Source organism: Bactrocera neohumeralis, chromosome 2 (genome assembly GCF_024586455.1).
Source record: "Bactrocera neohumeralis isolate Rockhampton chromosome 2, APGP_CSIRO_Bneo_wtdbg2-racon-allhic-juicebox.fasta_v2, whole genome shotgun sequence".
Classification (NCBI taxonomy): domain Eukaryota; kingdom Metazoa; phylum Arthropoda; class Insecta; order Diptera; family Tephritidae; genus Bactrocera; species Bactrocera neohumeralis.
The window spans coordinates 18,879,083-19,167,440 of record NC_065919.1 but is presented as its reverse complement, the minus strand read 5'-3'; the positions used below and the strand labels follow the sequence as shown (position 1 = coordinate 19,167,440).

General features: G+C 37.1%; 2 protein-coding genes across 3 annotated transcripts; one reads left to right on the top strand and one right to left on the bottom strand.

The window, feature by feature from the left end:
- Nucleotides 1-103,471: 103,471 nt before the first annotated feature.
- LOC126751526 (ABC transporter G family member 20) lies at nt 103,472-282,563 on the bottom strand. 2 transcript variants are annotated; one of them, XM_050461855.1, is made up of 11 exons: nt 281,993-282,563; nt 279,324-279,660; nt 261,480-261,525; nt 192,833-194,850; nt 127,550-127,709; nt 120,277-120,539; nt 120,090-120,183; nt 106,906-107,333; nt 105,322-105,541; nt 105,082-105,259; nt 103,472-105,009 (listed from the first exon to the last, which is right to left on the bottom strand). In XM_050461855.1, the coding sequence occupies exons 4-11, from the start codon at nt 193,060-193,062 to the stop codon at nt 104,255-104,257; spliced, it is 2,328 nt and encodes a 775-aa protein (XP_050317812.1). In that variant the 5' UTR covers nt 193,063-194,850; nt 261,480-261,525; nt 279,324-279,660; nt 281,993-282,563; the 3' UTR covers nt 103,472-104,254. The 2 variants fall into 2 exon arrangements, with proteins under 2 accessions (XP_050317812.1, XP_050317813.1); XM_050461856.1 differs by lacking the exon at nt 261,480-261,525.
- LOC126751135 (RNA polymerase II elongation factor Ell-like) lies at nt 229,612-233,598 on the top strand. The gene has a single exon (XM_050461138.1). The coding sequence runs from the start codon at nt 229,612-229,614 to the stop codon at nt 233,596-233,598; it is 3,987 nt and encodes a 1,328-aa protein (XP_050317095.1).
- Nucleotides 282,564-288,358: the final 5,795 nt, after the last annotated feature.

Below are 288,358 nucleotides of genomic sequence, written 5' to 3'. Positions count from 1 at the left end.
TCTAAAAGAAGGCCAAGGAAAGTTTTGCCATTCGCAATGCGTTCTGGAGCTTCTCGATCGTTACGTGGCTTTCTAAAATAAAAATATTTTACTTCAATGTTAAGTCCACACTTCTATATGGTTGTCAAACAATGAATGTAGTTGCCTCTGACATCCAAAAGCTTCAAGTTTTCACAAACCGATGCCTTCAAAATACTAGCCACTTTTTCTGTCTCAAAGTCTTTAACGCAGAGTTAGCAGCACGCACAAAACAAACATCCCTCTGTGGCAAAATTCTCAAAAGAAAGTGGCGCTGGCTCAGATATGTGCTCCAAACACATCCACCCGGAACGCTATTGACTAGAATCCACAAGACAGCCAGCGGAAAGGTCGTCTTGCTCTAAACTGAAGCAGGAATTCTGACATAAAAGTATCTAAGATCCAAAAAGGTGATAGTCAAGTCAAGATCCCAGCACAAGATAGAAAAATTTAAATGAAAAAATAGCATTGTGGCCCTCATGGGTGCGGCAACCAAGGGCAGGACTTTACTGCCGCTGTCATTGATGGAGAGCTGAATGAGTCTCCTAGTGGGCGAGAAGGGGTGCTACTATCCACACTGGAATTCCTGAGCGGGCTGAAAGGTCAGGATGGTGAGGACAGTGCGAGCGAAGACCTGTCGCTCTTAGAACTAGTCCTGTGACCTCCAGCGCCCGGATAGAAGCTGCCCAGGTGAACTTTCACCTCAAAATGTCAGCCTTGGCTTTCTCACCCTGGAAAAATTCCATCTCCTTCTCGCGCTCTATACAGGGTATGAGCATAGTTTCTACCACAAACTGCCGGTTTAGCGGCATGGAACAATAAACTCCAGTACACCTGATTATTTATTGTTCAGCAATTTGTAGAAGCAGGCTCAAGGCCCTAAGATCCATCTACGTGGACAGGAATCATATCACCTCAGTGGTGCCCAGCAATCTCCTGGAATTATTCACATTATAGAAGTGATCATATGTGATATAGAGGAGGGCACAATAGACCATAAATGGCAGTGCAAAACCTCAAGTATTTTTCTTTCTTCATACTCTCTGTCTTTTTCAAGTATCGGGTGATTTTTTTAAAGCTTGATAACTTTTTTAAAAAAAAAAACGCATAAAATTTGCAAAATCTCATCGGTTCTTTATTTGAAACGTTAGATTGGTTCATGACATTTACTTTTTGAAGATAATCTCATTTAAATGTTGACTCATGTAATTCACAAGATTATTTTTGCCACACAGCTCGATTCTATGGCCATTTTGAGGGAAGACTTCGGAGAACAATTCATCTCAAGAATTGGACCCGTAAGTTGGCCACCAAGATCATGCGATTTAACGCATTTTTTTTTGCAAATTTTATGCGTTTTTTTTTTTAAAAAAGTTATCAAGCTCTTAAAAAATCACCCGATATATAATTTTTTTAAGGAAGGTGATTTGTTTAAATGAACAATCTTACGATAAGCAGAGGCACGCCTAAATATCAAAGAGACTATCACTCTGATAAGAACGGTTGGATCTGATTTTTCTATTTGAGCTAGATTCATTTTCTTGAGTTGCTACACAACATCCGAATTATATCTTTAGCCATGTAATTATTTCAAATAATCTGCATATCGAGGCAACAGATGATGATCCGTTAGTACTACAGACAGTGCAAAGTTCCAAATATAAACAGATGTTTTTACGGTAGCGTTCGATTTCGTCTTTTGTTCTTGTTTTCGTTACCAACTCTACCCTTGCAAGCGATAAGATAAGAGGATGTTACATTTATGTTTGGATTTTTTTTTTTCGGTAAACAGAGGTCATGTAAGACGACAAGAAGAGCTGTAGTTTTCTAATTTTGGGATAATTTTTTCCTCAGTTATCGAACTCTAAGTTTACGGATGCCCGTTGCAAAAGCTAGATTTTTCGGGTTTCAGATCAAACTGGACTGTTATCTCCTGGAAATAATAAAGCATAATCCAGAATAGGCATTGTTGGTACAATCGCATGTTCTTTCTGTCCCAGAGTATATCGTAAGAGAACAAGTGAACTCTTCGCTCTCAGCAAATGAAAGTCCACCTTGCAATGGTTACAGGAGTTCTAAATGCCCAGGGTCCCATCGCAATTCATGCGGTAAGATTGAGTAGCTTACCAGATGCCAGCAGCAGAAGTTGTTTGGAGGAAGATGAGCTAGAATCAGAAAAACATTTCCTCTTCAATGTCCCGCCTTTGCCACAGTCAAGACTAAAACACGATCCGAAACTTTACTTTGTTATTCATCGAAGTGAAGTAGCGAAAATAATATAACGCATCTATATAGATATGTGTCAGGTTCAAGGCGACAGCTGATATTCAACTATAGGATCAATTACAGGACAGAACTGCATATGCCAGTTGACAGCATAGTGGTCTGCAGATGCAGAACGGGCATCTAAACTACTGGGGTCTTCAAACCAAAAGAAGCCGCTCTGCAAAGAAGAAGGAGTAGACAGAGAAGCTCGAAATTGCAACAACTCCAAGGCATAGACCTTGCGCGGTCAAGTTCCTAATATCTTTTTTATCAAACTCATCAGTCTACACTGCCATTGTAAACACAAGAAACACATATATAAAATGGCCATGGCTTTTTATTTAAAATGCCTGTTCTATAATAAGGGCCTGAAACTCCAGAGTCACTTGCTAATTAACTGCATAGTAGTCTGAAGACGCAGGATAAAGGCTCTTGGATCCTTGCTTCCAAATAGGGATTACGCCGGCACACTAGCACCATCAATATGCTGGGGTTAGGTGGGTGTGAGTGCAAATACTCATATAAGTTGTGCAATCATTTATCTTGAGCTATCATCTTATCTTATCTAAGTTAACCACTTTATCGATGTATTATCTCAGCTATAAAAAGTTTTTTTAAAATCCTAAACGCTTTCGAACCGTCCTCGTATATGTAAATGTAGCAGAGCTTGTGTATGTTTGCTAACTGCGCCGATTTGCCCGATTTACAAGATTCAAGCTCGTCTGGTGTTTTGCCTGCCGCACAGCGGGGGTCGCTTACAAATTGTGAGCCTTTATTTCGATTTGCCATTCATTTTATCATATACAAGTATACGCTTTGTTGGATGCCATTTTTTTCCAACGCGCACCAGCGGCGGTCCGCATTTCGGGTTAAATTGCTGTGATATGCTTTTATGGTTTCTAAGTGAAAAATTACGACATGGCGCAATAAATAGCAATAAATACCGAAAAAGCACCGTACAGCTCAACAATCAAACCAACCAACCGTCAACAGCAACCAACGGTGGCAACAGTAAGCCACATGAGCCGAAGTTCGGGTTGGTAAGCAACAACAATAGTAAGAGCCACAAGCCGAGTAATATCAATTCGCATGCAGCGCATTAGGAAAGGCAACGAATTGTCAAATCGCGTGCCGAAAGTATGGCAACCAATGCCAAACGCTACATGAATGCCCGTCTCCTACAGAATTGGGAGACAAGAAAGGGATCAACAACTTTGGGTTTGCAAAAGGAGTACAAAAAAAAGGAATGGGGAAATTTTGCACATCAGTTGGTCGGCCGCTTTAATGCGGGTGCACCACATCAAAGTGTAGGCGAAAGCAAAGTGCCAGCAACAACAAAAACTAATAATAATAAATAAAAAGGAGGAGCACTTGAAAAAGTTATGATAGTAAGGGCGACATGACAATGGCAGATAAGTGCTCAATACACAATGAGCAACACAGCCAAGCACAATGAATAAGCTTTTCAGCGCACAAATGTACACAGAAACAACAACACACGCATATAAATACAAATATATGAAAAAAGCATGAAAAAAGCGCATTGAATGCCAGAAAAAAGTGAAAGCGCTTGAATTCTATATGCGTTTGACGCAATGGAACAATAGAGCCGCCACAACGGGCGACGACAAATGTGCGTGTCCGTCTGCGTGTGTGTGGTGAGCAGCCGGGCAGCTGCAATGATGCGCCTAACGACAACTGCGACATATGAGCGCAAATACGAATGGCGCAAAGCGTAACGCACAATCCCAACTAAACACACACATAATCGCCTACGCTTAAACACACACATACACACATAATCGCCTACGCTTAAACACACACATACACACATAATCGCTTACGCTTAAATACGCACGCACACACACACTCAACCGAAAACGCATTGAGAAGTTCTCAGCCATAAAAGGAATTTGTTGGGGATAACACAAAAATGTGGCCACTCAAAAAGGCAGCACAATCGAACAGACGATCAAACAAGCAACACCAAGAGTGAGTGAACACGCACACATACACACACATTTATACGCACATAGCCATCAAATGTAGGGACAATCGAGTCAATGTACTGTACCAATACAGCGCGGCTCGGTGGGTGGTCGGCATCCGTTTGTTGGTCGTCAATTTTAGTAATGAATCGGCGCTCGTCGGTTATTTGTTGCAGAGGTTTTTGAGTTATTGGAGGTATTTTGTTGTTGTTGTTTTTGCCTGTAATGGCTGCGTACTACTTGGAAGGGTATTTGGGTAATATAATGTTGCTTGTATATATTTTATATAAGATGCTTATAAATCTCATAAATACACTATGAAGCTTCTCCAGCTCTTTGAAGTTTGCTTATCGATATTTTCCTAGATGTATAGAGCTCTGAAGGCCTTAATCTGGAATTGTGAGGGTACCGGATATAACAGATGTGTGGTGGAGAGTCGAAACATTTGGAAATTTATATTATTTCGATTAAACTTTCCGTTATAATATCACGTCATTGCGGAACACATACGAATAGTGATATCTAATATCAAGATAGGTATGGAATATCTTCTTCTTCTTTATTAGGGTAGACACCGAGAATCAGGTCCTTCTTCACCTGTTTTTTTCAACGGAGTGTTGTCCTCATCTTCCTCTGGTTTCATAGACGGGTACCGCGTCGAATACGCTCAGAGCTGGAGTGTTTTCATCCATTCGGATGACATGACCTCGTCAGCATAGCCGCTGTCTTTTAATTCGTTGAACTTTGTCGATGTCGTCGTATATCTCGTACAGCTCATCGCTCCATCGAATGCGGTATTCGCCGTGGCTAAAGCGCAAAGTACCATAAATCTTCCGCAGAACCTTTCTGTGGAAAACTCGTAACGCCGACTCATCTGAGGTTGTCATTGTCCATGTCTCTGCACCATATATCTATCATATATCACTTCCTTAAATAGTTTAGCAGTCTATCGTACTTGCAAAGCTGATACTAGTTGCGAACTTCAATAATATCTCACTTTCAACAATAATAGTGGGGCTGACATATCATGAAACCATTTTCTGAAAGAACAAATAATATTTGAGCGAAGGTTAGGTAGTAGAGCTGATCTTCGCATAAAAACTAACCTATGATTTCACTTGAACAGCTGTGAACCTTTGTGATTCCCTAAACTTCTAAATGTAGACCAAATTTGAATCCGAAAATCAAATCGCCTCAAGCCTACCACAATTTTGTTAATCTCAGTCACTTTGCCAGGTTCGCCGAATGTGTGTCTACCAACCTCAGTCTGTCAAAAGCTGGATGGCACGGAAGATCATTAAAGATGATTAAACTCGCACTCGTCCATACAGTATTGCAATTAACCACCGACGGAATATATAACCTCAGCACACGTAAGCCTAAGTATTCCATAGAGTACACTCTGATCACTTCCTAGACGGAAACACAGACATCGCTTGACTCACACGGCCTTAGCATAGGAGCAGAAAAAACCGAGCTGATCCTGCTTACTAGAAAACACATCCCTCTGCAGGTGATTATGCAAGTTTTTTCAAAATATACCTATGTATAAAGATGGACAACAAACTGAGGTATTGGGCTCAAGTTCAGCATGCTGCTAAAAGTCAGCCATTATAGCCATTTTGCTGTCACGCTTACAAATACCGGTGGTCTGCTTGCTAGCAGAAGGAAGCTGCTCCTAAATTCAACACAGTCAGTCCTATTATATGCTAGCGAAATATGCGCTGATGCATTAAACAGGAATGCTTCGGCGTACCGCGCCGTTTCCGAATCCGCAGTGCTAGTAATAAGCGGCCTCATCTCAATAGATCCAAGCGCAAGGAGAGAATAAAACTCTGGTTATGGAGGAGAATTGAATTACAAATATCCATAGGACAGGTGAGGAAGCAAATATTTGAACACTGGCAAGATCGGTGGACAAGCGCAATGGAAGATGATGAAAGATATAGACATGTGGTATAGTCGAAAATACGCCGAGGTTAGCGTAGCATTGATACGAGTATTTCCGAAATTACTTGTACAACATGAAAAAAATGTAAAGCCCTGCATTTATTTACAGAGACGAACAAGTAGGCGACCGAAATCATATCTTTTTTAAGTGGCATCAGTGGAAAGAAGCACGGAGAACATTGGAAAACAAGCTTGGACAACTAAATATGCAAAACCAAATAGAAAAAGTTATAGCTATCGGCAAAAACTTGCAGAAAATTGTCCCGAATGTGGAACATGTACTAAGAACAAAAAAGTGAGGTGGACGCAAACTCTCCGATCTCTGAAAATTCGAGCTAACACAAGAGAAGTATAGCCAAATAGCTTAATTCTGGCTACAAAATCGTAAACACCTCAGGATGCAGGGAGAGTAGGAACTGACGTCTCACTCTCGACTTGGCTCCCACGTCATTGTTGATAGTCATATATTCGAAGTCGTAGATAATTTCATCTATTTTGGAACGAGTATTAGCTTCAAAAACAATATCAGCCTCGAAATCCAACGCAGAATAACTCTTGCCAACAGGTGCTACTTCGGACTGAGTAGGCAATTGAGAAGTAAAGTCCTGTCTCGACGAACAAGAGCCAAACTCAACAAGTCACTCTTCATCCCCGTCCTGCTATATGATGCAGTGGCTTGGACGATGACCACATCTGATGAGTCGACGTTACGAGTTTTCGAGAGAAAGGTTCTGCGGAAGATTTATGGTCTTTTGCGCATTGGCAATGGCGAGTACCGCTTTCGATGGAACGATGAGCCGATGAGATTTATGACTACATTGACATAGTTCAGCGAGTTCAGAGACAGCGGCTACTCTAGCTCTGAAAGTATTCGACGCAGCACCTGCCTAGGGAAACAGAGTGAGACGAAAAGCTCCACTCCGCAGGAAAGTCTGGTGAGGAGGGACATGGCTACACTTGGTATCTCGAATTGGCGCCAACTTGCGAAAAGAAGAAACGACTGGCGCGCTGTTGTTAACACGGCTACAACCGCTTAAGCGGTGTCTACGCCAGTAAGGAAGAAGAAGGAATGGTTTAAAACATTTAGATTTAATTTTTTCAAAAATACTTCGCCATCAATAGCAAAGCTTAATGATTATGACATAGTTTGCTTATAAAACAAAGGAAAGAGAGAACAACATGATCACAAAGCGTAGCTTATCTCTTTTGCGATGTCATACGATACCAGTATAAGAGAAAATTAGCATTGTTATCACCTTCCTTAACATTTCCTTCTTTGTCTTATAAGTCTGTTAGCAGTTAGTAGCTTTAAGATGTTTTAGATTTCAGTAGGATTAATATATAAGTAGTACGGTCCTCGGAAAATGTTCCAGCCACCTAAGAAAGCGCAAGTCGGAAAAGGTTTCTTTTTTCCCCCCATCAAAAGGAAGCACAGCTGATATTTAAAACGAGATTACATTACTTTACCCTTTCCAAGCTCTGTATCCCCATTATTAAACAATACCACATAAAAGAAGCAAGCTGTGACTTGTCAAAACAACCATCGCGATGATAAAGCTCCGAGACATGTAAAAAAGTTCTCCCCAAAAAAATGCGATGGGGACTTTTTCCCACATCTTGTTTGTTTCAATTAAATGTCCATGTCCAAGCAGCCTTTGTGCATACGCATTTGATTTTATTTTGATTTTACTTTATGACTGCAACGGCCGCCACTCCGGAACGGAACAATAACAAAGCGCATTCCCCAAAAGTACATAAAAAACCAATCAGTTAGTCAACATTAGAAAGCTTTTTTTCTGGCTGGATTTCTGCCGAAACTGACAGTTGCGGGAACAACGGCTCACATAACTGTACACATGTATATTCGCTTGTCATTGGGTCACTCAGTCATCGAATGTTGGGTCGTCGTGTCCACCAATACGCTCACGGACAAACGCAGCCAACAATAACTCTGAAACTCAACTCTCTCTCAGCGTCGAAAAAAAAGAAGAAAAAGAAAAATGAGAGTAATACAAACGAACAATGACAATTGTCGAGTCACTTCCGTAATTTTTTTTTTTGGACACGGCTGCTGCCTTTCCGTTTTTTACGAGCACACTTTTACCTTAAACGTATGTGTGTAGATACCCATGCGTTTGCGGGCACAAAAACCAAAGTATAAACAACTCTACACGAAATAATAAAGTACTATTTTATGTAGAACAATTATTTTTGACGAGTGTGCATATTTGCTTTGATGGAGGGCAGGAAAAAAATGCCACTTAAAAGTTATAAGCTCGCTTCCGTCCTTCCGCACCGCAGTCAAAGAAGCTTATTTACTTTTGTGTGAAACAGAAAAAAGTGTGCGGTAAGATAGCTTTTAGAATGGCAGTAATCAAGTATCTTTGTACTGGAGTTCGTTTCTATTTGGAACTCCAAGCTAACTATCATCTCTTGTGGGTGAAAGCGTTCTCATTTGCAGATTTTTTTCAGTTAAGTTGTCAGCTTTTATCAATTAGGCCGGTGTCAGTTTCCGTGTAGCATAAAGTCACCATGGTCCCTCGGATGCCTCTGATCGTGTGTTAGTAGTACAGCAAAACAAATCTTACTCAGAGAATTAACAAACTTCCATCTTTCTATACTTTATGACTCCTCAAATACCTGTAAAAAAATTCGTACTTGCTCTACGAAATCGCAACCCGTAAGATATCGTGACAGTGGCGTATAAATAAAGAGATCTTGCTGGAAAAAGTACTAAGAATCCTTGAATCTGTCAGCACTTGAGAGCAATTTTCAACCGATGAGAACGAGCTCTTTCCCTCGATTGTTAGCCCAACTCTATTTAAAACCCGCACAATATCTTCACATACAGAATATTAATTACGAATACTTGGGTATGAGAAAGCTCGTTGAAAAGTGGGTGCTAGCGAGCGCTCTTTTGACCGAAAACAACGACGACTTGATGATTCGGAGCAGTGTTTGGAAATGTTCAAGGGTAATATTCCCAAGTTTTTGCATCGATGAGTGACCATGTGCGAAGCATGGCTCTAGCATTTCACTCCGTAGTCCAATCGACTGTGATGCGAGAGGACTGCACACGACGAACCCGCTCCAAAGTGGGTGGAAAAAATGCAATGGTCGGCTGGAAAGGTCATGGCTTCTGCATTTCGGGATGCGCATGAAATATTTTTTTTAACAACCTCGGAAAAGTAAGGACTATCAACAGCGACTGTTACTTAGAGTTATTGGATTTTTTGAAGAACGAAATCGCCGTAAGCTGGCCGCATGTGAAGAAAAAGAAAGTGCTGTTACAAAAAGACAGCGCACCGTGTCACAAAAACCACGTCGAAGTGCTTCCTCACCATTCAAGATCTGGCCCCAGTGACTCTTTTCTGTTTGCAGACCTCAAAAGAATGCCCGCTGGGAAGAAATTTTTACTACAAAAATGGCATCAAAAAGTTGGTGAGTCGCTATAATCAATGTATCACCCTTGAAGAAAACTAGGTTGAGTAACAAATCGAATTTTGCCAGAAAAAATTGTTTTCTTTGGTAGTCCGGGGACTTTGCGATTGAACTGTTGTATATTGTAAAATCTTTTGATGTTGAAATGCCGAAATACGTGAAACTGATCCCAATTTCCAGAGGATTGCATTCACGTTGGAATATGGTAAGAATGGTAAGAATAACATTAATCAAATTATATGGTCCGAACCTTTGGATATGACTACAGATGCATTAGAATGGAAATTCTACTAGACGCCTTGGCTATATCCTAATATTTCGGATCCCTATAACTGAAAGCTGAGTAAATTCGTAACAATAATTTATTAGTTCAGCAGCCGGACTATTATGACTTTATGAGTAGGGCTAGCTCTCTCAAACTATTTTATATATAATACTCAAATCAAGTTGAGGAAGATTATTCAGTCTGCTAGTCAAGGACGAAGAGGTTATCGCGTTGGAGGAAGCTATGTTTATATTTGTAAATTCCTCCGTTTCAGCTTCAATAAAATTCTTACAAAAACCAACCAATCAAAGTGTACTTTAGATCTGGGAAGATAGGTCGATGCTTGTGACACCACAAGGAGAAAAGATTGGTCAGATAACTAGTGAACCAACAAATGTCTGTTTTGTATCAAGTATATTTATTTTCTCCGATTTGCAGTTTTCAGACCAGCTATTCAGCCGTATCAATATCATATATGTAACTTGATTCTTACATTTGTTAAAATAGAAATAGAATAGCTAGAACTTGGTTCTGAAAAAGCAAGTTCCAAGTGCCTACGGCCCTTGAGAGTCAAATTACTGATACATACTTCCAGCTGTCATATTTTCTATCCTCGACTTGTCGCTGTATTCGTTAATACATACATATATCCTGTGGCAAGAAAGTCAGCCATTTGCACTTTTCTCGCAAACAAAAGCAGTTAGTCCCATCTTCCTTATAAATTTTTCCATTATCCTTGTTCGTTTTCACCATGCGGCATATAAATAATTGTATGTTTCTCGCCCTAATTATCAATATTCTTTTTATTTATTTGCCTTCTCATGCCGGCGACAATGTATCACTTTGTGTGTAAGCTTCAACTCTTTGGGTGTTCTGTGAATTTTCCGTTTTTTATTTCTTTTACCCTTTTTGCCATCTTTTGTGTTCGGAGCTGCCTTTGTGCCATAAAACAAAACCGAAAATCATTAAAGTAAAAATTAAATGTTTAACTCTGCACCATAGTCCACACTAGGAGAACGCGTGGTCATACACATACATACACATATATATTCATATATGTATATATACATATATGTGGATATACTTCAACAGGAGAATGTGCTGAGCACTCTCATATAATTTACTGCCTTCAACACCAAACAGCAGACGATGCCCCAAGAGAGTGAGAGTGTGAAAAGCTGTGAGAGTTTATAATGGGTTGAAGTGAGTGAAGGCAGGTAGTATTTGTTAGTGTTATGTATGTTATGAGCACCGTGAATAGTTGGTAACTTCTTTCTAAGACTGGCATTTGTTTGGATGTTACTTTAACTGAAAATTTTCAGGGAATAATCATAACATTTTGAGAACAAATCTGAATTTCTTATTACTAATTTATTTTTGCTTGTGTTTTTTGCATCAAAGCCAGGCCCTCCGAGAATACAGGTATGTTGTGTTAAGCTTAACACAACCATTAATGGACTATTTGTAGTCACTGGGCGGCTTATTCTTTTAATACACAATTTGATTGGTTCAAAGGCTGAGGAAGGCAGTATAAAAACTATTTATCGACTACCGTAACAATCATCGTTACTCTCCTTTGATCTTTCCGAACCCACTTGCGACTAAAAGGTAATCTTCAAGTATAGTATCTCTTGAGTCTTCTTTAAAAATTTCAAAAAACAGAAAAATAAGTAAGCTTAGCACGATAGCTAGTTAAGATCGAAAAACGATAGCCGCATAGAAAAATTATTTTATGTGATTTTAATGTGAAAACTTTCTAATGGCTCATTGAAAGTCACTTAAAAAACACCGAACCAAAGAACATAACTTTTACAGAGCGTTTTCGAACATCTTTTTTCGAAATTCGAGATATCACTTATCATTTTGCTTTATTTTTAAAGGCTTGAGGCGTCAGAAATATACAAATTAAGTTAATCGAAACGGGATGCCGAAACAATAATCCCGAAATTCGGGATAGCGAAGAGCATTATGAAAAGTGTTCAACAGTTTGAAATTTAAAATGCATTTCCATCATCTAATTTTCATGGTCCCTATGTCCTTGGTACTCTAAAATCGTTGTGTCTTTATTGCATATTTAAGAAAGAAAGAGGCTAGAGAAACACTAAGATTTGTAATAAAAATTTTTATAGTTACCAGTCATAATAACATGTATGTATGTACATATAGTATATTTTTAATAATATATAATATTTCTGCATTCCGAAATTAAAATCTCCGAATTCGGGATCCCGTAATGTATTAGTAGGCTAGAAAACACTAAATTTTTTAATAAAACTAATAAAAAGTTATTAGCTATCAGGCGTAATAATAAGTATATATAATTTATAAGTTATCGGGTTGCCGAAATTAAAATTTGGAAATCCGGGATCCCGAAATGTATTACTTATAATTTGTGTTCTGTAAATATTTTAATATTCTGAAATATTAAAAATAGAAAAATTTATTTAATAGTACCGAGATCCCGAACCAAAAATCCCGAAATTCGGGATGTCGATGCTAAAAACATACATATTTTTAAAGTGTTAAAGTTATAAAAATAAAAATAAAAATAATTTAATAGTACGGGGATCCCGAAACAAAAATCCCGAAATTCGGGATACCGAGTTTAAAAACATACAGAGGTTAAAAACATATAGACCAAGGTAATAAACATACCATTTGCACAGTACAGCATACTATATTCACTACTGTCAACAGCAACTGCCTTATGCCATAACAGCTCCTAAAGCCAATGCCTTACACACAAAACCTTAATTTTTGCGCCATTTTTGATTTTATTCTACCAATGCTTGTTCTTACCATTTTATTCTCTTTGCCCTTCTTTCGCCTATTATTCCACTTGCTTTTATTTTCTCTCTGTTCGCATTGTTATTGTTGCTCTATCATTTATGCTTACGCTGAGTAGACGCTTAATATACTGGGATATTTTAACTCAAGTGCTGAGACAAAAAGCTTCTTTACATTACTCAACAACACTAGAGGCCAAAGAAGCGTCGTTCGGCCGTCGCTGCTGCATATTACACAGTACAAAGCACTTTGCAGTATATCAGGCTTAACTTTTAATGTGTACAACGTTGCTTCATTACGCATTAGCCCATGGCGTGGCGAGCATTGTCGGCTGGCGATATGCTTTCGCACCATAACTTATTGTCCTACAGATTTTTTCGTACGATTTTCATAAGCACACATACCAATGTCGATGTTTGTATGTGTATATACATATAGAAAAAATACTTATGCGGAATGTTGCGTATACGCCGTGGTGTGCGTTATATGGCATGTGCGTGTGTTGCCAATACTCATATCTTGTCCCACTTATAAGCGAGTAAAGTGGGTAAATAGGCTGCTCTTTAGACACATTTTCGTGGATTTTTCTTTTTGCCTTTGTATTTGCTTTTTCGCTTTTTGATTTTTTTGCTTCTTAGACTGTGCAAATGCTTTTATGAATGCAGACACATATAAATTGTATTGGCACGGATTTAAGCAGAAGCTTGCGTAAGTAGGTGGTGGCATATTTACGCTACATGTAATACAGCAATATATTAGTGTATGCTATATAGAAAATACTATTATGTTATTTGCTACTTGTTATTTGCTGATGAACTGTTGGGCATGGGCGATAGGCAACACTGACCAGTCTGAGATACGAAATAAGTACATGTCGGGAGTGGGGAAAAATACACGAGCGAAGATAAATAAACATGCGTCTTAAGTAGAAAGCAAGAAAATTATAAAAAAGTAAGGAATATGAGAGTACGGCTGGCACCAAGTGGCGTTTTTTTATGAAATTAGTATATGTGACCGGGTCTACGAAAAGGGGGCTAACGTGCGAAAACTAGTTATCTGGGAAAAGCTGTTAAAAATAATCGTCAGTTTCTCGTTATCTCATTAATTGTTCTCCTTTTTTTTTACACCTAAGCCCCCTTTTCGTAGACCAGGTCACATATATTGGGTAGTCGAAGAAGTATTTTCGTATTTTGTCAATAGATGTTGTTGCAGTCGAATATCTCCAGTGCTGCCAAGCACATTGTGTCATACCATATAGTGTTGGAAAGGTGAGATATTAAGCTTAATTTAATCAAAAAAATTAAATTCGGTTGAAAAAAAGTTACAGCTGTTCATAACTGAGTGGAAATAATGAAGAAATTCACTATATTTTGAAATTTTTGTATAAAAAAGGAAGAATGCCACGCAAGCCATCAATGAAATTTGTGAAGTTTACAAAGACGATGCTGGCTTAGTTCGTGTGACACAACAATGGTGCGCTCGCACCTAGCTCTGGTCGACCTATCATTGAAAAAGTCGATGAAATAATGGAAAATATTGACCAGAACCGTCACACAAGCAGCTATGACATTGCTAAGGAACTTAACATAAATCATCAAACGGGTTTGAACCATTTAAAAAGGCTGGCTAAAAAAAGAAGGTCGATGTTTGGGCAACACATTAAATGTCTGTGAAAAATTTAATTGACACAATTAACAGTTGCGATTCTTTGCTGAAACGAAATAGAATCGAAACATTTATGAAGCGAAAGGTAACAAAAGACGAAATGTGGATCAAATGCGACAATAATGTGCGAAAAAGATCATGGTCCAAGCATGGTGGAGCTCAACAAATGGATGCAAAGCAAGGATTGACGCCTCGAAAGGTTATGCTGAGTGTTTGATGGGATTCGAAAAGAATCATCCACTATAAGCTGTTCCAGCCTGATCGAATGATTGATTCTACATTTTACTGTCAACAACTGATAAGATTGAAGCAAGCAATCGAAAAAAACTGCCAGAAATGATCAACAGAAAGGGGTTCGTCTTCCATCAGGACAACGCTAGAATACATGACTCGGCAAAAACTGTGAGAACTTGGCTGGGAAGTTTTAATGCATCCACCATATAGCCCTGACCTTGCACCATCGGACTACCATTTGTTCGGTCAATGCAGAACTACCTTAATGTGGTAAAGTTGGCTTCAAGAGAAGTCTGTGAAAATTACTTGTCGCAGTTTTTCGCCGAGAAAGCAGAAAATTTTTACACTGATGGAATTATGTCTCTAGTGGAAAAATGGCGAAAAGTAGTCGACCCAAATGGTACATATTAGGTTCCTTAAAGTTCATTATAAATATAAAAAAAATAATTATTTCATTATAAATACAAAAAGACTTTCTCGACTACCCAATATATGTACATATACTAAGACAAAAAAAAAAAAAAATTATCGATTTTTTGAAAATCCTAACTGTATATAACCCTTTAAGGGGTGTAGGGGTTTTCATTTTCGATTTTTTTTTTGTCTTATCTTATGGTTTAACATTTCAAGAATATGTCCTTAAAATTTTAAGTCGATAGAAGTAATATTTTTAGAGTTATCGTCTTATTAGTCTCGTGGTCTTTAACGCTCTAATTCTAACAGCTGAGGGCGGTCGGGATAGAAGTGCAGCTTTAGACGCGTTTTTCTCAAAACTACTTTTTTAAAGTCCGTGTTCACTGTCATTTCAAAACTACTTGATCGATTCATTTCAAACTTTGAACACATTTTTAACATATAAAATACTGCCCCCAACGTTTATTAAATAATTTTTTTTTTTCATTTCCACCCACAAAATGGCGAAATTTTTACTGGAAAATAACAGTTTACATTTTAGATGGCCGCTAAAAATTTTTGAATGCAAAAAAAAATTATCAGAGAATGTTGGAGGGAAGATTTGATTATAGTTTAACTAATTTTTCTTTATTTTTTATTTTCGGATAATTTTCAGCCGAGTTATGGTGAACACCGCAAAGTCTTTTTTTCTCAAGTCGTTATGGGAGAAGCTCTGTTACCAATTTATGCTTCAATATTTCTACATGAAAAAATTACCCTTGATTGTCAAAAGTGTGCTCTATAATGTACAAAAGGTCGGAATAGAATTACTCAATCCAGATTTGAGAAATAAATTCACAAAAAAAGTATTTTTTTTACCTTGAAAACTCTACCCACTGCCCTAAGGATGCAGTAGCGGTACGCATGCACCGCATTCAATAATTTTCGGAAGTTCTTTGGTACAAATAATAAGTAACTTATATCTAAAATTTTCTTTCGAAAGCTGTCTGAATATCACAGTTATTTATAGTTTATGTCAAAGTATCAATATAACTCAACACACCGTTAAATGGCAGGTAGGCGTGTTTGTGACGCGAAGCCATCTAATTTTTCGATATCGCAAGAAGACTTATATAAAAGCTAAGTGCGTAATTTGATTAAAATTGGTTGAACGGTTCAGAGTTAAAAATTCGGATAAAAAGTGGGCGTGGCTATGCCTACTTTTAAAAAGTTTTATTTTATTTATGATATTTTGGTGTCTGGGCTCCTACTAAAGGTTGGCTTTGTGGTCCTAATTTTTTATTTAATTGAAATTATGTAGTAAAATACCGTTATTTAAGCGGGTCAGCTGTTCGTTGACGCTTTTTTGCAGAAACAATCTCTCTTCCTTCGAATATTATATAAAATTTAAGCCAGATATTTCAAACTCTCTGCTCTAACCTGAAGTTCACCCGCCGTTGGGCATGTGGAGCGAGGAAAGCACCGTCATAATAAGCTTACAGGCACAACTAAAACAACTTCTTAACTCCACGTTTACGCTCATAAACAACCGTTAGTTGAACAAATCCTATATACTCCACCCAACTAGTGACCACAGCTTAAAACTAGAACCTTACGCACTAGAAGGCGAAAAGCTTCGCCGGACAATGCCTCCAGTCTAATGAGTTTCAATGTGGCTGGATAAAAGCGCGCTTCGCAAGCAAGCAAGCCAAAGAAATATCTGCTTGCACATGCTTCAAACTACTCCAAGTGCCACTCAGCGCCCTCTGTGTGTACAATGCACTGTGCTCTTGTGTAGCTTACATGTTTATTTGTATGCACATAAAACATATCTATGCAGTTGAGTATGTGAGCGGGTGTGGTGATTTTCCCGTTGATTGCGGTGATGCCAACATTAGCTGTTTAAGTGCCTTAACCGCAGCGTAAGTAGTTTTTATTTAATTTCTCGCGTCAGCTTTGTAAAATATATAGTACGCACAACAACAACAACAATTACAACAATAAGGCATTTGCTTGAGTCTCATTTGGTGGTGTGAATATTTTATTAAAGAAAAAGCAACTTAACGCGTACATGTTGCGTATACGCCACGGCGCACGGCCTTTGCTGTTTTCGTGCTACTTACGCGCATAGTAAACACTAGTCAAAGTACAAAGCTAAATATCTGTGAACGTAAATATGCTTTTTATTGCACATTTTGGCGATATTTTCATGGCAGAAAAGACAATGTGAAAATTAGTAAAATTTTTAATAATTTTATTAGAGAATATGGAAAAATATAGATATTATTTAAAGGCGATTGCTGTGGGTATTTCTTAAACAAATTTTCATTAAGTTTAACACTTTTTAACGTTGAAGGTCATCAGGATATAATCTTTGCATAACAGGAGTTTCTTCCGTTCTTCATTAGTGTTAAAATAGCTCAATTTTAATAAAATTGTCTTAAGTTCACTTTACAAAAAATCACATTTTATGTGAACAAGTTCTGACAGCAGACGCCTGCTTTGGGTTAGGTTAGTTTATGTTTTATCAGATGCCTACAAGGAAGTCTTCTTGCTTCATTTTTTCACTGGTTTCTGCCCCAGACATTTCCACAGTCTTCTCGCTCTGTCAGCCTCATTCTGCGGGCGTGCGCCGCCACCAGACAGTTACCAGTTAGTATTCCGATCTACGTTTTGCCCATGACTTTTGCAGTTTTGCAAGGATGTAGCTCATTCTATGGGCTTCCAAATCCTGATCACATTTTCGGTTGTTAAACCTACACCATTCTTGGCAATTATCTCATTACCCTCGATGCCTTTGTGGCCTAGCACCCTGTAGAAGTAAAGTTTCTCTCTTCTGGCAACACTTTCCACTGCGGGCCTGCTTCCCAAGGTACTACAGGTCGATATGCGATACGAGGTTACTGCCTTGATTGCTGCTTGGCTGTCTACGTCGATGTTGACTCTGGAACTGCCTGCAGGTATATTAGTGGCCAGCTCAGATGCTTTCGCAATAGCAAAGACCTCAGCTTGAAATATACAGCAGTGGTCAGATAACTTAAAATATTGCCATGGTCCATTTTCGAGCCATCCGTATAGCACTTCAGAGTGTTGCGCTCAGCTAACATACCTTTATGTCAGCCATATTTTTCTATGTTTACGTTGAAAAGTGGGCTCATGTAGTCGGTGTTTGCCCAACCGCCATTACCCACCGAGCTATAGCCGAAGGTTCTATGTGTAAATTCTAAAGCCACCAGTAGTCGTTCCGCAGATTTTGCTGCGCAGTTTTCAGCGAAGAGGTCTACAGGTGGCAGGTTTAGTGACGCTTGCTTTCAAGCAAGCAAGAAAAAAGTTAACCTCGCTTCTACCGAAGCTGTAATACCATTCGCACTTATAACATATGTTGATCGGACAGTTTGAATGGCAGCTCTATGCTATAGTGATCCGATAATGACACTTTCCTCTGAGATTTCATCACTGGCTTTGATAATAATTTAGGTAAAATTTCTGGAAGATATCCAAGCAAATGAGTGAGTTTTCCATACAAACACTTCAAATCAGGCAGATATTTTACAGAGCCTAGGACGTTTCCTTTTAAAAATCCTCGTGGCAAACTTTATATATCCTAATCAGTGTATAGGATACCCTCGAATAATAAGCTAAACTCGAAGTTCCTTTAATACACCTGAGAGAATGTCAATTAGATGGAGTTAAATGACATTCAAATGGAAATCAATGGAAATATGTTTTCCTTTATAGATCCTTTGCTGCAAACCTTTATCATCGTCCCTGTATTCTTGTGGAAATTTTTCAGGAAATTTCATCAGAAATTAGTTGGCGGCTTATGTTCCGCATCAGCACAAGTTATGTCCGATTTCTGTCATTAATGCACCTACCATTTCCGAAGCAGACGTCTTAAATCAGTTAAATATGTTAGAACAATCATACAATTACGGCCCAGATATGATTCCCTCATGCTTTCTTAAGAAATGTGCCAAATATATATACCAACCCCTAAAAAAAACTATTTAACTCATCTCTTAAGCAAGGCTTATTTCCATCCATATGGAAAAAGTCATTTATAATTCCTTTGCATAAGAGTGGATTTAGGTCATCTATTGAAAACTATAGGGGAATAGCAAAGTTGTCTGCAATACCTAAACTTTTTGAAGCAATTATAACAGACGACATAACCTTTCGGATCTCTCCACTAATTTCTTGTTCTCAGCATGGTTTTCGTAAAAGGAAATCTACCACAACTAATTTGCTTGAATTTGTATCACATGTATCAACGGGCTTTAGGGAGAATAAGAATACTGATGTTATATATACAGATTTTAGTAAAGCTTTTGATAAAGTAAACCATTCAATTCTTTTGAATAAACTTGATCTTCTTGGTTTTCAACCAATATTTCTAAAATGGGTTGCTTCTTATCTTAGTAATAGAATTCAACAAGTCATATTTAAAGATACTTTTTCTGACATAATCAATGTTCCTTCAGGCATTCCTCAAGGTAGCCATCTTGGTCCAATTCTGTTCTTGTTATTTATTAACGACATATCATCTGTTGTTAAGTTTTCAAAAGTTTTATTATATGCTGACGATGTAAAACTTTTTAAAACATATACTTCAAACAGTGAAAGATGTCAGTTGCAAACAGACTTAAACAACCTAGTTTCTTGGTGTGATAGAAATGACATGCCATTGAACCTTAAAAAATGTAAAACGATGTGCTTTTCACGTAGAGCTGTAGACCCTACCTCATACGCAATACAAAACTTTAGGTTGGAGCAAGTATGCAGTTTTGTTGATCTGGGAGTAACTATGGACCCCAAACTCAATTTTAATCTTCACGTATCTTCCACGGTTTTTAAAGCTAAAGGCGCTCTTAGTTTTGTTAAACGTTTGTCTAAAGAATTTAGAGATCCGCTTACCATAAAAATTCTTTTTACATCTCTTGTGAGGCCTATATTGGAGTATGCTTCTGTAGTTTGGAACCCTAGTTACCAAGTCCATTCGGATAAGCTAGAGTCCGTTCGAAAACAATTTTTACTTTTTGCATTAAATCATTTGCATTGGGATTCCAGTTTAAATCTTCCCCCTTACACTAACCGTTTAAAACTTATAAATCTCCCGACACTAGCTAGTCGTAGGGAGATGCTTGGTATAATATTTCTTGTAAAACTCATGAATGGGTCAGTCTGTAGCCCATCTCTCTTATCTGATATTAATTTTAACGTTCCCGCTCGCCCTACCAGGCAGTTTAGACCCTTACTTTTAAAATTTTCTAGAACAAATTTTGAGTCAAACGAATCATTCCGCCGTATATGTCATGATTTCAATTTTCATTCCAGCACATTTGATCTAACAGACTCACTCTTTACCATTAAAAAAATTATTTTATCTACTCTTAACAAGTAACATTTAATAATTATAAACTTTAATCTAATTCTTAATTTCGGCTGTTGTTGAACTCTCTTGCCTTTTATGACTCGGCTAATTCCGCTCGTTCGCGGATTGCGCCCCTCGCGTCGGTTGGGAGGGAGGAGGGTAATCGTTGGGATTATTATTATTATTATTATGCTTTGTAAGTCAGTTTATTTTGTCTTTATATAACCTTATTTGCATTATTTTTATTCGATCTGTTTATGGAACCCTTTGTAATCTTCTACGATAAAATAGCTGTTACAATAAGATATCTTGAATTTTTTTTACAAACATCGTCCATTTTGAGAAAATTAACACTTCAGAGTTGCCCAGAAAACGAAATTGTTTTCAAATTTTATTCACTCAATCGTTAACTGATAATTAACGGGTGATGCAAACAAGTACTTTTTTCAATAGTCTTTTTTCATGAATCGTGCGTGGGTCGTATCAAGCTGGCGCCACTTGCCATATATCGCATCAGTCAATGGATTAACTGAGAGAACACTTCGGTGAACAGAAAATTGCACATTTTGGGTCGGTCGATTAGCCGCTAAGATTGTGTGACATCACACCGTTAGACTTTTTCCTACAGGCCTTGGAGCAAAACATCACGCATGTCATTACGCTAGAGATATAATTTGTTTTTACATTCACAAGCGGATATAACCTTTTAAGATCTTCACATGTACGAAGCACCCATTATTTGCATTCCTCATCCTGACATTTATTTCCATTTAGCTCTCTTAATTATTTTATTTCATGCCATTTTGTTTGCAATTCCACTCACTCGTGTTGGGGTGTTGTCGCCGAGCTCACAAGTTTACTTAATTTTGACACTGGCACCTCGCAAGTGTCATTGGCTGGCGCTCTCCACACAGATTCTTGTGTAAATGACCAAGTATGTGGACGAGTAGTCGTTTCCAGTATCTAGTTGGTTAGTTGTTGCTACTGTTATTCTTGTTGTTGTTGTTGCTTTTGTTGCCAGTGTGACATGTAAGTGCACTCAGCATATAAATGCTACAAAATAATAAGGAGCTTAAAAGGCAAACAAAGCAAAAGCCAGCACAAATAAAATGCCGAGACCGAAAAGCAAGCAAACAGAGCCAGCAAACGCCTTTTGGCGCACCAAAAACAAACTGTCAACGTCCGTCCGTGCTCCTCTGCTTTTGAGTAAACACTAGCCCGGCAGCAACAAAAACAATCACGTCGCCTTAAAATAAGCATAGCCACAGCGGCAACTTCCAGCGCTGTAAAATGAGAGTTGAGAAACAATAAGCATTTGGCAACAGCATTTTGGTGTTGCCAGACTACCCCTCCAACCACCTACCCTGCTGTTCGGCAAACAACATGAAGCTAAGTCATTTCGTAGAAGAGTCACCGACCAAGTCAAACCAAAAACGTCCGATTATAGGCACCTTAATGAAGCCAAAACGCGTTTAACCAACCAACTGTGGGTGGGTGGTGGAGGAGACTGCGCGGCGGTGAACAGTTAAATTGGAAAGCCAACACTTCAGTTAGGTGGGCATGCAGGTCATGTGCCATGGACAGGTGCGATGCTGTGACTGTAGTAAAGAAGAAGCCACTCAAGCGACTTGCAAGCGCAGCTGAGCAATGGCAAGAGCACACAAACAACAAGAACAATAAAAACAAAATGACAATAGTAGCGCTAATGAAAGTGTAAATGAGAGCAACTACAGTGCAAATACAGATTACAAAAACAACAGGAATAACAACAACAATACGACAATGTACCAAAGTGGTTCTGGAGAGCACAACGCTTTCGGCTTAGCTTTTAGCTTAAACAGACACAATTTTACGGTATGTTTGAGTAAATGAGTTGGAAATCCGCAGTTTTCCAAAATTTTAATTTCTTTTGAATTTTGAGTGCAGCACCCAGCATTTACAAATAATCGCTCTCAGACCAAAGTTGTACTATAAACTGATTGCTTTTATAGCAAATTTTCTTCGTTATCTGTTTATGATCTGAGTCTAGGCTGAGATTGAATACTAAGGTGCTTCGCTTTGACGGTCAAAGGTCAAGTCGTTCAGAAGTGAGTAATCGTGCTGCATTGAGTCGGGGAAATTTTTGGTATCGAGGCAAATTTTACCACAAGAATATAGGCTGATAGATTATATACGAGTAAAATCACTTTGGATGGAGTCATGTGTAGAAGTTCACGCAAGTGAGGAAAGTTCTCTGATCGCCATTCACTTGGGAGTGGCCAGAAACGATTCTTTTACACATGGCTCAAGCAGCTCACTACTTCCGGTCTTTGACCAAGTATCCTCTGGGTAGCCTAAGAACATCCGTTCGAAGGTGAGCTAATGTGAGAAGGCGAAACATTCCCTACATAGGGTTGTGCGCTGGGCTTGGGACCCGCCACGTAAAAAAACAATACCAATGAAAAGGAAAACACAGCCTCGGATGAGAGACCCCCCTTTTGATGACGACCATGGCAAACGGAATAAGGACTACGATTTGAGGGCATGCACCTGGAATGTCCGGACCCTTAATTGGGAAGGTGCCGCTGCCCAGCTGGTTGATGTCCTCGCAAAAATAAAGGCTGACATCACCGCCGTTCAAGAAATGCGATGGACGGGACAAGGACAGAGACGAGTAGGTCCTTGTGACATTTACTACAGTGGCCATATAAAGGAGCGCAAGTTTGGTGTTGGATTCGTGGTGGGAGAGAGACTCCGTCGCCGAGTACTATCATTCACTCCGGTGAATGAACGTCTAGCCACAATCCGCATCAAAGCGAGGTTCTTCAACATATCGCTGATCTGCGCCCACGCTCCGACGGATGAGAAGGACGATGTGACCAAAGAGGCCTTTTATGAGTGCTTGGAGCGCACTTATGAGAGATGCCCCGCCACGATGTCAAAATCGTGCTTGGCGACTTTAACGCCAGGGTGGGCAAAGAAGGTATATTTGGCACTACGGTCGGTAAATTCAGCCTCCACGACGAAACATCCCCAAATGGGTTGAGGCTGATTGACTTCGCCGGGGCCCGAAATATGGTTATCTGTAGTACTAGATTCCAGCACAAAAAATTCATCAAGCTACCTGGCTGTCTCCGGATCGAAAAACTACCAACCAGATCGATCATGTTGTGATAGATGGAAGACACGTCTCCAGTGTTTTAGATGTGCGTGCGCTCCGAGGTCCTAACATCGACTCGGACCACTATCTTGTTGCAGCTAAGATTCGCACTCGCCTCTGTGCAGCAAAAAACGCACGCCAACAAACACAAGGAAGGTTCGACGTCGAGAAGCTGCAATCACAACAGACAGCCGAACGATTTTCTACTCGGCTTGCACTCCTGCTCTCTGAGAGCACTAGTCAACAACTCGGTATAAGGGAACTGTGGGACGGCATTTCAAATTCCTTACGTACAGCTGCAACCGAAACCATTGGTTTTCGGAAAGAGCAAAAGAACAGCTGGTACGACGAAGAAAGCCGTGTCGCAGCGGAGAGAAAACAGGCTGCCTACCTCGCAACGTTACGATCGACCACTACACGTGCGGGATGGGATAGATACCGAGAGTTGAAGAGGAAGCGAGACGCATTTGCAGACAGAAGAAGAAAGAGGCCGAAATGCGTGAGTACGAAGAGCTTGATAAGCTGGCCGACAGGGGTAATGCTCGAAAATTCTACGAAAAAATGCGGCGGCTTACAGAAGGTTTCAAGACCGGAGCATACTCTTGTAGAACCCCCAAAGGTGATCTAGTCACTGATGCCCAGAGCATACTTAAATTATGGAGGGAACACTTCTCCAGCCTGCTGAATGGCAGTGAACGCACAACACCAGGAGAAGGAGAACCCGATTCCCCAATCGATGACGATGGAGCAGACGTTCCATTACCCGACCATGAAGAAGTTCGAATAGCAATTGCCCGCCTCAAGAACAACAAAGCGGCAGGGTCCGACGGACTACCGGCCGAGCTATTCAAACACGGCGGCGAAGAACTAATAGGGAGCATGCATCAGCTTCTTTGTAAAATATGGTCGGACGAGAGCATGCCCAACGATTGGAATTTAAGTGTGCTATGCCCAATCCATAAAAAAGGAGACCCCACAATCTGCGCCAACTACCGTGGGATTAGCCTCCTCAACATCGCATATAAGGTTCTATCGAGCGTATTGTGTGAAAGATTAAAGCCCACCGTCAACAAACTGATTGGACCTTATCAGTGTGGCTTCAGACCTGGCAAATCAACAACCGACCAGATATTCACCATGCGCCAAATCTTGGAACAGACCCGTGAAAGGAGAATCGACACACACCACCTCTTCGTCGATTTCAAAGCTGCTTTCGACAGCACGAAAAGGAGCTGCCTTTATGCCGCGATGTCTGAATTTGGTATCCCCGCAAAACTAATACGGCTGTGTAAACTGACGTTGAACAACACGAAAAGCTCCGTCAGTATCGGGAAGGACCTCTCCGAGCCGTTCGATACCAAACGAGGTTTCAGACAAGGCGACTCCCTATCGTGTGACTTTTTCAACCTGCTTCTGGAGAAAATAGTTCGAGCTGCAGAACTTAGTAGAGAAGGTACCATCTTTTATAAGAGTGTACAGCTGCTGGCGTATGCTGATGATATTGATATCATCGGCCTCAACACCCGCGCCGTTAGTTCTGCTTTCTCTAGGCTGGACAAGGAAGCACAGAAAATGGGTCTGGTAGTGAACGAGGGCAAAACGAAATATCTCCTGTCATCAAACAAACAGTCGTCGCACTCGCGACTTGGCTCTCACGTCACTGTTGACAGTCATAACTTTGAAGTTGTAGATAATTTCGTCTATTTAGGAACCAGCATTAACACCACTAATAATGTCAGCCTGGAAATCCAACGCAGGATTGCTCTTGCCAACAGGTGCTACTTCGGACTGAGTAGGCAATTGAAAAGTAAAGTCCTCTCTCGACGAACAAAAGCTAAACTCTATAAGTCGCTCATAATTCCCGTCCTGCTATATGGTGCAGAGGCTTGGGCGATGACAGCAAACGATGAGTCGACGTTACGAGTTTTCGAGAGAAAAATTCTGCGAAAGATTTATGGTCCTTTGCGCATTGGCCACGGCGAATATCGCATCCGATGGAACGATGAGCTGTACGAGATATATGACGACCTTGACATAGTTCAGCGAATTAAAGCGGCTACGCTGGCTAGGTCATGTTGTCCGGATGGATGAAAACACTCCAGCTCAGAAAGTATTCGACGCAGTACCGCCGGGAAGCAGAGGAAGAGGAAGACCTCCACTCCGTTGGAAGGACCAAGTGGAGAAGGACCTGGCTTCGCTTGGAATATCCAATTGGCGCCACGTAGCGAAAAGAAGAAACGACTGGCGCGCTGTTGTTAACTCGGCTATAATCGCGTAAGCGGTGTCTACGCCAATTAAGAAGAAGAAGAAAAATCACTTTCTGGAAAATTCTAAGTGACAATTTGTGTTTATTTTTTTAACTAAATGTAGCAAAGTTAATAAGTTTTTAATGAAAAATGGTGTTTCTCTCATCAAGCACCCTGCGCATTTACCTAAGCTATCACCGTGTGACTATTTTTTGTTTCCAGAAGTAAAAACTGATATTAAAGAGTAATTTATGATGATGATATAACGTTCATTTTATTCCATATCTAAAAAAATTTTTTTAGAACATATTTGTAAATTGCGGTTGATTATTCGATAACGTATACTTTTTCCTAAAAGGTGTGGTTGATGTCTTAGCTAACGTTTATTTTTTTCTGAAAGTTACTAGAGTAGAGACCATACAAGATTAAGTTCTTCTTCCCTCTCCCTTTGCAGTTGGCAACTTAGACAACAATTAACTAAAGAGCCGGATATTTCACTCTTTAGAGAATATAGAGTAAAAGCCACCGATTAGTCATTTCATACACTTTCAAAATGCTTAGCTTTCCTAACGGTTGTTTGTAACACCTAAAAATAATCGAGTTAGATTAGAGTTATATTTATACAGGGTCCGGCACTCGAAGTATTGCCAATTAAAAAGTCATAAATTTGGCTTGAAAAATTATTTTTATTTATTTTAAAGTACGAAATGTTTGAAAATAATCATAAATTCAGGACCAATTCACTTTTGCTCGATATGACCACCTTTTGCCTTAACTATGGCCTTGAGACGGTCAAAAAACGAATCGCAAGCTGCCCGAATGTGACTTGCCGGTATTTTGGCCCACTCACGGACAATGGCTTTCTTCAGTATCTCGAGACTGGTGTATTTTTTATTTCGGACCTTGCTCTCCAAAATGGCCCAGAGAGAATAATCCATTGGATTCGCATCTGGTGAATTCGAGAGCCATTGTGTGGTCGTAATGGAGCTCGGAACGTTGTTTTTTAGCCATTCTTGGTTCACTCGCGCTTTGTGAGACGGTGCTGAGTCTTGTTGAAATGTCCATGGTTTGCGACCGAAATGTTTGTTTGCCCACGGCTTCAAAGCAGCCTCCAGAATACTTTCTCGGTAATATGTCGCATTTACGTTGACGCCAGGCTCGATGAAAACAATTGGAGAGCGCCCATCTGCGGTGACAGCGGCCTAAACCATTATTTGTGGCGGGTGCTAGATTCTCCTGAATGGTCGGTCCAAACCGATGTTTTAGAGTTTGCTCGAATTGAACGGTCGAACAATTTTTGAGAAAAACAATGTTTACGAATTTGTCCACTTTCGGCCTCAATTGGAAAAACTGTTTTCGTCAGAAAACACAACGTTCGGAATTCATGTGAGATTTGGAACTTTCGGCCACCTTGAGCTCATTTTCAATAGCATCGGATGCTGGTCGGATATTTTCAGTTCTTTAGCCATTTGAGTCGCTTCTTCACTTTCCGAACCATCTCACGTGACGTTGCAGTCTTTTGATGACCACCTCCATGGCGTTTTGCGATGCTACCAGTATCATTGTAACGAGTGATGGTGCGATAATCAAAAACTTTATTCACATTAAGGTGTTTGAGCTTACGAACAATTGCTGGCTGTGATTTTCCAGCTAAATATAAAGCAATCACAGCATTTCGTTTGAATTCCATTGCTGATCACTCCGAACTGTCATTCAGCAAATTTATAAACAGCTGGTGCAGGACCCTGTATAAACTATCAGCGGAAGAAAAAACAAGCTGAGATCCGAGTGAATATCTGTCTATATGTGAGTATGCTTGCCTCGTCCGTCTATAAAAATAAAGATTTCTTAATGAAACTCTAATAGGTTTAATATATATATATTTCCTAAATCATTCAAGCTATAATGAAGAAGTTCAGTCAGGCAAATATTTTTGGTTTCCCTACCAATCCTGTGAAATTGTGTGTATTAAGATAATAACACCGCTCACTTCTCGTAACCGGTTTTGTTAAAAACTACTAAAAGTGGTATAAATCAATAATCAGAGACATAAAGTTTTACGTCTGATATGATATGAAAGGGCTTTAGAGTAGCTGGTATCAAATTTGGGCGATGGGCGTGGCTCCGCCAACATTTTGGTGAAAACTCATATTTCGGGACCTCCACCAACGTTTTAAACCGAATTCGGTTGGTAATATTAGTTTGACATTCCCATATTAGACAAAAACCATGCCTATTTCCCATAAATATTGAAGTATAAAATCTCTAGATATTGTCCTAAATTTTCAATTTGATCCGAGTAATAGTTTCGGAGATACAGCTTTGAGAACTTGTGAGCTCGAGGCTAGCTAAGCTAAGTGCGCCGTCTTTAAACGCGAAACTATGTTTCAAGAACTACTCAATCGATCTTCATGAACTTGTACGCAGATCTTTGAGATACAACTCTTAAAGACTTGGACGAAGGATTTCTTTCTAATAAAATTAAATTTTTTAAATGCTCACTGAAATTTCCATTTTTTTGTAAAATTGTCTGCCAAAAACCAAATTTTCAGTTATTTCCTTCGTCCAAATTTTAAGTTAAGGATTTAACTAAAACAGGTATCTTTTGACTTTAGATGATCCTGTAAGGAATTATTCTGCCAACAGGTGCGCATCTTTTTTGCGAGAGTTCACCGTAAACTACGTCGCAATAGCCGAGTTTAAATAATATTTTTTCAAAAATTTCAGAATTTTTTTAAGAGTACGTTTGTAACAATAAAAAAATCTAAAAAAATATTCAATTTTTTATATGAGAAAAAAAATTTTGAAAAAAGGCTGTTTTTAACCAGGGGAAACCATGGAACTCCTTAAATTTCATATGATTCTTTCACTTTCTAGTATACAAAAAAAATACACGGATAAAGCTTTGGACGAATAGTGCCTTTGAGATGTGTCCCCTGGCGATCAGAAATTGCCTAAATCGTAACAAAACTATCCAAAACCCTAGACACTGAATATGTCACTTGTTTCTCATTGCGAACCTTTTATGGAAAATATTGCTAATCTGTCAGATTTTTAGTGAGCTTATAATAATTTGGAGATAATCCTTTTCTGATAATAGTATGTCTATATGTCAAAAAATAGTTTGATTCGGAACTCCAAACGAATGTTTTTTGCCTGCCCAGAGGATGCTTGGTCTGAGACCAGAAGTCGTGAGCTGCCTGAGCCATAAAAAATTCGTTACACATGGCTCTGAAGCCGCTTGACCACCAGAATCGTCGTATGTTCTTAAATTGGATTGAGCAACAACGTGCAAATGGTCCGGATTTTCAATGAAAAATCATCTTCGGCAATACGGCTCATTCCTGGCTAAATAGCTTGAATCAGCAATCCACGCCTACTCCATGAGTCACCATTACATCCCGAAAAAATTACTTAAATTACTTTTTGGTGTGGTCATGGGGCCGTACTTTTGCCGTGATGATCCAGATCACATATTTTTGGCTCGATTGATGAACTTCGTATGAATATCGAACGTGAAATTCCAGCAGTATCGGCCGATTTATGTTCGAAAACCGTCGAAAATTGGGTTCAGCGTCAGGACTTCTAGAAGCGTGCCCGGGGGCCCCATGCAAAAGAAGTCGAGTTCCTTACATAAAGGAATTGAATGTACTTTTACAGGAGTAAAAAATTCCATGCATATCCCAAACCTTTATTTTATTTAACTTTTAATTTAACTTTTGGCCACTCCCAAGTGAAAGGCCAATTGAGTGAACTTCTACACATGGCTCCATACTCCACGGGCTGTTTCTTGTTCTGGAGAAAGTTAGTACGCATGATGAATGAGCTCAATCAGATTTTCAGTTGTCTACATCCGTCATATAGGTATAAGTACATAATTAAATTTGCATCAAGATATACTATAGACAAATTCATTTATGGCACGATCTATCAGCGTTCTAACAGGTTTATTAACAAAAGTGGAGGTCAGGTCCATTCTGTAGTCGATTGAATTCAAGCTCTGCACCATAAGCTCAGAACGTGTTGCTGTTGAACTGTTTATTTCTAATCTTTATTTAGAAACCGCTTGACTCAAAATAAACACTTGTTCACAGCCATACTTCAGATTAATAAAAACCTGCAGTTTCTGGGCAAATTCCACAACAAATGGGTTAGTGTCTTCGGACTAAAAATTGGCTCGAACTTGACGATTTTATTTTTCTTTACATTTTTCGTTTACTTTAGACCCATATAGTATTGCTGTAGGCATGTGCTAATTATATAACATTCAGTGCCCCGCCAGGCGTATGAGTAACATTGAAAAGCCTTCTTGATTTTGAACATCCCCATAGTGATGTGTGAGAAAAGTGGACGAACTGAATATTTATATTCTATGTTTAATTGTGTTGTATTTGTTGTTGTTGTTGTTTTTTATGTTGGAAGTACAAGTTGCTAGATAATTTACTTGTTATAACTAACGGCATGAGCGGAGCTCAGCACACATTTTTATAACCATGAATGTATCGGGTGATTTTTTAGTAAAAAAACGCATAAAATTTGCTGTGTTCTTTATTTGAAACGTTAGATTGGTTCATGACATTTACTTTTTGAACATAATTTCATTTAAATGTTGACCGCGGCTGCGCTTAGGTGGTCCATTCGGAAAGTCCAATTTTGGGCAACTTTTTCGAGCATTTCGGCCGGAATAGCCCGAATTTCTTCGGAAATGTTGTCTTCCAAAGCTGGAATAGTTGCTGGCTTATTTCTGTAGACTTTAGACTTGACGTAGCCCCACAAAAAATAGTCTAAAGGCGTTAAATCGCATGATCTTGGTGGCCAACTGCCCATGCATCCCGAAAAATGCACTGTTTGGTGTGGTTTGTACGCTGGTGGAATCATTGGACCGTATTTTTTCAAAGATGCTGTTGGACGCAACGTTACGGTGAATGGCGATCGATATCGTTCGATGCTAACAAACTTTTTGTTGCCAAAAATGGAAGAACTGAACTTGGTTGACATGTGGTTTCAACAAGATGGCGCTACATGCCACACAGCTCGCGATTCTATGGCCATTTTGAGGGAAAACTTCGGAGAACAATTCATCTCAAGAAATGGACCCGTAAGTTGGCCACCAAGATCATGCGATTTAACGCCTTTAGACTATTTTTTGTGGGGCTACGTCAAGTCTAAAGTCTACAGAAATAAGCCAGCAACTATTCCAGCTTTGGAAGACAACATTTCCGAAGAAATTCGGGCTATTCCGGCCGAAATGCTCGAAAAAGTTGCCCAAAATTGGACTTTCCGAATGGACCACCTAAGACGCAGCCGCGGTCAACATTTAAATGAAATTATCTTCAAAAAGTAAATGTCATGAACCAATCTAACGTTTCAAATAAAGAACCGATGAGATTTTGCAAATTTTATGCGTTTTTTTTTTTAAAAAAGTTATCAAGCTCTTAAAAAATCACCCGATATATCCACCAGTTACTTGAAAAGCAGCCACACAACAACATGCAACAAAAGCAGCGAACAAGAGCACATTTTTAACTTTTGTTTACTGTTGTTTATTTTTATCTTTTGTTGGACTGAGCACCTTTTGCATTCTCATAGCGATACTTCATGGCTATTATGCTTTTAATTTTCAGGCCACTTTTTAGAATCATCCTTCGTTATTTGTGTTGTTTTCATATTTGTTTTTGTGATTTCTTTTTGCTTTCTCTTTTTTGTATTGTTGTTTTGTTTCGCATCATCTGTTCTGCCACTCACATCGTAGCCACATCGCTGTGCCACGGAAAAAATCTGAAACACCGATTCTTTGTCGTGTTCACGTGACAACAATAACAACAAGAGCCTGCCAGCTCTGAAGCAACTAAATCTCTGTGTTCTGAAAAAAAGCAGTGCAAATTTTCCACTTCCAGTGTTTATTCTTATAGTGGACAGAGTGTGGGCTATGTGCGCAGCCCAGCTATGCTTGCACTTCTAAGAAGAGCGTTTGAGCTTTCGCAAAGAGGTGGCAAACGCGTTGACGATTGCTTCAAGTGTGATAGGTAAGCGCGCACATGCCACTGCTGCTACTGCGCTTCTAACGTAGACTTTGTTGTTGTATTGCAGCTGTTGTCGCCTGGGTCGAGGTGAATGATGAGGGTCGCTCGCTGAGTGTCATAACGAGCGTCATATTAAGTGGAGAGTTGAGAAGTAAAAAAAAGTGTATAATAAATAAAAAAAATTAAAAACATAAATACCAAATAAGAAGGGGTTGTCTTTGGAGACATTTCCGATTTAGCTGCTTTTTTAAAATATTTCTCATTAATAGTATGATTACTCAATTTCAATAAAACATAATTTTTGTCATCAGAAATGCCTAGTTTTAAGTTAATCGATACTTCGGTAATCTGTGTATCTATTCATTACTTCAAAACTAGTATAAGAAATGAACCGTTTTCACGCACTTATGGTGCCAATTCATATTAAACTGAACTAATATTTTTGACCAATATCAACGACAGGGGCCGGTTGATTACCGGCCAAGCTATTCTAATCCGGCGGCGATGAACTGACAAGGTGCATGTGTGAAATACTTCTACTTTCGACCAGATTTTCTCGATGCGCCAAATCTTGGAAAAGACCAGTGAAAGAAACATCGACAAACACTACCTCCATGCAGGAAAAGGAACTGCCTTCATGCCACTATGTCTGAACTTGGTATCCCCGTAAAGCTTCTACGTAAGTAAGCTTTCGCAGAGCAATAGCAAAAACTTTGTTAGGATCGGCATGCACCTCTCCAAGGTGTTCTATATCAAGCGAGGTTTCAGACAAGGCGACTCCCTACCGTGCGACTTCTTCAACCCATTGTTGGAAAAAATATAACGACAAAGAAAAATAGAGAAGGTACAATATTCTATAACAATGTTCAGCTGCTGGCGTAAGCAGACTTTCTCCAGACGAACGTTGTGTTTCTTTAGTGTCGTTACCAATTCAAAGAGCAACACGCTCTCTTAAGTTTATTCAAAAGGCTCATTCATTGGCCAGTGCATAATGGATTTTGTTTTACTAGACCGTACATATAATTTAGCATTGACTTGATGATTTAATTTACCATAGAACGCTTTGATATAGGTGAAATATAGACCATTTAGTTCGATAACTAGTTGTCATTTTGAAAAAAATTTCATAATGTCACTCTCATAAGAACTTTATTCCTCATTTCCAGAAACTAGAGTAGCCGAGAGTAGCTTGTGAAAACAAGCTGCACTTGCGGTGAATGTTTAACCTACAAAATGATTCGCCATAGAAAAGGTAACAATCACTTGGAGACAAGTTCAGATTATAAGAATGTTGCCAAGAATTTGAATGTAATTTCACTTTCTTTTCTGAGACCTAAGGTATCAAACCCGCAGATCTCCGTGCGCAATACCAAGCTGATGTTGCCTATTTGCCAGCTTTGACGCTACAGATTAGTTATTCAAGTATTGCTTTGGCACACGCAGTATTGTCAATGGTTTCAATAATCTTTTGACTATTGCTGCTGCCACCGAAGTGGAGTTCAAGGAAGCTGCTACCATCAAGAAGTTTATTAAGGAACCCAACAAGTTTTTTGCTGCTGCTTCTGCCACTGTTCCAACTGCTAGTGTCGCTGCCGCTGCTGAAAAGAAGGCGAAAATCCAAAAAAGAAGGAGTTGCTGATATGTGTGTTTCGGTCTGAAACAGCCCGATATCAAAAGGCGAAAGAATCTTTTAATCAACCACACAGAACTCCACAAACCATATTATGAGAAAACACAACTCCTTTCTCATTGGGTAATGCTGACCGCTTTTGGACTTGGCGCTTACAATGACCAGCCGATGCAATTTGTGATAGTAGTACGAAGTGAGAATTTAGTAGCAGAAGAGCAGCGCATAGTAGATGATTCCCTAAAAATACCATCAAACACATAAGAAAACCCTCCTGACAATCAATGCTGGCTTAGCCACCGTTTATGCCGGCCGTTTTCACCGACCGTTTTTGCTTAACATTGTCGTTAGTGAACCACTTTTTAGCAGCAGTAAAAATTCGACCGAAGTCCAATCGACAGTCATCCGAATGGACCGCACACGATGAACCCGCTGCAAAGCGTAGAAAAAACGCAACAGTCGGCTGGTCAGGTTAAAGTTGAAAAAGAAAAGATCATCAGCATCAACTATTTCATAGCGTGATTGGACCGTTTGATGAACAAAATCGCCGAAAAACGGTCACATTTGAAGAAAAAGAAAGCTGGCTGTTTCACCAATACAATGCACCATGTCAAAAGTCAGTTTCGAATTGCTTCTGAATCACCCATATTCTCCAGATCTGGCTCTCAGCTATTATTTCCTGTTCTCAGATCTCAAAAAAATGCTCGCTGGGAAGAAATTTTCAACGAATGAAGAGGTGATCGCCGAAACTGAGGCCTATTTTGCAGCAGAGGAAAAATTCTACTACAAAAATGGTATCGAAAAGTTGGAGGGTCGTATCACCCTTGAAAGGAACTATGTTGAATAAAAAAAAGGAAATTTCGCGAAAACATGTGTTTCACAAGGGCTTTTCAACCGACAATTTCGTTGGTGTGACTTAAGACCACTGTCACTCTTTGTATGATAAACTTACCATTTCTTTTAATAACTTGACGCACAGATAGTTATCGTGAAATTTGTGCTCTATCTCCACTTTTTGGTGTCGCTGTGAACAACCGTCAAGCGAAATCGAATTATCATACCACTTAGGAAGTGTGGTGCGTATATAAATAACGGTACACACTTTTCCATAACTCCATAAGATCTCTAATTTTTTTTTTGTATTTTCTTCATATATTTATATATTTCCATCTCGCACATTCTTTGTTGCAGCATCTTCTACGCCTCCGCTTTAAGTCAGCGTTCGTTGCGGGCGATGTTTATCGAGATAACGGTGCGTGTGCGTTACGTTGCAGATTTCTGCGCTTACACAGTTGAATAAACAGCGGTGGCGCGGAAGAAAAAACGTTGAAGTCCACTTGCTGATTGCTGCTGCTCGTGGTCAGCGTACGCTTACCGCCTACCTGCTAGGCCGTGCTCGTGTTTGCCTTGTCATCGTCCGAGCGTGGGCAATACAAGTCTCTGATAAAACAACAAGGAATTGAAGTAAAAATATAAACGCAGAAATTTGAGCTTCCGAAGGGGGGGGAGGGTCAGGATCTATTTTACGCATCGAGGTCCGGCAATAAAATGGCTCGTGCTGTTAGTGGCGCATTTCGCCTTCTTTCCAGTTATGAGAGGCTTTTTACGCGTGTGTGTGTGGGTGCGTATACACGCTCGTTTGGCTAAGTGGCAAGCATTGATGCGGCAAAATTGCGGTGCTTCACATTTCCGATTTATTAATGTCTTTTTTCTTTCGCTTTTTCCGGTACGGTTCGCCGTATTTCTTTTTTTGTTTTTTGAACGGGTACGCGCTTTCTTCATATAATCCTTAGTTATTAAGGCGAAGTGGGAGGAAATTTTTTTAAATTGCGAATTGTGCGTAGTCAGCTGTTTCGCTGTTCATTTCGCGAGAATGCAATAAGTGCTGGGTAAATGAAATTAATTTGAAGAGAGCAAACACCAAAGAGAAAGAGAAATTCAGTTGAAGCCTTTTGGGCTGATAAAAATTTTAGCTATTTTTAATTACGGGTAGCGTGCTGAATATTATAAACAAAGTGAAATTAATTAAGGTAAAGATAGCAAACTAGACAATGGACGACTAAGACTAAACAACAACCTAACCACCAAGCACGCAAATAAGCTGAAACAGAAGGGAATATTTAGTTCCGTTCGCATGAGCCCAGTTACAGATCAGATACTGACCAGCAGACTTAGCAACAGTTAAAGAGAATCAGTGTATAGTGATGTTACCATGGATCATGTGGGCCGTATGTGGAGCTCTAAAACTACAACTTCTGCTTCTTTGACATAACAACCGTGGGTCGGTCTGGGCCGTAAACAGAAAACTTCGCCAGTTGAGTCTATCCTTTGCGAAGTCACGTCAGTTGTACATCCCAAGTGTGCACAGGTCGCTATGAACTTGGTCCTTGGGTCTTGAGTCGAAACATCATTCGTTCGATTTTTAGTACTTTATGTTACTATATCCATATCGCCGTTGAGCTCATACAGTCATGGTTCCATTTTTTTTTGCTCATGCAAACGGCTTCAAAGATCTTGCGAAGAACAATTCTTTCGAATGCTCCAAGTGATTTCATATCTCGGGTCGTCATCGTCTATGTTTTTATACCTCAACAATACGTCGAAAAATACTGGAGGAGTAAAAGCATGTTGACCAAATACAAACCTTGAACTTAAAGCCAATTGAGAACTGTAAAGAATTCAATACCGAATTTGAACTGTTTAAATAGTATTTCAAGGTTCGCTAATAATTATCTAGAAGCCGTTGATTTTATTCGTTCAACTGTAGAATATCTTCCACAAATATATAGTGAACGGCAAAACTGGCTAGGTCATGTCGTCCGAATGGATGAAACCACTCCATCTCTGAGAGTATTCGACGCAGTGCCCGCCAGGGTAAGCAGTGGAAGAGAAAGACCTCCAATCCGTTGGAAAGATGGAGAAGAATCTGTTTACACTTAGAATCTCCAATTGGCGTCAAACAGCGAAAGGGAACAAAAACTGGCGCGCTGTTGTACTCTCGGCTACGAGCGCGTAAGCGGTGTTTACGCCAATTTTCTTCTTGACTGACTTTAAGAAATCTTTAAGAAAGAAAATACCTCGATATCTAAAAAAAATTCACCTCGTATATTACTTGTCTCCATCGGCAAGTGGCCACAAAGTATTCGTTGCCTTATACTGTTGTAGACGAACTATGGGGAAGAGGTAATGCATTTGACCAAAGGTATAATTTTGGTCGTACTAAACCGTATTCAAGGCAGTAATTTTTAAGAGGGTTTTCATTTCGTGCAGTGCGTTCAAATCGGCATGTGCATTGCTGCGAGGGTCGCGCTAAGGACACACTTGTTCCGACTTCACCGGATCGTTGACGGGTTGAGTCTCCGTTGTCTTCTTGCCTTCTTGCGAACCAACTCTGGATCTCTGGTCGAATACAAGCTCCTGTCCCACTACGAGAATTTCCGTCCTCATGTAGAACGCAGGAGATCACTGAACTGCTTGCCCTCAGTAGGATTCATCTTGCCGCAGTCGAGATAGAAACATCTCGTCGGTCCGGCTCAAAGTGCTTTATACATTTTTGAAAGTTTTTTCGCTCAGTGCTTAGAAGTATTTAAGGATCACAATGAACCGGTTTTCTCGTCTTTCTAATTGGTATCCTTTTCCCCATCAAATTACGCGACAAGTTTAAAAGCTGTCGAAGTACTGAGCGCCATCTGTGCGACTCTGCCTTTTTTATGTTATCAAGAGCAACGTCCGCAAATATGCATCGAGGGGAGGCATCGTGTTAAAGCACAACGAGGTATTTGTCAAGTAAAAAATTGGTTCCCAAACTTTCATTGAAAATCAATCTAGTCCAATCACTTAATCTTTTTGTGAGTCTTCTCTATAAACTAACCAATAAATAACTCCCTATTTGAGGTTGAGTTTTACTAACCCCAGTTAGTTTGTTGGTTCGATTCCCACTTTAAAATGTTTGACAAATCAAAGACAGCAATTAAGTGTAGTAAACAATCTTAACCTAACTTCCATTTGAAATCTGTGATAACAGAAGGCGTATGCGAAGTTAATAACGCCGAGTTTTATTCTACATAAAATCAACTCTTCGACATTGTACAAGGTTTTTTTTGGGCTCACTGTCCACCGAATAAGTTTCAGTGAGTTGCAGTCCTGTAGAGGGGTGTTATGAATACTTCAAAGAGTTAATATGATCGGGATATTATGGATATTGGGAGCTTTGTTTGAATTTTGAAGCAAAACCCTTACAGCGTGTATCCTTCAACTAACTATGCATGTAATTATACTGTCGCAATAATGAGAATTTTAAACTAAAGCCGGAGTCTTCCGATATAGCATCACTGATAATGATACAGAAATGTTCAAGGTAGTCTAATTTATCACAAACACAAGAACTTAAGTTGCACAAAGCGTTCATAGTTAAAGAAACAGTGCTTGAACATCCTTGTGGTAGCAGCGGTTCTCAACATCGCTTATGAATCGACTCAAAATTTTGGTTAATGTCTTGGGTATCAAACGTATCACTGCTAGACTCATATCAAAAGACCTGAATGCGCCGTCACTTTCTTCTAAAATTGCGACTGAATTTTTGAACAAACACAAAACGTTATCACTCAGCCACCCTATGCGCTAGATATGGCTCTCGGTGATTTTTTCGAAATTAAAAGTCCGACTCGGGGAACAATTCAGGAGTGCATTGAAGCCATTAAAAGTTTTTTTCTGTAGCCACTGAAGGAAATCGCGAGGTTTTTAGAAACTGTTGAGAAAATTGAACTGAGCATTTAATGTTTGTGTTGGTTCAACAGATCCGCTTTTGAAGGCGACTACAAAGTTTTGTATTAAAATTCGTATTAATGTTGTTTTTTCGAATCTGGTTTCAAAACTTTATTATAATTTTGTCAGCTTTATGAAAACACTTGGAATTTCTTCCAACTTAGTTAACTTTTCATAAATGCTCTTTCAACGAAAACAGAAACAAATATCAATCGAAATGAAAATACCGAGCTTTTGTTATCTTTGCTCAATTATGCCACAATTATATTTCATTGGAAAATTTTTCTGTCCACTTTGCATTTATCTGTAACACAATAAAATGCTCCGCCACACATTGTCCCTTTCAATATTTCACCGCATTCATCTGTTCGTTATGAAATCATTTGGCTTTAACCATTATATTCTAAACAGACTGTTGCAATATCAGTCAATTAAAGTGGAATGTAACACAAAACGCGTGGCAATTATTTCGGTGTTTTACATTTTTGTTTGCATTTTTCCTTTGACAGGCGTAATCAATATGCTTGAAAACATTTATTGCTATAACTCGATGTAATACAGGGTGTTGCAGTTTAATCTAGAGGTGACGCATATTTTGTGCGCATTATTTCATTAGTTAGTTCGTACAACTTGGGAATTATTCTGTTAGGAAGTTCGGTCTGAGTAACTTTTTAGAGCTTAACTGGGCTTAGGTATAATGTAATGAAGAATGCAGAGGTCGCTTAATGTCCGATTTGCATCTTTAGTAGTTTGCGATATGACAATTATGGCATCTTTCGAATTTTCGGAAATGTCTCCACTATTAATAAGTTCCTCCGATTATTGAAATGGAGATGATTAATGGTTGGTGTAGTTTACTTGAGTGTTTCCATACACTAACGCCAGAAAAGAATCAACATGAAAACGTAAGCGCTGATTGAAAGCTTTTCCGAGATTCCCTGATTTTTTAAAGAAAAAACACAAAAACTTAAAATTTAATGGGGAATATTTATTATCATTCGAAAAAACATTTTTGTCATTTAGCGTTTCAAGTTTAACTCTTTCTTTTGCCCCCGGCTACGTCTCAGATGGTCCATCCGTTGAATTCAATTTTCGATGATCGTTCGAGCATTTCGACTGGTAACTGGCGAAAGACATGAGTGATGTTTTGCTCCAAGACCTAAATCGAAGCGTGATTGTCTATATAGACTCTAAATTTCCAAATCCCCACAGGAAAAACAGTCCAAAGGTGTAATATCAAACGATCTTGGTCACCAGCGACCTAAAACGTAAAATTATCTGCTCACCGAAGTGTTCTTTCAATAAATCCATTAACTGATGCGATGTGTGGGAAGTGGCGCTGTCTTGTTGAAACGAAATGTCGCCGAGATCACGAGCTTCAATTTCAGGCAAAAAATATTCGTTTACCATGGTGCAATGACGGTCGCCATTGACGGTTACGTTGTCACCAGCATCATTTTTGAACAAATATGAACCGATGATTCCACGGCCCACAAACCACACCAAACTGTTTTTTCTGCATGAAATCGAAGCTCTTGAAACCCTTCAGTTTGCTCTTTGTCCCAATTATGGCAATTTTGTTTATTTACATACCCATTGAGCCAAAAATGGGCCTCATCGCTTAATAAAATTTGGGCGAAAACGTGGGATCTTCTTGGAAATTTTCAAGAGCCCATAGAGCGAAGCAATGTCGCTTGGGAAGTTCGAGCGCCTTCACTTCTTACACAAGCTGTATTTTGTGCACTTTAAAGTTAAGATCTTGACGTAAAATGCGCCAAGTTGTTCCATTCGTCGGTCTGACTGTCTGCAAATGACTTCGAATCGACTCTCCACGGTCGCTCGGCTACGGCTGCTATATTTTCTTCACGGCGAGCTGGACGTTGTCTATACAGTTGAATATTATCTAATAATGAAAGCTGGGTCTCAAGAAGGCTATTGAAAAAAGTATCTCTACTTGGATCACACGTTATGACAATTTTTTTCGTCGAGTGGTTTGCCACTCCAGTCGAGGCCGAGCTACTGCCACGTGGTAGCCTTTTATATCTCAAGCTGTCAGTTTGCCAATTCCTCTCAGAAGTCGGCTGCTGTTGTACCGGCAGATTTTGTTCCTAAAGTAATTTCGAGGAGTGGTGCCAAGAACTACAGGCCGAATAAAAATACTAGTTACTTGTACCTGTCGTAGGAACGGTCGGCTGTTGGGGTATACCGATCTTATACGGTCATCCGAGCCGCTTTTGTTAACGACAAGATGTGCCATAGTGTAAGGGAGGTCGGCGGCAAAACTATCATTTCGGTTGAATGAGGTGGTCCAGGAACATTGGATATCTAACGTTGTTTGTTGTGCTTTGCAGAAAGTGCTTATATATTCTGCGAAAAGCCTCTCACCAAACAGACATTAACAACTCTGCAATACTTTTCCAAGCACGTAAATTCCGGCAATTAAACCTCTCCTGGCAAGTTCTGTTTCCTCAAGCTCAGCTGAAGATGCTAGAAATTTGACTCTATAGTGGTAAACCAGAGTGATACGGCATGCTGACACTTCAGTACTAAAAGTATGCAATATGATTATGGCTACTGGCAGTTGAGAGATCTTTTCTGCGTTGACAGAATTAAATAGTGGAAAATTGGTTTCACTTGAGCTTTCAATTTTGAAACAGTTTAGAGAACTAAGATAAGGCTGGGGTCATGTGGAGGTCTCACGTTTTCCTTAGATAATTTCGATTACTAAACCGAAACAGCCGACAAAATGATTGTTAATAAGCTTTGAGCAACTCTGAAGTCGTTTTCAGGAAAATATTTGTATTTTTCAAAATCTTTTTTGTGTGTTTCGAACAATTAATCGGCGAGTGCTAGTCACACAGCTTAAGGCTAGAAACATAAATTAATTTCTTTCATTCTTTTTTTTCTTATCCATATTAAACTTCTTCTCATAAATCACCCTTTATGTTTGCTTAGAGGAATTTTCTAATCAAGAAAAATGCATGCGTTTCCAAACATTTAATTGCTGAACAAAATTTAAAAACTATCAGAGCTATAGTGGGTAAATAAAATATGAGTAAACATATAAATACATTTGTATATTTTAATAAATGTACTCATAACAAAAATTTTCAATGCAAGTACAATGGCAATTTCCAACCTCTCGGCCAAAGCCCTACAAACGAAATTGAAATTCAAATTTATTTGCGGCACTAACCGACGGAAATTTTGAATGAAATGCCATCAGTTATTTATGTGCGTGCAAATATAATCGATATGCCGCATGCTCGAGCCAAATTGGGAATATAGGAAAAGCAAGCAAACAGTGAAAAAAAAATTAAACAGTGAGAAAATGGAAAAAATATTTAAATAAAAAAAATGCGAAAAATTAAAATAATAATAATCGAAAAAATGTAAAATAATAAAAGCTAAAAAAAATAAAATAATAAAAACCGGAAAAAAGAAAACAATAAAAACTGAAAAGCAATAAATGGAAAAAATAATTTGGAATTAAAAAAAATATAAAAATTAAAAATAGGAAAAAATTGAAAAAATTTAAATAAATTGATGAAATAATAAAAAAAAATGTGAAAAAATGGCCAGAGAATAGGATCATTGAACAAAGCATACATGTATGTATGTATATGTAACTGCACAGAGTCACACATGAACTTTCAGCAAGAGTAAAAAAGTCGCTCATACGCCGTGTTGAGCTGCGCCTTTTCCAGTAAATATTCTGACTGTATAGAGTTAAAGGCCATAAATAATAAATTTTAAAAAGTACTACATGCATATAAGTAACCACACATACACACTTACACATATGCAAACGTAAGCACATACATATACACACATGCGCAGCATAAACGCCTGACTGCAGCACACAGAAACAGGTGGTTTCAAATTGGTGGCATGACAAGTCATGCAAAAAGCTGTACACTTTTTTCGCTTTTCATAGCATAAAAGCCATCGTTAATAATAATTTATTGCGATAGATTATTTTTTAACAAATTTTTATCAGAAGTGCCAAACAATTTGTTGTTTAAAGAGCGATTGAGGCACTTGAGCCATAATGGAGTTGTTATATTATTTTTTTCTTGCATTTACTTTATTATTAATATATGTGTACATATACATATATATGATAATATATGTGTATTTTTTGCGTATAATGATTTATAATTTATTTGCATTTTAAAGGATATGCAATTTGAAGTATGCTAACTAGGTGTAAATTATTTGGCGTTCGCGCTTTTCAACAAAAAACAGGAAAAAGTAGAAATGCTTGAAAATAAATGTGGAGCTTCTGTGCGCATTTTCATTATAAATAATTGGTTAGGTAAATTATGCTTTTCCACTTCATGTAAGCGCAAATGAACTTTTAGTAAACGCTGTACTTTGCAAATGAAAGTGCTGGTGGTTGGAAAAAAATTTACTAATAATTTTAAAATGTCTTTCCAGGCAGAGTTCGTTCATTATAGGGGCCTCACTTGAACAGCTTACAACGCTGCTTTGTTGTGGTACCTAAATCTCTTAAATACTGAATCACAAGACTCTTACAAATCGACAAAGCGCTTTGAGCCTGTCACAAATTTGTTGAGACGACTTATAGCAGTTCCGGTTATGTCTTTTGGTTTACCGAAGGTGAGATTAAGATATGCAACATAAATGAGCGAAATTGACAAAATTTTCAATGCTTCGAAAACTATTAATTTAAACATCTATTGTAAGAGGGTTGCGCCGACCTTATAACAACTAACTTTTTAATATCCCACACCTTAAAAAATATTCACCACAAAATTTGAAGCACCTTTTAGTAAGAGTTATTCTGCGTTGGATTGCGAGGCTGAAGTTGCAGTTGCTGTTTATGCTGGTTCCCAGATAGACGAAATTAGCTACGGCTTCGAAGTTATGACTGTCAAACAGTGACATGGAAGCAAAGTCACTATTTCGACGACTGTTTGTTTGATGACAGAATATATTTCGTTTTGCCCTCGTTCACTACCAGGCAAATACGCTTCGCTCGATTCTTCAAATTTATGCTATGTACTAACTAATTGAAGGTTAGGTTAGGTTAGTCTTGTAGGTTAATGAGCAAATAGCCAGATGGAGTTCCGTTGCGAGATGCAATAAGAAAAGTGAACCTTAAAGATCCCCCAATTTAAATATTTGCGTATTATTGTACCGATTAATATTTTAGTTTTAATTTTTTTTAATTGTATAAAAAATTTTGTAATATTATATATTCTGCATTTTGTGTCATTACGTTTTGCCATCTTTCGGCTAAGAAATTGACTTCACTATCATAAAATGTTTGATCCTTGCAGTCTGAAAATTGCTGAAAGTGGTTCTTGACGTGCTGATTTGAAGTGAAGGTTCTCTGATCCAAAAAATTTTGGAGATACCGACACAAGTAATGCTACGAAGGTTCTAAGTCTCTATTTGAATTATTTCTCAATTCGTCCAAGTATCTCGAAGTTTGTTTTCCTTAAGAAAGTGTTTATTTATTCATGATTATCTATTTTGTTCCCTTCAAAGTCACCACCTCCAGATACCTACGCATATTGCACTTCTGCCAGCGTTTTTCCAATCTTTAAAACAATTAAAAACGATTTTTTTTTTGTTTTTCTTTGGCTCCTCTTTCAATGCAGTTTTTATCTTTTTCGGCGAAGCAAATTGTTCTTTAAGAACCTGAGCACTTTTAAGTTAAGTTGCACCAGAGGAATTAAAGCTTTCAGCAGTCTGTCGAGTTATATTTAGACGATTTTCATTAAGAAGCGACGCTATTTTATTAACATCGGCTTCATTTGTGCTTCCACAACGTGATGCATGCTCAAGATCGAAATTGTCGGATCGAGATTTTACAAACCATGTTTTTTTTTTTACTTTTTATAAATTCAAATGTGGAGCCTTCCTTAGCATCTTTTGAGCAGTAGTTAGACTCCCTTTAGTACTAGCATTTGCACGGATCTTGGCGGTCGATTCATGAGAGTTGAATGCTTTTTCCAAATCACTCTCTGGTTAACATCGGCAATCACTTTATTGTTATCATGATTAGTGACTATTCATACAAAGATATTAACGAGGGCATTGAAAAAATACGTGCTCAGAGTCTTTTATTCACTTTGTACACGTCGGAAAGTATAGACTAAGGTCGTGATGGAATCGGAACAGATAGCTTCTAAACCAACCATGTTCACGCAGTATTTGGGTTAGAGGAAGTTTAGATCCCCATGTTATCTATCTCTCCACGAATAAATGTCCGGGATTAGTCCATTGTCCTACCGTTGAGGTTTGCCATCGCTGCTGTCAGATTATGATGCTTTTGGTTCTCTCCTTTTTTTGAAGCCTACATGCGGCTCTGACATCTGGTCCAATCGCGCGAATTCATCTTCAAGGATTGCAATGGGCGGCTTTTATGCAGCGTTTATTTCTTTTGCTTATGGTTTTATATCTAATGCCTGTAACGATATTGGTGATATGGAACTCAGTGCATTTGCTATTAAAACTCGCCGGCTGAAGAGCACGAAGTCCCTATTGGTCATGATTCTTGATAGAGCATTATATATTTTGTTTGTAACCCGAAGTATAGGCCAGTTGTTCCTTAGATTTTAATTTGTATTTCAATATTACTCCCAGATACTTCAGCTGCGGCTGTGCAATAATTTCGTATTCCCCTAAGGTGAAGGTTCCCCTTTCTTCCACCTTCCTTGTATTTATGAGCAAGATTTCCGTTTTCTGTTCAGCCAACTCTTAACTCATGGTAGCAAGCAGACCATTTATGCTATCCTTGCATTTGAGCCGGAGATCACCCAGATGTTTAGCCGCTTTGAGGTCATCCGCATATGCGATTGTTTTCTCATTTTTTGTTGATGTATTCCTAACACCTGTTCTCTTGTCGAACCCACAAAAGTGATCGATGCCCAGAGCATACCAAAATTATGGAGGGAACACTTCTCCAGCCTGCTGAATGACAGTGAAAGTACAACGCCAGAAGAAGGCGAACCCGATTCCCCAATCGATGACGATGGAGCAGACGTTCCATTGCCCGACCATGAAAAAATTCGAATAGCAATTAACCGACTGAAGAACAACAAAGCAGCGGGGGCCGGTGGAAGCGACACGGCGGCGAAGAACGATAGGGAATTTAAGTGCGAGCTGCTAATTTGCGATGTCAACAAACTGATTGATCATTGTGGCCTTAGATGGCAAATCAACAACCGAGCAGATATTCACCATGCGCCAAATCTTGGAAAAGACCCGTGAAAGGAGAATCGACACACACGACCTCTTCGAGCAACAGCTACGTTTAAAGCTCCGTCAAAATCGGGAAAGACCTCTCCGAGCCGTTCGATACCAAACGAGGTTTTAGACAAGGCGACTCCCTATCGTGCGATTTCTTCAACCTGCTGCTGGAGAAAATAATTCGAGCTGCAGAGATAAATAGAGAAAGTACAATCCTTTACAAGAGTGCGTACGTAAAAGCAAAGCAAATGGGTCTGGTAGTAAACGAAGGCAAGACGAATTATCTCCTGTCATCAAACAAACAGTCGTCGCCCTCGCGACTTGGCTCTGACGTCACAGTTGACAGTCATAACTTCAAAGTCGTAGATAATTTCGTCTATCTTGGAACCAGCGTAAACACCACCAACAATGTCAGTCTAGAAATCCAACGCAGGATAACTTTTGCCAACAGGTGCTACTTCGGACTGAGTAGGCAATTGAGAAGCAAAGTCCTCTCTCGACGAACAAAACCAAACTCTATAAGTCACTCATTATTCCCGTCCTGCCATACGGTGCTTTTTTAGTTTTAGAAGTAGAACCAAACGCTGTGCCTTCCATGGATCGGGTAACACCTCTTCTGCTGTACACGCACTGTACATTGCTTCTCTCAGTGCTCTATTTGATATATCATCAATTGCAGGCGCCTTCGTGTTTTTGATTTTTTACACAATTGTCAATATTTCATCTTCCATGACTAATTGGGGTGACTCTGTAGTTCCGTGTCACTTACCAGAGGAAATGGGATCATGTGTCGGAAATAATGTTTCGACGACTTTCCTCATAAACGATGGGTTCTTTGGCTGCTGCGGCTTATTTTTGAACTTCGACATACATATTTTGTAAACAGTACCCCAGGGACAAAGTTTCATAAAGTTTTTCTAAGCTGACTCTTTTACCACGACCAATGGCTGTTTTCAGAAGCTGTCTTTGGCTTTCAAAGTTTCTCAGCGGCGATCTTCGCTCACCCCATCCTGGTTGCGTCTCCCATCCTATAGAATTGTCTTTTTTTAGGTGCTTCTTGCCACTTACTACTCTAGATGTCCTAAGATTGCACTTTAAGTAGAGGGTTATCCGCGTTTCTGTATTCAGCGCTTATTCAGCTAAAAACATCATAGCTTAATAAAAAGCTGAATACAGCATTATGTAATATCACTGAACTGAGTTGCGCTCTAAGCTTGTTGAAAATATGTGGGACGCAGCATTTTATTGCTATAGGATTCAGAGATGAAGAACCGAAGTGCTGGGACTTGAAATTAATATATTTTGTTTACAAAAATGTAGCCGCTGTGTAGATGGTTACTTTTTCTGTGCCAAATACTATATGGCTGGATTATTTTCATATATTTTACTCCAAGTAGCAATGCGAGTGTACAGATGGCACTCTAATACGAGTAGTCATCGTTAAAGCATGGCTGATCTATGTGGAAGAAGTCCATAAAAAAGTTTTCTTCCTCAATACAGCAGTGGTTAATTTATTGGCTATTTTTTTGTTCGCATTCAATAAATTTTGCTGATAAAACAACACCATTCAATGCTGTCATTTTAAATTAAATTCCTCAACCCGCAAATGGTTCAAGGTTTAAGCTTTTCCACTTACCTTTTGCTCCCAAGCTGAAGCCAATAAATGATGCAAAGCTTAACAATACCAAGAGTGAAGTGAGCATTTATAACGCAAGCTGGCGGCCCACGCACAACTCGCCGCTTATCCTAATTACTCACGTAACTTAAAATGTTTCTTAAACTCGAAATAAATTCCACAAATAACGAACACTCCGAAAATGTCGGCTAATAATAATAAATCACAATCACTTTCAGCTGGCCTAACTTTCCTTAATAGAAAGCTTTAAAATCGTCTTCAAATTGTCAGGTCGCGCGTAGTCAAAGGGCCGAAGGCGAAAGGCGAAACAAGCGGGGCGCCTAAAGGTAAGCGTAATTAAATACAAATTTTAAACCCATTTCAAAAGCAATACAAATTTTCCAATTTTCACCAGCCATGCCGTGGGCCAACCTATAATGGCGCCATCATCAACGCGACGCGTCGCCACAGGAAGAACCCTTTCAACTAAAATTGCTTTAATCAACATATCAAAATTTGTGGCAAGTTAGCAAACCGGGGGGACAAGCTGAAGGTGTTGGTCGCGGTGTAATCAGCTGTTCGCAATATGCCATTGAACCCTTTTCTCAACATCCGTCCACACACACACATATACACATAAATACACACAAATGTTTACTTACTTACTTACAGCTATAAATACCCTTCCACCGACTTAACTCAAACGTGGCATAGCCGAAGGCAAACCGGCCATTAGATGCCACAAATTTTATGTCGCCTTTTATGCCTGAACACCTTGCTGCCTCGTTGGCCGTTGTTGTTGTGTGCTTTACTAAAAAGTTGCTTTAATCACAAGCGCTGAAAAGTAGACTAACCACAGGATTACCCAAAAATGTGTGCTATTTTGACACAAACCTTTAGAAATACACCTACACAACACGAGCGGCTGTCTGTGTGTAGGTGCTCGTGTTTATATATGGCCGGTAGATAAACAGACATCAATAAGCTGCACGCTACGCGCCTAAAAGTAGACTAAGTAAAGCGCTGCCATTGTACTTGTATGGACAAATAGCTTTTAACTGGGCAAGGTGAGCTTGTGCGGGCTAATAGAGGGGATAGATGGTGTATATTAAGCTGTTCTACTAGTTGACTAAGGTGTTCTTGGGCTGTGGCGCGCATGAAAAGTGTGCGCTTCTGTAGGTTGTTACTTGCATAGCCTATAAGTAGGATACATGTTTGTGGTTTATGACAAGTTATTGAAATAAAAAAAAATACTTTAACCAAATAGGGTTGCCAATTAAAAGTTGTGATTATGAGAAAAATTACATAAAAATTAATATTCCACTTACTTTCTTTTAGTTTGCTTTGGTGTTTTTGAATCTAAACTCAAAATCGCTAAAAGTAAGCATGTACAAAAAAGTACCTTAAAGGTTGCCAAATAAGTTTACAATTAAAACTGTATTTTTGAAAAGCTGAAAGAAATTGAACTAATGGCTAGAAGTTGAACTAAAAAATATATAATTATAAACAAAACTTCTAACAAAGACCATTATTTTTGTCTATAGGGCTAACAATATGGAAATTGTATTTCAAATTCCCCAACTAAATGATATTTCAAAGAAATGTATTTGCTAAGTAGGTAGGACTGTCCTTAATAACTATGCCAAATATGAAAGCGATCGGTCAACTAGTTATGAGTAATACAAAGCCTTTAAAGACGGTCAAGAGATCACTGCAGCCACGCCTAGTTCTCGGCGAACTTCATTTTCTTCAGCTGATGAAAATATTAAAAGAATGAAGAATGTGGTGCTTGAAAATCGTCAGACAAATAATATAGTAAATAGATGGCAAGAGAGCTCAACATCTCTTGCGAGTTCGTTTAAATGATTTTGGTATATATTTTGGGTATGAAACGCGTTCTTGCTCAACTCGCCCCCTTTAAAGGTGGATTTTTTTTAAAGAGCACCGTATAAAAGTCTCTTCGGACGCGCTTAATCGTGCGTGTTCCGATCCCACATTCATGGAAAACATTATAACTGCCGAAGATATATGGGTTTATGGCCTTGACATGCAAAAAAGTCAACAGTCATCGGAATGGAGTGAACAAAACGAGCTAAAACCAAAAACAATACACAAAAACCGCACAAAAATCAAGGTGATGCTGATTGTTTTTTTCGATATTCGTAGTTTGGTGCATCATGAGCTTGTTCCAGAGAGACAAACGGTCAATAAGGAATTTTATTTGGCTGTATTGAGGCGTTTGCGTGAAAGCATGCGTCGAAAACGGTCGAAATTATGGAAGAACAATTCATGAATTTTACACGCTGATAATGCATCATCGCATCGAGCCACGATTGTGACCGAATTTAAAGCCAAAAACGCAATGAATACCAACGATCAACCACCGTATTCACCAGATTTGGCTCCGTATGATTTTTGCTTGTTCCCCAAACTGAATTTGGCGTTTCGTGGAACCCGCTTTCAGTCAAACGAAGAGATAAAAAAATTCAATGAAGGAGCTGAAGGCCAACCCAAAAGGTGCTTATGAAAAGTGTTTCGAAGACTGGAAAGATCCTTAACATAAGTGTATTACATTTGGTGGCGAATACTTTGAAGGCGACAAAATAAATATTGATGAATAATTAAATATTTTAGGGTTTTACATACAATTTCCGGGTACTTTTTTGTCACAGTGTATATTAAAATAACAATTGATTTGTGCTGGTTGTGAAAAACAATATTTCTATAAAAAAATACTTATAAAAAAAATTACGATGAGGCAAAATCGCAAAATGGTAGTTTAATAATGCAAAAGATAATTTAAAAAAAAATTTTGGAAATAAAAAATTTCATTCAAAAATAAATATCTTGTATGCGTAATGCTATCTTTTTACAATTTAATGATAATAAATATGAAAAACATGACACGAAAAGCTTTAAAACTAAAATTCACCACCAAAAAACTTGCCATTAAAATTTGTTTTTAAAACCATATCAAATAAGCAAAAGCATTATTTAAATATAGAACAATTTTTTTTAAATGCAAATATTTGTATATTTCTTTATATTTGTGAATGCTTGGGTTTGGCAGTAAATATTTTTAAGCTAATACGTAAAAATAAATTCTACATTTCTGCTTATTTTTGGCCTAAAAATATTTTCGTGGTATTTTTCTTTTCAATGGTTGCACAAAAATTTAAGTAGAGTTCTTTTTTCGGCAATTTGTAGGCCAAGCCGACTCGGATAAATATGAATCAAGCCAATTTTTGATTGCCTGTGCTGATGTGAACCATATTCCGCAGCGGTCGTGCTGCATTGACGGAATGGTAGTCAGATGTGCCAAGGGCTGTAAGGCGTATGAGGCAAGATTTTCCAGCCGCTGTGTTCCAAATAGTTTTTAACCGGTCATGCAATATGAGGTCAAGCGTAGACATGAGGGAAAATATGGTCCCGTGTATAGTCGCAAACTTCTTGATCATCAAATAATGCTTTCTGTTTCTTGTCTTCAAACTATTTTAGTCTTCATCTATCAAGCCAACATCACCACTTTTAAATTGTGCAAACCACTTTCGGCACGTTCGCTCAGCTAGAGCATGTTCAACATAAATTTCCACCAAAATATGAAGACTTACGGTTGAAGTTTTCTTCATGTTAAGTTAGCGGAGAAACTTTTCCAAACAGATTGAAATAACTAACTGTCTTGGCAAACCGCTTAAATTTACTGAGTTATAGCTCCACTAAGTTAAAATTTGCAAACAAATGGCAACTCTGTTCAGAAAATTTCAACTGAAAGATACTTTGTGTCTGCGCAAGCTATGCTTTATACTCGTATAATGTCCGGCAAATACATAACATATGCTGTAAAGGGTGTATTAGGTTAGGTTAGGCTGGATGGCTGATCGAAGATGTCACGCTTAGTAGCCAATACATATTTCCGTGCGCGTTTAATTTCAACTCACGTTAATTCGGTGGGATGTTTGCAGGTATGCGCTACTAAGTGTTTAAGGGGGTATTCTAGTCTAGAAATGCTATTTAACGGCATTTTTTAAAGTCCATTAAAAAAAAACACTAAGAACATTTTTATCATCCAATTTTTTATCAGATATTTATTAATATTTTAAGAATACAAAAAAAAATAAAAAAAAAATGTTTGTGATAATTTGATTAATTGCGGCGTGGTGGCGTGGCGGGGGTTGAAAATAAGGGTGCGCCCTTCCTGACACGATTCCAACACTTTGGGGATCTAAAAAAAAAAAAAATAAAAAAAAAATTTTTCAGTAAATGGCGACTGTTTGAATTTTTTGCCAGTTTTTTGGCAAAGATCAAAATTTTTTAAAAATAGTAAAAATCAAAATTTTGTAGTAATCCTAGTTCTAACCATAGAGAGATATATAAAGAAGGTTCACACCAAATTTCAAGTTAATCGGTTTATTAGAAATCATGTCAGAAGAGTTGAAAATAGTAATTTCGAGAAAAACGCGATTAAAGATTTGAGTCTAACTGCAGGCAGTCTATACTTACAGCAGAGCCGGTTTGCACGCTGCGTCACTAAACTAGCTATAATTCGGTAAATAATAGGAGTTATAAAAATTCCTGGGAGGAATATATTCTTAAAGGTCCAGTCTTTAAGAATATCCAAAAAAAAAATCGATTTTTTCAAAATTCTAGACTAGAATACCCCCTTAAGCTTTGAACTCCCAAACGAGGGAAAGTCAAGAAGGAAGTGTTGAGTTGTTTCCACCCAATCTTTTTCCATATAAATTCTGCTAACGGCGTCTGGTAAGACTACGGCAATGGCCTGTTTAAAGCCCCACAACTACGGATAGGCTAGCCGTACTGAGAACAAAGAGATCACCAGATCTCCTCTGATGAATCTTGGGCCAAAAGGCATTTGCGACAGCGCAAGTACCAAAGGGATATATTACATGGTATATTAAGTTTGCAACGAAATTTAAATTACCAAAAGGAAAACTTCGGGGAACATATAAAATATATCTACAAATAGCCAGCATGATAAACTGAGTCGATTTAGCCAAGTCCGTTTGTCTCTGAAATTTTCACACGTTCCTTCCTTCGCAAGGGCTGCTCATTTGCAGAAAACGTCAATTTTGTTATTAAACGAGATATTTTGACGAAATTTGGCTTAGGTCTACTAACTGTTCATATCGGATCACATAGCATAGAGCTGCCATACAAACTGAAAGATCAAACTCAAATCCTTGTATGGAAAAGTCTCTTGTTTGGCGTGGTACCTTGACGAAACTTGCCCTGAATCATTATCCGAGGCAGCTGTACAGTCGCTGAACAAATTGTTCAGATCGGAATAATAATGTTATTTTCCCTTTTTTATAAAAATTTTTCTTAGTTCTCTTAATTTGTTTTTTTTTTTTTACTTTTTAGTAAGTTTAACTAAGATTTTCTATGAACATTTTAAATATGTTTTTTAGTTTCGCTATAATCAAACCAAGTTTTCAAAAATGTTTGCCTATTCGCTGCCAACAAACACAGCCACCAATTTTAAGTCTTCTACGGATTGCAAATAACATACATTGGCATAAAACGTTGTAACTAGGGGGAGGGGAAGGGAAAATAAACTCGTAAGTGCTATGTAAACAGGCCACAGCTTTACTACCTGCCCGCGTGTTACTTATTGTGGCTGGATAAAGACGCTTTTAAGCGCCTAACAATAGACTACCGCAAAAAGGAACGAACGCAATGGCAAATGCAAACAAGAAATTCAGGCCACCATCCAGTCACCGTAGAACATGGTAAGGTTGTTGCCATGGATGGCGTAGTTGACGGGAATTTTGAACAGTTGCTAACAGATTTTGGTGTTTTGTCTACCGTTGGCGTGCGTTGTTGTTGCTATTGCTGTCTTGACTAATTCGCCATTTTTGTTGCTTACAGCCGACACTGGCGCTTTAATCTACGTGTTATTAGCAGAACTAACAGCACTTTGTTGTCGGTTTTTACTTTTTGCTGTTTTTAGCTTTTGTTGTTGTTTCTGTCGTTATGCTACAGCTTGACAAAGCAGTAGGACACGTGCAATAACAACAGCAGCAACAACACCTGCAATAAACTTTGCTTTTAAGCGAATGCCTTCGGCTTTGTTGTTGATTTTATTACCAAAATAGTTGCTGTAAAATGTATTGTTGTTACTGTTGTCGCCGCCACTGTCTCAGGCGACTACTACAGTTCTGCTTCTTCTTCTTCTTCACTTTTTTTATTGCTGCGCACAGCCCAGTCACGTTCGATAATGTCAACGTTCCAGTCATTGGCGCTGGCGGCGGATGTCCTAGTCTATTGCATTATTGTTATTGCTATTGTTGTTGTTGTTGCACGCTTGACTGCCTTTTGCGCTCGGCCATTAGTGTTTTGCCATTATAGTGCGTAGCCGGCGTGCCAGTTGAAAAATCGCTAACAACAATTTGTTGTTTGTTGTTGTTTTTATAATTGTTGTTGTTATCGCTTTTAGCTGCTCTACACTGCTCACAGTTCTCTTTGCTTTCCGAAACCCATACTTTGCACAGCCGAAAGCTCTCTAACTAACGCTGTCTTATGGCGCGTAGTCTACTTTTGAGCGCACACCAGCGCTAAACACTTCAATATTGCTATGAAAAACGCAAGCAATGAAGCTTGAAACATATTATTGCTTGCTGACTAGCTTACCGGCCAAAGGATATATATAGTACGCTGCTCAGCTACTGCGGCTTGTGTAGATTACCAAAAATTAGTGCTCAAAAATTTGCCCACAGCCGCAAGAGCAAACCAAGCGAAAGCGAAAATCAACAAAAAAAAAGAGGCAACAACAAGTCAAAACTCACAAAAATACGTGCGGCAGCCAACTTGCGGTGCTGCTAGCACGCCAGTGTGCCGGAGTAACGCGTGTTGGTGGTGACAGCCATGCTGCCGCGCGCAAAGTTAGAAAGCCGAGGCATTACAAAGTGAAGTGCAGGCACGTTGTTGTTGTCTTGTCGACGTGGAAACGCAAGTGGAAATAGCTAAACGGAGTGTTAATGGTTACAAATGGCAGCTGTCGGCATGCTCGGCCGCTCGCCTGTGCGCCAACAACACCGCGCAAAGTAGCAAAATATACCCACGCACACACACATAGCAACACTTACACATACATACACACTAAAGCAGGCGCACTTGCACTCTTCAAAACGCTATCTTATTATCTGCTGTCCGCGCGTTTGTCTACGCCAGCTTTCCACTTACCTACGGTCAGCCGGAGTTGGCCTGTCGTCCGGTCGGTGTCTGTGTCTGTTGCCGTTTGGCGGCTGCTTCCTTCCTGTACCTTTTTGGCTTTGACACACACAAGGCTTGGGAAATTGCCGTCGACAAACCTTTGGTCAGATATATTCAAGTTGCAAGCCCAACTTTCACTTTCAGCGCCACCGCTTGCTACTCGTGCGCGCCCCGCCAGCGCCCGCGCACAGTAAGAACGCTACTATGCGGTAGCTCCCCCGCGGCTTCACTTTGACTTTGACTTGGTTGTGACTCTGTCGAGCACTAAGCGCTTGTGCGGTTGTGTTGTTGTATATTAGTTTGTGTGTGCGCCTATCGCTTTAACGCTTGTCTTTGCCACTCGCCATTGCCGTGCGCTCTTGCCACACTCCCTTGCCGTTTTCGCCGCTATTTGCAGTCAGTCAGTGAGCTCGAGCGCTCAAGCCAACTCTGGCTTTCACTTTGCGCCATCATTGCCTCGGCAAATATTGTAAATGAAAGGCAATTTAACGTTGTTGACGATGGGTCAACCTTGTTTGCATAATTTCGTTATTATCTCTGGTCAGAGCGCGGCACGAAACAAATGGGGAAAAAGTGCAAAAAAAAGGACGTTGGCGAAATCAAAAGGGAAACGCAAGAAACACCGAAAAATGGCAGTTGGCAGCGCGCAACATGCAGACACACACGCACACAAATGCACACTCGCTAACGCACACATTTACAAACAAGTATGCCTTCGCTAAGCGCTAGGTTTGACTAGCTTTGCCTGATCAACAGCCGCTGCTAGTAGCGCCGACATTGAATAGCACTTATGTGGGCACTCAAGTAGTGTAATTGCCTGTTCTTTTGGTCATTTCTTTAAATATTTCACATTTTGGTCCGTGAAATTTCTCTTGGCGCGCCATCGTCGCATATTACGAGCGCCCAAATAATTGGCTACGCACCGGGAACTAAGTGGTAACGTAACGCTTGGCATGCGCCTGTTGGCAGTGCGAGCGCGTCGCCTCTTTTTAACGAATTCTAATTTTTAATGCATCATATCGTATTTTCTAATTTGAAATTATTTACATTTTTTCACATTTTCTTCGCTTCGCTTTAATTCGTTGCTTTAGGCAACGCGCTTATTGTTCGCCCGAGGGAGTGCAGCAAGCAGAAGAAAGTAATATGAAAATGAATTAATTTCTTTGTTTTTTTTTGTTGTGTGTGCGAGGAAAAAAGTCGTAATTAATTCTTTAAATTGGCGAAATGTCAGCCATATGAATAAATTAGTAGACAGATTATATGACGGGAGTTTTATGGATCTCTGCGCAAAGAAAAAGCAACAGTTTTACGGCTACTTGGATGTTTATGTCAGAGCTGCTGGCTTGGAATTGTGAATGTTGTTGGAAATTTAATCATTGTGTTATTTATAGACTTTTTGGAAGGTGTGACAGTAACTGATACTAGGATTATTGATAACTTAAGCTCTACTCATACCTTAACATTATCTCAACTCTGTCTTAACTTCTAACTTATCCTCAACTGTTTCTAATCTTCATTTTTAACTACCTTCATCTCATCAGATTTGACCCAGACTGACAACAAAAACTAAAAATTCACGTATTTCATACAAATATTTATTATCGGCTTCAATGTAGACTTCTTTTGAGTCATTAGAAGCTGACCACGGCTGTTATGGGCTTCAGTGCCGTTAGCGTATGGCTTTTAAGGCATTCATAGCACTTTTCCCGAAGCGGATTTTTCAGTTTCGTACACAGAAAAAAATCACATAGCACCAAATCTGCCGAATCATTGACTAAGGGATGACTTTTCGTTTCGTGTTTGGCCAAAAGTTGCGGGAGTCCATGGTGAAACGCACTACGGCAATCAAAGAAACGTGCTGTTTTCGGTTTCGGCTCATTTTTGAAGCGATTTAGTTCCAATTTTTGGATCGAGATGAATATTTTAAGTTATTGTAAATAGCGCTCGTATCAGTTTTGATCACATGGTATATCTTTATCTTTAATTTTTTCTCTATCTTTATCCTTATGTTTATCTCTAACAAATCGTTGGCTTTTGTTTTAGCATTAGCTTTGACTTCGGTTCATAGTTCGTTCAACGTTGACCTCGTAAAATCATAATAACACACCTACATAGATCAAGACATGTCTATATAAAATCGTTTACAGACGTTATTCATTAATTTATCTAGTTCGATCATTCGGCTTTTACCTTTTTTACCAAGTTTCGGTGTATACCAAATGTTAAGCCGTTATTACTGATAAATTCGATGGAGCAAGGGAATGGTAAAGATTTCGTAAGTTCTTTTCAGACTTGACATGAAAAATTGAAAGTTAAAGTTGTTTGTACTTAAAACGTCTGAATGTTTTTTCTGAAAGTAATAGGATTTGGTGGACAGCTCGATCGGTGAAAAGTCCATAATCCTTCCAAGTCGACAGGCAAGCTACAAATATAGCTTTGCAGGGACGCAATAACTGGACTCTCAAGGAGAAACTCCGTACAAATATATCGGGATACTCAGACATATAGGAATAGAAGGAAATAATTGGGATAGCTTTGGGTAGCTGAAAACACCATTCTCTAAGCTACTCTGGACACTAAATTGTCACTTCAAAACAATGAACCCTCTAGGAAAACCTCAGGTCTTGGAGCACTAGCAACATAACGCAAACCTCGAAAGTGTTTTGTGGTAGGTTGATGGTGGTCATACCAAAAATCATCTACTTTTAGGCTCGACTAAGCTTAATAATATTATAGGGGTCATCTTAGGCACCTAGCCCAAAGGTCACACCTATAGAAAATTGTTAAACTGAATTTGGTGGAATGGAGAGCAAGTCCAGAGCATGACAAAACGCTAGAATAGTAGCCCTACTCATGCCAAGTATTCAGCCGTTTATGCGGAATATCTTCCACATCTACCAATACTCCAATATAGCTTTAGGGTAGCTGTTGTGGAATTTTTTTTTACCAAAGCCACTGAGTTCTTGAATAAGGCGCAATTAGTCACCGGTCGGGCGCACAGTGGACATAATGATGGCCTAAGTGCTGCCGCCTGGGTTCTGCATTGTACGGAATTAAAAAGTCACGAAGTTTCGTCTACAAGTACTTGTTTCTACTCTGTCCATTTGAGGATTGACTGAACATAGAGAAGTACGCCCATATCAACTACACAAGTATGGTTGCATATAGATTAAGATGGCAGCAGTTTACTTAAACGGAGAGACGCTGGTATAGTAAGGAGAATACTACAATCATTTTTGAAGACTCAGTTTTTTGAGAAAAAATTTCTGAAGTCTGACGGAAAGACTGATACTGTGAACTAGTTAGAATGTCGTAAAAAAGCTAAGCAAATAACGGCTGATTCGACGTATGTCAGATAAGTCTTAATAAAGCATGAGTTGGATTGTACAGGTTTAGCTGTAGACCGATTGTATACATAAATTGAATGTCTATCAGATTTTTTTGACACTTGCAATGAGTTTCCTCATCCATTTTTAACGACCTGATGAAGAAGAAGGAAGATACTGCTTTTAAGAGGTACTTCAGGTATGAAAAAACGCTTAATGTTTAGGTGGTTAAGTGGAGAGAAGCGTAGGACTTATGGTTCGCCAACTGTCGGAGGAATGTACTAATTAGCGGAATTGGAAGTATACACTGGCGGAAGCAATGGTCCAGCCAATAGTGTCTTGTTAAACAGGTAGAAGTGAAGGAGGTAGACAATTGGCAGCAACTCCAAAGGAGAGCCTAGATTTTGACTGCTTGATATGGATGATAGCAATAAAGAGATAAACTATGTGAAACAATATGGAATGATGGAAGATGTAAGGACACGTCGTCAAATCCAGTCTGTTGATACAGTTGTTCCAAAGAGTTGATCCGAAGTCGTAGAATCTCACTTGGACAGAGATTCATCCCTTGTGTTAGATCTACAAATCGCTTTGTGCTTTACAAAACTATCTTGTTAAGGCAGTTAGTATCGATCCCAGCAACTTCGCTGTGTTTGCCAAAGGTGTGTCTCCTGAGATATTCCAATCTGAGTCTAGAAAAGACCGAGGAGAAAGTGACAGTGATTTCACCTCGTCTTCCTCCATCCAATAAGAACTTTTATAGTTTTTGACGAGATTGGTTTTGCCAAGAGCCAATAGTGTGGATCACCTCTCGTTTGGCAGCTGCGTAAGTTCTGGCTATTGACCAGAGCTTGCTGGGCTCACGGAGTTCCAATGGTCCAACGCCAGAACACAAACAGACCGACTCGATTCCAATCTCATGAAATTAAGGATTGTTCAGTCCAAGTAGTTCATAAACAAAATTTTAAAACCTCATATTTCAATAAATAAAAAAACAATAAATAGAAACCATTTCTCTAAAATTTCCCAAAAATAATTATACTTGCACGCCACCACAAGCCATCTGAGTTAATTGTATTTCAGAAATGGGGTGGCCGCTAATGCGACTCTGTCAATATTAGCCTTTGTTAATTTCATTTACTGTAAAATTGCGAGCCGAACTCAGTCGCTAATCTCTGCGCCATGGCACAGAGTATCACCGCACAGTTGTTGTTGGGCTGAAGCTAATACCGTGAAATATCATTTTACCCCTAATTACTCGTAGGTATATATTTACACTGTCACTACACTTAAATAAATACGAACTGCGTTAAATTGGGGTTCAAAAAACGGAAAGTACTTAGGCCAATTTCCAAGCTCACTTTGACACAGACGACCCTTAAAAGTGAAATTGGAAAGCAACAGCCACCGTTAGGGGGCCGAGTTGAAGTTCGTGCACACACAAGAAACTCGGTCAAAGCACCCTGTTTTGCTGTCACGACTGCGAGTGCGATTATTCGTGGGCATGTTTTTGTAGCTTTTATTTATTCTGGCAAATCACTTTGATATGATAGCGATGGTTTCGCCGTTTAGCGGTAGTTATTGTAATGGTTTTGGCTGATTTTCGTCGCTTTATGGCTGGAAAGTTTTTCTCTTAACCAATTTATACCCCACATGAGTTGAATCTCGTATTATGACTGTGATAAAGTTTTGTGTGTGAAGATGAAAGTACTTATAACAGTATTTTTTGTATGAGCAGTAGATTCATATCATAACATATATTATAGACTAAGCAGAAAAAGTCTGCGTACAATTGGTAAAAGGGGAATCACCCGCTTAATAACTAAGTATAAAAATATTGGGAGTTTTGGCAGGAAGCTTGATGCCTACTGTGAAGAATAGTAGTGGTGGAGCAATGCTATGGAGGTGTGTGGCTAGTAATGGAGTGGGCCGAATATAATTTATAGAGTCCAATGCGGACAAATAGGTTTAACCTAATATTTTAAAAAGAAATTTGAGCCAAAGCACGAAAGAATTGGGTCTAGGAAACGACTAATAATTCCAACAAGATAACGACCCGAAGCATACCACAACATACTGATTACTCTACAACGTGCCCAAACAGCTTCGAACAATGCTTCAATGCCAAAACGCCAAGCAGAAGTTTTAAAATAGAGGGGATATCCAACCTCCTATTAAATTTTAAGAGCAACTCCGAAGAAGGATATCTTTAATCGACTTTTGTGCCTTGTACGCAGACTTTTACTGCCTAGTGTACATTTATTGGAATTATTTGTACGGTTTCAAAGAAATTTTAGTGGAAGTATTCCATCGTTAAGATTATAATCAAACGAACTATATCTGAATGTCTAATACTCGAATAAACAAAACCTGATTGAACTAGACTAAAACGGACCAGACAGTAACCGATCAGATTTGGTACTGTAAGGTTTTGTAGGTTTTGCGCTATGCCTTTTTGAATTCTGGCACTAATAATATAAGTTATCATAGTATATTTCTTCTTCATTCTCTAGAAATATGTATATTATGAAGTTTATTGAAATCGAACAGTAATGATATATCGATATACGATAACAATAGACTATGGCTCGTTTACGATCAAACGATCGGTCGGTTTAGATTTTACATCACAATCTCCTAGATTAAACTGCTATGTATACCAAATTTTATAAAATATTAACGTCATAACCAGAAACTGTAGGGTGGAAATAATCAATATCGGCTGATTATAACGTACGGTTCCCAAACAACCGATAAGTTGGAAGTGAGACTATTTGCGCTGTAACTCTCAAAGTTAATTGGCTAAAAGTACAAAATTTCTAAATTTTATTTATTATGTAGAGGAAAGATACAGCAAAAATCAATGTAATATGGATTAATATAAATAATAGTCACCATATAACCGACCGATCGTTCAGATATCGGTTTTTGCTTAGAAGCTTAGCTAAAAAATTTGTTTCTCCTATTATTTTCTTATCATTAATGGAAAATGGATACTGTAAATCAGTAAGATCGTAATATACATGGTCTGCCGCAAAAGAAACAGGACTGTTAAAATAGATAACAAAAAATTAATATTTTTAAAAAGTTATATTTTTTTATTCAAAGTAGTTTCCTTGTGCTTCGATACAGCGTTTAGCCCGGTCAATTAGCATTTCAAGTGAGTGTTTAAGGTCATTTTTCGGAATGCTCTTGAGAATATCGGTCGTCGCCTTTTGGATCGCTGAAATGTCCTGAAACCAGTGGCTTTTCATGGGCAAATGAAGTTTTCCAAATAGATAAAAATCACAGGGTGCCAGATCAGGTGAGTAGGGTGAGTGATTAATGGTTAATATGGAGTTTTTTGTCAAAAAATCAGTGACAAGCGTCGATCGATGACACGGCGCATTATCGTGCAACAGGCGCCAGCACCCTGCCTCACTGTATTGTGGTCGAGCACGACGAATGCGTGTCAAAAGACGCTTCATAATATCAAGGTAAAACACAGCATTAATCGTTTGGCCAGGTGGGTCGAACTCTCGGTGTACAATACCCTCGGAATCGTAAAAACAAATCAGCATTGTCTTTATTTTTGACTTCTGAAGACGACCGACTTCTGATCGTCACAGAGGTCCTCACGACCTTCTTGGAATCGCTTAAACCACTCACTCACATTACTACGGGATAGGCACTGATCACCATAAACTCTTTTCATCATTTGAAATGTTTCAGCAAACATTTTCCCAAGTTTAAAACAAAATTTAATATTTGCTCTTTGCATTTTACGACCGATGACCAAAAGCTGCTGTCACTTTTTGATCGATAACATCGATTGTAGTTATCCAATTGTCTTAAAATTTTTACGAACTGTCAACAAGAGATCAAACTTTTTATTTCATACACCCACCAATAGGTGGCGCCACCAGAAACAGTTATATTTAAAAAGTTCTGTTTCTTTTGCGACAGACCTTGTAGATAACTATAACACGGATGTAATATCTAATACTACCGATTGTTCAGTTATTAGACTTTACCATATATCCTCGCCAATTTAGTTGTTAGAAACTAGAAGTTTATGTCAGATATTTATCTGTTATAAGTAGACATAATTTTTCTTGATGGAAACTGAAACTAATTAGGTGTTTATACCTTTTAGTTGTCATATAACGGATCGTTCAGATAACCGATTTCGCACTATAACTTCTCTATTTAAGTGACTAGAAGCATAAAAATTGATTAGATTTAAGGTAATATTAAATAAAGAAAAGATTAGTAAAAATCATTAAGATCGGAGTAGTACAACATACTCGTATAACGCCTATATAACCGATCGATCAGATTTGAGATTAAGCACTACAACTCTCACACTTTTGTAGCTGCGAACGCAATATCTCGCGGTATTTTTACGAACAATGATATCAACATCTGGTGTAAAAATCTTTGGGATCGGAAGTTTATAAGATATAGCTGTCATACAACCGACGGTTCAGTTATGAAGTTTCCTTACCCAAAACATAATATCTGTTTACATTAAAAAAAGAACCTTTCAGCCCATGAAAGGTATAAAGCCTGCAGCGCAGTCGAAGACAGCGCTCTCTTGTTGTTCTTGTTGTTGTTTTCCATTTTTTTGTTGATACTGCTGGGCACGCGCTGATTTCAATCGGGTATGTAAGCGCTGGGCGTTGAAATTTGCACCAGCTTATCTGCTAATTAGCGAATTTATGCCATGCAACGCGCACAGCTGCAACACAAGCACATAAATTTGTATAAATGCGTATGTATTGTGCTTAGACACACACATATATACGAGTGTGTTTGCATGCGTTTGCATGAACTTGATTTGAATTAATGCGCTGGCGCAAGGTTAATAAAGCCGCTACAAGGGGCGTGAGCGTGTATGTATGAACCGCTTCAGCTAACGGTAAACACATACGTGTAAATATTTTTCTAAAAGCAACGCGCACATACCCAAGCACATTGACCGTTATTGGCCGCTAGGCATACTCTTTTAGCGCGTTGTAAATTTTCTAATTATCACACGCATTTTTATGCATTCATACATGCATGTCTGAGTGTGTGTGTATATAATTATTTATGTATGCTGGTATGGGTGTTTGCAAGCGCGATAAACCACGCGCCTATATTTCACGAAAAAAAATTACGCACATAATAAATATTAATTTAGGCGCGCGCTTTATTGCCAGGCGGTGGCGGGGTGTGGCAGTGAAATTACCGCACACGCATACAGGCAGAGAAATACAGAAACACCAGCAAACAATAGTTAAGGTGTAGTTGCGGTGACTATGCAAAGTATGTACAGCGCTGTGATTGCATGCACATTGATTGCGATTGTGATTGTGAAGTCATTAGCATACGCAAACAAGGCTGACAACCACAACAACAACAAATACACACCCACCCGCCCAGAATGTGGAGACTAATGAGCGAACGCACAAACGCTGCTGTGGGCGTACGAGCAAACTAACTAATATAAACAAGCGCATAAAGGCTCATGTATATACACACATACATATATATAAATATATGTATACATACACATACATACATATGTATATACATGCATATATACAACTACACTGATACACATATGATATTTGCATGCAGGTGCGCCTACTTGGCCTTAGAGTAGGTCATAAAGGTGCTAGTTGCACAATGCACACACACATAATCATGGTTACATTAGGGTGTGCGATAATTCTACAGTTGTTTTTATGGCCAACGCCAGCTGAAGTTTCAATTTTTGAGCCAAAAAAGTATAACAGAAAATAATTTTTTAATTTCAATTTAAACCGTGACTAACTCAAATTTCTTTTACTATGTATGTTATATAAAATCGCATCTTTAAATATTTTGCCATAAAAAAGGTAACCTACAACTGTCCCTGTCCGAAATTAAATCAAAATGAAGGCGAAAATATAATTTTTTTTCCTTTATTTAATTTATTTTATTTTAATTCAATTTAATTTAATTTAATTTACTTTTAATTAATTTAATTCATTTTAATTTTAATTTAATTTATTTTTTTATATTTTTTTATTTCATTTTATTTTATTTTAATTTAATTTAATTTACTTTAATTTTAATTTAATTTATTTTAATTTAATTTAATTTATTTTAATTTAATTTAATTTAATTTAATTTTATTTTTTTATTTATTTTGATTTACTTTAATTTAATTTATTTTAATTTATTTTATTTTATTTTAGTGTTATTTAATTTAATTTGATTTAATTTATTTTAATTTTTTTATTTATTTTATTTTATTTTTATTTTATTTTATTTTATATATTTTTATTTTCTTTAATTTAGTTTTATTTATTTTGATTTAATTTAATTTAAGTTAATTTATATTTTAATTTTATTTTAGTGTTTTTTCCAATAAGTTTCAACCGACTATGATTTTTTTTTCACTTTTTCTCATTTTTAAAGGCACCTGGCTTGGACTACATGACGTATGAGCAACACATAATTTACATAAAGGCTCCTGTAGGACAGCTCAGTACATTTGATGCATGACTTTAACTGCGTATAACATAAAATACAGTAATTTAAAAAAAAAATATTCAGACATATTTGTAGAGCACTAAATTTTGTACGCGAATACTCTACTTCCAAAGTTTTAGATTTGTTTCCTTTGGCGCTACAAAAGTGATTACAAAAGATCAAAAAATCGCATGTTAAATATATGGGAAAGGTTACGACAGGCAAATTGATCATAAAGAGCTACTTTATTTGGATAATTTTTTTTATTGCAAATCTTGAAACTTCAGTGCGATTTTACAAAAACAAAAAAATTACGAAATAACGCACACCCTAATACACATTTACATGCGCAGCAATGTCGGCAAATGAGTGCATCACCGGTAGATAAGCGACGAATGACAAATGGCAGCACAGATAAATAGTGTTTAATAAACTTTCAGACAGACATGCATATTGATACACACAACAAAGCCAAGATAAGAACAGTAATTGGCTTGTACTTACATATGTACATAGATATTTTAAATGAAGTGCACAAATCGCGACCGCAATTTCGGTTTGAAATTGAGGTCGATCGTAGAGGGCGTTATCAGCAGAATGATAAGGGATTGCAAAGCGAGGACCATCTACCGACTTTGAAGGTAACAATTTAATAGCAATATGGAGCGTAGAAGTCTCTAATTAAACGAAAAGTAGAGGATCGGGGATGATGGGGTTATATCAATTACCAAGTCAGAAAAACCATGATTTTCTTTCTCGTGATTGTTTTTTGTGTATACAAGTAAGAGTAATGTTCAAGTACAGAACAGAAAGATTTCGCAGAAAGATTTCTGGCAGTGTGAAAGGATTTTTGCTTGGAATTCCGAACAAATTCCAAAACAAACATAAAAACAAGTAAAGAAGCGCTAAGTTCGGATCCAACCGAATATTTTATACTCTTTCAACGTGCAAGAACCAAACCCCAGGAAACTATATTGGGTGCGAGCAAAGTTTTGTATTAAAAAATATTGTGAGATAGTTGATCATTAATTTTTCGACGAAATTGTGAATAAATTACAATCGACTTTCGTATCTTCTTGATTTTGTTTGATGACAGCAGATATTTCGTCTTGCCAGAGCCTTTTGCTTCACTTCTTTGTCCAACCTGGAGAAAGCAGAACGAACGGCGCGGTTATTGAGGCGAATGATATCAATAGCATCAGCCTACGCCAGCAGCTGTACACTCTTGAAGAAGATTGTTCCTGCTCGATTAAGCTCTGCAGCTCGGAGCTGCTGATGCATGCTCCTTATCAGTTCTATGCCGCCGTGTTTGAATAGCTTGGCCGGCAATCCATCTGCCCGCGGCGCTTTGTTGTTCTTCAGACGGGTAATTGCTATTCGAACTTCTTCATGGTCGGGCAATGGAACGTCTGCTCCATCGTCATCGATTGGGGAATCGGTTCACAATTTCCAAGTATTATATTTTCACTGCCATCAAGCAAGCTATAGAAGTGTCCCCTCTATTATTTCACTATGCTTCGCGCATCAGTCACTAAATCAACTCTGGAGTTTTTATAAGCGCAGACTAAGGGCAATGGGGTGCACATCTTGAGATCAAATTTTAGTAAATTTTTCAAAGACACTATTCGCCTTATTGTAATCATATTCCCACCGGTTTCGGGAGGTGGAAGCAAGAAATATACATAAACGAGAAGAAATGAAAGTTTCCCTTTGACAGATTGGGTTAGTTTGGGCTAAAAAGTTCGATGCTTAAAAGAAAATCTCGCTTGGTAAATAATAAAAAATAGAGAATCGGATAAATCGACAAGTCGCTTTGAGCCGCTCGCAAAGTTGTTGAGGTGGTCAATGTTAATTTCGGCTACGTCTGCTGTTTCGCCGAAGGTATGATCGCCAAGATGTTTCAGTCTCTGCTTTGTAAAGGCTGAACAATGGAGGAGGCAGTGCCTAAATGTTATAGAATTTCTGTGGCACGTGGAGTATATATTATTTTAGAGGGAAGGGAAAGTATATTTTCTTGATTGAAGAAACTTTCTGCTCGATGTAGCTGGAGGTACGTAGACATCGGTACATTCAAAAAAATGTTGTCAAAGGTTTTGTTAGGCTCTCGGTTAATAAACGAGAAATGCACTGCGACTTTTGGTCTATTTTGCCCATCTATCGGTATTAAAAGGGTGTAATAGTATACAACTGACTTATAAAAGTAACAGTTCAAAGCACATATAATTTGAAGTAAGTTTGTTTTTGGCCTTTCCTTAAAAGCGAGGGAAGAGAAAGGAAACCACTATAGTTCTGGCCATATAAAGTCTGTTCAGTTTAAGTTTTTACTATCGGCGGAAAACTCACGTTCTTAGCAGCAGTAGTTCGAACTTTTAATTTCTCAGTTGCATTCGTACAACACACGAAGAGAAAGCTTATTCGGGTGCACTGGAAGAATATCATTTTCTCATGCCTACTATACGTTTGATAATATCTAAATGGCTCTTCTTTGTATATTTAAAAAAAAATTTCTCCTATTCTCATATAGAAATGTTGACAGATTTCTTCCAATAGCATTGAGCAGTAATATGCATCTTAGTTCTTCATAAAATACAACATCTATCGGTAATTCTTAAACTCAAGCTCTTTCGTAGTTTTAAGGTTGAAAGCTCATTCTCTTAAAAAACCTTAAGCTTTATTTGTGAGCCTAGATAGATGATGACCTCACATACTACCTACGTTAGCCACAATACCTTTGAAGCATATCTCGCGACTCTGTAAAGTAGTACGATAAAATGATGCGAATTTCATTACTGCATCATAATATAATTAAAGCTGCCACAAGAGGTCGCGGTTTTGATTTGCTTCGTTTTTTATGTATATTATTTTCGAAATTTGAGTTTATTTATGTAGGAGTCTTCCAAAACTGATATATAAATTCTCCCAGCATTGAATACACCTGTTTGTTTTATTTTACCTTGCCCTAAAAGCTTTCTCTGTTCATTATTGCAGTAAGTATGTAGTATAGTAGCAGTTCATACCAAGAGGTCCAGAATTAATTTTGTCCCAAATTCTATGTATCAAGCACGCGAGTGTATTTGGTGGGTGCAAAGCTATATTGGTTACATTCAACAGCTGCTAACAGTGGTGCCATATGCATTATTGCTTATTAGGGTGGTACTTAATTTAATTTTTTTCAATTATCGATCCGGATATTCTTGTTACTAGGCGAACTAGCCTCTTAGTTGCAGAGATACCGCTCGGAAAGTATTCTTTTCTCCCAACGAAGCTGCCCATTTGTCGGAACTGCCGGTTTCGGATCACTATAGTGTATGGCTGCCATATAAACTGAACGAAAGTAACATATTTTTTGTATAGAATCTTTTTTATTTCACAAGACAACCCAAAAATTTGCATGAATGATTGTCCGAGGCACCGAAAGCTTTCAATCTTTGGAATCTTTAGCTTTATGGATCGATCTATGACTTTCTGGCTGTATTTCTGCGCCTCCCTAATGTATAACTGCACATTTGTGTAGTTGGTGGCATAAATTTAGGCGCAACAGCAGCCTACAACTGGCAAACAACCAACAGCTAACAGGAATTAACAACACCAGCAGCAATACCACAACAGTAACAAAAGCAGCAATGCAGAAAACAATTTCACAACAACAACAAGAACAAAAATCAATTTCACAACAACAACAACAACAATAAGAGCAAATACTTTAGCAGCAGCAACAACTTTCACAAACACAGTGACAACAGTATCAATGACAACAAAAATAACAACAACAATAGAATATTCTCAACGACAACGACGCACCAATCGACAAACAACCAAAGCAGCCCAATAAGCTGCCGCCGCCGCCATCGTCACCGCCATCGTCAATGCCTTCATGCAAGCCGGCCATGCTGCCATCGTTACCTCATGCTGTTTAGTCCTAATTTCGTTGCTTGGAGACGACAAAGGTCGAGCAGCGGCGGCGGTAGTAGAAGAGCAACACGACCTAGCGCCATAACGCCTTCATCGCATATACATACATATATATTTACTTGTAATATTGTGTGTACTTAAACTTCGGAGAACGCTTCATACAGCCCAAACGTGCGCGCATATGTAAACAGTTAGCTTGGTTACATGCTTGTTTGCACCAAGTTTAATATCAACACGCACACACTCACACACACGCATGGGCGTTTATCTAGGCGTTCGATAGGAAACGGCGGCTGCACCAGCAGCGGTGGTGGGGTAGTGTGGCAGTGTCTGCTTTGGCGCTGATAAATTTTAAATTATGTCGCCACTGTCGTTGTTGGCCCATATTTGTAGCGCACACTGTTGTCTAAATTGCAGCGCTGTGTGCCCTTTGCGCGGGCTGTTGTTGTTGTTGTGCCGGTGTTGATGGTATTTTTGCTGTTATTGTTGCGACTCTGCGTTTTTGTTAGCCGTGTTGTTGTTTTGTGTTTGGTTTTTATGTTATTCTTGTTGTTGCGGTGTTGTTGTTGTTTTTGTATTTACTGTTTTGCTTGTTGTTACTGTTGTTGGAATTATTGTTGAATTTGCTTTTGTTTTTGTTGTTGGTTTAGTTGTTGTTATTGTTGTTGGTTTTGTTGTTGTTATTGGTTTTTTTATTGTTGGTGTTTCTATTGTTGTTATCGTTAGTGGACTTATTGTTGTTAACGTTAGTTGGATTTGTTGTTATTACGGTAGTTGTTATTGTTGTTGTTCACGGTGTGATGTTATCAATTTTTTAAGTTGTTTTTGTTGTAATTATATGCAGTGTTGTTGTTGTTGTTGTTGTTGTTGTTGTTGGTGTTGTTGCTGTTATTATTATTGTTTTTGTTGTTATTATTAATATTGTTGTTGTTGTTGTTATTGTTCATATCTAGGCTTAGGCAGTTCTCATAAAATTTGTGACTACAAGCAAACACGCCCCAATACTCACACACACACACACACTCGCTAGCAAACCACAAACAAACAGTGCCAGCAGCAACAGTGACAAACCATTGCCCCCTCCATAGTTATGCACAAGCAGGCACGCAAAAGCAATGGACTCGATTTTGGCCAAAAACAGGCAGGCGGACAAGCAAATATATGAGCTGAAGTTCATTATTTATTATATATGTATGTATGTGTGTGTAGTTATATCTGTTGGTATAACTGTACATATTTTATGCATCTACAAGGTTAACTGAATTTAATATACAGCTTCGGTTATATATCTATATATATGTACGCATATGCAGATATGTATATGCATAAGTGAAAATATATAAGTATTCTCATTCTTGATTACTTTTGTATGTAGCTGTTTGTGTATATGTGTGTGCGTGTAATTGAATTACGAGCAGTCTCAATGAATGCGTGTTTTCCGGTGTGCAAAAATCTCAGACGGCGCACTTTTCTCGTTTTCTCTTCGTGCGGCATACATAATTTTCTTGGGCGTAATGAAATATTGCGAGGAATGAAGCATGTACGCGTAACTGATTGTAGATATACATATATAGCATATATGGGATGCTCGATATCTGTATGTATACATGCCAACATATCTGCTATTTCCTCAAATTTAGTGCGACTTCCGCTTTCCTCCTTGAGAAGTATGCAGTTAGGTCCTCAAATTTAATACCCATGTTGATTATCTCCTTTAATAACATAATTATGAAATAATGTTTGTTATAATTATAATATATAACGGAACAGTTATGGGCAATTATGTGTTAAATTTCTTGTTAATTTTCGCTTCAAATTCGTAAATGCAACTCTGGTTCTGTCAGCGGCGTTTATTTGGGTTGAAAGGCGCTCTAATCAACTGTTAACGGGCCAAGAATATAGTTATGAGATATACAGAGTTATAGGACAATTCAATATAGTACAGTCTAATTATCTCTTTTTGTTTAGTAGGAGAACTCATCGAAACGGAGTGTGGAACTTTAATCCGCAAAACCTAACCTACTACCTTCCATATCTCTCCCACGGAACCACCGGATTAAGTATTACGTTATGGGAGAGAGAAAGACTTTAAGTCTCATCTATCATACGCACCGACTGAGGCCTAATAAACTGTGTATGTGCCTTAGTTTTGTCATATTTTCAGATGGCGATTCGCTGACAGCTTGCAATTTATCAGGGGACTGACACATGAGTGCTGTCAAATTTTCCACCGAAGTGAAGTCTTTAACTTTTCCCTTACATTTGAAAAACGAAGCCATTTAAAAAGTACATGCACAGAACCTTCTATGCACTCTGTATACGTCGGACGTAATAGACTAAAGTCGTGATCGAGTCAAAGAGTTAGCTTCTATAGTATCCATGGCCACTCAGTATTTGGGTTAGGTAGAAGTCTAGGTCACCATGTTGTCTACCTATCCACGAATATTTGTCCGTGATTAGTCTGTGGATTCATCGTCTTTTGGTTGAGGTTTGCCACAGTTGCTACCACAATTTGAATCTTTTGGTTCGCTTCGCTTTGTTTTACGCCTACAGACGGCTCTAATAGCTGATCAAATCGCCCGAATTCGTCTCCTTGGATGTCAAAGGATAGCGTACTAACTAGAACTTTAGCAGCGTCACTTGATATCGTACAGAAGGCACTTGTTACTCCGATAGCAGTGAGCCTATACACAGCGTTTATTTGTTTTGCATATGCTTCTATATCTAGTGCCTGTTTCCATATCTGTGCTGAATACAATATTACTGAACTCATTGCTTTTGCTATTAAAGCTCGCCGGCTGGAGCATCATATATTTTGTTGCCTTTCCCGAAGTATACGCCAGCTGTTCCTTAAATTTTAATTTGGAGTTCAATATCATTCCCAGATACTTCAGCTGCGGCTGTCAAATAATGCCGCTTTCCCCTATGGTGAGCGGTAACCTTTCTTCCATCTTCCTTGTGCGAACTCTAGACTCATGGTAGCAAACCATTGACGTAGACCATTTATGCTATCTTTGCATTTGAGCCGGAGGATCTAGTGTTCATGCAATATTGAATGTATACTGATACAAATAATATCTATAGTTGTCTCAATCTCATGATAAGTCGCTTGACGATTTTGCAATATTAGTTTGCGCTCAGAGGGCATTAGTTTCCGGAACAACAATCGATTTTGAACGACCGTATTGGAGTGATCTCGACCTCGATTGAATTCATTATACCATAGGTAAACACCAGTGCTTCGCGGAGCCTAATCGTCAAAAATTCAATTCATTTCAGCGATGGACTTTTGGTGAGATAATCCAACTCGAAAGTTGTAAAACTGATTGCGTAAAAAAGTTCGCCGTTTTTTGGCTAAGATGAATATTTTAAGTTACTGTAAACAACACAAACATGCTGAGTATTTTTAACATCAAAAATGTCAAACTTTATGATAAGTTAGTGAGTTACCAGATTGTAACAATAGGGCTACCAAATACCAAAATACAAAAGGCAACCTTGTAGTGAAATCAAACCTTGCGTCATTTAATTTATGAAATTCGGGGAAGGTATGAATAATTTTTTGTCTACTTAACTTCCTTCACTAAGTACAAAACTGCATATTTTCTCAAACTTAACGAGCTTTTGTCCTTCATCTATGAATGTTGTTATATGAAGAAGGCGAATTAGACAAAGTTGTATTTGATATTTTTAAAGGCTTTTGATAAAAAGAAAGAAATATTTACAGCTTGGGCGTTATACGTAGTGGTAACGTTTGATCTTGAAACTAGAGTCAGTAAAAATGTCATTCATCTAGTCATCCCCACTCAAGAACACCTTTGACATGATGGTGATCGTTCCAAAGGATCGTTCCAATCGAGAAATATTTATACTGTTCCTAAACTAGCACGATTGGACGCGCGTCTTTATAATTTTGAAACAGTTGAGTCTGTTTATATCTCTTTTAAATGTCAAGGTACATACAGCCTTAAGAGAATCTCTCTGTAACACCTTCAAGAGCCTCCTTATTGGATATTATTGAATATTATTGGACAATCTTAGTGTCTCGTTAGGACTTCTATATTGAGCTGAGCATGTATAATAACCCATATGTACATGATGTCTGGATCCGCCTGCTCTTTCATACAATCAAGCCCATTTGGTTCATATTCGAATTATGATATTCATTCTTGATCAAATATTCGTTTAGTGGATATATTACAATCTTTCTTGTTATACTGAGTAAAAATTGCAGAAATCGATTCACTGATACTCACATGGTGTTTTCGAAAAGCGTGTTCTACTCGTTTATTGAAATTAAAAGCTATCTGGACCATGGTGTAGTTATCGGTGAGGATTCCAATATGATTATTAACAGAGAATGGATTAACATGAAAAAGTTTCAGATAAAGCCTTCGTTATTTTGATCGAGTTAAAGAATAACAAACCCAGCAATATGCCGGTCGACTCCACTTTCCAAACATAAAGAAATTTGAGGCACGTTTTTGTATAGTAATGATAATCTGAATGTCCTAATTTTTTTGCCTTCATTTACTAAGCTTTACAAATTGTTGAAAATGTTTAGCTCTACTTTTTTATGAATATTTGATAGAACTATGAGTCTCATCTTTCGACTGCTCCATTTGGTTGCGTCGAGCTCAATATTTTCTGGGCTGAAATCTATTACAAAAATATGCGAGTTTGGTTCTGGTGGTCAAGTTCGACCTAAAGAAGTTGTCAAAACTGGTTGTTTTTTTATAGTGAGGGCAAGCTTCGAAAGCCGGAGTACAGAGCTTTAATCCGCTAAACCTAACCTATACCCAAATCAAGTCTCTTCCACGAAATCATCAGGCTTTCCGATGGAACCACCAAACACTCTCCGGAACCTGGCAGATTTAACTCTTTAATCACGTATGTTTTATCAAGTTTACCAATAACAGAAATTTGTTAAATTTCATGCAATTCAAATGAAAATTTAATTGCTTACGTTTCGGCGCCTAAAACTATGCTTATATTTAAATTGTTTTACCAAAAGAAATTTTAATAATTTCATCGTGGTACAGATAATAGAAATGTGAAGCCTAAATAAAGCAAAGTTTGTTCGCTATAAAAAATATAAATTTTTTACATTACTGCGCCTAAAGGTATGCTTTCAACAAAGTTTTCCTGTTGTACTGAAACGGAAATTTAAACAAAAATAATTCGTGCCACAAACGCACTAGAAAAATATTAAAAAAACATTTACCACGTTTAAACAAATTTTTAATTCACTGCATTTCGGCGCCTAAAATTATGTTTAAATTTAAGGTATTTTACTGAAAAGTAAGTTTGAGAAATAGTTTTCATGTCAGTAATAGCAATGTTGCTTGAAATTTCATTATATTATAAAGTGAATTGCTTAAGTCACTGCGCCTAAAATTATGCTTATAGTTAATCTTTTTTATTGAGTGATATTATAAGTGGTACATATTGCTTGCAAGTTTTATAAATTGCAAACCGTTTAAAGACAAAATTTATATCTTAAGTCACTGCGCCTAAAATTATGCCTATTTTATTGAATGGTATTATGAGTGGTATATATTTGTTGTGTCATTGACACCAGTATTAGTTACAAAATCAATCAAGTTCACGCAGTTTAAACACAAAAGGAGTTGCTAACATTGCTGCGCCTAAAATTATGCTTATGAGCAATGCATATATGCCGCCTGCTGCTACTAATATACTAAATATGCAAATTTTTTCTAAATTGAGATGATTTAACAAGCAACAGAAATTAATTGATAACGGTGAATAGATATATAAGCAGTTACTTATTTGCCTAGCGCTTGTGAAGTGCATTTCCAGCTCGCTCTCGCTGCTATATTGACCAGACACATATTTGTGGTTCATTTCTTAACTAAATATTTGCTAATCAAATATGACTCACATTCAATACGGCAAGGAAATTTGTAGAAAGCATACATGAACACACCAATATGCATAAAGTATTACTACAAAGTATGTACTATATATTGTTTATGTGTGTGTGTTTTCCTGTATGTGTGTGTAGTTGCGTGTTGCCAGTGAAAATTAAACTACAAAATGTCTGAAATTGTTAACGAACTTTACTACTGTAGTTATATACCGTTACAGTAGTCGCTTTGGGCGCTCTTTTATGCTCCGCTCACCGCTTTGCGTATCCGGCTTAATTAATTTATGCAATTCTTGCCTGTTTCACTCGCCAGTTTAATAGTTTATATTCAAGTATGTGCTCATTAAATGTAGCAAAAGTTTTTCGTTGGCAACGCTTGGAGGACGAATGCGGCTGACATTGCGTGAAATGAAAACAAACAATAGCAGCACACGCGCACAAACACACTCATAGACTCATATATGTACATATATAGGTGACGGCAGCGCGAGCGCAGGTTATTTAAAATTCCAATCTAGTCACCGACGATTGAACTTCATGTGCCACTGCACCGCACACATACCACGAATTACACCCGGCGCGTTATTCACACGCACATTCACACACATATATACACACACATGTACCCATGTGCGTCACATTTTCATTTCCGGCACGCGTTATAATCTCCTGTGCCCCTGTGTTATGGCGTTATGCCACATTGCCACACACACTTGCCGCGTTTTACTCACTGCGCTCATATATACATACTTGTATATATATTTAGTATCTGCCGACACATAGTTATTGACACACACAGCCAGCGCTTCTATGTATGTATGTAAGAGCAGTGGCATAGACGCTCGTGTGTGATAATTTAAACGAACTGTGCTCGCAGTTTTAAAATGGAATTTTAAATTTAACTAAGTAAGCGGCACACAGTCGGTTAACAAAGCGAAGCCGCAGACAAACAGGCACGCATACGTGAGACGCTATCATTGCAACTGCTCGGTATAAGCTTTTATGCTAGTAGATATTTGTGTCTATAGACTAGTAGTGCTCACGAAGTTGAACTCAATAAAAATGCTCTCTTATTTGAAAGTTGTGAGAATATCTTCTTCGCAGCTGACTTCTACTACTTCTTCGTTTTATTCCGCTTGCTTGTTTTTTTTAAGCCTGCGCTTATCATAACGCGCTGTTTAATCGAAAGAGTTTCACTTGTTAATAGGTTAGTCTAGTTAATTCCTAAGCTTTGGGTCAGCAAACGCTTCACCAACCTTCGAAAATATCTCTAAATCGCAATAAAATAGATTTAACGACTCATAAATTCGATCCAAATGTCATCAAAGCACAAGATTTACTATTGTTAAGTTAAGTTCTGGAGAAGAGTATCGACAGAGCACGAAAAGATCAGTACGCATCACCTTTATGTCGATTTCAAAGCCGCTTTCGACAGCACTGAAAAGAGCTACTTATTTAACGCCATATCTAAATTTCGTGCCCCTGCGAAACACATACAGTTATGTAGAATGACGTTGAGTGTAATCATTAGCTCCGTCCGTCCAAGAAGAACTACTCCGAACCGTTCGATACCAAACGATGTTTTATACAGAGAGTTTAAATGATTTTTCAATATAATGCTGGAAAAAGGTGAGACATGCCGCTCATCAGAACCGCAGCGGCAATGTCTACTCTAAAAGTACAAATCTACTGGGGCACGCAGATGACATTAATCGCATTAGTTCTTACAGCAGCCTAGAAAAAGAAACGAAAGAAGTTTTGAACGAGGCAATACAAAATCCCTAGAAGCCACACACAAAGATTCCATATGTCTTGGGAACTATACCGCTGTTGGCAACTTGTTTAACTTGAAAAAAATGAAGAACTTTATCTCTCTCGGCTCCAGCATTAATACAAACAACAATCTGAGCCCGATAATCAAGCGCAGAATATATCTTGCAAAAAGATGCTGCTGTCGGAACGGGTGGCAATTCAGAAGTAGATCTCTGTATGTATTGACAAACAATGATTGATGATCAATGAGCTGAGAAAGCACTTCAAACTGTTCTCCGAAAAGTCTTCAGACCCATACGCGTGAGCGATGAGTAGCAAAAGTTTAGATCATAGGCATGAGAGACGATGTTTCAGCGGAAAACTCTTTCGATTCGACAACTGAAACAAGGCCATGAACGCATCCAATGAAAGGACTTGCTGAAGAACCTCTCTCGGATGTATAACTAGCGTGGCTTTGCAAAGGATAGAAACAACTGGCGAAGTTTTCTGTTTTCGACCCATAACATCCACACCGTTTTAGAGCCAGCGATGAAGAACAAGAAGTTAGCATTAGCTTTTTGGTTCAATCCATTTAGCAGTGCTCAAATCTAAAGCTATTATCGATACTACCTCCAGTGTAGCATACCGTGGGGACCCCAGATGCTTGCAGCGTGGTATTGCCAACTGTTGCCCTGTTTCGTAAAACACTTCTGGCCGATATGCGTTACGAGGTTACTGCGTATATGTGGACTTCAATCGCCTGAAGATGCAAAGACTTCAGCTTAAAATAAATTGCAATGGTTCGGCAACTTAGGGTTCGGGTCGAACTTTGGTTTAGTTTTACTTGTGACCTCTCTGAACTTCAAAAACATACAATTCTAGGAATTAGAATAGTTACTCAACAAAAGGAATTTTTGACATATTTTTCATCAATTCTATCCCTGCGGAGGAATTACTCTTTCAATATTGTGAAAGTTCTACGCGAGGTTTGTTTCGCGTTTGATTGCCATATTGTACATTAATCTGAAATATTATAAGAAAGTTAGCGATATTCTCGTATCTTTCTAAACATTGGTCTTGCAACACCACTCACTTGAAAAATAGCATGTTTAGGAACTCTTGAAAAACAAGCTCTGAAACAATTTCTAGTGGAGTTTTTGATTCACATATAAGGTGATTGTCTTTTTCAGACATTTTTTCGATTAAAGTTTTAATACTATGAGTGATATTACTGACTAGCGGCGACTATATTTGTCCTGGCGGTATATAAGTAAAGTGATTAATCATTTATTTTTGATACATAAATTGGTTCAGCATAAATACCTGGTCAAGTGCTTCTCCATACAGTTCCTCCAGTACAGGGATGACAGCGAAGTTACGTTGATAGGGACAATTGTATTAAGTTGTATGGAAGTTTTCCATTAAGTTTGCTCAAAAATCGACAAAATGTTTATGGGTTTTCGAACAGTCCATTGTCGCTTATAAACTCGGTAATTTTTTCATGTTCTCTTTTAAGTATCCGAGTTGTTTTTTTTCCGTGGACTTTATTTCAACCATTCTTCCATTGGGATTATATAATATATATAATTATACCCTGAGCTGGATGTATTAATTTTGCCATTACAATACCCAGAAATAAGTATCGGTGACCTTATAATGTGTATTTAGTAAATATATCAATGACAGCGTGATGAACAGAATCGATTACACCGTAGCCATCTGTCCGCCTGTCTCTCTGCATATACGAGAACCAGTTCAGTTTTTGGGGTATCGATATAAAATTGTTCGCATATTCTTTCCTACCCTCCCAAGAAGCTGGTCATTAGTCGGAACCGACAATATCGGACAACTATAGCACATAGCTGTTAAATAAGCTTAACCGTCGGAATCAAGTACTTGTGAGGAAATGTATTACATTTGACGAGATATCTTTACGAACAATGGCATAGGTTATTGTCTAAGGACCATTATATGCTATAGGTAACATACAGAAAGAACAAACTGCTTAAAGTGATTTTTTTTCTTTCTTTTTAGTAGGAGGAAGCATTGAAAGCCGTGGTGCGAAACTTTAGTCCGCTAAACCTAACCTACTCCCAACTCATATCTCTCCTACGGAACTACCGGATTAAGTATTACTTCATGGGAGAGCGAAAGATTTTAATTCTCATCAATCATACGGAACGACTGACGCCTAATACACTGTATATGTCTCAGTTTTGTCATAACTAGAACTGACAGCTTTCTATTTACGAGAAGACACAAGAGTGCTGTTAAATTTTCCACCGAAAAGCTACCGCCAAGTGAAGTCTTTAACTCTTCCCTTACATTTGAAAAACGAAGGCTTTGAAAAAATATATCTATATATGTCGGACAGTACAGACGAAGGTCGTGATGGAATCGTTACGGGTAGCTGCTAAAGCTTCCATGTCCAGTATTTGGATTAGGTGGAAGTCTAGGCCCCTATGTTGTCTATCTTTCCATATTGGTGCCGCATACAATATTACTGACCTCATTGCTTTTACTATTAAAGCTCGCGAGCTTAAACGCACGCAGCCCCTATTAGCCATCATTCTTGATAGAGCATTTTATTTTTTGGTCAGAAGTATAAGCCAGGTGTTCCTTAAATTTTAGTTTCGAATCCAATATTACTAACAGATATTTCAGTTGTGAAATAATACCCTTTCTTCTACCTTCCTTGTGCTAATGTGCAAGACTTCCGTTTTCTGCTCAGCCAATTCCAAACTCATGGTGGCAAGCAGACCATATATCCTATCCTTGCATTTGAGCGCAAAGTCAACCAGAAGCTTAGCCACCGCTGTCACTATGACGTCATCCTCATATACTATTGCTTTCACGATTTTTGGTTCATGTATTCTTAACACCTCGTCGTATTAGCTCGTATTTGGAAATAATACATCTTTGAAAAGTCTTGACATACCCGTTCCTTCGAACTGCGGAGTAATGGTTTCGTCGACTTAGAGTGGGTGAAATCGACACCATGGATAAGACAGCCGGCGGAAGACCTGTGACGACGAATACCGATCAAATCATGGAAAACATCGAGTTAGACCGGCATGTGGCTTCTCTTGACATCGCCCAGAACCATTTTAAACCACCTGCAGAAGGCTGGATACACAAAAAAGCTTGATGTTTGGGTACCGCATGATTTGACGCAAAAAACCCTTCTGGACCGCATCAACGCCTGCGATATGCTGCTGAAACGGAACGAACTCGACCCATTTTTGAAGCGGATGGTGACTGGCGACGAAAAATTTATCACATACGACAATATCTAGTAAAAACGGTCGTGGTCGAAGGCCGGTCAATTGTCCCAAACAGTGGCCAAGCGGGGATTGACGGCCAGGATGGTTTTGCTGTGTGTTTGGTGGGATTGGATTCCACTCTGAGCTGCTCCTATATGGCCAGACGCTTCATTCTACCGTCTACTGTGAACCACTGGACCGCTTGAAGCAGGCGATCGACCATAAGCGTCCATAATTGGCCAACAGGAAGGGTGTAGTGTTCCACCAGGACAACGCCAGACCACACAATTCGTTGATGACTCGTCAAAAGCTACAGGAGCTCGAATGGGGGCTTTTATCGCATCCACCATATAGCCCGGACATAGCGCCAAGTGATTACGACCTGTTCCTCTTCATGGCGAACGCACTTGTTGGCGTAAAGTTGAACTCAAAAGAGGCTTGTGAAAAGTGACTGTCCGAGTTCTTCGCAAATAAGGAGAGGGCTTCTATGATGGTGGTATTATGAAGTTGCCGTCTAGATGGACACAGATTATCGAACAAAACGGCGCATATTTGAACTAAAGCCGATCACTGCAACACTTTTTATAAAGAGAAAAAAAAGCGGAAGGGAGATATTTGACAACCTTAGTATATATCAACTTCCATAATAAAGAACCTACGATCGATATTTGTGGTACTCCATTCGAGATAGTGTAGCTTTGAGTGCCTACGTACGTGTCGAATAACAATCTCCTATTTTCGAATTAGCACATTATAGTATTTACGAGATGCTTGGGGCGTATGTATATAGAGACATGATGTTTTAAAGATTTGTTACGATTGGTGCACCGAAATAAAATGTTATTTTTTTAAAAATCGACTCACTTCTATTACTTTCCGGACAAGCAGTAGTTGGACGGTCTCAATTCGAATCAATTTCAAAGCAGATTTGCTTATTTGAGACTCACTAGCATGCATCTAAAATTTGAGAAGTTCAGTTAGAATGTCAATAGAAGAATATTCGCAGTTTTTCTGACCGAGTTTTGTTGTTTCTGCCAAAAAGCATATTATTTATACTCAAGTCTTTTATATGAACCTTGGTACATCGTGACGCATTTAGCGCTCTCCAACAGGAATTCGATTGACTTCGTTCCTATAATTCAATTTCGGATAATTTTTTATCATTTTGCAGACAAGTGGCATGCATCAATGACATGGTAGCCCAAAGCAAATGCTGTGTGTTAAGCGCGTTCCAACTAATGGTAATTTTTCGAAATCCAATGAACCACTTTATAGCGTTAAGGCATATACATTTGTTTACTTGCCACATATATGCATATACATACATATATGAATAACATACACATACATACATTTGTGTATGTGTATACGAGTATTTAATAAGCAGTCTTCGCTTGCCTCCTTTCGGCTCGTAAACTCAGCTTATTATGCGTGGCTGCTTAACACACTGCTCCCTAATGGTAGGCACTTGCATAGCAGCAACATGCGCATCATTTACATGCCGCACGCATACTCTCACACAACACACACACACACAAACTTGCAGTGCAGCAATCTAATTCATTGCAAGCACAAACATACCACAAGGATACGTGCTCCCCAGCAATGGTGCTCATATATGCATGTATATATGTATGTATAATTGTATGAATATATATGTATGTGTGTGTGTGTGTGTCTAGAGCGCCACTGCATGCCATTGTGTCGACTGTAGAAACTTCGCCGAGCACACTTGTACAAGTAGATTGCGTGCCACTTATGAAAGTTACGCATATAAACTTTTCGAAGACAATGTAAGAATTTTTATTAACAATATCATGAATACTTGCACTCACACCAACACCAACACGCACACACGCACATGCAAGCAACCACTTAGCTATGCTGCCTTCATTGCCCGGTTTAAATGTATGAGTGTGTGTTCACATTAGATTGCTCCGACGCAATTGCTTCACACTCGAGCAGCAAATCTCAATTGGGACGCGCCGCCGCACATAACGGTTGTCGCTGATTTGCATATCCTTAATGTTGCTGCGGCTGTCTTTGGTTGCTACTTGTACCGTTATAGCTGCCACTGCGGCTGTGGTTGCGATAGTGACTCGCACTGCTTACTTACAATTGCATAGACTTATAGTATATACTCATGCTAGCGAAGACAGACAGCACTACTCATGCCAGCAACAACAACCACACTACTACTACTACAACTATTGCTATTTAGCGTCAAGTCAATGTAAAGTGAGTCCATCGAAAGTCGGTCATCAGTTGGTCTAAATTAGTTCAGCGTCGTCAGTGGCAACGTCAGCCACCTCAGCTTTGTGCCGACGAGTGCTGATTGATAAAGCTGCGGATTGCCGGGTAGCCATTCAGCTGTCTTTTAGCTCAACGTATTCAGTTCAAGTAGCCGTGTTAGTCTTACCTAAGCTTTTTGGTTTAATGATATGGATTGAATTTTATAAAAAAGCACGTAGTAACTGCTGAACTGCTAATATTGACTTAACTAAAGGTTTCTTGATTTGTCGCTGTCAAATTTACTCATAATTATAGTGGACGATGAGTAAAATAACAATAATTAGCCTATAAATACCAGGCCCTTCTCTCCCCTGATAGTTCATAATCGTACACAGTATAGATCCAAGAAAAAACACCGAAGCCTGGATGCAGTGGCACTATAATATGATGATTGTGGACTAGTGAGACGCAGATTGAGAAGAATTACTTCCATCAAGACACGCTGCAGCAATAAGTTGCGAGCTACCTCCTCTGGATTATGTTCTCTTCAGCATCATTACTAAACCCTTTCAATTTTGATTAACGTCCGATTTCGGTAAATTTGTACGTGCAGCACGAGTTTAAAGAATTATCTTCACCCATCAGCAAATAGAGTTTTTGGCATAGCCCTGAATTTCCCATCCACACTTTCTTAAAGCTCAAAGAATATCTCATTGAATATCTGACGGAATTATAATTGAGCTTACTCGGGAAAACCTACTTTTTTTCCACTGACTTAAGCCCGAGGTCTGATGAATCATTATCAAACTATCTCAGAAGAAGTGACTTTTTTTACACTGCCTCAAACCCGAAATTTGAGAAATCACTATCGAACTAACTCGAAAAAACCGACTTTTTTTACACTGGCTCAAACTCGAGATCAGAAGAATCACTATCGAACAACTCAGAAGAACCGACTTTTTTTACACTGGCTCTAACCCGAGATCTGAGGAATCACTATCGAACAACTCAGAAGAACCGACTGCCCTCTACCCTGACTCAAACCTGAAGAATCACTATCGAATTAACTCAGAAGAACCGACTTCTTTTTACACCAACATAAACCCGAGATCTGAAGAATGTCTATTAAATAACTCAGAAGAACCTACTTCTTTTTACGCTTACTCAAACTAGACATCTGACGAATCACTATCGAACTAACTCAAAAGAACCGACATTTTCTGGACTGACGCAAACCCGAAATTTGAGAAATCACTATTGAACTAACTCAGAAGAACCGACTTGTTTTTCACTGACTCAAACTTCAGCTCTGTTGAACAGAACATGTCACGAACTCTGTGAAAATCCAGCCCATTTCAAATGAATTAGTCGAAACGTCAATCCTCTTTGAGATTAATAAAATAATGTGTGTTTAGGTCACTTCCACTATCACTTTATTCGACAACTTTGATTAAATTCTCTGTTCTAAAATGTTCTTGTAAACGATATTCAGTTGAAAATTTTGTCGTCTCAGTTGTGTTTCTGATGTTTAAGCTCTGCTCGTCCATTCTAATAGTATAGATCTTTAGCTGATATGATAATTTAGGCTCCATTTCTGCCAATTAACACCTTAAAATTACAGATCACTCAAATCAAAACTCACCGATCTATCCATCCATCATCGTTTTAATCCGCCTGTAAGCGTATCGACAGTAAGTGCGCTGCGATTTCCTTCTGCGATTGCCTACTTACATAGTAAGCCATCTGTGAACGTAAGAGAAATTTGCTACTAATTTTGTTGGTGTTAATCAAAAGCACCGAAATACAATCACTCCACGGACATATGTATGTATCATCAGCTGGATTTCATTGAAGCGAAACGGTGCATAGTTTGAGAAAATGACAGCGACAGACAGGGGGTATAGCAGCGGAGGCTAACTGCTGCGGTGTTCTCCATTGTGTTTACTTACTTCGCACAAAGTGCAGATGGGTTGCTCAGAGACGGTGCTCTGTTAGGCTGTGAACATAGCACAGCAATGCGCCGAATTACTGGTGATAACAGGGTACCAACGAAGCGAAATACGGGTGTTTAAAATCGAGCTTTCTAGGCAGCTTCAGCAGAGTGACTTATTTGTAGACGAATGGAACTTCAAGTCTTTTGTCAGATTGAACTTACAAAGATCCACATTTTGATACTTTGGATACAAAATCAAACTCATTTCGGTAGAAGATAAGTGTTAATCAAATGAGCCAACAGCTGACGGAATTGAGGCATGAAGTTAGGCAAAAGTTCTCATTAGAAATGTTATGTCTAAGGATTAGGCTATTGGGCTATATTGAGGAGACGAACTCAGTTCAATTTGCTGAGTTTCTGTGCAGTGGTAATCATTTTAAGGTCACATTCTGATGTAATCTTTCACCTAATGGTCAGACATTCACAGTAGAATTATAGGAAAATACAAAAGTGAGTAAGTATAAAACTAATGATATTCTCTTATGTAAGTTCTGTTAAGGACGATTAACTACTAGTACTTCCACAGTAGTCGCGGAATCTATCGGTCTTCATACCTGACCATATTCGAGTCAATTTAATAAAAAAAAATTTTGCTCCTTATACAATTCACTCAGTATTTATTACTAGAGAAATCCTCTTCCGATATCACTGCTTAGTCCAGAGCACATATGGAAACCCACAGTCAGTCTCATAGATAACGTCTTGAATTCATATGCTATTCTTAAAACACTCTAAACATCTATGCGGATGGCTCGAAAATGGACGATGAAGTTGGTGCGGGTATATACTGTCCAGAGTTAGGCATAAGGCAACCTCTTAAGTTGCCGGACCACTGCAGTATATTTCAAGCTGACGTCTTTGCCATTGCGAAAGCCGCGGAGTTGATCTCTAATGCACCTGCTGACTATTCCAGAGTCAGCACCTACATACGTAGACAGCCAAGCAGCAATCAAGGCAGTAACCTCGTATCGTATGTATATCGACCAGAAGTGTCTTGGGAAGCAGGGCAGCAGGGTGCCAGGCCACAGAGACATCGACGGAAATGAGATAGTGGAAGAATGGTGTAGGGCTAACATCCGAAAACATGATCAGTATTGGGTAACCCATGCATTGTCTATACAACGATCTCAACAGAAGCACGGAAAAGAAAATCAAAACCCGCGGAAAGAACTATCTGAGTGCAAAATTTCATAAGTGGCGTGCAAAAATCTAGAACAGAAGTACGCAAAATTCCTATTACCACTCGATAGAAGAGACTGTGGGAACATGACGGGAATACTAACTAGTCACTGTCTTGTGGGGAAATACGCACGCGGGATGGGACTGACAGAACGAGAAAACTGAAATAAATTACTAGAGCTGGGCACCAGAGGGACAATGGCGCATCTCTTGTGCAATTGTCCCACATTGCCAAGACTACGCTGTAAGCATCTGGGGACCCCAGGGTAGGATACACTGCAAGAGATATCGATACTGAAGCCGCAAAGTCTGCTAAAACTCGCAGGCAACCTAAAGGATGACTACTCTACTTGGACCTAGAAACTGAACTAGATCTGGTACCATAAAAGACCAACACTGGTCTATGCGTAGCTTATTGGCCTACCAGATTAACCTAACCTAAGCTATATAGCCATGGTCATCTATTCCTTGCACGAGTATATAGACAAAATTGTATGTGATGAAAGAAACCGTTTTCTCTAAGTGCGATAAAGTTAACAAAAAAGCAAATTATGATTTTAAAATTTGACTCGCTGGTGTCAAATTTATATGCGCTTACTTGTTGATGTTTATAAATTCCACTCTCAGCTTTCTAATCATCACTCTACTCAATGCTTTCAACTCTTTTCTTTCTCTACTCTCTTCCTTCTTGTCGCTGCCTTAGTCTGTACTTCAATATGTGCGCATCCTTAGCGATTGGCCCCGCCGCCATGTCCATTACGTCTGCTATGAATTATGCTTGAGGCCGTGCCATGAAATCGTTTGCGGGATTAGGGTCAATCATTTTAATTATGAATTGACACAACAGTTGTGGCTACAAAACAAAAAGGAAAAACTCGCTCTGCGATTGCTTTGCGGTTAATAGTTTCTTTTTCTCATTTTGTTTTATCGGTCTGATGGCTCACTACTTTGATTCTAATCTAATGGGAATGTACATTTGTTTCTGTATTTGCATTTGGTCATTTGCTGGCATATCTGATAGTTGTGTGGTTGTTGTTGTTGCAATTGCAAAGTGCGCCATGACAAGACGTGATTATTAACAAATGGAAAACTTTCAAATTGAGTTCGGCGGATGGAGGGGTTTGTCCACTCCAACTTATTCGGTTCTCTGCTTAACCGCAAGCTCAGTACTCGTTATTTTCTGTGTTTTTGTGTGTGTGTGGGGGGGAGTGTGTACAGTGAAAAATGGCTTAGACAATTAATTCTCGTAATTAATGATTTATCACGTTTGCTTTGAATGCAAGTAAAAGTGGGAATTTCTATGATTAATGGAGTAGTTTGTAAATTTCATTGCCTCTGTAGCGTTCTGTCAAAGAGTGAAATGTACAAATGTAGTTAATGACACTTTTCAAGGAAAATAACGGTGTTATTAGCCATTTTATTTAATGCACAATACAAAGGAGGGGAGTCGGCGAAATTTGTGCTGTCCGGAAGGCAGTTCGTTGGCTTTGGCCCTGGACAACAACGACGAGATGCTAATTTACCTGTGACATTTCAATAAATTCGCTGCGTCACGATGTGGCCTCAATAGAATTGTACTTGAATTCCTTCAGTATACCACGTTGTTATTGAAAGAGTGATGGGTCTTATAAGATTTGAGCATAACTTAATGGGTTTTAGGGCGATTTCTCTTAGAAAAAATATCCTAAATGCCACTAATAAAATTTTAAGCAGAAATTGTAAGCAGAATCAATCCACTCAAATAAGGCTTCTAAATACAGCCTTCATGACCAAAGTTCTCCAAATGGCTTAGGCTGAGCGACTTCTTCGAGACCTGCAATATCTACAAGTATAATACAAGACTTCAGGATAAGAAAATTCATCAACCTATTTGGTTGTCTCCGGATCGCTCAAAGCTCAAAACCAGATTAATAAAGTTGTGATAGATAAGCGACATGTTTGGGTGTTCTTAACATACGTACGTTCCGAGTACCTAACATCAGACGAATATCTTGTTGTACCAAAAGTACACATTCGCCTCTGTGCAACAAACTTCGAGTACGCTCGTCTACAAACTCAAGCAATGTTTGACGTTTTCCACTCGACTTGCATTTTTGCTCTCTGAGAGCACTTATTAACAATTTGATATAGTGTAAGTTTGTGATGGCATTTCAAGCTCCTTACATACAACTGCAAGCGAAACTATTATTTTTTCTGAAGGGTGAAACTGTCGTGTCAAGTGGTACGATGCGGACTGTCGTATCGCACTCGCCAGAGAAAGCTGAGGAAGTGAAAGATCTCCACTCAATTGAAAAGGTCAGGCAGAAAAGAGCCTGGCTGAGCTTGGTATCTCCAATTTCGTCATGGAAAAGGTTGATCATATTCTTCTAACTTGCTAGGTGCCGGCATGAGTAGGTGCCTCATCCACCAGCATATTGTCTTCTGACGTGTCCTTCACCGCCGTGGCTTAGGTCTTCTGGGCTTCATTATCACAGCGCTGAACCTAAAGTTCAACGTGAACACCTCGTTTTGAATGAATTTGTATGACTCATCATTTATGGTGGTATTGAGCCTCCAACCGGCATCCTCGATGCTTCTGTCAAGTACCCTGAAGTCCGAGATATTGATGCCCTCGTTTTGGTTCCTAATGAGAATCTTCTGTGTGCCACTGCATGAGGACACGTCTTCATCGTCGCGCGCGTACTCCTCAAACAATGCAAGTTCCTCTGGCCACTTTTTTCTGCGGGAACAAGTACAAACTCGTAGGGTTTACCTACGCTCCTGAAATGAAATAAACACTGGCACGAATCCCGTTGTTCGTAAGCAGCCGTCTGTCTGATGATTTGATGAAGCTCACTTACTACGCGGCTCCATAAAAGGGGAATAGTTCTCCGCCCTGCCGGCACCATCTCGTAGTACTTAGAGGCAACTTGCTTTCATCGAATCATCGGTCTCATTGACTAATTGACTGAAAATGCGAACTTTAAAACAAAAATACTTAACTGTACAGCCATGGTCGTCTGTCTATCTGTATATACGTGAACTAATGCCTCAGTAGTTGAGTTATCGATGTGAAATTTTGTACATTTTCTTTTCTCGGCAGGGAACTGCTCATTTCTTGGAACCGCCGACATAGTCTTCCAAAAAGAATCTCAAATCGAAGCACTTTGTGGCAGTCGTACAAACTAAATTTTATTTTTTATACCCTGAACAGGGTATATTAAGTTTGTCACGAAGTTTGTAACACCCAGAAGGAAGCGTCGGAGACCCTATAAAGTATGAGGGTAACTACACCATCAGTTTTTAAGATATCATTTTGAAATTTTGCAAACGTCATTTTCTCTTCAAGAAGCTGCTCATTTATCGGAACTGCTGATATTGGACCACTATAACATATAGCTGCCATACAAACTGAACGATCGGTATCAAGTTCTTGTATGGAAAACTTTCACATTTGACGTGGTATCTTCATGAAATTTGACATGGATTACTGCTTAATATTTATATTAGCTTCGGTGCAACCAAAGTTAGCGTATTTTTCTGTTTTTCCAATCGTTATTATCGAACCTTCACTACAAATACCAATAAAAATATTTTATAGTTTTATCATAGTTAAAAATCAAATGCCTCCATGCACAGCCGCCGAAAAATAAAAGCAATAATAGATAGAATAGTTTTTACAATTGTTGTTGTGAAAGTTTCGAAAATTCCACATTAAGCGAATGCGCTGGGGACCTCATTAGCGTCAAATGCATAACGGAAAACGCTGCAGCCGAAATTTCATCGTTAAACTGTCGAGGCAATGCAGAAAGAAATGCATTTGCAACATGCCACACGACCACATACAGGCTTGCGCATGTGTATGTGTGTGTGTAACGACTTTTTACATGCCGAGAAGCATTTCGCATTTAATGCGCTGGGCTGCCATACGGCGACAGCAAAGCTGCATACTTCACAGCCTAAGTGGGCTGACGGAAGATGATAAAAAGAATATACAAAAAAAAGAATATAGTAAAAAATATATGAAATAAAAAAAGACAAACAAGTGCAAGTGAAATGAATAAAATATTTACGTGAAATAAATTTACGTGCAGGCAATTTGTGCGCATAATGCAGCTATAATTCTTTCGCTTTTCGCAAACGAAAACGCAACGCTCCCATTGAAGGGCCAATTTTCCACGTTTCACCTTTTAAATTGTTACGACGTGAACACCGAATGCCGCTGCCGCAACGCTCTTGACGCTCCTACAACTGCAGTTGGTCGACGCCTCACTTGCTAGAGCGTGGAACGGGGTGTGGTTGTCGGGTGGTTGTTGCATGGCTCGCTGTTTGCCACTGTGGCAACGGCAAACCACTTCTTTGACATTCCATGCACTCAACGACCATTTATGTTGCCTTTCACCTGCATACACAAACACACAGACGCACACACATACCAACAAATTACAAAAATATATATACACACTATTCTTTTAGCTGCAACAGCAATGTCTCACATCTGTCTCCGCCGCCGCCACCGCCGCTACTGCTGGGCGTTCAATTCAGTTCCTGCAGCAATGACAGCCTCAACTACGACGGCCACGGCGTCGACGACTGATAGCAAATTGCATCCATCCACTTGGGAGTTGGAGGTACAAGAACCGTAACCAAATAGACGTACATACATACATACGTACGTACACATACCCGAACTGGCAAGCTTGATGAGCGCGAGTAAGCAAAATCAGTGTAATTCGTTGAAGACCGAGACTTCGCAGCGGCAGTGGCTGTGACTCTGTTGGGGGTTGGTGGTAGTGGTGGGTGGAAGTGGAAGTAAGATAATGGCGTCGGTAGGGCGCCGTATGCCAGGGGTTAACTGCGAGTACATGACACATTTCGTTTCATTTGGAATTTCCTCCATTTTCTCTCACTCACTTGGCACGCGGCGCTGCCCCACCCTCCGCTTGTCGCACCGAAATTCATGCACCTGAAACGACTTGTGTACTCTTTTATTGCAGTTTGCCATTACGAAAAGGTACAAAACATCTACACGCACGCACACACACACACAGTCAGGCGTACACATATACCTTTAGTCCCGTAAATGAACTGCCTGGAAGTTGTGTAGTTTATAGACAGCGCCGCATGTACTCCTATACCCGATAGTCGCCGTTGAGTGGCCGAGTGGCGCAGGCTAAAATGAACTAAATAGTTGGCAATTTAGCTAATGACTTGCTTTTCATTTTGGATTTGTGCATCTTCAAGGTGTTGCAAATTAGTGTAATTTGATTTTTATAAATTTTAAATAAGACCTTCCGGTGATTTTGGCTATTCGAAAGTGTTTATTAGTGTCTTAAGGTTAAAATAAGGCATTGAAGTGAAACTTTAAGACATGACATACGACATGCCTTCCTTCGTGTGAGCTGTTACTTCTTAATATTTTCTTCGAAGAAAAAATCGTCAAAAATCCAAAATCGTCTAAAGAAGAAATATTGAGAGCTTCTCGTTCCATCCTTTACGAGAGCTGCTGCCTTTTAATTTTTTCTTTGAACAATTTCGTACTTTTGAGCGAGTTCTCTTAAGCTCAGTTGGCTTTTCCTCTTCTCTCCGTGCATTACCGCAAATCTAAAATCGTCAAAGAACGTAATACTGAGCACTTCAACTTTCTTCCTTTAGGAGAGCTGCTACGTTTTCATTTTGTTTTAAGAATTACGTACCTTTGAACGAGTCTCTAGCCCTACTTCGGACTGAGTAGGCAATTGAAAAGTAAAGTCCTCTCTCGACGAACAAAAGCTAAACTATAAGTCGCTCATAATTCCCGTCCTGCTATAGGCTTGGGCGATGACAGCAACCGATGAGTCGACGTTACGAGTTTTCGAGAGAAAAATTCTGCGAAAGATTTATGGTCCTTTGCGCATTGGCCACGGCGAATATCGCATCCGATGGAACGATGAGCTGTACGAGATATATGACGACATTGACATAGTTCAGCGAATTAAAAGACAGCGGCTACGCTGGCTAGGTCATGTTGTCCGGATGGATGAAAACACTCCAGCTCTGAAAGTATTCGACGCAGTACCGCCGGGGGAAGCAGAGGAAGAGGAAGACCTCCACTCCGTTGGAAGGACCAAGTGGAGAAGGACCTGGCTTCGCTTGGAATATCCAATTGGCGCCACGCAGCGAAAAGAAGAAACGACTGTCGCGCTGTTGTTAACTTGGCTATAATCGCGTAAGCGGTGTCTACGCCAATTAAGAAGAAGAAGAAGAACGAGTCTCCTCATTTTTTATCTTTCCTTGAAATACTGAAAGCTTCTATTACTTTTTTCAGATAGATGATACTTCTTATTTTTTTCTTTAAACATTTACGTTTTTTTGAAAGATGCCTCTCAAGTCCAGCCAAATGAGATCAAAGGAAAGGAATATCGCAAATACCATCTTAACTGACGGGTTAACTAGAGCTCAACTAGAAGTAATATTTTGCCGAGAGCACATAATTTAGGCTTGGGTAGATGGTATTCTGCTGACGGATTTCGGCAGGCGTTGCTTGTGCTGGAACAATATAACAATTTATAAGATGGCGGAAGCTCTCTGAGGTAGACTGAAATAAATGCAGTCATCTCAGCTTTGTTTCATCCGACTTTTCTCTAAACTAGACTCTATAGTTATAGAATTTCATATTAGGGCACGATGTTGCTGCCTGAATTTCTTCCCTTGGAGCATTTCCCGTCTAATTTCGGCCAAATTATGCCTTTCACTGGATGTTAGACTCCAGCTTGATTCAGCAAGTTACGGAATCCTGTGCCTGGATAGCGCATATTATTATTCCTACGATCTTCAAAGGGTAATGCTTTGAGAAATTTATTGGATAAGACTCCTTCAGTTAAAATTGAGTTCCGTCGATTGGCTTAACTGGTCATAGCAAAGATTCTAAGGTGGTCCTTATAGATAGCCCAGCATAACTGCTCACATTGGCAGCTTCAATCACGGGTTCCTTCAATCACGAGTTCCAAAGCCTTACACAGTGATTGTAATACACCTGAACCAGCCTAAACTCAGACCTAACCAACTTAGATTTAAATTTGTTTACAGAATTCGACCATTAATTTGGAAAACCTAGGTCTAAGACAAATCCGAAGTGCTTCTAGTCGCAAAAATAAGATATATAATTTTACGCTTGGGCCCAACTTGCTTTTATTAAGATTGGTGTCGACGTAGGATTATGACACAAACATTCAATGATCTTTAATGCATTCAAAACGTTCGAATCTATTTGTGCTACGTAACAACTTACTCTCGAGGTATTGATCCTGAAGCGCTTCATACTTTTCATACATTCATCAGGTTATATTAAGTTTGCCCTGGGGTTTTTAACACCCAAAAGGAAACGTCAAAGGCCCTATAAAGTATATTATATACTTGTATATAAATGATCAGAGTAACGAGTGGGTCGATTTAGCCATCTGTTTGTACGTCCATTCCTGCGATAGTCAAGTCTAGGTAACCGGAACGGCCGTTCCTATGACAGTCGGATCTACGTGACCGGAACGGATTTGTATTTTTTATGGGGTGAGGAGCCTCTTATGAAAAAATTAGAACCTTCTTAGAAGAGATGAAAAGTCTAGCAGATACTAGACTACATATTAAATTTACAATAATAATAAATCCACGAAATCGCTCAGAAGACTAGTCATCTTACTTGATTTAACGAACCCAAGCTCCTACGGGTTATATTAAATAAGACAATATATTTGCTAGCTTGTCACTTGCTACAATTGAACATGGATTTTGCTACGTTCTGGGCTTTTGTCTGCGTTGCATACACATATGTACACATGTATTGGTGTCAATTCACCAGCTCACCTACTTTATGCGACTGTAGGTGTGTGCTTGTACCTGTGTTGTTTATGGCACAACGTGTAGGTAGGTCGAACAATGAAGTGACGTTAATAGTGGATGAGCGTAGTAGGAGTCGCCGGCTGAGCAGATAGTCGTGCAAATACAGACTCAAATAAATAAGAAACAAAGCAGCAAATTAAGTTCGATCAAACCCCAGGCGTTATTGCATGCTTGTACTACTGATGACTTTGGGTTGGCTTGTTTGGATAAATGTGTAAAGATACCGTTATGATACCTGGATATGAACAAGCAGACAATCGCATATATTATACATACATATATACGTGCATAAATATGTATATAAAGGTGGTTCGTCCATTTGAGAAAGAATTCAAAGTCGTTTGCTTACGCAAAACTTTTATAGAACACCAATATTTTGTTAAAAATTTATTTTTACAATTTATTAATTAAGTACTTCCAAACAGTTGGCAACCCTTTTCAAAAATATTTAAGTGAAAATATCTCTAAGTCCTTCCTAGAACAATATTTTTATTGTAATAGTTTATATATTTAATTTGATTAAGGAAAAAATTTTTAACAGCTGGCAACACCCAGTAAAATTTTTTTAATGGTTAGTGATTATATGTATGTGTATATGATAGGACACCAATGTTGTGTTAAAAATATATCTTTACAATTTGTTAAAATTAAGAACTTTCAAACAGTTGGCAACCCTTTCAAAAAATATTTTTGTGAAATATATCTAAGTCCTTTACAGAACAAAATTATTGTAATGTTTATAGGCTTTATTTGATTAAACAAAATGCAGGTGGCAACACCTGATAAAAATTGTTTAATATTTAGTTACTTTTCTGACATAAATTTCTTATTAAGCTCTTGGCTTAACACTACTAAATTAGTATTTTGTCTATCTTGTCAATATACAAGTGTAAAAGGGCTACAAAAAATTTTAAAAATATTAGAGTGGCAACCCTTACCAATAAATGTTCGAAATTGTGCGCTTCCTTATACTTCTATAAATTGATATCCGCTTTTTATATTGAATAAATTTTATTAATAAAATTAAATATTTTAAGTAGGTGGCAACTCTGCCTTCAAACAAATATTTTGCTTTGTAAAAATCCCTAATTAGTCATTGAGTGGTTACCCGTTTTATAAATATTCATACAATGGTCTTAAAAAATTTTAATTTAATTATTTCAAACAGGTGGCAACGATTGTAAAAAATATTTTTGACTCTATAATTGAAAGAGAAAATCTTGAATCCTCATTGAGTTGATACCCGCTTTATAGTTATTCATATGTACAATGATCTTAAAAATTTTTAATTTAATTATTTTAAACAGGTGGCAACGACTGTAAGAAGAATTTTTTCCTCATTGAGTTGCTTTTTGTTTTATAATAATTCTTACATAGGTCTTAAAATTTTAGTAAATTAATTATCTCAAACAGGTGGCAACAACTGTAAAGATAATTTTTGATTGTAAGATTTGTGCAACCTCTTCAGTTGAATAGTCATGTACCCAAGTTTCAATAGTAATTTAGTTTCATTAAATATTTTTAGAAAGGTGGCAGCTCTTCAGAACAATAATTTATTAACTATAGGCATTTCGAAAACTCAACAACTTAGTACCTATATTGAGTTCCTTCACATTTTAAGTTTTAGTTAAAAAACATATTTTAAACAGGAATATTGTAATTTTTATAAATGCAACTTTTTTTCGAGGGTGGCAACTTTCTCAACAATTATATAGTATATCTCTGACAGAAATATTTTTTATCCAGATTTTATACTTTGTATATTTTACAATAGTACATATAGCTTATTAATTGTTTTAAAATAAAACTGTGTGTACAGCGGTGGCAACTCTCCAAAAGAATATTTTCAATTATAGGAATTTCGAAATCTCAATACCGTAGTATGCATTTTGTAGTATTATTTCATTTTTTATTTCATATGTTTTTTTAGAAAGGTGGCAACTCTTCACAAAAAAATAAATGTAAAAATTTCTTAACCATTATAGATTTAATACATTTTTTGCATTAGTTAGTTTAATTTAATAAATATAATAAAATTGCTACAGGTGGCAACACTTACAAAAAATGTATTTAAAATATAAGCAGCCTGAAACCCCTTGTGTTCGGTGCACACATTGTTTTCTCCCTTTATTTTATATATTGGTTAACTAAAATATTTTAAACAGGTGGCAACATTATAAGCTGTTTGTTTTCAAAGCGGAGTAGTAATAAAAAATATGCGAATATTCCTTAGAGATTTATTAAGACGAAATTATGTACATATTCACATTACTGGAATTGAGCTTGAAAATACCAAATCACAACTTTGGACCTGATTGATGACAGTTAGGTTAATCCGTACGTTAAGCTCTTTGTGACCAAACATAATCCTATTTCATGAGACTTTTAGGTGGAATTGTGAGACGTTTGATTGTAGTATTACCGATTCGGGTGAAGAGACTGAACAAACTCCTCACACACAGTTTTAAGGACCACCTTAATATGCACTACATATTGGTCGCATTGCGCACTCCTCCTAGACAAAGCGACATCGAGTGACTTACTTGGCACATAAATACGTACAAATCAATGCTCGATTCTCCGCAGACACTCACCTACTCCAATAAATACATACACATATACATACATATATGTATATTAAGTAGAACATGACATTAAATTGGTTGCAACATTGCTGTCATCGAGTAGATGACAATTTGTACGAAATTTGCATATTGACGTTGACAGTCGCCTGTGGTTGTGAACATGCCAAAAATTTATTCACACATTCATTCTTCTTCTCATGCATGCTTGCATGTGTTGTAGCATGTGAGTATGCGTTGAGTAATTTCCAAATGTCCACTTTGCATCACACTTCACCCTCTGCTAGTATAAACACAAGTCTTTGTATGTATTTGTGCATACATATAGACAAATTGCACCCGATTGGAAGTTCTTAATAATAAATAATTAAGGAAACAATAATAATTTGATAGTGAGGACACATTTTCCAATAATCTTCCATACAATAGCCACTTTATGTTGCATTGTTGAAGGGGGGAGCGTGGCAGGTGGGTCTCAAAATTGGGGATACATGTTGATTTACAGAGAAATGTGTGTCAAAATGATCAAACAACGAAGTGGCAAATTGAATGAGGGTTAAGCTGCAGGCAATTGCCTCTCAATGCATGTGTCGGTTCGTCGCACTTTCCAGCTCAAGGTTTCTACATTGCAGCGCATAATTTGAGTAAATATGTGATGTATCAAATACTGAAAATTGTAGCTATAAAATGGTGCTTTAGTATTTTTCTGTTCTCTTTAAATGGCTTACCTTAGCGAAGTTTCAGGACGTCTTCTACAAATAATGCACTTGGTTCCAGTGATCGTTTGGCATATACGGATTATACCGATTCCGGTCGTTTTGCTTACCTTCAATCTTCGCTGGTTTGAAAATTCTTACAGAGAGGAATCGTCGAAGTTCACATCTTCCGAACCAGTCAACCAACTACAGTTCGAGCCTACAGCTTCAAAACATTAATAAAGAAAAGCTTCCGATAAGTTTATTGTATGAGATTTATCCCAGAGCCCAGCAATGCAACAAAATGTGGGCACTTTAATAACCAGTAAGGTAAGGAACAGCCATCCTGATGGGAGAGAAATAACTAATGATGAATTCTATCCAAAATATCATATCATATTTTGGTCTAAATTAGATATAGAGATATCGAAAAAAATACCTAAAAATAAATTTGGCTTCACGTAATACTCCAAACATTTATACGGATGGCTCAAAAATGGAGGAAGGAGCAGGTGCGAGAATATACTGTCCCGAGTTAGACATAAGGCAACCTTTAAAGTTGCCAGACCACTGCAGTATATTTCTAGCTGAGGTCTTTTCTATTGCGAAAGCCACAGAACTGGCCTCTTATGCATCTATAGGCAATACCAGAGTCAACATCTACATATCTCGTATCGCATATCGGCCAGAAGTATCTTGGCAAGCCCGCACGATCGAGAAGACTGCAGAAAATGTCTAGAGCAAGGCACCAGGAAAACAATGGAGCATCTCTTATGCACTTGTTCCGCATAAGCAAGAATGAGGCACAGAGTTTGTTGATATTCGTGTCAAGCGCAGGAATCCTAAAGGACCTAGTAACTAATTTCCAACTATCGCAAGGACCAAAACTGGTCAATGTTTAACTCATTGGCCTACCAGACTAACCTAAACTAACCTAATATTGATAACATTGACAAGGCCTTAATAAAGAATCATGTTCATGATAAAATAAGAGCAATTTGTATCTTCAAATAGGGCTTAGTATTGGAACAAGCAGACCGGATGAATGTGGGCGGAAGGTATTTTTGTATAGGTTATTAGAAACACCAGTAAATCTTTAATACACCGGTTGGCTTTGTACTCATCTGGGCTGATTACGATTTACCATACGTTTGGCAAAGCATTGCCACTCCAGCAGGGTTGCTGCAAGAGGCTGGTTTGTTATAGGTACGCAAGATCTAAGGATTCACTTCTATGGACCTCGTTGGAGTTCAGTAGACGTTGGTCAGCGACCAGCACTTCTGGGGTTACGAAAACCTTCTGATCCAGAGTAAAACGTAATACCATATGTCTATTAAACTGCTGGCGCTAGATACTGTACCATTAGTACTCTCGCGGTGAGGCTAAAGAATTTGCAAGACGCAAATTGTCCAAAAAATATGAGGTGGAAAGATCTAAGCATAGGTTTTCGCCGGTTCAAGATTGAAGCCTCTTGATGGCCATACTTTTGATGAACCAAGCGAATTCGCTGAAATTGTATTAGCCGTCTCAATAACTTAGTGACACGTTCTAGGTGTTTGGTCTATATGCGACGGTCTTTCTGATCCATACCTAGAATTCTGGACATCACAACGATCAGGCGTCTCTAGCTATCCAAGTTCGATTATTCGTGACCTCTGGGGAAATTAGCCCATTTACTTAAACTAACCTACTGTAAGCTGTACGTACTCACTTCAAAAATCTTTGAGATTTGATAAACTATTTTTAGCATAGTTTTTTGGATGCACAAGTCTAGGGTCGCTCGTAAGCGCAAAAGAACTGACGACTTAAAATGTATTGAGTTATCTTCTTTTATCATATTCGAGTTCAACATGGTGAAAATGAAAATGACGGGGGATATGACAGCTAATGTCTCTCTCTTTATTCTCTCCCACGTCGTTTAATGAAATCTCATTGATTCTGCGAAGGCGACGCTGTGAGTGCGAAAACTGCGATCCACAATCAACGCCTCAATTTCGTTAGAACATTATCAGAGTACCCTCTCCACTTGGTTCCAGACACATCCAAATAAAAAAAAAGATGATCTTTTTGCCTACAATGCCGCAGCTTTCCTACTGGGCAGCTAAGTATTTTCCACATATTCATTGGTTCCGATTTGCACATAACGAATTTTAACAGCATTTTTGTTACTTTCCCCACAATGAGTTGGATGCAAGTGAACTGGACTAAGTGGCTTTGGGCTGTCAACTTTTCAGCATTTTTTTTTGTTTTTTTTTTTGTTGGTGCAAATCGGAAATGCAGCATTTGGCTGTAATAAACTTATTTTCAACTTTTTGAATTTCTTACATTGCCACAGCAGCTAACTTTGTTAACCAATATTGGTTAAAGTCAAAAGGTGGTACAACTTCAATTGGAAATTTGTCTGAGAATTTTCAAATCTGACAAATCCGGCAAATCAGTTGGAGCCACACTGACGGCTTAACTGCTGTGTTGCTTGCTTTTAACCGATGTTTGTAGCAGACACGTTCACTTCTAAATACACACATTTTCGCACACACACATACATATGTATATACACTTAATTATTGTTCATGGGACTCTAGTGTGAGTAGTTAAGTCCTCACTCGTTGATCACGAGTGTGCCGAAATCACAATTATTTTATGCAAATAGGAAACCGCATTTCAGAAAGTTGATACCCAGACTAACTACTTGGTCAGTTTTGAAAAGATTTTGATTTATTTGTGGTTAAAAGCGCTCAGGGCTGCAGATTCTAGAACAGCTTCATGTCAATGATGACAAACGACGGTTCGATGTGCTGTTGAGCGTTTGACATATGTTTTTCGGTTTAAATATTTTGATTTTTGAAATATTTTTGTAAATTGGCACAGGAATGTGCAGTCGTAGTGATATGCGCCGACTTATGGGTTCACGCTCGCTTTTACTGATTACAATGACAAGAGGAACTCCTCGTCGAACAATAGTGAGTAAAAAGATAATTAAAATTTAACTAACATAAATCAGTTCAGAGTATTCTATCATAAGATGTGCGAGTTAGTGCGAGGAGTTAACAGCAGTTTTTATGTATGATTTGAGTTCTTCAAGAAATTATTATGAGAAACATATATTGAAGATACTGAAGCCAATTTTTCATTGAAGATAAGATTGCTTTGACTAGCAAAATGCCGGAATTTCGAAAGTTGAACATATAAGTCTTTATGTGGAGAATATCAAATAGAAAGGGCTTGATGCTCTGAAATGTCGTTAAGTTTGGGAGACGAACTCTTTTTGGGCTCTTGATAAAATCTTAGACCGTATTCTGTTTGACATGGGACTTTTCATAATCATATCATTCTTTGTATGTGCTGTTCACCTTTATCCCATAAGAAATATTCCTTTTTCATTGCGCCCAAAGATTGAGATATCAAAGAAATACAAACTTGTAAATTGTGAGTTCAATGTCATTAATAGTAAAATGTATCCTTTGAGAACAAAGCCTTTTCAACTCCCCAATTACTCTGCGAAAACTAACTCGAATATTTTCGTGATCTTTAGGTATAGAAACTAAGTACTCTGCTCTCGCTGAATAGGAGTATATTCACACTTTGCCACTCTCTAACTCATGAGTTCAATTCTGAATTTAATTTTTAAAGGTCGGTAATCGCTTGTTGGATTCTTATACCATGTTCAGACCGAAAATTTAAAAGATTAGATTACATTTAAGCATTTCATAACCCAACAGTGTTTTTACTGCCGTTGAAAACATTAAAAACAGCTATTTTTGCCATTCAAGAACTTACATCGCTCAATATTTATCAAAAGAAAACATTGTCATATAGTATTTTGTAATAAAAGCCGTATTCTTTTAAATATTTTCCATATAATGGAAATAATGGACGCATTTTTTCATTTGGGAAGTCGATTTTCAGCAGAAATTAGATTCATTGCTCTTATAAAAATTTGTTTGTTTGCATTTTTTCCCCATTGTAGTGTCTAAATCAGCTGTGATAATGTAATAGATTTTCAATGCTGACAAGTAGTTGGCGCAAAAGCAGAGTCGCACAGAGAGATTTAGCGTGGATTAGTTTCAAATCACTCCGATGATGTGATTTTGAACTGTCATTTTTGTATGGCAAAATCTTGATAAATTTATAAGATTAGTGGGATAAACCACTCAACAGCTGAAATCGTGTGATTAAGTGTCGGTCTGAACATGGTATTGGTGCGTTTTCTGGCAGCAGTCAGTCATAATAAAATTAAGTTTACTTGAAACAATATTTTCGCCATGCTGACTTATTCACTTTATTGCATTGGCTACTTTTGGTGATGATAATTTCGATCTTAGATCTTCTGTTAATGTAAATCACGTGTCTACTTCATTTCGCAGCCTGATGATATGCTGAAATCTTAAATTTCAATACTTTAGGATCAATAGCTATTTGGTTACTTTGTTTACCTCAGCTGTCTGTGTTGACAGAGAAGACACCAAACAATTTCGAATTTCGTTAAAATGTTATAGCATTAGATAAGTAATATCTTGAGTAATACTATTGGACATGTTTTCTTAAATAAAGGAGAAATTATTATGATGAATCGTAGCTTCCTTCATCGGTATTAAAACCTTCAGCCATTTGCTTTGAATGAAGATAGGTCTTCCTCCACTGAAAAGAAAATTTTGTGTACTTGACTTTGCATGAGCGGGGAATATAAGGCAAGACTGTGTCAATTTTTTTTGACTCCGACGTACCACCACATTTTTTTATGGAATTCATAAAACTAACTGCTGTGGAAATTTTTGAAAGCCCAATTTAAAGAGGCGAGGTGGACAGAGGCGCTGGGATAAGCATCTGTACGGATGGGTTAAAACCACATAATCGCGTGGGAGGAGATGTCTTTTCAGTAAAAGTGGATATCAAAATGGGCTTCTAACCATCTTTCAAGCTGAAATCATAGCAATTATAGAAAGCCTTCTTGTCAAGACAGAGAGTATGTTCACAACAAGGAATATATTTATATATGTAGATAGCTAAGTCACTAAAATCTCTTTTCAATATAAATCTTTAATGGTTTCCAGGACATACTGATATTCCTGGTAACCGTAAAGACTCCACCCTATAATTAGACTCCAGAAAAGAAGGAATTTATGTGCATCTGTCTACTTGTAGATTTTTAATCGACGAACATCTTATAAATATAGCTGAGTCTAGGTGGCGTCAATGGAATGAATGGAGTATGAGCTGCTCATGCCGACTATTAAAATTCACAAGGAATGACATAAAAACTTTACTAGGAGTGCAAAAAGAGCACTGTCTAATTGGCAGATATGCCAGAAGACTAGGAACGCTACATAAAAACTATTGGAGAAGTTGTCAGGAGATAGGAAAAGAGAAGGCAATTAAACTCTTCTAAGCGAATGCAAAGCTTTGTAGACGTAATTAATGGCAGCTCTCGAAGGTTTGTTGACGATATTTCGGAGGTTAAGTTAAGTTACATAGCTGATCTAGAGAGATCGCACATGAACTGCTATATGTAATCCTTTGTGAAGCCATAGAAAAGAAAAACTCTTGTGTTCGAACTTATAAACTAGTAAAACGCTTAGTGGCCAATACAAATTTGGTTGGGCGTTTAATTTTCACTCCAGCCATTTCGGTGGGATGTCTGAAGGTACGCGCTGTGGTCTAGGACTCATACCAGTCTTATCACAAACACACTCGATGTCGATGCTATAGATAGTGAGGTTAACCAACCCCGAATGACCTCCACCAACCTTCCTCTAAGCTTTGACCCATCCGTAAAGAAGCTCACTGCTCCTTTCCTTCAAAGGGTTCTTCCCATCCGCAACTGCCTCACCGGTATATGGGCAGAGAAGGAGCCACCAAAGTTCGGTTTGGCGACTCCATGATCCAAGTCATCCGGTATGAATTCAAAGTGTGTGAGGATTTCTGAGTGTTCACAACCCGTCTCCCTGCGGGGAGGGAGATAAGAATATTCCCGCGGTAAGGCATGCCTGTCGTATGAGGCGACTAAAATCCAAATGCACTATGTCCGACATTCGCATGTCTGGTTTATTGAATGTCGGCATGGTGAGAGATGTCAGAAAAGTGCTATATTGAAATACTATCAATTCATTGAATGGGTTTGCGATTATATAACAAACACAAAAATTGAAGGGATAACAAAAAGATCATACAGTCGGGTTCTTAAGAATTCCTCGGAATTTTTGGGGGCTCGACTGGCAGTAGCTTAAGCGCAAGCTTGGGCTACAGGTCACACCAAAGACTAAAACATGGTACCACGGGGAGCAGCCGCCCCTGAAGTTCGCTTCAGTCTGCTCATTGGGTCTTGGCCCTTTAGGGAGATTCGTGGTGGCTGTGGTTTAAACCTAAATGCAGGAAGGGCAATTGTCCAATGTGGAGTCGCACTGCGGCCGGGTGCCGGACCCAGAGTACGGCAGAGGTTTTAGATGGGCCTCGAACCCGACCAAGGTGGCTAGGGAGTTTCGTTTGGTTTTCACCCGAACCGATTGGAACCAAAGTGTATGTGTGTGGGGCGGCACTCATACCTTGGTTTCTTCCAGAGTGTAGTGTTGTGCATGCACTTACACTTTGGGGCGCTGATCAACGCATTAATTTGATCTATGTGCTACTAGCAATAGATAGCACCGTGGATTTGAGCCTTCGTAGGCAGATACCCACGTAAAACACATTGACAGTTGTTCACAACCCGTGTTATTTTAGAAACCCAGACTCTCTGAGTCTGATAACAACTTTTGCAGCCATGCAGCTTCCGACTTTTGCACCATGTGCAAGATAGTGTTAAGTGCCACAGTTGGAGTGTGCCTGAGTGCACAACACATGTTGTTTAGCGATGTCAGTTAAACGCTCTTCAATTTCTTTGCAAGTGTGATATTTTCTAGAGCCCTGCACTACATAAAGACAACATAAAACATAATGGGCTTGACTATGGTGTCGTAGAGCCAGAGCGCTATTTTCGGTGAGAGGTCCCACCTTTCGCCAACGGCTTCTTTACGGAAGTATAAAGCAATATATGTCTTTTTTCTCTCTCTCTTCGTTATTTGGCTTTCATGAAAGCTTTCTATATTTTACTGTATACGCCAGTTTCAGTCGGATGTCTCCAATTTGCGACAGCGGTGCCAGCGAAATCTTGTATCTTTAAGTATATAAAACTATCTCAGTTTTATTTGGGTTGATGGCGAGACCACTTTCGATCGCCCAATATGTTGCGACGCTGAGATACCCTTTCGACAACTCGTACACGGAACTCAGTAACTTTCCTTTGACCGTAAGTGCTACATCTTCAGCATAGGCAATCACCCGGCAGCCATGATCCTCAAGTTTTGTAAGTAGGTCGTTAACGATCAGGATCCAAAAAGGTGGAGAGTGAACTCCACCTTGTGTTTCGGAGGTTGCACAGACGAAACTTTTTTTTACAGATGAATTTCATGAAAAGCAATGAGTGGTTCGGAGTGGAGACAATATTGTGTAGAGATTTTAGTCACGTTGCTTATAAAATGGGTCTCTTGTAGGCCTATGTGCCTTTTCATACAGCCACTCTACTTACCAAAAATCGAGTTTTCGGTTTATTTCATAAATATTACTTTTTTTTGTAGTACTGACATCACTACAGCAGCAGCAGCAAGCACAGTGTTGCCTTTTGTCTTTCCTAAAAGCCAAATTATCCATAAAATATCTTCTTTAAATATTAAATTGAACAATAAAAAAGCAATTAAATGTCAATAATTTATCTCAGCAATTAGCCTGACATTATGAGCAAATAATCGTAAATTGTCCGGCATAAACGTTTCCTTTCCGACCAACAAAAAAAAAAAAATCAATTAAATCATATGAAAAATTTTATACAAATAAACAAAAAAAAAATTGTGTATAGAAATTGATGTATACAGAGATTTTATTATTTTTATAGATCAGCTTACAATAAACAAACATGTTGTCGTCCATTAAATCAGCATAATTTGTATAATTAAAGGCAACTTGCCGCTGCCACGCCCTTGCATTGTGACCGGCGTTGTGACAGCAATGTCGCGCACAATAAATAAACCGTTATCAGTGTTGTGTGTATAATTTTTATTGCATAAATTACGGCTACAAAACAGATGCCGACATACATACAGACAGACAAATACAAATACAAATATTGCCGCTTGTATACAAGTGAAGTACAAGCAAATCGACATACAAATAATTAGTTTCGTATTTTTTGTTGTTGTTGTTTTTTGCAGTTTTCCTATTATCATACTTAACCCAAATGAAAATAATTATAATTTTTTTTTATATATTTAGTATAATAAAATCCTTTAGCCTTGCAACTACAAACAAAACGAGCTAACATTGGAGGAAATTAAATTAAAAATTTCAACGAAATTGGAGAAAATAATAATAAAGCATTTAAATTTTAAAGAAAAAAAAATAGGAAAAAGATTTTTACATAAAAACGCTCATTACCGCCGCAACACAGCCAACATTGAGCGCCAGCGGTAAGCAATTATGTCACGGAAAACAAAATCCAAATAAAACTGTTATAAAACTGCTAACTGTACCTACATACATATATAAAAGTACATAAAATTATATTATACGAGAAGAAAAAAGTTAACACAAGACATGAAAAACTATTCTAGTTCGCTAACTTAAATAATTTGATTAACACTTTACCACCCTGTAACCGAAAAATACCGCAATACGCGACCACGTGCGCTAAGACACGCTCTTACAACACATTCACACGCCACAAACACACGTAGAATACCACGCGCTCTTCCTTGCTCCCACTCTCTACCGCTCTCACTTGCACGCTCTCCACACATATACCCTGCTAAGGTCGCTCGCTTATTTAGCCCTTCTTAAATTTGAGGAATAATATGCTCAATACCAAAAAGACCAACACCCAGAGGGATATCGAGATGAAACCGTTATGTACGGATGGTTCAGAGAAACCCCAACCACGTTGCAATATCGAACGTAGACACTCTGTGGGTTTGGTTAACGGCAAGAATACGGTGATGAACTGCAATGCTGGATACATGCCCTCAATGGGCCAAATGATGCCGCACAACATAACGATTGGCAAGAAGGAGCCCATTGCCACGTAAGTAGCCGTGCGCTCCGTGTCCACGGCACAGGCAATGACGAAACCGAAACACATGCCGCATAAACCGTTGAGCAGGCAGAGCGCAATCACCAGCCACATGCTGCCCTCGTTGGTGAGATCGAAGAAACCGAAGCCGACAATTAGTACGAAGGTCATTTGTAATATGACGACGGTGAATTGTGAGAGCACTTGTGAGAAGAGTATTTCGGGTCCTGTGATGCCAGCCACCAAGCAACGTTCCAACATGCCCTCGTTACGTTCGATCAGCATGGCACCCGATGTGATCGCTACCGAGAGGAAGAATATGATGGTCAAAATGACGCCGGGTGCAGCGAAATCGGTGAAATTCGGATTGCGTGTGCCATAGATCGGTTTCTCCCAGTCGACGGGTATGCGGCCAATTTTCGGATTAAGTTCGCAATCGTGCAGTATTTCCTCGACGAAATCGAAGAAGGTGTATTGTAGATCGCGATAGAGCAGCGTGGAGATTTGTTGATCTATAAGAAGAATGAAGAGCGTACGAAAAGTTAGTCATGCCCGATTATTAAGAAAATAGATGTATCACTTACTTGACATATCTAAGCGCACATTAACATCCGAAGAGTCGATGGTAGCATTATCGGCATAACGTCCGCTTTCAACACGTTCATTCAATGAGTCCGTATAGTTCTTATCGAAAACCAATGAGCCCCATGCATCGCCACGTCGTACCTCAGCATTGGCTGCTTCCTCGGTTTGGAAAAATTTCTGCAGAAAAGCAAAACGTCTCAGTTTATCAAATGGAATGTAATATGTTCTCAAAAACTCACCACTTCCATACTCTTATTCTTCTTCAGCAAATCCAGATAGCGGCAACTTAAATACGTTTGATTGCAACCGGGAAAAACTGGACAAAATTGATCGATTACCATTTGTTCGGAGAGCTCACCATTAGCCACTGCCAACTTGAGACCGGTGGGATCGTGACCAATCGCATAACAGAAGAGTATAATTTGCACAACCGGCAAGGCCACTATGAACATCATTATGCTATGGGTATAAAGAAAATCAAATTTAATAATGTTATGACTTACATGGCTTGCTAGTTTCTCAATCTTTTGTTTCTATCTTAAGGTAAATATAAGGTAAGTATTGCTGAAATCGTCGCGAACGAACTGACCCTTTTTTCGTCAGCTGCAGCGGTGGTGTTTCAAGAATACTTTCGCACTTTAGCGAGCGTAGAAAATTAAATATTTATCTGAGAAAGAACTGGAGATCGTCGGATTTCTCACTCAGTCTACTTGCACCAAACGGACCTTACTAAATTCTCCATAGTGCCTTCTATTCTTCTACTAACCAGACCACTTGTCCAAAAGTTAACTCAATATCAATGATCTACTGTGCTCATAACGCCTTAACCTGCAAGACTTTCAGTAGATCTTAGCTGTTCTAAATTCCTACCAGCATATACACTCTCAAGTAATCAAAACGTATTTAAACAGTTTCTGTACTGGAATCTCTAAATTTACGAAAAAGTCCACTGCGCCCACTTTTTCGAACGCAGATGCTTGCCTTAGAGTCTAAACTATATTCCATTTGATCTGTTTTATCTCACGTGAAACCATAAGCTTCTGAACTGAATCTGCAGCAGACTTCCGACTCGCATAACTGATGCAAAAATATCGAGGTTAATTCTAATTTCGAAGAACTACAGAAACACATGACGCATTTGTAATTATTTCCAGTCAATCGTTGAACGTCAAAAGCTCCACCACCTATATATTACTTTATTGTCCCTTCCACTTGGAGCTAATACTGCATCTTCCTTGAAATCAGCCCCGCTATCGGTGTTCATTAAATATAACATATTTGAAGCTTCCGAAAGATCTTACGGGAGTTACAGAAAGTACTTATGCCTAAGTATATTGCGCATAAGTTTTGAAGGAGGATGGAAATATGAGGAACTGTGAAGTTCACGCAAGTGAGGAAAGTTCTTTCAGCTTCATTCACTTGGTAGTGGCCAGAAACGATTTTTTTACGTATGGTTCATGCAGCTCACAACTTCCGGTCGTAGACCAAGTATCCCTTAGGTAGCCAAAGAACATCCGTGTGAAGGCGAGCTAAAGTGAGAATGCGAACTATTCCTCCCCAGAGTTGTGTGGTGGGATTGAAACCCAGAAAAAGAAGAACGACTGGCACGCTGTTGTAAACTCGGCTATAACTGCATAAGTGGTATCTACCCCAATGAAACTTAGACATTATTCGCTCACCTATGCCTCCCGAGATATTAAATTGTTTTCACAAATTTTCGGAAGGATTCAAAGAGAAGCTTAACCGGCAATGCCTTGCTTACACTAGTATTCCCTAACACTTAGTATTCAATAAAAAGTTTAAAAGTTTGTTCTTCAACTCACCCCACATTACGCAACATCCACAAATAGTTTTTCCACACCAAGGCGCGCATGTGATGCGAACTTATCACATCCAAATGTTGCATTAGCGTTGCTGGCGGCTCCTTATCGCTTGGCAGCGGTGAAGCGGGCATCTCAGCTGCCGTAATCGGATCACGTATTGCTGAATTCATCGAGATATTATCACCGAATTCGCCCGATATATCGGCAGTATTATGCTCATCAGACATATCTAAAGCCGGATTCGAAATGGCTGGCACTTGCACTTGTTCGACGATTTCCTGTGCAATCGACGAACGGCGCCGACGTCCCATATTCTGCAAGACAGACAACTTCAGAAACACTTCCTCCAATGAGCTGGCATTGTATTGTTGGCGCAAAAAGGTGGGCGCCTCCTCGGCAAGCATGCGACCACCACGCAAAAGGCCGATCTAGTAATGACAAAAAAAAACAACAATAGGAAGTGAAAAAATTATCGAGAAGTTGGAGATAAAAAGTTTTGTTGGCCAGTTTTGTGGCTATTTAGTTGCCGCTTGTGTAAATATGAATATACTAACATGCATACTTTGGGTTAGTATAACGTGTGTACTATAGGTTAGTATAACATATATACTATAGGTTAGTATAACTTGTTTGTTAATAATAAACTAAATTAGTATGTGAGATTAAATTTGTAGGCAGACACAAGTTCGTGTCTGAATAGCTGTGTGCTTCGTCGAAGTTTTTGTTTGCAACTTTATGTGTGCTTTGACCAGTTAGCCACTTGCGGCCGAGTAAACTTTGTGATAAACCGCATTGTGCAGTTCGGTTTGACCTCTGCCGCAGTCAATTATTGTACACAACTTCAACTCGACTATCAATTTTGGTCAGTCAGTTAAACATGAACTGGTAGCGTGGAGTTAAATGCGGGGAGGAGTACGTTTTTAAATATGTACAGCCAGTCTGTCCTTCCGTTTCTCTTTTAAACCAAATAGAAATGAAAGAGGAAAGTTAACTCGTCAGTTAGCGTAACTCGACGCCTAGCAAACTCGCAAGCACTGCACTCGAACTCACTTAACTTTTAGCTAAAGCGAACAGATGCAGACTAATTCTTTGACGATGCTGTGGTACAATGCAGATCTTTGATGGTTTGGAGGAGTGACGAAAGAGTTATATGACATTAGATCATAGTTGTGATCGAACTAAAGTACTAACATATCGGCTCTTCGCTAAAATTTAACCTTTACATATGAAGAGAAATCGGTGTTAACCAACCTATATCACTTCAAAAGTGTTCGGCAGCAGGAAAGAGACTTGCTTATAATGCATATCCATTAAGCTGTTACAAAGATCGGACCTAAGGAACTAACAGAAAATAAGCTACGACCAGCTGTTCATAGACTAATGGGAAATACTCGTAAGTGGCCAGTTATGAAAGCAAACATCAACAAAGGATCGATTAAGGTGGAAAAAAACTATATTAGAGCTTTTAGTCAAGATTTAGGAGCATTATCCCATTCCCAGTGTGGTCGAATCTACGTAACAGGAACGTATTCAGATTTCTATTCAGTCATTTGATATGTATTCTGCCGCATTTCTCAAAATTAGTTATTTTCTGTCGTTATAACAAAAACAACATCTCTCTCTTTGGTCACTTCTCCGCCTGCTTCTACTTTCAAACCGCTTTTAAGTGGTTTTGCAAAGATCATCAGAGTCTAAGCACGCTAACTTGATACATCAAGGCAGCCTAACCTCAACTGACGCTAACTTATATTGCCTCATTGGAGCTAAAGATCATTGAAACCGCAAGCTTTACTGTCTGAAATTTAACCACTGTGTCTTCTATTTCGTTTACGAGCGCTTTTCAATCGCTCTTCAGTTCCGTTATTTTGCTATATTTACTTCGCTCTCTGCCTTTCTTATTAGAAAATATTGAGCTAGAAATGGGTAAGTTTTGTACGTGCGTACGGACGTTTAAATAAATTTTCACTATAAATATACTCTTGAATGTCCACAGCTTCAACTCATGCATAATACCGTTACATATTCTTAGATAACAGTTAAGCGGGTGTTTGTATGTGAGATACGATGAATGCGACGTGCGGAAATTAACTACAATAATTGATTACCATTTGAACATGAGCGGACACTCCCCGGAATAAATTAAATGAAAAGAGTAAAGCGCAGAGCAAAATGAGTAAATAAAGCAAAAGTGGAAATGCAAAGGAAAGAAGTCTTTAACTCTATAGATGTAATAAAAAAAAACGCGTGGAAGTGAGATTGTACGAATGATTGAGCAAGTTATAACGGAACTTTGCTTTCAGTTACAGGAAAAATAGTTCTATTTAACCCTGCTTAAGCGAATTTCTGTGGTTTTGTGGTGAAGAAAAATAATAAAAATCAAAGAAGTGGTGGTAAAACTTGGACTAAGCTACTAACTGGTTTGCTTGTAGCCGTTGGTGGCTATCTGAATTGTTGGTTTTGACTGTGATTTCATAACAAGCATTAGCGGTGTTCTCACAGCCATTAAGGGGTTCCGGTGGTCTAGAATTTTCAAAAAATCGATTTTTTTGTTTGTTTGATAGTTCGAAAGTATAGTCCTTTAAGAATATACTGTAAAATTTTTGGAAGGATATTCACATTATTTTAGCTTCTACAGCCGTTTTAGCAGGTAGCGCGCGGTCGAGGGGCTCAATGAATGGATGCTTTGTACGTCATTTATCTCAAAACTACCTTTTTCGGCGGGCCGTTGACGAAAAAAAAAACTATCCATCCGAATCACTTGAAATTTTAATATGGTGTTTATAAGATCAATATCTATCGCCGGAACTACGACCAAATTTTAATTTTAAGAACTTCGATTTTTTTTTTATTTAAAACTGGTCCAAAAATGGCTGTTTTGAGAATCTGAACTTCAAAAGCGCGAAATTTTTTTAATTTTCAATTTTTTTTTGGTTGTAGTTCCAGCGATAGCTGCACTCCTAGTGATTAATAATTTTATTTGGTTTTTATGTTTCAGATGTTCTGAAAAGTCAAAATCAACAACGGCACCGGGAGTCATTTTTTAAGATAGCTTTTTTTGGACGCCATTTTTAATATTGTTAAAAATCTTTTTTATTTAAAAAAAAAAATTTTGTACTTTTCATAAGTGTATAAATAAACTGTAAAAATTTTAAAACGATTGCTCTTTTTTTAAACCCTAAAAAAAATTCAGAAAACACCCTTAATTTGAGGGTCCTATACCAGCGGGACCCCTTAAAACCCATTTCAGCTATATAGTACGATCTTCGTCTAATGGGCTCTAATAAATTGCTCATGAAAGCAGCTTCAGAAAAACTTAATGTATATACTATACCCATAAGGTATGATATAACCGATATATAACTGATCTGTAACCGCTGTATAACCAATTTTTAATTTTTCTATAATTTTATACTATATACCGATAAGCTATGATATAACTGATATATAACCAATGTATAACCGATTTTTACCGACTTTTATATAATTTTTTCTTTATATAACTGGATAAGAGAGATGCATATGCTGACCAAATAAGTGAGCCTTACCATATAATCCACAAAAATAGTTAACAGCTAAATTAAGTCAATATACTTTAATCTTGAGGAACCATCCAAACTTTATTAGATTTAAATTTTTGATTCACTTGCCTCTACATATTTCTGTTTTTTAGTACTAGGTTCAACTAATTTTTCACATCTTTGCAATCATTTCGATTCTGGTGATATCATGTCTTATTTTGGGCAATAACTTATGTATTGTAATATAGTTAAGAGAAACATTTTCCTTATCTCCCTTTACTGAGTTATAAAGCCTCAAAATATCTTTGTCTTATATATTGTAATAACCATTATATTCATGAAATATACGTTTTGACTTCCGGAATTTTAAATAATATCTGCCAATTTTTGCGTTTCATTGCAGTTCGCTTAATCGCCAAGTAATGTAGTGCATTCATTGGAAGAGATTACGTACCTAGATTCATTATATTTTTTACACGGTACTTGAGCTGACACTCGATGGAGATGTACAACTCATAAGAGGTTGGAAAGCGGTAAGTTGGGTTTACTTTTACATTTGAATAAATAATGATTTTAGTGAATATCTGGACATATAACTGAACCAATCGTATATATGGTAGTAATGTCGATCATAACTCAGTAAAACTACTAATCTAAAGAAAATATGCCACATAATTGCAACTAATGGATTCTGATGTAGCCAAGTAGCCAGTTTTGGCACGTTCACCTATAAGGTTACAACTTTTAAAGCTGCTTCCAAAAATTGCAAAGATATTTTCTTGAAATGGAAAGTGAATTTTACCCTTACGTAAACCTAAACTTTAGAAAAGATCGTATCAAACCTTCGAGCCTCCTTTCAAAGCTATTGCTTTACTTTTCTTCGGTACAGTTGACTAGATAGTGTATATATTGACCATTGTTCGAGAATTTTGAAGAACAAAACAAATATTTAAGCTTGTTTTAAGGCAGTTAGTTATCAAAAATTATTGAAAACTGTGTGTAGTACTTCCATACGTAGACTTGCTAAATGATTTCCCTTTGAAAAAATTTACAACAAGTTTCTATAGATTTAAAACCTTTTGAATAAGAAATTTTAGTGAATGATTTCGTGTGAATTATGAACGTTTTGACTTTTGCTTTTATTATTATTTAAATATTTCATTATATTCATTATTTATTATATTTTTATACCCTGAACAGGATATATTAAGTTTGTCACGAAGTTTGTAACACCCAGAAGGAATCGTCGGGGACCCTATAAAGTATATATATAAATGATTAGTATGTCGAGCTGAGTCTATTTAGCGATCTTTTCGTCTGTCTGTCTATCCGTCCGTCTGTCCGTCTGTCTTTATATATACGAACTAGTCCCTCAGTTTTAAAGATATCGTTTTGAAATTTTGCAAACATCATTTTCTCTTCAAGAAGCTGCTCATTTGTCGGAACTGCCGATATCGGACTACTATAACATATAGCTGCCATACAAACTGAACGATCGGAATCAAGTTCTTGTATGCATAACTTTCACATTTGACAAGATATATTAACGAAATTTTGTATATGTTATTTTCTAAAGCAACAATGTAATCTCCGAAGAAATTGATCAGATCGGTTAACTTTAGCATATAGCTTCCATACAAACTGAACACATAGTTACTAACAGAAATGCACCTGTGAAGGGTATTTAGCTTCGGTGCAACCGAAGTTAACGTTTTTTCTTGTTCCAGTTTAAATTTGCGCCCAAGTAATTAAATTCTATGTTCCGTTTTCTCCATAGCTGATAGCAGCCATTCGTCGTTTAAGTACTTTTTAACTTAATCAATACTCTTTCTTTCGGTAAAGAACCTTTTTTCTAACTAAAAATTAACTGACAGATGGCTGTTAACCATAGCCATTGAGAAAAGGGCCCTTAGACTTTAGACAAATATTTTACGCATACGCCATGTCGGCTGATTTTTTTTTTTTTTTTGATAATTTTGGTAGCTATAGTAGCTCTGTTAGTTAATTTACAATAGAGGACGCGGATAGTAATGAATTCAATTGATTGATATATGTTAATTAACCATTAACTTGAATATAATGATTTTATTATTTTGCTGCATTCAAGTATAATACTTTATCGTTGAATCAATAATTTCTTTCGATAACCGCCGAACTCTTTGATTTTTTCGCAGCCAACTTCTCACCTAACCGCTCAAACGTTACATACTTGATTAGCTGATATAGTACATATTTCTGTTTATAAATTTTTCTTAAATTTTTTGGAATGGTTTTTGTTTGGTGCTCTATCGAAGTGGAATATTTTATTATAGTAATATCAAAGTTTAATTAAAATGCAGTAGAAGCCAGGTGAAAGTTATATTATCTTAATGGAGTTTTGTTGGCAAAATTGCTTTGCAACATTTCATTCCTGCACTTTCGACATTGAGAGCTCACCACACCTGGGAATGGCTCTTGGACCCGTTGTGTACAAAATAAAGTCGTTGGTCGATGCAAATCGTCAAATAACATCTAGATAGATTGCTGAACGCTTTGTCTTCTTCTAATGCGACTTTTCATAAGCACGTGAAACGTTCACGATCAATTTTAATGCTTAACTTATGGGCTCCTCATGTTCTTACAGAACAAAATTTGCTTTGTCGCATTAATGACAGTGATTTACTTAATAAGATCAAGGAGTGCTCCCTTTTTGAAGCGAATTTTTACTAGCAACTAAAGCTAGGTTGCTTACACGAATTTAATTAAAGCGCAAGAGATCATGATCTAAAGAGGAACAACTAGCGCAAACCCAGTTGAAGGCCGATAGTCACCAACGAATGAATATATTATATTATTGATGAGATTTCAAAGGGATCGTTTATTTTGGGATTTTGCCCAACAACACTACGTTTAATTTTGAAGTATTTTGTGATCAGCTGGACATATTGAGTGATGCGCTCAAAAAGCAGTGGCCGGAGTTGAACAATAGAAAAGATGTGGTGTTCCTTCAGAATAATGCGAGACTTCATACAAGTTTGTTGACTCGCCACAACTTTGTGCAGCATTTCACAATGGTGGTGCTACCACACCTACCATATTCTTCAGACTTCGCAGGTTCGGACTATTTCTTGTTGCGGGCGCTGCAAATTTTTTGGATGGGAAAATCTTCATCTTAAATCAGGACGTCAAAAACCACTGATATCAGCTTTTTTCACAACAATTGTGTGAACGTGAAATCAGTTTTTTGTCCGAAAGATGGCACAAGGTATTGAATCAAAATAAGGAATAAATAGTTTAATAAAATCTTTTTAAGTTTCTATGCAAAACCAGTCAAGCAAAAAAATCAAATTGAAAAAGATTGAATCAAAGTGGTTCACTCAATTGATTTTTTCTTGTAGTAAACACAGAAACAGAAGTTAAAGATCGTGTTTGAAAACCATTTAATCCACATGTAAACTGTGAATATTTTTATGATATTATTTATGTTTGACTTTCAATATGGTTCAAGCAGTCGTTTTCTTGAATTAAAATTTGAAAAGCAAATGAAAAAGAAGACCTACTTTTTGGAATAACATTTAAAAATATTCCAAATATAATAGTATATCATAAAATAATTTTTTAAAGAAAATTATTGAAAAGAAACCAAGGAAGCACGCCAATTTCTCCAAAACTATAGAAGCTCACTCAGATGGGTTACGCTCTAATCGTTAATATGATTTAAGATAAAGAATTTCATCCAATTGATCACTATTATAGAGCTGATTTCACTTTCACGGACTTTTATTTCATTCTTCAAATTAACCGTTAGTTAACCGGTCAACAATCTTGATGGCTTAAGAGGCAATTGAAGCATTCGAAATGCTATTTCTTCTTTAATTGCACTTTTCAAAGCGCTTTCAAAATTGGTTTAAAAAAGTTCATAAAGAAAATATTTATGACTTTAAACAGTTTGTTATTATTAAAATTATAGCTGGTCCTTTATAAGGTCACAAATATAAACGCAATTACTGTTATTTTGGTTGTTTTTTTTTATCTTTAACTTTTTGATGAATATCTTTCGTACAAAATTTTCAAATTATAGCGAATTTCGTCATTATTTTCACTAATTTCTGAACAGCTGTACCTTATTTTTCAATTTCTCCGTATTTATTTTTATTTTTGGTTAAATTAAGCTTAAAATTTCACCTCTCTAACACTATATGGTGTAATAAAATATGAAAGGACTTTTTCAACTATCAATTATGCCTTACCGTTACTAAAAAAGTGAGCTTTTTATCGGCTACTTTCATCTTAATTTTTTCACTACTGAAGGAATATATATGATATGAGATAAGAAATATTTATGATGATTAGATATGCGAAATAATGGAAAATGTTAACCCCCTTAATATAAATTTAATAAGTCTGATGAAAATACTATCATGAAAATACTATTTGTAAGACTGATATAGGAAGGCATTTTTAAAGTGAAATCACGCCCAACTGCTCCACATAAATTTCCGACTTATACCCAGATAATTGCATATATTTCACAAAATGCTGAGTTATTTTATCTTAACTTTTCGTTTTTGCTGCATTACTTTTTTTTCCAATTTTTGTTGTCCGACAAACATTTCCCACTAGTCATAGCAGGGTTAAACTAAAGTATGTAGCTCACCACCACATAACAAGAGCGCCAACCGCCTTTTTATATAACGTGTACTCACTACATCGATACAAACAAAACTTAACGCAACGCTTGCAAAAACCAAAGAAACACTTAATTAAGGACGCATCTGCAACGGCGAGCAATTTTCGCCGGCTGACTGGTCGTTGTGATGCGCAACATAAGTGCCGAACAGCAATGTAAACATATAGGCAGGGTAAAACCTTGAATGGCATGCATGTGTATGTGTGTATGTGCGAAAGTTCGTGTGTATATGAGAAAGAGTACAAATGTGTTTGTTGATGTATTACTCGCCAATAATCGCTTTACATTTGTCGGTATTGACTTTTGGGCAGACAAAATGAGTGCATATATGTAAGTATATATGTATATGTTAGCTATATGTGTGTTTGTATATGGACATGTGTATACATTTGTCAGCGTTGCCACCTTAAGGTGAAGCTAACACAGCAGGCGGCGAGTCGAACAAAGGCAAGTCGTTACTCACTGCGGCCTGCGCGTAAATCTGTTAATAAATAAAAGTTAATCCTCGAGTTTGTACTGGATTAAATAGCATAGAAATTGACATTATTTACAATTTCCGGCTTCCGTGCAACTTAATTTAATATCAATACGAAGTTTTCGGCACACATTGTAAGCGCCAAAAGCTAAAAGCCAGGAAAAGTACTATCCTGCCATGAGGAGTTTCAGCACACGCGTAAATACTAGCGCACACACGCACATCTACATACACATTCATGCATATATACAACTACAAATATACATACATACATACAAACACAGCAGCACATCAGCGGCAGCGAGATGCCGCTTACAGTTGGCATAAGCAGCATTAATGCCGCTGGGCATACACGGCGTATACGCAATGTATCATGCGCTAGTAGTGCGATAGATACGTTTGCCACGAACGGGGATTAGGCGATGCGTGCGCCAGAGAGTTGTAACAACAACGGCAACATGCCTGTATTTGTGCAGGAGTAGTGTCTCACTCGTGTCACACACACACACACACACATATGCAGGCAAACAAACAAAGATAGTGGGAATATGCTTATGTCTGGCAGCGTACAAGTAACGATAAAACAAACAATCTCATACGCGACACGCACACTTAGCGTTGTCAGCCGTTTTCCTACTTATGTGCACACAGCAGCACACACATACAAACATCAGCACACACATACAAGCATATCTAAACCTTCGCAGTTGTCTTCGTGCATGTAATTTTTGGTGAACTTGCCGAAAGTGATGACTGCGCGCAAATTGCCACTGACTATTTGTGTACCGAAGGTGGGCTTCGCTACCAAGGTATGTAACTACGCACACATACATAGTATATGGTAAGAAAGTAGTAGGAAAGCTGTGTCTTCCACACGAAATTTCGTTTTTTTTTCCTAATAAAGTTGCGTAGCCTGCTTTTGGGCGCTTGTCGGTAAAAATGGTAAAGAAAATGTTGTTGTGGCAAATCTATTCAACTATCAATTTCGGTATTAAGCGTTTAGTTTCGTATTTACCATCAAAACTGCTGTGAAACTGGGAAAACATTTCAGTTTTTATGGCGTGTATTTATTTGAGTCTAATTTGATATGTCACCGCGTTGAAGGCAAGCCATGTGTTTATAGATAAGAGTTTTAATTTATCTCTGCTGCTGTTGGCGCTGTATTTTAATTTGGTATATTGAAGTCGCACGCAATAATCGGTTGTGAAGAGGAATTAAATATTTTATTTCGATTTTCAATTAATATTTTTTTTTTTAATTTTTACGTGTCAATCACATGAAATCTAAATCCATTTGAATAAACAGATGCGAGAGGTGATTAAATATTTTATTTTGTCTTATTTCGAGAATAGAAAAGTCTTTTAATCTTGCTTTGGATCACATGAAATACGAATCCATTACTATTTAAAAATATATTTAATTATTGAAATTGAAATTTAATTGATTACAGGAGTTTCATATTTAAAACCATCTGGCAACGTCATGAAATGAATATTTGAGGTTGTCAAATATCTCCCTTTCGCTTTTTTGCTCTTTGTTCAATGCTTTATAAAAAGGGGTTACAGTGATTGAATTTGGTTCAAATATGCGCCGTTTCGTTCGCTGATCTGTTTCCATCTAGACGGCAACTTCATAAAACCCTCCTCGTAGAAGCCCAACTCCTTATTTGCAAAGAACTCAGATAGACATTTTGCAAGCCTCTTTTGAGTTCAACTTTACACCAACAAGGGCGTTTGCCATGGACATGAGGAGGTAGTAATCACTCGGCGCTATGTCCGGGCTATATGGTGAATGCGATAAAAGCCCCCATTCGAGCTCTCGTAGCTTCTGACGAGTCATCAACGAAGTGTATGGTATTCCTGGTGGAACACTACACCCTTCCTGTTGGCCAAATCTGTGAGCTACTGGTCGATAGCCTGCTTCAAGCGGTCCAGTTGTTCGCAGTAGATGGTAGAATTAAGCGTTTGGCCATATGGGAGCAGCTCATAGTGAATGATTCCCTTCCAATCCCACCAAACACACAGCAAAGCCTTCCTGGCCGTTAATCCCGGCCTGGCCACTGTTTGGGACGATTCACCGGCCTTCGACCACGACCATTTTCGCTTGATTTTGTCGTATGTGATCCATTTTTCGTCGCCAGTCACCATCCGCTTCAAAAATGGGTCGAGTTCGTTCCGTTTCAGCAGCATATCGCAGGCGTTGATTTGGTCTAAAAGGTTTTTTTGCGTCAAATTATGAGGCACCCAAACAAGAAGCTTTTTTGTGTATGTAGCCTTCTGCAGATGGTTTAAAATGATTTGGTGACTGCACGCTTGTCCGCTGTAATGCCCAGAACTCCTGAATTTGAATCAAAAAGATTGACGCATAACGACAAAACGAATCGAGCCTGCCACAGATTTATTGAGACGGCTTATATCAATTCCAACAAATTTGCTTGGTTCGTAGTGGGAAGCACAACCAAGATGGTTCAATTTTAGTCTGGCGGAAGCTGGACTGTGAAGCAGAAGGTCCCCAGGTGTTTCCATCTCAACTTTATACTTGAAGCTATGACAAGTTGCGTACCCCAAAATCCTTAGCCTTACCGTATGAGTTGTTCCGTTAAAATTTCATTATTGCGACGCGATGAACTTTGCTAAGAACAAGAAATTAAATAGACCTCTTACATTCCACTTTCAGCCAGAAAATTTTGTTACCGAACATATGCTAGTCACTAACCAACGCTAGCTAAGCTCGATGTTCATACTATAGATGCAGCGCCAGGACGTATTAGAACAGGACAGCACCATTCCCATGCTGTTGAAACTTGATTAGCCCTTTTAACAAGCTCTTCGGTTATAATCTCAGCAGCGACTGCACAGGCATTCATGCAAAATAAAACCACCATGACACCACCGCTAACGAGCTCATGCACTTCTTGACTAGCTTTAAACGCACTGTCAACAATATTAAAAACTTTATTACAGCTCTACTATCGGAGTACATGCACATCGTCTTGAAAGAAGCTTCACTTCGGAGAAATAAATATGTTGCTAACTTTTTGGCCACCACTTGTACCTGAAAGACACTACAGGGGTCGGACAATCCAAGACAAAACTTGGTTGAGAGCTCCCCAACGAAGACTCTTCATCCTGTGAACCTTAATTTAACCGCTTTCCCGCAATCTGAGCAACTTTCGCCCAGCAAGCATCTACCGGCCATGTCCATGGGAGCTATGTGTAGAATGACATTTTGTGCTTCAAAAAAACAGCTCGTTAAATACATTCTAGCTGTTTAACGAGTATGGTTTTACCGTGGGCTCTGTACCTGACAAAAACCCCATAGAACAGTATTGGCTTAATCACCGCCTCGTAAAGTCAAAGGACAACATTTGGTCATAGACGCCATCGCTACTCAATAGATCCTTTACAGCAATAGACCTATTCTTTTTTCTCTCTCTCCCTCTTAAATATTAGGCGTCAACGAATTACGATTACGAAGTACATTTGGGATTTCATACCTACTGGGAAGCAAAACCGGTTCAGTTTCATTTGGATTGACAGCTAAGGCGCTTCCCTCCGCTTTAGGTTAACTAGTAAATGTAATCATTAGAGCAACATCATCACTTTTGGGAATCTCCAGACAGCATGGTCTCCGCAGTTCTTTTTTTAAGACATTTACCACTAAAATCCAGAGTAAAGGAAGCAGAATCGCACTTTGCAGAGTGCCCTATTGACATTTCATAATGACCCTAACGTACCCGACCAAGGCGGCTAGGGTGTCCCTTTCCACCCGAACCAATTGGAACCAAGGTATAAGCGGAGAATGCATTCATACTTTGGTTCTCCAAGGTATGAGTGCTGAATGCATTTATGCATTGGGGCGCTGATCAACGCATTGCATTGATCTACGTGATTCTAGTAATAGAAAGCATCGTGAGGTTAGGCTTCCGCAGGCAGGTACTCACGTAAATCACAACGGACTCTGACCTTTCATAATGCGTAGGGGGTATAATAGACCTTAGGTCGCGGTACAAACCTCATTTATTTATTATCATTTACGTACAACGCCACTTCCACAACGACGGTTCTGCCAAAAAGAAGGTAATATTTGAGATGCTTGAAAATAGATTCGACTTCAAACTTCTCAAGAGCTCTAATAATCGCATCCAGCCGCTGTGAAAAGCTTCTACAATATCAAGAAATGTCATCGCTGCATATTCTTTGACATAAGGGCCCCCTTTACGACGCGTAGAGCAGTGTTTACCGACTTTCCTTTGCTGTAGGCACGCTGATCTGCTAATATCTTGTTCTTTGGTACTACTATCCTACAGCATACGTAGGTCCATAAAAGAAACCTGGAGAGCTTAATAGATTTGAAACCATGACAAGGACATGAAAACTTTAGCCGGCCTTCGGGAAAACAACCAAATTTCATAAATTTCTCTTTAACACGATGTTTTGTTAGTCCAAATAAAGCTCTAATACCTGCATACCGATACCTTAATCTTGGGTATAAAAAAAAATTGAAATTCTAGTCAACTTACCACATGTGCCTGAGCGCACTCATCAATGTAATGTGTTGTAATTATCACAGTTGTATTCCCAGTTTTTGTTATGTCAACCAGATGATCCCAGATACTAGGCGAAACATGTGGAAAGATAAAAAACCGAAAATTAGAATATGCATGCACGTAAATGTATGTGCCCACGTGCCGTAGACTATTCAATTACCTTTGCCGCAAGACTGGATCAACGCCCACAGTCGGCTCGTCAAGTATCAGTAATTCCGGTTCGTGCAACAGGACCACGGCCAAACTCATGCGTCGCTGTTGGCCACCGCTGAGATTTTTCACCTGCCGCGAACCATTTGGCAGATTCAAAAATTTCAACAAAAATTCCGTGCGGTCATCGATATCGCTGCGGGCCATAGCCGCAATCGTGCCGAAGTAGATTAGTGTTTCGCGCAACGTGAACTCGCCATAGAGTGCAACTTCCTGTGTGTGTACGAAAAAAAAGAAAGAGAGCAAAGAAAAGAAACGTTAAAAAAATGCAAGTGAAAAAATTCGGTGAATAACAAACAATGTAAGCGCACACCACCTGAATTCGCACAAAAAAGCCGAGTGTGTAAAGTAAAAAATGGAAAACGAAAATTCGAATGGAATGGTTTGCAAGTGTGTGAGTAAATAAATAAGAAATGAAGCGTGAATTCGTGTTTACAATTGGAAAGAAGTTTAATTGAGGAACAGGAAAACTTTGGCAACTCTACCACACTCAGTTTCGACTGGCGTTTTTTGTGGCATAGTAGTGTCTACTGAGTCTGATACGGCCCCCTGCTACCCATCCGAACTCAGGTGGGTTGCAGTCAAAGGCGTTTAGCCCTTATTTTATCAACTGGCTGCTAATAGCTACCGGGTTTCTTAAGAGACTTCCAAATGCAATTATCAAATTAAGCTGGCGGCAATTTGAGAACGCAGAAACTTAAGTCCTGCGCCGTTACTAATCAACCCTTTTGAATAAGGAATATTATTGTTGCTAACCACAAGTGAATAAAGAGCTCTAGAGCGTAAGAAATATACTATGAGCATTTCCTATGATCAATTGTGACTAATGAGCTTCCGAAAAATATTTGAAAGTAAAGCACACGGACTATATCCTATGCAGACGACGCAGCTATACAAGTGACGAGGAAGTACCTCGACGCAATCAATAAGGTGATGGGCAAAGCTCTAAAGTTCATAGACTGATGGGCGATATCGGCCAGCTTGGAGACAAATGCCGATAAGACCGAAATGGTAGTCTTTGCAAGGAGGTACAAAATACGGACATGGAAAATATGCAGTGAAACCAGCTGCAAAATTGACAGTCTTAGGAGAGTTCTCCACAAAGACCTTCGGACATAGTCAATAAGGATAGGTTTAGTGGCTAAAATAGGCTATATAGGGAAGAGAGGGTTTCAATCCACACAAAAATAGGATGGATGCCTAGGAGCATGCGGCTCAACTGCGGAACTGGCAGCATCTACACAGACGGACAAAACTGGCTAATGGAATAGGAGCCTCATTCTGTTGCTCGGAGCTGGATCTCAGGCGACTCTTCAAAATTCCGGAATACTACAATTTATTTCAGGTGGAAGTCATTGCGGTCAGGAAAGCACCTAAAATTGGTAACTACGTTGGATAAGAATAAATATACCGTTATATAGTCGGATCTAGACCACGTTGAAATTCCGGGAAACGAAATGGCCAAAATTGCCATCCAACTGACAACGGAACCAATGCAGTTAACATAGGTTACTACGAGTACAAACGATGCGTAATTAAATTTCCGACAGGACTGACAGACGGAAGGATCGGTGAGATGGACACACAGGGTTGGCAAGATCTTGTGCAAGAACTCTGAAGAAAAACACGCATGTTTTTTACCCACACGGACTCGAAAGGACTGCAGAACGGTTGTTGTCCTAATAACAGTTCACAACTTATTAGCATCTCTTGAGAGTTGGATGGGTTTAGATAATGACAATACATGCAGAAAGCGCACTGAAGTTGACACCAGAGTGGCACTGGATCACCTCCTATGCCTGTGTTCAGCACTGCCTAGAACCCGTCTCCATTGTCTAGGAGCTTCGGAGTTTAAGAGACCTGACGAAGTATCAAAATTAAATATCAAGTCATTCTTAAATACGCATTGAGTCCTTTGTGACGAGCACTACAGCTAAAATTAAACTGAACCCATAGATCTACGTATTGTGCGACAGCTGGTCAGTATAACCGAACCTAATCTTTGAAGTGTTTATCCATAAACCGAGAAAGTGGTGTTTAAGCAGCAGTAATCATCAAATATTTTAATGAAATTCAACAAAGAAGACAAGAGAAAAAAGAAAGGAAGAGATATAAAGAATGAGAGAGGATTGATACAGAGCATTCTCTCTAAAGAGAGAGAATAGAGAAAATGAGATATGGATAGAGAAAGTAAAAACAGAAGGCTTACAAAGTGAGAGAATAGGTTTAGTAGAGAGAGTCCTTGGCATTACTTGGTGAGACGAATTTGTGTTGACTATGGAAATGAGTAGTTAAATATGCGCTAGGAAAGTGATCAGGCCACTATACTACCAACGCGCAAAAAAACTTTCAACAACAATCAGGGTGTTGAATTTGTTGTACATTTGTTGTTGTTTTTTTTTGTGAGTCTTGAACTTTATCTGCTCATGAGTAAAAGCGCTTTAGTCTCGCATTGAAATCGTTTTATAATCTCTTGAAATTTTAACTCTAACACTTTAAGGCAGTTAAACTTTCAGAATGTCTCGCTTCAAAGTTGCCTCACACTCCCGCCACAGTCTGAAAGAATTCTTTTTCCGTTACACTTGGTAGCGGAAACTTTTTAATATACCAACAGCTGAAAATAAATCATTTTTCATTGAACCAAACTGCAAGCAACAGCAACAATGTAGCACAGCAGTGCAAGAATAGGGGCAATACACAAAGCGCAAAACATTTAATCCGATCTTCAAAATGTCGTTCATAAGCTATTTGCGGTGCGCGCACAACATGCACGCACACATACAAAGCCAAGCGAATGCCTTTTCTTCAGCGACGCCATCAATATAGCAATTCAATGGTATCTGCGCGCATTTAAGCAGCTAGGGAGCTCAGCTCAAGAGCTACGCTTGTTGTCTGACATGGCCTGTGGGAATTTCGTTATTATGGCAGCAATCGGCGACACCGAATCGCACACACACACCCGCATATGCGCGCATACAAATGTTTAGCGCATAAGAAGAAACAACATTTTGAACAACAACAAAAGCAAAACAAAAACAATTGAGCGAGCTCAGCAAGATTCTATGAATAAGCCGCGGCGCGCTGCTACATTTTATGTCGCGCGCTCGCAAATTTCGCAGCCAACGTTGAAGAAGGAGTTACGCGGTGGGTGTGGATGATGGCGCGCGTTAGACGGGCGCGTTGAATTTGGTAGATTTATGACCAAAAAGCTGCGAACAAGTGTACAGTGGTGACTACAAACGAAAAGTGCGGGGCTATAGCAACGCCAGCGTAAGTGTGTGTACGCGCGGCATGTGTGTGTGTGCGTGCGTGTAACCGCGCTCGAGGCGTCGGGAATGGCATTGGCGGTTATTGCGGCAAGCAAGCAAGCGCGCACACAAGCCCATTCATATACATATGTACGCATGCTTTCATGAACGCGCTTTTGTTCTTATTGTTGCTGTCTTTTTTCTTGTCTTGTCTTGCTTCATCCTTGAGTTGTCGCTCACAAATCCGCCCATAATCCCGCACTGTATTCATGTAGACGCGTCACAATGGACATGCCGCACTGGCGAGCGTAGCAAATCGTAAAGTATGTGCCAGCGCGCGCCGCGGCTGGAAGGGCGTGCGAGGCGCGCTCGTATTCCATGTTGGCTGTTTAACCAGTTCGAAGGATTCTCTTTTTTCCGCAACAACTTGAACAACTTTGAATGTGGTGCCGCATTTATATATATGTGTGTGTCTGTGTGCGCGTAGATTTTTTTCCTCACTTCATTTTTTTCATCACTTCATTCTTTTCATGCAACACGTTCGCCTTGCACCATTTGCTAGCATTAAGTTCTTCAGTTTTCCCTTTCATTTCCTTTTTTATTTCTTTAACTGTTTTCTTCGACTTTCTTGTTGCCACTGCATTCGCAGCCAACTTCGCTCGCCAGTCGAGCGTAGTGCGTACTTAGTTTTGAATGGTCGCAAGCGTGTGTGGCATGCAGCATCATAGCGTTAATATGAAGTATTTAATGCCAACTGTAACTGTGGCCAATACAACTTTGCGTAAAGTATATGAGCGCTGAGCGTTAAGTGTGCAAAGAGAGTGTGTTAAGAGAATAAAAATCCTTTTACAGTTAAATCTATATAAATACATATGCACTTGCATACATATAGCATATCCATGGGCAACCGTTATCAACGCCTTCCACAGTTCCGATGTAGATAAAGACATTAAAACGACGGTTCGTAGATTTTAAGCTGCGTTTGCAGTTTCTACGAAGCGATAAGACAGCGCTGCGGCGACAACACTTAAAAGCTGAAAGCGACATAAACAAAAAACAAAACAAGAAAAAAAGAATCAGCGAGTAAAAGTGGAATAAAAAAGGGAAGAATCGGAAAGATGCCACAATTATAAGTTTGCAAGCTTCCTTTTGTTGATGCACAAAATTTTGCACTTCTCTTGCGTCCGTAGCATTTAACCCCTGTTATGGAGACCATTGACGCCGAGAAAAATTGTGTGTTTAGTGCTACAGCTCGATAGATTGCGGACACCACATAAACACTTGGTCGAACCTGCTAACACTTTTCGAGACCTCGAACTCGATTGTAGACAAATCTCAGCAAATAATTAAGATTTCATAAACTGTTACAAGTCCACTGTTCCAAGGGGCTGCTTTAATGGCCGCGAAAGCTGTCCAGACTTAGAAGATCTGGCTACTTGGATGACTATGAATCTGAGAACTCTGAGATCCACGCACATTTTCATCTCATTTAAAAATACTTGGATTACTAGGTCGCCGGGGGCATTGAGGAAAGGTCACGTTGGAGGAGAAGGGCGTTGAGTTGGTAGAGAAGTACACTGTCGGGAACTTTCCTTCAGCTCCAGTTTTAGACTTCCTGACTACTGCAGCGTCTTCCAAGCGGAAGTGGCCATTTAGGTAGCACCAGATCTACTGCTCCGGAGCGCAGCCTTCTGCAGAGTGGTTACTATCAAGTTTGATATTAGGAAAGCGTTACTAACCTTGAGTTCGCTGACTGTGCGCGCAAGACTAGTGAACGGATACCTAAACTACTTATCTCTAGGATGGAGTTATTTAATAATATCCTTGATAAGTACTTCAGTCTCAATAATTGAGGAGTTGGAACGAGTAGGACCTCCGTTAGCTTCTTGTGGTTCACTACTGGACGGTTGAGCCACAAACCAGCTCAACAAGTTTTAGTAGGTGTGGAGTCGCAAATTCCTTCTGATCCATGATAAAGCGTAAGATCTCTAGGAAGCTCTTCGTTCTCAGCAAGGGTCACAGTTTAATGTTTGCAGGAGTTCTAACAGGATACTGTCCCATCGGAATACATGCAGTCAGATTGAAAGCCAGCAGCATCAGCTGTACGAATGAAGAAGACATAGCATTATCTCTTCGAGAGAAGCTTAAAATATCGCAAATTACTTGAAACGCGAAAGTGCATCGCTTCTAATAACGCGTGAAAAATCCCGAAATTACAGTTATAAAATAATTTGTAGCATTCAATTGTTTTTGCTGTTGTCTTTGTTTTTATTTAAGTGTTACAAAAGTAGCTTATGCGGTGGCTTTGCGCAGCGTTGGAGTACTTCGCAGTATTTCGAGTTTGTTTGTTGCTGTTGTTGCTATCTTTTCCATGCGACGCTCAGAAAATCCAGTCATTCATTCCATGTGTCTACAATGCACTCACACATATGCACGTGTTATGCTTTTCCTTTTATTGCACACTGTTTCGCTACAAATGGAAGATGAAAAGCTTTTCATAATCCAAACACTTAATCTCCAGCAGTTTCTCTCTTTTTATTTCATTTTAGCATGAATGCGAGTCCTTTTGCTCTAGCTCCAAAGCAGATGTGTTGGTGATGTATGGTGCCTTTATTATTTCTTTATTCCTTAGATCCGTTTAACTCAGAGCAATCCTTAGGTAAGCTAAATAAAATAGATAGTCTCCAAGTTAATTGAACTTCAGCTTTTAAAGGTTATGTTAGGTTAATCTGGTAGCCAATAATCCACGCATAGACCAGTTTTGTTTCGATATCAGATGCTAGGTCCAAGAGGTATAGTCATTCTTTAGGACGCCTGCGCTTAGCAAGAACTTGAACATACACTGTGGCCTCACTATCGATACCTCCTCCAGTGTATTATAACGTGTGGAGCCCAGATACTTACTTTAGCAATAGCAGAGAACTAAACTTGAAATATACTGCAGTGGTCCGGCAATTTAAAAGGTTGTCTTATGCCTAACTCTGCACAGTATGTTCCCCCCTCAACTCCATTGCCCATTTTCGAGCCATCCATATAGCTAACATACCTTTACGCTAGCCATCTTTCCCTATGTTTACTTTGAACTTTCTCAGTTAAAAAGTGGGGTCATGTAGTCGGTGTTGGCCTAACCGCCATTTCCTACCCATCTATGCCCGAAGGTTCTATATGTAAATTTTCCTGCAGCCAGCCGCAGTCATCCCGCCGGTTTTGCTGCGCAGTTTACAGTGAAGAGATCTATAGGTGGCAGGTTCAAGAGCCGCCGTTGGAGTTGTTCTTCAGGCTCACGTTATGCGCAGCGCACTAACTCTGTACCATAACAAAGCCAGCCTCAAAAATCTCTGCTTTTTAGTTTGACTGAGCATGGATTACTCAACACGCCCTTTCAAATGAGATTAATGCCGGTATTCTGCTTGTCACGATTGTCTCATGTCTCTAATTGTCACAATCGTAATTTAGTGACTCTGTTAGTCAGGAGTCTCATTTTGGTATTCTAGCAGATACAGTATAGTAGTATACTGAAAGGAAATTTGGTCGACCGCAGAGTTGAAATATGTAACGACGTCTAAAACCACAACATTGCTACAAGTTCTCTGTAAACTTAAGTTAAGCGAGCGTTCAAATCTCTAGAGAGACATTGATTAGACGCTTACGGAACAAGAAATACGATAAAAGAGAAATCGGCGAAACTCTTAACTAAAAACCGCTGAGTTTTTAAATAAAATCAGATTTTAGTTAAGAGCTACATCCGTCTGCTCAGAGAATACAACAAAGCGAACTCTTTGCTACGAAGAGTAGATGCAAGTTTATTGAAAAGATCAGCGACAATTATTCAGATTTACAACTTTCTGCCTAGTCGAACGGACACATAGAATGGAATGGTATTAGGAACTGTGATAAATGAGTTTTAGGTATGAAGTTCAAATTAAGGAGGCCAATTTTGAATTCAACTTTAAAGTGTCTGAATACGAAACTCACCTGAGGCATGTAACCAATACGTGGACCGGGCACACCCGAACCTCTGGACCCTGGACGTCCACCAAGCACCCATATTTCACCGGAGTTCAAGCGACGCCTGCCCACGATGCAAGAAAGTAGTGTTGTCTTACCGCAACCTGAAGCGCCCAAGAGGCCATAACTGCAAGAGAAATAAAGAGTTAATATAAACAATTTAAGGTTCGGACATATGTAAACATTTATAAAGCTTATATTTCATATGAGTCCTTGAAACATTTTCAAGTCTGTGGAAACGGGAAGAGCACAAATACCTTCCCTAAATGCGCTTATTCTTTATTCTCATTTAATTTATTGCTTTTCTCAGCATTCACACACACAACTCTCATACACTGGCGATCGACAAACACATGATGGCAAATAAATTAAACTTTTAATTACACACTTGTTACTTAGCAGCTCAACTAAACTTTCATTACTTATACGTTTAATTATAACACATTCCTGTTGAGGAGTGGAGAGCATCATGAGCCAGCGAAATGAGCAATTGAGCGAAGACCAGTGAAATGAACAACTGAGTAATTAGTGTTGCGAGTGAAGTTAAATGCTCAAGTGTGTCGATAAATACAGTGAAATCCCTTTGGAAAAAATTCCGTCTAAAAATACGGTATTTCGAGACTATTAAACGGTTCGGCTGCTTAAGTGAGTCAACTGTGTTTACTCATTTGTATGCATAGACATGATAAGCACGCTAAAAATAGCGTAACTATTAAAATATCTAATAATATGCGGAATTGTACAAAGTTCAGTTAAGAGCGAGGAGAGAAGATGTTTCGAATTCTTTACCACAGGGTTGTACAGAGGTTGTGCTCTCAATTATGCACCCCTAATAGCTGTGTTAGGCATCTCATGCAATTTTTCTTGGATATTGACAATATGAGAGAGAAAAATCGGACTCGGTCTCGCACTCATTGTCGGTCTTGGTACCTACATTTTATGTGGATTTTCACCAATTTTTCATTCTGCAAAAAGCTGGTGGTGTGTCTGTTTCTGATTCGAAGCTGTGCCTGTATTTTGGTGAATTCTACTGATATCAATTCTTCCAAATAAGTGTTATGGCTACAGTTCAACTGACAATAGGTACTCAAGAACTCCAAAGTGCTGCTGTAAAAGATAAATTTCTTTGTTTACTGACTCGAGAGCGCAACAAATGTGCAGTAAATCTGAACTTAAACATAATTACAGGATTTTCAAAAAATCTCTCTCAACTCGTTTGCAAATATGGATACTCGACAACCAATCTCAGCTCACGGCTTCCTTAAACACAATTTTTCAGGCAGTAACAGGCTAAAAAATCAGAGCGACTATAAAAGAAAGATTTCTAGCTTCAGCCTTGTCGCCAGTCCGCGATTTTCATAAGTCCTTAGATAACGTGAGTATTGAGAGCTCTGGTATCCATTAATAGACTCTGCAGCTCAGTACCAAACGGATTGTTCACTATAGCTATGCTGCAGTACCTGTAATCAAACGATTCACTTTCAAATCATGCCGATCATGCTTATCTCCTGCTCCCATAGAAATATATTACACGATGAAATCAACGCTCTCAAATAGGATTTTATCTCAGCTCTTTGCAAGAGGCTAATTAAAAGATTGTAAAATAAAGCATCCTGTGGTCTCATGAAGACTTTTTGGGAAGCAAGGTCTTCGCATGTGGTTTAAATGACAGAAGGTCCTTAGCCGGTAACGCGGACACAACTGACGTAATTTCCGGAGATAATATAATAATTTCCACAGTTCTTTAACAAGGAAGAGTTCAACATACACCAGGTCGAACCAAGTTAAAAGAACCCAAAAAGCAAGTATCGCGGCTGAGGGTATGCGGTACTTGTACCATATTACTTTTTAAAGACCGCGTGAAAAATCTTCGAGTAGCAGGAAGGGCCAATTTTTGGGTGGATCAAAATTCGATTAGAATAGACTAGCATATGAAAACTCCGGTGCGAGATTGATAAAACGATAATTAGTTCCATGAGCAAAAATTACATTAAATTAAAAAAAATTAGCTGGAACTTTTATAGTTAGCAGCCGCCAACAAGATAATTTCCGAAGTTCTATCTAAGAAAGAACGGACTCTAAATCAGTCTGATTCGGTTTCACGGACTTTAGTTCGGTCTGACATAGTCAGCACGCACCAACAAGATAATTTTCGAAGTTCCATCCAACAAAAAACGGTTCTACGCAGTCTAGATCGATCTGACATAGTCAACACGCACCAACAAGATAATTTTCGAAGTTAAATCGAGTTAAATCGAACGAAGAAAGGTTCCACGGACTCTAGATTAACAGAAAAGATCTAGAACTATTATATTACTTTTTAAAGGCTGTGTAAAAATTCTGAGAGCAAGAGCAATGGCCATTATCCACCAACGAAATGATTTGTGGAGGCAGATTGTACGATTTTCGGTACTATGAATATCATAAGTCCACACAGGAGAACTCCATGTCTGACTCTAACATACATATGTATTATATGTAATGTTGGATAGAAAGTTCAATATTTTTGTAAATGTCGAGATGCCAGTACAAGTTCCATTTTTGATTATTCAGAGCAGAACCGTTCAGATTTGACCTATCCTCTAAAGCTTTGCTGCAACTAACAGCAGAAATAATTTTTCCGCATCGAATGTTTTTACTCCAACACTTAACGTCTTATCGAACCACACTCGTGTCAATAAAATACTTTTATTACAGGTAGCAATACACACGCACTTAAGCTTGTAAGCGGCTTTGTAAATATACAGTTCAAAGTTCAAATCCAATTACACGCCAGCGATTGAGTTAAATTAAAGAGAAAATTCGACTGCAGCACTTCTGTATGCACTTAAGCACTTACTGTGTACTTAAGTGAAATCACACACACACACACACACAAACACAGCGGCGACGAACAATGCCGCTTCTCATACTCAAATCTTCGATATCGAACTTCATGCTCATCGATTTACTTACACTTTCGCCGCAACTTAATAATTAATCTGTGGGTTCCATGGGCGGGCAATTATACTTGGTGTACAACAAGTATTTGTGCACTCGAAAATGTCCATAAATATTTCACAATCTCAGCATAAACTCACAGCGCGTCATAATTCACCAGCCACACACCTTGCACTCTCTCTCCCTCGCTCTCTATCTCCTACACCACCTCAGCACTCGCGCCTCTAAAGAAAGCTCCATGGCAAGTTTTCTATTAACCAATTGTTCCGGCATTTGTAGATATATATGGATGTATTTAGGTACATGTACGTTTGTATGTAAGCATGTATGTATGTATGAGTAATTATAGATCTGTACGTTCCTTTGTTCGCAGACATGTCAATTAGTAACGCAGTGCTACACATTGAACAGGTGTAATTTGGCCAGTTACTGGGCGAACGCTTACATAGTACCCAGTTGCCACATGCCACCTGCCACATGCCACTTGCCACTTATACTTCTTGTCTTACTTGCCACTCGCCAACTGTGCCAACACTTTTGTAAACTATCTGGACTGTTGGCCTCCAGCTAGTTGCCCTTCAAGCTAGTCTAATGCAATGAATTGTAAAAATTTTCAAACGGAAGGGTCTTAGCGGACACAGGGGGCGACGGTGGTGCAAATCCGCAATTCAATAGACTCTCCACAGCTGTCGAATTACGTAAATATTTTTGCCGCATTGCAAATTATTCGTTTCTAGTAGTGTGCACGCCGGCACTAGTTCAATACCCAGTGGGTGTAAAATAATAGGTATTAATTTTGAGGTTATGCGAAAAAAAAATTTGGTTATAGTGAAGTTTAGAATATGGCCACCTTTTGCAAATTTTATTTCCAAAATGGGAAAAATTGATTTTAATATTATCATAAACTTAGAATGCTGCCACAGTTTTTCAAATTTCATTACAAAATATTAAAAAATTTGATACACGATGATCATAAATTTATAAAGTTGCCAACTTTCCTTAAATTTTATTTGAGAAAAATTTGAAATAATATTATCATAAGATTAGAAGGTTACCACCTGTTTTAAAATTTTATTTCTAAAAAGGAGAAAAATTTAATATTATAAATAATATAATATTTGAAAAAATATTCTTATAAATTTAGAAAGTTGCCACCTTTCTTCAAATTTTATTTAATAAATTTAGAAAGCTACCACTTTTTTTTTAATTTTGTATAAAAAATAAGAAAGATTTGATATAATATGACCATAAATTTAGAAGGTTGCCACCTTTCGTCGAATTTTATTTATTAACTTTAGAAAGCTACCACCCTTTTTCAAATTTTATTTCAAAATTGAGAAAAATTTAATATTATGATATCATATATTTAGAAGGTTGCCACCTTTTTTAAATTTTTATTTCAAGAAATGAGAAACATTGAATATAATATTATCACAAGTTTAGAATGTTGTCACCGTTTTCATATTATGAAATCATAAAATTAGAAGGTTGCCGTCTTTTAATATTTTAAAATTTTATATAAAATATTAGAAACATTTTATTTAAAAAATTAAATTAAGAAGATTGTCACCTTTCTTCAAATTTTATTTAAAAAATGAGAAACATTTAATATAATAATATAATAAATTTATAAGGTTGCCATCTTTCATCAAATTTATTTCAAAAATGAAAAAATACAAAATAATATCAATAAGTTTAAAAGGTTGCCATCTGTTTTCGAATTTTATTTCGAATTTGAGAATTATTTAATATTATGATATCAAAAGTTTAGAAGGTTGCCACCATTATAAAATTTTAATATGTTAATATGGGTATCTAATCTAAATTTGGATGCTAATCCAATGCTGGGCCAGCATCGGTACTTGTGCGCTTGCAAAAGCCTTCTGGCCCAGGATAGATCGCAGGAGATCTAATGATCTCTTAGTGCTCAGTAAGGCTAACCTCTCATTATTAGTGGGACTCTTAACAGGCCACTGTCCTACTGGCTTACATGAGATAAGAATGGGTATCTTACCGGGTGCTGACTGTAGAAGCTGTTTGGAAGAGGATGCGGTAGAAACAAGCCAGCACTTCCTGCTTGACTGTCCCGCGTTTGGGGGGTCAAGACTTAGACACTTGGGGGCGCATACCTTTGGACATCCCACCAAACTGGCGGGTGTTGAAGTTAAGCCTCTGTGTAACTATGTGTTGGCTACAAAGCGCTTCGCCAATCTCCTAGACCGAACACGGGAGTTCTTTTTCAATGGCATCACAAAGGACTTAATTATTAGTCTATGCAATTAGTAATGCAATGGTGTCCAGGTCGCAAATGGGATGAGTTTGATACCCTTAATGGCAACGTTGCCGCGAAAAGTTTGGGCCAATTTTTACTATAAAGAAAACGCAAATTTTGTGCTTTGAAAACCACCCTTACCAAATAAAACCTTGAATAAGATAGTCTAATTTACCACGAGCACTTTATGATCTTTATCTAATATCCAAAAAGTTGAAAACATATGTTCTAATTTATGAAACCCTTGAATATTTTCTCTTCGCAAAAAATTCTCTTATTCCAACAATCTAAAATGTCTGCTGAAATACGTTCAATGTATTGGACCAACCCAGCCAAGGCTTGTAACAAGTTCATTAAATGGAATATTATTTGAAGCATTTAAATGCTCGTATTGTCTCAGGATCGTATTTTGAAGGCGATAATTGTAATTTGTATTAAAATACTAGATAAATATATTTTCATACTTGTCTATACTTACAAACATTTTTAAAAGTATTGGGAGGATTTTGTACACAAACCAACCAAATAAACCCTTGCATAAGGTAACCGATTATGAATTAGATCTTTATCTAATATCCAAAGATTGTGTCTCTAATTTATCCCTTCATTCTCTTCATAAATTCTCTTATTACCTTAAATGTCTGCTGTGATGTATTAAGCACCAAGTCTCTCATAACTGACTAGTTACCACAAATTGTCTGGTTTTGCCATGAGAGCAAACGTTTTCAACTTCAAAATCCTATGCAAGAGCTTTTGATTTAAAGAGTTTGGCAAAACTTGCCGCGTCGAATTACGAGAAAACGCATCAACCATATGAATACAATTCGCTTATAGGTACAACCTTTAGGTTAGGTTAGGTTAGATTAATCTGGTAGGCCAATAAGTCACGCATAGACCAGTTTGGTCCTTAGCGATATCAAATGGAATTCAGTTTCCAGATCCAAGAGGAGTAGTCATCCTTTAGGACGGCTGCGCTTGACGCGAATTTAACGGACTCTGCAGTCTCACTATCGATATTTCCTACAGTGTATCATTACGAGGGGACCCCAGATGCTAACAGCGTAGTCTTGCCAATTTGGGATAAGTGCACAAGAAATGCTTCCTTGTTTCCCTGGTGCCCTGCTTTATACATTCTCTTTAAATACCTAACAAATATCTAGATATCTCCCACAGTCTCAACTGTTGGCCACTGAAAAAATGTTGGATATTTGTTTGTCGCATTTTCTGAGGTCTTAAGCTGATGCCATTATTTAGTAAGTTCCTTTGTAATGATTTAACGTAAGCCTTGCAACACAAACGGTAACAAATTATTCCAAGTTCAGCCAGTAACTTCCAAAAATTAAACGGTCAGACAAGAGTGAGAAAGAGGGAATGATAATATCCACGAAATGTTATTAAAAAATCGTAATACAATGGCTCTTAGGATGCTTGTATGTGCGAATTCCTTATTGAATATTAAGAAACCAACAAAGAAGCAAAGTTTATTCTGCTTCTACTTTGAAGACCTTGAAGAACCATCTCATAATGTTCAGTTCTGCTCATACAGACTTAAAATATTCGGTGTTGGAACAGCGTTACAAAATGGATAAGGCTCGGCATACCATATAGTGTAGCAGTATTTTCTTGGAAAAGCTTTTCTCCACAATTCCTGAGCTTAACTAGATATCCAATAAATATTGAATCACAAGTGGAATTATCGAGACTTCAATTTGTTTCTTAGTTTTTCGAAGAAAAAATACATAATTTTGCTATGATCTTAACAAAACTTCATTACAACGACAGCACATAGTATTTTTCAGTCGACAAATTGTATTTTTTAAAGAGATTTCGTCACACTTACCACCTAGTTACTTTGGAAATGGTTTACTGGAACATGATACTCATAAAGAAGTAGCTGAAAAATTAATTAATGACTTACCGAGAATATCTGGATTGAGCTTTAAGCTAGCCTTCTGTGTGAAACTAACCGAAAACAACGCTTGAAGTTCCTCAGAATATTTGTTATTTCAAATCTTACTTAAAAATCTCTAGAAAAAGCATCCACCTCTGGTTTACTGTATGAACTGCACTAATCAGGATCTACCGCTTTCTCTTTGTTTATTATAGCTTTCTATAAGAGAAATTAAAAGTTTACGAGGATACCCCTTTTTGGGACAAATAACTGAACTCCAGTCAATAAACTGCACTATTTGAGCTAAAAATCAGTAAGAATTGAAGCATTAACAATATTAGAATCCACGAAAGAAAACTCATATCCTTAGTGTGCTTTCAATTTCAAAATCGAAGTTGCACGTCACAAAGAGTTGCTACAGTTGACTCTACATTTGCGGTTAGAAACTACTAATTACTTACAAGCAGACTATTTTCCATGCAGATACTGACCTTTGTTTACTGGTTTCGCCTACCAAAAACCACCCGCCAGCATAACCCAATGACCATCAGTCACACTAACAAATGGATATAGTCATCAAACTATGCAGTTTTCTTGGAATTGGTTATGTCTCTTCATGGTTCGAGTATTGAAATTTCCGGTCAGTCTGTGAGCGGCATATACACCGAAGGGGGTGCGGAATGCTTCTAGCCAAAGCATTGAATGCCGTTCCAAACGGAAATTAATGCCAACTTTTACAAATCCGCTTAAGTGATTGTAGCATGCTATGAGCGGCAGGAAGACGAAAAGGGAGCGAATGAAATTGGAAGCAAAAGAGTAAAAGAAGTATGTATGCGGGAAGATCTGACTGCAGGAAAATCATCACATGAGTACATGCAACAAGCTGCTACCTAAAGAGCTTAAAAAGCTTAGCTAGAACTGTGAACACAATACCATACCGTACGGATCGGTGCTAAGCACAAACGGACAATGAGCAAATGAATGTTTAACGGTACAGATGAATAGCTTAATATTCGAATTAACAAACTTAATGAATGAGTATGCAGTCATCAGCCGCATAGCACTGCTCAACGCCATTGACATGCTCATTCATTGGCGCGCAAGAATGCTGCCAGACAGACAGATATTGTGTTGGAGTGTTTCGAACACTGGCTGTAGTGGTACGGCGAGATCTTCAAGCGTATAGCTGCCCAAACGGACAGACAGTCATTTCCTTGCTTCCGCACTATTCATGCATTGTTTATGTCACACGTGCATGCAACAATGTTATGCCAACGGACGAGCCAAAAGTGGACAATAAAAAACCTTGCAGCAACCACAGTTCGACCATAGCAACTTATACAGCTCACCCAAGGCTCTATATGTAACTACAAATGCAGCGGTACTTTTTGTGTGGCATTCTCAGTTATTTCGCATACGTGGCTGTGACTATCTTGGTGGGTCGTTCGGGTCAGTGCTTACATGTGGCAGCTTGAATAGTCAGATATAGTCGTAAGACAAGGTTTGGCAGTGAAGTGAGCAACCGGATCCGTATCAACGAGGGTTGGTAAATATGTTGGACTGGCACAATCCGTGATCAGCGTTCAATGGCCGAAAAAATTTTGTAAATATTTAGAAAGCAGAATAACAGTTGAATTTCATCGATTTGCTAAGGAACGCCTAGCCGAAAACAGCTGTCTATATATGTAGGAGAAAGTTCGAGAATTGACACCGATCTACCAGTTACTCTTCAGATATGTCGGGACTCTTTTTTAAAACACAAAGTGAGCTACTAAAATAGCGGGGAATAAAACTGCACACTGGAAGTCATCATGAAGTAATAATTGGTTTCAAAGATTATTTTGGTCCGGATTAAGTGCAATTTTTTTAAGCATTTCGTAAGCTCAAAACAGTTACGACATGATCCGGATCCGGTTCTTGTTGCGCAATTGTTGGTTAAATAAGGATGTATTAGAAAGTAGAGTAGATGATGATTCCGTTGTAACAACCCAGTCGGGTTTTACTCTGGCTTCGTTATAAAAGATCTTTCGTGAATCCAAAAATCTGTGTTCAAGGTACAAACAATGCACAGGACTTCTTCCAGTTGAATTTAGTCTTGATAAGGTTGCGTTGTCACTCCGAAACCTAAATAACTCAATGATGAGATATTTTAATTGAATGAAGACTTTATCTCAGAATTCGATGACCGTTTTTAGTATAAAATGTATACCTACTTCAACTACTCGCCAAGTTACGGACTTATCCCAGCGCTCCTAATGCTCTCTACTTAAAAATATGGCTACATGTATGTATGTCCAGCTCAATGCTCGGTCCATCCGGCATGTGGCGTGCTCTACTCTTCAAGTTTGGGTAACCACAAACTTGTCTAACTTTTCCCTTTACACAAGGACTACACTGCTCAGCTGGCCGCTACACAATTGGCAACTGTAGCTGCGTCAAGGTTCGCAAGTGCTGGCATGTGACATACCAGAAGAAGAAGAGAAGAAGAAGCAGCAGCAGCGGCAGCCAAAAGAATTTTGCTATTTTCATTGGCACAAAAGGGTTCCTCGTGTCTTTTTGCATGTTGTAATTCCTTGGGTCAGGCAATCAGAATGCTCACATCAGCAGCAGGCTCAGTCAAGCGGGCTCGGCATTTGGTGGTGTCTCCTACATACTTGGACATATGCACATGTGCATATCTCACCTCAATCGTTTGGCCATGACGGCTGACTACAATCGCAGTGAACTCATCAAGCAGTTGAGTGTCCATCTTCCTGCCGTTCAGCCACACATTCAATCAACTCGTTTGCTCCTGCAGCGCTCTTCTAATGCGGAGAATGTTAAATTTCCTTTTTAGAAAATGGACGAGTTACTTGTGTTGTTTTTTTTTGCTATTCTTTAAGATTTGTTAACGTGTCAAGATAAGGAAAGGTGTGAAATTTCTTGTCAGAAACTATTTAGTTGGGCATGTTGGTAATTTTTCCAATGAATTAGCTGATTATCAGAATTTCTGAGAAGTGGAGGCTTTGTGCTTTTTTTAAACAACAAATCATGAAGAACCACATTAAAATATAGCAACTGGTTTTACATTTTTGAGTTCTTAGTATTTGGAGGTTATTCAGCGCATATCCTGGAACTCAAAACTCAGTTGGTCAAAATAAAGTCACATATCCTCTATTTGTAGCGATTGGAGACAGCGAAGCAGACCGCGAGGCGGAAGAGCTGGCAGATAACGCCACAGGAACCTTCGAGTTCCAAGAGGCTAAAGGGGAACCAGCAGCAGGCGCTCGGAAGACAACGTTCCGCCCCAAATCCCACTCTGGTGGTATCAGATTAACGCAAATACTCGGAGGCCTTAAAAAGCATTCGTATAGCGGAGCTGCCCCACAACTACCCGGCGGAGGTCTTGGGTTCTGAAGAGCCAACAGGGCCTCAATAATTCATCTCAGATGAGATTTTCAGAGAACACACCGGTTCATTCCATGAAGTCTATTTTAGGTCAGGTATGTTCCAAGTCGACTGTCAGGACGAGAAGACGGTCACCTGGTTAGCGGAGATCGTTCCGAAGCTGGAGAGTTGGCAAGGCCCAGACATATGCGCGAAGAGGGGTGAAGAGATGCCGCCCTTGCATAACATGGCGATATTTCTTCCCTGGAGCGCAACCAAACGATATGATTGATTTTGCGATTGGTTTGACTAAAAACCAAAACGAGGGCATAAGCACATTGGCGTGGAGGGTAGTCGAGAGCAGCGTTGAGGACGCCGGATGGAAACACCACATCACCCTTGATGACGAGTTATATCAATTCAACCGATTAAATACGGTGGTTAGGAGGCCCTGGATCCCAACAGTAGCGCAGAAAAATACAATAAAATATTGTGTATATAGGAACTACTTCTTCTAAAATAACTTTTCATATAGATTCCAGAACATGTAGGTCAGAGTTGGGTCTTCTATGAGAACTACGATTCGAAAAATTTTGAAGTAAGAGTATATAAACACAGGTCTTCGAAAAAAACTTTACATATAGATTCCAAATAAATATATAGACACAAGTCTTCGAAGAAAACTTCTCATAAAATTCTTCTGAGGAATCTAAACAGCTTTCGAATATATTGCAGCATATAGAGTCAAGTGCTCCATTAGCATCAAATAAGTTGAAGCACTAAAAAATTTACAAAAATCCAAGTAAACTAAGAGATACTTCTTCTCAGATCTCGCTGCTGATTTCGAAAATGATATGCTAACCTCTCAATGGAACTATAAAAGTAAACTAATCTGTAATTTATGACATACTTGGCTGAATCTAATTTTATGTTATAATTTCATGTTATAACTGTATATGCGCATCACTGGGCACCACTAATTTCCAGACACGTTAGTACACATCACTGAACTCCGTTTATTCACCTTAGTTTAGGTGGAGAACTGCAAGCCAACAACCGAATGTCCTTGGGCGATGCTCGGCAAAGCTACAAGAATACCGTTGTGTGTGAGTCCACAGTGGAAATACAGCTCTAACATGTGTCTTCATTTGTATACATATATATGCTTGGTATGTATATGTGTGTGCGCGCCTTGGTATGTTGACCTAAAAATTGTTTTAATTTAATATTATGCAATTCTTGCGGCTTTAATTGCTCGAAAACTTAATTCTTGCGTCATTAAAACATTCGCACTCAAACAGAATATTTTATCAGCCGCAACACAGCTGCACACATCCTGAGGCAACAGCGACGGTACACACTTCCCCACCATACACACATACACACACACACTCGCTCGCTTGCGAGGACAGCAAGTGGCGCTGCTATGTACAGTTACAGTACTGGAGCAATGCCTGAATGATTTATTATGTTTTCAATGCTGCAGTGGCGGCAAGAGCAATTGCCGGAATAAACCTGTTTATGAGCAGGAAAAGTACTAAAGTGCTTAAACAGCGGAGTAGAAGAATTGAAGCTTGAAATGATAGGCGACTGAGCGTATGGCACGTGGGGTTGTCAGCGAAAAATTGAGGGCTCATTGGCGTGGTGTCTTTGTAGCTAAAAGTGGTGAGTTTCGGAGAAGAAAGACGTATCCATAACCCAGTATGAAATACCCCAAAATGTAGTAGTCGAAAGCCGAACTTATTCCAGACATTCACCCACAAAGTACTTATCTACATGCTAATTTCTATAGCTGTATCTCGGCACCCGCAGGTTGACGAGTATTTGAGTAAACACCTAGAAAGATAGACGATATTTCGATAGAGACAAAGTTATTTATTTGTATACTAATAAAAAACATCCAATACGCAACTTTTTTGTGCAAAGATTTTTTTGAGATCGAAACTGGGCATTAATACCATAAATTTATCTACTCTAGGAACATATTTGAGGAACTAGCTCACTCTGCAGTCGGCAAGTATTCGTCGGTAAAAAGCTTGACGTTCAGAGAGCGCGAAAAAGTGGAAGATATAGAAATAAAGAGATAGAGAGAGTTATTTAATTATTTATAAAGAGAAACCGTGATAGATATATGAAAGTTAACGAGAGAGGGATAGATAATGATGAGTAAGGAGTTTGATGTATACTTGGGAGTTGCAACATTTTCGTTAACGATAAAAAATTTCTTTAGCGGAGAGTGAACACTTGTTCAATATCAACTTCGTCTTATACTTAATATTACGCTACAGTATAAAGCTCTATAACAAATGTTCCTAATGGTATTAAGAGCTGGTCTCCATTGAGGTCAGACTATACCTCGGTTGAACTTTTCCGAAGAATTTTTAAAAAATTTTATATTATCCAACAAAGGTTTTGAGGTATATATTTTGCTAGTTAGGTAAAAATCATTAATAAAGTCAGGGAACGCTCGAGAATGGCAAAAAACTATATAAAGAAGATAAAAAAGCGAGCTTAATACGAACACATTCCTTAAAAAATTGAAGTAACTATCAAGGTTTGTTAACACAAAAAATTATTATTATTTTTAAATAATGGGCATGGCCCACCCTCTAATAAGCTTAATATACATATCTACCAAACTACTTAAGCTTCAATAGCCAAATTCAATCAAAATAAGTCCCTTAAGCACCTCTCTTGACACTGTGAAAAATAGATAAAATCGGAAGGTTACCCCGTTCACTTCCCATAAAACCCATTTGTATTTATACATGAGTTTTGACCGAAAATGTTGATAAATTTGTGAGATATACCATTGAAATACAGACAGAAACCTTTACTGATAATAGTATTTATGTGTATCATGAATGGGTTGAAACGCGGCAATACTTTCCTGAGGCCCCATCTACCTAATATAAAGATGTTCGAACTTTGACTTTACCATATACTGAATATACGGCCAAATTTGAGTTATCTCAACGAAAATGACAGAAAGTGTTTTACCGATAACAGTGTGTCTTCGTGCCTAAAATTGATACAATTGGGCAAAAACTTGACCTAGTCCCCATACAACTAATATCAGGATTTTCCAATATCCGACTGACTTTACTTATTGTATGTGTGGTATCTTAATGAAAACCAGGGAACACAATTAAAATAATGAATAACATCGGGTCAATACCCTCAACTCCCATGTACCACTTATGTATAATGATTTTCATTTTTCTAATAAACCTTATATCGAACATAGACCTTCTTCACGAGTTTTAGTTTAATTTTGTTTAGAATATCGTATATTTACTTACATATGTATATATGTATATCCTGCAATTTTTTAGTTGAAGCAAAACATTAATCTCAGCAAAAAGGGCCACTTCATTAGGCTAAACCACATTTAAAGGTTTTCTATTATTTCAGCTATTTATTTATTTATTTTACCTTTGCAGATATAAAATCATGCAGACGCAAATAAATTTGCCAAAGTGCACTTGTGTTTGTTTAAATTATGCATTGAGTGTACAGTGAGGCAAAAGAAGCATGTGTACACAAGTGGGAAAACAGAATATCGATAAAAAAAAGCAAACAAAATATGGGAATGTATCTGAAGGAGTAAATGTTAGCATAGCATTTTTAGAAAAATATTTCATATATTTATATGTAATAGGATAGAAGCTATGCAGACATATTTATAATTATAAAGAAATATTGTATGTTTTGTATGAGGTTACAAAAAATTTCGTTCTACTATAAATATTTTTATTTTTTTCATTTTAATGGAGTTTTTTTGTAATTAAATTTAACATATTTGTATAGCCACATTTTTAGACATAAATCACAGCTCATCGATTGTTGAAAACATATATATCTAATTTCACATTTACATCGTTGTAACTGCAGCAAAAAATGTCTAAAAAAAGTTTACAAAAAATCATAATAACATATAATTGTATGAGTTTCAATCTTATTCGTAGAAATTAAAACTTAAAAGTATAAAAAGTATTAAATATTACAGAAAATTGCACGCAATATTAACAGGTCAATATATAAGTCCCCGGCCTGTCGAATAAATGGCGCTAATAAAATTAAATCCCTACAATTTTTAGTTAGCCCTAATCTTCAAGAGGCAGTTGTATGAATTTGACAGCTTTCGGACCATTGGTTTTTGAATTATATCATTTTGAGTGAAGCAACTTTCGTTATTGTGAAAAAATGGATAAAATAGAATTTGACGTGTTCATAAAATATTGATTTTTAAAGATAAAAACTATAGTTGAACAAAAACTTGGCTTGATGACGAGTTCCGAACACTGTCTCAGGAAAATCCAACTTCAAAGATTAGTATGCTAAGTTTATATATGAAATGAGCACCGAAAACGAAGAACGCAGTGAACGCCCTAAAGAGATTGTTACCGACGAATCCATCAAAAAAGACCACAAAATAATTTTGGATGACCGTAAAGTGAAGTTGTTCGAGATATCGGGCACTCTAAAGATATCAACTGAATATCTGCATCATATCATTCACGAACACTTGGGTATAAGAAAGCTCTCCACAAAGTGGTTGCCGCGCAAGCTCACTTTTGATCAAAAACAACGATGAGTTGATGATTCGGAGCAGCGTTTGAATACGTTCAAGCGTAATCAGCGAGTTTTTGTGTCAATATGTGACAATGGATGAAACATGCATCCCTAATTTCACTTCGAAGCTCAATTGACAGTCATCTGAGTATACTGCACATGATGGACACGCTCCGAAGCGTGAAAAAATTCAACAGTCGGCCGTCAAGGTTACGGCGTCTGTATTTTGGTATGCAGATAGAATAATTTTTATTGACTACCTCAACGAAGTAAGGAACATCAACAACGACTATTGCACAGCGTTATTGGACCGTTTGATGGACAAAATCGCCGAAAAAGTCAGCAGTTAAGGACAAAGAAAATGCTGTTTTACTAAAAAAATGTATGAAATGGTTCCGCCTAAACTATATTCTTCAGATCTCGTCCACAACGACTATTTCCTTTTCTCAGATCTCAAAAGAGTGCTCGCTGGGAAGAAATTTACTTTGAAGTAGGAAGTGACGCCGAAACTAAAGCTTATTTGAATTAACTGATATATGTTTAAAATATATAAGAAGCATTCTATTTAATCTGAGAAAACAAAATAGTCGCTGGTGACCAGATCTGAAGAATATGGTGAAGGCATATATTATATAATATATATATAATATAGCAATGATCCTTCCGTTAACTTTGGTTGGAGCATTAGAGCCAAAACTTAACTTTTAACTGATACATAACTGATATTGCTTACTAAAACATAACTGAAAGATTACCGGAAAGGCTATTCAAAGTACTGACTAGCGTATGCATAAGTCAAATCGTGAACTATAGTGGCAGATAGCTTATGGAATTCTGAATAACCGAAAGATAACCGTAAAGGCTATTGAAAGTTCTGACCAGCCTATCCATTAGCGCACAACTGTCTACTGAAGTATTCACTAAAATTTAGAATGACTTACAAAATATTATAATAACTCAATATTTCATGTTAGTAAAGTTCATATTTCGATTCAAATTTCTAGCTGTTTTTGATAAATCAGATTTTGAATAATAGTTCATGTTAGTTGGAACAGTTCCTGAATAGTTCCGTTAAAAGAAATACATTATTCCGGATGGATAAGACTAAGTTGAGTTCCAGTAGGACCTTAGAAGAGGCACTATTCCGTTGGAGAAGGACCTGGCTTCGCTTGGAATATCCATTTGGCGCCACGCAGCGAAAAGAAGAAACGACTGGCACGCTGTTGTTAACTCGGCTATAATCGCGTAAGCGGTGTCTACGCCAATTAAGAAGAAGAAGAAAGTTCATATTTCGATTCAAATTTCTAGCTGTTTTTGATAAATCAGATTTTGAATAATAGTTCATGTTAGTTTACAGTTCATGAAAGTTCCGTTGCAAATACATTATTATGTAAGACTAAGTTGAGTTCCAGGACCTTAGACAGGCACTATTCTGCGAACTTTCAGTTCAAACTCAAACAGAAAAAGCAAGACAATTCATTGATTTGATTTTCTTCCAAGAAACTACTCTCAAAACATTGAAAAGAAAAATCTGTAAAATACCCGATTTTTAAATTGTCTTCTTCTTCCTCATTTAGTTTACAGTTTTCACACTTAAATTATTTGCAATGAAATTCGGTGTTTCTGTTCACGCTCAGCTGTCAAATACTTATAGCATGTGGGTACATGAAAACAGCGCAAGCATATACGTACATATGTATATATAGTTTTACTATATACAAGCGAGCGTATTTAATACCCACATAAATAGTATATATATGTATATTCATACCAACACATGCTTACCAGTTGTGCATCTTTGCGGTTGAGCAGCGTGTCTGCTGATGCAGGAAACTAATTTGTTGCGGACATTTGCAGTCAACAGCAGTGCTCACAACAACAACAACAAAAATAACAGTTATAATAATAACAATAAAAAGTAAAATCTCAAAGCAAATACGAAATATTTCTACGAATGCAAAATTTTTGTTGCAAACATAACAACAGCAAATAACTTTGGTTAACGCACGCACACACACACAGCAATGCTTATGAATATATATTATTTGTATATACATATCTACATTAATATATAGTCGTCCTTATACGTTTTATTGTTTTAAGCGCTTGTCACACCATTCACTTGCTAAGCTTTTGTAAGTATGCTTACACATATGTACGCCCACACATACATGCAAGCTGATTTCGGAAAATTTCTACTTAAACAATTTAAATATATGCTATTTAATTATTGTTATAATATGCACAAGAGCTTTTGTGCATTTTGGATTTACAAGCGCCCGCATGCACATCGAGAAAATGTCAGCATGACACAGAAATAATGTATTTACTAGGGTGTGCGTTATATTCCAAGTTAATATTTTTCTACAAGCGCCGCCTTACATTTCAGTTTTTCCTTAAGAAGAAGAGCCAACGTAAAAAAACCCTATATTTTTAGTTTTATTCGTGCCTAACTCAGTTAACTTTTTTTAATAAATTTATCATGCGATTTTTCGATCCATTCCATAAGCACTTTATCTCCTAAGCAAATGATACAAATTTTTCCGCCCTACATTATGCATCCATTGTACTAAATTCATATAGTACACCCTGTCGTATGAGCAACACAGATTGCATAAGTCTTTTGTATGAAAGTATATTTCATAAGAAATACGTTAGCAGTTGCCATTAACTTATGTTAAGATCCGAAAATAATGTTCGAGATTATATGATTATATCCCAAGTTTTCGACTTAGGGAAGACATTCTGACGAGCTTCTCTTCCATTCACATTTGTAATGTTTGTCTTGAGTTTAGCTGACTATTAGTCACTATTTTAGTAGTTTAAAAATGTCAGGCCTTTCCCAGCAATAGGTAGTTTTTATTATTTATTTATCGAACTTCTTGAAATCGACTATCAATGCTCGAACGACAAAATATATTTTTATATACCAATCGTACTGGTTTGAGAGGAGCGTTAAGATACAAATGTGTAGAGAACATTTGTTGTGAACGAGCTTTAATTTTTTTCTGTTTGGTTGGCATGACATGTGTAAAACATATGCAATAATCTTACAGTCATTGAACAGACAACGTCATACTTTTCCATTGTGCTGAAAATGTCAAATTTTGTACCGAAAAATAACCATTTGAATTAATTATCGGTGTCGGTCGAAAGCTGTAGTGTGTCGATCCGTATGTCATCAATCTTGGTACCAATAGCATATATGTACTTTGTGTTTATGCTAAAATAATTGTGTTAAACCCACTTTAAATAATTTTAAATAAATAAAATACCTCGGTATTAGAGTTTGTAATGGTTTAAATTAAGGTCGAAGCTGTTGAGTTGGAGCCAACGACAGCCAACAAGGAAATTCACTACCCCCTCTTTAGCTCGATGCGTTTGTTTTACACAGTTTGCGTTTTCCTTGCCATGATTATGCAATTCTGCATGCACGATATATTCTATTTCACCATTCCTTGTATGGTGAAGACGGACGCTGAGGAAAATATGAAGGTCAGCGGTAATGAATCCGTGTAGGGAAGTAGTTAATCCCTAAGGTGATTCTACTGGACTTTGATCAATAAAACCAGCCACAAGAGCCAATGCTGTCTACTTGTGTCCAAGTTATATTAATCGAAGCTTCCAAAGAAAAGTATAAAGCGCAGCTTAGAATGTTAGACGCGTGATCTTTATTGGTCGCAGTTCGAATGACCTGAATTCACATTAACAGGGTACTTAAATAGACAAATTGAGCAAAGTTAAATATAAAAGGATCACAGTTATAAGTATTCAAACATTGAGTGAAACTGTGGTGAATTTAAAATGATCAAAAATGTAAACTTAACATAATGTAGCTTCTAACATTGTCGAGCTTTTAATAACTAACATAACTAACGAATAACATTGTAAAGTATTAATAATTATAGCATCCGTGCATCCGGTTACAATCGTTACATCCGTAATATTTGTTTACAGAACTAAAAATATTTAAAGCTGGAATGAAAATTGGGCAACATTTCATGGACACGTCAAGAGGAATTCTCTATACAAGCTACATATTATTCTGGTTACTTAGTTACTATACCATTTCCCAGCCGATTAGCTGATAGATTCGATGGTAACATTCGATGGTCTTAAATTAATATCATTTATACATTCCGTGACAATTCAGAGAGTATTATTCATATTGATACCAATATTGCCAGACATCAGCTACATAGGAACTTCCGCGAAACGTTCACTGAGGGATTAGTATCGTGTTTTGGCAATCCAGCACTGTATCAACTTTTTTTTCTTTTTGGGCTCATAGCACGAATCGTAGCACCTTAGTAGTGTTCACCTATGGTGATTACTCTGTTGCTACTCTAATTGCCTTACCAATTACTTTTTCGTTACAATTTGGAATTAATATTTTAAGCAGTTGGTTTCGTTGCATTGGTTTTTGGTATGTCATGGCACTGGTTGGCTTATAACACATTAGAAGAACACTTTCGATTATCAGAGGCGGAACGTACATATTTGAAACGCACAAATGTTGAAAAGTCAAAGACAAAAAGCATTCCTTGAACGCATATTCTTAAATCTGCGACTCATCATCATTTTTCTTGCCTGCAGTTATATCAAAAAGAAGCCGAATCATAAGCACTATGTAAAAACATTTTGTGTGTAATGCGACAATTCCGGGAAAACCATAAAGATCGACTGCAAAAACAGATCGATTCTGTAAGAAGACTAGGCACTGAGTTTGGTTCGATCACAAGAGTCTGGTATATCATGAGCTTGTTGAACTTGGTGAAACTATAAATGCGAATCGTTACAGCCATCAAATGATCAATTTGACCTATGCATTGGTCGAAAAACGACCAAAATGGATCAGAAGATACGGCGAAGTAGTTTTTTTTACACATGCTCCTGCACGCAAAGCAAACTCGGTTCATGATAAGATCATAAGACTTCGCTGGTAGCTGCCACCCCATCAGTCATTTGCATCAGACTTGGCCCCTTTCGTTTATCATTTGTTTTTATAGATGGGACACACATTGGCTGAGTAGCTCAATGATTCTGACAGAAGTCGAAAATTGAATGTCTGATTCGTTTGCTTCAAACCTCCCATTAGATATGAATAAACTGTAGGAATTGTCCGATTTTAGTCGAGAACAATAGTCGCTGAGAAAGATTCCAGAATGAACGAAAGGTTCCTGAAAAAATGCAACTCTGCCGTTCAAGAAAAGTTGAGATATTAAATTTAAGGCAGTAGAGAAGTTTTTGAAAAAGAAATAGAATGAAATCCTTTATTTCATAAATCGAATTATACAATCCTTAAGCCGATATAATGAAGGAAACATATAACTTTCTTCAGCCCAGCGTCTCTGTGTTAGAATATCTGTATGGAGTTTAGATTTTGCTGTTTGAACCTTCTTTGGCAAAATAACTTTAACACTTGTTCCGATAAATGTTTATATTCGCGTACCATCTAATGGTAGTTCCACAGTCAGCCTCCTCAGCATTTGACGATCCTTACTCGTTCACTTAAATATATTTAATTCTGTCTTGTAATACATAGTATAATTATGTTGAATAAAATAGCTTCGCTAGCTGACTTAGAAACTCTTAGAGAGATAAATAAAAACTAATTGAGGTTTTGCACTGCGATCTATGGTATATTGTGCCCTCTCCTAAATCACATATGTTCCCGAAGATCCGATTTTTGAGTATAGTGCTTTGTAATATTGTTATATTTTTGTTCAGCAATTATGACTAGTTCTCTTAAAATAATATCACTTCGCGGTTTGTAATGGTTTTGTAAACCATTTTATAACTGGTTTTGTTACTGGTAATGTTTGGACTTTACGTTAACTGTACTCAAGTATACGGTTCTGATAGGGGTATTAATTTAATACAGGACGATTTGGTTACAAGTATACCTGATAAGTTTTTTTATCAGGAATCCGAACATACACAAATCAAAAACAATTTTATACTTATTTAATTTACAGTAGAAACTGATCATATATGGTATGAGAGATTTCCTGGATATATAATTTCCTTTTTGGCATATATATTTAACGAATGCCAAGAATTTTTCCATATTTTTAAACTTTAATCGAAAAAGTAGCCTTCCTTTTCAAAATTCTCGCTCATTACTTATAATGTGCTCTCCGCAAAGTGTCACGCTAGAAATACAACAATTGCAAAAAACTATTGTATACGCACTTCCCAGCAGGACTTGCTTCTCTGCGTCATTACATCGACATATACATATGTTTATATCCTTATATATGTATATGTAAGCCGCATTGCAATTATGCAAAAGAATTAAAGTAAATAGACAGCGCAACGCAACGCTCGAAGAAAATTGCTTGATACTGCACTTGCCTGACGGTTGTCGGCAAAAAGCGAATTGTGGCGTGAAAATGAAATTGTTCGCTCATTGAATATTCGTATTTATTCTGGCAATGTTGGAAAGCAAACACGCGACTGAAGCAATGGAAGCTGCAGAAATGGTGAAACAAAAATTGTAATGAAAATAAAAGAAACCGTAAAAAGCGGCATAACTAAAAGATGACACGAATAATTAATGGAAATGGCAAAATTGACAATGGCAATAAAAATTGTGTTGCAAAAAAAGTGTGCTATAATATTTGCCATAATTTAAAAATATTTAATTTCTTAAATTTGGTATGTGTGTTAACTTTTAAGGTATTTCAATGGTGACTTATTAAATTTAGCTCAACTACTTTAAGATAAGCGTGTGCGCTTTGGATTCTCTCGCGATATATGCTCCAAAATAAACACTTTATTCGGGATTGCCGAAAGTATGCCTGCAGCGTTTTTTAGCTTCGTTTACTTTAGAATTAGATAGATCGTACTTTCGTTGTTATTAGCAATATTTTATTCCAATTAATGAAGTTTAAAGTCTTCAAATGTAACTTCTGCAGCCACCAAGGTGCTCATGATATGCAGACGCCAAGCCGGCAGATCCTGAGGCTGCAAGCAAGCCTGATATCTTAAGATATATGGCATATTGTCACTTCTGAAGCGGCTGCTTGGGCAACTAGAGCATCGCAGCCTTCAGATTCAGCCTTCAACTATCGAAGCTGCTAAAGCTCGAATATGTCTGCGCTTCAGGGGCAATGCGCACATGACCCACTGCAGCACTTGAAGTCATGATGGATCTCATACCGCTGCATCTAGTGATTAAACAGGTGGCGAAATATACCATGCTGCTAATGGCAGTATAGGGTTTCGGCAAAGGGAAGATAATGTCGTCTCAACAAATGAAGGCCCTAGGAGGAAATACACCCTTCTTTCAAGGAACGGCTTTACAAAGAGGATTAACTTTACAAATAATTTTAGAGTTATTCTCGGCAGCAAAGGCGGAGTGAAATGACTCCACGCGCGATATACTGCTGAGAGGCAGCAATATCCAGTGGAACACTGTCGGCTCAAAAGCACCGTAGGGCATTGGAGCAGGCATTGCGGGACCGCATCCCAAACTATCCATAGCATTGAATGTTTTCGAGCATTTTTCAAGCAGAAGTCTTTGCTATAGTTAGTGCGCAGAACTCAATCTCCACCGCGACTATCGCAACCAACGTATCGACTTAGCGACAGTCAAGCAGCACTAAAAGCGATCTTAGCGTGTGAGGTTAGATCGCTTTTAGTGGATTAGTGTATAGGAAGGCAGAACCGCCTATCAGTGTGCAACCGTGTACACCTAATCTGGGTGCCGGGGCAAAAAGGGGTAGGCGGCAATGAGCTGGCTGATGAACTAGCCCGCTCTGCGGCAGCGTCCAGGATGACAGGGCCCGAACCATGCATCGCTGCTCCGCACGAAGAAAAGAGAGGGGAGAGAATAGCACTGGCAGCAGGCAGCAGGAATGCGCTATGCCACGCTGCTTCTAGAAAGAGGTTATCTAGGAGGAGGTTCTAAGAGGGTACAACCTCGCAAGGTTTAAGGAAATAATCAACATCCTCCTAGACAAATTCAGCCTCCTTAGCGCGTTCTATGCAGGGCACTGCAGGCTCAGGAAGCACTTCTCCAACATGGACGCAGGAGACTGCGCAAACTGCCGGTTCTGCGACATGGAACAGGAAACCCCAGAACACCTGATTCTGGATTGACCAGCAATTTGCAGAAGCAGGCTAAAGGCCCTAGGTTCCATCTACATGGACAGGGATAACATTACCTCAGTTGCACCCAGAAGGCTCCTGGAATTATTCGGGATGCTGGACCTTGATGACCATATCTGATATAGAGGACGCACAATAGACCATAGGTCGCAGTGCAAAACCTCAATCTTTACTATCTGTCTATCTACTTCAGCAGAAAATCGAGTTTCCGAAATCTAATCATAAGTATAATATAGTTAATGTGCTATTAGAATCACAATTAATCCCCATAAATGAACTAAATAGGACTTTCAATAAAAGTTGTACAAGCTGCTTTTGTCAGTTTCTCTCTCTGTCATATTTTTGCACTAGCTAACAGTCTAACAGTCAGTTTCCACATTCCGCAAAAAGCTGCTCTCTCTCTCTCCAACGTTCGTGGGCATCGTTTGGTAAACATTTTTTCTTAATAGAAACTAGTTTCTCTCTCCTAACAACCAGTTTCACTCTCTTGCAGCCAGTTTCTCCCCCTAGCAATCAATTTATGCTAGTAATTATTCTTCCACTCTAGTAACTAATTTGGGTTGGGCATCGATATCAAAATCACCAAAACGTAATTCCAAAATTCCAGAACTCAAAATTACTAAAAAAGAAAGAACGACTCTGGCGGATCCAATACCAGGATATCAATTGCTCTTTCGCTTAGAACTACTTTTTGTGGATATAAGATTAGGACTGTAAATATTGGGATTTCGACTTTGAAGGATTTTAATTTTGGAGATCATGAGTTGGCAATTAATTTTTTGTGGATTTCGAGCCTCTCCCAACCAATTTCTTTATCTCAAGGAATCAGTTTCTTAGTCTGGCAATCAATTTAGACTCCTCATTTCTAGTAGTCCCTCTTTAGCAACCACCATTTTAAAAGATCGTTGCAGGTATAATTGCGCTCTCATGCAACCAGTTTCTCTCTCCAAACAAGCTTTTTTGAACTTATGAAACGTTTTCCACTGCCAACCCACACCAACAAGAAAAAAGACACTTAATTTAATTTTAAATCTTCCATTATCTCCCTTCCAATTCTAAATGCCACTGGCAGCAAGAAATAAATATAAAAACTGCTAGAGTTAGACCTAAAGTGTCTAATTTGTAGGTTATGTACGGCAAATACGACTAATTTGTTTCACGTCGTGCAGCTTGTGGAATTGCCCATCAACATTGTAGCCAACTACCCAACTTTAGCAAAAAAAAGTACGCAAAACAGCAACAAAAACCTAAAACCGTTATCTAATAGTAAGTAGTTGCCACTAAATTTTGCAAACTGACATTTAATGTTTTCTCAAGAGCTCGTGTACACAGGCACACATAGGATAGGTAAATAAGTAGTTGTTGTTGTAGCGCAAGCAAACTACACGCCCGAACACCTTGGCGCTTACACACAGACATACACACACGAGAACTACCAGAGAACATCCGAAATTCCGCTTCTTTGTAATTTTTCCTGTTTTCAATGTAAGTTTTTTGCATTCACCAGTTTTCCTTTTAATTCTCATTATATTACCTAACCCGCATAGAATAAATAGTTGCAACAATTTTTGCACTGATTTTGTTGCTTTTGTTGTTTGTATTTGTTTGTGCAACACAAAGCGAAAACTTTTTAGCATAGCAAAAGTCAGCGGCGAAGCGGAAGGGACCAAATGTGGTGGGGGCGTAGAGAAAGGATGAGAGAATGCAAATGTGAGCGCAAGCAACGGAGCAATGGAAAGAGCGGGGCACACGCAGTAAGTTGGCTGTAATACGAAATTGGCACTGCTTGAGGTTGAGCGCATTAGTGTGCATGTGTGTGTATGGCGTTTGTGGAGGAGTAGCGGTTTTGGGTACCTGCTAGGGAAAATCTTAAGCGTTGTGCAATAGATCTGTTAGTTAACTATAAAGTCTTCAAATGTAACTTCTGGAAAATCGAGTCTCCCAATTCCAATCACAAGTGTAATCTGTAATCTCCAGAAATGAACAAAATGGAATGTCAGTTTCTTGCTCTGGTAAATATTTGCGCTCTCTAACAGTCAGTTTCTCCATCCATAAAAGATAATTATTATTTAACAGCTGATTTTGTCGGCGAAAGTTTCGTGTTTCTTAGTTAGTTCTAAAGTGCAATAAATGTGGACAATACGTTCGGCAAAAATAAGGCTTATGCCTTCATAGAATTTCTTCTGACAAGGATGCGAGTGAGATCGAGGATTTTAACTGTTAAGCTCAGGTTTTTTTGAGTTTCTTTTTTCCTTTCCTCTCTGCACTTTAGTCTCTTATCTACCTTTAGTTTGACTGCGTTTTGACGAAGACTATTTTTTTCACATTATCGTCATTCTTATCGGGTGGAAAATTTTCTCATTTTCTTTTCATATCTTACACACATGCTAGGACACGGCGCGGTTCCTTCGTCTTTCATAGTCTACAAAAACTGGTTTGGCCATAAAAAAGAGTACTCGTGTGCACAAAGTCATTCTTGTCTTCTGGAAAACGAGAAACTACCTCTCTTGCTATACATACTATCCTTAACTATCCAGGAGAGATATATTTTTGAAAATTAAACCTTTTTATTGTGATGTCGCTTTGTTATATACTCTGATTTGATCACCATCTCATCGTTTTCCTTTTTTCTCCATTTCGGAGAACTTTCAGATTTGTAGACGACAAAGAAATACTAGAACTTGACTATATTTTCCAACGCTGGGAGGAATTCCACTTCACATCAATGTTTCTTATATCATTTCTTCAGTGATGACGGTATTTTTACGCTAAGAGCTACTAACTTGACTCACTCCTTTTACTTTACGACCCTTTTTAAACATAATACCCAAAAATATAACAATACCATTTTCGGAAGTCAAAAAAAAACCAACTACCCAAATCAGCTTGCTTCCTGTGATCATTTTGAGCGTTGCCTTTAAAAATTCTGTGCTTTTCCGTAGCCAAACGAGCTATGGCGTGAGCACCGCTAAAGTAGCATGATCTAGTTTTTCTTTTTCAACTGCTTCTTTGAAATTCAGATTCATAGCACCATCCATTGGTTGATATGTAAGCGAAAACAGGTTTTTAGAAGTTGTTGTTTAACTAGGAGTCTTGAAAAATATTTCACATAGACAGAAGTGGGAATCTACTCGAAGTTCTGAATAATAATAATCAGTCGATGTAATAAATACTCGGAACAGGCATTACACCGAATTGAATTAAATAATTATTTTCAATGATTTGATTTCAATTATTATTATTTTTTTCAAATGCACGCAGTGTTTTGTTGTAGATTTTTGTTCGACAATAATTTCAGAAAATTGGCAACATAGCAAAGTTATACAAGTTGCGCTCCTGCGCCACTAACCTCAAACTCGGTAAGTGAAAATTCTGTTCGAGACGAAGTTTAAATTTACTGTTGTTTTCAACCGAGCCTTAAGTGTCAGCATCGGTGAGTGTTTAGAGTATGTCGTTCGGCATAAAATGACTTGTAATAGCATAAGTTCGGCAGAAATCATGTCAGAATGTGATATAGACTCGAACTCTGCATAGAAATATCTTTTACTGATTGATCTTAAACTTAGTTGGGCTTCGAAGCGAGTGTGGTTTGTGTTGTAAACATTGGGCTTGGCTATTTATTGGCTGCTCTTCGAATGGAAAACTTATCTAGAAGAATATGAAAAAAATAATTTCTCACCATTTAAATTGAATGTCTCAGAAGGAGTTTTTTTAATAGAACTAATTTAGAAACATAGCATTACTGAACACTTTCTTGGCCCAAAAACTCGGAACAATTTCCAGAATCTTTCCAAGAATCCGGAACAAAAATCCGAAGCAGTTTCTAGAATCTTTCCAAGAATCAGATTAGCGCAGAAAACGTCCTAAGAAGGCTACCTTGTACAATTTGTATATCGTAGAGTCGAAAATTGTTTCTGCTTTCAGTCTCCCCAAATATTTCACTCCTCTTACGCGGAATTTCTCACGCGTAGTTGCAGAGTTGCGTTTGCATACATTCTTCTCTGTGCAATATTTGAGTGTGTGTTCCGCTCGTATATGGTCGTACGCCTCTCTGCGCCGGCAAAACTGCACGGTAAGCAGATAAAAGCCAGAAACCACTTGAAAATTTAATTTGTCAAGGCGACATTTATCAGTCGTCGCAAAAAGCAAAACAGTAAACCGTACAAACACGTAGTGAGCGAGTGCAAAAACCAACAACAATTAAATTTGCAACATAAAGAAAAATGTTGCAAGTTACTTTCGATTTATGCACCACAAGTTGCTCGCTACCGACGCACAGCCACAGCGAGTAGCTGCCACAGACTGATAGCAAACAAAGCGTTTGTTTGGCGCGTGGGATGCTCTTAAATGGGTCTCAGCCAGCGTCTGGCTGGAGTTTGCTCGATTGCTGGGCGCATGGGCTCTGCAGTGCTGCGTTGGTCGGCGCTTTGATTTGTGAGCTCCAGTCGTAATTGTTGCTGTAGTTGCTACTTTATTTTACTATTTTTTTTGTGGTTCTCCCCTCCCACTACTTTTAGCGATATCCTTAACTCCAACTGCAGCTACATAGGCGCGCGACGCAAACAAAGCGTACGACATAGTTAAGCGCGGCCGGCACCACCGCTACCGCCGCCACCCTGTATTGACGTTAATGCTATAATAATAATTTTACTAGATTACTCTCTGTGCCACTTTCTTCCGTGAAGTTTAAGATGAAATAAGGAGCAGTAATCTTGCGCTGCGGCGCGTTGCATCTTCACAATGGCCGTTGGAGGACATTGTAAGTTGCGGCAGCCGCAAAAACTCTTTTACACTTGTTACAATGCATTCGCACGTAGCCCGAGTAGTCATGTCGTCGAGCTAAGTAACGTCGTTGAGTTGAAATTTATTTTGCGACGGGTGTGAGGTTGTCACTTGTGCATTAACTTCCCTTTCGTTTGAGTCATGAACGAGCTGTAAGAATATTTAGCCGCTTTCTACTTCCGCAAAGACATGATTTACAGTGCTGCATCAGCAATTTACGCTGGATAACCTGCTCTAGTTCGGCATACGGAAGACACATTAGTTTAATAAGCATCTTTATAATGTAAAACGAGAAGCCCTTTTTTGACTCTTAGATCTCGCTTTTTTTCGATTCAGTACCCGCCTTTGGAAGCATAGAAAGAGGATGACCTCCACTCCGTTGAAGAGATCAGGTGGAGAGACCTGGTTGCACTTGGTATCTCGAATTGGCGCCAAATAGCGAAAAGAAGAAGTGACGGCGCGCTGTTGTTAACTCGGCTGTAACCACTTAAGCGGTGTGTGCGACAGTAAATACGAAGAATAAGTATTTACATGGACTTAGATACCAAGGCTCTGGAGTATCAGTGGACAAGTGGACCGCACATTAAACATCAAACACTTTTACAAGATCTCTTTTACGCATTCCAAATCTTGATTGTTAGAAAGCATTCAGTGAAGGTGGTGAAGTCATCAAAAGGTTGCCCCCTGCAGGTCGGCGTTTCAGCCATGTTATTGATACCAAAATCGAAAAAAATTATAAAGTAATGGTGAAAAGTTATTGGCGACAGAAAGATCGCAGAGGATCTGAACATCTCAATCATTATGACTAATCCTTTCATAGATAGACTTGTACCAAAATAGCTAAATCTTTTCCAAAATCGACGTCGAGTAGAGCTCGCCAAAGAAATGCTTGACAACTTGATCAAACGTATTTTTACTGGTTATGAGTTGTGGGTTATGAAAATTACTTCCAAATCGTCCAACAATTTTGCGAATGAAAAACCCAAAATTCGTTAAAGACACTAAAGTATATCCCAGTCGTGGCTTACAATACGTGTGTAGAAATTTGGATTAAGCGTTGGCAAGTTTGTATTCGATCAGGAGCATATTTAATAACGATAATCTGGGTCAGCTGATATTTGACGAAGTCGCAACTACTAAACGAGATGATCCATAGCTTATTGAAACGAATGAATGAGCTATGCGAGCTCAATAGGAACATCTATAGAGTGTAGCGTCACTGAATAGGGGTCTATCATAACTTGAAACGGTTGTTGGTTGATTTCGAAGACTACATATTATTCCGAAAGTTATAGCATCACCGTGTCAACTTTTACAATTCGTTTCTTAGATACATATTTTCAGAATAGTAGCAATCTACCTACCAGCATTGGTAGATTTTGAAACTAATTAAATACTAAGATAGCTTAGCTGGATTCACACACTTGTCTTGCTCCCCTCTTTTTCTCGCTTAACACTATCCGCTCAGGTCTCATATTTTCCACTTTACGATATTGCTTTCGCTGGCAATTTGCGCTCGCTGCCATGCACTCGTTCTAGTCCATTAATGCTTAATGAATACCGTTCAAATAGCAAAGAGTTTAGCATAACTGGCTGCCAATGCAAGTCAAGTCAACCGACAGGGCAAGCTAGTGTCTTCAGAGGAGCTGAAAGCGTTCACCACCAAGCACCACAGCACCATCAACAATTTGACATGACATGGCATGGCATGACATAGCTTAGCATAGCGAAGCACAGCACAGCATGGTTGTGCGGAAAAGTGAGTGAAGTGGCGCTTCATCAGCGTTGCGCTTCATGCAAAATCCTTGCTAATTCTCTCACTTATTTATCTTTAGAAGATTATCTTATTGATAGAGATTTAGTTGCAAGAACACTTTATTAGCACAATCAGTGGGCGATTGAAATTCTTGTGGTCTTGTAATTAAGTTATATTCTTTGCCATTTCACATTTACTTAGTTTTTCATTGGATAAAAGAAAGTTGCAAACAAAACACAAATAAGAAGAATAACAACAAAAGCAATGCATTCAAATATTATATTGGATAAGGCATGAGGTAAGCAGTCAGCTGTTGGCTAGAGACACACACCCTCTTATTCGCTTGCCTACCGAAAATTCCTCACTCTCTCTCTCTTTGTCTCTCTTGGCAGCTATCTGTCGTACTGGCAATTTCACTTTAATAATACGCCTTATCGCCACAGCATCAGCTACAGCATAGTAAAGTTAATGTACCGTTTGTTATAGGTACAACAACAACAACACGCACAACAACAACAACAATAACAAATTGCAACAAACATACAAATATATGTACAAGTTATGCGTACAAATAATCACACGCACAGATCGTCAACGGCTTGTCAATTACAACAACAACATCAGCAGCAATAGCAAATCAGCAACTAAGTTAGTAGTCAGCAATATTGGCCTTTTATGCTTTGATTGTGCAACAAAATACTGCTAATCGACAAGTCAACACATTGAATACCCACACACATGCTCAGACACTTATACACACACACACACACACAGTCATTCTCAGAGAGGTCAGCATAATTGCAGGACATTACAAAATATCTATTTATTAAGTATCTATTGTTGTTGCTGTTGCTACTGCCGCCAGTTACTTATGTAGCAACTTATTGTCAAGTAAATACATGAGGCAAGCGTACACTGTGCGTCAAAAGTGTGTACACAAAATGTGTGAAGAAGGTGAGTGCGTATATTCGTACTATCGTATCAAATTTTCAAATACTTCTGATGGAAAAGTAGAGTTTAAATGCAAACTGTAAAAAAATCTTCTGCTTCTGGGGCCAACAAAGTAATTTTGAAGCAGTGCAACGAGTTCTGGATCGAGTTCTCTTTGCTTTATCCACTGTTGGCGCCAGTCTCTGAGTTTAGTCAAAAAAGCTTTCACTTTGGTATTTCCAACAAACTGCAGATCTTCTTGTAACTCTGCTACCCACAGAATAAAAGTCATTCATCAGCTTCCTTTGTTCAATCTAATATAAGGTATAGTAAAAATAATTTAAAAGGAATAATAAAAGAAGTCTTCAACAGAGTTAGAATGATTCGGTTAAGCTCAAATATGCACCGTTTTGTTCGATAACTTGCTGTCATTTCGCGGCTAATTGCATAATGCCACAATCGTACAAGTCCTCAACCTTATTGAAAAGAACTGGGACAATTAATTTTCGCAAGCTCCTCTGGAGTCGAATTTTTCAGCAACAAAATCGTTCGCCACCGACAGAAATAGGTAGCAATCACTTGACGCAGAACCAAACCTTTAAGATGGTATCGTATGAACCTACCTTTCCAAACTTCTGTCTATCTATGTTCTATCACAGTGGCGTAGCTACAACTTCGGGCGCCCGGGGCCAAGGATGTATTGCCGCCCCCCCTTATCTACCTACCTACAAGTTTCATAAGGTGGTTCGAACAAAAGTAAATTTTTACAAAATACTTTCGCAAATTCTGAAGTTCCAAAATTCTCACAATACGGTTTTTGTGCAAATTGATAGTCAATTTACAAGACATCTTATTTAAAGCCATAGAAAAAACCCATTTTCGCCCTATATCTAGTACACTTTTGACACAATTCGCAGGAATTTTTGCCCGAATTGGAGTTTTTTAATACCATTTTGCCGCCCCCAAGACGTTGCGCCCGGGGCGACGGCCCCCTTCGCCCCCTCCTAGCTACGCCACTGCACTATCACTGTGTCTGGCTTGGTCTTGTTCGTATAGAATACAAATTATTCTCATATTGCCCAAAAGCAGGTAACTTCCGATTGCTTCTTGCAGACGGTCCAATTGTAAAGCTCCGAATTAACAGTTTGACCGTAGGGCAGCAACTCATAGTGGCTGATTTCTTGTCCATTCTACGAAACACATAACGCATGGCCACTGTTATCGCCGTCTCACTGTGGTTTTCGCTTGATGTTATCGTAAGTGACCACTTTTCATCATCAGCAACCATCCGGAGGTCCTTCCCGAACCTAACGGAGCATTTGGTATTACTCAATGTCAATTTACACAGCCATATTAGTTTTGCGGAGATACGAAATTCAGACATGGCGGCAAAGCAGCTTTGAAATTGACAAAGAAGTGTTGTATGGCGATCCTCTTTTCACTGGTCTTTTCTAAGACTCGATGCACGGAGAATATCTTGCCAGTTGTTTATTTTCCAAGTCTGAAGACACGCCGATAAGGTTCAATCAGTTTGTAAACGGTGAACTTTAATATTTCACACAGTAAGCTCGATAGAACCTTATATACGATGTTGAGGAGGCTTATCCCACAATAGTTAGCGCATATTGTGGAGTCTCCTTTTTGTGGATTGGGCAGAGCACTCTTAAATTCCAATCGTCGGTAATGCTTTCGTTGGACCAGATTCTACAAAGAAGCTGATGCATGCTGCTTATTAGTTCTTGCTCGCCGTATTTGAATAGCTCGGTCGACAATCCATCGACCCCCACCGCTTTGTTATTCTTCAGACGGATAATTTATGGTCGGGCAATGGAACTTGTGCTCCATCGTCATCCATTGGGGAATAGGGTTCACCATCTCCTGGTGATATACCTTTACTGCCATTGAGCAGGCTGGAGAAGTGTTCCCTCCATAATTTTAGTATGCTCTAGGCATCAGTCACTAGATCACCTTCTTGGGTTTTACAAGTAGTATGGACTTAAAGCCTTCTGACATCAAAATTACCGAGACGAAATAGACGAAACCAAAATTATTCATGACTGACTCCTATACTTATGGGACCTTGACGTGGTAGATCAAAGTTGGTCCAAAACTTGGTACTACACTATGAAGTCAGCTTCCCGGTATTTGTTTTTTTCAATCGACAGATATCACCATTTCATTAGAATAAAAAGGGCCAATCTCATTCGAGGCTTTGAATACTAGGGTGATGCATTTTTTAGCAGATTAAAGAGTTTCAGAGGATTAATGAGATTTTCCATGTCATTGTCCCAAAGATACTACTTTTTTATGAAAATCAATTTAAGTTATGAAGATCATAAAATATTGGTTAGTTAAGTCCTACAATGCTTCAGTAGAATGTCGAGGAGCTGCTAGGAATGTCGGATGCATGCGATTTTCTAGTTGGTTAAAAGTGTCCCTTTTCATACAAATACCTCATCTCATCTTAGCATAGTACATTCCGTGTATATAATGATCCACCGCTGGGTTTGTCCCTATGCAGGTAATAAGAAATTATTTACGGTTCAGAGGTGCTGCAACCATACTGGACTGTTTGGGACTTGATTTGAGAGTAAAGTTAATTATTTCTTGAGAGAGTTGCTTAAATTGATTACAAAAAATGGCACAATAAGTTATCCTGTTTCCACTCACGATTTCTGAAAGTATTCGTCGCCAGATCTTCATTGTATATAAGTTAGACATATTTTATAGATTACTTAAAAAAGAAATTGTTCTCAAGTAAAGAAGTCCAAGAAACCGTTAGAGTTAAGACAATTTATTTCTTACATTTTATTGATAAGATTCCTCAGACCACTTTTTCCACAGTGTATTCGAATTCATATGGCACGTTGCTTGTAAATAAATTTGATTGTATGCATGCTTGCATTTTCAAGTGCACAAGACATTTCCTTGGAAACGTGAGTGCTTATCACATATGTATATCTATTTCTGAATAACTTGTATAAGTGTAAGTACAGTTCGTGCCTGTGGATAAATATTAATTGCTGTAAATTACTCAATGCTTTATAATCACAACTAATATCAGATTAGTTTCGTTGAGTAAATAATGGCAATATAATTCTACAACAACAATGACAACGACAATAATTAGAATGGACTGAAGTCATGCTTTGTCTCTATTTTTGAGATGCCCATATGGCTATATGGACCATCGGCTTGCATATATACAAACTAGCTATGTATTGCAAAATAATAAAGCTTTGTCGTCACATAACTGCTTGGAGAAAAATATTGAGTTCTGTAAGATTTGTAGAGATTTCTAAGAAATCTTCTTAAATTTGCTGAATGAAATGCTGTCTTGAAAACTTTTCTTTTTTTCTTAGCGTTCTAACTTAATTTGAGTATACAGTAAAGAAAATATAGCAGCCGTAGCTGAGAGTCAACACGAAGACCTTGGAGAGTCGATTCGGAAACGTTCGCAGCAACTCGGACCCAAGGAATGCCTTGCCGCATTTCACGACGAAATCTGAAATTGAAAACGTACAAAATACGTACCTTCCCAAGCGACATCGCTTCGCTCTATGGAATCGAGATAAGTTCCAAAAGATCCGACGTTTTCCTGCCAAATTTTGTTTAGCGATGAAGCTGATTTCTGGCTCAATGAGTATGGAAGCAAGCAAAATTGCCACATTTGAGAAGCTTGAAGAGCAGCCATTTCTTGAAGAGTTTTGGGCAATGGAATCCGTTATTTCTTCGAATATTTGAATAAAACCGTTTAATCGAATATTTGATGTCTAAATAGAAGCTCGTGATCTCGACGACATTTGGTTTCAACAAGAACATGTCACATCAATCAATGGATTCATTGATAGAACACTTTGGTGAGTAGATGATTTCACGTTTTTGGGCCAATCAATTGGTCACCAATGATATTCCACCGTTTCGTGTAAAGTTTGTAAAGTCTAAAGTATATGCGGACAATCCAGCTGCTATTGACGGCTTGAAGCAAAACACCACGCTAGTCATTCGTCAGTTACCAGTCGAAATGCTCTAACGGGTTAGTGAAAGCTGGACTCAGCAGATGGACCAACTGAGACGTAGCCGTGGTCAACATTTGAAGGAGATAACCTTAAAAAAATATATGCAAAAGAATGTTCTTTCGACTGATAATAACCTTTCCCGATTAAATTAGAAGTTTCTGTTTTTTGTCCTTAAAAAAGTAGGGAACCTCGAAATGGATCACACTTTGTTTTGAATTTTTGTTATGAGCAAAGTAAAAAATTTAATAAAATAACACATTTAATATTATAAAATATAAATACATAAAATTATAGCAACGCAAAATGTATCGCTTTTTTAATTATAAAATTCCAAATGTTAATAATTCCATCTTTAAAAAATAACATTTTGGGTATAATGCAAAAAGATTTCATACAAAAATCAATGAGATAAAATCTCTTGACAATAAAAAAATTTATTTTACACATCCAATCACAGACAAAAGCTATAAAAAAAACTAATATTTCTAATTAATTAAAATTCAGATTTTGTTATTTTATTGCCCAACCAAGGGAATGGGACAGCAATCCATTCTCAGCAACAAACACAAAATGAATATATTACGAATTTTACTTCATCAATGTTGTTACATACTCGTTTACGCACATAAATATTCTAAATCATGTTTGTTGGGAAATCAATGCCAGTTTTCAGTGTAAAATATAGTTAGCCCTTACAGCGGCTATTGTACGCTTTCCAAAGCTTATGAATGTATAATTAGCGAATATACATTTTTCTTTGTGTTTGGTGAAATACATATGTATAAGTAGGTTGCATTTTATATTTCGGGATTTGGCAACCCTAGTGTGGCAATCTGGCAACTCAGAACCGTGTAGTACATGTGATCATTTGATCATTTTATACTATTATACAGGGTCCGGCAACTTCAGACCATTCGCGCAGCTGTCGCACTGGAATCAGCTGTTTATAAATTTGCTGAATGACAGTTCGGAGTATTGTTCATAAGTGTACAAAAGCGTTTTGCCAAAAGTGAACGCAAAAAAAGTGATCAGCGATGGAATTCAAACGTAATAGTGTGATTGCTTTATATTTAGCTGGAAAATCACAGCCAGCAATTGTTCGTGATCTCAAACACCTTAATGTGAATAAAGTTTTTGTTTATCGCATCATCACTCGTTACAATGATAGTGGTAGCATCGCAAAACGCCATGGAGGTGGTCATCAAAAGACTGCAACGTCACGTGAGATGGTTCGAAAAGTGAAGAAGCGACTTGAGCAACAAGTAAGACTTGAGAGAGCGAAGCAGTTGCTTCACTTGGCCGAAAGCGGTCAAATTCCGAACGTTGTGTTTTCTGACGAAAACATTTTTCCAATTGAGCAATTCGTAAACTCTCAAAACCAAAACCGACCGTTCATACGAGCATCTAAGTCATCGTTTGGCCACCAGGAGGCAGCACCCGCCACAAATAATGGTTTGGGCCGCTGTCACCGCAGATGGGCGCTCTCCAATTGTTTTCATCGAGCCTGTCGTCAACGTAAATGCGACATATTTTTGGGAAAGTGTTCTGGAGGCTGCTTTGAAGCCGTGGGAAAACAAACATTTCGGTCGCAAACCATTGACATTTCAACAAGACTCAGCACCGTCTCACAAAGCGCGAGTGAACCAAGTATGGCTAAAAAACAACGTTCCGAACTCCATTACGACCACACAATGGCTCTCGAATTCACCAGATGCGAATCCAATGGATTATTCTCTCTGGGCCATTTTGGAGAGCAAGGTCCGACGTAAAAAATACACCAGTCTCGAGATACTGAAGAAAGCCATTGTCCGTGAGTGGGCCAAAATACCGGCAAGTCACATACGGACAGCTTGCGATTCGTTTTTTGACCGCCTCAAGACCATAGTTAAGGCAAAAGGTGGTCATATCGAGCAAAAGTGAATTGGTCCTGAATTTATGATTATTTTCACACATTTTGTACTTTAAAATAAACAAAAATAATTTTCCAAACCGAATTTACGGCTTTTTTAATTGGTTACACTTCGAGTGCTGGACCCTGTATATCAGCTTGCCAGTAAAAGAGTTACAATGAAATTTGCAATCTTATTCTCTCAGTCAAAGCTTAATTTAATATAAAAGGCATACGACGAAAATATCAAAAAGAATGAAGGGAAATTCTGGTTTCATTCTGGACAAATAACGACATTGTATGTAGTAAATGGTAGCTGGTTTATATTGCGAATGGATGTAGCACATTTTTGGCATTAAACTTTGCTATATCCAATATTAAACTTTCGTTTAATTTTTCTAATTCATCCAACATACAGACGGTATACTAGAAGTTTGAAATTCCTACAAAAGTCTTATGAATTGTCTTATATAAATTAGATTATTGACCTGATTTATCCAGTTTTTAAGTTACGACATATCATTACCATAAATAGACGCTTTTTGAATTTTATTAAGAAAACTCACAAAGAGATTTTTGAAAGTCTGTATGTTAGATATACGGAGACTAGGCGTACTTTCTTGCTACCTTCAATCTTAGTCAAGCGGATACACTGTTATTAAATAGATATTCTGAGATCGTGCTAAAGGAACTATTGACCAATTTTATTTATTTGCATCCCCAACAAATTTTAGAATTTGTATACTACACCTTACAGACGGACCGTTGAGTTCGATGAAACATCACCCACTCGCACTCATCTACATATTTGGTGTCTGCGCCCTTGAATAGTTATAGTCCGATTTAGACATTTTTTTGGAGTAAAATGAAATGTCATGAGGGCACTATTTGTTGTGGAAAGTTTTGACAACTTTATTGATATTTGATTTGTATAACGTAAAGTAAAGTGAAAGATTCTGAATTTAAATGGAATTTAAAATTTTGTAATATAGCAAGCAGGCTTAGTTGACATCCGATACCGCCCATTTGCACAGTGTATGGTATAACAGAAATAACCAAATTGGGTTGAAGTTGGTGAAGTGGCAACTGAGAAATCTAATTTTACCTAAAGCTGAGCAGGGATATGCCTCTGATCCAAGTTTTACTCCTGAACCTATTAAGCTTTTCCCTACCTAGTTATCGCACTTTTAACAGTTTTCAACATAACTGTAATAGAAGTAGTAGTCGTGGTTATTATCTGATTTCGCAGTGCATGAAGCAGTGCTAAATAAGCTTCTTTGCTGCCCTTGTGCGGCTATATCTGAATTTAGTATCCCCACAAAACTAATACGGCTATGAAAATTGACGTTTAGCAATGCAAAAAGCTTCGTCAAGATTAAGAAGGTCCTCTCTGAACCGTTCAAAACGAAATGAGGTTTCAGACAAGGCGACTTCGTAGTGATAGTGAACGATTTCAAGACGAAATATCTCCTGTCATCAAACAATTGGCGCCAAACAGTGAAAAGGTGTGTCTACGCCAATAAAGAAGAGGCAAAAAATTATCAAGAAACAACCTCTAACTACAGAGTCGCAAAATGACTGTAAACTAGTGTAACTGCCGAGATATGAGCAAGTTAATTTTAGTGAATATGTTAAAGTTTTTTTTGATTTATTTATACAAATGATCACTGAGGTTAGGTTCAGCCTCTACTTTAACATTTCAAGATTATATCTACATGTATGAATAGACTTAAGCATTCTTAAGCTGCCTTCGACGTCTTGGAAGCTTGCAATTTAATGCCTCCCGAAAAACATGAAAAATGTCAAAATTTTTCGAAAATTGTACTGAACAAGAACACAGCAGTATTTTGAAAAAATATCCTTGAAATAGAACTACTTTTGATTTTGAAAGCGGTCATCAAAGCAACTTATTCTGTAGATCATTTATTCAACGGTATTCGGAACTTACCACACCCAGCACTTGAACTCTCTCAAACACTATTTAAATAATGTATGCCTTAGCACACCTACCGAACGGTTTAAAATTCTCTCTCTCTCTCAGCAGTAAACTTTAATGAAAAAGTAAGAACAAAAAAATGAAAAAAAGAATCAAAAACACAACAACACAATTGCTTTCTTCATGCAGCAACAACAAGGTAAAAATTAAGTTGTAGTGTCATGGTTACAAGCAACCTCAAATATGCTGTCAACGACGCTGGAAGAGACAGCGGAACACAATTTCACAGTATAATACTTCTAGGTGCTTGAGTTGCAAATTTTTGCGTGCTTTTTTACCGTTACTGCTGTGGTTCAAGCTGAAAACAGGTGCTGCTTAAAATTTGCATAAACGCGCTTGAAGCGCGTGTGAATTAATGCTAAACAATGACAGTGTGGCGAAAACAAAGGCAACAACTAAACGACTACAACAACACAAATGAGCTATGCAGAATCTACATCTATACATACAAACATATATATAACCCATACTAACATACAGCCGTGGCTGTACTTATACATGCATATGTATGCATGCAGTCGCACAAGTTGCGTAAAAAATTTTCGGAAGCGACAACAACAAAGCGCCGAAAAAGTGGTAGTAATATAAAGCGAAATAGTTAACAGCAAGTGACATGGCATGGAATTTTCATTAGACAATGTTGGAAATTTTAACATGCCAACCAATGCATATGGCGACATGAGGGTGGCCCATGGTTTTTGGCGAATATTTCATTATCCCATTAAAAAGCTTTGAATAAACGGGATATGATTTGAAATTTCGATAAAATATTACCGACAATATAAAAATGATTGATTATAAGTCGAATAGTGCTGATAAGAATAGAAGCATATGCAGATAGTATGATCGAAAATGGTGGGTATCATAAGCAGTAGTACTTTAAATATTAAGTATACGCCAAAAACAAAAATATAGAGCAAACTAAAAATTCATAAAAAATCATTTGAGTATCTTAGAAATTATAAAATTCTATTTTAGGGAAAACTTGAAACAAATAATCTTAATGTTATTAGAGCGATGCCTGAAAGTGATGGAAAAGTTCAATGACAACATCGATATCTAATGATTTATCAGTTATTTTTATGAGAAAAATATCGATAGAAATTATTCAAGTATATTTCAAAATTTCAATAAAAGTTGAACATATATTTTTGAAACATTTATCAAAGCTCTTCAAATATGCCCACAAAGCAAGTACCAAAATAAATTAATAAAAGTTTTATCAAAAAATATTTTTTTTTTATTATCTGTATCGTAATAAAAATCGTAAATTAATTAAATTTGTTTCTATAATGAATACATATCTTTATTTTTTAAATATTGAATGTATCGACAACTTTTTTGAAAAGTAAATCTATCAAGTGTGACAACATAAATAAAAAAGATTTATCGATATCGAAATATCTTACAAAATGCTTAATATTTTGAGTAAAACTAATTAAAATGCGTGGAAAAATGTCGATTAAAAGTATATATCGAAGAAATTTTCGATAATTATTTATCGAAAAATTATAAAAAAATATCGAAGAATAATTTTTTTAGCACTTGTAAATGTCGCCATAATTTTTGTCTAAGCATGTAAATCAATATGTGAATCAAAAAGGATATATAATATTTAGTTATTATCACAACGTATGTACACACATATGTATGTACTGTATGTATGTACATATGTACAAACAGCTGTGTTAGTTTTTGTCGAAAAACAGCTCCGCTTTTTAAAATAAATGACTTACAAAATACTTAATATTAGTAGTAGATAAATTAAAATGCATCCAAAAATTACGATTAAATATTTCTATCGAAAAATTTATCGATATTTTTATATCGAAAGTTTTTCATAATATCGAATAAATTATTTTTGAATATTTTTTGCTACAGATGTAAATGCAACAAAAAATATCGGTTAAATAATTTTATCGGAAAATTTATCGCTAATTGTTTATGAAAATTGTTAAGAAATATCTATTGAATGACTTTTTAGAAGGATTATATGTATTTGTAGTTATGCACTTCAAACGAAGTAGATAAATTAAAATGCATCGAAATATATCGATTTTTATCGATAATTTTGTCGAAAAAATTATCGATATTTTTTACGTCTGATATTAATATAAAAATATCAAATAAATAATTTTTAAAAGATTAGTACTTACAGCTACATATACCATTCTTTATAAGCCTGATGTAAGATCAGAGATGTGCAACAGACGGCATATCATATTTCAGTTTTTATGAAAACAAGCTACGGTTATGAATACGTTGTTTTTTTTAAGTAAATATCTTGCGTAATGCTTAATGCGCAACAAACAAAAACGATTAAATATTTTTATCGAAAAATTTATCGATATTTATTATAAGAATAATATTTTAAAAACTTTTTTCCCGTAGCTAAAGATTGTGTGTACATAAATTAAAATGCTTTAAAATTAACAATTAAATAGTTGTATCGAAAAAGTTATCGATACTTATTTTATCGAAATTAATAAACATATAGTATGTTTGATTTTTTTTTAAGTTTTTACTTGAAGCTACGTGATGCATAGATAAATTTAAGTTCATCAAAAAATAAGAACTAAATTTTATTATCGAAAATATTATCGATATTTTTATCGAAAAGATATCGATTTTTCAAAATATCGAATAAATGGTCGATATTTTCAAAATAAAAAGATTTGAATATTTTTAAAATACATATGTCCATTGTTCTAAGTAGATGCATCAGAAAATATCGATTAAATATTTTTATTATTAATAATTGTTTAAGAAAATTTATTGAATGACTTTTTTAAAGGTATATATTTGTAGATAAATGAAAATACATCAAAAAATATCGATTAAATATTTTTATCGAAAAACTTATCGATATTTTTTATATCGAAAATAAATAAAAAATATCGAATTAATGAGTTTTTAAAAGGTTTCTACTTGAAGCTATACATATCTTTGTAAGCATGATATGAGCTCAGTTATGAGAAAATGCAGCATATTACGTTTCAGTCGTTCAATAGTCGGAATAAAATTTTACCGTAATTTAATGTTTATTAACTTAATATACCAGCATTTTTGTTAGTTTCCATGAAATATTAGCTGCGCTTATGAATTCGCTGCTTTTTAAATAAAATAAAGTTAAGGCACCTCTGCCTTAATGCAAATTAGCGTTTGCGCTTATGCATATACATATACATATGTATATGTTTAAAATGTATATATGTATGTAAAATATACATGCTTAAAACATATGCATGTTTGTATATATGTATCTATATTTATGCTTTCAGACATATCACGTTAATCCACACGTGAAAATTAATTTGTTACCGTAGTGGCACAGCTGCGCTTGTTAGCTAGCAAGTTGCGCTAAGCTAAGTGGTACAAGAGCATCACCACATCCAACTAACATATGTACATTTGTATATGGCATACATATTTAATATACTTTTATACATATGTATATCAGGCCATTTGGCTAGCCGTTTAGAGATATGTATATATGTACAGACTTAGCTACCATTCGGCGAATATTTGTATTTTCATGGATATACCCAAAATGGCAATGCATTTAACTAACTGGGTTTATATGTATATTTAGGTATATGAAATTGCATATATACTGTATATGTAAGTATATGTATGTATGTATGTACATATATGATATTGTATGAAAAATATGTACCATCTGTGTATGCAGCTTGTCGGAATCTGTCCTATTCGCGCTTCATAAAATCATTGTACTAAAAATAATTACCAACTTTACTCTGCCCTTGCATGCATGCATTTATTTTTGTTGCTTTTTGTTTTAATTTTTGGTTATACTTTTGATTATATTTTTGTTGTTGTTTTTATAGCAACTCCAGCTATATGAAAAAAGTACCCATGTCCCAGTGCTAGTGACCGCGTTTAATGTCATTAAAACTGGCAAAGCAAATGCAAAAACAACAAGCTCAAAAATGTGAAAACAACAATAACAACAATTGTTATGGGTATGGCGAGAACTGCGCCATAGCATGACCGCAGCGAAAATGCGGAGCTCAAAAGCATAACCATATACGCGGCTATGTACAGCGCTGTAAGCAATTAAGTGCGGTTATGTACATATGTATGTATATGCATAAATATGTATAATATATTATATATGTACATACGTGGTATGTCCATAATAAGAAATTACAAAAAACACCAGTACATACATGCATACATGCACACAACTGTCATAAAACGAAATATACCGCAAATATGCAGACAAAAAGACTCTAACAACTTCCATGCTCACACATACAAACACTCACACAACGCACACATTTATTTAATTAACACAAGAGCACAGCGAAACGAACTGAAAATTAATCTAAAACACGCCAAACAAGCAGCAGCAGCCATCAGCCAACAGCCAGCAGCCAGCAATTGCCAAACAGTCAGCCGGGCAAGCGGTGAATCAAGCAAACGACCAAATGAAATGTAATGTGCGGCCAAATGCGCTGCGCTTAAAGCAAACTACACTCGTGAGCTTAGAGTGGACGAACTGACGAACTGGCTTGTTGGCTTGAAGTACGGCGGCACGACGGACGGTCAAACGGATGCTACACAGCAGCAGCGCGGCAACGACGTCGGCAGCGTCAGCAAAACTGGGTCAATGTCAATGTTGGTAAATCAAAGCGACTAAAATACGGCACACGCACAGCTACATATATGTACATACACATACATACTACATACACATGTGTGCACTTGCCTGCAACTGAGGCACATGGCAAATGTGCGGAAACGCTTGATGCTCGACGCAAATGCTGTTGCTTTGCGAAGACGCTGATCACTTGTGCACATGCCAGCAGGCACGCATGTATGCACGCATATACATATGTATGTATGTATGTGTATGTGCAGTTAACATCATTAAAACGAGTTACGCAATTGCACTGCCATACCAACAGCATCAGCGGTGCTTCGCATCGTCTTTTTCGGCGCGCAGTTGATTCACTTCGGTTACCACATTTTCTGGCTTAAAACTGACCACTGACACACACACCCACATACGCACTCATGAACACTTACGCTCCACACACACACGCATACGGCAATGCGGTTGGTCAGCGCTGTAAGCCGCAGCCCACCGGCAGCTAAGCCAGCAAAGGCAGGTCAATCAAACAGCTGATCGGCCGCTATGACCACAAGTGCAGTCAATCAACGTTGGAAAGCGAGCCAAGCGCGCACTTGCAAGCATCAGCGTTTGGCCTTGAATAATGCACTTTCGCTGAGCAGGCAATAGCATGTTGCATTGCATGCCGTGGCGTGGAACTGGTTTCACCACTTTTTATACCCGTGGGCAGTTTGATGTCTGTGGGGAATTGCGGATTTCTTACTAAACAAATTTGGCTTGCAATTCTATACGAAGTTTGTACGGAAAGTGGCGCCAGTTTTAAATTTTTGCGGGTTACATTATCAGGAAGGCGGATGCATTCTTATTCTAGGTTTGTAGGAGCTAAATGCCAGGCGTCTGTTTGTCAAAAGACGCAGACTATCTGCGAATCTACAGATGTTTTTGCATAAAGCTAAAGTGAACTTTTCGATTTTGTTTTATTGCGGAAAGTATATTATAGTACGAACCCGTTAGAAATGTTGCAGAAGCCTTTGATGATCAAATTACAGCACAATAAACCGTTTTTAAGTGTTACAACGAGTTCAAGTGCTCCAAGAACGCGTTAAAGATGAAGCACGCTCTGGACGATCACTAACCGACGAGGACTACGTCAAAGATTTGTTGCTTGAAAATCGTCGATTGACAATCAGAGACTTCGCTGATAGCGTTGGAATTTCATTTGACATCATTTGGCTAAGCTTAAGCCTCGAAGAATGTTTAAGTCTCAAATGCGTCAAGTCCCGATTGATATCAAAAACGCTGAAATGGACCATCTCATACTGCAGTGGTTCTTCGTGACTCCATTGCCAAAAACTCGACTCATCGACTCGACCTGCAATTGCAACTTCTGGCTAATCAGCAAACTCAAAAGGATAATGCGGGGACGCCGTTTTGACACGATTGAGGTAAGGAAACGGAATCGAAGATGATTTTGAAGGCTATACCGGAAAAATACCTTTTGGACTCTTTCGAGTACTGGAAGAAGCGTGATAATAATGCAATTTATCGGACGGGGATTACTTTGCAGGAGATAAAATAAATATGCATGAATAAATAAAGACATTCTTAAGAAATACAAAATTCACGATACTTTCTTAACAAGCCTCGTAAATGCAAGATAGTCTTTAGCTCCTTCAGCGACGCGCTTTTATTGTCATCTATGCTTTTAAAATAACGGTACTTTAAAGTTCTTTTTATTTTTGGAAATAAGAAAAGATCACAAGATACCATGTCTGGCATTCATGGAGGCTACGGCATCGTTACACTACTGTTTTCGGCCAAGAATTCGCGAACAAAACACGTTTAGCAAACGAAAATCGCCAAGCTCATAAAGACACGAAAAACATATTAAAAAAATTTACATTTTTGACAATCGGACTTTCCAAAATCTTTTACCTTAAGTGTCAGAATATAAAAGGCTTAAGCAGAGATGGAGAGAGGGGTGTAGAGTGGGAGCGGGGACAAATTTTCATGGACCCAGTACTCTCAGGCCGACAAATTTTCTACAACAACTCACTATAATCATGTCTGGGTACCGATTTTTTCTCTAAGGCCCTCCGTTGAAGTCTGAACGTGAACCATACCCTATGAAACTAATGAACCCATAAAAATGATAAGCCTTGTTTAAATTAAGGCTGTTTTGAACTAAAATTATTTAGTGTTGAATACTTTTAGTTCGATAAAATTACAATCTAACAGAGTCTTACTACCTATATCTTCATTGGCGAGGAGAATTTCATAGTAGAGTAGAGACAATAAGAATATTTGACCAAATTCGCACCTGAGAATACAAAGATATACACTTGGCGACTTATGGGCTTTAGCAATGACGAATAAATTTTCAAGCTGACACAGAAGTACTGAAGATAGTAGACGTGACCCCTTATAATGGAGATAAGGACTCAATGAAAGAATTGGCGACTTTAAACGTGGCTGAGAATAGCTCTTCACCAAGATGATATGGAAGGCCACACAGTTTCATATGGAAGTTTTTCTTGTCGCTACATGGGAAAACGAGACCTGCTAACACTCTATTGAGTCCAATCGATAAACCGTTACAAGTCCAACTAAGTCTATTGATGGGGGAAAGGTTATAACGGATGATCCAAGTTAGGGTACTTTTTTTAATGGCCGTTTTTTGACAGATCACGCATGAGCTCGACCTTCCCAAGCGACATCGATTCGGTCTTGCGCTCTTGAAAAGTTACAAGAAGATCCGACGTTTTTGAGCCAAATTTTAATTAGCGATAAGGCTCATTTCTGGCTCAATGGTTATGTAACCAAACAAAATTGACGCATTCGATAAGATGAACAAGAGTTACCACTTCATACAGAAAAAACAACGGTTTGGTGTGATTTGTGGACCGGTGGAATCATAAGCCCATATTTCTTCAAAGATGATGCTGTAGAGCATGTTACCGTCAATGACGACCGTTATAGTATATTAAGTTTATCACGATGTCTGTAGTATCAAGTGATTTACAGAAAAACGCCGCTATAAGGGCTATATGGCCATCAAATATAGAAGTGTCTTAAAATTTTTGAGACCTTCTAGTCATTGGAATCGGTTAAGAAACACATCAAAAGTAAAAGTTGAAGCTCGGCAAACGGCTTCAGCCGTCTGTGTCCCAAATAATAATATTTTTATATTTCTGCATCCGTACACTCAACTACAAGTTTTTGATCGGCCATTCCAGCCGGTTTTTAAACTCCCCTACCTATTGTCACTACTTCTGTTTGCACTGCTTTGGCTCTGTCGTAATACGGCTAGTTCGCCAACACGCGCTTTGTCAACGGAAATAATGTAATCGCGCATTTGCTGGTCTTTCCGTAGACAGACCGATCTTAATGTGTGTCTCTATGTCTGTTTGTATGTACTAATATGTAAATATGCGAACATATACGCTTTTAGAGCAGCTGTGGCGCCGATTTTTAAGCCGCTAATTTGCTTCTTCACTTGCACACTTAACTGCTTAACATAACAAATAAGACAGTATGCTTATGCTGTGGGATATGTTGCTTTGGATTGACCAATCGCTTGGAAAATGCATATTACGTAATTTTATGCTTGGAGTTACCACAGTAAATGAAAAATTATGGAATTATGGCTAAACCTGACCCAATTTCAAATATGATTTGTTGTACGGAACATAAATCAACCTTTTTTTTATTGCATTTTTGAGTTCTATTCGATATTCGTATATGACATATTTGCTGCTTCCAATCAGTTCTTAGAAATTGGCACACTTTATGCAAAACTTCTCTCAGTGTTCAAGTGAGCTCTTTGTCAAGGTATGACTAATGAACGGTAAGGCTCACCATACTTATTTCAATATTGGCCTTCAAAAGCAAAGGCTCCAAAGTGGTTGGTTTCCCGGTTTAAACACTTTTGTTGTAACTAGTTATTAAGTATTTTGTATATGTGTAAGAAGCTGGAAACTGATATATTAACCACGCACACAATTTTCGACCACATAGTGCAGGAGGCTTAAATTTATGTGGAACCGTAAAAATTCTGAACCCAATTTGTGTCTATTCCAAAAACTGTTCTAGAAAAGCAAGAATGATTTGCACGTAAGATCTGCTCTGTAGCTGACTTCTGAGTACACATAGTTTAATGACGTTGTAAATTAAGCTCAAATCGAGATCGGAGTAGACTGAGTATCGTCGTTTTCACAATGAGTCCATGATTCACATGATTCAAATTCTGAGAAATGCTGTGAAGCTCGGGATACGATTTAAATACTTGCAAAGGCAAGATCGAGTGTGCCATACTTATAAAACTTTATTTTCAACTCGGAATTGAAAGCCAATGACGAAAATAAAGTACGAAGGAAAGAAACGGCGGAAACCCTATAAATTATATAACGGGTTATTAAAGTATAAGTAGTATTTTCAATAGCCTCTTACTGACTGATCACGCGTGAATTATGTCAAGCTGTCATGTTATTTTAGTGAAAAAAATATAGCAGTCGTAGCTGAGAGTGTACACGAAGACCATAGAGAGTCGATTCGGCGCCGTTTGCAGCAACTCGGACTGACGTATGGATCGACTTAGCGCATTTTAATTCGAGATCTAAAATTGAAAGCGTACAAAATACAGCTTGTACATGAACTGAAGCCGATTGACTTCCCAAGCGACTCCGCTCCACTCCATGGGCTCTTGAAACGTTCCAAGAAGATCCGACTTTTTTAAGCCAAATTTTGTTCAGCGATGAGGCTCATTTTTGTCGCAATGGGTATGCAAAAAAGCATTTGGGACGAAGAGCAAAATGGGGAGAGCTGCCATTTCATCCAGAAAAGACAACGGTTCGGTGTGGTTTTAGGGCTGGTGGAATCATCGGTCCATATTTATTCAAAACTTATGCCGGTGAGAACGGAACCGCCAATGGCGCCTGTTATTGCACCATGATGACCGACTATTTGATGCCTCGAATTGAAGCTCGTGATCACGGCGACATTTTGCTTCAACAATGCGGCGCCACTGCTTACACATCTCATGAATCAATGGATTTATTGAGAGAACATTTCGGTGAGCAGATAATTTCAAGTTTTAGGTCGTTCGATTGGTCACCAAGATTGTGTGATATCGCACCGTTAGTATTTTTCCTGTGGAAATTTTTAAAGTCTACAGTCTGTGCGTAGAAGCTTTTCTACTACTAGGTACTTTTAAGTAGAAATCTCGAAATGGATCGCTCTTTATATATATGATCATGTCTGTCTCTCCAAGATACTTCTTATTTGTCTAAAGCGACGATATCGCACCACTAAAGCATGTAGCTGTCATACAGACTGATCGACCATAGTCCTTGTATGGAAAACTTTTTTGTTTGACAAGATATCTGCGCAAAATTTTTCATGGACTATTCTCCAAAGCAACGATATAACCGTCGACGAATTTGCTAAGATCGGCAATCAAAGTTAACGTGTTTTCTTGTTTGTTTTATTTTCACCTCTTTTGTATACATAGACTGCATTTTCGCTCAAAATTTCCTACTTCAGCATGAAAGTTGCTAATTTACCGTTGCTTTTACCTATTCTGAAGAGAAAAAAAGTGAATTCGCAATTTCGTGAATAACCTGATAGCCTCTTTACCGACAGCAGCCTTATTATGCTTAAATGAATATGCAGCCTTTACACACACACATACATAAGTACATACACATGGCGGAGCAGCCTTTTCGCCAAATTTTGCAGCCTAATTAATCTTTTGTTTTTGACACGTGCAACACAATATTGCTTTTGAGGTGAAGATGGAAAACTTTGCAGCTTACATTTAAGCGAAGTGAACACTAAAAATCACTGGACCATAAATTTTGTATACCCGCCCGAACGCAGAGAACGCTCCAGGCAGACGCTGCGTGAATGCAACATTATGCTGTAACAACTTCGGGTACTTAACAAGCAACCAAGAACAACACAAACAAGACGAACAACACAACCACACACTTGTGGCACGCTAGCACGTACGCTTGTATTTATGTATGTATGTGTGTGTATGTGCTTGAAGCAGACAAATGCAATCAACACCAAGTGCGCAGTGGGAATGGTGCCGGGAGAGCGCGGGTAAAGTGTTGCAGCAAAGGCTCGGCGCGGCATGTGGCGTGAACGTAAAGACGGAAGCAGCAAAGTAAAGCTTAGCAACAGCTGTGAGCAACAGCAACAACAGCAATAGCTGCGAGCAACAGCTGCGGCGCTGCAGAGCTTAGTGAGCGTTGGCGCGAAGCATGTCAAGTCGTCAGAAAACTTGACCATGAAATACGTGTAAATACCTGCTTGCAACAATTTGCAATTGCGGTAACTGATGTGAGCTGCACAGGCTTGAAAATGAAGGTGGAGCTGCCGCAAGCTTGCTAGGCGGTATTATGAAAGAAAACTAGACAGACAAGCGTACTGGAAACTAGTAAGGAAGGGCTAAGTTCGTCCACAGCCTTGGAATTTATAATCAGGAAAGGGATATCTAATGTATCGAGCGTTAATTCTACCATCTACTGCGAACAACTGGACCGCTTGAAGCAGGCGATCGACCAGAAGCGTCCAGAATTGGCCAACAGGAAGGATGTAGTGTTCCACCAGGACAACGCCAGACCACACACTTCGTTGATGACTCGTCAGAAGCTACGGGAGCTCGGATGGGAGGTTTTATCGCATCCACCATATAGCCCGGACATAGCGCCAAGGGATTATCACCTGTTTCTGTCCATGGCGAACGCCCTTGTTGGTGTCAAGTTGAACTCAAAAGAGGCTTGTGAAAAGTGACTATCTGAGTTCTTCGCAAATAAGGATTGGGGCTTCTACGAGGGTTGTATTATGAAGTTGCCGTCTAGATGAAAACAGATTTGTTCAGATCGGATATCTACATTATATAGCTGTCATACAAACTGGCCGATATAAACCTAGATAAAGATCTTTTGATATCCTTTTATGCTATAAAAATGTACTTGTGAAGGTTATTACAACTTCATGGCAACCGAGGTTAACATTTTTGCTTGTTTTGATATACACCCTTTATCTAGATCAATTTTTAAGAGATGCAAGCATCTATGAGATCCGCAAATCCATTATAATCTTTGCAATCGAACTTGAGTTTTATATTGCTTAGGATTCACTATATCATATTAGATATATATATGTAGCATAAAATTTTCAGCTTCCGCTGTCAGATATAACCAATATATAACCATTTTATAACCAAAACTCAAATTTTCTTTCAATATTAGTAATTTCTATTATATCGTTTTCCTTCGCCTGTAAGCTTATGAAAATTAATGTTTGGTTGTTTTGCATTTAAGATGACGATATATATATATAACGCATATGTATGTATGTCTGAGCAGTTTGCATACCTGATAGCATACAAAAATGACAAGCTAACAAACTCTCCAATTAAATGAGCGAATGAGTTACTCGAGTGGTTGAGAGCCTAATTGAGACGCTGAGTGAGTGAAATGAGCATGATACGAGTAATGAGTGTTTGTGCATTTGTTTGGCTTGAATGCATATTTGATTGACCAATTGACCGATTGACTGCGTGACGACGCACATACATATACTATATTTATTAATATAACCAACGCATGTATACATATACTAATAAACCCCACACACATATATATATATACATATAATAATGTATTTAATATGTGTTGACGTCAGCTATAATGCCATGCAGCTCTGTCTGCTTACGATTAGGGCTCGCTTACATTGTCTGTTCAGATTTTCATTTCAGCCTTTGCATTCAATCAATCATATTCTCATAACAATTAGAAATTTGTTGTCGATTAAATTCATCTCAGTTGCTCATTTAATTGGAGAATCTACTTTGCATTTATTAACATAATATTTGTTGTCTTTGTTTGCTGCTAAATTGACGATAAACGTGCAAACAATTGCATTGTAAGTGAAGAAATTGCCATTTAATTGGTATTATTAAATGTTTGGAAATTTCTGTGTACGAAAGTAAATATTACTGATATTAATAATGTCAGATTCGTACGAAATCCACTAAAATTGCTGCTGAAATCGAAATTTTGCTTATGTAAATAATGACAAACAAAAATGCTAAGAATTGATATGAAATGTCGGTATTTCACTCTGATGAACACAATCTTCTCATAAATTAAACTTATAGAACACATTATTTACGATACAGTAGTTAGAAAAAACATAGGATAAAACAAGAAAAAACTTTAACTTCTCTTGTACCGAAGCTAATATACCCTTCACAGGTGCATTTCTTTTAGTAACTATGTGTTCAGTTTGTATGGAAGCTATATGCTATAGTAAACCGATCTAATCAATTTTTTTCGGAGATTACATTGTTGCCTTAGAAAATAATCTCTACCAAATTTGTGAAGATACATTGTCAAATGTGAAAGTTTTCCATACAAGAACTTGATTCCGATCGTTCAGTTTATATGGCAGCTATATGTTACAGTGGTCCGATATCGGCAGTTCCGACATATGAGCAGCTTCTTGAAGAGAAAATGACGTTTGCAAAATTTCAAAAAGATATCTTAAAAACTGAGGGACTAGTTCGTATATATACAGACGGACGGACGGACAGACAGACAAACGGACATGGTTAAATCGACTCAGCTCAACATACTGATCATTATATATATATACTTTATAGGGTCTCCGACGCTTCTTTCTGGGTGTTACAAACATCGTGACAAACTTAATATATCCTATTCAGGCTATAGACTACTACTGTCTCGATTTATGTGGTGGCGATAAGTAATCTGATCTGAAAAATTTCTTCGGAGGTTGTAGCTTCGCATTAAATATATGCGAGTTCGCACGATCAAGCATGTCCAAAAAGATATTTTTGAGGAGCTCTTTTTGAAAAAATTCAGCTTTATCGAATTTTTGGGTATTAGTCGCACGAGCTCACTTTTGACCCGAAACAACGACTTTTTGACGACTCGAAGCAGTGTTTGAAGATCTTCAAGCGTAATCAGCGAGTTTCTGTGTCGATATGCGACAAAGTATAAGCCATGGCTTCACCATTTCACTGCAAAGTCTAATCGACAGTCAACCGAGTGGATGAGCACGATGTACTGTATTTTGGGATGCATGAAATAATTTTTATTGGCTACCTTGAAAAAAGAAGGACTATCAACAGGGCCTATTACATAGTTTTAGTGAACCGTTGAAGGGATGAAATCGCCGAAAGACGGCCGCATTTGAAGAAAGAGAAACAGTAGCTTAACCGTGACAAAACACCGTGTCACAAGTCAGTGAAAAGAATGGCAAAAATCAATGACTTTGGCTGCGAGTTGTTTCCGCAGCCACCGTTTTCTACAGATCAAAGTCCTCAGCGACTATTTCGTGTTCTCAGATCTTGAAATATTGACCGCTGAGAGAAATTTTCAATTGACCTGTTAAATTATCATGAAATTTTAACGTTAAATTAGTGCAAATATTCTTCTTCTGCATTTTAGTTTACTCTCTGTCTCTGATTATAGTTAAAGTTTTTTTTTTTCTTTTTTCAAGTGAGAGCCTTTTATGCGCTGTCACTTGTGTGCTGCCTATCAAGCACAAGCTTGACAATTATCGGTCATAAATAATTCTTTTAAACTTGCATTAGTGCCTCGTTATTCATATCTACTTTATATCAAAAGATAATTTTATTACAAATTATTTCTCAGTATTTCTTCTTAAGACTCATTAATATTTCATTACTTTCCCGTTTCGTTTTGTATGTGCCATTAGACTTTTACTAAACTGCATTTCTCGTATTATTAATGAAATTACAATTTTAATAAAATGAATTAATACGCTTCTAATTACTCCCGTTAGCTTTGTAATGAGTGCTTTATGCCGTAAATTCGCCAGAAACGCAACGTATTAGAGTGCTGTAATTAAAACAGGTCATTATTCATTACCAGTTTAGAGTACGTTAATAAGTAAGTTGATGACTTAAACGCCCGCTGACTGAGCTAAGTCATTCAACAAGTAATTTTTATTGTAAATAAATGTTTCTTTAATTACACACTGCTTGGCAGTAGAGATTTTTAACTCACTGCTCACTTTAAGTTTGCATCTGTGTGTCGAGACTTAATTTAGCCGCAGCTGATACCGGCGTTACAACCTTAGTGTGTAATTATTGTTAACCACCATGAATATTACTTACTGGTGTCTCGTTTATGAGGTAGCAGAACGAAGTGATTAGACTCGAGGTCGGGCAAGGTGAGCGCATTTAATGTCTAGTCGCACAGCATTTGCAATGTGAGCTCAAGTTCAGGGTGCAACGAGGTGAAATAAAATGCAAATAAAAAACTTGCTTTAAGGTGAACAAATGCAACGGATTACGGTGGAGAGTTGGCGGTGCATTATAGGAGGAGATTAAAAAGAGCGCTTAACTGTTATTGAGTGCAATGATGTGAGATTAATAGAATTTTATTTTTATTATATAATTTTAATTGCAGAATATTTCAGAAAAAATATTGGATTTAATTGCGTGTTATTTCTATGAGTCGCTAATCCTAACAAAAGAGATTTGGAAAACTTTTTTATTTGACAAGATATCTTGACGAAAATTGGCACGAATTATTTTTCAAGCCAATACTACAATAATCAAAGAAATTATTCAAATTGAACTCTTCTAGCATATAGCTGCCATACAAACTGACCGATCAAAATCAAGTCCTTATATGGAAAACTTTTTTATTTGACGAGATATATTCATGAAATTTAACTTGATATATTGCTTAAGACAATGCTATAATTTCCATAAAAATTATTCAGATCGTTCCACTATAGCATATAGCTGCCATACAAACTGACCGATCAAGCATAACCCCTCGCATTAAAAACATTTTTTATTTAAGAAATGTCCTTCACAAAATTCCGCATAGGTTATTATCCAAGCGAACGCTATTAGCTCCAAATATATTGTTCTGATCGGACCACCATAGCATTAAGCTACCATACAAATTTACTTATTAAAATAAAGTCCTTATATGGAACGCTTGTTTCCGACCGAAAGGGAATTCCAACTGATCACTGTTGCAGACATGGTTTCAAAGAGCATGTAACACAAAGTTAGGCTAGGTTAAACAGGCCGACTATCATACCGAACATAGACCAGCTGGTCCTTAGGAATGCTAGATGCTCAGTTTCAGTTTAATTTCAACTGAAGTATTCGCCTTACAGCACTCACTACTTTTCGCGAGCTTTAAAAGCGATTTGATATCTTAATTTGAAACTTCATAGAGCCCCGGAACTGCGAAGCTGCTAGATATCTAAGACGAGTTTCAGATAATGATGAACAGATGCACAGGAGGAGTTCAGGCGTCTCTCTCATGCCTACTTCCTTGCATTTTCTGCAAGTATCGTCGTTCCTAATGCCCATCTGACACGCAAATGATGCCAGCAGATTGTGGCCTGTCATTAGGCCAACAACTGTCCTGCGGTCCTTTCGAGGCCGTGTGAGTGCAGCGCATGCGTGTTTTTCTTCGGGGCTTTTGCACATGATCTTGGCATTCCTGCATGTCCTTTAGGCATTCCAACTCGCTTTGATGCGTCGGACAGCCCTTACGGAAATTTCATTGTACTATATATCGCTTTTAATGACAGCCTTCTTACATGTACCAGACAGTAATTTTGGTAATCTCATCAGCTATTTTGTTTCGCAGAAGAACCTTTGCGGCCTGGAACATAGTATATACGCAGCCACTACATCTACCGCCTTCCTGCTTCTCAGAATATTCTCTGATATAATGCGATGTTAGATTATTGCCTTAATTGCCGACTGGTTACCGGCGCATATATTGATTTTATTTATTCTTTTTCTGCAATGTTAGCTATCTGAGCGACTTTCCTGGCCGCAAAGACTTTCACCTGGAATATGCTGCAGTATTTCGGTAGTTTGAAGGATCGCCTGAGGTCCAGAATAAATTCCAGTTCCCACTCCCAGATCCATTTCTGAATTGTCTACATAAAGTTCGCATGCCCCTACCGCATATAACTTAAAGTCTTATCACATTTTTCAAGGTAAGGACTATAAGAACCTGAAATTTTCTCGTGTAAACTCTGATTCCTTTGTGTGCATGATGACTCTGTTTAGCAGATTGCCTCCCTGGGTGAAGCTAAGGATGTTCTCTGCCGCCTTTTTAGCAATTATGTACAGAAAACCAAGCGTGGAGAGGTTGATAAAAACTCCATAGCCTAGCACGCCTTTTAAAGCCGCTGTTTCTTCAGTTCCACAATCGAAAAATGTTGCTGTCACCAGAAATACATTCTTTAATGAGCAGAAACTAATTAAAAAGTTTACATTGAATTACTTCTCATCAAGCTCCATACTTCGCAAGCAGTTTATTTGAACAACTTATAAATAAAAGTACATTTGACTCGACCACAAACTGAAAATTAAAGAATAGTGAAAAAAGTAGAAGCCAAACTAATAGTAGAAGAACACAACAAACTATGACTGCGTTAAATATAAATTCGAGAAATTTCCCAGTCATCGCAAATTCAACTCTTTATTTAAGAAAACAAACTTTGGCAATCTTAATAAAGGTGCTATATGCAAAGGTACCAAACAAAGTAAATATTAAACTACGAACAAACAGCAAGCAAGAAAAAAATAACGGTAAAACGAAAAAGAAGGCAACCAAGAACTAAAACTATGCAGCATCAAACACAGAAGTTTTCCCTCGGCGGTAGTTTCTTGATGGCTTGGCCGATTGAAATAATGAAATAAAATACGAAACGAGAGCATCAAACTTTTCAGTGTGAGAAAATTGCCAGCTAAGGAGTGAAAAAGCCGAATGCAAGCGGTAATGTAAGAGGAGGGAAATGTGTTTTGTATTGAATGGAAGTTATAGCGCACTTTGAGTGCTTTAAATGGCAAAGCATTAAATTAAATTCGATAAAAAGCCAAGAGCCCGAGTTGATAGCAATAAAGCGCAGTTTGAATTCAAATATGCGAAACTATCAAATATTGCGAGCTTTTCCACTTTTAAATTTATAAATGTATAGCAACGAGAGTGCCTTAATTTACGTAAACAATTTGAAGTTTGGTTTTAAAATTGCTATTAGAGAGAGAAAAATAGATTTAAAAATTGTCTGGAAACCTCTGCAAAACAAATAATTAATTTTACTAAAGACTTAAAATAATTGCGATTTGCCCAAAACATAGAAAACTTTGATTTGAAATCGTTTTAGCAACATCTAGAAATTATAATAATTTGAATTATTATCGTTTCACTTATTCAAAAACAGAAATTGACACTTTGAATGAAATATAGAAAAACAAGTTAAGAAATAAAAACTGGAGATGAACGCAAATAAATATTTAAAATTTTGGAATACTATTATAGAATACTTTACAATTTATAATTTTCAGAAATTTTAGTATTTTATAAAAACGTAACAAAAACTAAGTATTTTATTTAAAGAAAAAGCAAAATAGTTAAAAATAACAATAAAGGTGTCATAATTAATATGTGGAACGTAAGTTCATATTATAAGTAATTCATTTATAATGAGTTATAATAATAAAAAATAAATGAATTTGCAAAAAAACCTTAAATGTCCGCGAAGGGTATGATTTTGAAAAAAGTTACAGTAGCTTTAAAAATTGAACAAATATTTGTGGAATCTAAACCTTTATAAGAAATTTTTGTATTTTAATAATAAAAAATATGTATTCTAATTCATTGAAATTGAACTAAATCGTTAAAACACAATCGAGGAATTTTGAGAAACGTCAAAAATTTGTGGAATCTAACTTCCAATGTTTCGAAATTTTAATGTTTTATAAAATGGTATCAAAAACACATTTTTTTTCTGCATAAAAAGCTTTGAAAAAATAGATAACAATACCAAAAAAAAATATGTGGAACCTAAATTCCAATTTTTATAAATTTTTATGTTTTATAAAATAATAGCAAAACGCTCATATCTTGTCTGGAGAAAAAATATTAGAAAATATAAACAATAGTACTAAAAAAAACCAAAAAAAAAATGTGGAACCTATGTATATTCACATTATAAGTGATTGTTTAGCACCAGCCAACAATATTTTTAAATTAAGTTATCATAAAATCAGAAACGGCTGCACTTTTCGCAGTCTTTGTAATGGTTACAGCATCATTAGCAACTAATAATCAATAGAGATCTGTGGAATTTGTGGCATTATATGAAATCATTGGGCCATTTATAGAATTAAAAATATATATAAATACCTTCCTCTTTATTAAAATTTGGAAATATTATAAAAAAAAATATTAAGAAAGTTGTGGAACTTAAGATAAAGAAACTATTTGGGTTCAGTAGATTTTTCAAAAAAAAAAAAAAAAATTTTGTTGATCTATAACTTTGTTATTTCGCAAATATAAAACTTAAATAAGAACTGAAACTATTATAAATTAAAATCATTTTGTGGAACGTAAGTTCTAATTACAAGTAATTCGTTGGTAGCAGTTTACGATATTTACAAATTAGTTTCTTATTAAAGCTTAAATGATTCAGGAAAAGGAGGTTTTCATCTCTTTTTTATAAAAGTTATCTCCTCATTAAAATTCTATTATCAACAGAATTCTGTGGAATATACGGCATTATTTGTTATTATTGATAAAATAAAATAAAATAAAACAAAATATACCACTACTTAAATATTATTAATATTAAGAAGATTGTGGAAGCTAAGATCATGCTTTAAAGTATTTGCGTTTATTTTTAAGTATATTTTTCGAGATTAGTAATACCTAAAAAATATGAAATAGTAAAAATACAGTAAGTATGATTTTGTGGAACTTAAGTTGAGTTAAAAATTAATACTCAACAGAGAGCTGTGTAATCTATGGCAATACCTACATGTTGTAAATGCATTCTTTTTCATTAAAATATAAGAAAAATTATTAAACTATTAATAAGCAAGTTGTGGAACCTAAGATGTTTCAGAAAAAAATTATTTAAAATAAACTTTTTCAGGAGTAGTAATACCATAGAAATTTTAGTAAGGCCATTCTTGAAGTAAAAGCGGATTACACATTTTGATTTGTGGAACTCAAGTTGAGTTATATTATAATCAAGCATGATTTGCAACATTTTTGTCGACGTATGAAATCATTGGCGTTATGGAATCAAATTAGCAAATACAAATATCCAGTAAAATTTAAAAAAAAAAACATTTAAGAAAGTTGTGGAACGTAAGAACTTTCATAGAATTATTTGTGTTTTTATTTCTAATGTTAAAGAAAGTTTAGAAAATTTAAATAATTCAAATGGAAGCATTACTTGGTGAATGTGAATTTGTGGAACATAAGTTGTTTCGTAAAAACCGATGTTTAGTTGTAGTTTAGAGGGAATTTTCTATATTTGAAATATTTTTGAGAATGCTAATTGAATATACTCTCCATAGTCAATGACTAAAGATAACAATTGCAAATAACAAGTAAATAATTTGATTGAATATTGTGGAAGCTAAGATTTGTATTACATCACGCGCTTATATTTTTAATTTTAATGACTAACGTATATATATCACTTTATTTAGATATGATATGTAAGAAAGCAGCGAAATCATTTGCAATAATGTGTGCCAAGATGTGGAACCTATTTTTTTTAAATATTCGTTGCATTATGCTGCTTCAAAAGGGCAAATATTTTTTAAAACAATTGAATAACAGTTTTATCGCTTGATTTTCCAGCTTGAGCTAAAAATAAAATAATTATATTATTTGGCGGGTACTACAAATTTGTGGATCATAAGTTTTGAACTTAATTGCTGCACAAAAATTTTAATTTTAGCTCGCAAAAGCTCGAAATAAAATAATTATAAACATTTCCGTAACTTTTAATTGCTTTAAAAGTTCTATTTTTACCGTTATCCAAAGCGCTTTAATGGTTGTTTAATTTATGCACGCAAGCACACGCGCCGCCTGCCCCATTTCAGCACCCACATAATTTGTAATTTTCAATTTATTTTCGAGTTCAATCAATTTATTAAGAACATCCTTATCAGCGTAATGCCATTTGTGCGTTGGAAAATACTTCAAAAGCGCCAAAATTACAGAGCAGCTCATTAATATGTATTTATAGTTTCGAGTTCCTGCGCCCATGAAAACCACAATTCCGATTTTTTTTTGTGTTATCCCCAAAGCAAATAGCAACAATTCATCGGAAAACGTGTTTTCTGGCTTAACATGCGCCGAACAATGCAAACATGTGAGAGTGTGTGTGGATGACTATGTGTGTGTGCTCATTGTCCTTCACATCGCTCACACGTTTGACCATTGCCCATCCACAGCCCATGCGTATGTGGCGGCGCCCTTGACCATTATGCCCAGCCAACTCATCCTTTCGCCAGCCATCTCGCTCATTATCAACAGCAACAACAACGCCACGTCGTTGGACACACGAGTTAGCGTTCGCATTGCCGTTGATGCTGTTGATGTTTGCTCGCATGCTGCTAGTTGTTGTTGTGTTTCTTTTTTGTTATTGCGATTACATTGTGTAGCATTGTGAATTATGTGTATTGACCACACGATTTGTGGTCGCCAAAGCCCACGCAACCACGTTCGCATGTGTCGTTTGTTGTCGCTGCCATTTCGTTGTTGTTGTTGTTATGCCATAAAAAATTGAAAGTTGCACATTCAACATTTTCGCAATATATTATTTTTATTTACTCGTATTTTATATTTGTGGCATTTTTTCGGCTCACTCGCACTGTTCGCAATTTGGTTGTAATGCTAGTGTGTGTGAGTGTCACGTGTGTGTAGTGTAACTCTTAAGGGACATCGGACGAATTAAAGTTCGTGTTTTATGTATTTCAATAACCTTGCGTTTCGTGTTCTACGTGTTTTTATTGTTGTTTTTGCTTGTCATCGCTCTTTTCGGGAACAACTTTCGAATTATTCATGGCCAAGCAGGCGCTCACACATATACATAAACAGACACATCTTTTATCCCTGCTTTATATTTATGAGTTTGGTGTAGAGTTTGAGCGATAAGCTATTGTTATTGCATGCCTACATACCCTGTAGGAATGACGAACTCATATGACAGACTTTCTTTTCGAAGAACTATCGAGCTATATATTTAATGTAAGTCGCTGTTAAGAGCACTCATATCTCGAAAGTCGAAGCAAGCCGAGCAGTAGTGAAATAAAAGTGTTTCACCTCACCGTGGTGAAGTCTTTGAACTGTTTTCTAATGTAATATAACAAAAAGATAGTTGTTAGCTTAAAATAGTCGAAGGCTTTGCTATCTAGTGCCGTAATCTGTGTAAATATATGAATTTAAAGAAAAAGTTTATCTAAATTTCAATACTCACCACACTCAAGATTTTTTCTTTGATTTATTGCAAAAATTCCATATTTCCCATTATAACAAAATTTTTATGTTTCGAGTTAAAACTGATACAATTTCACCAAATTTATTATATTCACCACACTAAATAAAAAAATTTGAGATTGATGATACCCAGAGAAAATCAGAAATCGAAAAAACACAAAGTTTGAAAAATATTTTTATATAAATTTCAGTACTCACCACACTTAATTTTTATTTCAATGCAAATGTTCTGTATTTTTATACTACTAATTTAATTAAAAACAATTTCATTTTGGGTAAAACTGTGTAAATATTGGAATTTGAAAAATATATTCATATAAATTTCAATACTCACCACAATTAAATTTTTTTAATTCAGTGCTACTACTAAGTATTACTAATCAGATCAACAAAAAATTTGTTTATGTTTCGAAGCAGAATTTATACAATTTCACCAAATTTATAAAATTCACCACACTAAAATTATATATTTGAGACAGTAGCTTTCCAGAAATAAGCGAAAATTTTACTAACTAGTAATGTAATCTGTGTAAGTATATGAATTTGAAAAGAAATTGTATATAATCTCCTAACTCACCACATTTATGTACAAGTATGTATATGTTTTTGAATCAGTATCATTATTTCAATATTACTAATCGATAGATTAAACGAAATTTTTCTGTTTCGAATTAAAACTGATACAATTTCATCAAATTTCCAATATTCACCACACTAAATGGAAATAATTCAGACTTTTTTGATTATTTCTCGAGCATAAGGTGGTATTCGAGTAAAGCAGCTGGAAGTTTTATACGCAGTTGCATATTCACCACACCCTAGGTCGCGGTGCGATCCTCATTTCCTCTAGTCCAATCTAATATTCACCACACAACTGTTTTTGCAATCAGCAATGATTTTAGAAGAAGCTAGTGTTTAATTCTCGACGTTAGACGTTACATTCGCGTGAATGGATGAAAGCTTCAAGTAATATTTTTAAACTCAATAACTGCCTCGTGAGCTATTCCATAAGCCTGTGGTCTTCATTCCTCCATAAAACTTCCAGATATCTTACTAAATATCAGAAAATGATTTTCGGGTAGCGAATGGAACTAACTGCATCTTAACTGAAAATGTATTATCTTAGTCGATCTGGACGGCTGTACCAAGGTGTAACCGCAAGGCTCCTAAAATGGACTTCTTTGACTTTTTTCATTAGTAATATAATGAGAAAAACAGAACGTCTACACTTTTCTTGAGTATTTATGAATCCACTTCGCTTTGCTGAAGACGAGCAACTCTTTTTTTTTTTTGAATCGAGCATACGAGCAGTCACCTAAAAAACTCTCTTTTCCTACAAGGCTGGTATCTATAATTGGCTGTGGTACTGCAAGAAAGTCTCTGTACCATGACCACATGAATACGGTCGGATCCAACAGATCTCACTTGAAATTAAATGAAGAACCCATCATTGTTTCATCCTTCTAAGAAAGCATTTAACTGTCTGACAGCTTTATTGTCAACAGACCCCTAAATTTATCTAAAGTTAATGAAAAGTTTAACATCAGAAGCTCCGAGGAGCTACACTTAGTTAATTTACACGAAATTTGAACATTATAAATGGTTCAGTATCTTTTAACCCGTACGAGCTCGAGTCAGTTATATTCCGAGCAAGTTCCAATCAGAGTCTCGTTGCCTTAAGCTTTTATTACTGACCCATTTTTTTAGAAGAAACGGATTTACAAGCCTTATTTTCTCAAGTATCTTCTCTTATCTCATCTTCACCCCATTTTCCATATTTTCCTACATGGCTCCGATCTGTGCAGATAAGTAAATCTTTGCGTACATCTTTATATCAGTTGCCATGTGTTACTCTTGACGGGTTTCAAGTGTCAATAGATGTTTTAGAGCAGCAAGGCTTTTACATATTTATGAGCTGATGAAGTACTCCACAGTAGAGAGGAAATAAATACAAATGTATGTGCATCAGTGTAAGTTAGTGTGTGTGCACATAAAACTTTAATCTTGTCAAGAAGGAAAAGCACCGCTTACGTCTGCGAAAAAGAAATATAATCGAAGAAAATGTCTATCGAAGGGAGTAGCTTACACCTCGCCATCAGTCAGAAGATGGCAGTTGACTAGAGGGGTGATTGTTGGAATAACCCATGAAAAGACAGTAAAGTTATTGTCGCACATCTTATTTAGATTTGCTTTATCGGCTTCGAACTGGCTAAATGGATGAATGAAGTTTAGCGTGTTGCGAATATTTTAACTGGAGTAAAGAAAATGTTAGATAGATAGGTATATTAAATTTGGAGGATTTCACTGCGACCCGCAGCCTATTGTGCCCTCTTCTGTCATTAAAAAAATTCGTTTAACCCACTCAAATCAAAGAGGCTTAGTATAGCTTCAGGATTAATGATTGCATTCATTGGATTCAACTGCCCGATAACCTGACTTCTTCTTCTTACAATTGCGGGGCAATCTAGGTGTATGTGCCCTGGTGCCTCGGCTTTTTGGCCGCAAAAGCAACACCGAACTGTGGAATAGTAACTTAATTTGTGTAAATAATATCGAATGCCTACAGTGATCTTTATGAAATGCCACAAGCTGCCGTAATTTGCTTCTGAGAAGAACGTTTTGTTTCTATTAGTCCCTTCCGCTTTCCGAATCTCCTCTCGTAAAGTGTGGGGGTCAACAGCAAAGAACGGTTCCACTCCTGTCAGACTGGTTGCCGCAGCTTCTTTTGCCAGGAGATGGACTTGCTCATTTCCACTGATGCCTATTTGTTGTTTTCAGTGGAAACCCTGTTAAGCACTTTAATGTATTCCAGTACCATTTTTGATTTGATTTTAAAGGATGAGATTACCTGAACTGCCACTAGACTATCACTGAGTAGAGACAATTCGTTCACCGTGATAGTTCCTCCACAAAATGATCTCTGTAGATCTGTTAAAGACATAAATCTCAGCGTAAAATATTCTCGAGAACCAATTCCTTCTGTCGTTTTCGAGCCTTCTGTATGTCATTGCATTGGGCTCTTACGAAGTTAATCTTCAAGGATGGAGTCCTCCCATTTTATTTTGCCATTAGGACGACTCATCTAACAGGAAATAACTTGAGCAGGAGACCTCAATACAGTGTTAATGTAACAGAAAGCGAAAAATTATATCTCTGTAGCTTATTGGCAAGCCTTACGAGCTCTGGAACAAATATTGTATTATTGTCGATCAAATGAACGCTTAAGATCACAAATTATCTTTAGCACATGAGTACTTATTTTCCCAAAGAGCTAAAGTTAAAATCTCTCCTTTAATTATGGTTAACAAGAGCCGAGAAAATGTTTTTCTGTAGGCTGGTTTTAAGTCGTTGCCACCCTACTAAAAATATGAAAATTGAGACAAAATTTAAAATTTTTTTGATAGGATTGTCTGCTTTTTCTCCAAGTATTCGCAAAAACAAATTTAAAAAATGTAGCTTTGAAAAAAATACTTTTAAATGTCAACTGATAGAGCTGACTGAACTGAACGGGTTTGTTTTAGAAGGTGGTGACTCAAAAACTATTTGAGTTTTCGATTTTAAAACTAAGTATGTGAAGTTTATAAGACCCAGAAATAAACACTGATACTATATAATATATGTATATGTATATATATATTATCAGCGTGTCGAGCTGAGTCGAACTGAGTCGAACTGAGTCATTCTGTCAGTCCTTCTCTCTGCTACGATTTGGAGATTACGATCTGAAATCTTTCGCACAGTTTATTATCTCCAAGAAGCTGTTCATTTGTCGGAGCCACCAATATCAGACTACTATAGCATATAGCTGTCATACAAACTGAACGATCGGAACCATGTGCTTCCGATTATTATTCAAGATAATGATATAATCTCTGAAGGAATTGTTCAGATCGGATCACTATGGCGTATATGGCATTAACAACAAATTGTTCTTGTGTAAACAAAATTTTTTATTTGATATATTCACGTAACATATTATTTAAAGAAACGCTATAATCTCAAAGATCAGAGCAATATGGCATATATTGTATACAAACTGAACAATCAAAATAAAGTTCTTGTATGGAAAACTTTTTTATTTGACGCGATATTTTCACGAAATTTAACGTGGATTGTTATTTAGTGAAACGCCATGACCTCCAAAGGAATCGTTCATATCGGTTAACTATAGCGTATAGCTGTCATACAAACCTAACGATCAAAGTCAATTTCTACTTTTGAGAAGTTTTTTTTTTTTTAATTTATGGCGTATATGCTAGCTTTGGTGCAGCCGAAGTTAACGTTATTCATGATTTTTTAATAGAAATATTTTTTTTTTGGATTTCGCAAATGTCGGTATATCGAAGCATATATTGTCTTTCATTAAATTCACTGTCAACGCTTCCAATTCCGTCAAGGCCAAAACACATTTTACTCTAACTTGCAATCTGAGCCTCAGACAAGCATACATACTTACGCAGTAACAGTTACGCAGTGATTTCTATTTTTATTGCACTTTTATGTGTCAATCTTACAATCGAGCTGCGCACCCGCACACACACACACACTCACACAGCCATACTTTACTTAATAGTATTTACTTTATTTCGCATTTTTGCGCCACCAACTACTTTTTTCCAACAAACTTGCAGTGTCGTGTATATTTCCACCACTCCACAGCAGCTGGAGCTATACGCAAGCACAAGCGTCTATGCATGTACATATGTATATGGGTGTGTGTAGGTGTAAACATATTTATTTCGTATGTTGAATATAAAATGACTTAAGCATACACTTACATGCAACCCTTAGGAACAGTCATATTCAGGCCATCCAACACGACATTCGGATTTTTGCTATTTCCATACATTTTATGCGCCCGCCGCACGCATACCGCCTGCTGTCGCCGCGAGGCCAATGTTGACGGTTGTGTCTTGAAGAGACGACGTCGCGTAGCTAAATCCGTTTCGGTGCTTGTCACCTCGACAATGGTGTTATTGGGTGGCAGACCCTCCGTTTCAGCATCCATTTTGCTGCTAGCGTGTGTTGTTGCTGTTACTGCTGCTCTTGTAACTGTTACTGCTATTATGCTGTGCACTTTGTTGTTGCTTGTTTACTCGTATTTCGGATTTTTCCACGCTAGTTTAGTGTTTCTTTTTTTTTGTTCTTTGTTTTTTTTCTTTGCTGGGGGGATGTGTTGTTGTTATCGTTATTTTTGTTGTTTTTTTATTCTTTTTTGTGTTGTTGCTATCGCTATCACGCGCTGTGCTCCACTGTAGTCTACGTCACAACGTCTCTTGCACCCCAAGTGCTGTGCTGCGCTGTTTGCTGCGCGCCTCTCGTCGTGCGCCGTGTCGTATACGCAACACTTGTTTAGTTATGCATATATGGTTGTTGTTTCGATGTGCGTTTGATTTGCACACTGCGTCGTGTATCGCTTACAGTTGTTATTTTTACTGCTGCGCGTATAACGGTTGTTATGTTTATTGCTGTCAGCAGCCAGCGGCCGGCGCTGCGTTCAATGCTCTTCAAAACTGCTGCCAGTCGACCTTCGTTTGTGCTGCACGTTGGCGCACGCGTTCGTCTGGAATGTGAGCAATGTTTTTTTGCTGTTGCTGTTGTTGATGATTTTTTGCTTGTTTTCTTGTATGCTATCGTATTTTTGCTGTTTACGGCGCTGCCTCTGCAACTTTGCTGCAAATGTTCGCCTGTGTGTGCGTGCTTAATTCACTTGCGTTGCATGTCCTGTTACAGTTACACACTTCCTTACCACCCAGGCAACTCTGTCACACACACTTTTCTGCACTTTTTCGTCACTTGTGTCGCCGGTGTGTGCGTCGCTTCGCAGTTATCGCACTTTTACCGCTTCGTTATTGTCGTCGCCTGTGCTCGCCGCGCCAAATATACAAGCGCACTGTTGCTAGTTTAGTGTGCTACGCCAGTGTTTATGCCACACTTACAACAACAACAAAAAGGCTAACAATATGTGTGCAGTTGACTCTACGCTCCCACTGCGTGCGGCTCGCAATAATTCTTGCGTGTTTTGTGGCTGTTGTTGTTGTTTTAGTTGTAAGCTTGCAATGTCTTTACGCTGCCCTGCCACACAATGTTGCACATTCAGCAGTGTTGCCTTCTTGCTGCCACCGCACTTTGCTGTGTCTCTGCTGCTTGCTACAACTCTTTCGTATAGTTTTCGTTGTTGTTGTTTTAGTTATTGCTGTAGTTGCTTTGCACCACCCGCCGTGCGTCTATTGTGTCGTCAAGTGCTACAATTGATGTTAAGCAGACCAATTCAGTTCAACGTTGCCGCTTGCTGATAGTTGTCGCGCAGCCTGGCCGTATTGTTTTTGTAATGGGACAGGGGTAACAGCGACTTGTAGCGACTAGCAGGGACTAGTAGTAGTGGCGATATAGCAGCAATAACTGTAAAAATAGTCTGTAAGTGGAAAAACCGTTATTTCGTTGCTTTCGCTTGGCGCTTGGGGCGCTTGCGACTTGACTCTTGTCGCTACTGATTTATATAACGGTTCTTAAATGCATATATGCGCATATATAAACATAAATTTATATATGTATATGTGTTTGCTTATATATGTCTTCATTCAACGGCACTTATTTATGCGCACATGTGTCTGTCTACTTGCCTTGGCTGGCCGCCTTCATACGCCCTCACGGCTATTCATTCAATTTTAGCTGAATTCTATTCACCCTACGGCTGTTGCCTGCTATTTTTGTTGTTGTTGTTGCCAAGAGCGTTGTTCTACTATGGTTATATGCTTTCTAGCTTGCTGCTTGGCGCTTCGTTGGCAATGTTTGTCTGGAATGAAATACAAAGGGAATAACGGTAAATAGAGGAAAATATCGAAATTGCTGTAGACGCTTAAAGCTACTATAAATATGTGTGTGTGTGTATGTATGTGTTTATAGTAAGTAAGTGTGAGTGCTTATAGCAGGATGATGATAATGTGTTAGGACAAGCTTTATTATTCATAAAAATTAAGCTATTATTGAAAGTTGTGGCGACGCGTGTTGATAACGGCTCCATCACCGCCCACACAAAACGTGTGCTTGTGTAGCCACCTACGTTGCCACTTTATGCAAAATATTTTCGTTGATTGTTGCGACCATTGGCGTGGTACTGAGCTAAGAAGCCGCTGTGGGCACTAAAAAGGTGAGAAGAGAGAAGCGAAGAGCTTCTCTAAAAATAATTTCAGCTTAGTATATTATTTCGTCAAACGAAAAAAAAGAAGAGAGATGCAAGCAAAACTTGATTAAGATTTGAACACGCCTTATGCAATAATTTCCATTTCATAATTTGATACGCATGTGTGAGCTATGAATCCGCAGGTTACTATGTAATAAATATATTTTTTTTTATAAATTGCTGTTTTGAGGCATTAAATTGGCGAAAATATTCTCAAGCAAGCGAAAATTTTAACTTTGAACAACACTGAAGCCATAATACTCCTTGCAAATACAAAGGATTTCTTACAAAAACCTGATTTTGATCAAATAGTATGGCAACTATATGCCATACTGATCCGTTCTAAACAAGTTCTTCGAAAATTGCATAGTTGCTTCAGAAAATGATCCAAAAGAAATTTAATGCGGATATCTCATCAAATAAAAAAGTTTTCCTTACAAGCACTTGTTTTTTATCGGCCAGTTTGTATGGCAACTATATGTAATAATGGTCCGATATTAGTGGTTCCAACAAATCAGAAGCTTTTTGGCGAGAAAAGGACATGAGAAAAATTTCTCACTGATATCTCAAAAACTGTAGGACTATTTGGCATATATACAGATGGATGAACATGGCGAAAACGATTCAGTTCATCACGCTGAATATTTATATAGTTAAAGTATATTTATATATTATGTGGTCTCCTAAGCTTCCTTCTGCGTATTACAAACTTCGTGACAAACTTATAGCACTCTGTCCAGGATATAAGAAATTAATTATATACGGGTACCCTACTGGTACTATTTTATATGTACGAATATATCAATTTGACAACTCTGCTTTAATGAATTTTCAGATCTGAATAATATACTATCATATCTTAAGTCTGATATTATACTGACTGAGAAAAGTTATTGAAATGAAAACGAAAATACTTGGAGAAGCTTATAAGTCATTATTTCAATAGCAAATTTCCTGCTGCTTAAGTCGCTATACGGATAGCTTCATACTCAAAAATATTTGAATTCACTTAGAAGTGTAACAACACGCAAAATATTTAGTCATTGTAAAAATTTGTCTACTAAATACATAAAATTTTGTAGAACAGATGGTGAAACCATCCTAAGGATAAAGAAGTTAAACTGAGGTGCTGATTACCCCGATACATGAGTTGTTAACTGAATATATATGCGGATCAGAGACAAGATTAAGCGAAGTAGTTTGCTACAATCGAAAATGGAGTTATGTGCAGAAGTTCACGCAAGTGAAGAAAAGATCTCTGCTTATGCTTAAAAGTTCCAGTTACTTTCTAACACTCGTCTTGAATTTATAAGACCTGGAGTTACTGGAAGTTATTATATGTGGGTCGTGCGAAGTTTGAGAACTTTATTAACTGAAATTCACTTCTGGAGTATATTGAAAAACCTTGTTGATCTTGCCAAATATATAATACCTAAATTTCAAATAACTCTGCCATTGAAAGTAATAAATTTCAATTTTATTTGAATTCAAGTATACACCGGTATGCTTATGGAAAAATCATTAAAGAGCCGCATTTTTACTCCACATGACAGAAATTATGAGATCATTCATTTATTTAAGTCAGGAAATTCAACGTGTTTTTTTAATACAAGAAGATAGTGGTCATAGCTCGCTCACATACTTGTAAAGACCAATTCTTGACCAGTTGACCACTAAATGGATTTATTACACACCTTTCGTAAGCTCAAATGTTCGGTCGATGTTTTGGAGATGTTCAATTCCATTGCCATGAATTGCAATGATGATTTCGGCTGATCAATCATCGCCATAAACTTGTTTCATCAATTGAAACGTTTAGGTAAAAGTTTTACTAATTTTAAAAGAAAATTTAATTCTGGCTCTTTGTTAGAAGCTCATTTACGCTCCGAAAACATAAACATACTGACACTTAAGACGCAATAACTTCACTTACAATCATTTTCATGAAAAGTCATGAAATTCTCACTGGACAATCGATAAGGATAGCAGATTCTAACGCATCAGTCGACATATAGATGGCGCCACCTGTTCCTGTTTACTATGGAACGCACCTTGTATTGTGAAAATGGACGAAATCGGTTGAAAACCCCGTTCACTCCCCATATAACATTTAATTTTACTACCGGGATGGTATGAGAGAGCTTTATAGAAACCGGGATAAAAATTGGACTACAACCTGGGAGCCGACAGACGGATTTCTAAAAAATTAGTATGCAGAATTTTTTTCATATTCTATCTCACTTTGTGAGAGTGTGCGACATCGAACAATAACCACGCCTACTTCCCATGTAGCACAATTTTAAATTCCACTTAATTCGTTCAGTTTCCAGTACACAAATTAGGTGGCAATTATTATAACGGTAAAAAACTTTGCACGAATAATATCTTTAGTGCGTGCCACCTTACGACCAAAAATTGTTTAAATCCAATAAAAACTGTCCCAGCCCCTAGGTACCGCATATTTAGACCCCGGTACCTATAGTAGACTCTTGATCGAAAATGTCGGTCAATGTCTGATATATATAACTAAAATTAAGGGATAATCTTCATCTTACAATGGTAAGACTGTTTGTCAAAAACGGGTTGAATCGGGGCAATACCTTCCTTGGCCCCCAATATACCTAATAAAAAGATTTTCGAACTTCCGATGACTTTGTACCGCATATATCGGCACCCTTCCTTGCTTGTTTACATTAATTTTGGAAATAATTTACTAAATGTTTTAATAAAATTTAATTATCTTTAATTTATATTTTGTGTGTTTGTTTTGGAGTTTTGCCTAATTCCAAATTTTAGTCATTTTAATCAAACTTAAATTATACAGTATAATCTAATTTTTTTAATTAATATTAAAAACTTTTATTTTAATTTCTGAAAATATTAATTAATTTATTTCTGAAAATATAGTATTTTTAAATTTCTCTTTGTGCTTTTATTTTTAATTTTTTTTTTGTATTTCTCAATTAAAGCTATTTAAATTTTAAATTATTTTAATTAATCTCAATATATAATAATAATTTTAAAATCGTTATTTTTTTATAAATAATTATCTTTTAATCAAAATTACAATATTGCGGTATAAAGATTTTTAAAACTTATTTAAAAATTTTAAATTATTTTAAATAATTTTAAAGTTAATTTAATTTATTTAATTTTAAAAGATTAATAGCGAAAATTCATGAAAACATGATGTTTCTTTATAAATATCTAATTTTTAATTAAAATTACTATATTTTAAAATAAAAAAATTTAAAATTTATTTATAACTTTTAAATTATTATAATAAATTGTATCGTAACTCAATTTTAATTATAGAAAAATTTTCTTTCTATTTTTTATTATTTTTCTTAAGATATAATTATTTTTTTTTTACTTAAATTTGCTATGTTTCAACGAAATTTTGAAAACTTCAACCAAAATATTTTAATATTTTTACTAGTTCATTTAAAATTTGGATTTTTATGTTTCGTTATGAAAGTCTTAATTTATTTTATTTTAATTATATTTAAATTGATTTAGTTATATTTTTTTATTAAATGTGATTTTTTAACTAATTGGCGATTTTTTTCCTTTTTTATATTCTCGCAACAAGAAATTTTGAAGAAAGCAAAATAAAATATTTTAATCTTTAAGTTCGAAGTGAGCTGTTTTTATAAACTAACTCACAAAGTTCATTTAAAATTTGGATTTTTACTTTTTGATTTTTTTAAGTCAAACTATTTACCACTTGTTTTATATTTTTTCGTTATGATGTTTCTTATTTTTGAAATCAGTCTTAATTTATTTTATTTTAATTATATTTAAATTATTATAGTTAATTTTTTTTTTATTAAATGCGATTTTTTAACTAATTGGCGATTTTTAGTTCAACTTTTTTATTTTCTATTTTTGCTATAATTCGCATTTCAAGACCGATTATCACTTTAAATTGGAAATTTTTATTTGACACCCGAACTTAGCCCTTCCTTACTTGTTTATTTTCTCTTTGTGCTATAATTCGCATTTCAAGACCTTTGCTTAAATTGGAAATTTTTTGTTTAGTTCTTAAATTAAAATAAAAAACTTTTTTTTGAATTTTTTATTGCTTTTCAATTTAAGGCTTTTGCTTAAATTTTATTTTTTTCAGCTAAATTTATTTTGTGTTTAATTAAATTTAATTTTTAATTAATTTTTTTTTGGTATATTCAGCAAAATAAAAAATATTATTTTAAAATTACTAATTTTCCCTGTTATTTAAATTTAAAATGTTTCTAATAACTTTTTTAATTAAATTTAATTTTTGAAATTAAAGTAAATTTTCTTTAATTTATTTTTTGTCTAATTTGCAGTAGAAAAAGATTTTGATTTTTAATTTAAGGTCAGTTACTCAACTTAAATTGTTTTAATTAAGTTCTTTTTTATTAAACTAAATTGTTTTTAATTTGCGACAGAAAAAAATTTCATTTTAATTTAAACCCATTAAAATTGTTTTAATAAGTTTTTTATTTTCTTAAACTAAATTAAACCAATGTTAATAATTTTTTTTTTTTCCAGCAGAAATAATTTAATTTTCGCTGAATTTATTTACTAAGCTTAATGCTGCTGCGCTACAACTCAATCACTACCAATATTTCACGATAATTTGTGAACACGCTGCTTATTTATCAACCAAGCACGATAAGTGATTCAGTGTTGTCCCAAAACCCCATCTTCGTATATTCCACATATCTGGCTACCAATTTGTATGTGCATAAATAAGTAGATATGTGTAAGTGTGCGCGTATATGTGAGTGTTTGACTAAGCAATCGCAATCAAATAATGTGTCGCATAGTTCTTACCACAAGAGCGCGCGCACACACACACATGCATATATATATTTTTTTATATATGGACATATATATTGAAATCATTTTTTGTTTGCTCTTATTTACTAAAGCAACAATAAAATGTCACAAACGCCAGCCGCTGTCACTCGTCAGCAAGCAATGATATATTTTGGCAAAATCGAGATATATATCGCCGTTCGCCTATATTGCTGTGTGATTTGTATGCATTCACATAAATTAGAGAACACACGCTGCGCAGATTTTGCGCACACACACACACACGCGCAAAGAAACGCCGAAATTCTTGCTGACAATGTGACATTTTTGGGGAAAAAGCGGAAATAGTGGTTGCGGTAAATATGTAAGTATGTGTGGATATGTGTGTATATATGTAGCCATTTAGTATAAAGGGTGTAGAGATATGCGCGAAAAAAAACATTTTTTGCTTTTTTATGTTTTTTTCTTTGTATTTATTCACATCTATATGTAAGCTACACATTTTTCACATCACACATACATATACATATGTATAATATGATATTCCTATAACTGCTTTACTCCATTGGATGCCATCAGCCTTGTACAATAGCAAATCGTTTACCGCTTCTTTGCCAGCATGAAAACATAATATGATGGCACTCGAAAGCATAGAAAAATATTGAATGTGATTTCTTTAGTTGCGTTTCTCATCATTTACTGTGCGGCATGTTACATACTCACAATGGCAATATTATTTTATTATCATTGTAATAGTTGGAAAAAATTACTTCTGATATTTCTACATTTTACTCCTCTTTTCTATGTTTTTTTTCTGTTTTTTTTTTTTAGTTTTGTTTGTGTCATATTGAAGTGTGCTGCTGCCGTTGGCGCTTGCTGTACGAGTTAACGGCGCGTTTAAGCGGAAATGATTCGTAAATTTAACCCATTCAGCCATGGCGTATTCATTCGATCATTCAAGCACTCACATCGCTGATTATGAATTGCAGTTTGTAACTTTCGATCGCGTCTGAAGTACAGCGTATTATTTGCTTAAATCATTTTGCATATTTTTTGCTTTTTAACTTTTTTCTTTTTCACCCAAGCGATGTGAAAAAGTTTGCACAAAACGGCACAAATTTGTGTAAATAGTTGCAAGTGTCAACTCTAATGGCTTCTAAAATATTTTCATGTGACTTTCAATAGTTTTGCTAAATAAATGCCATATGCTCAATGTGATAAGCGCCTTAGCTAAAAATATTTTGTTAAAAAGTTTATTTTTGAGAAAAATATGTAATATTTTTGGTTGAAATTTGCTAGAACATAAGAATAAATAAGTTTTTCGTGGAAATAAAAGATGCCATTAATACGCATGTGTTTAATACAATGCGCTGGCAACAGCTGTATACAGTGGCCACCTACACTCTCGCATACAAAGCCCCTGCCATCTACATATTCTACACTTTTTGGCATTGTTATTGTAATATATAGTATTTTCATTTAAAATAACGTCACAAATTGACTTGAAAATATTGTTGAGCTACAAATTTCCTGGTAAAGCACTGATCCAACTTGCACCATGGCGTATACGTAACATACGAATAAGCAATATACCGGAGCGTATACGTAACATTTTGCTTGTTATTTTCACTTTTCTACTAGTAATTAGAGACTTTTCATAGATTTACTCATTTTTAACTTCATTTGTACCAATTTGCTTAACTTACACATTTTGATACTAGAGATCCTGCAGTGGCCATTTATTAAATTATTTAACATTTTCCTAACAAGTAATCAATATAATTTTTGTAAATTTTCTGGAAAAGCACAGAGTCAGAAAAAATAAAATACAATGTTTGGAAAATTTGCTTGAGGCTCCGGGTATGTATGTGTTTATATATGTATTGTTTATTTTTTTTATGCTTATTTGCATAAATTATATATGTAGTTAGAAAAGGGTTGCCAGCATTCACAAAAAATTTCAATGGTCTCAATTTAGAAAAGAAAACATGTGTAATAAGCCGAATAATAAGTGAGAAGGAGTTGAACGATACAAAAATATGAACTCACGACGTTGCCACAGTGTTGAAAAAATATTTAAATTTCTGTTAATATGCAAAAATACCACAGTTTTTTTTAATGAATGCTTCAAAAGAACAGTAGCGCTTGCGGACTTGTAATCAAAATAAAAAATAACAAATATCATTAAAACATGAGTTGCCACATTTTTAATAAATATAAAATATTTTTAATTAAAGCTTCAAGAAAACAGTAGCGCTCGTGTACTTGAAATCAATAATAAAATAAGAAATGTTATTAAGAAAGAGTTGCCACTTATTTAATTATTTTTAATTTTAATAAAGTGTAATAAATGAATATTTCAAGAGAACAGTAGCGCTCGTCGACTTGAAATTAAAAATAAAAATGAAAAATATTATTAAAAAAAAAGTTGCCACCTTTTTAATTTATTTTAATTTTGATAAAATCTGTAACTCAGACAAATTAGTGCAAAAGGCGTTTAAAATAAGTAAACCTAAGAAAACTCACACAATAATTTTTGAGAGTTGCCACTTGTTTCAAATTTCGAATTAATTAAAATTGATAAGAGAAAATTAGCGCAATAGGGATATAGCTAAAGCGCTATATTTGTATCAAATTAATATATTTCAGAAGGTTGCCACTTGCATAAACATTTTAATGAAATATAATTGATAAAGTTGACAAATTATGAAAATATTCGTATCAAAAGAAAGATATTTTGAAAAATGTAAATTAAACTATATTTCTAATGGTTGTTATTCGTTGTGATATTTAATTTGAATAAATTTGAGAATTGCCACCTCTTTCAAACTGTGAATTGATTAAAATTTATAACAAATATATTAATACCAAAATAAAATATGTGTTTATCTAACTACAGAACTTTATCAGCATTATCAAATTCATATATTTTTAGAAGGGTTGCCACACGCTCAAAACTTTATTTTAATAGAATTGCTATAAAGAATAAATTATTATTATTTTGGTATCACAATAATGATATTGTTGACAAATTGAAGTTAAAAATACGTATGGAGGTTGCCACTTTTTCAACATATTTAATATAGAAAACTATTACAACGCGATAAATTACAATATGGGTATCAAAAAAACTAGTCTAAAAAAGGCTTGTCAGTGAAACATTTTTGAGTCAGGTTGCCACCTATTTGTAATTCTTTATTCAGTTAAATTGAAAAACTAAATGGTAAAGTAAATAGTATGTTGTTGTTGTTGCCATATTTTAAGCACTCAGCTAAATAGCTGTAGTATTAAAGTTTTATATATTAGGGTGGAACAATAAAAAAATATAATTACTACATTACCAAAGTTTCATTTATTAAGGTGGGGCAAAAAAAAATTTAATTATACGCTAAAATCTCGATATAAATTTGATATAGTATATATTAAGACACTAAAAAAGTTTTGAGTTTTGAAACATAATAAAAATTGCAACATTTTTAATACTTCCAACTATGTTTTAATAAAATGTAAGTATTTCTATGAAATTATCGAATAATAAAAACAACCAAAATCATAATAAATTAGATATTTTATAATTTTGTGGCATTTTGTTGTGAAATAGTGTAAAAAAATGTAGAATTATTGTTTTACGATTTAATGTTGGACCTTGACCTTGAATAACTAATGAGCACCTTGACTTAGCAAAAACCGTTGTAGATCCTTTTTGTAGACTGTTGAATTCTCTACAGGAATAAATTTTCATTTTCGCTATACAATAATTTGTTCAAATTCAATAAACATTCGAACAAAACATGAAAGTGTTCCTGTATATTTATTTTTTAAATACAAACTTGCTGGTATAGTTAATATTATTATTATAAATTTCAACTTAACTATATTTTTTTCTCATTTATGAGCAATATGAATATTTATTAAAAAAAAAATTGACACACCCTAATATGTATAGATATATTTCCATTTTTGTATACGTACATATATATTTTCTCATTTTTGAACAACATAAAAATTTCTATGGGTTTAAAAAAAAAAAACTTTTTTTCGACGCACCCTAATATATGTATGTGAATGAATATATTTTCATATTTGTATACGTACATATATTTTTTTCTCATTTTTGAACAATATGAATAATTTTATAGGATTTAAAGAAAAATAAACAATTTTTTTGGCACACCCTAATTTTTGTGTACATATATTTATATCCAAATTCTCTTGAAAAATCTTGCACAATATAAGCATATACTCAAAATTTAAAATTTCGTGCCAACAACAATAATTTGGCCAACATATACACATGCATAGGTACGTATATAGTGTATACATATACATATATACTATATACTTGTACATATATAGACACATACACACCCCTACATATAAACACATATTACTGTATTTTGATCTTTAAAATGTCAACTACTTTGACATCAGCATGCCTTACTTGCATATTTATGAACTTATGTATGTATGTGTGTCGTGCCACACCCGCATAACCTACGCCACCCCCTTCGCAGCGCTGGAATTTGTCATGCTAATAATGCACATTGTTAGTAAGGTAATAATATAGGATAACAACACTTAACCAATTCCATGTCATTGTTATTCTAATGCTGGTGTAAATTTTCAACGAGAACATGTGTCATCCGCAACAACAACAACTGCACAAACAAACAATAATAACCACTACAATAACAACGGTAATGCCGAGAGGCATTAAGTTGACGGCATTGCTCTTGTTCGGCGCAGCTTTTTCCATTTTTTTCATTTTTTACTCTCAGTTTTATTATTTTCTTTTTTGGTTTTTGTTTTGTGTGCCAAACTGCTGCCTGCAGCCCATTGTTATTGTTGTTATTTTAGATGGTAGCGAAAAACATCTTTAGAATATTTATGGACCAGGCGCGTTATAGGTGTATTACAGCTGTCGCGCGAGTCGCGTGTTAAAGATTTATGACAATAAAGCGCCCAGCAAACGACGAAACGACAAAAGTGGCTTCATATGTTACATAGTTGCACAATAGGGTGGTACCGAAAAATATTATATGTAAAATTTGTGTGACCAAATTGGATATGAGATATTAATGCTTATGGTAAACTTTCATTAAAATCGAAAAAATAAATAAATTTCATATTTTAGGGCTTACTTTAATGTTGGTGACAGCTGAATACCTTCAATTCAACTTCATTTTAGTAATCAAAAATTCCGAAATCCACTTCAAAACTTCTCTTCCGTCATTTAAGTACCACCCCAAAGAGCATATGTAACTTTAAGCGACATGAGTGTGCCTATAAACAATGTTGGCTCTATGTCGGACAGCCTGAAAGCCAAAATCTAAATAAGAATTCAGCCAGCGCTGTAAAAAATATATTTTATTGCACATAAAATTGAGTGCGCGTCGCGTATGTGCTTCCCCCATGTGTCGGCTTGTAAACACACGTTCGGCGTATAAGTAGAACTCCGGGTAAATTTCAGCTCGCCGGGTGTTAACCTTTCGTTCGTTGTTTCCTCCAGCCACCACTTCTAACTTTCGGCGCATATTTGTTGTATTTTTTTCCACTGGCTTTGCCTATTCTCTATGCTTTATTTATTATTTACTTTTGTGATTGCTTTTCAGTTAATAAAATTAGCCTAGGCGAGACGTTTCGGACAGCAACAGTCCGCGGCGAACGCTAAATGTTGGAAACTTAAAGAGGCGTCACTTCAGAGGTGGCATTTCATTGCTTTTTTATTTCCATTCCTACTCGAAATGAACGGTTTTTTACGGCTAACTCATTAAAAGGGATTATTTTTTTTATAGGAAACTGCGGCAGTAAAGGTCATGGCCCTTAACTGGCGCATTTCGTGGGAGACGCATTGGAATTTAAGCTATTTCTTTTAACCAAACGAGCTCCAATAGCACCATATTTTGGTAGGTATGTAGCCTTAGTTACAAGTTCTTTACGCTTTAAATTGAAGTTAAGTAGACTTGCTTAAGGTTTTATTGTTCTCCTAGCTTAGGTTAGGTATTATGGTTAGTATTATGGTTAATTCCGAGAGGAACACGTCTTTTGCAGTACCAAAAGAATGCCTTCGACGAATTTTCACTCATGAGATACAAATCGATTCTACTTTAATTCCCAAAAGCGGAGGAGTCTAAACGGCTATTCTAAGGAGATTATGCTTCACCCTTTTTAAAACGAACACCATACTTGGCTTCATAAAAAATCAGATTTATAGCCTTGTAGCGTTGATCCACAACAGGCAGTGACCCTACACCTAGAAAAACACGTTATCTATTGAAGGTTACTCACGAGGTCTCTTGTCATTAATGCCTGGCTTCAAAATTCCTTCGATCGCACTAGTTACCAGTTCACCAAAGTGCGCCAAGTTCATTCTTGGCTGATATGCACAGTAAACCACATGGAGAGTGCAGAACAGCGATCTGTCATGTCCCTACGTAATCATAAATATACAAATCTGGCTTTGCTTCGTTATATCGGTAGCTCAGGTGTTGTCTGTAGAGAATTCTTTACAACGTCAGACCATTTTACAGAGACTAGAGGTAGGAAGTCTCCAGTTCTATTGTAGAACGAAACATTCTCTTGTAGCTATAAATATGAAGTGTGGTTGTCGTGAGCTAGAGCTTGTCGTAAGAGAACATAAATTGCTGTAGTACACTAACTTTTCTCTCTTGACGAACAAAGACCAAGCTCTATAAGTCGTTTATAATTCGCTTCCTGCTTTATGGTGCGGAGACATGGACAATGATATCACCTGATGAGTCGGCCTTAGGAGTGTTCGAGAGAAAGTTTTTGCGGAAGATTTAAGGTTCTCGTAACGCCGATTCATCAGATATTATCACTGTCCATGCGCCTGCGCCATATAGCAGGACGAGGATGATGACTGGTTTATAGAATTCGGTCTTTGTTCGAGAAAAGTCTACGCAATTCGAGAATGGAGCCATGTGTAGAAGCGCACGCAAGTAAGGAAAGTTTTCTGAGCGCCTTCACTTGGAAGTGACCAGAAACGATTCTTCTACAACTGGCTTAAGCAGCTCACGACTTCAGGTCTTATACCAAGTATCCTCTGGGTAGCCAAGAAAAATACGGTTAAAGCTAAAGTAAGAAGGCGAATCATCCCTTCCCAGGATTGTGTGCTGGGTTTGGGACCCGCCATGTAAAAAAAATACCCCTAATGTAAAGGATATGCGAACTAGACTTACAATTTTTAAGATATCGATCTGCAATCTGCAGGAAGTTGACGTTTTTTCTCATTTTTATTTTATTTCGTCGTTGGTCTATATCTGCAAAGATGAGTCTACGATTGATAACAACATCATGCATCCTATCGCTTACAGTGTAGACCGCAAAATTATATTCCTCTTTCATCAAGAGAATTAACAAAAGTATAAAAAGAAAATTAAATCCATCAGCGGCAACCCAGGCCAAGTCAAGTGAATGACTCTGATGTTCATACCACTCTCTTTTCCTGCGACTTCTCCTCCCATCCATTAACAAAAATTGGAAAAGCATTTTTCTTCACTCCATTGCTGCTTACTTCGAATTCGGTTAATTTTCCTTTCAGTGTTTTGCCGAACGTCTGCCACACTCAACTCCTTCAATTCAATAACTTTGCTAAAATTCGAAACAATTTCTCATAAAATACGCTGTAAATGAATGAAGCTGCAATAATTTTTGCTGATGCAGCAGAGCAACAACGCAGCCGCGCAATTAAAAATCGAAATGAACCCGAAGATTTCAGCCATTGTATAAAGCCAACAGAAGCAGCGGTGAGAGCTGTAAGAATAGTAAAAACAACGACAGCGACAACAACAAAAACAACGACATCGATCACAACAACAATAAACGCATGAATCACATACACGCATACACTCAAAGCCGGACTCGTGTGAGCTTCATTGTTGTTGTTGTATAATTGTTTCGGTTGTTGCTATTGTTGTAAAATTGTTGTTGCAATTTTTTGTTGTTATTTTATATTTGTTGTTTTTGTCGTTTTTATGTAAATGTTGTTGTTTTTGTTGTTGTTCTATAATTGTTGTTGCATTGTTGAGTGGCTGAAGTGCGCTGAGTGCTGAATGGCCGAGCAGCAGGCAATGCCCCATTGAACCGGTCCGCCGCCAACACCTAACGCAACCTTCCTTTCGTTTTTATTTCGCTATTATTTTCTTTTGTTGCTTTCATTTTGATGGTTAAGAACAAAAGCTGCAGCGCTGTTGCGCTGTTGCGCTAAAGCTGAACCCCAGGGCCAACAATGGCACTCGGCTAATAACCGTACACTCACAAATTTAATTGCTCTTCCAAATTTAATTTCGTCTCGCATTAATGTCAGCGCAAATATATTTTCGTGTTTGATGGCGACGTGCACACAAACACACAGCCAGACATATACGTAGCTACATTTACATATGTATCTACATATTTAAATATATTTATATACAATTAGTTGGTAGGTGTTCAAATTTATGTGTCTTTATGTCGCCGTACAGAGCCATAAAATAAATGCGAGCACTTTTGCTTTGGCTGCAATACTCCAATGTTTTTTTTGTTGTTTTTGTTTTGATAGAAAGCAAGTGCAATGTCCCAGCGGGAAGTGCTCTCAATAAAATGCTTTTCATAATTAAGTATTGTGCACGTTTCGCTCTGATATAAAATGCTCTCAAAGGAAACGAATAAATTTGCTAATGACCTTGTGTAGAAATAGCGAGAAAACGCATAAAATTACCGTTATAAGTTTATGTTTAACTGGCGAGTCGCCGTTCACCAAGTTTTCGAACTTTTAGGATGGCATAATAACAGTTATGTGGCGAAGAAGCACCCTTTAAAATAAAAGGAAACTCATTTATGAAGACTAGAAGAAGTATACAAACCCCAAAGAAGAACCCTTGTCCCCCATATGAATTTTGCTTGGTCTATGGCAAGTCTGATGTATATAGATGAAATTGAAAAAGAGTTAAAAGAGTAGAAAGTTCATTTTTATGTTCTATAAAGGCGCACGCAATGAGGCCCAAATCAGTTCAGCAAATTTTGAATTTTTGGCATAAAAAATGTCTCCTAAAATATATCAACCATTTGGGTTAACTTAAAACCTATTGATTCCTGCATTGCATATAAAATCAAGAGCTGCAACCTAAATGTGGGAGCTGCTGGACACTTTTTTCCACCACAGTGGCATTTTCAAAAGTCACTTAGGCGTTTAATGTACATCTCGACATAACCTCACTCATATTTAAATAAATTTCAGCCGTGGATCAATCTATTTTACGCCATTTTTATTTTGATTATGTTATGATAAGAGGTCGATCATTAGAATTGTCTCACTTGCACACGCGCGATCCATTAGTCCAGTAAATGCAAGTAGCCAACTCGGTTCCACTCATCGGATTTACAGTTGCCAGCGATTTCGCAGTGACTGGGTACCCTTACGATTCTGATGATGACCTAGCTTGATGCTATTTACAGTGAGGACAGACATCCCTTGACTAGCCTTGAGCGCACAGTTTGCGAGCTCAGCGCTAGTATTGTCACTCTGCTGTCGGAGTGAAAACGTATCTCCCTAAAAAAGACTGCTTTTTGCAGCGTACGGCTACCGCCACCTTGGTAGCTGCTCCTTACAGGAAACTTCCCCACCAACCTTCCTTCCTAGCTCCGAATCATCCAGTAAAAAGCTCTCTGCGTCTCTTCTGCAGCGACTTCTCCTCATCCACATCTTCTTCGTCGGAGCCGCCACAAGTGACCTCTGAGACGCGGTGATCCAAGTTATCAGGAATGCAGTTGAAAAAGGAAAACATTTCGGCGTGTCCTTGGTCGGACCTCTTCATATACCTAGCTTCCCTGTGCCCCATATCTCATATACCTGCCGACAATGTATCGGGGGATATACATATTTAAAATGGCATTAAGTGCTACTGTTGTTGTAGCCTACGGATGAAGATGCCGATGAGAGTCGCTGTTTGAACACGTTCAAATTTAGCCTTTTCGAGCGGCCTCCACCGGACGAATGCATCATGGAACATTATTGGCTTGACTATGGCTTCGATGTGCCAAACCACAAAGTTTTGTGGGAGTTTCCACCTTTTCCCTATAGCTCCCCTAAAGCATTGTTAGGCAACTCTTGCCTTCTTGCCTCTGTCCTCAATATTTGGACACCATGATAGTTTTCCATCAAGGATAAGCCTTAGTTAGTTACGTTTCGAGACTAAAATTTGAGCTAGCGACAAACCCTTTTGCAATCCGCCAAATATAAATTTTTTTATTTTATTGTTTTGGTAGTTTCGCCGGTTTCTTATATGTTGCGAGTTTATAATGTTAGATTCGGTGATGATCTATAAATAGTTGTTGTTGTCTGACAATTAATTTTTGGAAGTATCAAAGAGTGATGAGAAAATACTTGTGACATAAGGTATGACTACTTCCCTTAGAATACGTAACGACAATCCGACTGGAATCACTAAAGACCAAAACTGGTAAATGCGTGGGTTATTAGCTTATCAGACTAATCTACTCTACGTGTTTCTGACAGACAAATCCGCTTCTAATTATTATGTGACTGCCTCTTTAGCCATCAAAATATTAAAAATTTGCAAAAAGGATCGTATTGTACTCATATTTGAACGATTTTTGGATAAGTTCGTGGCCCTACAACCTACTAAGTTTTTGTTATCTTAGAAATTACTTAACATACCCCCAAATTCTATATAGTCGTTTCCTTCAGGCACTTCCATATACAGTTCAAAAATGGAAGAAATCGGATAATAACCACGCCCACCTCCCATACAAAGGTTATGTTGAAAATCACTAAAAGTGCGTTAAGCGACTAACAAGAAACGTCAAAAACACTAAATTTTACGGAAGAAATGGCAGAAGGAAGCTGCACTCAGGCTTTTTTTAAAAATTGGAAATGGGCGTGGCGTCGCCCTACTAGACCGATTTCAATGAAATTCGGCATATAATATTTTCTTAACACCCTGATGACATGTACGAAATATGGGTTAAATCGGTTCACAACCACGCTTTCTTCCAATATAACGCTATTTTGAATTCCATCTGATGCCTTCTCTGTACGAGTATAATATATGCATTAGGAACCAATGATGATAGCGGAATAAAACTTTACAAAAATACGGTATTTGAAAAATATGTAAATGACGTATAATGAAATTATCACTTTATCATGCGAGAGTATAGAATGTTCGGTGACACCCGAACTTTTTCTTTTACTTGTTTTAGTTTGTTTTTAGGGAGCTTATTGAAAGAATTCTCACAACTCCTGTAATATAGCATATACTTTCATGCGACTAATAACATTTTCAGAACTTTGTTTATTGTGTAACCTCAAAAGCGAGGTTAGCTGTTTCGCGTCTACCTTCGTCAGTTTTACATAACCGATATGGAGCTGGGTTTTATCCTTCTTCTTCTTCTTCTTTCTTCTTTCTCGGGTTTTATCCATGAGCTGGTAAATTCCAGAAAAATATTTGTGAAGTATTTTATTTCGCTGTAACAATACCAACAACAACAAAAGAAGCCTAGTATTCTTTTGAATTGAGCTCTTTTGAAAAGCATTTCTGGCCAACAAAAGGTTGACTACTTTATTTTGGGTTGATGGTGTTATCAGGTCCCTGAAATCTGTTATTTATCAAATTAATGAATTGTTCGAACACTTTCAGCTATCTTACAGCTTTTCTTGTAACCATGTACAAGATATTGCTCAATATTATTTACGACTAAGATGAGATCATCTCCTTTAAAAAAACTAAATTTATATTTTCGCTGCAAAAATTGGACTTAATGCTCAGTATTAATGACGGCAGCTTAAAAAGTAGCTTCTATATGGTTGCTAGCCTACCCTGCATTTATGCAGAATTCAATTTCCTACTGGGTATGCGAATACACTTATGCATACACACATTGCTTTGAATTACAGAAGCTTGCATGGGTTGAAGTAAATGTGAAAAATCAGCTATAAGTCAAAGCAGCTTTAAAGAAAATAACCAAATAATAAAAAGAACGCCAAACCACACACACACCAACGTATAAAACATACTCACACCTACACAAATGCACTCAGAGTTATACATATGTGTATGTATGAATGTATGTTTGTAGATGAATGGATTCAAGCAAAACACACTTATTTTGAGCAGCCCACGTCTATAAAAAAGTAATCACAAAATCAGTAGGCAAATCCAATAAAGAACAAAGAGCTTCAAGCAACAACGGCAGCAGCAACAACAACAGCGCATAAATAGCAGCAAGCATTGACAAAAAAACTCGCAGCAAACAAAACATTTCGCCGGCACTTTATGTAAAATTCAAGAGCAGCGTGCAAATTTTATTGACATGAATCAGTATATTGAAATATGTGCGTGAGCGTGACTGTGTGCGTGAGTGCTTATGTGTGGATGTGTGCGTGTGCGCCTATAGTGAAGCACAATGTAGCAGCAACTTGCTTTTGCCAATTTTTTAAAGCTCACAAGCAATTTTTGTGAAGTTGCGCACGTTTTGTACATTAATAACGGTACATATGTATAAGTTTGAATATCACCAGAGAAATTAAAAAAATAAGTAAAATATAAAATGCATAAATAAACAATCGCGCGAGAGATTTACAACAACCGAGTGAGTGCGAGTAGAGGCGTGTGGGCGGAAAGCAATTCAGTCTATTTTATAAATACTGTTACCTTTAACCGTATTTTTTTGAACTACATATCTACTATGTACATACATATGTGGTGCCAAAAACATTTATTCCTAGCTATTTATATATATTTTTTCCTTTTCAATTTAATTTTTTTTTATTTTTTTGCATTTCGCAAAATTAACGGTATTGAGTGCAAAAGTCAAAGTTATTTGTCAGCTTTTATTTAATGCGTGTGTGATGTCATGTGACAGCAAAAATTGATTGTATATATGTATTTATGTACATATTCACGGGTTCAAAAATGTAATACATGTATTAGGGTGGTCCTTAAGCGCTTAAAGAAAATGTTTTTTTGTGAAACCACAAAGCAATTGTAGTCAAGACGTGTAAATATATGAAAAGGTATTGCAAATACACATATACTATTTTATTAGGGTGGTACATATATTTTTTCAACGGATTACCAAAATCGCAACTCAAAGCGCCTAGGAAATCATGATATATAAAATTAATTTTTTTTAAATATCATAGGGTGATCCAAAATTTTATCGTTAGGTAGATATATTTTTGATAACTGTGGTATTTTTGATTGAGAGGATGAAGGTGCCAAAATCATTTCATTTATTATAATTCTTTTTTGTTTTTTAATTTTTAAAACACAAACATGCAACTATAATGAAAATAAGCTTATAATGTTTTTACTAGTGTGGGTTTTAAGTAATTAAAAAAATATTTTTGCATTGGATTAACTAATTCACCATACAAGGCGCTTAGAAAATATGAAAATTAATAAAAAATTTCAATTTCGTAGGGTAGTTCAAAATTTAATACATAATACCGACAACTGTAGTATTACAGATTAAGCGGATGAAGTCTACAAATCATTTTTTTACTCTATATTTTTTTAATTTTTCAGAGTCAGAAATGGCAGATACAACAGTATTGAGAGGTTGAATATTAATTATTCACTAGGGTGATGCTTAACAGTAAAAAAGTTTTAATACGCCTGCACGTAAATCTCAACTTAAACCGCTTCGGAAATTTCGAAATAAAATTTGAAAATTAAAAAATTTGAATATTAAAAAATGTTAGGGTAGTCCAAAATTTTAAAACTTGTTAGACATATAATACTGATAACTGGACTCTTTCAGTTCGAAAAGATTCAGCTGCAAAATAATTTACTTTTTCTAATTTTTTATATTTTTAAGGATCACCCGTATATAGTCAAGATTCATATACATACCACAATCATGTCAATAAAAACACCCAAAGGAATTTGTTTTCGTATCGCTGTGGTACAAAAATTATTTCAGCTTGACATAATTGAAGCATTTTCAGCAATATTCTGAACCGTATTGTGAGCCTTATGTGAAAAAGTCTGCATCCAGTTGCGAAATAGAGAAATATACTACATATACAAACATCTGGATACATATGTTCAGTCATACTTAAGAAAATAGCAACATAAGCCAAAACTCTAAAATTCGCAATTGCAAACAGTCGTTTTATTCTTCGGTATACTTTATTTCAGTAAAGGAAAATTTAGTCGATTTTTCCAAATGTTGAAAAGCAAGTGTTAACATAACTCCTGACACATAGATGGCGATACTATAATTAAGTCCAAATGATTTTTGTTAGCTCTAACCTTCAGAAGTCGCGTATATGAATTTGAAAGCTTTCGGACCATTAGTTTGATAATTATATAATTTTGAGTGAAGCAATTTTTGTTATTGTGAATTTCGGGTGTTGAGAAAATGTAGCTTTTTGAAGCCAAGCTTTTGACTGACCAACATTATCAGAACTCTGCACCAGAGAAATTAACCAATGAAAAGTTGTTTGCTAAGTTTGAACGAGGCGAAATGAGCACCGAAGACGGTGAACGCAGTGGATGCCCAAAGGTCCACAAATGTCCACAAAATAATTTTGAATGACTGTAAAGTGAATTTGCTCGAGATAGCAGGTACTCTAGAGATGTCAACAAATACATAATATCATTCCCGAATATTTGAGTATAAGGAAGCTCAGTGAAAAGTGAGTGCCGTGCGAGCTCACTTGTAACCAAAACAATGACGAGTCGATAATTCGAAACAGTGTTTGGAGATATTGAAGGGAAATAAACCTGAGTTTTTGCTTTGATATGTAACAAAGGATAACGCGGGCAGTTCACTCGGATGACTGGATGATGGAGAAATGCCATCATTTTACTCCTAAATCCAATCGACAGTCATCCGAGTGAACTGCACACAATGAACCCGTTCAAAAGCGTGAAAAAGGCAAAATGACGTCTGTATTTTAGGATACACATGTAATAATTTTTATTTATTACCTTGGAAAAAGAAGGATTTTAAACAGCGACTATTACATTATTGAACCCTCCCGAAAAATTTTAATCGAGCTTCGAATTGCTTCCGCATCTATCAAATTCTCCAAAACGTAGCTGAACGTCGAATGAAGAAGTGCAGATAGATGGTATCGAAAATAAGCTATTATTATACTTTCTTTTCATCCTATCAAAGACTATATTTAGTACATCAAAATTGGGCTCTTTAAGCTAAAATGAAAATGAGATATGTTTTTTCTTTTTCATATGTTATGAAACCACACCCAGAAAGTTTCAAATACATTCTATTTGATATTTAAAATCATCAAGAAGAATAAAAATTATTGAGAGAAAACAGCTCAGTCGACCTTTGCTGGTCTGACATAGGATCCAACTTCGAGAAGCTTAGCACAAGAAGTGAAAGAAACTGACAACTCAGCTTGAAAGCACACCACATTAGATCAAGGCTTCAGCTCACGGGATCCGTCTAGTCGTGAAAAAACTACCAGCTCTGCCCCACATAAGAGGACCTCTATAAAAAGGTAAGAAAGAAAACTAAAAACTCCTAAACAGCCACCCCTTAAACCTCTCAAAACTCTTAAAATTAGTTTCTATAATTTTTATTTCAAGTTCTCAGATTTCAAAAAATTCATGAAATTAGTTTGCAAAGTTTTTATTTCAAATGTTTTCTTTAGTTTTTTGTATTTAATATAGTGAAAATAAATAATTAAAGGATCATTCGCTGTGGTTAGTATTTCTATCTGCAGATCCGTAACTAGAATATCCCTGCGAGGATTCGCTGATGCTAGGATCGGTATCTGTAGATTCGCTGTTGATTGAATCTACATCCATTGATTCACTATGTATAGATTCGTTGACTACAGATTTGCCTATAGAATCTTTATTTTTAGATTCGCTGTCCGTAGAATCTGTATCTGTAGACTCTCCGTCACCAAAATTTGCAAATCTTTTAGATTCGCTGTCCGTAGAAGCTGTATCGTTAGACTCTCCATTACTGAAATCTGCAATATCCATGCGTGGCCCGACATTCCAAATATTATATGGGATACTATTTTTATACAGCTGAAACTCAGCTAGTTCTTGCTGCATATCGTGTAGTTTTAAGTTATCAACGGTAAGTCTAAACATAGTTGACTGTAAAGTATTACAAAAACTTCCATTCCCAGGCCTCATGACATCGAATTCAGCCGCTGATGTGAAATTATTAGGTTGATGCCGTTGTAGATAATCTCTGGCAGCTGCCGCCAGTCTTTCTGTCGCGGGCTTCGATGTTGGTGCCGTATCATAACCGGTCACCAGCTTCCGAATATATAAAAGTTTGTTGTATAAATACTCAGATTTTTGAGTCTCCTCACTACTTTTGCGTTGATATTCACTCTCAATATTTTCCTTCAAGTGTTGGTAGACGGTGGAACCTTGCAGTTGATGGGCGAGCAACAAGTAGTCGCGTTGAATTTTTTCGATACGCTGCTGAACCTGATAATACTCATCGTAAGCCCGTTCGTATTCAGCGTTGTATTGGCGGTACTGTTGAATGGTGGTTAAAGCCGCGTAATTGTTCAAATCAAAGACCGGCACCGGAGCGGATGTCCCATAGGTGATGGCAAAATGTTGCACAGCTGGCGGCTGTGCCGTATTTGGCAGGAACTGTGGCTGCCGCTGCTCTGACACCCCGCCGGATTTCTGGGGCTCACGCTGCTCAGTTCGTGGGAATTTCCTGGTCATCCTTCTGCTGCCAAATCGGCTACGTGCTTCTGCCAGTTTTAAACGATTTACTGGAGATCTCTTTGTGGTCAAGTGATGGATGGGAGCACATGTTTCTACTGACATTAAACTCGATGCGTCGTCGTCCGAACTCTGTGGCGGTGTAAGCATTTCTGGGAGATTGTGGGTTTTATTGTTTCTAAGGGCCAACAAATTAACTAGCCGTTGGCGGTAATGACGATTCAAATTATCGACATTTCGTGGTTTCCTGGACTTTCTGACAACAGAACTACATTTCCTGGATGACTTCCTGCACATTTTAGTAGAGCGCATAATTTTAGCTATGGAAATCATGTTTGATTTTTTCTCAGCTGTGTTGGTTAGATATATGAGACGTCTTGCTGCTACGAACTACGTTGCCACATTGATTTTTTCCTAGAGTTGTAGAGTCTTTTATAGTTATTCACACAGGCGTTATTCGATCTTTTTAGCGACCCTCAACTATAGGCAAAAAGGCGTGAGTTCAGGTAGTCAAACGGCGCGCAATTTTGAGCATATTTACCTTCTACCTGCTACGCTCAGGTAGTCAAACGTTAACCACAACTGAGTGACATTTAGGGAAGTGAGCAGTTTCACTCAATAACTCTCCTCATTTCGGCACCTGTTGGAGACCAGAGAATCTAGAAAACCATGCAAGAGCTTAAAGAAACCAGTAGCAGTTGCGATGCATCAAAATGTCATCTAACACTGGCGAAATTGTTTGGCGATTTCTTCATTAGTGGATAAATTTTTCATTCAGGGTTCAGGCAAAACATTTGGGAACCCTTATTTATTTCATGAAATGTTTTCTATGATATATTTCAAACGATTTTAAGTCTTAATTTTTCGAAATAACATTTCAATAAACAAAATTTTGTATCTTCACTTTTGTCAAAATTTGGTAATTTCAACCGTTCACAATGGAAAATGTGGAACAGAGTATAATAGTTTTGCTCACCTAAAGGTTGCTTGTAGTACCTAAAAATAAGCGTGATAGATATTGAGTTATACATAACAAATTGATCAGGGTAACGAGAGGAATTGAATTCAACATGACTGTTTGTCCATTTTTGCACCTTAAGTAAAAATTTAGACATATTGATGGAACTTTAGCTTTGCTATAAATGTAAAAGTTGCTATTAAGCTCGAATAAATTCCAACAAATACCAATAAAATCCAGTCAAGAGGTCCAATTTTCTACAACCTATTTCACACAAGCCCACAAAAATAGTCTGGCGGTATTAAACCACTCATTCTTGGAGATCTTTTCACATTTTTCTACTTACATATGACCAAAGTAAAGGCGAGCTTCATAGCTGAACAAAATTTTATTGTGAAAATCCAGAACAGTGGCCATCTCGTTTTGGACCTTTGATAATAGACAAACATGCTTCCCATACTTAATGTAACTGGTCTTGCCATAAATTCTATTAAAAAGTTTAAAATGTTTGAGAGGACAAATTCACACAAAAAAGTGTCACTATTTTTATTATAATTTGTATTCCGTGTCTTCTCATATGTAATATTCAGTTCAGTGTAGCTTTAAATAATCGAAATGGGGAGCTAATGAAAGTCGCATTGAAATTTGTGAGATACTCAAAAACCTTAATATTTCGAAAATGTTTGTTTGCTTTTGTAATGATTGATTTTACCAAAGGTTTCAAGTATTGACCTTTTGAGTCGTTTTGGAGTATTTCGAACTAATTTAGCCATAAAAACTATTCGCGAACGCATTCACAGAAATACTTTTAAAAGAAAGAAAATTACTATGCGAGCACTTCAAGAGAGTCGAGTCGATTCACTAAATTTTCAAAACAAAAATTTGCAACTATATAGTTTTGTAATCAATTACTAATATTATATATCTGTTCGGCAAAAAAGAACTTTTTATTTTGATTTCAATATTTGCACACTGTAATGCTTCAGACAGAAAGTGTATTCCATCCGCTACCGTCATACACTTTCGCGTTATTTTTTACTACTTGCTGCAATATATGTATTAAGCAATTTATTTTAGCAAGATTTCAATTCTACTTTTTGCACTTTCTTAAAGCTTCAAGTATGTGTTAAATTTTAATTTTAATCATAGTAGGATATTTACTATTTATTTATAATTAAAGCTTTGTTAGAGCTGAACTTCAGAGGTTAGACTGGGTTCGGTATCAATATTATATCAGAAGTTAGTTGAATGTTTTGTGTTTCGAAAATGTTGGAAATGACTTGCATTAGTTTGCAAAATATCATAAAATATGGTAGTATGGAATGAGGAAAGTAACGCTTGCAAGAAACTTCTTGCCGTGCAGACATACATCTAACACTTCAATTGAAAAGTCTGCGGCCTGACAAGTACAAGTAGATGGCGTTACTAGAATTTTTAGTTAGCCGTGCTAATACTTTGTGATAGATTTGTGTGAAGCAGTGTCCTCAAACTCGTCATTAATCCAAGTTTTTGCTTCAACTGTACTTTTTTCGTAAAAAAACAATATTTTATCAACGCACGAAATTGCTTGTCATCAATTTTTTCACAATAACAAAAGTTGTTTCACTGAAAATGTTATAATTCATTCTGATTGTGCTCTAGCATACAAGACAAGTGCTACACAGCAGTGGCTTAAAAGCTTCACATACATATGTTTTTATAACTGCAGTTTATTGGCGGCTGGAATTTTGTTGTCCACAGTAATTTAGAAAAAAATATTTATTTCGATCGTCGTTTATACTGACTTATATTCAACGCGTAGTTATTGATTATTGGCCAAACCATTTCAGGTTTATTTTTTATAGCAAATAGTGACCATTTCGAATAGAATTTCGTACTAACTTAATATATGCATTATAAAAATGACATTTATTAAAAATATAAAACGTTTATGTACATATTACAGTTTCATTTTAATAACGACCTAAACTTGTAACAGAACTTATGGCAGGACTAAGTATGGCGTAGCTTTGGTGGTTCTATGTCGCTTTTCATACGATTAAAGTATGCTTCTTGCGGAAGCCCAAAAATCGCCTATATTCCGCATTTTGAATAGGTTCTACGCATAGCATTCCCGGATCTTGCCCATCAACAATATGACCAGCAACATAATTACTGGAGAAAGAACCGATGATGGATTGTAAGCAATAGTATATTTATTGAAAATTTTAAGTGTACAAAAGTGATGTCGACTAATAATAAAAATAAATGTTTGGAAATAGTTGTCTTAACTACTTAAATGATCGTCTCAGTGTGAAATTTTGGAGAAATCGATTTTGTTTGTTGCATTACCGGTTAGCATACACTATAATAAACATTCGCTCAAATTTTGAAATCGAAATTCAAAAAGCGAACAGAGTGGGGAACGTAGCGACTCCAATCTTTCCTCAGAATGGTGTTTTTCAAAACGATTTCCACTCTCAAAGGAAATATTTCTACACCCAATTTGGAGAGAACATTTTTAACATCATTCGCTATTGCGCTATGGAGTCTTTTATTTTTATTTTTTTGAAATTTTCCCATTCTTCCCACGAAAACCTGTCGGAAAAAATGCCATTTTGTCAAATTTCAAAAAACAAAAAAGCGCGATAGCGACTTTCCTACAGATTAATAATCATTTTGAATTTTTTGTTTTATATCAAAATTGCGGCCGCAATCGTGGAAATCGTACAGACCTTGTTATTTACGTGTCATTTCAATAAATTTATTTAACTATTATACAATAAATAAACATAAAAAAATTATTTTGTATTTGTCCTGAATATGTTTATTTATAAAAAACCGGTCCGATTAGTTAATATCAACATTAAGAGTAAAAATCGCGAAACTCAGTGATTTTGCGGTGGGTCGCACTGAGGCGATGCCTTAATTATAATAATGTTTATTATGAAACTTAATTCTAGCAATATATTTTTTGAAAGCAAAATTAAAGTAGTTTTTCATAAAGGTTAAGTTTGTGAAGCGAGCCAACTGTCCCTCCTTGGATATGAACTATTTTTATCAGCATCAAAGACGATTTTATTATATCAACTGATGTGATAGTCAACAATTATTTCATTACTCGAAAAAAATATTGATAAGTCGCCTGACTTTTCTTCCAGAAAGCTTGGCTATTACAGTAAAGAAGTTTTTATTTGGTTTTAATAATGATGCAAGCTATTAAGCAATGTTCGATAATACTTTTGGTGTTAAATACCGTGCTACTTATGCCTAAACTTTTTAAAGATTAGTATGTATAAACTCCAAACTATTCTCTGTTTTTAATAGGCAAACAAAATAAATTTACTTTCTTTTTTTATTTATCCTTTTACTAATTAAGTACAAACAAATTTGTCTATAGATTTTTAGCTTTCAGGAAACAACTACCTCAGAATAATAAGAGTCTAGAAACTTATGTTGAGAAAATATTTTTCCCATAACCTTCATACAAAGCAGAACAGAAAAACAAAGCAATTAAGAGACAAATAGAAAATACGCCCAGAATCTGATCGTAAAAAACAACCCAAAAACAACAAAGCAAATAAAAGTACAGCATAGGGTTTTTTTTCTAAGAACACCTTGCTTTCTAGGCCACACGAAACAATGGCAGGTAGTTTCTTTGTTTGCGGATTATCCCATGATAATATTACTACTTCGGCTCCCGAAGTTCAGTCCTCGTGTAAAGCCGTTTTTTGTAGTGTTGCAAAATGCTTAAAAAACTCAGAACAGTAATTGCAGCTAATTTTTTTGGAAGGCTGACAAAAAAACTTACAGTTAACGTAATAGTGAGTAAAAACCTTTAATGTGGAATTATGCTGGGTTTTCCAATATGAATGATATGATTTCTAATTGTCGTTTCCGACATTTTTTGTTTGTTATGATTAGTAATTTTTTCCATTGTATTCAGTATATTTGCAATTTCATCATGGAAAGATATTGGCAAGAAAAACGCTTACTTTTCAATTATTAAATTTTATTATCAAAAAAATCGTTTTTCAATTACAACTATTCGTGCGCTTTTGTCATTTTAAGCTATTCGTCGAGTTGTTGAAAATGTGGAGCATAAATCTTCTTTACATAGTGTTCAAGTACCAATAAGACAAAGAACCGCTCGAAGTAATGAAAATGTTGCTGCCGTTCAGGCAAGTCTGGCTGTAGACCGAAATTTGTCGATTACAGGACGTTCGCAAAAATTGGGACTGTCTCAAATCGCAACCTGACGGATTTTGAGAAAGGATTCGGGCTTGCGTCCATATAAAATTGTTCTCACAGGAACTGAATCCATTGGACTACCGTAAACGTCGTGAGTTTGCCTTCGAACAACTTGAAAACGATAAAGATTTCTTTTAGAAGATCATCTTCTTTGATGAGGCTCACTTCGATTCTGGTGCAAAGAAAATTTACAAATTATTCACGAACAATCTTTACATTCACCTAAATAGACAATTTGGTTTGGTTTATGGTCTGGTGGAATATTGGTTCGTACTTCTTTCGAAATAGAGCTGGTGACACCGTACTGTCAATGGAGAGCGGTATACATAAATCGATGACAACGAACTTTTTAAGACTACATTTGTAAGGAATTGAACTTGACAATATCTGGGTCCAACTAGACAATGATTATTTCAAGAAATTGTGACATTGAGTGGCCACCAAGAAGACTAGAAAATCGGACTATTTCATGTGGGGTATATGAAGTCATTGATTTTTACCAACAAACCATTCATTCTTTCGAAGTCAGTTTAGTTCAGTTCAGTTGAACGTGCTATCATGACATACGACTTGCTTTAGTGGAAAAAACTTGGCTCATTGAGTTCGTTCCTGCAAAAGAAGTCGTGAAAGCCATTTGAATGATGTTACATTCAGAACTTAATTATATCGATTCACCTTAAATAAAAACATTCGAATTTCTTTAAATCATGTCACTTTTATTGTAAAACTCTGTAGTTTTTGGACTGAATTGTTTTGATAGAACTCGCCGTAAAGAAGTTAACCAATCTTCGGTTACTGGTAATGCTGCAACCAACCCTCTCGATAGACGGATTTATGCAAAATTTAAGGACATGGTAAAGCCTTCAAATTATCTTTAAAGTCGGTTAGTAGCCTGCTCGGATCAGTGGGAAAGGCACTACAGGAACAACCAGGAGTTTGTCAAACAAAAAACACACTTTGATTCGGAAATTCTTTTTTTAATGAAAAGTTCAAGAAAATATGGACAATGGTTTATGAAGTATACATTTATTATCATATCTATATTATATATAAAAAAACTTAACCATTGTTTATATACATATATATTATTACAATCTCAATCTTCATCACTGTCGCTCTCCGACAGCGCTAGTTCGGTGCCTAGAAAATCTAAAAAGCCTTCGTCTTTTCTGGATTGGAATTGTATAGTAGTGGCTGTTGTCGCATAGCCATTTATGATCGGATTTTCATCAGGTTCCGCTATTTCGGCGAGATCAGTGCCCAGAAAATCGGAAACTGCTTCGTTTTTCGCGGGTGGGAACTGCATAGTAGAGGCCGCTATTTCAGCGTTCAGATGCTCTTGTCTCAACTCATATTGCTTAGACATTGCCAGTGCTACCTGCTCTGCACATTTCTTATCATAGCCCGTTATAAGGTTTTTGATATGTGCTAGTTTGGCGTGCAAATAATCGCGACGCTGCTGGCGCATACAACTCTCCTGGCTAGAGATGATGTTATGGGCGGCCACTATGCGCTTTGTAATGCTCTGGCGATCGGAACCGTTCCTTAACATTTGTAGATATATTCCGCCAAGTTCGCCGAAACTGCGTTCCAACACTGCGATCTGCTGAAAGAGCAACATGTATTCTTCATAGTCTTGATCAAATGCAGCCTTATATTGCTGGCGCTGCTCCCCACATGTGATCTCCGTATAGCCACTGAAGTCGTAGTTGTCGAGTTGTGCGGCATTTGTGCTAGCGGGCGCGTGACATGCAGGCTGTTTGGAGTTCGTGTCCAAACATTTATCGTCGATTGTGTGCTCTGTTTTTCTTAGCTTCGCCGGTTGTGGTACATAGTTATTCTCACAGGGGCGCTTCAGTGTGTCACCTGCTCGTAGCCGATCGCTTTCTTCCAATTGTGGTGGACTGCAGCTGGAAACGGAGGTTACATCATCTGAACTGTTTGGCGGTCGTGAATTCTGCTCTTTGAGCCACTTCAGTTGCTGCTGCTCTTCCTTACTTACATACGGCCAGTTTTCGTCGACTTCTTTCCACATCCGTGGACGCAAAGTATAAGTATTTTGGCGTAGCTGTGCTATATCTTTAAGCACAGTACCAACCACTCGACGCTCACACTCCTGTGATCCCTCTCGCTTTAAGATTGTATTTAATTCGATTCTTGTGTAGGCTTTAAATGCCAGCAAATGAATCAATCGTTCACGTATTTTACGTGACGTAATACTTGGTATTTTTATTGAAGCAGTTCCTCCTCGTTTGCTGTGGGGTTTTGGCCTTTCATTTATAAATAACTCACTGCCGCCGGCGCGTGCATAGTTACTGATCTTGTATGTTTTGCCTGCCATGTTCATTTTGCTATTTACAGATGCTAGAATTTTAGTTGTTGCTGCTACTGCTAACGTGATGCTACTACTAAGCGTTGCAACATATCACCTGCTTTTATAGCAAAGTGTTGCAAGTGTTTCTCTGTCTGTTCTGTAGCTGCTTTTCGTTTATATTTGTAAAGTCTTCCTTCACAAAATTCATGAGTAATATAGAACTAGCTCAACATGGTGCCTTTCACTAGAAAATAAAAAAAAAAAACTTCAAGTGGCCCTAAATAAAATATTAAAAATAATTTTCAACCTACCATGGCATTTTCCTACCTCGGAATTACATGACAGAGCTAATGTTGAATTAGTCGCAGATAGATTGTCCCGACTAAACAGAAGGTTTAACGATCGCTGTGAGCATTCCATGTACTCTCATATCAATGAATTAATTAATTAACTGATGTAAAATATATTCTTAGTTATAAAGTAGAAATAAGTAGGTTAAGACAATATTCTTCAAGGGTTTTTTGTAAATTTTTTTCCCTACAAAAACTATATTATTAATAGTAACATATCATAGCTCATTCTCAAATAATTTTTAAGTAGAAAAAGCAAAATCGCCTGTACTCTTAACTTATATACATTAGTCACTGTAAATACATATATTATAAGAAGAAGTGAAATAAATTTGAATTTGAATTTGAATATTAAAAAATACATTATTTTTGGAACCCGCCTACCTTTCAAGCAATGACAGTTAACGGGTTCTTTATACCTGCCCGAACCGTTAATCTATCACGTAATCCTTTTCTTGCATATTCTGATCCCACCCACCAGAAAAAAATAAAGCAGGCAATTTTTTGGGCGATTTTCAAGAAATTTGCTTCAGGTAGCATGCTTGGTACGTTCATTTTAATTTACGTTACAAATTATGTATTTGTTTGAAAACCAAAGGGAGCTTAATTTTGTGTTATTGCATGAGTTATATTTCGAAGGATCAAAGCTCATATTTTCGGCCCTATTTTCTGCTATTTAAAGAAAAAGTTCTAGTTTTTGAAGAGCGTATCTGCCCACGCTCGGCATTATTTTCCTGGTTGCTTAAAGAAATTTGCTTTAAAGCTTTATTAGGTTCACCATATGGCGCTTACTCTGTCAATTATATTCTTCATTCATATGTGTTGAGGCTTACATGGGTTTAAAAATAAATAATAAAAAAAAAAGTTTTAATAAAATATTTCATTTTTCATATGTGAAAAAAACTGTTGAAAAAAGGCTGTTTTTTACTCAAGGAAACCCAGGTAACACCTTCAGCAATTAGAGGTAATGGGTTTTGTGTTAAAAGTCCGTGTTATGTAAGTCTCAACTCTTTCAACGCGTTTAAGAAATATCTAGGGCGGAGAAGAAAAGTCTACAAATATAATCTAACAACAAGCAATGAAGCGAAAAGTTCGCAACTCGCAAAGGTTAAAGCCTGGGAAACAACTTGAGTTGTTGGTAAGGCTTTATATCAAACAGAAGTGCCGCCGTGATTTTTTAATTTTAATGCAAGAGGCAATACTATTATTTTAGTAATTTTTGGCACAATTTATAGTTCGATTTTGAACGTAAGATAAAATACTTTGAGGGCACTATTTGTGCAAAGTTTAATTCTGATATCTTCACTGATTTTTGATTTATATAATTGAAGGTAAAAGCTTTAGATGGAATTTAAAAGTTTGTTCTACGGGAAGTAGGCGTGGTTGTTATCAGAATTTATCAATTTTCACAGTCGCTAATAGAAATGTTTTTCATAACCTCAGACATCAAATTTGGTAGAAATCGGCAAATAGTTCCTGTGATATAGGATGTTGCCTAGCAATGGACGGTGCCACGCCTATTGTCAATTTTTACAAACTACTCCTATGAAGCTCAACATCATAGTTTTGAAATTTAAAGCTTTTTTATTCTGTGAGTTAAGGCGCGTTTAGTTGTTTTCAACATAACCGTTCTGTGGGGAGTGAGCTTGTTTATTTACTGATTTCAACCATTTTCACAGGCTTTAAAGAGATGCTAAGATGAATTCTCCCCAATAAGTTTGTTAACTTTGTCATTAGCGTTTCGGAATATATCTTAATTAAACTATATAGGTGGTGGAGACACGCCTTCTTTTAATGCTATAATCTGCTGTACTGTTTCATCATCCTCATCATTAATATATATGTATATAATGATTATATATGATCATTAAATATATATAACTCGATATATATCTCGATTAGTTTCATGTGATACAAACAATAGTTAGGTGAACAAAACTAATATCCTCTGTAGCAACATGTTGAAGGAGTATACAAATGTCTTCCTCATATTCGACATATAAAAGAACAAAGAGAGAAACAAAACAATGAAAGGATTACTAAAAGATATGGCCAGAACCTGTTTTAAAAAACAACCCCAAAAACAACAAAACATTTATGTGTACAATATTGCAGCATAACAATGGCTTTTTCTAAGAAAACCTTCGTTTCTAGGCCACACGAAACAATGGCAGGTAATTGCTTTATTTCACCGTGCCGAACTTCGGCCGGCGAACTTCACTTTTTGTGGGAAATCGTTTTTTATAGTGTTTCCAAACGCTTTGAAAACCCAAACGTTAACACTTGCTAATTTTTCTGGAACGTTTGTTTCTTTGTGACCCCCACAGATAAATAATAGTCTGTTAAAATTATTATTCTATGAAATAATAATTCTATTAAAAACACTTTAAAACTCTTTTTCGAAACACTTTCTTCCTGGGAAGGAATGACAATTCACGATTTCTTTATATTTGTCCGAACTGTTAATCGATCACTTAATATTTTTTATGAAAATCTTGTACTATATGATCCCACCCACCAGAAAGAAATTGAGTAAGTTTTTGTGGGTTTTCATAATGGATGCATACAGAAGTTTCCTTAACTTCATATATTGGTATTGCTCCAAACTTTGTATGTTTTGAACTTCTTCAATTTCTATCCAAACTATATTTTTGTCGTTGAGTTTTTTAAGCTTTAATTTTTAGTCTGCCAGGAAGCGTATAGCGCTTCGAAATGGGAAATCAGTCCAAATGACGCGTTATATACTTTCATCAATATCTGTAAGATTTAGATTATACTTTGGATATTAGAGAGCCAATGTCTTTATTAGCTTTAAGATTTATATTTACTAGTTAAGGAAGAGGTCTACATACTACACTTCTTTCGTAATGCTTAATGTCACTGTATTTAAAGTAACATTCTAATCTAATATCAATTTGTGCGTCCTCCGATAAATTTGGTACATAAAACTGAAATATAATAGAGTATATTAATCCATTTTGTAACTAAAAAATTAGAGTAAGCTAGCCTCGCCCTAGTTGTGGCGATTTGAACAGATAATTTCTCAATTGGCGTCCATGCTGTGAGGCTGGGAATCTTATCATCTGCAGAAGCTGTATGGAGAAGACAAGGTAGAAACGTTTCAACACATCATTCTTGACTGTTTCGCGTTAAACACTTGGAAGATCTTCGAATAACCCACAGAGCTGGCGGGTATGGAAATTAAACGCCTGTGCATATTGGTATTGGAAAAACGCTTAATTGCTAATTTATAAGTTTGAGCACTGGAGCTCTTTTTTCAAAGGTCAACATATAACAGTTCTCTCTAGATCAGCCATTTAACCTAACCTAACCGTGAGTATCTGAATATCTACTATATAAATATTTACATTATTGACATAATTTTCGACATAACTTTCTCAAAAGTCGCTTAAACGCAAGTCGTATGTATGGGTTGTGCTCATAATACTTGTAGCTACCGAAATACCAATGGTTTCTCCACATCACTACCGAATTTAGTGCGCAAAAGATCGAAATGAATGAAGAATGGAATGCGTGTAATGCTAAACATTTCTAAATAAATGCTTTTCCTATTCGAAAAAATAGACTGATGAAGTCTATCTCTAGATTGAGAAGGTTTGCAGACGATTTAATATTCCTAAAATTATTACTGAGAATTGCAGAGCCGCTGGTATACAAATGGTCCAGTAGTTGGAATTAGAAAAATGTCGTTTTGAGGTTAATTCGTTATCAAAAATATTGAAGGTGTCGCCAGTTTTTCGTTCTAGAATGTTCTACATATGGTTTGCAGAAACACACCTATACTATTTGTGTGTATGTGAGAGTTTGTTATTTGCTTTAAAAATGATGCAAGGGATTAGGCAATACTTTTTGTGCTGAAAATTATTTTCGCCACGCCCTTCAAATATAAGCCTTTAGAAATTTGTTTTCCACCATCAAGTACAAAAAAATATGTTTTGTACTTTTTGTTAAGTATTCTCCCAAATATAAAATAACAGCTAATTTTGTAATTTTTGTTTTGATCCCTCACTTTTGGGAAACACCTACCTATATTGTACAGCGACCGTTCGTTTGTCGAGCACGTGAAACAATGACAGGTAATTTGTTTGTTAGAAGATGCCTCCCACATAATATATGTAGCAAAAATGTCACTCCAACTTTGGACCCCGAAGTTCATTTTTCGTGTTGAACGCGTTTTATAGTGTTGTAATGATTGAAAACCCGCAACGATAATGGTAGTTCATATTTTTGGAAGGCGTTTTTATCACTCCCACTTCAAATAAGAATGAGTAAAGCTCAGAGTGAAAGTAAGTTTCCTTGAAGCTCTTCCTAAGCCACGTGATCTCAAGCTATGAGGGGGTTTCTTGCACTTACGCTCGCAACTATCTTCTATGGGGAATTCTTCACAGCGTTTTTTTTTTTGAATTCATTGCTTCAAGAGAAACTTCTGGGTTTGCTGAATTTCAAAAAATTGAATTGAATTGAAAATTGAAATGATCATTGCTTAGAAACTGAGTAGAGTCTTTGAACACTTAGTTGGATTGAAGCAGGGAAGTGAATTAAAAAACTGTAAACAATGTTGTAAAACAGAGCAATTCTACTAGAAATCATTGAAATATTTATCCACAATGGAAAAGACTTATTAACTCAGAAAGATCCTGTCCTGCCTATTAGCGAAGTTCTTCCTTCGGCCTTTGTAAAAACAAATATTAGGTGCAACAAAGACAACAAGTGAATTAAATAAGTTTCACAAAAAAGTGCAAAAAATGTAGAGATTCACTTCGCTGAGCAAACTTCGTGTAAGCTCGGCTTAAAGGTAGACAAAGGCAAGAAGTAAACAAATTTTGCCGAATACCTAAATTATGAGCACATGTCCTTTGTGATAGATGCAGGTAGAGTTATGCAGAACAGCAACGCATATAAAAGGGAGTAAGGGCTGAGAAACGTGATAGAAGCACATAGTGATTCAGCAAAGCAAGACGTAATATTTAAGACTCTTTAGAACGAAACACGAGCGTCATGACAGACTGTCCAGCAACATTTAGCGCCGGTGACTACGAGATGACTCAACAATATAACAAGGACGATTCGAAGGTGTATATTAGAGTAAAGTTGACCGATTCGGCTTATCGCGCCATCGAAGAGTATCAACATTATTCCAACACAAATCACTTTACAAACGAGCAGAATCCAAAAATGAAAATGAACGGTAATACCGGCATAATCAGTATACCCACATTTGGCAGTGAAGCGGGCGTCAATTTTGGTTTCTCATTGGATGCTGTTCAAGGTTCGATGGAGGCTGTACAACAGACCGCAGAAGGTCTTAGCAGCCTCGGCCCCATTACTCACAGTATGCGTATTCATGCTAACGAAGATGTTTTTGCTGAAACACGCACCAAAATGGCTATGTCGGAGGAGTCGGAGCGCAGCAAATGCACAAAAGTGATTAAACCAAACACAAGTGAGATCGGTCGCAAAGTGGAGAAGCCAGTGGCGACTTTATCGGCTCAGCAGGTGGCACACAACCAGGATCGCAATAAGGCGTGCCCTGCACTCGGTGTTACGGAAAGGAGCAAAGATGTGCATAATGTTAAAACTAACGAAGCTGACTTTGTACGACCGGTGAGCAAACCAGCGAATGTGGATACGAGATTTGAACATAATAGACATGGCAGCGCTTCATCGAAACGTAATGGTAAATCCTCTCATAAACGCGATAGTAAGGGTAGTACATTCTCTTCACTACCCCTTCTAACGAGCCCCTCAAAACCATCACCCACGCTGACGAACGGGAGTCATCGGGAGCGCAATATTGCGAGTAATACATTATCTTCACTTCCTCTTCTCACGACACCTTCAAATCCATCTACCCAGCTGACGAATGGGAAACATCGGGAAATCAATATGTTAACACCTTCAAAACCATCTTCCCACCTGACTAATGGAAATGTTATTTCAAGTAACAATGTATCTGCCAGACTGACAGCACCCGATTTTGTTCGTCCGCTGACCAAGCCAAGGGATATAGATCCGAAATTGGATCACAAAAGACATAGCAGTACTTCGTCGAAAAGCAAGGGTAAATCCTCTCATCCCCGCGATAGTATGAGTAATACATTAACTTCGTTACCGCTTCTAACGACATCCTCAAAGTCATCTTCTACCCTTCCGAATAAAAATTCAGTGGTTAAGGAAAATGACAATGAAGTAAAATCCCAACAGCCTACTGGCGCCAAGGCTAAATCTGCGCAATCGAAAGCTGTGGACACTAAAAGCGTTAAAAAATCGAAAGCTAAGAGCAAGCAACCCGATATAACTCGTTGTAAAATAAAGGAACGTGTCATACAAATGTTGGCTATTAAGCCCTATAAGAAGCTTGAACTTTATACTCGTCTGCAAAACGAGGGCATACGTGATACTGAGCGCCAAGCCATTAGTACCATATTGCGTGAGATAGCGTTCTTACGCGACAACGCTTTCAATTTGCGACGTCACATATGGAATATGGTAAAGGAAGACTGGCCATTTTATAATGAAGCGGAACTACAGCAGCTAAAAGAGAATAAGCCTAAAGACTTGACGCCACCAATAAGTTCAGATACAGCTAGCCCACCTTTATTGAGCTCGCCCAGTCCACCACAAGTGACCCTAAACAGTGACGTTAACTACGGCAACAGTTTGAAGCGCCCTGGCGAAGTCTATCAAAATCCGGTGCCATCCAAAAAACAACGCATAAGTCATGTAAAGACAAAAAATCATGTGGGTAATCACAAGAGCCCAACCAGCGAAAATATTTTAGTATATAACAGAAAAGCAGAGGCTGTGGAAGATAATAAGGTGTTCAATGGTACACAAATTACCGCCAATTGTGTCAATCAAAAGAATTGTGGGAATACTAGCAGCGCTCCTTCTGATCAGCAGCTGACCGAGAGCAAGTCAGCGAAATATTCGGCACCTCTTACTGGCAGACACCCCACTGAACGTGTGAGTGAAGACAAGAACACCAGCGGAAAAAGCAAAGACCGTAAGTCTAAGAAATCTTCGGCTCCTGAATTCAATAAGCAGCCGGCCGAGATTGTGAGCACGGATAAAGAAAGCAGCAGTAGCAAACGCAGGTCAAGTAAGCCAAAGGGTGGTACCAGGAGCGAAGCCGTGGGTACTGATACACAAAACAAAGAGAACTCTGCAGCTCCTGTTGCCGTTAATCAGCCAGCTGACGCTGTGAGTGGCTACAAGAAAAGCAGCAGCAGAAACAAGGCGGATAAGTTCCAGAAATCGTCAGCTTCTGTTTCTGAAAATCAACCGGTCATAAGCGCCGGTAAGAGCAGCAACAAAAATAAGGCAAGTAATTCTAAGAATAGCAAAGAGAGCAACACAATTAATACTGATACCGCAAAGCCACAAGAAGATAGTCGGTCAAAGCCCAGTAAAAATAGGGAAACACCGCAAAAAAGCAAATGTAATAAAAAGGTTGACCTACCAGCGAGCTCCAGAAAACAGACATCAAAACCACAGATGACTGTGCCACCATTCACGAATCACAAACTTAAAACTCCGAAGGAAGTAGAACAACAGAGTTCTCGAACCGTGAAGCCACAGCAGCAAATCACACTACAAGAGCCAGTAGCGCACCATTCCGCCACAAATAAAAGCCTTGAAGCTCGCAAGCATAGAGAGCAACATAGTTCTCAACACATTGTGCCACAACAGCGGCTCCAGCAGCAATACACATCTCAAGAACCCACAGCACGCCGGTACGGTCCAAGTGATACACTTAATGCTCATCGGAATTCAGAACAAGAGCGTTTTCGACACGTGGAGCCACCACAACGAGTCCAAGAGCAAATCAGATCGCAAGAACCTATAGCGCAGCATTCCACTATGACTGACGCACACATTGCTGAGCCACAAAGCCGCTTTGATTTCAGCGCGTATACTCCGATCACATGCGTTGAACAGCGACGCCTTTACAAAGCCGAATTCGAAAGTCACTTCGAGGAATACGACCAGCTGTCAAAGAGTGTCGAACAAGTGCGCCGTGACTTTCACTTATTAGTACAACAATTAGAGCAACTGCCACCAGGCAGTCCCGTCTATCAACATATTCAACAACAGATTGAGATGGAATACGAGCGGCTAAATAGTGCGGAGCAGAAACAACGGAAACTAAGGTTTGACTACCTGGAAGCCAAATTAGCGTACATAACGCAGCTTGTAAACGATTACGATCAGAAGTTAAAGGCTGAATCGGCTGCAATTGACGCGGCTGTGCTACAACACCAGGTTCTTCAACAGCAGCAACAAATGTTACCAATAACACCGATTGAGGAGCCGAAAGAGATATACTCGTACGCTATGAATGGCAGCAGCCATGTGCTGACCGCACCAGCCCACCCAAGCAACGGACACGTCGCAGTCTCAATGGAGACCGTTGTAGAGAACGAAGTTGAAGTTGCTCTACCGCCATCACAACTATCGACATACAATACACAACAGAACACAACGAATGAGGTGGTATGGCATCAAGAGACGCAGCAGCAAAATAGCGTTGTGATCTCAAACACAAAATTATCATCATGTGGCTCACAATTCATTCCACAACAAACACGCCACCAAGAAAATGGTCACCATGATAATGATTTATCAGATTCAGACGATTCGGACGATTCGTCCAACTCTAGTGAAGAAGAACTAGCGTCTTTTCACGACACACAATTCATTCCACAACAATCGCAGTACCAGCAAAAGTATCATGAAAATCACCAGCAGCATGATGATAAAAATTTATCAGATTCGGATGATTCGTCCGACTCTAGTGATAGCTCAAATTCAGAACTATCGTCTTTTCAACGCTCACAATTCATGCCACAACAACCCCAGCATCAAGGAAGAGGATACCAAAATAACCAGATGAATGAGAATGATTTATCAAGTTCTGACGATTCGTCCGATTCTAGCTCGAGTGAATCAGAAGACTCTGACTCAGATAATGATGCCGAGTGAAGCAACACATTGCCTATAGTTAGCTGTCACATCGTCGAGCGATTCATCATCGAGTATCATAGGCTGTTAAATTTAAGTAAAAGTATTTATGAAAAATTTAAAAAATATGACTGATATTTTGTTACTAACCAGCGGATTAAATACATAAATATAAATGCTTTATTTAACAAGTAAATTTTTTCTTCTAAATACAGTAGTGAAGAGGTTTTGGAAACCGTGTAGACATTTCAGATTACAATTAATTGTTTCCAAGTTGTTTTGGCCTTGCCAGTCGGCTGTTGCCTTGCTGTCATCGTTATCAAACCTGCGATTGTTATTCTTCCTTAGGTTTCTCTTGGATATGTCTTCGAATTGGTGTTTCGACTGATGAACCTGTGCGAGAACTTATTTGCTTTCGCTCACACTTGGACATAATATGCAGAGCCGTGGAAAGAACTTTGTTCCACGGTTCCGAAATTTATACAAATATTTGAAGGTTTGATAAGCTTTTGCTCAGTAATACAAATATTGTTTGGTTTGCCGAACCGAGGAAAGAACTTTGTTCCACGGTTCCGAAATTTATACAAATATTTGAAGGTTTGATAAGCTTTTTTTTGTTCTGTTTATCAGATGAACTCGGAAGTTTGATGTTGAATTTCAAACAATGTCAGCTGCTGCTTTGAAAGCGCGCTTTTCATATTCTCATCCATTTTTATGTAGTTGGATTTATAGAAAAAGCATTTTGGGATTATATCTTTAAGGGCTGCAAACTAACACAATTTAAAGTAGAACGGGAAAAATAATCTCCTTAAGAACTTCAAGCTTACGAAAGTTCAAGACGCATTGGAAACTCGATGATATTAAGAACTTTGATATGACGAAAGTCATTAGTATCATTAGGAGTTAGGTTAGGTTAAAATGTCGATTATTACATAGATATCACTAAACAGCTTAGAACGCCGGTCATTTCGACCAGTTCGCCGAAGGTAAGACTGCCGAAATGTTTCAATATTAGTCTTGAAGAGACTCAGACCTCTCCATAGAACACTTGAATGCCTATTGGTCTAATAAGAACTCCTACGATCTGAGATGAACTTTGCTAATATAAAATAGTTCCGGAGATCTCCTGCGTTCTACTCAAGACTAATGATATGATAAGTGCACGCGAGTTCCATTGGTTCACTGCTAGCACGAAAGATGCAATTAAATTGATGTTATTTCTACTGAGGACAGACACTCAATGCTATTAGTGCTACGTAGGTTGCTTTTTTTGTTTCGGGATAAGAGGAGAAAAACAAATATAAATCAGACGACGATCTTGCTCTATTAGTTTGGGCGCATCATGAATAGTGCTCGGCACAACAATTGAATCAAATGCAAAATTGGCGACATTAGGTGAGTTCTCTACAAAGACCTTCGGGAATCGCTCAGTAAGCGGGAGACTGGTGGACAAATTATACTATAAACCCATACGATTTATTTGGGAGAAAAGCTTTCAAGTCACACCAAAGGAATACAGATGGATCCAATGGAGTGGGAGTCGGAACCTATTGCTCAGACCTGGATCTCAGACGATCCCTCAAGCTTCTGGATTACTACCGCATCATCCAGGCGGAATTATTTGCTGTTGGGAAAGCGGGCGAGATAACTAACAGCGCAGGAAGCAACATAAAAAGTATAAATATATACGTATATAGAAGCAGGGAAGCAGTACTATATATACTGAGTTCCAGATCATAAACAAGTTCCGGAAAATGAAGCAGCTGATGAGATTGTCAAAAGTGTCATCTGTCTGTCTGTACCGACCAAGTACAGGAAATATGTAATTCACTAAGAACGATATACAACGAAATTTGTGAAAGAAAAGAGAGGCGGATGCGAGCGAAATGGGATGCCTTAAGTAAATGCGGGGTCGCCAAGATCATATGCAAAAGACCTTGTTACTCACATGGTCTCGAAAGGACTGCCAGATGGCTGTTGTCCTCTTGACAGGCATAAGAGAAAACAATACATGCAGAAAGTGCAGAGAAGTTAACATGAGAGAGACGTTGGAACACCTCATATGCCTTTGTCCGACACTATCTAGAACTCCTCTTAAGCATGTCAGTGCTTCGGAGTTCAAGTGACTAGATGAAGTAACAATGTTTAGAGCAAGTGGCTCTTAAAGTACCTATGCAAAAAGAGTTGACGTCTGGAATGACGAATACTTCACCCAAACTAAACTGAACCTCCATCTGCCATTACTAAGGATCAATAGGTCTATATATGACGTGAAACCCGTCCAGTATAACCTAAACTAACCTAACAACTGATTTTGAACGACCTTCACCAGATTCGTCTTGGAGTAATCCTCCAGTACAACACTGGGATTGTCAATTGCCGAAATATTAAGCGCAACTTACGTTTCAACATTGGGGAGAAGAAACATTTAAAAATAATAATTTGAAGTGTAGAAGTCAATGGCTGAATAGGATGTAAATAATTCTTAGATTCGTTCATAGAAAGACTGTTCTCTAGTCTCAAGTCAAGGGGCAGATATAGAGTAGCATTCCTCATAGAGTTTACAGCAAAATCTCTTGTTCGCTGTGGGAAAATATCGAAAAAGAAGAATAATAAAATACAAAGCAACAACAAAAGCAAAGTTTGCAAGCTGTGCGCACTTGTGTCGGCCATCTAATTGCCTAGGAAAGGCCAACTTACACTTCGCAGCCGCAAGCATCAGCTGTTGCCGCAGAGTCACATTAGCCGCTTAGTGGCGGATTGGCAAAAATGCTTTGCTTTGCAATTATTTTTTGTTATACATTTAAGTCTTAAATAGTTTTGTTTTTGTTTTTGTATTGTTCAAGTTGTTTCCTCTTCGCTGTACTTCAAAAATCGCCTTGTTAGTCATCAGCAGCTAAACCGCTGCTGCCGCTCTTGACCATCCATTCTACAAAATGTACAAGCTTGTATATACATATAGTATGTATGTGTCTGTGAGTATGTGTGCCGCGGCATCAGCTGTTGCGTAAACCTGTTTTCACGCAACGCTTGTTTTTACGGCGTCAGCATTCGGCGAACTCGCACAAAGCGCACACAAAGGTCAAGCGGCTTTATTATTTTCGCAGCAATTTTTTCTTAACTAGTTCGGTATTTTTTATACTGCTTGTATGCATGGATATGGGTATGTGTACTTTATATAATATTTACTCTCATTTACTGTCTGAAATTTGCTGATTTTACAAGTAATTACGTGTGGAATTTTTTCGAATTTTTTTTTGTCGAAAAATTCCACCGACCCTTGCACATGTTATTTGTTATTGTTGTGGAAAGGCCGCACACAATATTTCACCAGAGTTTTTTGATGCATTTTTAATTGAATTTTAACCGCTTCGTTGGAGAAAAATTCTGATTTATTCTGATTCAAATATACAGCTCTCCGGCGGGCAGTTTATTCGAAGAAATTTTTCTATCACAATTTAAAACTTGTTTTCTGACGTTCAAAATTGTCCTCTTTAAATTGCGTACATTTTCGTAGTCATTTCTGAAATTCTTGTGCGGTCTGGCTTTAATGTGGTGTTTCACATTTTCTAAAAATTTGGTTTAGGTTGCCTAGGACCCGCCATATGTGGAGCAACATTAAAGAACACAATGGAAGATAATAAAAGATGCGCTAGAAGTCATACAAATCCTCCGTTATTATTATAGCCCAGTCTGGAATAAATAAAATATTTAAGTACCTTACCTTCTCTTTTTGCTCCCACATACTCTCAAATATTCTGTCCAAGTGAGATAAGTATTTGTCATACACTATGAAAACAAGAAAAAACGTTAACTTTGGTTGCACCGAAGCTAAATACCCTTCACAGGTGCATTTCTGTTAGTAACTATGTGTTCAGTTTGTATGGAAGCTATATGCTATAGTAATCCGTTCTGAACAATTTCTTCGGAGATTACATTGTTGCCTTAGAAAATAACATATATCAAATTTCGTGAATATATCTTGTCAAATGTGAAAGTTGTCCATACAAGAACTTGATTCCGATCGTTCAGTTTGTATGGCAGCTATATGTTATAGTGGTCCAATATCGGCCGTTCCGACAAATGAGCAGCTTCTTGAAGAGAAAATGTCGTTTGCAAAATTTCAAAACGATATCTGAAAAACTGAGGGACTAGTTCGTATATATACAGACGGACGGACGGACGGACAGACAGACAGACGGACATGGCTAAATCGACTCAGCTCGACATACTGATCATTTATATATATACTTTATAGGGTCTCCAACGATTCCTTCTGGGTGTTACAAACTTCGTGACAAACTTAACATACCCTGTTCAGGGTATGAAAAAATACGCGGAAATTGCAAATAAAATGCAAAATACTAATTGCTCATCAATATTTATTTTGTCGCCATCAAAGTAATCCAAACCACATGTACAAATATGACAACGCATTTTTCAGTCCTCGAAACACTTTTCGTAAGCACCTTTTCGGATGGCTTTCAGCTGCTCCAGTGAATTTTGTTTTATCTCTTCGATTGACTGAATACAGGTTCCACGTAACGACAGTTTTATTTTGGGGAACAAGAAAAAAATCAAATGGAGGTAAATCTGCTGAATACGGGTTGACTGATGGTATTAATTTCGTTTTTGGCTTTAAATTCGGTCACAATCGTGGCTCGATGCGATGGTGATTTATCATCGTGTGAAATCCATGAATTATTATTCCGCAATTCTGGCCGTTTTCGACGGATGCTCTTATGCAAGCGCCTTAATACGGCCAAATAGAACTCCCTATTAACCGTCTGTCTATCCAAAACGATTTCATGATGAACCAAAGCACGAATAGCGAAAAAAATAATGATCACCGCTTTGATTCTTTTGCGACGTTGGCGTGGTTTTTTGGCTTCAGCTCGCTTTTTGACACCATTCTGATGAATGTTGATTTGTTCGCATATCAAACTCATAAGCTCATGTCTCATCGGTAGTTATAATACTCTCCATGAATGTGGGTTTGGAATTCGCACTATCAAGCATGTCCAGAGAGATCTATTTACAGTACTCTTTTTGAAAAAAATTCAGCTTTTTCGCGACGAGTCGAAGAATAACGTGTTTCATACCCAAAATATCTACCATAAGGATTCAAACGGACTCGCGAGAGATGCCGAGCACTCTTGCCATCTCTACAGTACTTGTCTGACGATTTTCAAGCACGCATTCTTCACTTTTGTAATAATTCCATCAGTTGAAGAGGTCGAAAGTCATCCAGAACGAGGCATGACTTCAACGATCTCTCGACCATCTTTGAGGGTTTTGTATCACTCGTAAGCTTGTGTTTTTGATAAAAGTGAATCACCATAAATCTTACTCCTCATTCGCACTGATTCCGCAAACGAAATTTGATTAGAAATACAAAATTTGAGACAAATTCTATGTTCGATATTTGTATCCATTAAGCAGTTTCTATCGACAAACTGGTAGACAGATCGCGCTCATATTTAGCATTGTAATTAAGGAAAGTTCTAACAACTTAGCAAAATAATCTTTTTGAAATATCTTTTACCCTGGGAATTTGTATAAAATTTTTGGTAGCTTTTTTGTCACAATTTAAGGTAATCATTCTTTTTAGCCATCATTCTCTTTTGGCACATCTCAACAAATACATTTGTCTCACTTTTTTAGTTTTCCTCATATTTTTGCAACCATCTCTTTCTAACCTTTTTTATCTCATATTCTACAAAACCAGTTAACATTTTCCACTAAAAATATTAGATATGTATAGAGAATATACTGCAGATCATGCATTTAAATGGTAGTACAACAAAAAGCATGTTTCAGTCGAACAGTACAACAAAAGAATTGAATATTTAATAATATATTAAAAATAGGAAAACAATGCTGATTTTTATCGCGGCGAAATGTACAGGCTACAGGCGAGAAATTTTAACAGACCAGTTTGAAGCTTTGAGTTATGCCTGAGAATACTGTCGAAAACATATCAATCGATTTATGAATCAGACTAAATCAAAGAGTCTCTGCGGCCATTTTAATATTTTTCATGTAATGATTCTAATCTGAGTCTCAAAAGGAGTAAGATTGATTTCATCTGGTATTAGATTAAAAAGATATATATATGTTTTCGGCAGATTAGATATATTTTTCGGTAGCTTATCATATTTTGTGGTTCAGAGTTAAACCTAGATAAGTGTTGTGTCTGCAAAGTGCAGTTCAAATAAGTTGTCGCACCTATCGCGGACCAAACTATCTTCTTCATTGATCAATGCAAGGTACTATTGGTCTTCACTACATCCCCTCATATTTTAGGTGATTTAAATGCCGTTACTTCTTATTTTGATAGCAACTTCTCACTAAAAATTTGCTCTCTGCATTAATTCACGCCTCTTCCGGTTTAATAAACCCACTCAGTCACTTGCACCTGCCCATTTCAAACACATAACAATGCCTGATGGACGAAAGCCAATGGTCACCCGCCGCCGTTCCTTCACCCGCAGCCAATTTTCGCGCATCGAAATGCCGCCAAAACACTCAATTGTTTAGCATTTGTTTACATTGTTGTTATTGTTATACGTTGACTAGCTGCCTGCTTGCCAGCTTGTTGTCTGCACGTCAATTATGCAGGCAGTTATATTGGTAGTTGTTGTATGTTTTTGTTAGTGTTTTGATAGAATTTTTTACGAGTTTTTCGCTTGCTTTTTTATATCACTTTTTGTTTCCTTGTTCGTCAGCAGATTTTCATTACTGTCAACAGTGCTGGCTGGGTTATTGAATAACAGGCATACTACATAAGTCTGGCTGTTTGTATGAGCGGGAAATATATTTCTTTATGAAAAAGCTAAAGTCGCTTTGAAGAAGCTAAAGTCTCTTATGGTTTCATCAAAGATAGTGAAATAATACCTTGATATCTTAATGGATCTTAGTGGATCTAACATGCTATTTCACGATAAACCTGCAATGCGTTCCAAGACATGCTGATACTCCTGGTAACTGTGAAGCAGATGATCTAGCCAGAGCAAGCACCAGCCTACAATTGGACTACGGCAAAGAGAATTTATATGATTCTGGCTAATTGCAGATATTTAATCGACAAACATGTTATAATTATGTATATACATAGCTGAGTCTCGTTGGAGTCATCACCTAACTTGCTCAACAGGCAAGCAAGTGTTCCGTGAATGGTATATGGTATGTGGACCGGCTATTAAAATACGAAAGGAATGACATAAGAACTCTAGTAGGAGGCTAACGGGTAACTAACGACATGCACCATACAACGACTATTATACGAAAGAAACTGTCAGGATACAGAAAGAGAAAATACTATATAAGGTCTTCCAAGTGAATACAAAGCCTTATATAGAAAAAGAATCGTAACGGTTAGTGAAAGGTTTCTTTACGATATTTCAGATATATAACGTTTAGTATTGTTAAATAATAAATATACTTTACATATGGGCAAACGTCGTCAAACAAGCACTCTACCTACCAACAAAACTAACGTGATATATAGTTCCTCACAGTTTGAGATATCGTTATGAAATGTTGCAGACGTCATTTTTTCCTCAAAAGTCTCTTCAAAGAAGTGGAATCGACATTATCGGTCCACTAAAACTTATAGCTACCATACAAATCTATCGATCGAAATCAAGACTTTATATGAAAGCTTTTTTCTTTGAAAAGATATCTTCATGAAAATTGGCACAAATCATTGTTTGAGATAATGCTACAATCTACGAAGAAATTGTTCAGATCGCTGTACTGTAGTGTGTAGCTGCCATACAAATTGAACGACCCAAACCCGGTTTTTGCATGAAAAAATTGTGATGTGCGTCAAGCACAGGCAATCTAAGGGATGAGTACTTTATCTGACCTATATCTGGTATCTAAAGAACCAAAACTGGTCTCTGTGTGGCTCATTGGCCTACCAGACTAACCTAACCTAACCTAACCTAAACTAGAAAATATCACAAAATCTTCACGAAATTCGGTACAGATTATTATTCAAAACAATGCTATAATCTACGAACAACTTTTTGAAGTCGAACCACTGTAGCATTTAGCTGCCGTCCAAGTCTAAGTCAAGATAACAATGTTTTTATACCCTTTTATGCTATATGAAATGCAACTGAGAAGGGTATAAAAGCAATATTTCTTGTTCTTTTTATAATTTTTCTTGTCGGCTAAATATATTCTAGTGTTATACTCCTAGTAGGCTTTTCTACAAATATTTTTGCAATTTTTTTTTTAATTTTATTTCTACTTTTTCTTTGCTTGTTTTCATCATTTATTTGCATTTGACACATTTTCTTCACCCGTTTCATTTTTGTTCTTTTCGAATTATTTTCTTAGTTATTTTTTCATTTTTTTCTCATTTCCGTAAACATGACAGCCGGTGTAATAAAGAATGACGCACTCGAGTGATTTTGATTGGGTTGGAAAGTGTTTGCTTCACATTTGTACAGGTGTACATCTGTCAGCGCACCTTTAAGGGAAAAACATCACCAAAACACTAACCAATTTAAATGTTAAAAACAACGCACAGCTGGGTATGGCGTAACTGCACATAAACTCACACGAACACACACACACACAAAATTCAAATAGGAAAATAAAGAAGGTTATGCTTTCATTTGTGTGAAAAGTTTTCTTTAAGTAAAAAATGGAAAAGGCCACTCAACGCCTGTAAAGCATTTCAAGTGACCCGTAAGTGTTTGCCGAACTGCGCATACCCGCACACACGCACACACACACATACAGAAAGCAATACAGCGCACAGCAGGCATTTTACTGCCGCAGCCGTTATGCGTGGCAGATTTGTTTTTGTTTTTGGTTTTATTTTTGTTCTTGTTTTTAGTTTTATTTTTGTTTTTGCTTTTGTTAGCCTTTTCAAACTAAACTTTAGCTGTGATTGCGTGACTTTTGAAGTTTTTCTCTTCATTCAAATAGCAGTCGCAGCAGCAACAACAACAACAGCGGACAACACTTGGAAAGAGTTGAATTGCTCAGGCGAGCAATTTCGAAGTTGTGAATGAAGATTTATTTCTGTCAAACCTTTCAATCACATTAAAAGAACCTGTAGCAGTGTTTTCCCCAAACCACAAGCAAACATAGCAAACATGCATAGACACATACCTAGGTGCGCATTTACATTAGAGTGTACATTATTTTCTTAATTTATTATTATTTTTTTAATAAGTTTTAGTTTTTGTCCTAAAAACGAGCGTTCAACGTAAACAAACTCTTTATTTTCAGTTTAAACCGTATTTCTTCTCCCAGGTATAAAGCTTGAGATTTTTGTATATTTCGCATAAAAAGCGTGAACCTATCACATTGAAATAGTGATATTCTAGTACAAAATTTTCCACGCTACAGAAAAGGTCTTAATGATTTTTTCCAGAAAACCACTCCTTTAGAAGTTATATACAGTTAAAGTTATGCATTAAAAGCACTGAGGCTCCTATGGTACCTTGGCGTATGAGCAACACAGAATTTATAAGGCACTTGCATGAAGGCTCAATACAATTCATGCATAATTTTAGCGGCTTATAACTCTTAAAAGAGTGTTTTTGTCGAAAAAAATATTGAGACCTCTTGTGTAGAAAAACTTACTTTCAAGGTTGTACGTTTATTTTCCTTTGAGATAAAAAATTTCTTGCGAAAGACAAAGAAATCAAGTGCATAAATATTTGGGAAATGACGTTTCAAATTTATTTAAAACAAGAAAAAACGTTAACTTCGGCTGCACCGAAGCTAACATACCCTTCACAGGCGCATTTCTTTTAGTAACTACGTGTTCAGTTTATATGGAAGCTATATGCTATAGTAATGCGATCTGAACAATTTTTTCGGAGATTACATTGTTGCCTTAGAAAATAATCTGTACCAAATTTCGTGAATATATCTTGTCAAATGCAAAAGTTTTCCATACAAATACTTGATCCCGATCGTTCAGTTTGTATTGCAGCTATATGTTATAGTGGTCCGTTATCGGCAGTTCCGACTAATGAGCAGCTTCTTACAGAGAAAATGACGTTTGCAAAATTTCAAAACGATATCTGAAAAACTGAGGGACTAGTTCGTATATATACAGACAGACGGATGGACAGACGGACGGACGGACGGACAGACAGACGGACATGGCTAAATCGACTCAGCTCAACATACTGATCATTTATATATATATACTTTATAGGGTCTCCGACGCTTCCTTCTGGATGTTACAAACTTCGTGACAAACTTAATATACCCTGTTCAGGGTATAATTATTATTATGCACATTGAATAATGCCCCTTAAGACAAAAACGGAAACTGCAGTGGTCATTTGAAACAGAAATTAAGCTGGAAAATTATGCTCGCCCTAATCTATACATCTACATATATGTATGTATATAAATGTAATACCTTGTGTATCCCAAAACACTTAGCTTATCCCAAAAGTCACCGTACGATCTCTGGCGCATATTATACGTGTACGCCGATAAGTGTGCAATCAATTCTGGTTTTAAACTTCCGCTTAATGTTATCCTTAAGGTCCTTTGGTATCCTTAATGGTATAATAAGCTGGACTGTTCGGCGCATATGCAAATTTATCCGTTTTATTTAAGTTTAAGCTTAAATCCCCCATTAGTTAAACGCTTGCATACAAGCAACCATGTGTGTTTACAAAAGCGGGATTATCGAAGCTTAAAGCTAAGCTTTAAGTGAAAACACACAAACGAGCGACTGCAAGATGAAGATGGTTATAGAACTAGTATATTCTCTCATGTGCTGGTGCTAAACAGCTATGGAAAGACCAATTCTGCACTACGGTGATGTAGTATGGTAGACAGACGTGCAGAAATCCATCTATCGGAAGCCAATGGAAGGCTTCAAAGGCTCGCTTAGGAGCTTTAAGAAGAACTCGAACGGCGGCTCTTGAACTGGTACTAAACCTGCCACCTACAGACCTCTTTTGCTGCAAACTGCATAGAAAAATCTTCGGGACGATTACTGGCTGCTGGAGAATTTACATATAAAAATTTCGGGTATAGTTTGTTGGGTAATGGCGATTTGGCAAGCACCGACAACATGATCCCACTTTTCAGCTGAGAAAGAAGCTACAAAGTAAACATATAAAAAGATGGTTAGCGTAAAATCGTGTTAGCGACGCGCAATACTCTAAACATTTAGTTGGATGGTCCAAAAATGGAGGATGGAGTTAATACGGTGATATACTGTCCAAAGTTTGCCGAACCACTGCAGTATATTTCAAGCAGAGGACTTTGCGTTTGACAAAGGCCGGAAGTGTCTTGGGAATGGAGCGGAAAAATGGTGTATGGCTAACATCCGAAAACGTGATCAACATTGGGAAACCCATGCGTTGTCTATACGACGATCTAGACAGAAGCATAGTGAAGAAAATGTAAGCGCGATGGAATGAGCTACCTGGGTGTAAAGCTGTAAAAACCATGTACAAACGGTAGATTGGAGGTACACATAATTTCTATTGGCACACGATAGAAGAGACTGTAGAAACATGAAAGGAATACTAACTGGTCACTGTCTGGTGGCGACATAAGCCCGCAGAATGGGGCTGACAGATCGAGAAGACTGCAGCAAATGTCTAGAGCAGAGCACCAGCGAAACAATGAAACACCTCTTGTGCATTTGTCCTGCATTGGCAAGACTACACTGTAAGCATCTGAGGTACCCACGGTATGATACACTGGAACAGGTATCGATAGTAAGGTCACAGATTCTATAGAAAGCACAAGTATCCCAAAGGATGAGTACTTCTCATGGACTTAGTGACTGATCTAAGTACCCAAAAAAAAAAACTTTAATCGAACAATCGTTTTCTCAGATGAGGCCCATTTTTGGCTTAAAGGGTACGTCATATAACAAAACTGTCGCCATTGGGGTGAGTCAAATGCTATTGTGGTTCAGAAAACGCAATTTCATCCCCCGTTTAGTGCGGCCGTTAGCAAGCGTTATAACATGATGTTGAATGAATTTTTTTCGGAATTCGATGAAATCAACTAGTTCGATTTCTTTTCGCAACAAAACGGTGAGCTGCCTTATCTTTCACGTCTAAACATGGACACATTGCGTGCAAATTTTGACGACTCGTTAATTTCGATAAATGGCCTAGTCAAATAGCCGCTAAGATCATGCGACTAACACCTCTAGATTGGTGTATCTGGATGTATGTTAAATCAAAGGTTTACGTCAATCAACCAACTTCGCTCGAGGAGCTTGAAGACAACATTCCAAGCACTGTAATCGAAATTACAGCCGAAACGTTGCATCGAGTCATCGGAAGATGGCGTAAATGGGTGGACGTGGTAGCCATTTGGTCGACATTTTGTTCAATCATAAATGAAATAAAATTATCTGCATAACGAAAAAGCAAACCATTTTGAAAGTTTATCATTTATCTCATTTTGACATCCTGTCGTTCTTGTTGGTAGACCCAATACTACTTTAAAAGTCTCCGCTATGCTCTTCTTAACAAATTTTGAAAACGATCCAACGTTGATGACATGAAGCGACTATGCTTCTTTCGGACGAATGCGAGCTCGAGGGCTCTGCAACAGATAAGCTTTCATAAATTTCGCCATAAACGGTCAACGCCAATGGTTGACTTCAATGAGTTTAGAACTGGCCGAGCAAAAGACTGAAGTCTTGCTCATAAGTACTATAAAAGTGGAGGAAAGTGTATCTCTCACCATAGGGGAGTATGAGATTCATTCACAGCCTCAACTAAAGTATCTAGGAATAATAATAGACTCAAGGCTCAAATTTAAGGACCACCCATAATACACTGTAAGTAAAGCGTATAAAATCCTAAACGCCTTATCAAGAATTATGCCAAATAAAGGCATTGGGGTGGTGTTATATGGAGCTCCAATATAGATCCAGGTGCTGGGCATTAAAGCATATGCCGGAATAAGCACAGTGCACAGGCTGTCGGCACCAAACGTTATCAATGCTTTTCGAACACTATCAAGTGACGCTGCTGAAGTAATAGCCAGCATGATGCCCATTGACATCCAGGGTAACGGATACGAGCAGATATACGTACAAGTTATCAGAGCGGTCTATAGGAGCCAAAAGAGAAAATAGAGTCCTAAGCTTAACAATATGGCAGCAGCGGTGGCAAACCTCGCTCAAAGGACGGTGTACCCACAGACTGATAGCGGACATCCATTTGTGGATCGACGAAATACATGGGGACCTGAATTTCCACCTAACCCAAAAACTAAGTGGAAGCTAGCTATATAGATTCCATCACGACATTAGTGTGGATCGTCCAACGCGTTCAGAGTGCTTTGAAGACTTTGAGCATTTATTCTTTTATCGTCGTTGCTTTTTAAGTACAAGGGAAGAACTTAAATCTACACTCGGTAGTAGTTTTACGGTGGAAAATTTGGCGACACTCATGTGTCAGTCCACTGAGAACTGGAAAGCGAAGCGGCAGCCTCAATCAAGACAAAACTGAGACATATAGAGCAGAGTACACGTACGTCAGTACGTGTCATAGAGGAAACTTAAACGTTTTATCACTCCCATGAAGTAATAATAAGTCAGGTGGTTTCGTGGGAGAGTCTGGAGTTGGGAGTAGTTTAGGCTTACCGTTTGCATTTCCACACTCCGACGTGTGATGCTTCCCACTAATTTAAAAAAAAAAATATATAAAGAAACTTCGCCAGGTCATAATTTTATAGGCCAATGCAGCGAAGAGGAACTTATTGGCAAACAGATTGGCCAACTTTAATGAGAAGTTTGGCAATCTTTCTAACGAAGATACTTTTTGGTCGATTGGTCTTTGTTAAACTTGAAAGCTTTTATATGTGAGGCCATGTTGGCGAGGCTTTTCTGTATTCATAATGGTTGAAGTCTTCAAATCAGGAAGAGTTCTTGCTTCAGACTTTTCAATAAAAATCAAATTTTTAAATGACTCACAAAGATTTCCATTATGATTCGCCATAACTTGTGCTTATTTTATAATGCAATGAAATTTAAACGAATTCAGCTACGCCGTTAGGGTGGTCCGTTTTATGTCACGCCAATAAAGTTATCTCAGTTTTTCTGTTGGAACAAAGCAATCTTTTTTATCGATGAAACTTTCGAAGCATTTAAATCAGTTAATTTATTTTTTTAATAAAATTGTATTTATTCGGTTCACCAAATAATACGAGTAGAAATATTTACATGCTTGACATACATACATATGTTATGTGTGTATGTAAACGTGCCGCCGGTATGTAGCGACAATTAATCAGAGCGCTGATTGCTTTACCAAATTCTTTGCTGGCTTTTAACTCTTCATCATCATGTCCGTCACGTAGCGCTTTTTAGCAAATTAAGCGGCATTTTTTCCTACACGGCAATAAAAAAAGTAACATTTTTATGGGCGAGCATACAATTCGCACACATACGCAGATTAAATACACAATAAAGGCAATAAAACGCAATCAAAAGAAGAATTTGCAGGCACGATTGATGAAGCCATTTGCTAAAATGTATGCATGTTTGTTTAAATATGTGTATGTTTGCATGTGTGTACGTATATACAGAAATCGGTTAATTGCATTTTCTACTATATGTTATAGTGTTCCGATATCGGTGATGTCGACAAATGAGCAAATTTTTGGAAAGGAAGGAGGTGAAGGAATTCCAGATCGATATCTCAGAAACTGAGAGACCTGTTCGCGTATATATCGGCAGAGAGAACCACAGGCGGAAGGACATAGCTAAATAGACTAAGCTCGTCAACATGATCATTTATATATACAATTTATATAGTCTCTGACGTTTCCTTCTGGGTATTAAAAACTTCGTAATATACTATGTTTAGGGTATAAAAATTGTATATTCGAAAAACTGTTGGATCGCATAGTGTTATTGCTTTGAATTTACATAAAGAAAAAAATTCTTAAACGAGCTTGTTAATTATATATAATTACTATATTTGTATTAATATGCACCCCAAATAGCATACATTGTGAACCTTTTCTCTATCTATTCTATCTAAATTAAGCACCTCTGTTTTACATTAACACCATTTGTCGCTTGAATTAGCGGATAAAGTTTTTCTCTTCGAGAAAAAAAATGTGAGCGCTCTCTACGAATCAAGCATCTGGCATATACGAGGTGTGTTCAAAAAGTATCGCGAAAGTTTTGCTGACAGTTTTCTTCGATTGCAGGGGCGTGGTGCATCATGAGTTCTTGCCAGTTCTTGGAAGAACGGTCAATAAGGAATATCACCTGCAAGTTATGCGCAATTTGCGCGAAGCAATCCGCCTGAAACGCCCGGATTTGTGGAAGAACAAAAATTGGCTTTTGCACCACGATAACGTTCCTGCTCACACATCGTTGCTTGTGCGCGACTTTTTGGCCAAAAACAACACACTAATGATGCTGCAGCCACCGTATTCCCCAGATCTGGCCCCCTGTGAATTTTTCTTGTTCCCTAAACTGAAGAGGCCCATGAAAGGACGACGTTACGCTTCTCTTGACGAGATAAAGACGGCATCGAAGAAGGAGCTGAAGAAGATAAAAAAATGATTTTTTGAAGTGCTTCGAAGATTGGAAAAACCGTTGACCCAAGTGTATAATATCTCATGGGGATTACTTTGAAGGGGACAAAATAGATATTCATGAATAAATAAATAATTTTTGAAAAAACACAAAATTCGCGATACTTTTTGAACACACCTCGTACATAGTAATCAGCAAATAAGAGAGACTACTAAACGAGATTAATAGGAGCATTCCTTAGGTCAAGCTACTTTCGCCAATGCTTGGATCCGAGTCCTAGTGGGCTAGCATCCGACAGTCCTTTCCTCTTTAAGTAAGTCGCTAACCACCAAACCATAAAGAACTCGAGGAAAAGACGGTCGGATGATAGCCTACTCCGATGTCGTTATTTTTATAGTTAAAGGAAATTCTCTACATACCACCTAGCAGAAGAGTGGTATTCAACTGCGAATAAAAGCGACACAGCCGCCAACCCAAATAAAATTAAAATGGTTTTATTAACTGGTAAGTGTATGATCACATATGTGCCTCTCCCCTCATTCAGAGGCTCACGTCTTCAAGGTGTTGATAAGGTGAAATACCTAGGACTTATTCTTGATAAAAAACTTTCATAAAGGAGGAAGACTTTCATGGATATCGAGGAGATAATAAGGATCGCATCAGTTGACTTATATTGCAGTACAGAAGCTTTAGAGAAAAGGTAGCTTTGAGGACACGGTGAAAGGACTCTCGGCAAAGATGGAGTTTTGGTTATAATTACAAAACCGTTATCATGCCAGTAATGTTTTATGGGATATTCGTTCGATAGAGGACGCTCGAAAAGGCTATACTTGCTAAAAACGTTGAAGGTGTTCAAAGAGCGGGGCTCTCAACGGCATCTCTGGTACACGGCGAAGTGTGCTCTAAGGCTCAGGAAAGCTGGGGATATGAGGGGGTCAAAACAAGGACGCCGAAATTATCTTTTCCTTCAATTGAATTACTGAAAACTTGGATCAATTCAACAGAGAGTCCATTCGTGGTGGCTTTTTCTCTGCTAATACCGACGAGGGAATTGTGGATGGGGAGAAGTCGCTGAAGAAGAGGCGCAGTGAGCTTTTTCACGGATGGATCGAAGCTGGAAGGGAAGGTTGGATGGAGAGTTTTCTGTAAAGGGCTGCTTTAAGGTGGCGGTAGACACACTGCAGCCTCTTTCAGGGTGGTGAGCATTCTCTCTGACAGCAGAGCAGCAATACTAGCGCTGAGCTCGCTAATTGTACGCGCGAAGCTAGCTAAGAAGTGTCTGCCTTCGCTAGAAATAACATCAAGCTGCTTCATCATCAGACTCGCTTGGGTGTTGAGAAGTCGCTAGCAATTGCGAAGCCGATGATCTGGTCAGAGAAGGTACACTTGCCCCCCTCACATCGAAGTGGGATCGAATTTGATCACCCTTAGCGTCTTGCGTTTCAACCCTGTGCCATTAAATCTCGCGTAAGTCTAGCAGGCTCTGCTCGGCGGGCAACGCCTATACGACTGCGAGTTTCTTTCGATCTAAAGTAGAAGGCACGATATCTACTAAACTACTTGCCCCTAGCAAAGTTCACCTTGCCGCAATCGCAGGGGTTCATCCTAAACACTGTCCAATGGACCACATGAATGCTCACAACTAAAGATATTTTCGGACGCTAGTTGACGAAGTTGTATGGAAGAGTGTAAGCTAGAAACATCCAGACACTTTCTGCTTCATTGTCCAGCCTTTGTTAGACTGAGGTTGCAACATCTCGGCAGTCTTACCATTGACGAATCAAAGGACATAGCTGAAACTGAAATTAGCCGTCTCAACAGAAATATGATAGGCTCAAAGCGCTTTGTCAATTTGTAAGGGTCTTATGATCTATTATATAGCATTTTCTTGGTACCATAACAGACCAGCGTTCTAAGCTGTTCTTGTGAGATCTAACTTAACATAAGCAACACATTACAAACAATTATTACTAAACTCGCCATTTTTCGAAAATATCTACAGTTGAGCATTCGTTTTAGTTTGTTGTTGTCGAAAAAATGTCCATGTGCACAGCGAAAGAACACACGTAAGCACAAATATAAAAGAAACGATAACGAAAATCGGTAACAACAATGCAAGAATTAATTGAAATATTTCCAATGGTGCAACAACAATCTCCCCAAACACTCTTGCTCTCCCGATTGCACATCGTTATGTTGGCTGTGGGTCGACTGCATTGTTCTATAAACACCGATTATGTGAACAATTATATTATATAAGCAATTGCTGTAAGCATAAGCACACATTTGTATATATTTATACAATTTATACATATGTATAATATATAAAAATATACATGTATGTATACACATACATATGTGTGTGTGTATTTCATGCACATCGATTGTATCGATGCCAAAAACATAGAAAATAAATCTTTTCGCGCGTAATTAAGTGAACTGTAGCGAGCTGCAACGACTTAATAGAAGTTTATGCTATAATGGACCCGTGTCCTGTAAAATAGCCATTTTAAGTCATGTTATGCTTGCCAACGGCGCGTATATGGAGCACAAAGAGAAAGAGAGGGAGCGTCAAGTGTGCTTGTGTATTGGTTGCGCTGTTATATTGGTAGTGTCAACGGCAGCAGTAAATTCAATAAAATGACAAAATAAAGCAAAAAAGGAATGAAGGCCAACAATATTATTGGAATTCCTGACTTGTTGTTATTGATTTATTTTTGTAATTCTTTATATCGCATTTTTTTAGAGCGGAATTTGTAATTTTATGTAATTCTTTCAACTTCATTAAATTGTTGCATATTAATGTGATGAAAATAGCAGACTAATTTAATTGTGCGCGTTGCTATTATTAGCGCTAACATTTTTTAATTTTTTTCAACCAAGCAGAAGACAATTAAAATATTTGTTATAATTGCAATATATTTCAGATACTATAAGTCGTCTTTTGTTTATAACGGATGATTCAAGTAGAGGTACTTTTTTCGATAGCCTTTTTTTGACAGATCACGCGTGAGTCGTGTCAAGCTGTCATGTTATTTTTGTTCAGCATTGTTTGCCATTTCATCATGGAAAGACTTACGCCTGAACAACGTTTACAAATCGTTCAAATTTATTACGAAAATTCGAGTTCTGTAAAGAATGTGTTGCGCGCGCTTCACTCAACTTATCGTCAACATAATCGGCCAATTGAACCTACTACTCGCAACACCACCCAACTTGAGACTCAGTATTCATTGTTGGTTAATTTTCGACTGAACAGACCAGGTGCAGCACGCATTGAAGGAAATATAGCAGCCGTAGCTGAGAGTGTACAAGAACACCATGGAGAGTTGATTCGGTGCCGTTCGTAGCAACTCGGACTGACGTATGGCACAACCTGACGTATTTTACGTCGAAATCTTAAATAGAAGGCGTACAAAATACAGCTTGTACAAGAACTGAAGCCGTTCGATTTCAGCAAGCGACAACTTTACGCTCTATGGGCTCTTGAAAAATTCTAAGAATCTCCGACATTTTCGAGACAAATTTTGTTCAGCGATGAGATCCATTCCTGGCCCAAAGAGTATATAAACAAGCGAAATTGCTGCATATGGGACGAGGAGCAACCTTAAATGATTCAAGAGCTGCTCTTTTATACAGAAAAAACAACGGTTTGGTGTGCTTTGTGGGCTGGTGGAATCATTGGTCCAAATTCTTCAAAAATGATGGCGGTGAGAACGTAACCGTCTTTGGCAACTCAACCCACTATTGATGCCTGAAATTGAAGCTCGTGATCTCGATGACATTTGGTTTCAACGAGACGGCGCTTCTTTCCGCAAATCGCGTCAATCAATGAATTTTTTGAGAGTACACTTCGGTGACCAGATAATTTTCCGTTTTGGACCGATCGATTGGCCACCAAGATCGTGCGATATCATACTGTTAGACTTTTTTCCTGTGGACAGATATAAAGTCTAAAGTCTATGTCGCTTCAATTCAGGCCTTGAGCAAAACATGACGCATGTCACTCGCGAGTTACCAGCTGAAATACTCGAACAAGTCATCGAAATTTGGACTCAATGGATGGAACATTTGAAAGAGATAATCTTAAAAATTAAATGATAAAGAATATTCTCTCGAATGGTAATTTCCCATTAAATTTTTAATTTCTGTGCCTCTTCTTGGATACCTTTACAATATTTTTTAACAATCGTTACTGGTTATTCATTAGCCCTTAACTATCTGCTACTGGAATTTTAATTTTTCAGCGCTTTCATCAAACTATTTAAAAAGTAAACCAAACATGTGGCAACTGTTGAGAAAGCAATTTTCAGCTGAAAACTTTACAAAGCAATACTATTGAATACATATTGAAATCACTCATGTTTTTTCTAATACTTTTTTAGAATCTATTAAACCAAATAATTATTAGCTGTCAATAATATTTGGTTTTAAAAAAATTCAAACTTTCTCTAAAAAGTATGTCCAAGTATATGAATTCTTGAAATAGAAATTGAAAAAATTTTTTAAAATATTTCTCAGAGGCCGTCTATTTGTCTCCCGCCTTGTTATATATTTTATTTTTATTTGTTCGCTTGCTGGCAGCTCTATCACTTAATATGTCGAAATGCTACATTTTCAAAAAAGTTTCGAATATGGTCGTTTTAATTTTAATTTTTGTTTTTGCTTGTTGGCAACTCCTTCACTTAATAATGGTCATTTTTATTTTCCGGATACACACATTCTCATAGATAATTATTTAAAACAATTTTATTCTGTAATTGATGGCAACTCTGATTCATAAAATATCGAAATCGAACTTCATATATTCGAAAATTTTTTAAGAGCAAACAGAGTTACTTTTTCGATTGTTGTTCCACAATATGTCAAACTCTTTCAGCTTTTATTTGCTTTGTTCGCAAGCAGTCTTCTTACCTTCTCAAGAACCATTCTTTTTCAAAACTCTGATAGTTCTTTGTGCCTTTTTTTGATACAGCAAATTTACTTTTTTTGCTTGTTGGCATTTCTGTTTCATAATATGCTGGAATTAATGACTTGTCCTTGTCTATGCTCGAATACGGTCTTCCTTGCTTTTTGGGTTTTATGGTACCTTTTTTCATTGTTGGCAACCCTATTTCGTAGTATGTCTGATTTAATTATTTTCTTTATAGCTTTTTTAGTATCTTTGGACTTATTTTTTGAAATTTCATTTTTACTTTTGTTCATTGCTGGCAGCTCTATTTCATAATATGTTGTATTTACAGATTTTTCTTTGCTTCACTCGAGAAGAGAAGACTCCACAAGAACAATTTTCTATTTGAGTTTTTTTTCTGCATTGGTGCCTCTGTTTCACAATATGTCACAACTTTGTTTTTGCTTGGTTCGAGTATGGTCCTCTAAGGATCTCAGCAATCATATTTGCCTTTCAGACTTGCTATTAGTCGTCCAGTTTCAGAAGTTCAGCAACGAATTGAGCCGAAATCTATAAAAATGGAATTTGAAAAAGCTGTTTATACCCTAACCAGGGTATATTAAGCGTGCCACGAAAGTGTACCACCCAGAGTGAAACGTCTGTGGCCCTACAACGACCTACCTAGCCCCAGTAAATTGATAAATTTCAATATACTGCTAGGTTCTATTGAGGCGATGTAATCCCTATTTGGAAACATAGATCCAAGAGCCTTTATCATGTGCCTTCAAACTCCTGTGTAGTATTAGCAGGTGTTTTGAAGTTTCAGACTCCAAGTCGCAGAACCAGCAATTTATGCACGAAGCTAGGCCCATGTTATATACACAAGTGCTTCTTGAGCTTACAATGGCCAGTGTAGAAGGCGGCAAGTAGCCTGGGTTTTTCCCTTTGTAGGTTGATTACATATGTATTTAAACCTTTTAAGTTTGTAACCACCCATTAGCAACTTGGCTTGACGCATGCTTAGGAGTTGTTACCAATGCTTCTGCTTACCCACTGCTTCATCCTTGCGGAGCAGCTCCTTTATGGTATGGGCACTAAACGCAATGAAAGGTACCGGTCTTACCATGTTGGTGGATACTACGAAGCGGGCAAGTTCATAAGCCAGTTTATTCCCTGCTATACTTTTATTACCTGCCACCCAAAAAAGGTGCACTTGGTTACGATCTGATAGATTGTTCAGTCGTTCTATACACCCTGTACCGCGATTTGATCGCGCAGAGATCGCTTTGAATGCCGTTTGACTTTCGCTTAGTATAGCTAGACAATCATTGCGTTAATTTCAAGTCTGCTATGCTTGGATACCCCTGCGCTAATTTCCTCCGACGTTTTCGAGCCGTCGGTGTACCACTTGATTTTACTGGCTCAAAGCGTTCCATTCAGCTTCACTGCTAAGTATAACCAAAACTTTCTTGTTAAGATGACACTTTTGGTAATACCGTCCCTGGAAGAGCCAGTAGTATTTCCCCACTTATGTAAATCCTGCATGCGTTGGCAAGAGATTACCTTATCTCTGTCAAACCCTTCTGCCGTCATTTAGAGCGGTCTATGTTTGGCAACTTGTCCGATTACTAGGTGAAGCGGTGCGAGATCCAGCAAGTCTTCAAGTGCCGACGTCGGACATGTGCGCATGACAGCCGACAGGCATATAGCTGTCAAACAAACTGAATGTTAAAACTTAAGTTCTTGTATGGAAAACTTTTAAATAATTAAAAAAAATTTAACAAAAATCATTGTCTTCTTAGCAGAAACTTTTCCGGTGATGCATTTCGAAAGCTTCTTAAAACAAAACAAATTCAATTATTTTCCAATAACTTTCATTTCATACAACTTTCTATTTACCAGCAGCAAGTTCTCCGCATACAGCCGGCAGCGGCGAAGGAAACGCCAACTCCGAGTGAATCAGGAAATATGCGAAACTTTGTCATTGTTTGGTAAACACTATGAATTGATATATGTAACTACAGAACGAAGGTAGAAAAAAAAACAATAATAACAATAGAATAAACAAAACACTCCCGTCATATCGCATACTTATGCACACATGTGCAAAAAGCTGAGCACACAAATACGCGCTCACATATCAATTTTAATACAAGGAATTCACACGCTTGGTTGGTGACATTTTACTTACTTAGTCGCTGGTAGCACCTTGACTTGGCCTCGACGCGAACGTATGGGGTTTATGGCACAATTCTGTCAGCGACGTGCTGTAAATTTAACACTCGTTAGGCACACATACACACGCATGCACGCACCGAAGTGCCGAGTCATGCCAAGTTGCACACCAAGCGTGCACACACGCATAAATTTGTACATTTGTAGAGTCTTACAAATAGTTAGAACAATATGACACAATAAGATATCTGCCAGGCATCATCCAATCGTCATATTCAACACCTTTGCAACGAATCGCATGATAAAGCAAATAGACTAAACGTATTTTCTTCCACTATTCAATGAAAACATACAAGCGATATATGGGTGTGACCCTGTAGGAGATGACATGCGTTAGAAATTGCAGACAGTCCGCTAATTTTTGCAAAAAAATATGAGTCTACAATTTTCTATTGACAATTCAGGGTATTAACCCTAAAAACCACTGATCGCATATAAATGTGGAGAAGAGTTAATTTCTTTGATCTTATAATTATTGCTTAGCGATGAGATTTATTGAGACGGGACTTCATATTATCTATGGAACGAGTAGCAGACTATTGAAATATATAATCGTCCTATGACTGTCGAGTCTTTCAGGCCGGAGTTCCGGTTGTCTAGACAATTTATTGAACTGGTCCATCAAATCCACTTATTTAGCCTTCCAAGCGAACATTTGGATTTATTATAAGATAATATTGATAATAGTATTCCCCAGGTGGATTCAAACTAGGCAATTTCTGGCTGGAGTTCCAGTTGTCTAGAAAATAGATTGAAATTGTGCATCAGATCCTCTGATTTAGCCTTCTAAGCGAACATTTGGATTTATTATAAAATATATTCCGGAGATAGATCCCAGATAGACAATAAATGGCTTGGAAATGATAGTAATAGACTCTGCTATGTAGAAATTGAGAGATGTTTGTACTATCATCAGATCACTTTATTTGTCAGATGACCTCAAAGCCAAAATCTCCAATAATAGAAGAAATTTAGTAAACTATTTAAAAGAATATGGTTTTTCACATTATTCAAATCCGATTGGATTGAATTTTATATTGACAAAGGTCAACAAGAGTTTCCCACCTCTTCTTTCTTCTTACTTCTTGTGAATCAATAGTACGTCATTGTAGTGGGTGATCAATCCAAAGCAATATGTATAGTACATATATGGTATATTTGCATTTTGTACGTTCTTAAGCTATCGAAGTAGCTTCGTCACCCTTAAATCTCTTAATATTTTCATTAGCAGGAAGATGTAAATAAGTTATAGCGCTGAATCTCGGCCACCAGAGCCTCATCAATGATGTTATAAGTCACCGCGGAATCAGAGGTTGACAATTGTTCATTGGGGCCTTAAGACGCGCTCCATGACCCCTTTTCCAATTTAAAATCTATTATTTTCTGGGTTATTAAGGATACATAGCGGCTCTATATGGCTGTATCAATTGAAGTCGCTTCTTGACATTTTGGAAAACAGTAGCATATTACAAATTGATAAGGGAAGCAGATATTAAACAGCATATTCTGGGTTATTATTTTCAAGCAGTGTCCTAAAATCTATGGCCGACGACAATGATCTCATGAACCATCAAAGTTATAATGAAGGTGAAGGAGAGGGTTATGTAGATCATAATATGCTGTCATTTGCTTCCACAATTGAGGAAGATTTATGAGAATTAGGTCACTTACAACCTTAGTATATTTTTCTAAAAGGAAAAATCATAATTCTCTGTTCAAATAACCACGAGTCTTTAAGAATAAATCGGTAAACTTATTTTTATTCATAGATTAAGCCAGTTTTTTGAAAGTGAAACAAACAACTTTAAGAAAGAACACCACATTTTGCACAAACACAGATTATGGAGTTAAAAAACAACGGAATAAATAAGCTTTAGCTTCGACTAATCCGCATAAGCGGCTTTGTATCCAGTAAAAGGTTTTCACTTTCACGCCGAGGAATATTTATAAAATCAATTTCGATCGACCAAAAGTTTTATTGGAACCCAAATCTTAACCCATAATTGCCACAATATGATAATTTTAAACCCTGAACAACGTATATTAACTCGCTACTCCTTTGCTGAAACCGCTGATAACGGACCATTGTAGCATTAAGCTGTCATACAAACTGAACGAACGGAATCAAGTGCTTGTATGACAGTTTGTATTTCTGAGTCGTATTATAGCTTTAGTGCAACCGAAGTTAACGGGTTTTTTTTGTTTTGCTACATAATGTTACATTTTTCGTGCTGGGTGCGCTACGCCCTTCCCTGCTGCATGTGCCACTGGTGATAACTTTATCTCACCAGCACAAGGTGCAGTCAAGCATATGTGAAACGAAGTTTAGGTTCACTTTACAATTGCATAAAAACAAGTCTGTACATATGCACACATATACATATGTATATACTTATCTGTATATAATATATGAGTATAGAATAGGCACATCAGCATTTGAATATAACGGGTGATTCAAGCAGAGAAACTTTTTCCAATAGCCGCTTTTGGACATATCATGCTTGAGTCGTGACATGGCAGTATTATTGTATAGTATTGTTTGGCACGTCATCAAGAAAAGATTTGCGCCTGAAGAAGCGGCAGCGCCTCGCTCTATGGGCTCTTGAAAAGTTCCAAGAAGATCCGACGTTTTCAAGCCAAATTTTGTCTTCAGCGAAACAAACACAATTGCCGCATTTGGGACGAAGAGCAACCTGAAAAGTTTCAAGAGCTGCCATTTCATCCACAAAAAACACCTTTTTTTTTGGTGCCCCGTGAAATCATCGGTTCAAATTTCTTTAAAAATGATGCCGGTGTTAACGTAGCTGTCAGTGACTACCGTTATCGGACATGACAACCGACTATTTCTTACCTGAAATAGAAGCTCGTGATCTCGGCGACATTTGGTTTCAACAAGACAGGTCTATTTCTCACACATAGCGTCAATGAATAGATTTATTGAGAGAAGTCTTCGGTGAGCAGATAAATTCACGTTTTGGGCCGGTCGATTGGCCACCAAGATTGTGTAATTTCACACGATTAGACTTTTTTCTGTGAAGAAATATAAAGTCTAAAGTCTGTGACAATCCCGCTTCGATTCAGGCCTTGGAAGAAAATATCATGGGTGCTATTCACCAGTTACCAGTCGAAATGCTCGAACGAGTCTCCGAAAATCGGGCTCAACGTCTGGATCATCTGAGACGTAGCCGTGGCCAACATTTGAAAGAGATAATCTTCAAAAAATAAACGTCAAAGAATGTTCTTTCGAATGATAATAAACATTCTCCATAAAATTTGAAGTTTCTGTGTTTTTCTTTAAAAAAGTAGAGAACCTCGAATTAGATTACCCTTTATGTGCTTGAGATTATTGTTTTCATTTCATTTGCATAGTTGTGCATATTCTGCGCACTCTCTTTCATTTTCTCAAGCAACAACAACTTTTGTGAGAGTTTCTCATACATATTCAGATTTTGAATTGTTACTCCATAATTATAGTTATAAATTGAGTCGTTTTTCAAATTAAATTATAGACTACAACACCTTAGGTAATTGTTATGACGTTAACCGATATTTTAATCAGCCAATTAAGGTGACGTAAATATTTTTACAAATCACATAACATAAACATACATACAAACATTCTAGGCGCAGTTTGTTTTCACAAAAAATTTCCGAGTTTGATTTTATAGAATTTGTAGGCATCACGCGATGTGTTTTAGGTTAACTTAAAGGTCGTGTGAACAGTTTTACGTCATAACTGTTGTTTGATATTTGTTTTGGATTTTATGATGTTAACTGCTGCTATTTAATTTATTTACAAGTTTATAAAGCTAAGCGAAAAAGGTTCTAAGTTCAAAGTGAGCGAGTCACTTTAGAACGTACTGTTATTAGTTTGTAGTAAATACAAATACAGTAACAAAGGAGTTTATTAATTAAATTAAAGACAATTTTGTTTTAATTACAACAAATTGCCACCAATTGCCTAGATTTTTCCAACATTTCCTGAAGTTCTTAACCTTCTCGTCACAGAGTTAACCGCCATAAGTGCTAAATTGCCAACATCAACCTTATTATCTGTCAGCCATTATTCAACAATATCAACTTCTCCACCAAACGTGGAAGAAATAGAGACTGCTTTTAAACAACTTAAGCCAGGAAAAGCATAAGATGTTGCCATGATTCCTTCCGAAATCCTTAAAGCCGACCTTGCAGTCCCCGCACGCAATTTCATTCATCTTTTAGAAGCAATTTGGCGCGAAGAACAACTACCGAACAAATGGGTAACTGGCATGTTGGAGAAGGTTACCAAAAAAGGCGATTTATTTATTTAGTTTCCAGCCAAGATCTAGTGGAAAAAACCAACGAACTACTTATAGAGCTAACAATCAAACGTAGACGATTTGGCTGACTAGGGCACGTCGCAAAGCCACTGATAAGGTTTGCAGAACTGCTCTTTGTTGGAACCCACAAAAGTCTTGGAATTGCGGGCGTTCGAACACATCATGAAAATGTGCTATGTGCTAGATGACGACATGATTGATTCTCATACTAGCTGGAATAGTTCATTAGAACTTGCAGTTCTCGGAATGATTTCAACGCTTTAGAAATACATAAATATATGTATATAATATACTAAGTTAAGGACGGGGTAAACTTTCTTGTTGAAAGCGTTCTGTTGTCGAAAATGTTCCCTGTACCTATGTTAAACATTTTTTTAAACATCTATATATTGGATAGTCGAAAAAGTCTATTCGAATATTGCCAATAGATGTCACTGCAGGCGCATATCTCCAGTGCTAACAATCACATTGTGTCATCCCATATAGTAGTGTTGGAAAGGTAAGATTTTAAGCTTCATTTAACCAAAAAATAATTAAATTTGTTAAGTGAGCAAGAAACACCTATGACTGAATTTGTTATTTTTATTGAAACTCTATTTGTATAAAAGATGAAATATATCTCTTACATATCTTATTTTACAGTATTAAAAACTGCTGTTATTACTATTGGGGTACTCACAACCCGTCGTAAAGCATCGTAAAATCGTAAAATTATAAATTTTTACACTTGTTTAAAAAAATTGTTGTTGGATTTCATACAAAAATGAGTTTACACATTTACAATTCTCAATATTAAGTTTTCGAATCGGTATAACTTATAACTTATGATGAGACTTGTGAAAACCCTACATAAATGACTATTTATGAAGGAAATAAATGAAATGAACCGTTGAATATATAAAAATGACCTTGGAGTTAGTTTATTTAGACTCACCTTTTTTTATGGACATAAGCCAATATTCAAAATTTATAGAAATATTCTGAAAAATAGAAAATTGGAAATTTTTAATACGAAAAGGTTTTTTAAAAGCAAAGAAAATTATTTATTGACATATACGATTATCGCAGTATGAAACAATATTGGAGGAAACCAAAAGCCACTAAAATATACATATCTATATACTGTAGCAGCGTATATTAAGCCACAAAGTTTGTAAGACCCAGAAGGAAGTGTCTAAGACCTTATTTGTACAGGTCTCATGGCTCGTTTCTTTATATATATCTGAACCAGTGCCTCAGTTTTAGAGATATCGATCAGAAATGTTGCACACATTTTTTTCTCTGCAAGACTTTGCTTATTTGTCGAAATCGCTGATATCGGAGCAGTATAATATATAGCAGCCATACAAACTGAGCGATCCAAATGCAGTTCTTGTAGGGATATCTTTTTTATTTGACAAAATATATATTCACGAAATTCGACAGAGCTTATTAGCCAGAGCAATGTTGTAATTTCTGAAGAAATTGTTCAGATCGGACAACTATAGCATATACCTGCCATATAAAGTAAACGATTCAGATTCAGTTCTTTAATGGAAAATTTATTTATTGGGCGAGTTATCTTTGCATATTATTTCAGATTAACGTACGGGTCGACGGCTTCGTTGCATTTTCATGACATCCGTATAAGTAAGACAAAATGAAATTGGATAAAATCGAACAACGAACACGCCCACTTACGATATATAGTAATCCAAGCAGACTTTTTTGCTTTGCATATAAACATAAAATGTTAGCATTAGTAAAAATATTGAAAGTATGCTTTCTCCAACCGCACACACTGACTACTAGAAATATTAAGCTTACAGGTTAACTTTATATCGAACACATAGGAGCATATATTTGATTGAGTAGATGAAATCGTTAAATTGGGATAGATACGTTTGATGAGGAGAGTAACTGTCAAGCATGCTTAATACATTCACGTTGGTGTTGGAGTATGGTGAAACATGGCGTATGAGTAATATACAGCGAACAGACGAAACTTGAAATTTTTCCATAGTTATATGAAGAAAATAGCATTTGACATTAGAAAAACTTTAAACTGGACTGAATTGCATAGATAAAAGAAATTAAAAAAATTCAAAATGAACAAATTCACTAAAATTCATTTGGTGGAAACATCCACTCATCCACAATTACACCTTCATATTATTTTCCGTTGGAATATTGAATATTCCTAGGAATATGATTTTCCATAATTAACCAATTACTTAAAAGCAGTTTAAATTTTAATTGAGAGAATTTGCTAAAATAGAATCCTTTGTTGAGTATTGTAAAATTTTATCTATTATATTATTAGATATGAATAGGCATGACAATATGTCAACTCTCAATTACACATACAGTCATGACTAATTAAATTTATAAATTTTTCAGTGGCTTTTTATTGAGTGTTTCAAAACATTTTTTTTTGGATTGAAAAAATGTAATATTATTTACAACATAAAAAGAAATAAAATGAGCGTTAAATCAAACAGTTTGTATGGAAGCTGCATGCTGTAGTGGTCCGATCATAGTCATATATTTGAATATTGTAGGGCTCTCCTGGACAATAACTCATGTTAAATTTTGTGAAGATATCTCTTCATATAAAAAAGTTTTCCATATAAGCTTTTAATTTTGATAGGTACGTTTGTATGGCAGCTATATGCTATAGTGATCCGAACCGAGCAATTTCTTCGTGGCTTATACAGTTCTGTTGAACAAGAGTTCATGCGAAATTTCGTGAAGATATATCGTCAAATAAAAGAGTTTCCTATACTTGGACTGAATTTGAATAGATCAGTTTGTGTGGGAGCTATTGGCTACAGTGTTCCGATCAAAACAATTTCTTTGGAGAGTATTTGGTAGCCTTGGGCAATAACTCATACCTAATTTCGTGAAGATATTTTATCAAATAAAAAAGTTTTCCATATAAGGATTTGATTTTGATCGGTCAGTTTGTATGACAACTATACGCTATAGTCATCTGATATCTGTGGCTTTGATATATTTGAAGCTTCTAAGGGAGGAAATAACGTGTGCAAAATTTCAGCTTAATAACTCAAACATGGCCAAGTTAAATTAAGATAGTTCAAATGTTAATTTACTGACACAGTTTGACATTCAGTTTGATAATAATTTTGTATGTAATTGTAGATAACCCAATATGCTTTACTAAGGCTCATAGATTGTTATTTCATATAATGACATCAAATAATTTATATTTATTTCAGTACCATAGTAGTACACATAGTTTCTAAACTGTCAATTAAGTGTCATTGAGTTTGACATACAGGAAACCATACGTTAGTCGATTAGTTTTATATAGCTGTTATGAAGGTATAATAATTAGCTCAATATGTTTCGAAATCATCGGAAGTTCCACCTATCCGATGGAATCTGGGTCTGTATATAATTGTTTCGATTGTTCTCATATCATGCAATAAATGGAATACTGTCAGCTTGAGCTAAATATTTTGACATATCCGTTGTGATTATTGATACATTTTTCAAAGGTAGTGATTAAAGTTGAATACCACTATTCAGGAACAGAATTCGGTCCAAAAAACGTCAAAGTTGATCGTTAGTTCCACTGTTTCGGTTAAAAAGAAGCTTACCTTACATACATGGCACTTCTAAAGTTCTCAGTCACCGCTAAGAGAATGCACAAGTATTCGAACCTTTAAATTAGAATCAGAAACAGTCGAGATCTTCATAAACACCAAAGCCACAGATTTCTGTTTGGACATATGAGTTATGGCTGTTAGAATTCACATTATCGCTGAGCTTATATCAACGCTTCTTACTCAGTATGAAACCTCTTTTAAGTCACAATCGCAAGCCAACCTTTTCCGAATAAAAAATTAACATTCGAATAAGCCTGCTGAAGATTTTTATTAGCAGCATTCTCCTTCTATACTATTTCTTTTCTTGTTTATAAAAAAGGTTTGCATATCTCAAAAGAGATTTCATTAGAAACTTTTAGAGCTTTGTAAAAGTACTATATATACTACAACTGAGAGTCATTAAAGTGGTGGGGGCGCAGTAACATTGACGACGGATTAATGAATATATTTTCGTATAAAAATCCACGCGCAATTTTAATTGATGTAATTAAGTCGTGTATACAAAATGACACATTCTTTGATTAGAAAGGTTCGACAATTCTTTTCTGAAATTACCGTTAATTACTGCTGCATATTTTTCATAGCCTTAAGGTGCTTTTATAAAATCAATCAAGCTCGTTTAATTAAAAACTACTTAGACTAATTACTTATGTATGTGGTAGAGTATGAAGTGGCGTATGTGTGAATAAATACATTAGGGTTGTCAAAAAATGTAAAAAAAATAAGATCTTTAACAGAATTTAATGTTTTTCTTTCAATTAGCAGGTGTGTAGCATGTTTTACGAGCCAAGCATGACATATTTATGCTTTTTCAGAGAGGTACTAGTTACTAACTAGTTAAAAAAAAAAATTAGTTCAATTTATACCATAGAGTTTCTTTCACGATCTCACTGCTTTAGTTGAAAAATACTGTTTAGCCATTGCAAATATGTACGTTCTCATACTGAGCCATCTTTCAAAAAAATTTAACTTCGGTTGCACTGAAGCAAATAACAAAGTTTCCTTTCAAGAACCTCATTTTTATTAGTTAGTTTGTATGACAGCTATATGCTATAGTGGTACGATCTGAACGATGTTCTCGAATATTATAGCACTGTTCTGTGTAATAATCCATGTAATATTTCCTGAAGATATCTTGACAAATAAAAAAGTTTTCCATACAAAAACCAAAATCAAGCTTTCGATTTGTATGGCAGCTATATGCTATAGTGGTCCGATCTGAATAATTTCTGCGGAGATTATAGCACTGCTTTGCAAAATAATCCATGCCATATTTGGTGAAGATATCTCGTCAAATAAAAAAGTTTTCCATACAAAAACCAAAGTCAAGCTTTCGGTTTGTATGACAGCTATATATTATAGTGGTCCGATCTGAATAATTTGTTACAGGTTTGTGCTGTTATCCTGGAACATTAATACGTGCCAAATTTCATGAAGATATCTCGTCAAATAAAAAAGTTTTCCATACAACTATGCTATGGGGAACCGATATCTTCGATTCCAATAAATCAGCAGACACTTGAACGAAAAAAAGATGTTTACCAAATTTTAGATCAATATCTCAAGAACTAAGGGATGTTGCCTTTAAAAAAAATATGTTTATGAAATTTGAAGAACCGCCCTAATGTGTGTATATGTAAGCACATATGTCCCTGTCCATAAGTACTTTTCATGTACATATAACCCGCCATGCGCTTGGACTTTGCACTAAATAATATTTGCCTTTACACACCTAACACACACACACACACATAGACACATGTGCACACTTATTAAGCATTTATTTGTGCATTTAAGTGATAGGTGAATAACAATGTTGAATTGATTTCCACAATGACGCTTTGTGGCTAACAAGTTTGTTTATGGTTTTTTTTTTTGTAATATTTTTTTAATTTGTTATTATTCTAAACTTTTTGTTATTGCAAGCACTACAATGTTAATTTAAGTGCAATAATGCCGTTGGTTATTAGGAAAATTGCACGTAAAAGTTGTTGCTCTTTAATGGCGTGCAATTAACGGTGGCGTTACGGAACTGCAGATTACAGGGTGTAACATGCAGAGGAGCGGAGTGCGAAATTCCTCTGCACATATGACTGTCAAAGGTTTTCAAGGTACGAGGGTTAATTATTGAGAGTATTACATCAACCTATGTTGTTTGTCATACCATATTTGTAGTAGTTGTTGTTGTTTCTGTTATAACTACCCATTAACAACCCGTTTGTGGTAATAAAAATTAGTACAATATGATTTTTTCTGTAAATTTCAAACAATAAAAATCGTAATAAACTTTCTCAAGGCTCTGAACAAATACTAACGTATAATAAAGTTGTTGTTGCATTACAAAAAATAACCTTTTAACAAAGTAAATATAATATTTTATAGACTCATTTGCGAAATAACACATTTGCCGCTAATTAATGACCCTAACCGTAAGGCTGACAGCTTTGCCAATAGGAGTTAGCGCAACACACACATACAAGCTCCATCATATGTGTGTGCTTGCTAAGCGCGCATCCGTACGAACTTTTATGCATGTCTGCATATGTTGTAAGCGTATTTCCGTTGCAGACATTAAGTAAATGAGACGAAAAACAAAGCAATTGCAAGAGCAGCCAGTGCAAAATGTAGAAAAAAATAATAATTAAAACTAAAAAAAAATCCGCTACAAAAAAACCGCTTTAAAATATTCGCAGTCATAACACATTGACCTGGTTCTGCTGCTTCTGCTTTGGAAGTCATCAACTCATCGCGCTTTAATTTTTTAATTATTATTTTTTAAGTATATACATGTACATATGCACACACATATACGAGTATAAATCATGATGGCTAGGGAATTCAACAAGCAGAAATGCTAATATAAAGTAAACAAGCTTTGCTTGTGCTTTAAGGTGTGGATGCGAGTTAGGGTGATGCGTAAATTACAGAAAGTAAAAATTGACAGCGGACTACCTATACGGAAGTTTACCTGAAGAGTGACGCGGGTACTCTCCAAAGATCTTGCCATATCTCTCTCTCTCTCTATCCGTCCAAGTGGAAGTAACAAATATAGAGAAGACAAAGCTCTATAAAATAACTACGGAAGAATAAAGAATGCAATCATAATGGGTTGTCAAAAAAGTCTTGCGGTATTTTTATTGAATTTTTTTTTATTGAAATTGAAATGAATTTTAGATGACTCATACCCAGCTCTTGACCGATGCTACGGCTGCTACTATGTCTCTTTCTCTTTCGACCAATTCAGCGATTTTATCGCAATTTTCGACGACAGGCCTTCCGGAGCGTGGCGCATCTTCGACCACCTCTACACCAGAACGAAAACGTTGAAACCACGGTTGTGCGGTGTAAATGGAAACTGTATCGGGTCCGTAAGCTGCACAAATTTTATTGGCGGCTTGAGATGCATTTTTGCCTTTGTCGTAGTAGTACTGTAAAATTTGCCGTATTTTCTCTTTATTTTGCTCCATGTTTGCGACGCTATAACTCACGAACGACCTTAATAATCACGAACGACAATCAATCAAACAAGTGTTAGCGCGTGAAATGAGCTTTCCAAAAAGGTATAGCATGACCCGATGCGACGAATAAAACTAGAACTACGCGGTTTCAGCGCCAACTAGCGAAAATACCGCAAGACTTTTTTGGCAACCTATTATATACAGATATCCACGTGGCACAGCTAGCCTACCTTAACATGGATAGTACTTAGAAACATTTTCGGCCACAAACAGCAGATGAGTTGGCCAAGTTAAGAGGCTCTCAAGACAAATCTGAGGCGGAGACAATACCGTGCGCGCTAGGCAATATCAAGAGGAAGCCTAACACGCAATTTGAACAAATAGCTCAGAACAAAAGGAATTCAACATACATTGTGACAATAATTTATCAATATTTATTTTTTCGCCTTCAAAGCAATCCCCACCAGATGAAATACACTTACGACAACGATTTTTCCAATCCTCGCAACACTTTTCAAAAGAACTTTTTGAGATGGCCTTCAGCTGCTTCAGCTTTTGTTTTGTTTTGTCTCTTTGACCGACTGAAAACGAGCTCCACAGAGCGGTAATTTCAATTTGGGGAACAAGAAAAATTTACAAGAAGCCAAATCTGGTGAATACGGTGGGTGATCGCTGGTATTTATTGCGTTTTTTGCTTTAAATTCGGTTAGAACCGCACTCTTTTTGAAAAAAAAGTCAGCTTTATCGGGGCGTGTCGAGCAAGAACGCATTTCATAGCCAAAATATCCACCAAAATCATTCGAACGGACGCGCGGGAGATGTCGAGTTCATATCGTTCACTTTTTTAATATTTTCATAAGTGGAAGAGTCGACGGTGGTCTGGAACGAGGCATGTCTTCAACGATCTCTAGGTTTAAGTTTTGCTAAAACTGAATCACCAACATTCGTAACGATGCCGCACACGAAATTTGGTTAGAAATAAGAAATTTTATACAAATTCTTTATATGATATTTTTATCCATTGTAAAAATCCAGATGTACTGAGGTGAACCGACTTAAGCAGCTGCTGTAAACAAACTGGTTGACAGATTGTGCTCATATTTGGCATAGTAATTAAGGACAGTCCTATCATTTCAAAAAAATACACTTCTCAAAATATCACTTACCCGGAGAATTTAAATTACAATCTTAGTATTCTTTTGTCACAATGCATGTATAACCAAATGCGAAATAACTAAGCAGATATGGCATGGAGTGTTAGAACCGTTAAATTAATTTAGAGGACTACCCTAATAAAAATACACAACGTTGTATACAAAGTCAATATCAATTACTTTTAATTTTAGCAAATTATAATATTAATTTTCAATACTCGTAAATTATAAAATGAGATTTTATATATCGTTTTTTATTCTGTTTTTGTATTAAAAAGTGTAATGCTCACCTTGAGTTTTCGGCATGCTATATAAAGTAAAGCAAAACTGTAAGAGACGACACAAACAGAAGAGAAAAGAGACAGATAATTAGTAGACAGAGAAGGAAAAATCGCTAGAGAAAAATATATTGTTAAAAACGGCGTATGATAGAAAGATATTAAGAGCTTTTATAGATCAATTATATGAACTCTTTGCAGATGGAGATAAACCTTCTCAAATCACAGAAGTAGTGAGATGTTCGCAAAAAATGCTATATAAGGCTATTACAGCAGTCAATTCTGATGCAGAGTTAAAAATAAAAAACAAAATCCGAAAGGCTCCTCCAATGCAAGGTTGAACCTTTTAAGTCCTCTCACGCTATTATGACCGAAGACGGCTCATTAACACTCATCTCTAAGAATGCTACAGCCGAAAAACCGCTTCTATCAAAAAAAAAAAAACAGTATAATATATCAAAGCGTGGATTACTTTCGCCAAAACACATGGAGGAAGTGATGAAAATTTTTGGAAAATAATATTAGGGAGCGCAGAAACAATGTACATCGTATTGGACCCTATGGTAAATTGTTTGTTTATCGAAAGGCTAATGCTTAAACCCAAGATACACAAAGAAAAAAATGAATAAAACATGGTGGAGTAATGGCATGTTGTGGGGTGCGTTTTTGTCTTATGGAGTAGAACCGTTGTTCAGAGTTGATGGTCGAATTGATCAGTATTCCTATTTAAAGGTGCTTAGACTCTCTCTTTGAATCAATGCCTATAAATTGCAAATTCATGCATGATAGTGTTCCGAATTATGCAGCGAGGGCAGTAAGGGATTGCTTATCAACCAGAAATACTGTTGTATTAGAATGGATAGCGCATGGACCCGATTTTAACCTGATAGAAAACCTCCGGAATGACTTAAAGTTAATATCAGGTAAAAAAAATAAATGATTCCGATGATCCTTGGGCTGGTGGAGAGCTTACCTCGCACATGTCATGTGAGCTGCGGCCGAATATCGTGGAAAAGATGGGCCGAAGCCGAAAAAACCACGTCAAAGCGAGTCCAAAAATCAAGGTTATGTTGACAGTTTTCTAGGGTTATCGGTGTGGCGCACTGTGAATCCCTTCGGACCGGCCAAACTCGCAACAGCAAATACTATTTGAGTGTCATGCGTCGTTTGCGCGAAACTAATCGTAAAAAGAGGCCGGAATTTTGAGCCGTCGCATACTGCATTGATTCCTCTCGATTTTTCGCCAAATTTTCAACCCTACCGTGCCGCAAATACCGTTTTCGCCTGATTTAGCTCCGTATGGCTTATGGTTATTCACCAAACGACCGTTCTGAGGACACCGGGTTGAAGACATTAATTTTGAAACTATGAACAAAGTCTTACTATTTTTTGCCCATAGTATGTATTATGAAATTTACGAGTTACAATAACTAAAGGCAACTAAATGGTGAATCACATATTTTTTTAATGAAGGTGAAATTAAAATTAACGACTGACGTGCTCTTGTAAACTCTGCCAAAATCGCGTGAGACGTGTCTACGCTAATAAAGAAGATGAAGAAATTAAAATTAAACATTTTCCAAATCATTTCTTTATGAAATGAGAAGTAATCGCTTAACATTTTTCATATTCGGCCCGTCTTATGTCTAGTGTCCGCGATGACCATGCAAACGGTTTCACCGAACTCAGCGAATGCCGTAGAAGAAAAAATAAAAAAAAAACAGAACAACACCAACAGACGGTACGAATTGATAAGCAGTTTCACCTTCCGTACCAACCATGAGAGTTCTGTTTTCGAATTCTACACATTTAAACTCGACCGGCCACTTCAAAATTTGCTGACTTCCGCTGAGTCGGCATAATGTTGAGCGACAGAACGCTAGCGACCAAAAAATAGCAACAGAACAATAAAAAGCTTGGCAAATAAAAAATGTTGATGAGAAAAAAAAACAAACAGTACCGTTATAACAGCAAAGCAAAATCAATGAAATAACTGGAAAATAGCAAATATTTCAAATTGCTAAGTAAAGTTGGTGATCGGCAAATATAATCATTATGGCGTCGTATACATCTGTAAATATTGTTGTTGTAATGAACGGTAGATACTCCGACACGTTATTCGAGTATTTCAGGTTTAACAGCGCAACGAAACATTTCGTCATAGAAGTGGTTCAGTTTATAGAACAAAGGTTATATTTTAAGGATAATACGGTATAAGGCTCTGGGATCTGAAATATTTGCTATAAAGATTTGATTGATGAAAAATTTAGTTTTAGAAAATTTATTGAAAATAAAATAAAACAATTATGGCACTATCATCATGGGTTGCACGAAATTCACCACGAGTTTTGAGGTTAAACCCCTACATCAGATCGTGCGAGGGTTCCAGCTGCTTTGGAACTTTCTACAGATGCTATTTATGTAGCAAGACTTTTGTGTTTCGGAGTTCGAATGGTGGCCGAACTACTGTATACCGTTATTGAGAGGCTAGTTTTAGGGTAAAGATGAGCTTCAATTTTTAAAACAATGGCTAGTAGTTCCCAACCCATCATTGTTTGGTGATTCGAGAGCGAATCGAGACAAAACGAGAACACAAACAAAATGTCTTTGGATTCAAAATTGTGCACAGTCAATTTTCTGACTTATAACATGATTAAATAGTATCGAAATATTTTCGAACCATTCAAAACGTAATGTCAGTAGAGGACTTGCATTTTACAGGTCAAAGTTTTCATGAACTACAAAGTTAGAGCAACGTTTCGTGTAGGAATACAAAGCGTTTTTAACGTTTTCGGAACGAAGCTAAGAATCTCGAGCTCTAATAGGTACCAAATTTACTAAACTTATTTTACGCTGATACTAACTGGTCACTGTATAGTGGCGACCCACGCCCGCAGGATGAGGCTGACAGATCAAGAATACTGCAGGAAATGACTGGCGCAGGGCACCAGAGTAACCATCCCTTCAGGTGTCGAAAAACGTTGGCTTCTTAGTTTATTTTTTACGTATGAGAATAAAAAGAAATCCCTTGGTGCCAAGTCAGCACAATACGGTAGATGACTCTTCAAATCGATGTTTTGAGTGTTCAAAAATGCAGTTATTTCAGAGAATATGTGAGAGTTCGCATGATCCGTCTTTGGTGGTAAGTTTTCCTGATTTCTTTAAAGACAACTGGCAAACAAATGATTACAGAAGAGGTTTGTTGTATTAAATGTTTGCTAATCCTACTAATGCATATAGATTTCTTAATGTCACGATAGGTTACATGACGATCTTGCGCACAGCATCACTAGTTTCCGGAACATCAATTGATTTTGAACGAACTTTAATTTAGGGGAAGATGGAGTCATGTGTAGAAATTCAATTAAGTGAGGAAAGTTCTCTGATCGTCATTCACTTGAGAGCGGCCTGAAATGATTCTTTTACATATGACTCAAGCTGCTCACGACTTCCGGTCTTAGACCAAGTATCCTCTGGGTAGCCAAAGAATATCCGTTTGAGGGCGAGCTAAGGTAAGAAAGCGAACCATCCCTCCCCAGGGATGTGCGCTGCGTCTGGGATCCGCCCAACATCGCATGAAAAATAATCACGCGAAAATGTTTATGCCTTCATTCTATTTTTTGGCCTAAATGAATATTTTAAGTTACTGTAAAAAAGACAAAAAGCGTTCATATATCAACACATTCTGAGCTTCAAAAAAAGTTATGATCTGCCTGATTGAAATACTAGTGTTGCCAATTCTCGAAACATAAGCAGTAACCTTCGTATGATATTCACATATCACATTTGGCCATTAACCAGTAAATAACTAGCAGAGACATTATCAATAACCAGCAGATACATTACACATTTCAACATCTGTCCTTAAAATTTAAATCTCTGTGATAGCTTGATATGGATTTCTAGCCAAGATTATAAACTGTGCGTCCACATGAGTTCGTGATGATTTTTGAAGATTAAAACGTATCAGTCAGTGTGATGTACTCACTGACTGCTCTACTTGAAACTAGTCTCTCATACATATATATGTATTTATGGGCGCCTAATATTTAGTTGCTTTGTGCAGAAAAAAAAATAATTGAAAGCAATACTCTTTAGACTAGAAATTCAAAGTCATCGTTTAAATACAAATTTATTTCAATTTTTCATTTAAAACTAATTTCCAGCGAAGCAAACTCTCCACTTATAAGCTGTCGCTAAGCAAAAGTTTTTGCTTTCGAATTCATTGGCCGAAGACCAAAGGCAAAGTCGGCGAAAATCAATTATTCATCAGCTCCAGCTGCTGACTCATAAACTGTGTCTAATGCGAACTTATTTCAAAAGAGACTTACATACAAACATACAAACATTTTAAGATTGCCCTGCTCATTGATTCGCATCTTTAACACGCAACTCACTTTGCATAATATTTGGCACAGATTTGGCAAATAAGGCAAAAAGGTCATTGAAATTTAATGAATTAATATTGCGGCGCCGCGGGAATATTACCGATGAACATATTTAAATTGGGTGTTTCTTTGAATGACTTATTGTTGTAGTAAAAAGAAGTTAGTAGATGACACAGGGCACACATTTAAGCGGGTTCGCCTTGATTGCCTTATGGATGTCTCTATATATTTCAGTACCTCTTGAACTGGTTTGGAACTCTCTGATGGAGAAGTGGAACTTTTTATTGAAATATCTAGTCTCGGTTTTCTCTACCTTTGTGTACTTCAGTATTAAGCTCCTAGGCATATCGGAATAAACTGAAGTCTGTACTTGAAGAAATGTTCTCTGAATCACTTCAGGGGTTTCTTAATAACAGAGTTCGTCAGACGACCATTTAGTGTTACTTAAAAGCATAAAATCTGATATCATGTTTGTTGTCGATAGTTTCAACTAGATATTTGGTGAAATATCTCTACGGATTTGTGGTAAACGCCATGAAAATAGTCAAAAGGCTAATTGATTTCATATCTTCTCTCGACGAACACAGTCCAAACTCCAAGGGTTAATCGTTATTCCCGTTTTGTTATATGGTACAGAAGCTTGGGTGATGACAACATCCGATGCGTCGACGTAACGAGATTCCGAGAGAAATAAGATGTTCTGCGGAAGATATTTGGTGAAATATCTCTACGGATTTGTGGTAAACGCCATGAAAATAGTCAAAAGGCTAATTGATTTCATATCTTCTCTCGACGGACACAGTCCAAACTCCAAGGGTTAATCGTTATTCCCGTTTTGTTATATGGTACAGAAGCTTCTTTGCGCGTTGGCCACGGCGAATATCGCATTCGATGGAACGATGAGCTGTACGAGATATACGACGACATTGACATAGTTCAGCGAATTAAAAGACAGCGACTACGCTGGCTAGGTCATGTCGTCCGAATGGATGAAAACACTCCAGCTCTGAAAGTATCCGACATAGTACACACCGGGGCAAGCAGAGGAAAAGGAAGAGGAAGACCTCCACTCCGTTGGAAAGACCAAATGCAGAAGGAACTGGACACGCTTGGAATCTCCAATTAGCGCCAAGCTACGAAAAAGTATAATGACCGGCACGCTGTTGTAAACTCGGCTATGATCGCGTAAGCAGTGCCTATGCCAATAAAGGAGAAGAAAACATTTCATGAGATGTTTATTGGTGCCAGAAGCAAGCACGTAGAATTTCACATTGCCTGCGAAGGGTTGACAGAATTTAGACGTAATTACTTGTTGTTGACAATGATCGCATCCGGAATATATGGGGATAGTGGTTATACGCAGCTCTAACCTACACCACATGAAGTCGGACATGTACATAACATAACCGAAAGATTTGAGGACAGAGAAGCTCAGAGTCAGAGTAAAGAATCAATGTTTTAATATAACAAAAACCAGCGTGACGAGCTAAATCGATTTAGTCGTGTCTTCTGTCATACTTAGTTTTTGAGGTATCGATCTGAAAATTTTCACACGTTCATTTCTCTACAATGAGCTGATCATTCTATACTGGCTCGTTATGAGATATACATAGCTATCACACAATTTGGTCGATCAAATTCAAGTCCTTGTGTGGAAAACTTTTTGATTTGATGAGATATCTTTACGAAATTTTGCGTGAATTATTGTCCAAGGCAACATTATAATATTCGAAGAAATTCTTCAGATAAGACCGCTAGAATATATAGCTGCCATGGAAACAGAAAATTTGTCATGGTAACGTGAAAACGGTGCAATCTCCGAGGGAATTGTTCAGATCTCAGATCGGATCACTACAGCATATTTCGATCATACTAATTGAACGATCAAAATCAAGTTCTTACAGGGAATATTTTGTATGCGTGTTGCAGAATACAGGATTTTTGTTAACGCTGATTTGTAAGATTACTGACTTGGTGGAGGTGGCGTTCTATGGCATACAGACCTTGGAAAAATCATTTTTTTAGATGCGAACTCGGTAATTGTGTTATTATTTTTTACTACAAAAACAATTAGTTACGGTAATGGTAGGCTTACGTCACTCATCTGTTATTTCTATATTCTTGCAACCTGTTGTTTTAAGATGTTCTTTCTCATCGAAGTTAAGCGAAAAGTCTGTTAACATTTCGGGCACTTTAAGCAACCGCTGAGCGTGCTTTTTGTAGGATTGTAAAGAAAAAGACTTATAAAAGTGTCAACACTCATCCGGCTTTGAGCAAGAATAAAAAAAATATAAAAAATATTTGCGAGAATAAACTTTTAATAGTCGACTTTACACGTGTCTATCCCACCCTTATTTGTTCAAATAATTTTAACGGTCTTAAATGTTTTTATTTACAAACAATTCATCATAAATTGCTCACTCGCGTTCAAGCGGCACTTTGACAATTGGCAAAAATTCCCATACAATTTTAGCAAATATTTAACTTAAAACACATCTATACGCTTACATACGCACATGATATACGTACATATGTGTGTACGTGCGTACATGAACAGCGACATTTTTATGTCGCAACATAAACGCTGATTCTCAGACCAAATCTAAGATGTACTTGTGGATTTGCGCACACTTTAGATAATTGCGCGCATAAAAAATCATACATTTGTCTGGCTGGCTGGCTGTCTGTCTGCATGAGTCTTTGTGTGTGTGTCGCTGTTGTGAAAAATCGCCATTATGCGAAATTTGAATGTGCGAATGTGTCTTCAGGGCCTTTTCGCCAGAATATTTCAATGTTTCGGCGAGCCGTTGACTAGCAGCTAGCTGCCAGCTGCCTTTAGGCCATATTGTTGTTGCTTTTTTCGTGTTTCTGCACTTTTCGTCAGCGGCATTCAGCGTTATTGAGGTGTAATTTTTTTGTGGAGCCAGTGCGTGGCGCGCTCGTGGAAATAGTTTTATGTGCAAATTCGCGAATTTCAAATAAAATATTCTATGCAAACATGCATATGTATATAGTTAGGCTTGTGTATGTGTATGTATGCTTATATTTACTCATATGTATATTTGTATTAAACTAAATGAAAGTGATTTTCGCTTGCGATTTTTTGCGTTTGCGCCACTTGAGTGCCTGCCCCAAGCGTATTATATTCGCTCGGCGTATAGCAAGCAAGTACATGTGTTATGCGCACTTTTGAAAGTAAATATTATTTATATATGCATGTATACATATATGAATGTGTATGGCTACATATTAAACATGTGTATTTCGAAATTGTAGATTTTTAAATGCTGAACAGAGCAGCGTAACGAGCTGAGTCGGTTAGCCAAGTCCGTTTTTTGACCATATATCTGTATGTAAGCGTGCTAGTCGCTCAGTTTTTGAGATATCGAGTTGAAATTTCGCAAACGTCCATTTCTTCCCAAGCAGTTGCTCATTTAACGGAATCGCCGATATCGGATGACAATTGGGTATAGCTACCATAGAAACTGACCAATCAAAATCAAGTCTTCGTGTGGAAAACGCTTTGATTCGCTATTTTTTTCTTGCCCACCTTCTAACGGCGGATACTGAATTGAGTACTTTCAGAGCTGGAGTGCTCTCATCCAGCCAGACAACATGACCTTATCAGCTGTCTCTTAATTCACCGGAACTATGTCAATATCACTGCTTGTCTTGTATTGCTCATAATTCTACCGAGTAGGGTATTCGCCATTGTCAAAGCACAATGCACGACAAATCTTCATCAAAACTTTTCTCTCAACACTTCTAAAACCGTCTCATCAGTTGTTGTCATTGTCCATGCCTCCACACCATATAGCAGGGCGGGAATAATGAGGGACTTATAGAGTTTGTTCGTCGAGAGAGGATTTTACTTTTCAATTGCCTACACAGTCCGAAGTAGCACCTGTTGGCAAGAGCAATCCTGCGTTGGATTTCCAGGCTGACATTGTTGGTGGTGTTAATACTGTTTCCAAAATAGACAAAATTAGCTAGGACTTCAAAGTTATGACTGTCAACAGTGACGTGGGAGCCAAGTCGTGAGTACGACGACTGTTTGTTTGAAGACAGCAGATATTTCGTCGTGTTCTCGTTCACAACCAGACCCATTTGCTTCGCTTCTTTGTCCAAGCTGGAGCAATCAGAACCAACGGCGCGGTTTTTGAGGCCAATTATTTCAATATCATCGGCGTACGGCAGCAGCTGTACACTCTTATAAAAAATTGTGCTGTCTCGATTCAGCTCTGCTGCTCGAATTATTTTCTCCAGCAGCAGATTGAAGAAGTCGCACGATAGGGAGCCGCCTTGTCTGAAATCTCGTTTGTTATCGAATGGCCGGAGAGGACCTTCCCGATGCGGACGGAGCTTTTCGTATTGCTCAACGTCAGTTCACACAGTGGTATTAGTTTTGCGGGGATACAAAATTCACACATAGCGGCATAAAGGCAGCTCCTTTTCGTGCTGCCAATGGCAGTTTCTCATTTCACGGGCCTTTTCCAAGATTTGGCGCATGGTAAATAACTGGTCAGTTGTTGATTTTCCATGTCTAAAGCCACAATCCACAGTCCGATCAGTTTTTTGTCGGTGGCCTTCTGTCTTTCATCCACTACGCTCAATAGGACCTTACATGAGATATTAAGAAAGTTTGAGTGCAGTCCTTCTTTTTGTGGATTGAGTTTCATTCATCGAACCGACCATATACTCTAAAGAAGCGGATACATGCACCTTGTCACTTCTTTGTCGCCGTATTTGAAAAGCATGGGCGGTAATCCATCGGTTGTTACCGCTTTTTTGTTCTTTAGGCAGGTAATTTATGTACCAACGGCATCATAGTCGGGCAGTGGTAAATCTATTCTATCATCATCGATTTAAGAATCGGGTTCGTTAACTCCAGATGTTACACTTTCACTGCCCTTTAGCAGGCTGGTGAAGTGTTCCCTCTATAACTTTAGTATACACTGAACATCAGTCACTGGATCACTACTTTGAGAGCTGCAAGATTATGCTCCCGTTTTGGAACCTCCGTTAATCTTCTAGCCTTTTTCGCACCTCCGTGCAGCTTTAAGTTGCACAACTAATTAAAAAAAATATCAATTTCTTAATTGCAGCGCGATGTAGCTGACCTAAGCTAACTTTAAAATGAAGCACACACACACATACATACGTGTAATTGAAGCATACGCGCATGCCTAATTGTGTGAGCGCTCTGCCTGCAAGCGCCGCTGATTGGGAAATATCCATGAATCAGTTCAATGGAAGCGTTAAAAATTATATAGTGCGCTCTATGCATGTGTATGTATGTATATATACATACATATGTGTTTATGTTGGTGTGTGTGCGCTTGCTTTATTATAGTTTAAGTTTTTTTAAATATTTGCCTGCCATGTGTCAATACCATTCATGCACTCAACAAAAGGCAATGCTAAACATTTTGCACGCTCAGTGCACAAAGAGTATACGAGCACAAACAACAACAACCACTAAACTTGATGCAAATACCATAAAAAAGGTAAAAACATAAAAGTTGCGGAAAAAAATCCCAAAAGCTCCACATCTCGTCGCATGATGTTTCGTCTTGACCTTGAAATGCTTTCCATTCGCAGCGACAATGAGCTAAACGTTCGAATGCTCGCACATACATACATCCATACATACAAAGGTGTGTATATGCGTTTGCTCGTGCGAATGTGGCGGCTTTTGTTGTGGGATTTAACGCCTTTATTAAGGCGGCGACGCGGACGCACGCAAGCACAAAGCACAAACGCACAAGCCGAGATGTAACTTCGAATATGTCCGTATATGCGTGTGTGTATGTTTGCATGCAAATATATGCACATATGTGTTTATTATAAAGTTTATCTTCACATTACTTGAAAAGCGCTTGAACTTACCTGTGGCTTTTCGGCATGGAAGAACAGCCAGTCACTCTTCTACGGTTTCAGTTTCGGATTACGAACAGTTAACTTTCAATTTTTACGCCACACTTCCTACCGTACACTTTGCAACACACAACAATTATTATCGTATATACGTATGTATGTCTGGTATGTGACCGCAGAATGCTGCCTTTGCAGAATTAAAAGGCAAAACGAGAATTGCGGAAAATATGAGCAATCGCCAAAGGCGTTGCGTAGCGGTGTGATGAATAAAAACGTAAACAACAAATAAAAGCTGTTTAATCACAATGTTTCTACTTTTGGCAATTCAATGTTTATTGCGGTTTATGATCTAAAAAAAAATTGGTTTTTTATTAAACTTTATTAATTATTTAATTGACATTTTTATTTCATTTTATTAATTATTAAAATAAATTGTTTTTAATTTAATTTTAAAATTTGAAAAATTTATGTAAGAATTATATTAAAAAGTTGTGATTTTAAAACTAAAAATATTTAAGTTTTTTTTTTAAATTTTATTTCATTAATTATTTAATTACAATTTTTTAATTTAATTTTGAAATTTGAAATAGTTATTTTTCTACTATATTACAAAGTTTTAATTTTAAAATAAAATAAAAAATTTACGATTTAATTTTATTAATTAATTGATTAAAATTTTTTATTTAGTTTAAAAATTTGAAAAACTTATGTTACAATTACATTACAAAATTGAAATTTTAAAGTTGAAAATATTAAAAAAAAAAATTATTTAATAATACTAACTATTTAAATAAAATTTTTGATTTAATTTTAAAACTTGAGAAAGTTATGTTACCATTATATTACAAAGGCTTAACTTTTAAATTTAAAAAATAATAATTTTTTATTTAATTAAATTAAATTGTTAAGTAAAATAATTAATATTTAAAAATTAAAAAAATAATAATTTTTTGTTTAATTATATTAATTATTTAACTAAACAATTTAATTTAATTTTAAAAATTAAAAAAGTTATACAACGATTACTTACATAACGATTAAAAAGTTGTCATTTAAAAATTAAAAAATAATAATAATTTTACTTTATTAATTTTTATTTAATTAATTTAATTACTATTATTATTTTTATTTAATTTTAAAATTTAAAAACTTATGTTACAATTATATTAAAAAATTGTGACTTTAAAGTTGAAAAAATTAATTTTTTTATTTAATTATATTATTTTTTATTTATGGTCTCAGTTTTATTAATTATTCTTCTTATTAATTATTTAAATAGATATGTTTAATTTAAGCATATAAAATTTGAAAACATTATGTAACAATTATGAAAAGAAATATGATTTTAAAATTAAAAAATTAAAATTTCAATTCATAGCTTATTACAGTTCCCTTTTTTAATTAAATTATTGTTTTCAAAATAAATATCTTTATTTTAATAATTAGTAATTAGCTTAATTTCAATTGTAAAAAATTTTAAAAGTACTTTATTTTATTTTTTAAATAATGCAGACGACGTTTACTTTAATCGATTAATTAGTAACTGTTTTCAAAATAATTAAAAAACAAATATTTTTATATAAAATTTAATTAATTTTCATTTAATTTAATTTATTTGATTTGAATACAATTTCTGTCTAGTTAAGGTTTTTGGTTAACAAACACAATTTTTTAAAATATTTTTTATCTTAATTTTCCGCGCATTTATTTTGTTAATTTTTTCCGGAATTTTTTGGTTTAATCAATATTAATTATAATAAATTTATTTAATAATTTCATAACTTTTATTTTATTTTATTTTTTTTGTTGTAATTTTTAATATTTTTCTGAATTTATCGGTTCAATTATTATTAATTATAATAAATTTAATAATTTAGTTAATTTTATTTAATTTAGTTATTTTTTTTAATATATAGTTTTTTTTTAATTTTTTAAAAATTTTCGTCTCAATATCTTCTCATATACACATAGCAACTATTAATTTTTTTTTTGAAAAATATTAATTTTTTAACTATATGTACATATATCTTAATTTTCAGTGCATTTATTCTTTTAATTATTTTCCGAAATATGTCGCTTTAATTAATTTTAATTTTAATAAATTTAATTAATTAAATAATTTAGTAAATTTTACTTTATTCCATTTTTTTGTAATATTAATTATTTTTTCCGTAGTTAGTATTAACTCAAATAAATTTAATTAATTTAGTCATTTTTATAATTTAATTTTTTTGTTATTTTTATATTTTTTAATTTTTTTTTCTTTTTATTTTTTTTTTTTTTAATTTCTTTCGACTCAATATATTGTATTTTGCTTTCATAATTTTTATTAGCAACTATAAGTTTTTGTTGAGAAATAGACATATTTTTTAATCATTAATTATTATTTTTTTTCCGAATTATTGCTAATTTATGAAAAGTTACTAAGTGCTATTTTTAATTATTTTTTTAAAACTTTTTTTTCATGAAACATTTTTATTAATTAAAAAAATTAACTAAAAATTTACATCTTTTTATTAAATTTTCTCCGAATTTTCGCTTTTTTTAAATTTTTTCATTAACTAAATTTTTTTTTTGTTATTTTTTTCTCGGAATTTTCGCTGTTTTATTTCTATTTGATATTTAATACTTGTTGTTGTTTAAATTTTTCCTTCAAATTTTGATTTTTTTTAGAATTTTACCTTTAAATGAACTCTCTATTTCACGAAATCACGCTGAGTTGCGCTTAAATCTTATGTATAAACAAGCACATACAAACATATGTACTTATGTATGTACGTGTGCAGGTGCTTCCAAATATGTTTGTTAGCACATATGCGCACTGCTGGCTCAAAGAATCGTATCAGCGAATAAACACGTCCGACTCGTTTTCAAACTGTTGCAATAATAGTGGCATCAACAAAGTGTGTACACACAGCTATATATAAACACAATAAATTTGTATATGCATGTATGTATGTGTGTATGGAAAACACCCAGAAGCATGAAATGAAAATGCGTCAGCTTGTTAGCAAAAGCGAAATATAAGCGCCGTTATGGCCAGCTATGAATTGTTGCAATAAATTGTATACACTTGCCACTTGCCACTTGTTTGCCGAAACAAAAACAAAAAGTATAAATTCTAATTCACAAACAAAAAATGTTCTCATACAATTTCGATTGCTTTGCACTTGCACCGTCGCTTTTTGTCGAGTTAAGTTGGAAAACGCGCGTGTTTCTGAACCGCTGTTCAATCGCAGACTGATCGCAACGCCTGAACGCTGAGCTCAGCACAGCAAAATTTACAAACTTGGCCAGTTCCAAAAGCAGAGACGATGCTCGCATTGCTATTGTTGTTTTGTGTATTTTTTTTTTTTTTGTTTGCTTTCCTCACTTTCAGCGCAAGTCGCGTCGCCCATGTAAGCCGCGATCTTTTGTATTTTCTTGGCTAATAGGCAGCTTGTCCATGCATGCGCTCGGTCTACACCAACACCAGCGAGCGTGTAGAAAACAAAAGATCGCCTTCAACTATTTTAAAGCGACAGCATCGTCACGCGTGCAAAGTGCTTTTCTCGACGCTGCTCTCAAAACCAGTTTGATTCTATAATACACTGTGAATGTAAATGAATACAGCTTTGGGTTGTTCTTGTAGGCAACTTGCGATCAGCGCTTTTTCTTTTAAAGCTCTCTTTGAGGTTTGAAACTTTAATATGAATATTACTTTGTGCGCTCTCATTGAGGTTTGAAACTTTAATAAGAATATTTCTTTGTCGCGCGGTTGCTGTCTTCGCTAGAGCACGACTTCAATTCAACGAGTGCACCATAAGCTACGAATTCTCAAGCTTGATTGATGAAAGAGCTATCTTATATGAAGACCTCAGTAATATTGTTTGGTGTTAGGAAATTATTTTTTTTGAAGCTGCGTCAAATTTTTATTTTATGTGAAAGATGGTACGTAAAGGAGGATGCTAATGGCAACCGGAATTAAGTACATTAGATCTAAGTGCGGCCACGTGCGGTCTGGTGCAATCATCTAGAAACTGTAAGCTATGCCATCCATGCAAGCGGTTCTTCAGATATGGGCTTGAGAAAATAATTCCTCGTTTTAAGCAAAAGACGTAATAGATCGGATAAAAATGAGACCCAGCGCCCATGCAGCCGATCGTTCAGATATGATACTTAGCTTTGCAGCTTCACCAGTTAAGCAGCTAGGAGGATGAAATTTCGCTAACATTATACTTACCTCGAATAGAAAATTTATGGTGGTTATATGTATATATCCAGAGCTTGCCTGGCTTGAATTTCTTTTCTTTTAAAAATGCTCAAAATATTGCAGAATTATGAAGACCTCAACAAACTGGCATGTTTTCCATTATTTTATATAAGTATATAATGCCGCGAGTAACTCTGAGAGTAATCCAACGTTTTTGGCAATCCTCGAAACAGTTGCTAAAGTCAATTTCCGGAATAGCCTTCAATGCGCGAAGAGATTAACGTTTAATGTCTTCAATTGACTGAAAACGGTTTAACCGGAGCGGTCGTTTGAATTTTGAATTTGGTGAATACGATGGTTGCGGCACGATATGTGTTGGAAATTTGACGAAAAACTCACGAAGAATCAATGCCGTATTCGACGGCGTATTATCGTGGTGTAAAAACCAAGAGTTGTCAGCCTATAATTCCGACCTCTTTATACAAATGGTCCGATCGACCTCGATAATCGAAGAACTTTTGGACCAGCTTTGATGAGGTTTTTTGGGTTTCGGATCACCTTTGTCACGATATTCGGTCGATTGATCCGTGTGCTGATCCAGAAATAGTTTTTTGGGGGGAAATAAACATTTACCTGAAACATGAAGATTATTACATTAAATATCTTAGTTTTTATACAGTTTAATATGATGGTGGAAAAATTTCAAATCGACCTTCTAATATTGCATCCTACTACATTGAAAAAACACATTATGAATAGTAGACGTGCCGGTGACATACGTTATTGCAATGTTTAATACTGTAGTCAGTTCGTGTGTTGAATAGAAAAATCTCTCAAAGCAAAACTATGTGGGGCTAAGTTTTGAGAATCTTACGAGAACTTCTTCTGTAATGACTTCAATGTTATGTTGTGTGTGCTGCAACGCCAGATCGATCAATCTATCTTGAGCATGTTTGTCCTCAGCCACGTTTTCATGCGGCGAAGTGTCGAAAAAGAGCATTTAGAGCTCGCATTCGTCACAGGAAGTGTGCAGAATATAACAAGAATAACGGGGTATAGGTCTTCATCGCAGTTCTTCAACGTTTTCAATGCAATAGTCAGTAACTTGTTGCCTTTTGACTTTTGTTTCTGCCCCTAATGGCACTGCCAGTGATCAAGTTCACCTTAGAGCTTCAAACGTCGTACGACGTTGTCATTATCCAAAAAGCCTCTGAATCTATCTATCAATAAGTCAATAAGATTTTCCATTTTTTTGGTTTTCAAAGCACATACCTTTTCTGGAAGCAGCCAACTGAGTTGAAATCCATCCAATACGTCCCTAGTAAAGTGCATCTTCAAATCTTCGCCGATTGTATCTAAAAGAGGAATGTACACTGAGACCCTGTAGAATTCTTTTTCGTTTTTGCGTTTTGTTTGTCGTTCCTTGTTTTCTTCGTCAACTTTCGGTTCTGCCGCTTTTTTTTCGTATCTGAATATCCCCCTCTAAAGTAAAGTCCTCTCTCGAAGAACAAAAGCCAAACTCTATAAGTCACTCATAATTCCCGTCCTGCTATATGGTGCAGAGGCTTGGCCGATGAAAGCAACCGATGAGTCGACGTTACGAGCTTTCGAGAGAAAGGTTCTGCGAAAGATTTATGGTCACGGCGAATATCGCATTCGATGGAACGATGAGCTGTACGAGATATACGACGACATTGACATAGTTCAGCGAATTAAAAGACAGCGGCTACGCTGGCTAGGTCATGTTGTCCGGATGGACGAAAACACTCCAGCTCTGAAAGTATTCGACGCAGTACCCGCCGGAGGAAGCAGAGGAAGAGGAAGACCGCCACTCCGTTGGAAGGACCAGGTGGAGAAGGACCTGGCTACGCTTGGAATATCCAATTGGCGCCACGTAGCGAACAGAAGAAGCGACTGGCGCGCCGTTGTTGACTCGGCTATAATCGCGTAAGCGGTGTATACGCCAATTAAGAAGAAGAAGAATATCCCCCTCTGAGTTCGCCGCTGATTCCCGTCTGTTCCGGGTCGTAAGCATAGATCCAAGACTCATAGCCAGTAATAATACGTTTCATGACATCCTGGTAGTCGGAAAGCATTGTTTCGCTGACGTTAGCGCGACGCAGTTTTCAAAAAAAAAAGTGATTTTGGAACCAATCGTGCCTTCACTTTGCTTAGGCCCAAATAATCTTTCGAAATGGTTTTCACCGATCCTCCCGATATTCCAACGTTGGCAGTAAGATCTCTGACTGTTAATCGTCGATTCTCGAGCACCACTTTATTGACGTGCTGGTCATCAGTTGACATTGATGGCCGTCCTGGACATGGTTCGTCCTCAACACGTTCTCGACCCTCTTTGAGTAATTTGTACCAATCAAAAACCCTTGCTCGCGACAAAAAATTATCACCGAAAACCTTTTCCAACATTCTGAATGTTTATATTGGCGCAACCACCAAAGCGGCTTATTTTAATAATACCACAAACGCCTCAACTTAGTGAGAAGCCAATTGACTACCACCGTTTCAATATATGTAGATATGTATATGCATACAAACAAACACATAAACACACCTGAGCCGTTAAACTCACCTTGACACTTGCCAATCCTGCGCGCCAACAGCATCAAAGAGCCTGAACGGAGGAGCAAGATGCTAGAAATTAGGTTAACGCAATCGCTCAGCGCATTACACATAAACACACATACATACACGCACACACATGGGGAGACATACAATAAATAACTGGCAAACAGTTTTATTAAAATCAGCTATAAATAACAAAAGAACTCGCTTATTGCAATTTTCTGCAAACGTGACGGTTTTGTTTTTGTTGTAGACTAAAAACAACATACAACAAGAACAACGAGAGAGCCAGCAGCAAATTCACACACTTTAGCAACAATAGAAATTTTCCAGCTGCACGCGTACGCCAGCCAAATGCGCACGGGAGACGCGCCCCGAACGCCAAGTGGCCGCGCGCCGCAGAATCATTCGAACAAATGTTGCAGTTATAACGGAGAATCAGCCGTATGTATGTGTGTGTGCGTGGATGCATGGTGGTCGGTGTGTTTGTCCCGCTTCTGCATTGAAAGTAGGTCATTTGTGCAAAAGCGAAAGAAAAACAACAAAAGCGGAATAAAGGAAGAACGAAAAAAGAACGAACGAACGAACGGGAGAATTAAAAAGAAACCACAAGTGAGAATTTATTTATTTAACTTAAACGAAAAAAATGTGCAACTTTTCTAATAATGAATTTCACTTTTCATGTTATAAGCCAGCAAACACATACATACACACACACACACACATATGCATATATACAGTGGTAGTGTCATGCATGTGTGTAGTAGTATTTGTTTAAGTTTGCATGTGTGCGCAGAAGTTTTCGCTTGAATGCAGCCGCGTGCTTAACCCGCCGCCAACCTCATTTACTTTGCATGCTTCGAGATAAACTGTTGATGCCTTTATGATTCTTCTTCTGCTGCCATTCTTTTTGCTTTCAATAAGCAACCGTTGTACTTATACACATACATACAAACATAGTTACAAACTTACATATAATATATTTTATAATATAGATTCTTATACTTATATGCCTCTGCGTTGATATGCATGCGTTGCTGAGCGGAATTCCAAGGCTTGTTCGAGGCTTAGTGTGAGAAGCATATTTTGAAAGAAGATCCGTTATAGAACTTACAAATATGCTTGCGGACCCACTGAGATGCTAAGCACTATGAAATATGCAGCTTTCTAAAGACCCAAAATAGACAAGTACAATATTTTGTGTGTTGATGGTGGTTTGATATTGATGTATCTTCAGTTTACATCCACTCAGGCTCTTCTCCTTGAGCAAGCTGATTTCGAGCTGATCGCATGTTGATCAAAAGTATCAACAATACACTTTTCTTTTCATATTTATATATCATAAGAGAATTTGGTGCGTTAGATATGAAAACTGAAACCTTTCATGCACAGAGTTTGCCTCTCTAAGGACAAGCTGGAAGCTCCAAATATATTGCGCCTTGAAGAAGCATCATATTCACATATAATATAAAGCTTTCGGAGGACAAAAATTAGACGAGTATAATTTTTTGTATTTTATGGTGCCCAAATCTTGGCACATGTTCAGCTTTCATCCTCCAAGACTTTTCTCAGTAGACAAAGTGATTTTAAAGTGGCACTTTGGTACTCGGAAAATTAGGTTCCTAGACACCTCTAAGAAAGCCTCTCCAAACATGAGTTTTTAATTGTAACGGGAAGATCCTCCTACAAACAGTTTTCTATTTTTTCTTATTATCTGATAGAAAAATTTATATCTCGCTTCCAACTACTTGAAAAAATATATTGTTCCTTAGATTTTGTAGGAAATTGAATGCTCTACAAAAAAGGTATGATTTTTTCGTAAACCCAAACGTTTAAAAGATATTAACAGTTAAAGTTTGTTTATTTTTGGGAAAATTTTTTATTTCTTATGAATTTTATAACTCAATGAAAAAAAAATTATTATGAATAGACTTTTGGAAGGGCTTTCTTAGAGGTGTCTGGGAACCTATTTTTCAGAGTACCAAACGAAAAAAAAATTTTTTTTTTGATCCACCCTAATATGCATTGATGTTTGACGATGAATATCTCGTAAACGCTTAACTTAATCGAAAAATCATAAGAGACCATTTTTATAGAGCTGTAAATTTCCTACAAAATTATGAGTTTCATCATTCATAATAATTTTTTTTCATTGAGTTATATCATTAGAAATAAAAAATTGTCCCAAAAATAATCAAACTTTAATTGTTAATATCTTTTAAACGTTTGGGTTTACGAAAAAATCTTAATAGACCTTTTTTGTAGAGCATTTAAT

Bases quoted from the DNA above. Each gene is read 5' to 3' on its own strand.
- LOC126751526 (XM_050461855.1), bottom strand. From the start codon at position 193,062: ATGGATGCTGAAACGGAGGGTCTGCCACCCAATAACACCATTGTCGAG. The intron at 120,540-127,549 runs GTGAGTTTCGTA...GTACACACACAG, and splicing joins GTATTGGTTACATGCCTCAG to GAAGTTGCACTCTATGGCGA. The intron at 120,184-120,276 runs GTAATTGAATAG...TGTTTCGCCTAG, and splicing joins GATCCAGTCTTGCGGCAAAG to TATCTGGGATCATCTGGTTG.
- LOC126751135 (XM_050461138.1), top strand. From the start codon at position 229,612: ATGACAGACTGTCCAGCAACATTTAGCGCCGGTGACTACGAGATGACT.